Source organism: Lissotriton vulgaris, chromosome 1_1 (assembly GCF_964263255.1).
Source record: "Lissotriton vulgaris chromosome 1_1, aLisVul1.2, whole genome shotgun sequence".
NCBI classification, from domain to species: domain Eukaryota; kingdom Metazoa; phylum Chordata; class Amphibia; order Caudata; family Salamandridae; genus Lissotriton; species Lissotriton vulgaris.
Genome location: NC_141685.1, coordinates 1409354976 through 1409643333, shown reverse-complemented (window position 1 = coordinate 1409643333; position 288358 = coordinate 1409354976). Strand labels below are relative to the sequence as shown.

General features: G+C 44.5%; 1 protein-coding gene across 2 annotated transcripts; it reads right to left on the bottom strand.

The window, feature by feature from the left end:
• Positions 1–72541: 72541 nt before the first annotated feature.
• LOC147750608 (B-cell receptor-associated protein 29-like) lies at positions 72542–282367 on the bottom strand. Of its 2 annotated transcripts, XR_015310139.1 has the most exons (9): positions 282258–282367; positions 281878–281987; positions 235073–235173; positions 217299–217449; positions 167978–168113; positions 162869–162980; positions 88241–88341; positions 73716–77166; positions 72542–73678 (listed from the first exon to the last, which is right to left on the bottom strand). XR_015310139.1 is itself a non-coding variant. In XM_086967187.1 (8 exons), the coding sequence occupies exons 2-8, from the start codon at positions 281967–281969 to the stop codon at positions 77128–77130; spliced, it is 732 nt and encodes a 243-aa protein (XP_086823313.1). In that variant the 5' UTR covers positions 281970–281987; positions 282258–282367; the 3' UTR covers positions 72542–77127. The 2 variants fall into 2 exon arrangements, 1 of the variants encoding a protein (XP_086823313.1); XM_086967187.1 differs by having other exon boundaries at positions 72542–77166.
• Positions 282368–288358: the final 5991 nt, after the last annotated feature.

Here is a 288358-nt window from a genome sequence, read left to right as displayed (position 1 = left end):
CTCCAACATTTGTGTGTGTATGGTAAATCCCAGTTTGACTTTATGTATTCCTTACACAACCTTTCATACAGACCTGCTGATATGTGTTTTATGCAATATTGAAACTGGATAATCGTCACTGGTATCGTGATGGTGCTATGTATTATCCATTCAACTGATGGCTTCTCAGAAACGGTTAATGGTAATCTTTCCCGTTTTTCTATGCTCAGCACCATATAGTCTGCTCCCCTCTGTGCCAAAGAGATTTGTTTATCTGTAAGGTTAAATACAGAAAACAATGACGTGGTGTTGATTAGATGCCAAGGCACATAGCCAGAACAAAGGTTTTGTAACGTCCAGCCTAACAGCATTGTAGAACGTAGTGAGACTGGCCATGTTGTAACATGAGCAAGTCCTGTTCCATTATGTCTATGGCAGAGGATACAATGCTGTCCAAAGAATACATTCTGGACGACAGAGTTGTTAACCCATTGTCAACTATAGAGGGTGCTTTCTCTAAATTAATACGATCAATTTCTCGTATTCGTTCAGCTGTTTCCATTTGCGTGACTTTCCATGCTTCATTGTAAGCAGCGTAAATACCGGCGTATATGAACGTTTATGACGTGGTTTGCGAGGACCAAGTAAGAATTCTCGCAAGTCAACGCCATCTTTAAGTAAAGTTAAGTGTTGTTTTATATCTGGGAGTGTGGATTTTTGTATCCATTCAAGGCACAGTTTTCCTAAACTGTAAGTTGTTATTATGCCTAGATGTTGTCTCTGGACATATCTTGGATCTGGCCGAGTTACTGTAAACCCTTCTGTCTTGTTCAGGAATCTTTCTTGACAGTTATTCGTGTCTGTTGGCCAGATTAACCATTTTTTCCAATCAGGATTTTTTTCTGTTTTGTTGTAAAATATAATTTAAGTCTACCTCCTCATCTGTAGTTCTATTACTATCAGGTGTTGGCTGAGGTATGGACGGATTTTTAAATCTTTTATCTTAGCCAGGCCAAGACAAGATGTCTGTTGAACAGTTTTATTTAAAAACATGATTTGTTCTGGGATGATGCAGGCTCTGAACAATGATTCTAAACCTTGTATCTGCCAGTCTTTTGTGCCCCAAACTGTTTTTGTCTCAATGTTGTCTTTCCAAAGTCAAAGCCTAATGTGGACAATTGAGCATAAAAGGCAGCAGAATAAATCTGTTTAGTGTTTGTCAACATGCTTTTCATGCCTGTCTTATTAACATTTTTGAAGTAAACGTTTTCTGGGTTTGTGACATTAAAACCTGTAAAATATGGACAATATAGATTGCTCTATGTCACTTTTTTTCTCTCCACAACCAAATTTCCCTCAGGATGGATTGGATTCGAAAACCGCAATGCAACGCCCAAACTGGCCATGGCCTCCTTATAAGCCCAAGAGCTAAAAGCAGGACCATGGTCAGAATGTTGCGTGCCAATTGCATATGTGCGATAAAGACTCGCAAATCTTTTATAACAGTTCGGGCGTCCGCAGAGCACTGAGGACACATCCAAATGAATCTTGTCCTAGGATTTGTGGGACCGCTTGTGTCCATAGGGACTTTTGAGCGTGGATAGTCTAAGGCTATCTAACAATGATGTCTGTACCGGGCTGGCTATACTGTAGTCAGGAATCTGGTGGCGCTCCAAGCTGTGATCTCTGTAACAATCATCACAATTAATTCCGAATTCGTAAATGTGGGCTTTCATTCCTGGCCACCAGTACATCTCTTGCAATTCTAATAGAGATTTTGAGATCCCTTGATGTATCAGACACTCTCCCACATGTTTCATGAATAAGAGCACCTCTCTTATTCCTGTTTGGGATTACCATATCCCCCGCTCCAGGGATTCGAGCAAAAGGAACAGAGTTTGCATCAATTATGTATGTATACTCGAGTGGATAGTTTAGAGATAACGCAGCTCAGCTGCCTTTGCTTTTGGCATTGACAGCGAGCATGGGTTCACCGTCTATTTTTGTTTTTGAACGAGTGATTGCAGCTACGGTAGCTGTTTGCACAGCTGCCTTTGCAGCTTCATCAGCCAATTAATTCCCTGCAACGTGAACGCCATCACGCTGATGACTCAGTGTCTGTATCACGTGAGTCTTTTGTAGTTCTTTCTGTAAAAGAACTACTTGTTCCCAAAGCATTTTATGCTTGATTGGGCCACCTTTTGCATCTTTAATTCAATTTTGAATCCAGTTCTGCAGACATACATTGTAAGACTGGACGCAGTAATACGAATCCCACACTATGAGTGTGGGGAATTCGTGATCAGTATTTTCAAGCGCCATCTTGAAAGCCTGTAGTTCAGCTCACTGAGCTGTACAGTCTCCGAGAGATTGAGTTTTTGTGACCATGGGTCTGAATTTACCATCGCGCCAGCAACCTTTAATAATCACGCACGCAGCACTATAAGCTTGTTTACCCCCAATTGTGGGCTGTGCTGATCCGTCTGTATATATTATACAGCCATAATATTCTAGAGACAGAATTTCAGTGGGCAGAGGACATTCTTGTTCGTATTGGAGAAATTCATGTGTCTTCAAGTAAGGGTCAAAAACGTATTCAAAGTCTGTTGCAGCAAGAGAATTGACCCATTGTATCCATCTCGGATGTAGAGCTTTTGCATTTGGAATGTTTGCCTTTGTCACTGCCTCTAAGGCAGGTACAGGAGTAACAACTTTTATGCGTTTACCCTGCGTGAGAGCTCTCTCTTTTGCTACCGCAGTCTGAACCACTGTCAGAATTTTTTCTGTTGAAGTGAATTTTATTTCAGCTTGTGTGTACAAGTGTGATTTGTAAGCTATTGGTACCTTTTCACCTTCATTAAAGGTTAGGTATGTGAATCCGCATCTCCCTGGGATGATTGGGATTACAAGGTTGCGTACGTTGCGTGTCCTTAAATGTGTTGTTGCTAACATGTCTGTTTGCATGGAACGCAAAATTTCTGTGTGTTTTTGAGTCCAATTAGTAGGTTTGAAATCAGGTTTGATTAATTCGTAGAGAGGTTTAACCCTTTCTGTGTAATTTAGAATGTAAGTTCTTCCAAAATTCAGGAATCCTAGAACTGACTGTAAATATTTCAGCGTTTTGGAGGTTGGAGCAGCGCACATTTTTCTTAAAAGTTTGCTGCCAGGCTTTTGCCTTCACTTCAAAGTTCGTATCCCAAGAATAGGACATTGAGGTGGGCAATTCTTGATTTTCTAAAGTTGAATTTGTACCCTGTAGAGGCGATTCCAAGTATTATGGTGGTCACCCTGGTCAAGTGCCTGTCTAGATCATCTGTAAGATAGATGTCATCAACATAAGATAATGCCTCATCATCATACGTTTGTAGCAACTTTGTTACTCTGGCTGAAAATAACCCTGGACTGTTCTTGAATCCCTGGGGGAGATGAAAAAAGTGTTGTTGTGTCCCCATTATTGAGAAAGCGGTCAAGTACCTGCTTTCAGGTGCAACGTTTTGACAGAAGAAACCGTTTGAAATATCTAATGTCGTTTTATATTTTTTACGCACAATGTTATTCATCAGTGCTGCACTGTGTGCATTTTGTACTGCAAAGGTTTTGCAACAGGAATTTAAATGTCTGTAGTCCAAAACTAGACGATATGTATTGTCTGGTTTGGAGACAGGAAACAAAGGATTGTTCATGGACGAGGTGCATGTTTCAATTACCCCTTGGTATTCAAGTTGATCTGGGATCTCCCTGACCTGTTTTTTAGATTCTTGTTTAACCGGATACTGCTTCTGAGCAGTTGGTTGATTTTTTAACTGGATCTTATGGTGAGGAGAATACTCATCCCATCCCACATGATTTTTATATAATGCTGAAGCCTTGGCCACAGCCCATTTTCTGGCATAGGTGTATTTTTTATGAATAGGAATATGATTTGAGAAGCCTGGCATAATGATCTCTTCGCCATGTGGGCATTCCCTGACAAATTCAGGTGGCCAGTCTTTTTCAGCCAGAAGGATGTCATAACCCTTAGATAGTTTTTCCCAAAAGAGTGCTTTTATTTTCCTAGGTATGTCCCCCTCTATTCGGAGTGTTACTTCATATAACTTATGTGGTACACTGACCCCGGTATCTGCAGTTTCAACCTGAATGCATTCATTCAGGTCCACTGTCTCCAGATGATCCTTCAGGATCTTGCGAGCTATGGTAACCTCTGCTGCGCTGTCCAGCATTGTCTGGGCCTACTCCCCGTTCTTGAGTTGTGTCCTCAAGATCCTCAGCATTTCTGATTTTAAGACTTGCTACCTTCTTTTTGGTGAATTGAGTTTTCTTATTTTTCGGAACGTGTTGATCGTCTTTGGAATTCACTCGTTCTTCCTTGTTTTCTGATCGTCCTCTTCTTTCGGATTTCTGCGAGGAAATCTGAAAGGTACTAGAGGAACGTGTATCATTATCTTGATATCTATCAGGTTTTCTTAAATTATCCCTATTTCTGAGGTTATACCTCTTTTCAGAGGGCTCCATTTGAGGAGACCGACCTATGGATTGAGAACGCTTCTCTATAGGAAGTGTCTGTCTAGTATTTTCCCACTTCTTTTTAGGAGTAGTGAGTGTGTTTTTAATAAAAACTTTTTCAGGATTTTCTGTTAGTTCGGCATTTACTGTTTTCCCTCCCAAACTATCTCTTCCTAGTTCTTCATAGGATTTTTCTATTATTCTGGCAAGTTCATATGGTTGCTCAGTTACATCAAGTTCTTTTAGTTTTTGGCGGATTGCCACGGATGCTGCTTCACCTTATATGTTAGCTAATATTATAGATGAGACCTGTTTGAAATCTTTCAGTAAATTCTTAGCGAGATTTAAAGCAGGCTATACCCCGTATTCATTTTGAATCTGTTTCAGGACATCTGGTATTACCGCCATGGACGGAACACCATGTGTTTTTGTGTAGATAGCAGCAAAGACTGTGCCCCAAGTGTCACAGTCCTCCAGGTGTGGTGCAGTCCCCATTGGTAAACAGATTGTAAGAATCCTGTGTTTTTCATGAGGTGTACTATTGGGAAATACCGCCTTAATCTGAGTAATTTTTTTAGCTAATCAGAATGGAATTTGTTCCCGTTTTGTGGGCAATTTACCGATGACTGATTGTATAGTCTGTGGTGTCATTTTGTTTGTGTTCCCCTGATGAGGGGTATGCTGTGGAATTCTTATAACAGGTTGGACTGATAGAGCCACATGACATATTGTACCAATTGTCTATGGATTTTAATTAATTGTTTTAGCTGAGCTAATAGGTCTGGACCTGTCAATTGTTCAATGTCAGGATGTGGTGTGTAGCACGCTAGTACCGGCCATGTTGCTCCTGATCTACCTAGTGGACCGAGCCTGGTAATGTGATTTTGATGTTGTAGGACGCCTTTAAACTAGAGCTAATGCTCTTGGTAAGTTAGTGGAATTTCAATGTCCTCAAAAGGAGCGTATTCCGCTGGAGGTTCCTCTATCTTGTAGAAGTGGAACACATGTGTTGTTGGATTTGCTTGTGGAAAGATAATCCTTGAATAGAATACCTCTGTCTGCCGATATTCATGTGCCTCTATGACAAATATAACTACCACCTCTTGCTGATAGGCCATTTTCTATAAGCTTTATAGCTATGGTTTTCCTTGCGTTCTCCAGGAGGATTATAGCATCCACGTCGTCTTCATTCTCCCCTGTGGTTTCAAAACCTGGTCGAGCAGTTCCTGCTCCACCGGCTTCGGTGTTGTTGTTATTCGACATTGTTTAATAAACGTTTGCAAGGCAAGTCTCAAGGAAATAAAGATAAGGTGCACAATATTTTGGAACACTGTATCCTTCAACGTTGAACAAAACCAAAAATCGGAAAAAATTTGATTTTTCGTCCTACTCAGTTTAAGGCGGATATTTTATCCTTTAACCCACTCCAGACGTCTATTGGAGTATTTTATGGGAAAAAGGGGTCTCTGTGAAAAGCACGACTGAGTTACTTTAGTATCTAGCGTTAAATAAGTGCCTTACCAAACGTTGGGCGCCATGTAGTGTAGTTCCTATATTCCCAATAGGCTCTGCGCATTGGAATAATATATCCTATAGATGTGACGTAGGACTTATGTCGACTAGGTCTCTATCGAAATATATTAGACTTAATTGTGAGTGCCAGCTAGCTCAGAGGTCACTAGAAACTTTCGTGAATAAACAAGAAGGGATTAGTTTCTGACAACCGCATAAACATGACAACTTTGTTTCCCCAAGATAAAACTGATCTTCAGAGTCGTGGAAACGATAGATATTTCACTCAGTCAATCGTGCATGCTTCGTTTCACCAGAGGTGCAGAGAAATAGAGAGACGGGCGTTTTCAATAAAAGGATTTATTGAACAGTCTTCTTTTTCAAGCATAAGAAATGAACTGCTACAATCGTAAAACTGGTTGCAAAATATAAAGCATACAGAAAAAAGAGTAGAATAAAATAATACTGTAAGAGCATTGTATGGTGCCTAGTCCATAGATAAATACATACATAAATAACAGAGGCTAAAAGTACTCAACTGGTGCTTCTAAAATACGCCTACCCCGATGTACCTAACCTAAGCTTAGTACGAGGGAAGAAGTAAGTGAGGTGTCGCATAAATATAATAATCTTTGCCAAGAATCTGTCTAAGATTTCTCTTAGGGTCTAATCAGCTCCGTACCTTGATTTGGAATGAAGAAGGTCAGGCTCAGGACTCGATTTCCCAACAACCCACAAGGGTAGCTTGGAAACACTGGAGCTGGATTTCTCTGCAAGAGAAAACACAGCGTCTCTTTCAGCGCGTCTGCTGGAGGGTCGGCTTCCTTCGGCACTTGCAGTAGCAGGGCGCGTTGGGCAAGTAGATAGTCGAACTGCTCCAAACCACTGTGTGCTTACTATGGCAAGTGTGGTCATATTTATAACTTGAAGGTATGAGTTTGACGTAAAGGTGGACATAATAACGTCATCAAAGAGTCTCAGTTCTTTGAAAACTCCATGAGTTCTTGGACAAGTCAGTTTTCGAGCAAGGGAAGTCCCTAGCTGCTGAAGCTAAATTTTCCAAGAAATCGTTGTAGATTTTCGGAACTAGTGGAAGTAGCCCTGCCGTATTTGGACTGCATGAGCTATCTCTAAATATGGCTATGATTTCTATGCCTATATAAGGATATGGTGATTTATACCTATATAAGGGTTCTAAAATGTTATACAACAGAGGGACCGCAGAGACCCTTTCACCGGCTCATCGCAGTCCAGCCTTCGCTCTCACATCACATACAAATTGCAATGATCAGAATCTCGAGACTCGAGGTCGCCTTCACCAGTATTGCAAGACAGTGATGAATATGGCTGCATGGTTGCCGATCCTGACAGGCTGAAGAAATACCTGCGACTCCATCTTCAAATAGGCACACACATGGCCAAGTTCATACTGGACTGTGGGACATCCCTCAATTACATTTCAGTTGCAGAATACAATAAAATAAATCCACAACCGCATCGGCACAAAGCTGCTGTGCGAGTATATACATAGATGTCAAAAGAACCCCTCCCTTTGTTATGTGTTGATGTGTTGTTGTTTGAAGTGGACACGAGCGCCCATGCACTCGTGTCAACTTAAAACAACATTCCACGCGGCATGGTATTATTTGAATTGTACCGCGTGGGATGTGTAGATTCAAATTGGGATAGCAAGAGCGGTTTAGGTATGTCGGAGTTACGGCATTCATGAGTTATACTGGAGACATGCATGTTGTCTAATAAACGGCTTTCCACCGTACCTTTTCTCCTTTGCTTTTCTCATTGGATTTGAGTGCAAGAAGATCTTTATAACACCCTTGTCTAGGAAAATTTCAGACTGATTTCACATACAAAGACAGGACCATTCCAGCTCGCGTTCATGTCATTGAAGGTCCTGAAGCAGATTGTCTTCCCAGCTTGTCCACGGCAGAACGACTTCAACTAGTATAAATATTGTATTGAGTTGATGACGAACCTGACATAGTCCACAAGTTTCCAAAACTATTCACCGGGCTTGAGAAGATGGCTCATTATCAAGTTCGATTACACATAAATGAACGTGTGACACCCATAGCACAACACCACAGGAAAATTCCATATTATCTTCAGCAGTCAGTAGAGGAGGAACAGCAGGATCTTTTCCGGGCTGACATCATTGAGAGAACGTCAGGACCCACTCCTTGGGTCTGTCCAGTGGTTGTAGTACCGAAAAAGGGCTCACCTGACAAAGCACGTCTCTGTGTTGATATGAGAGCACCCAATACCTCCATTGAAAGAGAGACACCCGGGACCCCATATCAGTGACATGATCATGTCGCTCAATGGGGAGCAAATCTTCTCCAAACTAGACCTCAATAAGGGCTATCACCAGCTTGAACTCCACGAAAAACTGAGATATATCACCACATTATCGACTCACCAAGGCCTGTTCAGATACAAATTAAAGAAACAATACACTTGCCAGTGCTGAGGAACTTACTTTTCAAATCAACTTAAAGAAAACAGCATGCATGAATATAACATGGACACTTGCTTTATGAATTGCAACTTTTGCTTTTAATTTTCTTTTGAAGATTATTTAAGTTTTTAGTCAATTTTTTGTTATGTGCATGGGAATACAAAAAAGGTCTATATACATTTATATACAAACATGAACAATGCAATTGGGTATGTACAATAAATCAAACAGGCTCACAAAAAACACACTCTTGGCCATCCATTCATACTATTCCACATCCATACTGGTCCCGGTGTCAAAGAACCTATATACACAAAGCTTGAAAAGTCTCCAGTTTTTTAGTCGTTTTTTGCAATTTGTTTGTAAAATTGAAAGAAAAGCAAACAGTCTTTCTGTAGATTGCCGTGAAAATGTCAATATAAATTCAAAGGGATGACCCGGGACCGGGTCGGTCGACACGTTTCAAACCCTGTTATTGCCAGGGTTCTCCTCAGGACCAAAAGTAACTCTATTCCTGGGTCATTGCTCCAACCGTAAAACAAAAACAATTGTATTCCAAATGAAGGGGAGAGGGAGGTGCTGTGCGGTTATGAGGAGACTGAAGGAGAAGGAGTGGGAGAGAACGAATTGCAGCTGACTTCGAAAAGCGGCGAGGCACACAGCCACGCGTTTCAACGCGAAACATTACGACAGAGTCCGATTTATTGGGGACGCATTCCTTTGTAATCACGCGCAACCGCACAGCACCTCCCTCTCCCCTTCATTTGGAATACAATTGTTTTGGTTTTACGGTTGGAGCCATGACCCAGGAATAGAGTTACTTTTGGTCCTGAGGAGAACCCTGGCAATAACAGGGTTTGAAACGTGTCGACCGACCCGGTCCCGGGTCATCCCTTTGAATTTATATTGACATTTTCACGACAATCTACAGAAAGACTGTTTGCTTTTCTTTCAATTTTACAAACAAATTGCAAAAAACGACTAAAAAACTGGAGACTTTTCAAGCTTTGTGTATATAGGTTGTTTGACACCGGGACCAGTATGGATGTGGAATAGTATGAATGGATGGCCAAGAGTGTGTTTTTTGTGAGCCTGTTTGATTTATTGTACATACCCAATTGCATTGTTCATGTTTGTATATAAATGTATATAGACCTTTTTGTATTCCCATGCACAAAACAAAAAATTGACTAAAAACTTAAATAATCTTCAAAAGAAAATTAAAAGCAAAAGTTGCAATTCATAAAGCAAGTGTCCATGTTATATTCATGCATGCTGTTTTCTTTAAGTTGATTTGAAAAGTAAGTTCCTCAGCACTGGCAAGTGTATTGTTTATTTAGTTAATATTGGCTCAGCCTTGCTGAGTTTAGGAGTCAAGACCCTTTTTGTTGTCTAATGTTCAGATACAAATGGCTCAGCTTTTGGGGTCTCATCTGCAGCTCGAAAGAGTGATTCACCACACTCCAAACACTCTAAAGTACAGTCATGACATTCTTGTGTATGCAGCGACGATACAAGAACATGACAAGGCGCTGGACCTGGTATGTCATGCTCTTTTGGACGCCAACCTAACATTAAATAAAGACAAATGCGAATTCCACAAATCCACATTGAAGTTCTTTAGACACATATTCTCATGCGCAGGCATAAGACCTGATCCTGAAAAGATCGCAGCGTTGAACGATACCCCTAGGTCTCGAGACGCTGGGGACGTGCGTTTGTTTCTAGATATGACAAGCTACTGTGCACGTTATATCAAGGATTACGCCACTCTCAGCTACCCTCTGAGAAAATTGACCAAACAAGGCCACCCATTCCAATGGGTTACAAGATCTGATCAAGCCTTTCACTCAATTAAAGCTTCTGTTGGGTCTGCCAATAACCTTGTTTATTTCAACCCTTGGCAGAAAATTGAAATCACTGTGGATGCAAGTCCTGTGAGCCTTGGAGCTATATTGGCTCAGTATGACAGAGAGGGTGATCAACGATACATCGTAGTCTATGCCAGTCAGAGCCCAACAGACACAGAGAGAGCATACTCCCAGCCCAAAAAGGAAAGCTTGGCAGTAGTCTGGGCCTGTGAACATTTCCACATTTTCATCTATGGAAAATACTTTACGCTCATCACAGAGCATCAGGCCCTGCAAACTATTTTTGAAAATCCCAGAGCCAAAATGCCACCCAGAACACAGCGTTGGGGCATCCGTCTTCAAGAGTATACCTATACTATCATCCACAAACCTGGAAAAGCGGCAAATCCAGCTGACTATATGTCAAGACATCCTAAATCGACTTCCAAATCAAATCCGTCATTAGCAGAGGAATACATCAATTTTGTAGTGGCTCAAGCCAAACCACCAGCAGTCCCTCTGGAGGCCATCCTTGAAGCCACCAATGAGGATGTCACCTTACAAAATGTGAAACACCGCATCCAGACAAACAGCAGGAGACATCTGGAAGAGGCCGGACACACCAATCCGACACTACTTAAACAAATTGACAGTCATGAACTAACCTCTTTTAGACATGTGATGCATTGTCCATTACCTCAGATGGTCTTTTGCTACGAGACAAACAAATCATCATTCCGAAAACAGCTGCGCCAAGGAGTTATCAACTTAGCACATGAAGGGCACAGAGGTATTGTAGCCACGAAGAGAGCGCTGTGTGAGCGGGTCTGGTTCCCCACTCTTGACCAGATGGTTGAACTCACACTAAAAACTGCCCGCAGTGTCAGCTAGTCGAGTCAGTAAGTCGAGAGGAGCCACCTGCACCCCTACAAATGTCAGAAATGCCAGAAGGCATCTGGCAACATGTCGTAGTAGACTGCTTTGGTCCACTACAATCTGGCAAATACATTCTGGTTGTTATGGATGAATACTCGCGTTTTCCAATTGCACCTCATATCATCAACCAAAGCTGCCACCACCATGCCCGTGTTGGAATAAGTTTTTGCAGCATGGGGTATAACGAAGGTGGTGAAAACAGACAATGACCCTCTATTCATTGGGCAAGACTTTGCTGCATTTGCCAATCACCTCAATTTCAGACATAGGATGATCACTCCCCTGTGGCCACAGGCCAATGGGATGGTAGAAAGATTTATGTCCACTCTGGAAAAAACCATTCAGCAAGTAGAACTTTCAAAGTGTGATGTTCAAGTGGCATTAAATGAGGTATTACGAGCATATCGAACCACACCACATAATACCACAGACAGATGTCCCGGAACCTTGATGTTGGGTCACACGGTGCCCACAAGAATACCGGCCTGGGAAGACATAACCAGTGGTACTCATCAAGACTCTGATCATGAAGAATTAGCAGCAACAGACAGACTGAAAAAGGATAAGATGAAAGAATACGCGGACAGTTGGAGGAAAGCTAAACAGTTATCCATTCAGGAAGGAAACTTTTTGCTGGTACTGCAAGAACAACAAAGAAAAGTAGACAGTCGATATCACGCTTGCCCAATGTTGGTGACAAAACAAAAGGGGACTATGGTCACAGCTGCGTCAGAGGACAAGAGAATCACAAGGAATGTGGCGCACTGCCAGAAATGCACACCCACGGTCAGAGAAGTGTTGGCTGTGCCTGACAGTGCATTGAAAGGGGACGCACCTGTGCTGGGAACTGAGCACCGGCCCTCCACCTCTTCTGGAGAAGGGGAGCAGTCGACTCAGGAGGTAGCATCTCCATCGAAGACCTGTCCGTCTCAATGAAGAACTGTAACTATGGTGTTTCTTTTTTTTGTTGTGTATCCCAATATGAAAAGACACATCTCAGGTGACTCAAGTTGTTTAAGAAGGGGGGAGATGTAATGTTGTAGAATGTGCAGGGAAACCAGGACTGGAGCAGTAAGAGTAAGGGTGGGAGGAGAGCGGGGAGGCAGAACAGGAGGAGCCAGAACGGGCAGTAAGGAGCAGGAAAAGGAAGAAGGCAGATGTGTATACAATAAAGCTCCCACAGTCTTTCATACCTCTTGTCAGTGTCATCTGCTCCAGTGCCACAACACTACAGGGAGGAACCCAAAGGATGGCGAAGTAGGCAAAAGCGGTGACAGAAAGATAAATTATTAAAGTGGTAAATCAAAAAAGTAAAACACAAATTGAGTGAGAAAACAAAGGAAGAATAGAATGCAAATAATGAAAGAAAGCTGGAAAATATAAAAAAGATTTAACAATAAAGGAAAGACAAGAGGATGATCAAATGAAAAAAGGAACAAAAAAAATGTACGGGAATATGGAATATGGAAACATGAAAAGAAAATTAAATGTGAATTTAAAGAATAGAGAGAAAAGAATGATATATAAATAGATTATGATCATATGAAATACCACAAAAAGACCTGCACAGTTGCTCAATCCTGTGCGCATACTGAATGAAGTGCACAATTGTCTCAACCTAATATAAACTTTCTTTGACTTGTACTTTTGTTGGTTGTCATCATCATCAATTTACTTACTCATATACTATTGCGCGACCTCCTCTGATGTGTCTGTAAAACGTACCTTTTATCCTAAATTTTGGTCCTGAATTTTGACATTCTATCGGGATTTTTGTCCTGAATTTTGACCCTTTGTCCTGAATTTTCACATCTACCATCCTAAATTTGCACCCATGCCAGTTAGTCACCCTAGTAATAAGTAGTGTCGGATTGGCGCGCACTCTTTATTTGAAGATTCATAAGGAAACATGTTTTTAAAGGTACATTGTTTAAAGTTTGAAGATTTTACTTTTTCTTTAGCGAGAATTCTAACCACCACTTATGACAACTTTCTTTAATGTTAGTGAGGAGTTGATGGGTATTTCTTATTCTTTATCTGAATTGTTCTGTATTCCAAAAGGGAATATTGTTATTTAAAAGGAAGTATTATGAACGTTTAGAGAAATCTCTCTTTAATGGGAGGAGGACATTTTAAACTGCAATTCTAACATCAATGGCAAGCTTTTGGGCAATAAGAATACTTATCTTGTGACTTAAGTATGTGCAGTTGTTAAGTATTTCGGGACAATGGTTGTCCAGAGAGTTAAAATGTCTTTCTACGAACATTGGGGGCAGCTAGGTAGATTGTATACAAAGGACCCAATTGTGAGGTGGGATGGTCACTATTTATCACAACGAATAAAATCCAATACCCCGGTATTCAGAATTTATCAAGTGTTGTACATTCCGACTTTAAGAGGAATTCCACTGCTGGCACCGTGAAATATCACTGCGCCTCACATGCGCACTGTGCTTGGACAGCCATGAGTGTCCAGAGAAACCTTCAGTGGTGTCGGCATCTTAGTACGGCTGGAGGAACATGTGCAGATGTTTTCATCCTGCTGCTTTTCTTGTGTGTCCCAACTCTTAATGTTACACAGGTTGGGTTATTAGTTTATTGCATCCCTTACCAAAATGGCAGATGCAGTGTGCAAATCCTTTAACTACCGAGTACGATATTTTCCCTCATACCAAGACAGCTGCCCCAAAAGAGTGGTAAACTGATCAAACGTTTTCCATGTCATTCCCCTGGCTCCTGTATATTATTGAATAATGAATGTGGAACAGCCGAGTATGACACTTTGTAGTCCTGAACCCATATTAAATTACTCTCTTCCTGTTTAAGGAGTGTTAAAGGTGAATCGGGAGAACAAAGTGATGATTGGTTGCTGTAAGCAGGTACAAGCGTATTCCATACGCTCTCCAGGCACACCTCTCTCCATCCACCTTCCAACCGTCAGCTCTCCTTTTGAAAGACGCTCTTATACTAATCTATTACCTCATGACATTCTGTAGATAAGGTTTTTTGAATCAGCCTTACAATAGTTTACCGAGATACTACACCCCTTGCACCTAATGGAATTACAAAAAGTCTATAAATACCAAGTATGTACAAAGCAAGACTTAAACATAGTACATTGCATCCTTTATAACGCGTAAAGCATCAGAAGGCTTGCAAAGAAGTATCTGTTACATGTGACTAAGAGTTGATCACTCAAGAATTGCATCTCACAAGAGTGCGCCTACTACATGGCTGCTCAGGGTTCTTGGTGTCTTCCCTTCTCTTGAGCTTTCTCACTGCTACACCACTACATTCTCTCTTACATTGAAAAGAATTCCTGGCTCCAACAAAACCATACTGCACCTTCCTTTTCCGCAAACTCTCTGTACTACAGTTCTCTTTAATACAACTCGGCTAAGATTCCAATTCTCGAAACCTCTGTTTTTATAACTCTGGTAAACAACTTCAACACTATTAGGTTGTGAGAATTTTGAACCATTACGTTTGCCAACAGATTTTTTTTATCTTGACTAAGTCACCTGTCCTCACACTAGTTATCTTGGTTCCGCACTTTAATCAAATCCGTCTTTTGTGAGCCAGTCATTTTTCCATTTCCTTTTGTCTCCAATCACTATTCAAAACCTGACCAACACCTCTATTCCCCATCCATGCAGGGCATAGCACAGTGTTACCCATACGTCCTCTAAACAACTCAACGGGCACTTGGCAAGTGGCAGAATGGAGCATTTATCTATACTTCTCAACAGTTTTGATTTTTTTTCCTTCCTATTCCTCTCACTAGATATGACAGTTTGTATGGATTCCTTAGGAACTCGACTAATGTTTCTACCATGCTATTTATGTCTGGGTGATAAAGAGCATACTTCTTATGTACAATCCCTTTGTCAGAAAATACCTTCTCCATTTCTTTTTACAACAGTTGGACACCATTGTCTGTCAACAAATTGCATGGAAGTCTTTCTCTGATGAAAATGTCCTCAAGAAATTTCAGAAATGTGTGTATCTCAAAATTGTTAAAGACTAATTTCCTGCCACCTACAGAGCATGTCAATAAGTTTTTTGTTGAAAGGCCCTAGGGTATCTAAGGCAACGTCATCCCAGGGATTGATGGGTAACCGTCTCACAACAGTAGGTTGCACTCATGGTTTGTGTATCTTATCATTATTATAGTACCCTATACAGTCTCTTAATGCACGCTCAGTTCGTACAACTTGGCCTGGCCACCAGAAATACATTCTCAGTTTCTCTTTAGTTTTACTACTCACAACATGCATATCATGAGCATTATCAATTAAAAGATGAAGGCACTAACTTGAAACACCTGAAAATCAAGCCCCTCCTTTTAAAGTGTTCACCCTTGGCATTCCAATATTTCTTGCACTCTATGATACTTTCATTTTCACTTTTCCACCCTGACTTAATGCAATCACTAGTTCTCTTAGAACTACATCTACCTCCATTAGCTTTCTCCAATCTTCCTCATTAACAATGGTATGCAAGACATTTGTTTTATTGAAGATTTTTCTCATTACAGGTAAAGATCACAAAAAAAGATACAATACAAAACGTGCACCCGTATGTTTACACTGCCCTCATACATTCAATTCAGCCATGTCTCCCACGTCTACCACACATCTCACAGTTAACAGACCATCTTACTGCTTCACACCACCTCATGGCTTATGGTTTGGCCAACCACTGTTTAGTATTGGGACACAGTGGCGGTGCGTCCATTGGGGGCGTTGGGGCGTTGCCCCACTAGCCATGGACGACCGCACTGCAGCGCCAACATGCATTAAAATTTTTTATTTTTTTTAAATAACGGCGCGCACTGACTCAAGCGCACTACCGGCCCGACAGAATCGGGCATCTTTAAGGAAGTGGGCCGGTGGAAGGGGAGGGGGGCGGGGCTGCGACGCACAGGCAGCCAGAATATCGTATGACACTCACACACACTGCGCAAGTGAAATCCAGGAGAAGGCAATATTCAGACTTGCCCGCGCATGCGTACACTGGTACACCTTCCCCCCACCCCCCTCCATGTCACCCAGAGACACAGGCAGGGACCCGGGGTCCCGGGCACAATATGGGCAGATAGTAGGCTGCTCGTTAGCCAATCCTGGCGCAGTGGCGCTGTTAACGCTGCGCCAGGATTGGCTGCTGCAGCAGGATGGTGACATGCTGCACAACAAGAGCGAAACTGAAAGCAGAAGAAAGTAGTGATCAGTCGTCGTCGTTGTTATTGTGTGCCTGCCTGCCTGCTGCCTACATCTACTACGGACGGTCCGGACCGCCTGGTGCTTTGTGTGAGTCCTCCTGTCTCCTGTCTACTGCTGCTGCGTCGGTCGGAACGGAAGACAGACAGACATCGAGGACTCGGAGCAGATCACCAGAGAGAGAGAAGTTCCAGATAGTCGACGTCACGGTCACCACCACCACCGCGACCCACGTAAGTTTTTTACTGTGCCAGGCCAGGCCTCCTCTGACCTCTGCCAGTGCCAGTGCCATCCCTAAGTTACAAGTCAGAGGGAAATCCCTGGAGTGTGCTAATTGACTTCACATACCAGTATAATTGCACTTATACATTTAAATGGCAGACACCTATAGTTTACTGTGCTATAGGGAATACATAATAATAATTTCCACAGAGAAATAAAGTCGTTTACAATCTATTTTTAATAAAAACCATACATCTGAACAACTTAAAATGCAAGACAGTTAAAATTTCAAAGGAATGTTCTTTGAAAAAGTAAAAATACTTTAAGTCAATATCTCACATGCAAAATTAGACAATACAGCAATTAAAATTTCAGGACAAAGAAACATATATATGACATTTCAGCAATTCATAAATAATCAACAATGAAATACACAATACAAAGTGACGAACCCCCTAATATGACTGTGGCTCCTAGATGTTTTTGCCACTATTGATTTGTAGATCCAAGGGCCTATGATTACATTAACTTCTGTAGACAGCTGTGACAGTAATACATGTACATCCAGTGTTTACTAGGCCCTAATTGGATTCTTTGTATCTGAGAAATGCGTCGACGCGTTTCGGTGCAGTACATTTGATTCTGTGGCACCTTCTTCAGGACTTCTTTGGTAGGGGTTTCTTGTATCAAAAGAGTCTTGGTTTTTACTTTCTCCCCACTGAATGTGGTAGAGGATCCAAGCTGGGGCCTGTGTAGCGTTTCAATGGGTTGCTGCAGTCTCTTGCTACTATGCCCTTCCTCTTTTTAACAAAACTCCTCGTAATAGGATGTCTTTTTCCGTCTATCCGGTTTTTTAGGCTGTATAAAATTGTATATCTTATAGTATTTTAAAACTTTCCTTGAACGGGCATAGGATACCAGGATTCCTCCCGGAATTATTTATGAATTGCTGAAATGTCATATATATGTTTCTTTGTCCTGAAATTTTAATTGCTGTATTGTCTAATTTTGCATGTGAGATATTGACTTCAAGTATTTTTACTTTTTCAAAGAACATTCCTTTGAAATTTTAACTGTCTTGCATTTTAAGTTGTTCAGATGTATGGTTTTTATTAAAAATAGATTGTAAACGACTTTATTTCTCTGTGGAAATTATTATTATGTATTCCCTATAGCACAGTAAACTATAGGTGTCTGCCATTTAAATGTATAAGTGCAATTATACTGGTATGTGAAGTCAATTAGCACACTCCAGGGATTTCCCTCTGACTTGTAGTCGGTGTACCCTGTTCCCTGGTGTAAGTGGGGTACCCTCTCTTTTGAAATCCATCCCTAAGTTAACCAGTCACAGTCAGTGCTAATCTAGGCTAGCTTAGTTTCCTCATCGTTCCTCGTCAGTCAGACAGTGCTGACACCTTCGGGTCAATACTTGCTATGGCCAGCATCTTTCAGCATTGCTTCTCAGCAGCACCCGTGTTCTCGCTGAGGGTCGCTCTTTAAGGCTCAATGAGTGGAGTATCTCTCTGGACTCCGGCTCTAAATGAAACACCTGGCCTTCCAGGGGTATCCAATGGAAAGGTTTTGGCAAGATTTTGCAGAGGTGTATCGATTGTTCCACTTCAGTTGGTTTGCAGTGCTTCCTGGTTTTGGAAAGTAAGAAAATCTATATATTAATTAGAAACAAATAGACATAGTGTAACTTCGCAAGCGGCCTGATAAAGCCATCAAATGAAAAAATGCCTGAAGCAGCACAGGGTTGACACGTTTATCTGTGCGTATTGAACTTAAAAAAAAAACATGCTCCTTAATAATTTCTGTGTATTGGAGAAACGTGACTTTTGCAATGGCCTCAAATCCTCCAGTGGCCAGTTGGCGCTATATCAAAGAAAGTCCGGAAAACAATAATGAACCTTCTCAATATGTTTTCATAGCCTAATGCTCAAACACATCTCTGATGGGTTTTATTTATGCTGCATTTATTGTTCTGCTTTATATGTTTTCAAGCCAAAGGTATGTGTTTAAAGGGGCGATGAGGCCTTTGGATATGAATTCATTCATAGCAGTCAGAGTTGCACGCAGTACGTCTGCCAGTGCACTTAGCAAAGTCAGAGATGACACCAGCTGCTGGTTATTAAACAGGTGGCTCATTACCAGGCAGGGCCAGAATCGAAGGTCATCACACTGGTCAAATGTTAGATCACAAATCTTCAATTACTGCTGAATCGAAGGTCACTAAATGTTAATGATGTCACGAGTTTCACGCGCCGAGGTCCGAACACTGGCACAATTTGTATTGACTGCACAAAAGCTTTTATATTCAATCAGTAACCTCTTACTTCTGTAAAACCTGCCAGTTTCTCGGCCCTCACATGCACCGGCTAACTGGTTTAAAACCTGCCTCAGCAGTAAAGCGTTGGCGACGAAGCCGCCAGGGACATTCACTGAATACTGACAAGGATTTGATGCAGTGCTCCAGGGTCAGGTCAGGTGTGAATCCCCTTCAAAGGAGATCGTTTGTTCATCAGAAACGGCCGTGAATCTATAGTGCACCCAACACTTCAAGGACGTGCATTTTTAAATTAACATTAGTTTACCTCCTCTATAAGTTTATGCTCTATTTATTTATTTGTTCAGATTAAGCTTATGCATGGGCGCATAAGAAAACAGCAGATTGAAAGCAAGACAGACGTGCCATTTAGGAACGTTAAAGTTTTAGGGTTATTGGTTTTGCCTAAAGGCATTTTAGAGTTGCGTCTGATAGTACCAGTTCAGAGAGCTAATGATGTAAATACGGGGTGGCTTCACAGTGTACAATCAGAGCAGTCAACGGCACCTTGGAATAACACGAAATGGTATGAGTTGTCAGAGAGAATAAAATATTTTGCCACCCATTCATAAATACATAGTATATGCATTAACGCATGCAATGTATGCAGCCGAGGCTTCACTGACATGTTTTTGTCTTATTTGTGGGTGAGGGAAAAGCTCCAGACACACATCCAAAGAAGAACCTACTGAGCAGTGGCGGTGCGTCCACTCTGTATTCCAATATATATTTTTCTTTGTAATGTTATTGTTTACTGTAGCTACAGTTTGCATTATAGGACAATTATCTGGTAATTGTGTGCTGATTTTTTTCCAAACCTAGTTGTCCGTGCTTCTATTCACTATCATATGGGAATGTGTAGTGTGCACAATAAATTCTGTTGTATTGCTCTAATTCTCTCTCCGGAGCGGAGGGCTCCACATTCCAGAAATTCCAGAATGTATGTTTAAATCATGGAATATGGGCTCAGCTGAAGGAGGCTTTGTCAAATGGGTCCCTAAAAATGCTGTTACCTATTATTGTTGCTAGACCAGTTATTTACTAGAGCGGTGTGGGCGCTTGTATGTCACTGTCCAGTTTTGCGCTGCATCTGCAGGTTTTTAGAAGGGTAAGTTAGTTTATTGGTGCAATGCTTTGTGCTGCTTGCGACACTGCGGTACGCGAGCACCCATGCGGAGCCTTAATAAAGTTTCTTTCCTTCAGTCTTACTTGATGTGTGTTTACTTTCTCGCTCCTTTTCTCTTATGTACTTTAAATCTTTCTTATGAGGCTGTGTGTGGAGTAGTCTTTGGAAACCATCCGATGTTTTGTGCCTTTGGTAAACCGAGATCCCCATGGGGAGGAGCTTGTTCTGTTAAGGGGCCCTGTGCATCCATCCATTCATGAACAACAGGCCCGTGTATTATTAATATCACACAAGTGCAGCCTCTTGATTACTCTGCTAACCCCATGGCTTGCAAATTCTTCCTGCTTTCCTGATGCCTTACAGGAGAGTTGGTTCATGCAGAACAGCCAGTACAAATGAATGCCCTCTACAATCCAAGGCATCCGGCCGTCTGACGCATCACCCTTAATTGCAGCCTTTGCCCTTTGCCTCATCCAGCCTTTGCTGGAAGTGGGGTGTTTATAGGGCGCTGCGGCCTTTGTGACCTGTAAATGTGGTATTCGGCCCGACAAGGGCCCTTAAGAGTCTTGGGACCCCGGAGCTGGTGATTGGTGAATCGCTCCCTATGCCAGGGACAGAGCCCTCTTGTCTGCCCCAGGCCGCAGCGCCCCGGGTCTCTGTCCTGGGGCAGTGTAGGGGTATAAGTGCAGAGTGTGTGTGTGTCTGTCCCTGGGTGCACTTGGCAGAGAATGAATGTTGTATGTTGTATACTTGTAAAGCGCACAGCTGCCCCAGCAAAGGGGCGTCCCGGCGCTGTATACTGCTGGGGAACCCAGTGTGTGTGCTTGTCCCTGGGGTGTCCTGCGCGCCTCTAATGTGTGTGTGTGTACTTGGCAGTGTGCGTCTGTCCCCGGTGTGTGCTGCGCCTCTGAGGTCTGTACTTGGCAGAGAGAAGAGTGTGTGTCTGTTCCTGGTGTGTGCTACTGCTACGCCTCTGATGTGTGTGCTTGGCAGAGTACTAGGTGTGTGTGTCTGGGCCTGATGTGTGCTTGGCAGAGAGTGTGTGTGTGTCTGTCCCTGGTGTGTGCTGCACCTGTGTGTATGCTTGGCAGTGTGTGTGTGTGTGTGTGCTGCATGTCTAATGTGTGTACTTGGCAGAGAGTGTGTAACTGTCCCTGGTGTGTGCTACTCCTCTGATGTGTGTGCTTTGCAGTGTGTCAGTGTCTGTCTGTCCCCGGTGTGAACTTGGCAGAGAGCGAGTGTCTGTCCCTGCTGTGTGCTGTGCCTGTGTTTGTGCTTGGCAGTGTGTGTCCCAGGTGTGTGCTGCACCTCTGGTGTGTGTACTTGCCATAGAGTATGTGTCTGTCTCTGGTGTGTGCTGTGCTCTGTCTCCAACACTCTCTCTGTCTTGCTCTTGTCTCTTTTCTCATATATCCTGCCCTCCGCTTCACTAGGTTTCCTACTTCTGTTCCACTTCATTTTTCATTGACCACAATTGTCTTCTGTGCCACAAAATTCATATTCCCCCACCGTTTCCCTCTGCTCCTTAACTGTCAGTCCATGTGATCACTAATCTGCAACAAGCAGTAAAGCCTACATGCTCCCATCAGGCCCCTGCAGTGAGTAAGGAGTAGTATAGAAGCAGGCCACCAGTCACAAAAGCAAGCCCCACGCAGACATGCCTGCAAGACCCATAGATAACCTTTATTAACCTTCCTGCTTCCTCAAATTTGCTTGTAAATGCACAAATTTTCCACTATTTTTTCAAAATTATTATATCACACAAGTGCAGCCTCTTGATTACTCTGCACTTGCCATGGCTTGCATAATTTCCTGCTTTCCTGATGCCTTACAGGAGAGTTGGTTCATGCAGAACAGCCAGTACAAATGAATGCCCTCTACAACCCAAGGCATCCGGCCGTCTGACGCATCACCCTTAATTGCAGCCTTTGCCCTTTGCCTCATCCAGCCTTTGCTGGAAGTGGGGTGTTTATAGGGCGCAGCGGCCTTTGTGACCTGTAAATGTGGTATTCGGCCCCGACAAGGGCCCTTAAGAGTCTTGGGGCCCCGGAGCTGGTGATTGGTGAATCGCTCCCTATGCCAGGGACAGAGCCCTCTTGTCTTCCCCAGGCCGCAGCGCCCCGGGTCTCTGTCCTGGGGCAGTGTAGGGGTATAAGTGCAGAGTGTGTGTGTGTCTGTCCCTGGGTGCACTTGGCAGAGAATGTATGTTGTATACTTGTAAAGCGCACAGCTGCCCCAGCAAAGGGGCGTCCCGGCGCTGTATACCGCTGGGGAACCCAGTGTGTGTGCCTGTCCCTGGGGTGTCCTGCGCGCCTCTAATGTGTGTGTGTGTACTTGGCAGTGTGCGTCTGTCCCCGGTGCGCCTCTGATGTCTGTACTTGGCAGAGAGAAGAGTGTGTGTCTGTCCCTGGTGTGTGCTACTGCTACGTCTCTGATGTGTGTGCTTGGCAGAGTACTAGGTGTGTGTGTCTGGGCCTGATGTGTGCTTGGCAGAGAGTGTGTGTGTGTCTGTCCCTGGTGTGTACTGCACCTGTGTGTATGCTTGGCAGTGTGTGTGTGCTGCATGTCTGATGTGTGTACTTGGCAGAGAGTTTGTAACTGTCCCTGGTGTGTGCTACTCCTCTCATGTGTGTGCTTTGCAGTGTGTATGTGTGTCAGTGTCTGTCTGTCCCCGGTGTGTACTTGGCAGAGAGCGTGTGTCTGTCCCTGCTGTGTGCTGTGCCTGTGTTTGTGCTTGGCAGTGTGTGTTCCAGGTGTGTGCTGCACCTCTGGTGTGTGTACTTGCCATAGAGTATGTGTCTGTCTCTGGTATGTGCTGTGCTCCGTCTCCAACACTCTCTCTGTCTTGCTCTTGTCTCTTTTCTCATATATCCTGCCCTCCGCTTCACTAGGTTTCCTACTTCTGTTCCACTTCATTTTTCATTGACCACAATTGTCTTCTGTGCCACAAAATTCATATTCCCTCCACCGTTTCCCACTGCTCCTTAACTGTTAATCCATGTGATCACCAATCTGCAACAAGCAGTAAAGCCTACATGCTCCCATCAGGCCCCTGCAGTGAGTAAGGAGGAGCATAGAAGCAGGCCACCAGTCATAAAAGCAAGTCCAACGCCGACCTGCCTGCTGGACCCATAGATTACCTTTATTAACCTTCCTGCTTCCTCAAATTTGCTTGAAAATGCACAATTTTTCCACTATTTTTTCAAAATTTTCTCGGGGGAGAATTCCCTCTGAACCCTCCTTGGGGGGTTCGGGCTCGCTCGCTATGCTCGCTCGCTACAGTGCAGTATGAGTACCATTTTACGCCCACCACGTTGAAATGTCACCAGCCGCCACTGTTGGGACAGCAACCACGTCTCCAGTGGTTAGCTACTAACCGTTTAGCATGCAGGAGTGCAAGAGCGGTGAACTTACATTTCAGACGTGGTATGTGTTTAACTGACCCCTAAAGTGCCCTTTTGGGGGATATCAACAGAGGGACCTCAATTATTTCCTGAAGGGTGCCAATTGTTTGTTGACAGTAGTGGAAAATGCCAGGGCATGATACACTAAGTGGAGGAATCCCACACCCTCTTCTCCATATAGCTCAAAGCAGGAGACTTCCCTCAATCCCCACATGTGCAGTGTGAGTGGTGTATATTGTATTCTGTGGCAGAGTCTATAATGAATCAGATGCAGCCTACTACTTGGTAACAGTTCCTCATGTAAGAAATTGGGTTTTTGATTGTGGGGGTGAGGGGTGAAAACCCCTCTCAAACAACAACCATAATCCTTATCAGGGTAAACCACAAAAGTCACCAAATTAACCTGTGCTTAACCCGCTGGTAGCTACCCATAAAACCAGTCAGGTGTAACTTAGAGGCAATGTGTTCAGTATTTATGCAGCACACAAACAGTAAATGTGACAACACAACACAAAAAATCCCAAACTAATTCAGAAAAATAGAGTACAATTGTATATATAAATGAGACCAAAATGATAAAAATGCAATCAGTAGAACCGGATGCATGTAATTTCAAAGGTTTAGGTCAAAACTGTTCCAAGACGCTAAATGTGGGTATCTGGTCACGCTAGACTGCGTAAAAGGTCACAAGATCAGGCCGACCATGATAGAGTGCTGGCAGAATACATGGACCAGGTTAGCCTCGCTGAAAAAGTTACATTCTCTAAGTCTGGCACAAATAGTTCAAAACTTCAGGATTTCACAGGAGGAGCTCAACTGAAGCAAGCCAAGGGTCCAGGAGCACACTCCAACAGAGGCCTGCAGGGCTCACGCAGATCCAGTTGCAGGTCCATGCAGGGCCATTTGTAGCAGGTCAGCTGGGCGATTGCAGTAGGCCTCCAGGGTTTGTTGTGTCCCAGTCCCTCAGAATAGGAAATCAGCCAACTGACCCTTGAAGTCACTCTGGTAGGCCTGGGTTCAAGCAGCAGGGCAGTGCTCTGAGGCACAAAGCAGGCATCTAGCAGCAGGGCAGACCTCTGCAGTACAAGGCAGTCCTTCTAGAGGTCCTCCGGAGGTTCAGAAGTGAACTGATGAGTGGCTCAGGAGGTCCAATATTTATACCCGGCGCCACCCTCTGAAGAGGGGGAACTTCTAGTCCATCCCCACATCTGGTTCTGGACTATTCCTTTCTTTCATTTTCTTTCCCTGCCCAGGCTCCAAGTGGTCTAGGCTTACAAAAGGATGGTGCCAAGTTCCTTTGTGAGTGTGCTGTTGAAATGTAAGTGGGGCATGGAATCGGTCCGCCACTCCCATGCTAGCAAGATGGCCCTCTCCCAGCTACACCCAGGCCCTAATGTTCACTGTCTGGAACTAATACGCATTCCTGATGGAGGAAATGTGGCATTTTCAAGATTGCAATCTAAAATCCGACTTTACCATTAAAGAGGATCTTAAATTACAATTCATTTGAGCCCAAACATGATATTTCTACATGCTCTCAATCAAAGGTTAGCACTTATTGAATGTAATAAAGTAACAAAATGTTATCCCAAGGTAAATGTATGCCTTACAGTGGTGAATAACAACTTTAGGTTTTTCACTTCCAGTTCATGTAAAACTTGAAAGCATGTGTCCTACATTTTAAATACAGTGCACCCTTCTCTAAGGGCTGTTTATGGCCAATTCTAGGGGTGGTTTATATGTATTGAAAAGGGAAGTTTAGGCCTGGTGAAGGGTATATGTTGGCAGTTCAAATTGGCAGTTTAAAACTGCACTACAGGCTGCACATGTTTTAAAAGACAATTTTTATTGGTTGGGAAATGAGTGCTACTTGTCACTCGTAGCATTTAATTTACAGACCTCGGGTTCCCATTGTACCATGTACACGTGGCTTTCAAGTAAATTAAATTTACCACTCAGGTTTAAGCCAATGTTGCTATGTTGAAAGAAGAGAGCACTAGCACTTTAGCATGGTTAGCAGTGGTAAAGTGCACAGAGTCCTATAAGCCCCCCCCAAAAAAAGTTCAGAAAACAGGTGGGGGGAAGCCAAAAGGTTTTGGGGGTGACCTTGCAGAAAGGGTCCAATCCAACAGCCCATCTGAAAGCGGCAGTATTCCCAGTATTTCATTTGTGGGGGTTGTGTCAAGGTCCACCTTCCAACCAGCTCTAACAGGAATCTCATTGGAAAGGAGTGCAGTTCGCAATTCACTGTATGGTATGATTATAAGTTGCTTGGGGAAATAGCATTTAGAGTGCGTTCTAGGGGGCCACAAATAGCAGGTTCTTTGGGAAATATCACTGACATCTGTTTGCATTGTGCTTTAACCAAGGAAACGAAAAAATATCTTGAGGTGTAAGTGCCGCCCATGTTTTAAGTAAGTACAATGTGCTTAAGCTACATAATTCTTATAATGCCCCTCAGGTGTGGCTTTATATTTTATTTAAGTGTGATACCGCATTTTGTTCGCTCATCCTAGGAAAGAGTGGGTGGGGCGATATGGGAGAGCGGGATGTATGACAACGCATTTTTTGTTTTATTTTTAAGATTGTCCCATGCTGGAATTGTGGAATGCACTGTGTTCATTACTCAACTGAACAGGTAGACCAAAGAGCCATGTGCGCTGTGTAACGCTGTGGTGTTACCTAGTAGTATGCAAATTGGGTCTGTGCACAAAGATAATATAACTCCATATTATTGCCGACAATAAAACACCCCATGTGAGTATGGCTGTGAAAGGTTTCCCCATGCTGTTCTGAGTTTTTTATGTGCCCACACAAATTGTTGCTAGTCTGGCAATACCATTCGGGGGACACTAGGGGAAGCACCAACAGCAATCTGTTGGCTATGTTTTTAGCAATTTTTTCGGCATCCCAGTTTCTTAGAGAGAGGGTTTTTTAGGACTCACACATGGTTGTATTTTTATTGGATTTCAAAATAACAATCAGTAGTGCTTATCAGAGAGAAGGAGATACTGCGCCTTTATTCAGTGCCTCGTTAAAGACTTCCAAGAGCCAGCAGGGGTGAGTAAGTTTCTATAGTTTGGCAGGTAGGCCATCTATACCAGATGCCTTCCCATTTGGCAGGTGACAGAAAACCTCTTAGATTTTGTCTACTGTCAGGGGGTGTGCCAGAAACTTCTGATTGGAATTGTTCAGCTAAACTAACACAGTATCTCTCAAATACTGGTGAGGTTGCTCTGGGTCAGTAGCACTGTATGATGCATATAGGCATATAATGTAAGCTGGAAAAGTTCTCTCAATTTCTGTGGCTTCGTATCAGAGTCTTCAATCATGATCGGCAATAGAGATAATGTAATTCGCTGCCCATAGCTTTTTATGGTCTGACTTGACAGCACAGCTGCCGCCAGACAATTATGTGAGTACCACTAGAGAGGGGATTTAGCTCTGCCCACACTTTGTGAGCCAAGAGTGCATGTTGTGTTTGTGCAAAAGTTGTGTGCTTCCACAAAAAGTGCTTGTCTTCCACACAGCTGTGATCATTTTGTTTCTTTATCCAGCAGTCCGAGTTTGAACTTTCAGGGGCACACGCATAGCATTGCAATTCTATTAAAGTGTCTTAGATAAAAAGATAATTTATGGTGTTTTTCTCTGGCAGCAGCACAGATGGGAGGAGGGCAGTCATTAACCTACATGGATTTTTAGTTAGAACTTGAAAGTGCAACTGTCATCTGACTTTTTAACCAACATCTAGATTATGCTACAGTTCTTTCCTTCCACACAAATACATATCCATTCCCATGTTATTATTATGTTTCTTATATAGCGCCTGAATCGACCCCCGAAGGGGTATCTCCGCGCTTGCCTTGGTAACCCGTCCTGGCTTTTCCCTGTGAGATAGCCCCTACAGGGCATCCCCAAGGTGAAAGCCAGGCATCCCGCCGCGGGGGGCGTTGTGGAGATTAAGCAAGCTTAATGCCCAGAGTTGCAGAGTGTGAACCCATGATTAGGTCAGGCACCGAAGCGAGAATTATCGAGTCCATGGACATTTGAGCTCAAGACCCTGCCGCGTCGGGAATTGAAACCTGGTCCTGGGTCTGACCTCTGCTTCAGGGTCTGCCTGCTCTAACCAGTGAGCCACACTTCTCCACTGTTATTTTCTTATAATATTTATCAATATAGTTCAATAGAATCATTCAACGTGTTTTATTTCTTTTCACCACTTCAACTGGGGTAGAAAATCTTGTTCGTAAAAAAACATCTGGCAGTCGTCACATATATTGTCTTTAACACGACTTTGTCAAGGCTGCAGTATATACAAAATATATACTATGCAATCTATATATTATTTTATAAAAAAACTTTATAAATCTATTGCATTATTTTTATATGGCCACAAAATAACTCGAATAAGAAGTCCAAAAAGTCCAAAGAAGTGAAATCAGTGAGATGATAAGGAAAGGTAAGCAAAAAGTGATAAACCAGCCAGAAGCCCAGTGGACAATAGAAAGATACCTGTCAAGCAGCTCACGCATGTGTCTCATCATTATTATATCCGCAGTTCGGAGTATAAACACAGACAGCAATGACCAGAGCACCTCCAGAGGATGTAATATGAACCGACATGGTGCATCCCTACCCTTTTGCGAAGGAAGCCGTATAACCCAGTAAAAAATATACATTGGAAGACAAAGGGCTGTTAAAAAAAATCCAATATATCTCAGCTCAGAAAGCTCCGCCATATTAGACTGTCTACGTGATCTACAAACAGTCATCTAAATCGAGGAGGAAAGAAAATATATATAAAATGCCATTGTAGTTAATTAATGGCATAAGTATAAACCTGTTAAAAAAAAGTGGCCACAAAGTGTTAGAAGGACAATGGGAATGCAGGGGTCTAATTAAACCTATAACTTATTTTACCTTACCATGTGATAGACTAATATTTTTGTGAGGCAAGTGACCCAGCTTATTGGAAACAGTGCATGCATATCAGATTATTATTAACCACATGATCATAACTGTGGGAGTTGTTCTTTCTTTCTACGTAAATGTGAAAAAAGTAGTTGTGGGTGTACTGTATATAGTGATTTTTGCAGTTCGAGGGCTCACTGTTGTATGAAAGTAGGGAGCATTCTTAATACCATAGAAATGTGTGTGTCGTTGAAGCAGGCAAATGGTGAAAAATCTGTAAATTGGTTCAGAAGCTCCTGGTGGCATTAGAGTCAGTAAGGTGCCACGCAGGGACTGGCTGGCATCACAAATCGAGCTTACAGTAACCTATGTTGTGTTTACACTGTCAAAATATGTCACATGATGACTATTGCTGTTCTTCTTGTTGTAAATAAAGAATAAACAATTGCAAGACCAGAGACAATTCCCACAGATTTTCCCTCACTGTACCTAACCAAGGACATTTCAACTGTCCCAGACTATCGTTATACAAGGTATCAATTTAGGCACTCAAATAAACTATGAGAATGCCTGCAAACTCAATGTAGTACTACCATGAGAGAAACTTCAAATTTATTCTATAGTAAAATGGTTCCTTTTGCTAGTTCCCTGTTGGTGCATATCCTAAGAACCATGTACTCGCATAGATTGTATGAATGTGTTTGTTAGGAGTCTATGAAAGGAAATGTAGATTCCTATTTACAGACCTTATTCCCCATCCTTAGAAGTAAATCTAAGTCGGATTTTATTTAGAAATATAAGCAGTACTTGTACTTATGATCTGTATGCTTTGCTACTAAATTTACTTATGGCACATTCTATGTAATTTCCCTAGTAATCATCTATATAAAGCTTTGAAACAAAATCTGTTGTCCGTCATTCTTACAAGAATGTTTCAGCATCTGCTACTGAGCTTAATCCCAAAAGAAAAATGACGGCTCCGGTTGGGAAGCACCAAAGTCCATATCAGGACTACACCGCTCCACGTCCTAGTTGTTGGCGTGACCCATGAGTTGGAATTAGGATAGAAGAAAGAGGGATCAAGGGAAGATGAAGCAGGAGCTGTAAGAGAAATGGCAAAGGAGTATCCTTTGCCGGAAGTGCAGGGTGGAGCCTATGTACATGTCCTACGGTCGCCATCAGTCTCTTTCACTTCATAAACATCCTTCAAAAACTTATAGAAAACCCCAACAAGTGATATACCCAGATGAAACAGATTGTGACCATCTCCAAGGTTTTGTGGGTAGTCTTAAATGTATTATTTGAGGTAGAGGTCCCAACAGAATTGTGGGCTGAGTGCAAAAGAGCAGTTTATTGCCCAACCCAGGAAGCGCCTTGGTCGAAAGGGACGAATGCCACTTCACCCATCATTAAAACCAAATACAAGGAGGTCATAAAACACCTAAAGACGAAGGTTCCCCAAAAGGAGATACATTGGACCAAGATTTTCAGAGCCTCTGGAGAGCCAAAAGAGGTCGCGCACGCTTACTTTGAGAAATTGATGCAGGTGTATAAGGAACACAGCTGGATGAACAACTTGGATCTTTTGTATGTGGACTGAGGCCTGAGATTAGCAATCAAATCTGGCAAGGTTTCCTTTGTTGGCAGAGCAAATCTGTTAACGAGATCTTGAAATACATGAAATATTGCAGTGACATGCTAGAAGCGAAACTAAAGGGCCTTAAGGAGAAGTACATGATAGCCCAAAAACAGTTACCACAGAATGGAGGTGCTAAGGAACTTAAAGTTCCGTTCCTGGGACCCGAGTTAGACCCCGGTTTAAGAAAAGCAATGGAAGGATTTACCTTGAATTATAGTGGGAAGGCCGTAGGAATGTTGAGAGGTAAAGGTAATATGGCAGGGACCTGTATACGTGCCTTAAAGAAGGTTACTCAATGTCACATTTGTAACAGGGTGCGGAATTTGAAGCGGGAGTGCAGTGACAATCCAGACCGAACTGTGGCGGAATACCAAGGGGTGAGTCCAGCAGGCCAGGGAGAGGTTCTCTCATACCTAGACCCCTAAGGTCACCCCGAAAGTCCCTAAATACGGGTTATTGCCAAATTCTTTCAACCCAATACAGATGCAGGGAGGGATCCCCCATATCCAATCAAGTCACAGAGCACCCCAAAATCCAATGATGTCACAAGGAGGTCCAGTCACTATGATGTTTGAGACGCCCAAAAATTTCAATTTAGGACCAATGACGGTGCCTGAGGGGGGAGGATGATTGCATACCTGGAGCAGTCCTGCAAGTGGATCAGAGTGGACCATATTTGGACTAAACAGTTAATTGATATCTTGTATCTTTCCTAAAAGACACAGGAGCCATTGTTCAATGGTTAGAACAGTTGAGGTCCCTAAACTACCCCTCTCAGGAAAAGAAGTCCAAGTCATGTGCATTACAAACAATAGTTTAGCAAACAAATCACTGCCCCAGTTCTGGTAAAAAGTAGAAGATATCAGAGAGCAATATCAGCTTGCTAGGATGTGATCTTGTCTGCAACCTCAACTGCATAATCTCTTGAATGAAGGATGGGGTTGGAAGTGATACGCAGGCTACAGATACCTCGTTTAATTTGCCTTTCCCAGAACCTGTTGTCAGGTTATACCCGGTCATTACAATGGAAGACTTGCCAGTGGATTTCAGAGAGACAATTAAGGATGAGGTCTGGGATTTTACAGGAAGAGAGATTGGGTTGATTAAAGGTGCCAAGCCACTAAAGATCACCCTCCGACCCAATGCTGTCTTTCTGTAGACTCTTCATATAAAATGACCCCAGAAACAATCGCAGGGATCACCCCCGTCATTGAACAAGTCATTTTGAAGGAAGTTATCGGAAGTCCCTGTAACTCCCCAATCAAACAAAAACTGGAGGATAGTACAAGACATCGGAAAGCTTAACCAAAGTTTGGTTACATGCTATCCCGTTATACCGAACCCTGCCATTATTCCATTTTCAAATTCCCCCAGATTTGTTCACATTTATTGATATCTGTCAAGCCTTCTCCTCAGCTCTGTTACACGAAGAGTGACAATTTCTTTTCGCCTTCCAGTTCCTAGAGAACATCCTTGTGTGGTGTCACGCCCCACAAGGCTATAGAGAAAGTTCATCCTACGTCAATCAGATTGTCACAAAAAACCTAGAGTCTCTAGTTACCATGTATTTTCAACATGAATTCAATACATCAACAATCTTTTGATTGTCTCGGTGCCTAAGGAAGCTTGCAAACAAGACATGATTGCCTTGCTCAATCAGTTGGCTGAGAACAGGCGTATGGTCTCAGTTGACCAATTACAATACGGTCAGAGGGAGGTTATGTATCTGGGACATCAGATAGAGAAGGGAGGGAAGCGAGTGTCCCACAGGTGAATAGAGACAGTTCTAAAAAAGATGAAGTTCCCCACTACGCAGATAGAAGGGAGAATGCCTTTGGACACAGTGGCTACTACTTACAATGGACCCTGAACCTTTGCTTCATTGCAAATCTTTTATTAATGCAAACACACACTAATGTCAATGACCCTGTACCAAGGGATGACGAAAGTAGGAAGCCTTCCAGGAGATCAGAAATCTGCTCTGTAGTGCACCCACACTTGGAATATTAGACTACAAGTCTGAATTTGTGCTCTTTTGTCATGAAAGAGATAGGTGTGCTCTGTCTGTACAACACAAATCCATTGGGAGACTAAGCGCCCCATCGGATAATTCTCAGCTACTCTTGATCTGGTGGCAGCAACGTTGCCTGGCTGTCTCAAAGCGGTTGCAGCACTAAGCCTTAGTATTCAGTAAACTGAGGGGATAGCAATGTGTTATATTTTAATCGTAATTGAACCCCACTCCATTGAGATCCTCATGACCCGTGCCATAACTCAACATCTTATAAAAAGCCACCTATGAGAGAATCAATATGGCAGCAGAAAATGTTTCCATTCGAAGATGCAACACACTTTTCTTTTATTAAATTATGTTTATTACATTTTTCAGTGTGATATCATCCAAAACATTTGCATGACAACCAAGGTAGATTATTGACATTGAAGATTTGTGATATAATCGAATGGCATAGGTAGGGGTGTAAGGAAGCATTCAAACAAATAACATTTCCATGTCAACTGTGTTGGCATTGCTCGCTGCTTCACTCCGCAGTGCCGCACCACTAAACGTAAACAGTTTATAATTAGCCTAACAACTGGAGAATTGGTCAGCGCTCCATTAATCAAGTTCTACGACATATTGCATACATATGCGTAATGAATTATGAATCCATAGAGAAGAAACACAACAAAATATTAAGATATAAAAAGTAAACATACAACTCGAAGAAGGGAACAAAACCCCCGGATCTCCAGGTGGAAAGAGTGTGACAGGTACATGTGCCGGTCTGGTGCAATAGGGAGCGATGTGTGTCTGATCATAAGGGTATGATGAGCCATGTGCTGTTGTGTATCACAAGGAAAAGAGCATGTATAATTGTAAAAAAAAAACATATACATACGTATCTGTAAATATAAATACTATTACGAGAGGGGAAGAAAGAGAAAGGGCGGGCGTGAAGGGTAGGGCAAAGTGAGGTTGCAATCAGGCAGGAGGAGAGGGCAACCACTCCGAGGCACCATCCATGTAGGAGGGTTCAGACAGGGAGGACACCCGTTGAAATTTTTGTTTCGACCACTGTTAAATATTCCTGCCATCCTGCAGGTATTTGTCTCAAGTGAGCCGACGTTCTTGCCTCAGCCTCTCGCTGATTCGTGCATTCTGAGACCAGTGCTCTCCGCAAGTCCAGCAGCCATGTGTCAATCTTAGGGCCTGTTTGCGCCTTCCAGGCCATGGCTATTTTTAGTTTGGCCAAGGAAGATGCAACACACTTAACCCTGCTTCTATGTTGTTAACTCCAGAGGGAGATGATGAGGGCGAATTTGATAATGGTTGTGTTAGTGTTACCAAGTTGTGCAAAAAACCAAGACCTAACATACGGAATGTATCCCTTCCTGAATCCGATCATACTCTTTTTGTTGATGGGTTTTGTCTGAGACACCATTGCAGCATTTTAGGAACCTTCTTATTCTGTATGTACGCTGAGTGGAGTTGTAGAGACGTCTTACTTGTGCCATGTAACATCTGCCCAAGTAGCTTAACTGATTGCCCTTACTAGAGCATGCTGCACCTCAGAAGACTCACAAGTCACTATTTACAGTGACAGCCAGTATGGATTTGGAGATGTGCAGAACTTCGGTCAACTATGGTCACAGTGAGGATTTCTGCTATTAGCTGGGACCCCCATTTGGAACGGACTGTATGTTTCAAATCTGTTAGATGCGCTGAAAATGCCAAAGGAAACAGCTGTGGTGAAGTGTACTTATATTCCACAACCTAAGTAGCAAAGCGACCTTTCACCTACATTTGTCCTACCTTGCTCTACAAAACGGTTATAGCACTGACCTTTTACCCAGTTATGTGTTGAATGAATGTCAATTGGTTTCCTTGAAACAAGCCTCATTTATTATGCATGAGGATTCTTAGAAAAATCCCCAGCATATGACGTAAATAACAGGAATAACATACTCTGCATAAAAGTCATGGTCATCTTCATCCTAGGGCGACAGCAATTATTGATTTAGGCTCATTTACATAATTGTACTCGCAACATTTCAATTGTGGTAGGAACCCAGAGGCTATCTTTATGGTATAAAAGAACTGTGCCTTCATTAGGTAACAAGAGGAGACGCTTCCATCCTGACACAAGATATTGAGGTCCCTGCACGAAGAAGCTTCAACACGCAGCGGTCTGACATCCCTTGCGGGGTGTCCAACTCAAGACCAAGACGGGGTCCTTCATTCTTTCCCATCAGGTAATGGGATTGGTTCTTTCCTAGGGGATTCTTGGCTTTACACCCACACACATGCTAGGTACACTTATGTACACTTAGGTAGGAGTACGCTTGATTACTGTCATGTTTAAATACCTGCATATATTCACTGTTTAGCACCATGGTAGAATTCTACCTTTTATTTACTCTATTGGTGCTTGTAAACTTTTACATTTGCTTCTGTCCAATTATTGTCACAGCAAACATGATGTATACTGGAATGACACTGGTTCAATAAATGCTTATTGAAAACTTCCCCAACGTTCCTTCTCTGTATCTCTCTGAGACTAAATGAGCACGATTGAGTGAGTGAAAAGGAATGTACTGTTTCCACGATACCTGAAGCGTCAAGGGTTGTCATGTCGATGGTTGCCAGAAACTATTCGCTCCTTGGTAAGGTTAGGGTGCTTATAGTGGCACAGTGAGGTAGCTGGTCTAAAGGCTGACATATCCTTTGGGGATGCCCAGAACCAGTCTTGGCACCAATCTCTTAGTTAATGTTGTCCAACAAACGTGCAGATCCTATGTATTTTTAGGAACTTCACAACAGTGTGCTACACATAAAAGTAGCACTGATTTTGACACCAGAGACAGCCCTTACACAGACAAAATTGCTAGATAGTGCTCACTTGAGTCCACCCGTTCCAGATAGATGAACCATGTAATGCAGAAGAAGAGACTGTATCTAATACTGTACATGCCTTCAGTGAGTTGAGGGTACTGCAACATCATGCCCCAGAGTTAGTGAAAGCCAAATTGGAAAAGTTGAGATGTGTTAGGGATGCCAGTGACATTTGGGTGTCCAGCAAAGAAAACACAGTTCTTCATGATTCTCTCCTGCCCGCGATAGTGCTACACATGCATGGTCCAACCCATGTAGGCAGAGTCGGAATGGTGTCAACTTTCTGATTATATTGCTATGATCCTCATTTCAGAACAATGGCAGATGAATTATGTCAGCGCTGTGTTACTTGCCAAAAACAACACGTGGACAAAAGAGTTGTTGTGACCATGAGCCACATTGGAAAGTCTGATGGTCCCTTCAACCATCTCCAAATGGACTTTGTAGAGATACCCCAATGTAACCAATTGAGATATATCCTTGTCATCGTAAATGTAAATGTAAATTGATACTTGTATAGCGCACTACTCACCCGCAAGGGTCTCAAGGCGCTTGTACGAATACCGCTGTGGAACCCGTCCTGGCTTTCCCTGTGAGGCGTCCACTCCTGGGCACCCCCAGGGTGAAGGCCAGGCATCCTTAGCGTTGTGGGGGCCGTTGTGGAGATTAAGCAAGCTATTGGCCAGAGTTGCAGAGTGGGACTTCATGATTAGAATAGGCACTGAGGCGAGAATTATCAGGTCCGTGGAATTTTGAGCCCAAGACCCGCTGAGGCGGGGAATTGAACCCTGGTCCCGGGCTAGACCTCTGCATCAGGGTTTGCCGCTCTAACCATTGAGCCACACTTCTCCACTATGTGTGACTGTTCTCACAATGGGTTGAGGCATATCCCACTCAGAGATGTGACAGCTTAACAGTCGACAAACTCTTGCTGCAGGAGTTGATACAGTGATTGAGAATGCCTTTTCATCTTGAATAGGATCAAGGAAATCATTTCAAGAGCAAAGTGATGAAATTGCTGTGTACAGCATTAGGGATTGACCAGAGATTTCACTTTAGATACAGGCCTGAGGCATTAGGTATTGTAGACAGACAAAACGGGGCAATTAAAGGTAGACTGGCTAATGCTGGTGCCTTCACGTTGTTCAAATGTCCTGAAGCCCTTTCTTTAGTACTAATGACCATGCAAAGTACTCCTTGTAAGAAAACCGATTGTCTCCTCATGAGGTGCTGATGGGGAGAGCTATGCAAATTCCTTCTGTTCCTGCAGCTGCTCTTGTGAATATCACAGATGAGCAGGCCCTCAAATAGTGCAATGGATTGCCTGATGTGGTGCATTCTACATCTCATGAGGTTAACACTGCTACTTCAGATGTCTAAGGGTCTCCAGGACATGATTTAACCCTGATTTTTTGGGTTTACACCAAGAAGCATGCTTCAAAGTGAGGTAAGTTTTCACAGGGCCCGTGAACAAAAGCATCCATTTTGAACTACACGTTTAAACTTGACCTCTTTGAGACAGTGCCTTTTTATATGCTTTGCACGTACATGATAACGTAATCAGAAAGTATTTTGCTTGCAGCACCCCCCCCCACCCCCACACTCAGTTTCATTGACTTTAAGCCTGATTTCAACGGAGATCATACTGTGGTGTGAACAAAAGGGGCCACACTCCCTCTTTTGAAGCTCGATTTAAGTTAACATGGTGGAGCAGCGCTGCAAAACTTTGCTTGTAAGCCTGACAGTTTCCATTTCTGTTTCCATGTTTGGAAGGCTATTGGATGTTTATTTGTTGGCTGGAGATATATCTGCAAACTCCCCTCTAGAACCCTTAGCTAGACCATCGCCAAATAAGAGTTAGGTGTCACATATGCCACAGCAAGAAAGTGTGTATAGTTACAATGTATATATATTATCAAATGCTAGCTGAATATCAGAAACTTATGGAAGTGGAAATTTGCTTTGTTTGCTCTTAACATCCAGCTTCTGCAGCTGAGGGAGCAGCATACTTTCACTTACCCTTGCCTTACTTTTTCTCATGCTCTGTATCCCTGAATCTTTTCTATCACCATGATTCAATCAAACTGTTTTATTCTTAATTGTGATGATCCATTAGAAGATGTACCAATTGTCAGTGGTGGAAATCTGTATTTTTTGGCTACTAAACATGTTTCTTGCTTTTACAATAGGTTCAAATTAAGGGATCAGCATGAGTGCCTGATGAAATTATTTACCCCGTGACTAACATGAGTAATACTACCCAGAGCATGCACAATGTAAGCTGCAAAATTAACCAAGATGAGAGGGTATTTATAGATAAATTGAATAAGAGGACGAGGACAGATGAAGAAAGAGGAAAGACAAGTGCAGAACACATCATTGGGAAAGGTGAAGAGACTCTAAAAAGAACCACCCCCCTTGGTTAAGCAGTGCTGTCACCAAGAAGGGATCTGTATGTATCATACAGCAGCCAGAGGGAAATTAGTCTGTTGAAAAATTAGGATGGAGCAAATGTGAGCACAGCTATTCCAATTAAGGGAACAACATTGTCAAATCTATACACAAGAAAAGAGGATCTATTCAGTGTGTGATAAGTCAGCTTATTTCCAGCTAACACATAACAGGTAGTTGTTACACAACACTAGTTTTCCCTGGGACCTATCATACTAATGAGTTAGACTTTCCTCTTGAACAATACATAGGGAGAAGTAAACATAGCTTCAAACAGATGCCTAGTGATATCTTTGAAGCGCTCATACCATCCATAAGAGTTGCATTTAACGATGTAAAGACTAGAAATTGACTAGAAGGCTTGCCACTAACATGGCAGGTGCTTTAACGCTGATATGTTAAAGAATTGCTTGCAATACGAGCTATGATTATGCAAAATTGCTTTGCATTGTATTTACTCCTCGCGAAGGAAGGTGGAGTTTGCGAAGTCATTCATGCTCGGGAGTGCTGCGCTTGCATACAGTGTGTAGATAAGCAACTTGGGGCCAGATGTACGTTGCCAAATAATGAGCACTAACGCTGAAATTCGCTATTTGGCTGCGAGCAATGTAGGTGAGTTTAAACCTACTAGCAAAATAAGGAATCGCAAAATTGCGATTCCTTATTTTGCTCTTGCATTTAAGGAATCACAAATTGCGATTCCTTCAATGCAATGTAAGTAGCACAAAAGAAAGTGCACTTTAGCCTTAAGGAATCACTAATTACCACCAACTTGATGGTAATTAGCGATTTCTTTTAAAAAATAACTTTTTTGCTTTTTTTAAAGTGTAATGTGGCACACATTCATGCCCTTAGGGCATGTATGTGCGCCACATGTGCACCCATGCACATTTCAGGGGTGCAACAGGGTGTCCTTTTGACACCCTGGCACCATTGAAATAGCGCCCGCTATTTGCGATTCTCTAATAGCAAATAGTGAATATCTTCCCATTCATTCCTATGGGCCTCCTAGCCCATAGGAATGAATGGGTAGGTATTCCTTATTAGCGAATCTCAATTTGCGATTCGCTATTAAGGAATATTAACGATTCGCTAATATTTTAGCGATTCCTACCTACATTCAATTTTGCGAGTCCCTAATAGCAAATCGGTAAAATTTGCTATTAAGGATTTGCATATTTGATTTGACCTACATCTGGTCCTTGGTGGCTATATCACTAACATTACAAACATAACACATGAATTAACTGAGCTGGAAAATTCAGGTGCCGGGGAAGGGTTAGGTTCTATACTTGGATCCATTGGAAAGGGATCAGCTAAGCTATTTATTTATTTATTTATTTATTTATAAAGTTTTATAAAGCACGAACATGACACCCGGGGGTATCAGAGCGCTTTACAATATATGAGGCATGGGGTAAATGTAAACAACCAAGAGTAACTACAGAGAGGAGACAAATACTTGAAATATCACAGCAGGAAAAAATAAACAAAGGGAAAATTACACAGTCACAGGTGACCGAACATCCTCCTGACCCTTAAGTGTCCAACTTGGTAAGCACAGCTAAAATTTCACAGTCAAAAGTGATCATACATTCTCCTGAGTCATAAAATATCAAGGCCTGAAAATTCACAGACATGAAAAGGCCGAGAATTCAAATGGTCCAGGCCGCCGGGCCACGGTTTGACGGTTAGGTCACGGCATCAAGTGGCGAGGCCAGATTGAGGTAAGAATTTCTTCATTAGGAGCCTTTTGGATTCTTTCTTGAAGAGGAACGTGGAAGGATTTGACCTGAGTTCGGGTGGGAGGGAGAGAATGGCTTGGTAGTGTAGGTATTCTGAAACTGCTACTAACCCCTCTTTTGCTTATATTAATTGGCATTGCTTGTGTGCCTATTTCCTTGAAGTTTTTCTAAGAAATCTCATCACCGAATAGTATGGATTTGGGTATAAGAAGCTGCCAGCAACAAGAGTAGGAAAAAGAAAGCGGCTTGATGTTAAGATCGAAGAAATGCAAAGTTAACTTTACAACACCCTGAAAGACCTGGGATAATTCAAAAAGAAGAACCTGGGCGTGGCTAAGATGGCGACCTAGGAGGACGCTCAACCCGGAGGCTCCCCGTGTCGGATCCCCCTTACCGGCTTCATCTCCATCAAACTCCCCCATCGTTGGCCGAGGGCGGCGAGGGCCAGGGCTGTAGTGCTGCATCTGCTTCGAGAGCAATTTCGAACCCCGGGGGCTACTCGAAAGGCCGTTTGCAGCTTGTCCCCGCTAGTTGCGAAATGGTGCCATACAGGCAGAGCCGCTGCAACGGACGGGACTGAGGCGGCCCAGGAGCGCCCCGTACTACTGCAGCTCAGAGGTGCGGCGTCCACCTCGGGTGCAGCCTGCAACTAACATCTGCTGCGATTGCGGGCGCCGGTGACCCGTCGGCATCATCAGCGAGAGGCGAGCGAAGGACTGTCTGCAGCGCGCATCAAGGCGCGAAAATCGAGACCGCAGCTGTGCGGCCTAGCCCAACGCGGAGTGGCTGTTCTCCCCTCGCTTCACAGAGCAGCAGGTACCTCCCCCGGAGGGAACAGCAGCTGGTTCCAGACAACACAGGCGACCAAAACAGGACTTCACCAATTCCCCTCTGAGACGTTGAGGCAGGGGGAGCGTCCGGTCCGGAGTGCCCGTGCTTCTGGGAGGGCCCCGGCGCCGATGGGAGTGTGAAGGCCTCTCCAAGTGGGGTGGAGGCCTGCGGCCTGTTGCTGCAGGCCCACAGACATTGGGAGCGCTCTCGCTGTGGCAAGTGGGGCCCCTACTACCAGCACCAAACTCGTGGCCTTACCGAGACAACTCCACCCCCAAGCGCTCAGCCAGGGACTGACTGGGACCCGGGGCGAAGTTAACCCAAGGCCAGAACATTAACCAGGTCAGAGTTCCCCTCCAGCACAAGGGCCCGTGTTGCACTTACTGAGGCCTTGGGGGCACACCAGAAGGAAGGGACCGACTTCCAAAGGGAGGCACTGCACACCATAGAGCTGCAGCCAGCACTAAAGAATCACCCAGCTGTGGTGACTCTTCAGCAGGGTCGCACCACAGAGACAGAGTCCCGGAGCTTCACGAGGTCCACTGGGAGGGTGGAACACTGGTGGGACCACCTCCTTTGATCCCCCACTGTCGCAGGGACCGCGGACTAGGAGTCAGTCCGTCCTCAGCTAGCCGGCTTGCTCTCTGCCACAGACGCAGGTAGTCCTGACGCGGGCGCAGGACCAGGAGGTCTCTACCACATACAGGAGAAACAACACAGGTGAACGGCGATGAAATATGGGCAGTGCGGGGAGGAGAGGCGGGCGCACGCTCATAGATATGCTCCTCAAGGGTCCCCCCCAAGGGAAAAAAAGGATCCACCTCTTCCGTGGTGACGAAGCAGCTCACAGATCAGGGAGACGGAGAGGTGCCCATCACCAAGTCATTCCTGCGGGAGGATTTCCAATCATGGAAGCAAGAAATGGCCGGGGAGGCTCGAGAGCTACGCGCGAGGTGGATGGTCTGGGGGAAAGAGTGGCAGCTGTCGAGGACTTGGATCAGACCAAGAGCGAAGAAGTGGAACAACTTCAGCAAGAACTTCTCTGCCTCCGTGATCAACAGGTTGACCTGCAGGCGCAAGCTGAGGACCTTGAAAATAGGTCCCGACGCAACAACATTCGGGTCCGGGGTGTCCCATCTAAGGCGGAAGGAGCCGACGTCACTAGCTACCTGCAGGAAATGTTCCGTGAGTTCTTGGGGGAACCTGCAGACTTCGACATTCGCATAGACATTCGCATAGACAGGGCGCACAAAGTAGGATTGGCGAGGCGCGCGCCTGCTCCACCACCAGACATCCTGGCCTTCAAACCAGACTTTCCTTTGAAAGAGAGGATCCTTCGCGAGGCGCGTCAGAAGCAGTCTCTCAAATACCAAGGGTACCCAGCGGTTTTATATCAAGACCTCTCAGCCATCACGCTTCAAAAACGAAAGGCATTCAAGATCGTCACAAAGTTCCTGGGGGACAAAGGGGTCCCCTACTCTTGGGGGCACCCCTTCCGTCTGATCTTCAAGTGGAATGGAACCCTACATCAGATGATATCCCTCCAGGACACTTGCACCCTGCTTGGCATTGAGCAGGAGGAGGGTGATATCTCGCCAAGACCCTCCCAACAGCCATCACAGGGTGGATGGCAGAGAGTTGGCCGCAGGCGCCCACCCACAGCTGAGCTGAAACCAGACCCAGCCACCATAGCTCAGGAACGGGCCATGGCCATCCAGGAGGTCTCCAGGGACACAACATCCGCAGATTGAACTATCCAAGCGATGGGGACTCCTATGCTATACGACAATGCTAGTCCGGGGGGGGTGGCGGGTGGGGGGCTGCCACAGTCTCACGCTCCTCTTCGTAATTTTACCACAGGTCTGTACTACGGGTTGACTGGCCTGGAACTATGACACCATGTTGGAGATTTCTTGTTGGGGTTAGGGGGTAGAGTGCTTCATTTCTGTGAAAGGTTGGGTGCGGAGTACAGGTGGGCCAGGGGGTGTTGGGGAGGGGAAGGAGAGGGGGGTCGGGATGGGAGTGATTGTTGGGTGTTTTGCGGGACAGGGGGGCGGGAGGGAACCAGTGTGCCAACAGGGATTGCGCCCCACGCGCAGAGTATCACACGCGATGCGGATTGTAGATTGCGCAAGAACCGCACCCTAGTAACGTGATGTCTGAAGCCACGTTGAAGGTTCTTACACTGAATGTGAAGGGGCTCAACACCCCATTAAGCGGCAAGCGGTCCTGTCATACTTAGAAAACTCAGGTGCTGCGATCTGCTTACTTCAAGAGACCCACCTGCTTACTAAAGACTGGCACAGGATGAGGTCCTGCGCGTTTCCTCAACAATTCTTTTCCTCAACTCCTGACAAAAAGGCGGGGGTTGCAATTCTCTTCGCCAAACACTTCCATGGCCGGGTTGGAGATAAAGTCGGGGAGATCAGAGGCAGACTTTTTGCCCATACAATCACGGTGGGAGGCATGACGATGACAGTGGGATCCCTTTATGCCCCCAACACTAATCAGGAGCCCTTCCTCAAAAATGCCCTGTCAGAGGTCCTACGCTCCCCTTACGCGTTCCTACTTATGGGGGGAGACCTAAATCTGGTGATGGATAGAAAGAAACAAGGACAGATCGGGCCACCGTTTTGGTAACACAGGGGCCATTTCGGAGACAGGGATAGAGTGGCTGACACAGAGGGGGTTGAGGGACCTGTGGCGCATCAAGCACCCCGATACCTCGCTATACCTCGCTATACACTTTTTATTCCCACATGCACCACACATACGCTAGACTTGACCACTTCATAGGCTCCTCTGAGATAGCGACCCGGGTGGTGTATGTGGAGATCATCCCAGCTGCCCTCTCCGATCATGAAGCAGTGGAAATTACGCTTAAAGTCCCACAAATCAAGAAACCACTTGGCCGGTGGAGGTTGAGGGAACCCCTTCTGCAACGTAAGGAGTTAGTTCAACAACTTCGACAACGCATGACTGACTACATTGAGCTTAATGACCGACCAGATACGTCTGTATGGGGGGCATTAAAAGCAGTAGTGAGGGCTGAACTAATAGCTATCTCGGCGGTGGAGCTCAGAGACCGCAAACTCACAAGAGACTCCCTAACGGCCAAAGTGGTTGAACTGGAACAGGTGCACAGCCGCACGGGTGCGTCAAGAATTTGGAAACAGTTAATAACCGCCAGAGCTCAATTGGCGAGTCTAGACATAGATAGGGACAAGTATGCTGCTCCTAGACTATGCCACACATACTATAAGGCAGGGAACAAATCCGTGCGTCTCCTAGCGAGTGCACTTCGGGCCAAGGTCCAACGCTCCAAAATTTTAGCCCTGCATACCAAGGAAGGGGAGGAGATCCATGATGAGGCACAAATAGCGGAGACTATTATGCATCTCTCTACAGGGCAGATCCCACGCTGGGGGAAGGTGCCAAAGCCTACTAACACGGCACAGCAACCACTACGCTGCTCGCAGCCAATGCGGAGTCCTTAGATGCTCCTATCAGAATTGAAGTGGTGGTCAGCGCCATCTCACGCCTCAAACCTCTGAAATCTCCAGGCCCAACGTTTTTCCGCCGGTTTTTACAAGGTCTTCTGTCCAATACTCACCCCGATACTTACCTAACTCTTTAACTCATTTCAGGGCCCCGGATCCATCCCACCCGACACGCTGGAGGCTGACATTATAGTGCTGCCCAAGCCGGGCAAAGATGCCACCCAGTGCTCCGCTTATCGGCCAATTTCCTTCCTCAATCTCGACCTAAAAATCTTCACGGGGATATTAGCCTCCAGGCTTAGCCCTTGTCTCCCGGGAATCATAAAACCAGATCAGTCAGGCTTCATCCCCGGCAGACAATGCAGCGACAACACCAAACGCATCCTCCATGTGATCGACAAGGCCCACTTCCAGCAATTGGACTCGGTGCTCTTGTCCATCGATGCCGAGAAAGCATTTGATCGCATCGACAGGGGCTTTCTCGAGAAGGTATTAATACACTTTGGCGTTGGGACTGCTTCCGAGCGAGGGTAGCCAGCTGTTACCATTGTCCACAGGCGCGTATACAAATCAACGGACTGAGCTCACGCCACTTCGAAATCCAACGCGGCACCAGGCAGGGGTGCCCGCTCTCGCCCCTCCTGGTTGCCCTCTATATTGAGCCGCTAGCACAGAGGGTGCGCGATAACCTCATTGTCATATCATTCGGCGGAGAGCCACACCGATCGGTCTATATGCCGACAATATCTTAGCAGCGCTTGACGACACTGGGCGTTCAGTGCCGGCCTTTTTGGACGAGGTGGAGGCCTTCAGTAAAGTGTCAGGCCTCAAGATGAACAGAGGGAAATCGCTGGTACTAGCACTGGGTAAGAATGCCCACACGCAACACAGAATACCCTCGTACGCAGGAGGACCACTAGCCCGGATGCAACTTCCCTACCTAGGTATCGTCCTCACGCCATCCAAGGAACAAACGGTGGCCTTAAATTACGCCACCCTTACATCGCAGATTCATAGTAACCTTAGGCGATGGCAGAAACAACCTATGTCCCTGCTAGGGCGGATTGCGGCCGTGAAAATGTCGGCACTTACCAAGGTACTATACATCTTTCAGACTATTACCGTGCTACCTCCGGCTGGCTATGTCAAGTCATTCCTAGAGGCGATTCAGTACTTTATTTGGGTGGGGAAGAAGCAGCGCATGAACAGACGCCTAGCTTTTCGAGGGACGGATGGAGGGGGCCTAGGGATTCCCAATTTACAACAATACTTTCAAGCGGCGCAGCTAAGGTACTTGGTGGAATGGTACAGGCCCGAATCAGAGAAGAGATGGCTCGTCCAAGATAGAGCCATGGCCCAGACCTCCTTATGGAAAATTCCCTTCCTCCACCGCACACATAGTCCGTGCTATCTCCAGAAATCACCCATCATGCGTACCCTCCTCAGCGTGTGGGATTTGGTGGCTACTAGGCGAGAACTCACATCGTTTCCATCCCCGCTAACTCCTATTCTGGATAACCCCGACTTCCCTCCAGGTACCGACATCTGCATGTTTCCACAATGGCGAAGCTCCAACTGCAGATCGACGGGCCATCTTTTTGAATTAGAGGGCTTCCTTCCACTCTCCACACTCTCACACTACTACGATGTCAAATGGCGAAAGCTCTTTCAATACTTTCAACAGCGGCATTGGCTTACGCAGCCTGACACTAGCCCCTTAGTTTGCAGACAAATGACGAGATTCGAAAAATGGCTTGTCACAAAAGAGTCAGACAGGGGCCTAATCATCGATCTCTACAAGATGCTTTTTCCTCCCCCGGAGACACACCAATCGGCAGGACAGAGGCGGTGGGAAGGGCCACACCCCTTGGTCGGGCGGATAGCAATTGATTCAACTTTCTATTTGGCGGTAACTACTCAAACCTTGCTGCTGAAATTGACATTTTATATTGACATTTGAATTTATGCTTCAAGACTTTATTACTTTTTAGTGACTGACTATTTTTATTTCCAATTGTACATTTCAATCTTTGTTGGGACCGTTATATTGAATCGTCGTTAACGAAGTCCCTTAAGTCTTCTGTGTTTAGGAATATGGGGAAAAATATCCCTCCGCAGCCTCGCCCTCTTACTAAGCAAAAAGCAGCCTTTATTACTCCACTTCCGAGCTTAACAGCAATAGATAAAATGCTGCAAAAAACTATAGGGGTGGTTTCGTCTGCTATTGAGAACACTGAATGCCGCCTTTCTCTCCCAACTGGTATGCTCCCCCCTTGCCATCTGTGAATGTATCCATGCTTACGGTAAACTCTCCTGATTCAATGTTAGCGTCTTCTTTTGTTGGATTGCCAAGTGCCCAACCCATCCCTTTGAATTATGAGACTGTGCCCATTCAGCATAATTTGTCATTTGAAACCTTCCCCTTGCCAACTAGACTATCCTTGACACCTACAATGTTGCCATTGAATGTAACTGTTGAGCCCCCTCTTTTAATCGATGACTCTCCAGGGCAGGTGGGGGGTGATCCCCTTCTAAGTCCTATCTCTGTGTCACTGTCAAGGTCGAATAATGTCAGCCCGCATGTAACAATTAGAGGGCAACAAGAGAAGCGTAAACAAAAGCACATAAAAAAGGAAGAACTACCTGTAAAAAACTCTAAAGGGAAGGGTAACCAACGTAAAGGTGATGTAAACCCACTTGGATGGAAAGGGAATAAGGGCAAGGGCGAGACAGATAGTGTTTCTGCCCAAACTAGTTTAGCCAACCCAGAAGATGATGAGAATTTTTGGGGAAGAATGGAGACCTTGTTAACCACACTTTTAGAGGCCATTTGTTTAAAAATTACGACTATTGAAACCCAGGTAACTAGTATAGAGGAAAAGATGATTAACATCCATCAGTTCATACAGGTAGAACCGAACAAGACATTAGCTCATCCAATCCCAGCCAATATAAGAGAAAACCCTAAAGGTATATCTATGGATTCGGCTAATCAAGCACAACATAAAAACAGGGAGGTTAATAAAAGACCGTAACTCAAAACCCCAGGGGGTAACATTGGAATCAGTGCAGCAGATCTAACCGGCCCAAATCGGGGAGGTAATGATAACAGCAATACTAAATGTGATATAGGAAGAGATCAGCCTTGTCAAAGGGATAATGCAATCTTACCCCTACCAATTCTAAACTTGCCTCCTGAAGCTACACCATATACGGTTGTGTTAGCTAATGTTCCAGTTCTACCCCCCAATGCTTTCGAACATTGGTCGACATTGAGGAATAAATCCCTTCATTTTTTAACCTCCAGGATTGGATTTAATAACTCACTATTTTCTGAATTTAAAATGGCCAGAAGGGTTAGCTGGGTAGGCACATCTAGTAAATCTCTGAGCGGAGATTGTGTAATTCTAACATTTAGGTCCCCACATCTGGTACGAAATATAATCGAGGGAGGTTTTAACGGGGCAGTTAACACCGAGTTTATTAACATTCTTACCCTCGGTTACTTTTACCGTCCCACGCACCTTGGAAGGTTTCCAGGACCCCATTGTTTAGTAGAAAATTACTTGGGTCCCAACCGAGGAAGATATTGTGTCCCGACATCAAATCCTTTTGAGATTCTGAGTGGCCTAGAGAATAATGACTGATTGCTAATGGACAATTTCGCCAACTTTTCTGGCGGAGCAGTCTATCATAAGGCTGTTTACAACCACGGGGATACTATGAATGAGTAGGCGGAGAACGCTAGTAACCCATGGATTGAGGATACTAATGAGGGGGTGGAGGCCTTGGAAGCTGGTCTTGAGTTAGTGCTGCAAAATGGGACTGGGTCATTGCCAGAAGGTGTTAAGCCTCCTTCTTTCGTTCTACCCCCCTGTAACCCCTCTATGTAATATTACCTCCTGGAATATTGCTGGAATTAAGTCAAAAATATTTTTATATGTTCTTTTTATAATATGGTGATTTTGTAAAATTAATTGAAATTTGATTAACTTTTATCATGTATGCTTTTATGATTGCTTTTAACAATCGAATAAAGCTATATTTGACTTGACTTTGACTTGGCAGTCAATTTACTACAGGGCCAATCATACGGCGAGGAACACAGCGGGGAGGGAGACAGCGGTGAAGTTAGCCACATACTGGTACTTAACCCCAGCCAGTTTACACAGGGACAACCCGACCCGAGACCCGACTTGTTGGAGGGGAAGCAGTGAGATAGGCACACTGACACACCTCTTATGGGACTGTACGGAGGTCACGGCCTACTGGACTTCTGTGCTCAAAGACATAGACACCATCTTTGACACTGAAATCCCGCGAATGCCAGCCTATACCATTCTAGGTCTTCCGAACACTTTCCCGCTGAAATCCATCAGGGGGAGACAAATGGGCCCAGCACTACAGGCATCCTCCCAGCATATCCTGTCTCTCTGGGGGACTAACACTCGGCCTACTCACACAGGCTGGTTGCACAAAATCTGGTACACGCTGGGGATGGAGCGCATTCAAGCCACACTCACGCAGACCACGGCCACCTTCCATACGGTTTGGCAACCACTGTTAGCACTTTTAGCCCAAGAATTCAAAGAAATAACGGGCCCAAGATACCTCCGCCTACTACGCTTAGCAGATGCACCTCATGCCGCTGCGAGCGCAGAGACAGAGACACTGTGAACACTCCACATTTGCGCATTGTTTAACCCACACACATCGGTACACTGGTTGGGGTGGGAGGTGGTCCTAGGGTGGGGGAGGGGTTTGGTGATTTTGTTATCCTTAGCTTGGGTACATGGGAGATCCTTGTATAGTCCCACAAATCGGTATGGCGACATAACCCAAAGACTTGTGTGGCCCGACTTCCCTTGAAGGCTATGAGCAACTATGTGTACAGCGGCAACGTTTGCCTGGCACTTGTATTCTCTCATGGACTCAATACTGCCCAGCAATGTATTTGTCTTGTTCTTTCTGAAATCAATAAAACAAATTTAAACCAAAAAAAAAAAGAACCTGAAGTTATTGAAAAATGTTCTGTAATAAAGAATCAGAGTGATGATTTAGAAATTATCAGGAGGGGTTTGTGGGAGTTGTTTTACGTTCTCCATATTAAACACATCACAAATTGAGCTTACGCTAACCTAGGTTGTTTACACGGTCCTCCATCTTGCACCGACGTCACAATATATCAAGTAATGACTATTGCTGTTCTTCTTGTTCTAACTTCAGAATTACAAGACTCACACTAATAACTAGAGGGAGTTCCCAGAGATTTTCCCGCACCGAACCTAACCAAGGACATTTCAAATGTCTGAGGCTAGCGTTATACAATGTATCAATTTAGGTGCTTGGATAAACTGTGAAATTACTTGCAGACTCAATGTAGTTCTATCGTGAGAGAGACTTCAAATGTATTCTGTAGTAAAACGTTTCCTTCACTTGTTCCCTATTGGTGCATATTTTGAGAACCATGTACTTGTGTTGAACATATGACTGCATTTTGTTAGAAGTCCTATTAAAGAACATGCAGATTCCAATGTAAAGGAGATCTTCTTTCCCACTCTTAGAAGGCAAATCTTTGCAGGATTTTATTTAGAACTGTAAGCAGTTCTCTGTATGTATGATCTGTATGCATTGCTACTAAAGTAAATTATGAAATGTTCTATGTAATTTGCCTATTAATCATTTATATAAAGCTTTGAGGGACCACCCTGGTCTATCCTTACAAGAATGTTTCAGCATCTGCTACTGAGTTTATTCTAATAGAAAAGTGACAGCTCCACTCGAGGAGCACCAAAGTCCAAGCAGGACTACAGTGCTCATAGTCCTAGCCATTGACGTGCCCCATGAGTAAGAATTTTATTGATTTGGCAACAACAGGCAAGGTACAACATGACCACCGTCCACAAGCCAACATAGTAATTACAGTGCATGATTAAAATCATTTAACCCCACAACCAGTCTGTAATAAGCCCACCCTTTCCCCAAATCTTCTCACGTTTGCAGGGGCAACCCCGAGCCTCACATATGAGCGTTCCTGCTGGGCATACAAGCCCACCCCCCCTTCTCCACTCCACTACCGATGGGGGGCTCAGGGACCTCCATTTGCGAGCAATATCACGTTTGGCCACCAGTGTTACCACCCGGATAGAAGTGCCTTGCAACCTCTGCCCACCCACGTCTTCCAACAAGCCCAACAGAGGAACCATGGGGGTAAGGTTGAGCCAGTGGCTCAAAATCGCAGAAAGCTCCCTCCTGATCGCCTCCCAAAAGGGAACCAGTTTTGGGCATAACCATACTACTTGGAAGAAGTTCATCTTTATTTTAGAACAATGGGCACAGTGGGCCTGGGAGATCCTGCCAGCCTGGTAGAGCCGCTGTGGAGTCATATACGCAAGATGTAGATAGTTAAGCTGGACTGGTTAGAGGTGTGTGGAGATAGCCAATTCCATGGGGGGGCAACGTGGCCTTGTGCCACTCAGCGTTGTTGAATTCACCCACTCAGGCCTCCCACTCAACCCAAGGAAGTGGTCTGGAGCATTGGTAATTGCTCCCTCGCCCAGTCCCCCCATCAACAGTTTAGCCTTGAGGAGGCTAAAGTCCGGAACCTGCGTCTCAGGGTAAATATTGGCTGACAACTTGTGTTGCAGGTACCAAATGAATTGGGTGTGGGAGTGCTGGCATTGCTCCTACAGTTCTTGGACCATCAACATGCCACTGCCTGTCCAAACATTTCCAAGGTGGGTGATGCCCATTCTATCCCACCTCACAAACCCTCCATGAGCTTGATTTAAGATAAGTTTGCGCACAGACATAAACATAATATGAAATCACCAAAGATACATAAAACAGGCAATATGAAAATCTAGATGTTACCATACCTGCCAATTTCTCTATATATAAAGTTTGCAAGTATAGTAGCACGATTTGCTGCTGCATCCTTTTGTACAACTAGAATGTTCTTTTAAGTATTACAATACTGACGCATTGGTTTGTAAATGCTGAGATATGCACAACACTCACAAAGAATGTTATTTACAAAATGTCCTTGTTGTTGTCATCAGGGTCATCTCTCTAAATACAGTCTACTGGGACACCTCACGTCCCTGACCATAGACAACACTCAGCCCCCACTAGCCACCCCTGCATACACTGGTGCCCAACTCCTATCACAACCAATCCCCACTCACTCCTATTATCCCAGTGTCGCCTGCAGCCCCCACCGACACACCCTCCATCCCGTGGTGCCCCCAGTTGCCACACCTGACAATGCTGCCTTGGTGAGTTACCAAGGGTATGGGGGGCTTGGACTAGATTTTCTTTAGATAGCTTGTTAACTCATTTACTCCTTGTAAACACCAAATTACGCAACAATGTATACACACAAACCCTGCCCAATGGTAGTGGGCCTCCTTAATCATGATCACATCCTTAAACCCGATTTCAATGTTACACCCATACTAAATGCCAATTGTTTACATACTCAGACCTGTAGCACGTTGTGTTGTGCTGTGCATTATACCTGTCAATAAAAAAGTTGACAAAAAACCTCTCTAAATGCAGAATATACTCCAAGAGTATGTTCAATTTGTTAAAATGCATGTAATTCTCTATACTGTTGTAAGCCTTTGTTCACAGCTCTTAACTTTATAATCCAGCTTGTTCTAACTTTGGGAGGACTAATGTTCTATTTCCACCCCCAGGATGAAGGTTCATAAACGCAACAGCATGAAAACGAACCTTCACATTTTCATTTAGATCTATGTTGGGTGTTACAGTGTGTGGCCAAAGATAGCTGTTTTTTCAATTTCTAATTGCCCTGACATGCTCTTGTATTCTCTCCTTAAGTGGGTGCATAGTGCTTCCCGCGTATATCATATCATACTGACAAATAATACAGTAAACCACATACTTGGTATTACAATTCATAAAGTGTTCCAAACGGTATACTTTACTAGTATTGTATTGAAAACTAGTAGTTTTGTCCAATGCATATTAGCATATGAGCCAATGTCTACATTTGTAAAACTCTTTTGGTGGTGGTGGCCACCAGGTTGACCCTACATTTGTTGCTGGGTCGGGTAACATACTATGGCAAAGTGTATTTCATAATGTTTTGCCCCTACTGCTTTGTCTGTGGTTTTGGGGGTAGAAGATCGGATAGAGCATTGTCCAAAGTCAGCAGGGGCCAATGTTCATGCAGTATTTTATTAATAGACGCGCTTGGATTACTATATGGTGTGGTGAATGCTATTAGTTTTTCATGAGCTTTGCATTTCAAACAATTATTCAATAACATACTGTGTTTTGTTTTCTTCTCTAGAATTAGTTTTTAAAAAAAATGTATATTTCATTTTATAGAAAAACAACAAAAAGGGTATGAACTCGCACCCAGAACAGTACAAACATTTGTGTAGAGGAGCAACAGCATAATTTTATCAATCAGAGATTTCACCAGCAGGTACATTGAGACAGCCAGATAGATAGCCACAGTCATACTGGAGCAGGCAACTGTCAATCATGGAACAAAATCTGGACTGTTGGGGTCTCCCCTCCATCTTTCATCAATTCCAAATCATAATACTTTATTCAGGCACTCCAGAGCTTACAAAATGTCCTCAGACACTGTCTGTTCGTGTATGTGACATTCTCAGCACCATGTATAGATCCATTCTAGCCCTCCATTCTTAAAAGGACGGGGCTTCGGGGGCCCCTCAATGTTTGGCTACGTACCTCTTCGCTACCACCAGACCCAAATTACAGAAAAGGAACTTGATACGCGGTACATCTACATCCGTGGGTATACCAAGAAGAACATATATAGGCTCAACAGGCAAGTCCGTCCCTATGGTCTTTCCTAATTCAGTCAGTATTATGCACCAGTATTGTTGTACAAGAGAGCAATCCCAAATCGTATGCAGGAAGGATCCCTTATGTTCCCTACATCTCAGGCATTCAGGAGTCAGCTCTCCGAAAAGTATGTAATCAGGCTCGATCATAATAGACCCAGTCTTAAATTGTATGAGCTTCAGGTGTGATTTGATCGTCACCTCTCTTGGGTGCATTAAGAACACCTCCCGATCCCTATCAACCAGGTCTCCCAGTTTGTTTTCCCATTTTGCCCTCAGTTTCATCAGGGATGTTATTATTTATCGTTTTGTATGTATAAGAAACCGTCTTTTCTGCAATCTCACCCAGGAGCAGCCTACCCTTCATTGGTGCATAATTGGGTTGTTCCTGAGTGACCAGCCCTTCTACCTTCCATGTATGTCTTAGCTGGATGTATTGGAAATACAGCGTGTCAATGAGTTGGTAATCATGCTGAAGGGAGCCGAATGGTAGAAAACCGCCATCTTCAAGGAGATCTCCAAGCTTAGATATCCCAATGAGGCCCCAGGCCCCGAATCCTCTTAACTTCCGAACTTCTTTATGTGTCGTTCCTGCCCACAATGCGGTCTCTTGGGTATTTCTAGTCGCCCATACCATACCTTTCCCTGCTTTGGACCAAGCCTCCAGCGTCACCTGGGTCCCAAGCAACAGGCATCTTGTTCCTTTTCCCACATAGAGATAATGTAAATATGACCTGGATTGGAACTGGGTTCTTTCCACAGATACATCGGATGGTCCTGGTCACATATCCCCAATTGTCAATTACAATCAAGTGAGCCACCCACTAGCAGGCTGGGAGGTCTAAGAGGGCGATACTGCCACTGTACTAATTGTGTTGTAGCATCTTCAGCGCCACGCTGGGGTGCCCATCATTCCATAATATTGTACGGACCTCCTCATCTATTCCAGTGAAAATCTAATCTGGAAAGTTATGATAGGTGTATTGAAGAATATATTTTAAAAAATTTGCTGTGTGATCATTTTAAGCATGGCTGCTCTGCCCATTAATGTTAGCAGCAGTGCCTTCCAGCGGTCAGTGTCCAAATGGAATTCCGCCAGTACCCTCCGAAGGTTCCATTGTAAGCTACGCTCTTTGTATGGGGTTACATAAATACCAAGGTATTGGAAGGTCTCCTTATCTTTCCGCAACCTCCCAGAAAGGGGTGATACATCCAGGTCCCTATCCGTTGTGTACAAGACCGATTTATCCCAAGTAATTTTATATCCTGCATGAGCGCAATAAGTCTCAAAGACTTGAAACACCACCAGGATCGTATCCTCCAGCTGGGTGCCATACAAGAGGATATCTTCCACATATTGTGAGATCTTCTCATCCTCAGCAGTAGCCTCTGCGATCCGAAAGCCTTTAATGTCAGGATGATGGCAAACCATGCAGCCCTGTGGCTCTAGCATAAGGGCAAACAAGAGGAGTATAGGAACATTCCTGTCACGTCCCCCGTCTAAATGGAAATTCCGAGGAGAGGGTTCTGTTTACTCTCACCGCGGCCGTCAGCTCCCAATACAGCAGCACTTTCCAAGTCAGGAATTTGGGGTCGTATCCAAGTCTTTTTTAGGGTTTGCATCAGAAATGTCCAGTGCACTGCATCAAAGACCTTCTCGGCATCTAGGTAGAGTATTACATGTGGGTCCTGTCAGGAATGGACTGTTGCCAACCAAGTATTGAGTATGTAGAGATAAAATCTAGTAGACCTCTGTGGCATGAAGTCCTGCGGATCCATATTAATCAAGGGGGATATAACTACTATGAGCCTCATGGCCATCACCATCACCAGAATCTTAGTCTCAACATTGGGCAGTAAGATCGGGTGGTAGGGGCTGCTTCTTCTCTGAACCTGTCTTCACAAAATGTAGAAGATGAGAGGTGATCTACATTCTGTGAAGACGGGTTCCTTCACCCATACGGAAGCCCAGGACACCGGAATCTTGCAGCCGCTCTCGGAGGAGGACGCTGTCCCCCCCTTGTTCTTCGCGATTGTCTCTTGCGCCAGCCGAGCCCTGTTGAAGCCAGCTCCGGGACGGTAGCACTTCTATTACCCTTACCAGAGAGGTTTGGCTACTTCACCGCCGACTAGAGGCGTGATTTTAGAGGAGCGCTCTCTGCTGATAGTTCTCGGCCTATCCGGACCCTCTGACATCCTCGTTTAGATTTGTTTGGCTTTGTTCTCTAAGATTTTTCCGAATTTAGACGCTTTTGCCCTGGATTTCCTTAACCATGTGGCTCCATTTATTTATCCACAGTTCTGCTTCTTGCCTGCATAGGAACCTCTTAGGACCCGCGTGTTGCTGGACCCCCACTTTTACAGAAGAGTGCATATTTGGCACCCAGTCCGTATCAGTACCCTCTTTCCTCTCCCCACCCTAGTGCTCCCCCAGATCTTCAAGTTACCAGTGCCCTGATGAAGGTGACGGTAACTTGTTAGCCCAGCACCGAAACGCGCTTCGGCCCTGTACAAGACAGAAACCATTGGGCGACACACTCCTGATAGCACCATTTAGATGCACTACTGCCAAACCTCTACCTGTATTTGGTTTCTGCCTTTTTTATATATTCTTTGTACTTGTATATAATCTTTTTTATTTGACATGTGAGAATGTGGAGTGTACGAATGTTAAGATTGGTGGAAGCATATGCTTATGTATTTGCTTTTTGATGTTTGTTCTGTTGTATAGAGCTCTATTGTGTGGGTAGGCAGACTTATACTGTTAGCCTAAATATTCATATGATTTCAGGCTTATTCGTCTTGTATATTTACTGTATATTTTTTAGAATATTTCCTTCTTTTTTGCTCCGTTGTTCAAAACTAGAAATTCATAAGATTTATCAATATTATTTCAAAATAAAAATCTTTTGTATTGTATCCTTATTGGGATTATGCTATTATTTCCAAGTCCCCTGTTATTTGATATTTTGTTTATCTATGTATGTTTGTAATCTGACTATGTATCTTGTTCTCCCCTGAACAAAGTGAATTGCTCATTGTATTCATTAGAGACGTAATCACGGTCTACTAGTATCCTGTGGCAGGTGACACCTTCCTCCCTTGCTCTTGAGTGTGGACTACTCTTCAGATATGTATATGTTCAAACCAACCCATGTAATGGTTGGCAAAGGAGGGAGAATTTTAAAACCCATTGCCACCCCCTGTGATGAAAGGTACCAATGTCCATTATGAAGGAAAACATTGTCATCCAAAATAGTTGAAGTCATATACAGCAGCATAATATTATGTAACATCTCCAGAAGATACAAAATGTTTTAATGCAATAAGTCCCTTGTCCTTTAGGATACTTGCATATAAAAAAAGAAAAATCCATCTTGACAAATGTAAGTACAGCTGGCCAAGTAACATTCATAATCTTGTTAAGTAAATCCTTTGTATCTAGCATATATGGTGGAAATTCCGTACTAATGACTGTAAATGTAAATCTACATATTCCAACATATGTTCAGTAGGAGACACTAAGCCAGAGATGATTGGTCTGCCTCGAGGAAATAATCCAGTCTTTTGTTTTGTTGGGCAGAATGTAAATACATGGAGCATTGGGTTTGGGTTAAACACATTTTTAAACTCCAAATCAATTATAAAACATAAATCCTGCCATGTACTCCGTTTTTGTACTATCACTCTATTTACCTCTTCCATGGGATGTATTTCATTTCGGTATAAGCCTTGCCATTTAACAGTTTCTATCACTTTCCTGTAAGTAGTCCTCCTGTTCATCACCACAATGTAGCCCCCTTGTCTGCCTGTTTTATTACAGTCTCAGGAACCTGTGTAATGGGCTTTAGTGTTTTCCTTCCATTGGGTGTAAGGTTCTTCCATGTGTATCTGACCTTAGATGTCACAAAATCCTCCAACTTGTGGAGGTCTTTAGTTACTGCTTTGTAGGGTATATCAATTGTGTTATCTGGTGGGAGAGGGGGAACAAAAATAGATTTGTTTATTAGGCTACTGTCAATTTTAAGGTTAGGTACTATATCCAGTTTCACTAACAGCTTAATTATCGATTGTGTTGGTGACTTTGAGTCATAGAATAATTATATGCTTTCATTGTATTTTTACAATCTATTGAACACCTACCCGATTGGTAGCAGTGTGTTTTGAACACTGTCTAGAGCACCTCTAAATGTAATGTGGAACTTGGACTTGTATCTGGATATAGATATATAGAATCCTTACTGTCAGTAGATGTGCGATATTTCTACACCACAGTGACCGCAACAATAGTTTAATTTCTCCATTTGGCATTGCCAATGCTTGTTTACTATAGTAGCTATCGTTTTTCCCAGCCTTTACCTGTTTGCTTGAGCCTTTAGTTTATTTCCCACTTTACATAGCTTCTCTTTCACGTTTCATTATATTCACTGATTTTCTTTTTCTTGACCTTGTATGGGGACACAAGGGACACCCTACTCATACATAACCGGGATACTTACAATTGAACAGGAAACAGTGGATCCTGTGGACACTCGGTGATTAATAATTAATATATATCAGCACAGTCGCAATTAGTCAGAGGCGAAGAGATGTCAGAGAGGGAAACGACATATAACACAAGGTTTGTAGAGAAACAAGGTGGTTTATATCATATATTCACATTGTTTTTGAATCCAGTGCAAGGTGCCCCCAAGTGAAAGTGAAACCTATCAGTAAGGATTGTGACTCTTTGTGACATAAAAGCAAGGTGAAGAAACGACCATTCATGTGATACATAGTAAATGTTAGCAGCCTCTTAGTACAATAGTAGGAGCTGGGAACTGGTTCGCTTCAAGTTGTCGACGTTTTGACGTTACCTGAAATCAAAGGCCATCGCATCAGTGCACCCTGTCTCCTCTGGTTAGGTCTGCCTCAATATGTTTAACCATTAAGAAAATGGGGTAACCCATAAGGTATGGACTTGTGCATTTAATAGTATCAAAACAACAATGGTCCTAGACCTATTAATTATACAGATTGACTTAAATCAATAATATCCAAACTGTTTTTAAGTAGAGCAACCACAGTCCGTCTGCTCTATTGTACTAGAAAAACTTTTTGTACCACACAATAAACCTAAACCACCAACAAGAGATTACTTTTGATTTATTAACTTATTCATCATCTTTCTTGATATTTTTATATGTTTTTACAGTTCATATTATACACAGACATTTCATTTCCAAATTGATAAAAGCAGAGGTTGCCCAAGAAAGAAATTGTGCAAAAGGGGGTGATCAGGAGTGTGAAAGCAAGTGAACGGAAAAGAAGCAAATTAGAGGGTAAAGAAACAACTATTCACATTATTTACAAAGCATTACCGGACTTTCTACTCAGTCGTATTTAGACCCTGGCCAACTAATTTAAAGTTTTTTGGAACATTTTGGAGTAGACATATATCTGAAAAATATTTTGCACTATATACAGATCTTTAGTTGGTCCAAGGGTAATTAGAGATACTGTCGACGTTTCGACTCGTCTTATGCCCAACCGGTGATTTAAACCTTGGGATTGCGAGTCTTCATCAGGACTGGAGAACGAACGTAGGCAACCAAGGGATAATATTAACCCTAAGAGAGATAAAAATGGCAATTACTAACTAAGGTGGATAGGTTTTTTATTTTTCACGGCCATAGCCAGAGTGAGGTATATTCTTACCCTTCAATAGAGCGAAACCAAGAGGAAGTGGTCCTGAATTCCAACTTTCCTTTTAGTATTCTGTAAGACAAATAATAGAACCCAGAATTTATCTAGGTCTGCATACTACTCTGTCTACATGCATAGAGTAGAAGTTAACATTTATTTATTTATTTACCCTTATTTTGTGGATTCCATTATCACCACATCTCGGTAAGGATTCAATGATTCATACAGGCACCATGGTAAATTATTACCTGCAATTAATTATATCGGTATCAGTGTACAATGCACCAGATTTAATTAAGAATCAACAGTGGGAATTGGGGTTTAATCCAAAACGATTTACCTTAGAGAATTGGGACTTGTCGCAGATTCTAGATAGCTCCAGTGGTTCAATCAGGTAGCTACAAACAGAGACACAGTATAGTCTCACTTAACATATACAGTATTGGAACAAAGGAAAATTATATATATTGACCTTAGAAAACCGGGTGTCAACCCCATTTACCTTATCTGCGCATTTGCCGTGCATATAGTAGGGGTGCCTATTCCTCGGGTCAGGATTCTGTAATCGGGGGGGAAGGGAGAAGCACAGATAGTTAAATGTCTCCCTAAGCGTTGTCCAGCTAGTTATACTACAGAAACTTAACATTCAGGGGCTAATAAGACGTAGTCGATCTCGGGACGTCTTACCTATCTGCCGGTGTTAGCGAGTGGCCAAGCCTCGCTTGTTCCGTGGACGCCACCGTTACTGATCCTGCGCATGCGCGTGTAATTTTACCTTCCGCCTCTACCAACGCTGGACGTAGAGAGCGGACTGCATTTTAAAACATGTAGCGAAGTACACTGTTCTACGCTCGGCGTTCTGTGAGCGGCCGGCGGGTGTACACAAAAATTATTTTTGGGCATAGTGCAAGTTATTGTGAAAATTAACGGGTTTGTTAGGAGATAACGAAAAAAAATGTTGGGACTTGTTAACAAATCATATTTAAGGGATTGTACAGCTACAATTAAATACCTGAATTGCTAGCATTATCGGAATTGTCCTAAAACGCAATATAACAATTCTATTACTAGGATTGTCAGCCTCCGTCAGGGAAACAAACAAAGGACAACTCGCATATCATAACCATATCACTGTATAGATATACAGACTAACAGAGCTCCAGTCAATTGATTGAACAACATCGTCTGTTGACAAACAGTATGGTTGAGATAATCTATAAATTTACATACAATAAAGCACACTTTTTTGTACTTATAGATGATTGAGTGCACATACAGTCCTCCATATTTCTCAAAAGAATGAATACATAAGTACATATAGTGTTATTCAATATAGATGTCCCATGGGGAATTATAGATGAATAGACATGCTCCGAACACAATGGTACTCATATGCCAAGCAAGGCTACTTGTTTATTCATTTCCTCAAGTTCGTTGAGTCCCTTATTGACAGTGTTAAGCGAGTATATCCACTTACATTCCCTTCTGTTCAGGATGTTTTGTAGGTTACCACCTCGTGGATTTTGAGTTATTTTCTCTATGACCCACCACCTCAAGCTATTTTCTGAGTGTTCAAATCTGCTGAAGTGGTCTACCAGAGGGGCACCCAGAGTTTTACAACGTATCCGGCTCATATGTTGCAAGATCCGGCATTTTATTTTTTGTGTTGTCTGACCAACAGTATGGTTGAAACTCTTACCCTGTCAAGACTAAGAGACAGAAGGGAATGTAAGTGGATATACTCGCTTAACACTGTCAATAAGGGACTCAACGAACTTGAGGAAATGAATAAACAAGTAGCCTTGCTTGGCATATGAGTACCATTGTGTTCGGAGCATGTCTATTCATCTATAATTCCCCATGGGACATCTATATTGAATAACACTATATGTACTTATGTATTCATTCTTTTGAGAAATATGGAGGACTGTATGTGCACTCAATCATCTATAAGTACAAAAAAGTGTGCTTTATTGTATGTAAATTTATAGATTATCTCAACCATACTGTTTGTCAACAGACGATGTTGTTCAATCAATTGACTGGAGCTCTGTTAGTCTGTATATCTATACAGTGATATGGTTATGATATGCGAGTTGTCCTTTGTTTGTTTCCCTGACGGAGGCTGACAATCCTAGTAATAGAATTGTTATATTGCGTTTTAGGACAATTCCGATAATGCTAGCAATTCAGGTATTTAATTGTAGCTGTACAATCCCTTAAATATGATTTGTTAACAAGTCCCAAATTTTTTTTTCGTTATCTCCTAACAAACCCGTTAATTTTCACAATAACTTGCACTATGCCCAAAAATAATTTTTGTGTACACCCGCCGGCCGCTCACAGAACGCCGAGCGTAGAACAGTGTACTTCGCTACATGTTTTAAAATGCAGTCCGCTCTCTACGTCCAGCGTTGGTAGAGGCGGAAGGTAAAATTACACGCGCATGCGCAGGATCAGTAACGGTGGCGTCCGCGGAACAAGCGAGGCTTGGCCGCTCGCTAACACCGGCAGATAGGTAAGACGTCCCGAGATCGACTACGTCTTATTAGCCCCTGAATGTTAAGTTTCTGTAGTATAACTAGCTGGACAACGCTTAGGGAGACATTTAACTATCTGTGCTTCTCCCTTCCCCCCGATTACAGAATCCTGACCCGAGGAATAGGCACCCCTACTATATGCACGGCAAATGCGCAGATAAGGTAAATGGGGTTGACACCCGGTTTTCTAAGGTCAATATATATAATTTTCCTTTGTTCCAATACTGTATATGTTAAGTGAGACTATACTGTGTCTCTGTTTGTAGCTACCTGATTGAACCACTGGAGCTATCTAGAATCTGCGACAAGTCCCAATTCTCTAAGGTAAATCGTTTTGGATTAAACCCCAATTCCCACTGTTGATTCTTAATTAAATCTGGTGCATTGTACACTGATACCGATATAATTAATTGCAGGTAATAATTTACCATGGTGCCTGTATGAATCATTGAATCCTTACCGAGATGTGGTGATAATGGAATCCACAAAATAAGGGTAAATAAATAAATAAATGTTAACTTCTACTCTATGCATGTAGACAGAGTAGTATGCAGACCTACATAAATTCTGGGTTCTATTATTTGTCTTACAGAATACTAAAAGGAAAGTTGGAATTCAGGACCACTTCCTCTTGGTTTCGCTCTATTGAAGGGTAAGAATATACCTCACTCTGGCTATGGCGGTGAAAAATAAAAAACCTATCCACCTTAGTTAGTAATTGCCATTTTTATCTCTCTTAGGGTTAATATTATCCCTTGGTTGCCTACGTTCGTTCTCCAGTCCTGATGAAGACTCGCAATCCCAAGGTTTAAATCACCGGTTGGGCATAAGACGAGTCGAAACGTCGACAGTATCTCTAATTACCCTTGGACCAACTAAAGATCTGTATATAGTGCAAAATATTTTTCAGATATATGTCTACTCCAAAATGTTCCAAAAAACTTTAAATTAGTTGGCCAGGGTCTAAATACGACTGAGTAGAAAGTCCGGTACTGCTTTGTAAATAATGTGAATAGTTGTTTCTTTACCCTCTAATTTGCTTCTTTTCCGTTCACTTGCTTTCACACTCCTGATCACCCCCTTTTGCACAATTTCTTTCTTGGGCAACCTCTGCTTTTATCAATTTGGAAATGAAATGTCTGTGTATAATATGAACTGTAAAAACATATAAAAATATCAAGAAAGATGATGAATAAGTTAATAAATCAAAAGTAATCTCTTGTTGGTGGTTTAGGTTTATTGTGTGGTACAAAAAGTCTTTCTAGTACAATAGAGCAGACGGACTGTGGTTACTCTACTTAAAAACAGTTTGGATATTATTGATTTAAGTCAATCTGTATAATTAATAGGTCTAGGACCATTGTTGTTTTGATACTATCAATACGTTTAATGTCTGCCTCCAAGATCTGCAGCTGGCAATGCAACAATTTCAGATGTTGCTTTATAATAAAATGTCCTCTGATCCCCACCTTGAATGCTTCCCACAGCGTGGCCATTTCTGCCACAGTGCCCTGGTTAGTTTTAAATTAGTGTCTAATTTCATCAACTATTTAGTGTTGAAATGTAGTTAGATGAAGATCCCTGAGGGATAGGCGCCATAGTCTGTGATATCTGTGCCCATCAAAAAAGTCAATACACATCAGTACTGGAAAATGGTCCCACAGGGTACGGGCCAGAAGTTAGGTGTAGGGGATTGGGATACTCAATTAACAGGCGCGGACTATCTTTCATGGGTGTGGCATTGTCAAATAGCAATCAGAACTCTGCATTTAATGGTATCAATAATAGTGCAGCCCCCCAAAATCAGCCTCCCTAAGTAGCCTGTTAGCCTCATATTCATTTCTACAACTCTTGCCTTGAATTAACGACTAACTCAGAATAACAGGAAGAAACAAAATAGTAATGCACCCAGGGTTTTGCCATCCTGGTGGGAAAACGCAATCATTCAGTGAGTATAGGCTCACCCACTGCTCAAAGGCCAGGAGCATACACTAAGGTGCAGACAGCAGGAGTGGTGTTACTCTCTCCCAGGTGGTTCAGATAGTGTCGTTGGTTCAGGCTGTACCTTGCATGACACTGCAATAGGACATTTAGGCTCAGCCTGTCAGATTTGTCACTCGCTCTATTTGCTCTGTGTCACTGGTCTCTACAGGATTTGACAAACAAGGCATCTTGCTGCAGATCCGTGGAAATCAGTGTCAGTGTCTTTGCCTTATGGGCGATCCGTAGCCTTGCCAGGTAGAGCATTGCATAGTATATCCCGAGCTGCTGCAGATTTTTCAATGTAATGAAACGAAATGGCACTACCCCTGTACTAAAGGTCCTTCATTTCTCGAGCCAACTGGAGACATAGGTCTGTATCCTGGAAATTCAGGAGTCTGGCAATGAAAGTTCCTACACTCTGCTTAGCTCTCATGGACCCGCCTCACCACGATCTACCGGAATGAATGAAATAGTTTTATAAAGCATGCAATTACCCTTGGATGTCTGACAGCAGTTTATCCCACAGCTTCGGTAAAAAGTTAGGTGTTCAACTGCTTCCTAAATTGCAAAAGGGTAGGTTGGCTGCATAAATTAAGAGGCAGTGACTTCCATAGTTTTCCTGCACAAATGGAAAACGCTCTTCCTCCCCATCTTGCTTTGTTTATTCTAGGGATAGTGACCATTCGTGAAGAGCTGGATCTGAGATTCCTACTTGTATACCAGGAGAACCGTTCCTGAAAGTACATTGGACTGGCCTGATGATGAGCCTTATGGAAAAGGCACATTGCCTTGAAAAAAATCCTTTTTGTCACTGGTAACCAGTGGAGACCATGCAGTGACTGGGATACAGGTGCGAACTTGGGAAGTTTCAACAGCCTTCTTGCCGCTAGCTTCTGTGAATACTGTAGTTTCTTTACCACATATTTAAGAGTGTCCAAGTACAGGGCATTACAGTAATCCAACTTCTAAAATATGAGACCTATCATCACTGTTTTTTGCAAATCGAAGGGAATAAACAGGAAGATTTTTGTTAGGACCTTCAACACAAATAAACCTGAAGAAGTAATTGAGTTTATTTGTTCTGAGAAACATAATTTTGTTTCAAAGATGACTCCCAGATTTCTTGCTTTCCGAACCGGAACTGGTAGTGTGCCTAAAACCGATGGCCACCATGACTCCTTCCAGAAGGTGGTCTATTTCCAAAAAACAAAACCTCTTTTTTTTTCGGAGTTCAATTTCAGACAATTATCTTGTATCCAGCTTGCACCTTGAGACATGCAGCTGCAGAAGTTCCTTGCCTCATGTTTTACATTCGATGAGATAGACACTGCTATCCGAGTGACGTCTGCATAGGAAAATACAGCTAAACCATAGCTACGAATGAGGTTGATAAATATTGAAAAGGGTGGGGCTGAGGTAGGACCCCTGGGGAACACCACAGGGGAGGGAGAAAGGCGAGGAGCTCGCGTCGCCCATCTCCACACACTGTTGTCTGTTACTTAGAAATTAACGCAACAGGGCCAGTGCATAGTTTCCAAACCCGAGCGCATGGAGTCGTTCTATGGGGAGTAAATGGTGACCCGTATCAAAAGAGGCAGATAAATCCAATAAAATCAATGCAGCTTTGCCGCCCTTGTCAATTACCATTTTTAATTCCTCTGAGGCTGCTACCAAAGTCGATTTGGTGCAATGATTTGCTCTGAAGCCTCACGGTGAAGAGTCGAGCAGCTGGTTGCCATCTAAAAATGCTAGCATTTCCTCATTCATTGCCTTTTCTAGTATTTTAGAAGGGAAAGGTAGGCGAGATATAGGCCTAGAGCTTTCCGCCATCTTTGTGTCCAAAGAGGGCTTTTTCACCAGTGGAACGATAGAGGCCTTTTTCAATATATCTGGAAACTGCCCTGTGGTCAGTATTTCATTCAATAATTCCATGAGAGGACCGGCGACTGAGCTGGCTACTAGATTGAGAACCTGAGGGGGGCACGGGTCCGACATGGCCCCTGATTTCATAGAATTGATAAGACTGATTATTTTTTCCTTGGCGAGGAAGAGAATCTTTCAAATTGTGGAATATCTAGAGGGCTAAGAACTTGCTAGAAGTACAGCTCCACAGCATGGATTGAAGCATCTCCTATGCACAGCTTGTTTTGATAGGGTGAAAAATTTTTGGAATTTACTTTGGACTAAAAAAAAGTCTGCCAGCTTATTGCAGAAAGTTTCTTCAGGTCTAAAGGTACTGCTGTTGATCCATTTTGACAAAGATGTAACTGATTTCAAAAGCTCCCTCGTTGTGTTTTTGGCTGGACTTATTTTTTCAGGAAATAATTTTCTTTTTGCTGCTTTGATTAGAACCTTATACTGCACAAGTAAATCTTTGTATTCAACTTTTTCGTTCGGACAAAATCAATTCCTCCACATGCGCTCGTGAAGCCTGAATTTCACTTGAAATGCTTTTAATTCTTGTGAAAACCATGGGCTGATGGATTTTTCCTGTAGCTTTTTAATATTTTTTCTGGCACCAATCTAAGGGATGTTGAGTTTAGTCAGTGAGTGTAGTGGATTGCTGCATTATTCACGTTGATGTCCGGAAAAGAGTTGGAGAGGATGACCCTCAGTTCCTTGATATTAAGGTTTTTCCAGGGGCGGTATTTAATAGTTCTGGGTTTATTATTACCAGTATCTTTGGGGGGACCATAATAGAAAATAAGTTGTCCTTATAGTCTGACCATACTACTGGCCGGACCTTGTCTACTTTTAGCTCCTGATTATTTGTAAATAGTCCATCCAGAGTGTGGTTAGCAAGATGTGTGGGTTCTCTTATTATATGATTTAAGTCAAAACTCCTAAGGGTATCGACCAAATGGTCCATATCCAAGTTGTTCATACGCTCCAGGTGAAATTTAAAAACACGCACTAACGTAAAACTAGGGTAATTTACAGAGGATTCCATGAAGTCTTGTATTTATTCATTTCGTTCATTCATCACCGCCACCGTGTCGCAGCACATCCCTACAGAGGATGCTCCCCAAAGTAATCCCAGACCACCTCCTGCCCCAGGCCTCTAGTAACCACTCTCCTCAGCATCACCTGTGCAGCCTCAATCAAAATTTTTTTTTGTGGTCACTTCTTCTCTTCTTTTTTTTGTGTATTTTTCCCTACATGGGCCTGGGAGAGCCCATCGACTAGGCAGCCATTCTAGTATTATACTGGCAGACCCCCAGTGCTTCACAGAGAGGGAGGCCGCATGGTTCCCACATAAGTTCTGTCAGGCTGCGGGCATGGATCGTGTCCATCTTTAACCACAGAGGCACCTCACCTCTGACCCAGGGGATCCACCAGGCATGGTTGCCTCCATAGGCACTCCTTCTCTCTCCCAAAGTGCCACAAGCCACCCAATTCATCAGTGCCCATAGCGGTCAGCAGATCACGGTTGCCAGCACCCCCACTCCGTTGCCATCTATTGATCTTCGGGCATCCAGTCAGTATTCTTCTCCCCTCAAGGTTGATCTAGTGCATTTTTCAACCATGAGAGACGCAAGGGGACCACAACTGCATTTCAGGTCTCTGTTTTGTCTGCTCCTGATAGTAGTTTTCGTGAACATGGAGGTCCTGTGAATTCTATGGTTACAAAGTGACGTAGCTAGAGGACATTTCTTCCGCATGGTAAATTTAACTACAATAGGCACCTAATGCTCTGGCTATACAAGTATCATCACGGGTTAAGATTCGATCCATACATCTTACAGACAATCTCCTGTGCTTCACTCTCTTTGTTCATAGTTTGCTGAGGCTGTGAATGTTCAAAAGTTACCACGTGCATGCAGGGCTACGGCTCTTAGCTGTTGGATCATTCACAGCAGTACCTGTGAAAGGAGGCTGTAGCCAGCCCCTGGTTCTCCCTGTGCCCGGCTAAACGGCTTTCCCTCATATAGCCTTAACAATAATGAAAGAGGACATGCCAAGCAGAAACAGGTGAATACAAACTCTTCCAGGATAGCCTTACGAAAGGTTCCACCAGGAATCACAAAACCTAGAAACCTCTAGCTCGAAGCTTACATCTTCCTGCCCCCCCTCCCCCAGAATGCATTGTAGGATCCCCCAATTCGGACAACGTCCACCACGTCCCTGCGTGTTGCACTGACCTCCCTGCTGTCGACTTCCCTGAGATGTAGCATGGCAGATGAATGCCTCCCAGGACTTTCAGTCTCTGCCATATTAGCTTCTTAATGGCGTGCCCCTTGTAACAAGCTGCCATATTGGCTTCCGCATCAGCGTCCCAGTCTTCAAGTCCCAGGCCCTTCTTAAAATACTTAAGTGTTCTCATCTGTTTGAAGAATATGCAAGTGGGGTGCCCCCCTCAAATCTTTCTCAATGTGGAGCCTGGCAGAGGTACATGTTGCTACATTTTCCAAAACATCTTTTCCACAAACACTTTTAAAAAACATCTTTTACAATAACTTTTGTCTATAGAATATATTATATTGATTATAACATCTTTTCATAAATTCTGACCGTAATTCCTTTTTTTGTATTAAACCGGTTTTATATACATATCAATTTCTCTTTACACACATATATAAATATGCATATATATTATATTTATGTACACTACATGGGTGAGGTGAGCATTCTTATTGAATGATTTCTAATGGTATCGAAGCTTGAATTTTACAAAAAATCAGAGACCTGTGAATTATTTCCTGCAATTCACTGTGCTCCAATAATTTCCCAGGATATTTAACTTCCCTAAGCAAATAACAATGCTAAATGGATGGTTAACACAGCGTTTCTTCTTTCAGTGCTGGTAAAACATGCTTCCACATTGAAAGTGTTACTCTTAAACCATTAATAAGCACACCTGACAAGCTCACCCCTGCAGGCCTATTAATTATGGACCGAAACAAAATAGTGAATTAATCTCAGCCACTGTTAATTACTCAGGCTGCATCCCAGATCATTTTTTTGCCCACCAGGCATCCTCAGATTGGTCCTGCTGCAATAGGAACAGTCCAGTCTGGACTGGAACACAATGTTCGCTCTAGTTGGGCTCTTCAGTCAGATGTAGCTTGATTCCAGTGGCTCAGTGAGCACAGACTGTGCATATCCAAGGCACTTAGGGCATCACACTGAAGTAACCAAAAAAGTGATGGGTGGATTACTTGAATTCATTTCAGCCACTCAGTTACTCAAGTCTGCATGAGGTACCCTTTTCGGACCTCAGTTCCATCTTTACGCGTTAACTCTATACTTTGTGGTGAGGCCCTGATTGAATGTAAGAAGTCTCAAAACTAGTTTTCTGTATTCCGTCCCTCTATTCCACCTGGACATCCTTTGATATGCATGTTGGTATTATTTATATGTGATGTTATTTTTTAAGTCCTCATGACTGCCGTTCCTCATTTTGCTCCTGTAGCGTTGGGTTGTTATTTGTTTAGCAGTCAATTCACTGACCTCTCTGATGGTTTCAGAAACTTTATATTGCTTGCCTTTTCCCTCAGGTGCTGGCCTGTTTAGTGGTTTGTCAAGGAGTCTATCTGTAAGCTATGAAATGAAATTTGAACAAAATCAGCAATCAGTCAGCGTTTGTATAGCGCAGCACTGTTACTCCTAGGGGTATCTGGGCGCTGTGCGTGGGATGTCTCAGTCGAAGAGCCAGGTCTGGAGTTTCCTCCTTAAGTCTACTAGGGAGGGTGCTGTTTGAAGATGGAGGTGTAGGTCGCTCCAGGTCTTGGCGGCAATATAGAAAAAGGATGCACGGGCTAGTGAGGAGGAGCGCCGGTGTCTTGCAGGTAGGTGGAAGTTCAGTCGCTGGCTGATATAGGCCGGTCCTTGATCATGCAGAGCTTTGTAGGCATGTGAGGATTTTGAACTGGCATCTCTTCTGGATGGGGAGCCAGTAGAGGTTTCTGAGGTGGGGGGGTGATGTGGGTCTGTTTCGGGAGGTCTAGGACGAGTCAGGCTGCAGCATTCTGTAGGGTCTGCTGTCTTTTGAGGAGCTGGATGGAGATGCCATCGTAGCGAACATTGCCATAGTCAAGGAGGCTGGTGACAAGGGCCTGAGTGACTGTCTTTCTGGTGTGGATTGTGATTCATCTGAAGATTCTGTAGAGCGTGAGAAGGATGTGGAAGCGGAGGAGGGGACTGCGTTGACATGTTGTTTCATGGTCAGTTCGCTGTTGAGGACGATGCCTCAGTTGCATGCATGATCTGTAGGTTTTTGACCGAGTTCTGCTGGCCTCCAGCTGTGGTCCCATACTGGCTCCCATTCTTCCTGAAGATCAGTACTTCTGTCGTGTAGGAGTTAAGTTTAAGGTAGTTGTCTCTCATCCAGTTGTCTACGTTTGTCATGCATTCGCAGAAGTGGATTCTGGTGGTGGAGGGGTCTTCGGCGAGCGAGAGGATGAGTTGAGTGTTGTCTGCATAGGAAATTGTGTTGAGGCCGCGGGATCTGACTATGTCTGCGAGGGTGGTCATGTAGGTGTTGAAAAAGGTTGGGCAGAGGGATAATCTTTGGGTACGCTGCATAAGATGTCCTTGGCTTCGGAGGTGAAGGGAGGCAGCCAGATGCTCTGTGTGCATCCTGTGAGGTAGGAGGTGATCCACTTGAGGGTGTTTTGCTGAATGCAGATGTTATAGTCTCTGTTGATGAGGGTGTGGTGGGAAACTGTTGAAAGCAGCAGAGAAATTGAGGAGGATCAGTGCCACAGTCTCTCTGCAGTCAAAGAGGGTTCTGATGTTGTCTGTGGCAGCGATCAGGAGGGTCTCAGTGCTGTTGTTTTTATTTGTTTAGTTATCAAATTTTATACAGCGCAAACAGGACTCAAGAGGGTATCAGTGCTTTACATATAATCAGGGAAAAGAAACAAGTGGACCAAAAATAAACAACAAATTCAAGAAGGAAACTGGATGTCGCAAACTCAAGGAGAGTAGAGAGAGCCTCCCCTGAAGGGCAAGGCAGATATGTAAACAAACAGGAGCATATATAGGAAGTAGTAAACATGGTTGAAGAGAATGCTCCATAACGTGGTCCAGAGGGTAGGGTTTGGGAATTCTAGTTGAGAAAAGGCTCAGAATCCTGATTGGGAGGTGTCAAGTAGGTGGTTGTGTTCCAATTTGGTAAGTGGTAATTATGTACTGCCTCCAAAACCCTAAAGGGAAGTTTTATTTTTCTAAATGTGAAATGATAGAATACTTTTGTGAAGCATACAATATATGTCTTGAGAAGTTTACGGAAGAACATGCTGCTTTTTAAAGGAGATTCTTTGGTTTTCAAAAGCTTTGTCTAACCAAAAAAGGTAAATTCTAGTAAAGTAATGGGGCATCAATTCTATTTAATACATAATTGGGAGTACTTTCAGTGAAGAGATAAAAGATAGTAGGTATTTATTTTGATTCTGGATTATATTTATGCTTTCAAATGGAGGGTAGGATAACTTTAAAAAATAGGATGAAATATAATTTAGGATTTAAGGAACCTTATTATAATGCAAGGGAGTCCCGCACTGAGACACGTCAGGGAGGATAAAATTATGCCTGGCTTTAGAGGATAATTGGAGATTATTGCAACCAGATAAAGGAGTTTTTCCTTTTTTTTTACCTCTTATGCATGAACGTCATTACAAATCGACTATTTTCTACTGTCTCTAAGCTTAATTAATACAGTAGTCACTAGCTATAGAGCTATAGAAGGGATGATTATATCAGGTTGAAACACCAGTTAAGACTTTGTTTATATTCAGCATCCACAACACTGTAGGAGCTTAACTTTGTAGGCTAAGGGGTCTATTCACAAACTGCATTTTATAACATGTTCAGTAGCACTACTCACATCCTACAAAATGCAATTCACAAATCTACACAGGAAGGTCTCTGACACTTCTATATTTTATGTGCAGTTATCTTTATCCGAGTGCAGAGTCTCCGCATACTTACGCATACGTTTTTATAGAAAATTTGGGCTGGACGGGACAGTGGCTGGAAAATGGGTATAACTACTAAATGGGTGGGGTTTACAGAGAAGTAAGGTTGGGTTAAGGGAGGGCTAGAGATGGGTTAAAGTAGGGGCATGAACCCACCCGCAAGAGTAAACAAAATAATCTATTAATAAACTGCACTTTTGAAGTTAGTACAATAAAAAAAGGATCCACAACAGTTATTGTACTCTAGCACCACACATTGCAAATCACTGGTACTGCAACACTCTCCCATAGAATGCAATGGAGGTATGAACTTGAAACAGAACCCACTGGAAATATTAAAATTAATGATTTTGATTGTTTTATTTAAATATACATTCATTTGATTTAAATAAAAATATAAAATAAATATTTGAGTAACATTTTAAATTTAAAAATAAGTAACTTAAAAAAAATAATTACATCAATGTAAATTAACTCTATATATCACCTTTTACAAATTTTAATATGTAACAAAAATCCACTGCATTTAAGATGGAAGAACAGTTAAACCTACGGTTTACAGGTTGAGAGAGGGTGGAAGACTCATCTTGTCTCCTGATTAAAAATAAACAGTGGGCTGTAAGCAGTGACACCATGGAGAAAAATCAGGCATTTGGGAATTTTTAGGAAACCACTAATTCTCAGTTGAAGATAAATGAGTTGCAGAGTTTAATCTACTTGACTTGACAGGCGGAAATCTGAGAAAATTTCAAAGAAGACAACTGATGAGGCCATTTACAATGTAAAAATTCTACAAACCATAATTAGTGGGTAGACTCCTTAAAGAATTGCGTAAAATAAGGTTGAACAAATTCAGTCTCTGATTTATGCAAAGTTTATAATGTTATCGGAAAAGTGCATACCAAGCCTACCACAATGAAAAAGCTTTTATCACACAAACCTAAATAAGCTCAAATTAAAACTCTCTGCTCAAACTATACCACCAATATTAATGTTGAATGTTAAGCTGAAAATGTTGGCGAGAATATTATCTAAATGACTAGAAAGATTATTTCTTAAATGGATTCATCAATCCCAAATTCAAGTTCCTGGACCTGCATCTCTTTTATTCTCCACAGCTGATGTTCTTTCTCATCACACAAGAGGTCTTAGATTTGTATCTCCCATGTTAGCACCCTCGTTTTCTGGCAGAGTACGGGTTAAATTCCAAATGCATAAAGTGAGTCTTCTTTCTGTACAAAATTCTGCAAAAGCCCTGTTTGCTACTAAGAAATTCATTTACTTCCTCTGGAATCCTAGAGTGAAAATATTCCTGAGGCTTTGCATGTCAGTGTCTGACTTTGCAGTTGAACTTACAGAGACTTTCACTGAGACAAGTATATGTCCCCACTGTGGTTCCAATGTGGGAAAAACAATGTCACCAGGCATCTTGATCTTTAAGGTAGTAGCGAACTCTGAAGTATTCAGACTCCGTCTCTCCTCAGAAATGGACCAATCTAAGTGAAAGGATTATTTTTGTACGCCAAATACCAATAATGCTACATATTGTAACTTTTAAGCACGTGTGGCAGGAAAATTGTTATTGATACTGAGCTGTGATTCTCTAATTTCTTGGCGATTACCACCTCTTTTCAATGGAGTCTAATGGAGATAAATGTCCCCAGTGTGTGGCAGTTGACGGTCTTCTCAAATTCCCATTTTCATTCCTCCACTTTATTCAATATCAATCTATTTTTTCTGGGGCAAGTGAGACTGAGGGAATTAGGAGTGGTCAGCGTTATTAACTACTTCTGATAACTTCACATCCAACAGCTTGAGGATTTCAATGTTCAAAGAAAGGGATAAAGAGTTTGAGGTAGATGTTACAAATTGAAAGAGAAATTAAAATACAGTATTGAGGAAGTCTTTGAAAACATATGCAACATTATAATTGGCTATTGTTAAATTTAGCTGTGTGGGGAAGTTACACACCATAAAAATGAATATTTGTTTTTCTTTTATTTTGTAATAAATCGTTTGGGAATAAAAACAGATGAAACCATAGTAACACACACAACTTTATTTTTAACACATAAATTCTCTTACTTCCAGCAAAAAGTGACAAAATGTGTACATAAAAAAATAAGAGTAATTCTTAAATGCTTTGCATATATGCTTAACAATAAATCTCTAATGGTGATACTTCCATTTTATTCTTCATTCATTCAAGATGTGAGGCTCAGTTTTCACAATTACTTTCAGAATGTAGATTTTACTTGCATCGTTGGGACAACATGAGGAATCTGATAACTAAACAATATTCCTCTTTTTAACTACCATCAGCATTGCACTCTCATCAAACATTATGTAAAACTGCAGAGAGGACAGTTGCGCAGTAAAAAAGGTGAGCACATCAACATAGCTAAGACCTGGAAAGATGTGTTGCCTAATGAGAAAGGCAGGCATGCAAGATAATAATAGGTTAATAAAAAAAACTGCCCGGGACCACAAGCATATTATTTACTCAAATCAATCGAAAACCATATTATCATATGCACATTTCCTGTGAAGAAAGGCATTTGCTCTTTAGGACTATGGACCACATCTCAATGTTACAAATGCTCACACTTTATTAAGGGTAGCTAGCACATGTGTGCTCTGGAAAACATTACCCATATCATTCAAGCATGTACCAGCACTGGTAAAGTAGTTTCCCTATACAGTGAAGCAACAAAAGTTACCAACACTGAAACACTTGTGTAAATTAACGTTTCACAATAAAAAAGGTCAACCAAAGTATTGGGAACTTGGATATTAGATTGCCTAACAATTATGTTTTACTGTATCACAAATTAATGCACAATAACAGACTAATAAAGGATTTTTAAGGAATTCAGCAGTTATGGTAGCAGATGTTCAAGCTGCGATTTGCTTCAATTAAGTAGACTTAAAAGCACAAAATTAAACTTTTTTGTGAAGAAAAAAACATGATGCAGGTTGTACCTGTTCCTAAATCAGAATGCCACTTTCAGTTTGGAATTGACCCGTCATGCACCATTTCCAATGACCCAGTAAATGGAGTCAGCAGCGCTTGGGTTTAGCATCTCAAACAAACGTACAACATTGGGCTTGATTTTGATGTCAGGCAGTCGGGTCACCGACAGGCCGTTGGTGGCAGTCCACCAGCCGATATCCCTTTGGTCTGACCGCCATATTACGATGCTGGCGGTCAGACCCACAGCTGACAGAGGAAAGACTACTGCCTCCACCAGGATCAGAGATCCTGATGGGGCAGCGTTCAGAGAATCGTTCCAGCATGGGGACGGTGCAAAGGCAGGTACAGTCGCTGGGATAATAATATCCCTTTCCGACATCCTTTTCATGGTGGAAACACCCCCATGAAAAGGATGTCAGAAAGGAGTATTCCGTCCGTCATGGGCCACTGAAAAGTGGCCCGAGGGGCACATGTACTGTCAGCCCTGCGGTCGCATCGTAATACGGCGGTCGGATCGCCCACGTGCTTGTGGCAATAGCGGTTGGCAGTCCAACCACCTAGCATCATAATGATGCCCCTAGTCTCCAAAGAACTGATTAACACAGCAAAAAGAACACATCTGGCTTCTGATTGTAAGCGTTCTTCCACATTAGATACTCCTTAACTTGCTAGTTTTGGATGTAGTCAATGATTTCACAATATTACACATGGCAACTCACCATTCTTAGACCTAGCTATGAAGCCATAATTTACATTAGACCATGAAAAGAATGATTTGAAATGCTAACTGAAATGAGTATCAGGTATTATTAATAATTGCATCAATATAATATCATTTATATTGGCTCCATTTTGAATATCTCGGACACAACTTTTCCAAAGAAGTCAAAAGTAGACAGAATCAGACAAAGATGAAATAAATGCATCATTTTCATTTCGAAAGTAAAATACCATCATCAAATTTGAGCCTCTTACTGCACCAGATACATTGCCCAAGTTCTATAGATATCACCAACTGACAGCTAGCAAATCTATTGCTAGTTGTCACTGAAATAATAATTTCTTTAAAAAAAAAAAATCTGCATTATTTCTCATTATAATCTTGTCATGAGGCACTGAGTGTTAACTGCTCATAATGATAGGTCTGATTCACCAAGTGCCAGTTGGAAAAGTTTGTTGTTTTCTGCTATGTGGTTATACCTACACTTTGAGTAGGAATTGAACTATTCTTGGATAGACAAAGAGTTACTGATTTCCTCAAGCACTTCAATGCATACTGTTTAAGTATTTATGCCACGTGCAAGCAAAATGTGCTTTCAAGCTTACTTTTTCTATTCTGGTGCACAATATTTGTCCCTGTGGAGAATCGAATTCGCCTACTACACCTCACATTAAACAGGGAGTTTTCCGTCCCTTTCCTGCCAGGGAAAACACATATGCTGCTTTTCACAGTAATACGTTTACGTTAATTTACAGGGCAGTAACTCCACAGACTTATGAATATCCAGAAATGTACGAGTTTGTAGTTGTTCACTTGTCTTTGCGGGCTGTCCCAGTCAAAAACATCCAGAATCCCAGCTCCTACGCCCAAAGCTTGCCAATGTGGACACATTATTAAGTACACCTTACAAAGGTTAATTTCCATCATTCAGGATTCTGTGAAAGTGTTTGATTTCACCTTTGCGAGGTGTGCAGTTACTGCAAGCAAGTTGAATGCAGTTGCACACAATACTTAGTGAATTATGTTGTCAGATAAACTGAAACTATATAGTGAACTATTATGCTAAAAATAAAATAGATACACTGGCAGAATTTTTTACATTTATGAAAATGTCTACTTTAAGCAGGTGATTTAAAATACACAACATTATCTGGGAAATATTGTCAAGTAAAATCCAAAAATTAAAGCTTTATGTAAAGAGGTCTCTGATGCAACGGAAACGCATAATGACAAAGTCCATGAGACAAACCAAAATCTATCTGAAATGCTCATTACATCAAGCAAAGGCACACAAAAAAATTATTCTTAAAATGTGCAAGTTTCAGCTAAGATTCTTTGGTTATAAAAAGTAACCTTGGAGGATGCACTTGAACTATAATTTATGCAATTCTGATTTAATTCAGGTTAGGCCACAAAACAACATATAAAATAAAAAGGCATAGTTTTTCACTGGCCAGAAGAGTAATGTTTGTTTGAAATTCCAGGAACTCGGGTATTAAGAGGAGCTAATTAGAAGTATACAGATTTGTCGGTTGGACAAATTCTTAAAAATTCTATCTAGACTGCGATGACACTCCTATCCCAAGAGCTCAGTTTCAAAACTAGAAGTCGACCAGTGAACCCAGCAAATGCCATCCGCTCTGCTCAGGAAAGGTTGCCAGCGGTAGAATGGTGCTCATCTACAATTTACCTGTTTTCACTAATAAATTGAAGTTCTCACTGAGATTGTGAAACGGAAGTTATCACTGACATTGTGTTTTCTGTGAAGCATAGGTGTCAGACAGGAGTCAGGCTACAGCATTTTAAGATAGGTGATAAACTGCTTCTGATTAAGCAGGATATATTTTTACGATTTCACTCAAAAATTAAGTCTATTGAGTTTGGGCAAAACCTTTGAGTGGTATATTTTTCACAATTCGAGGGAAAACATTCGGCCCTTATCCTAAGCATGCAAGGTAGATGTGTTGAAAAGCAAAAAGCTGGCCTTGGTGAGCAGTGCTGTTTTGTATTTCTAGTAACAAGAGGTTTCAAGACATAACTGTAAACAAAATGCTTTCCAGGTGGGACCAAGGCAAAAGCAGCAGCACTACATGCTGAGAAAGCACGACTGTGTTTGTTCAGTTTGAGTATGAAGGCTCTATGCCCACTTTAGTTAGGCTGGAAAGTGTCACACTATAGCAGATGTATGAAGATTGCCTCCTGCAGAGTACAATGTAGTACATTTATCAGTTTCATAAGCACATTCTAATGTTCTATATGTATAAACACACAGTACTTAGAGCCAACAATAACATTCTTGTCTTGTAGCCAAAAGTTGAGCGTTTTCTAAATCAACATGATTTTGTGCTGTACAGTACAAAAAGCACATGCACGCATAACTGTGATGTGCAGAATACAGTTTCACTGTGATATGACTTTAAGTACAGTTCTAAATGTCTAAATAAAATACTAAAGATTTTTAAGAGAAGTTGGCACAGATTGCGTTAGAGCCCGCTAGCATATGTCCAAATATTGTAGGCGCTTTTAGAAGAATAAATGACCCTACACAGAATCAGGATGCCCTCTGTTTTAAAGGCAACAGCTCCTGACCCCAGAACACCAAGCAGTTGGTGCCTGGTTAAGGCGATAAAATAACAATCATTTTGTAAGAAAGCCAGCATTTTACCAGGTGACAAGTGTCGAATATCTACTGAGCTTTTATAGAGATGGTGCTCGGAAACCTAAGCGACTTAGCTTTATGGGTTTTTCCGGACGGGATGGAGCATCTCTTATATCTCATTCTCTCAGTGTAGAAGCAAATGCCGTTGGCTCCCTCTAGTTTACTTTAGGATAATCCTCTGAAGCAAGGTTCTCATGACTAAAATGTAATCTCTTTCCGTAAGCAGAAAATTCTCAAGTTCTGCCCATCCACAACAACTTCATCCAGAGCCCGCATTTACTCTGCCTTCTTGTTGTGTTCGCCCTCAACGACTCTCTGCAAAGAATATGAAAAGAGAAAACAATTAGAGTAGCTTCAGACCAAGGCCAAATATTACAGTGCTTTCATAACTGCCCAAAAGCCAGTAATAAAGATACAAGTTACATTTTTAGAAAGAACATACTTCCATAGGAGACACAAATAGTTCTGTAGTGTTTTTCTATTAAAAGCATTAAAAAATGAACAAAAAACTGAGGACAGGTTTATTTCCACCACCACAACCGCGACCTGGCAAGGGACTATTAATTTCCTTGTTAGTTTGGTGGTATTGCATTTTATATAAAAACAGTTTTTACCTTTGCAGTTCTAATAACTCTAAGTCATTAGGCTTCTTCAAGTTACCAACTTCTGGAATCCTTGGCCATGTTTGAGAGACTATTACAAACTAAGTGTAGAAGTGCAGAGACCGTAGAAAGTTGGATATGTTATGCTATTCCTTTTTGTATAGAATGCACGTAGGAAGCTGGCACCCCCTTTCGCACAATGCATGCACCATTTTATTCATGGCACTGTGTCCCAGTATAGGGGCTCTAGAAGCAGGTGTGAATCAGGAATGTGTGTAAGATGCTGGGGAAATTCCCATGGTCTTGTTTTGATGTTCACAGCTGCAGTTGTGTGTTCATAGCACAGTGCAGTTGTTCCTAACCGTTTGTCTGCTGCAGGCCCCAATGCATCACCACTGGAAGCTAAGGATCCCAGCCTAAGCAATTTCAATGATTTGGAACTCAAAACAACGAACACAATATAGTCTCAAGTGTACAACATATAGACATTTTCAAATATGCCATTTAAGTCAAACAGAGAAAAAAAAATCAAAATGTTTAATGGGAACGTGAAGCTTTTCAGATTTTGGTTTTATTGCTACAATGTGAAGCGATACGCTAGACTCTAGCATATCACTTCAATTTTGCTCAGTATGCATGAACTCTTTTTGTTATTATATACCAGTGATCAATTGAGATCACCAAACGCCCCCCCCCCTAAATTCTGTTTGCTCCCACAAATCAAGTAAGGATACCAATTTACTTTTTATTCACCAATTGCAAATTTTCACATTTACAGAACATTTGAAAATATTCAGTTTTACATTTTGTATATATTTTGTCTATCTTCCTTATTTATCTACTATTATTACATTTTTTAAAACAGTTGTCCACAGAGAGGGGATTTTGGTAATCTGAAGCAGTATATGTACAAACCATTTCTGAACTGTTGGAGGGGACTTCAATGTAGTCTTTGAAAAAGAGCTAGACAGACCTTCCAAAAATAAGTATGTCTCCAACCAAAGTGTGTTGCAAGCTATTATATATAAAATCAAAGATATAGGTGTGTGTGATAGCCAGCAGAGAAAAAGGTGAGTGTGACAAAGGATACATGTTCTATAGTAAGCAGTACAGATATCATTCCAGACTAGACTACATTCTACTCGATTGTTCCCTGATAAAAAAAAAAGAGCCAGAAATACGTGACACTTGACCCCACACATCTTTCTGATCATAGTGGAGTTACTCTCGGTTCAGGAAGTTAATGCACAACATAGATGGAAATTGAATCAAGCATTACTGCAGGATACAAATATCACCCAGGAGTTAATAGAGAAGACCCATGTGTTTTTCTATTTATAACTTGGGTAGTGTCTTGTATAATTGTGTGGGAAGCATGCAAAGCATTAGAGGAATTATCAGTAAAATAGTATACAATCATGGTGCTGGGGCCTGAGAGAAGAATAAGAGGTTAGAGGAACAAATATCAGCAAAAGAACAGAAAATACAACAACTGCTGTACCAAGTAAACATGCAGAACTGCAATTGGAATTCCAAAAGTTGAAGAGTGAGTTCAAAATAAGCTTGGAAAGAAAGTGCAAGACCGATGGAGAGCCAGCAAACTGTGACACTTTCTATAAAGGGATAAGGGGAGAAATGTGGAGAACTGCTAGCATGGAAATCTAGATTTGAAGAGAGCAAGATATTTATAAGTACCTTAAAAAAGCATGACTTGGGAGAGACATCAGTGCCCCGTGGATATAGAAAAGGAGATGCTCAAAAGCTTTAGTAGACTATACATGGAAGAAAAATCTCAAGATGTAAATAAGATTAAAGACTTGGTTGCCTAACAGGGAACTGCCTAGACTTACACCCACCCAAAAAGCAGAATTAGATAAGGACATTATGGCGGAAGAAATAGTACGTCAAATTTCTATATATGTATGGGGTGTAAAGTTTTAAAAGCCTCTTTAAATGTATGGTTCCATTTTAAGAAATTGTTAGGGATACATTATGACATCCAGCTAGTGCCAATTTGTGACTCACCGAGGATACCAGTCTTTCTAGATGACAAACACAGCCTGCATTAAAGACGAAAGGGATTACCTGCTGGGGACATTTGAGAGATGGCCAGCCTTCTCCAAAGAGCAGCTTGTGAGGTACTGTTAGCTCTCCAGCTACCTGTAAGTAGCTTTCCTCTGTCCAGCCAAGCCTCCTAAATTAGAAGCTTTTGATTGGTTGAATTGATACTAGTATACCAAAACTGAGAGTATATATTTGAGACAATCTTTTTTAATTTTAGAACTCATAAGCTGATATTTGGAGAAAAATGGCTGAATTGCCATAATATATATGATCTGATATTTGAGTGATAAATCATGCGGCACTGGGGAGACTTTTTACCATACCTTGGTATCAGATGCATTGCTGCTGTGACTTATGTATTACCCATGTAGAGGCATTCCAAATTGGCAAATAAATTTTACTGTTGGCAACCACGTCTGATGCTCTCAGATGATCGCTGGTAGTAATAATACATATAGTGGCCACTAATGCAAACTTGATTGATGTGGCCACTATTACAACACTGGTAATAGTAGCTCTCAGTGAGTCTCATCAAACATAAGTAGCTATAATTACAGAAATGTTGGAGACCTTGGTATCTGGGAAATAATGCTAGATTTAACATCAGGAGCTCTATTTAGGTTCAAGTACATCCAGTTGCATACATGGTGGTCCTCTCAAAAATGGATGGATGAAGATAATTGGGACTTTGAAGAGATTATCTGGGATGGATTAACAATCAAGAAGGAAGCCTATGTCTGGTATTGGGAGTTAGAGGAGGAGAAGATGAAAGAGCTGTGGACTGTCTGGTATGGAGGCTTGCCACTGCTGGCACTTGAAGAATCATGGCAAATACCTCTTAGCATGCTTTACACCACAGTCAAAACTGCTGCCTTAAAGAAAAATCACCTTTTTATCCTACATTGCATATACTGGACACCGTTTTTGAGCCACCCCCGTAAAAGGAGCGGCAAAAGGAACCCCTATTAGAGGGTAATTGTAGGGCCCCATGGATTTTGCAGGTTCCGTGTCTTTTTTCATTTATTCTAGGGAAGTAGTGACAGCTGGCCTGAAAAGATGTTCCTTATCAAAAGATTGATTAAGTATGGTGGACTGTACCTCTGGCTTGAATCCAGAGATTCTAAGCCAAGCATGTCTGCACAATAGTATGCTATTGTTGATGGCACGAGATGCTGTGTCTGCCACTTCTAGTGTGCATTTGATGGAAGTATTAGTAATAAGCTTACCCTCCTGAATGAGGTCATTCGCTTTGGCGTTATACTGATCCGGCAAATGTTGCAAGAGTTCTTCCAACTCATCGTAGTGAGCCCTGTTGTAGCATGCTAAAAGAGCCTGAGCATTGGCAATACGCCAATGGTTAGCCGCTTGCGAAGCCACTCTTTTGCCTGAGGCATCAATGAGTTTAGACTCCTTATCAGGAGGAGGGGCGCTGCCTGTAGTTTGAGAGGTAGCTCTCTTGCGAGCGATAGATATCACAAGAGATTCTATGGGCAACAGACCTTTAATAAATACAGGGTCTGTAAGAGTGGGCTTGTATTAATCTACTCTAGGTGTGAGTATTCCGGATCTAACCGGGTCTTTGAATACCTCAGTGTGTTTTAACATGCCTTTGAGCATTGGTAGAGAATAAGTTGACCTTTGTGAGTGCGTAGTGTCTCAACATGGAAATCTTCTAGAGGGTATGTATGAAGCTCCACCCCGTGATACTGGGCAGCCCTGTTTATAATTTTAACATAGCCAATGTTGTCATCAGGTGGGGAGGGACTGGAGGGATAGAGGTCGTGGTCATTGTCATGATCCAGTTACTTATCATAATTCTCCCAGGAATCAGTGTCTTGTGGTATGTTCTGATCTAGTAGTCTACCCTGCTCTTCATCCCCATCATCTTCATCTTGTGGGTCAGGTGATAGTGGGGGAGGGGGAGAATTTGATAGTGTAATGAGTAAATTGGGGTTGGGGGAGGAGAGGGAGGTATGTAAGGGGGAGAAGGGTTAGTACCCATGTCCTTTTTCTTCTGAGGTATTTGTGGCTCTTCTGAAAGTTCAAGCTTCTGTTTTTTAGAAAGAGTGGCCAGGAGGTGTCCAGTTTTAGGATCAATACTTAGTCTCTTTTACTTTGGATTCAAAGGTGGGTCTTCAGTCTTGGAGTATCTATGTCTTTAGGAGTGGACTTCGGCGGCGAAGATTTGGGCTGAGGGTCTTTGGGTGTGGAATTTTTTGAGTCTAAGTGCTTTTTAGGCGGTTTGGGTTCAGAAGCTTTTGGAGTTGTAGGTTTTGACTCTGAACTTGTCGGTGCGGAGGATCTCGGCTCTGAGCCTTCTGGTGTCGATGATTTTGGTTCTGAAGCTTTTGGTTTCGAGGATTTTAGCTCCAAAGCTTTAGGTTTGGAAGATTTCGGGTTCTAATCTTTAGACTTGGAGGATTTCGGCTCCGAGGCCTTCGGTGTGGAAGGTGTCTTCAGTGCCGGCGGTGTGGCGACTGGCAAGTGCTTCTTCTTATGTTTCGGTGCCGAGGTTGTTTGTTCGGCACCGGAAAGGGCTGGCTCGAGCCCGACCAAGAAGGCTTGTGTTTCATAGCCGGGATGGAGGGCAGGGCATCTGAAACTTTTTTCGGTGCCGACCTGAGCCCGAGGTCGAAGGTGAGACCAGAGCCTTAGTTTTTGATTGAGTGGGCACATGGGGATCTGTACTCACGGTACGTTGACACGTAGTGAAGTTCTCTTCTTCCATGTCGGAGTCGGTTTCGGACATGGAGACCAGTTCTTCATCCTCGGGTTCGGAAGCTGGACGATCTGAATTTTATCCGAAGATGTCCGTTATGGAGTCGCTACCGCGGTGCATCTCATGGCGTCGAGCCAGACGATCACGAATGGTCTTTTTCGATCGAAAAAATCGACATGCTTTTCAGTCCTTTTTGTTGTGTTCCGGGGATAAGCAGAGGTTGCAAACCTCGTGCAAATCGGTGCAAGGAAATTTAGCACAAATGAAGTTAGAATAGAGTCCGTTCCATCGACTGCTGGTGTGGTCGCAACGGGTAGGCCCGACGGCCCGCCTCGAAGATTTTTTCAGTTGAACCATACCCGTCGAATGGGAAACTGCGATCAAAGACAATACTGTTGAGGGTAGAAGATTGCGCGTCGTAGGTGTTCGAGAACGATACCGACCCGGAGTGCAGCTATACACATCTGAACCTGATAGCGGAAAAAAACAATCTGGGGATGGAGTCGAAGCACAAGCACACTATCACCGGAAGGAGGAGTCACCTACCTTGTGACTGCAAAGACTTCTTCGAAGAAAAGCAAAGTGCAAACATCCGGACCCAACACTAGATGGCGATCTATGCTAAAGCATATGATCTTCAGCTCATATGTCTCGAACAGAATGTGCCTTGCAAAGGGAGCAATGCTCTCCCTTTTCTCCTCCATCAACAGCTAAGGGGAAGTCTGTGTAAAAGAGAACTATCAGTGTTGAGAAATGAGGATCATCAAAAGCAGTACAACTTTGGTTTCTTCATGGCTCTTGTTTGAGGGCGGGCTCCTCTTTCCTAGGGCCTAAAACCTATCCCAGCATAGATTTTGTAATCAACTCGCACATGATGCCTTGGAGAGGCAAAGCCAGAAGCTCATGGATTAAGATGTGGTTTCCGGAGCACCCTACCAGGTGCCCTAAGTGACAAACATCCGTAAGCCCCTATAAACAAAATAGGGGCACAAACTGGTGGAGAAGTGCTTTGACACTCCCCTGGGAATGCTGTACTGCAGGGGGTTACAAATGACAGCCGTGCTGCAACAGCGACACAGGAGCCAAGTGTGCTGGCCTAACACTAGGTCCAAAATGGCATCTGCCATGGTTGCAGAGAGGTGCAGGTGAACGACTACTGAGCTAGGAGACATACAGAAAGTTCAGAGTCATGAGGAAGCCCCAATGCCCAGCAATCTACTGGGGGAGGGCACGGGAGACACTGCAGAGTAAGCAGAGGCAGACCCTAATAGGGAATTGCGAGTATTCCACTTGGGGCCTAACCACTCTGGTAAATGAATCAAATTAAGCACTGTAGTGCAGACGGAATAATAACATACTGGTGTGAATAGACCTGTTGGATCCCATCTAAGGCAGAGAGGATGGATGATCGAGCTAGTGCAGCCTCTCAGAGAGCTTCCCCATCGTTTGGACATCGCCAAGACTGAAGTACACCAGCTGGCCCTAACAGCAGACACTTGCCCGCGTGGAGTATTTATCACTCCCAAATTTATTGATTTACAATATGGGCAAAAAAAAAAAGAATGTTCAAAAACCCTCAGGGCAGTTGAAATGTTCTCCTCCTCCTGTGGGAACAGTCCAGCGAACTGCATGCTGCTCAGAAGAGGGGAGACAAAAACAAAAAACATTCACAGACAGACAAGATGGACAAGACCTTAGAGGCTATCATAATCACAAGTGAGGCTTTGAAAACAAAAAAAGACGCACAGTCATTGCCATGGGCCTGCTAGGGATGACCACATTAAATTGACCAACAGAAGCAATCACATTAAAGACTAACTGTCCCAATTGCAGCTGAACACATACTTAGGCAAGGTCACAATGATAGACCTCACAGAACGAGTACAAAGCAAACGACTCTGAAGGTAGATCCACGTGCAACAATCGCTGCAACAGAAACCCCGAGAGAAGCCATACAAAGTTATTTAAGTGAAACTAAAGGCACCACCTCCAACACCCTACTGGAGAGGAGACATACAAAGGGATTGCTATGAGTCACTGGAATAGAACAGTGGTGTGGTTAGAAAACTCTAGAATCTAATCTAGACACACTGTTAGAATCACTCAAAGCTGTTGAACAGGAAGCAATCAGGGATCCGACATGACAACTGCACCTGCAGTCCAAGTGGGTGAAATTTGTCACACTTCTTCAAAAACTTTGGTGCCTCAACAACAGGAACTATTTTCAGTGACCTTACTCTGAGGGCGACAAAGCAGAATGTCTGCTCACATCTCTTTCCAAACTAGAATAGAGGGGCTTGCAGATAGCATAACTATAAAATGGCCACAGGGATTCTTTACTCACCCAGAATGAGATAAATGAAGCTTTCTGGAATACATTACAGACTTGTATAAGGGAGCAGACATAGTGTCACAGATGGAAGAGGATTTCTATCTAGATAAAATGACGGACAAGAGTTCTATAGGACCATTTGGAGGCACTGATACCTCCAATGAAGGCAGTGGAAGTGAAGGCCCTGGGGAAGACCACGTGATCCGATGGCCTACTGTAAGAAGCTGGCTTTTTATGTAGTATACAGGCAACCCTTATTGGTTTACAGGGCTTAAATTAATGATCCCAAATGCTTTCTTTTGTGGTAGTGTGGGCGAACAGTTTAGTCTTATAAGAGGGAAATGTTAATGCATTTGTTAAACAAACATACACAGAGTCAATAAATGAGGCACATACTCGAGAAGAAACTTGAGGCAAATTTAGAATAATAACAAGTGTTTTTCCTTTTATTTTAACACCACGAACTTTGTTAAGGGGTAAGTACTTTTCGTAATAGCAATTTTAGCAGGTAAGTAAAATGTTGACTCAAATGCGCTGTAATGCTTTCCTACGGAGAAAAAGACACATACGGCATACGGTTTTTACCAAACAAATCTTAGGAGTCCCCTTTAGGACTTAAGGAGCTACGGAACCAAGGTCCAAAGTACCACCAGCAGTTCAGGTTTACATGCCTTGGAATGTCTGGGAGCAGAGGTGCTGATGGGTTGGTAGCCTTGCACACTACACCATAGGCAAGGAGGGGGGCCACCTAGAAACAGACTGTAGAGGGGGACTTGGTGACAAGTACAGGAGCACCCAACGGGGGACTCTGTTCATGGGGGTATTGGGAGCAGGGGAGCCCGGTCTGTTGTCATGGACCCGGGCCAGGGAGCTCGGGTGCAAAGGGTTTTGGTCGGCTAGTGCCTGTACGTCAAAGGCACCTACGGATCTTGGTTGGACTTGCAAAAGGGGCCTATAAGAACAGCTGGGTCGCTCTCTGTGCTGGCCTCTGAGATACAGAGGCCCCTCGCCGGCAGCTCGGTCGCTGCGCCTCTTGGAGCCTCGATTAGATTCAAACAAGCTTTAGTTGCTGCAAGGGGTCCAGTAACCCGGGTATTGGTGCAGGGTGGCTCCAGCTGGTCCTGGAGTCTTCTCACTTGGTAGGGAGACGGATCTGACCTCTAGGAAAACGGTGGCCTCTTTCTGGGAGGCTGTTGCATCAGTGGACCCGGTGAAAGCAGAATGGTGAACCGGACACTGCGGCAGGTACCTGCAGGCAAGTGGCTCCTCCACTTCAAGGGAGATGCTGACGGCATGGTGGAGTGCTGGAGGTCCTCCGAGGCTTTTGGAGGCTGCACAGCAGCAGAACAAGTCAGGGAGTTCCAATTATCGACAATGGAGCAAGTAGGCAGGCAGGGTTTGGCGCCAAAGTCCACCAACAGTCTGCAGTGCTTTGGCTTGTCTTTGTCCACTTCTTTCTTCAGTCAGTCGAATCTAAGTTCCTGGTGTCAGGGAGCCATATAAATACTCACTCTCGGTGTGTTAAGGAGAGTGAAGCGTTGTAGCTACTTACCCTTGGGGTCACTACGCCACCTATATGACCACTTCATGTGGACATAATCATGTCCCAGAATTCCAACTTTCACCAAAATCAAAATGGTGAAACCCCTCTTTTGTGGGGCACATCAGGCAGCCCATCTTAGGGGTGTGACTGGCCTGGTAGTGCACAACACTTCCTACCATAGCTAATTTCCAGCCTGTCCCGGTGCCAAATGGGCCTCAGGGCAGGGGTTGCATCTCCCAGATCTAGGGGAAGCAAGGATCGCATAGTAAAGGTGGCAGGAGCTTTGAAGTCCCTGGTATGCAGATTCACTAGCCGCCCTGCTGGAGGTGTGAACACCTTCCTCCGGAGCAGGCATCGTTTCTGGCCTCAGAGCTTGGGCTCTCACTAGCAGGGGGGTCAAAAACATGTCTGTGGTGACAGACTGGACAATACCAGTCAGCCAGCACACTCGTAATGATCAGTGCCCAGTACATACACTTGAGATGGCTTTCCTGTTCACTTGTACAAACTAGAAATGTAATTAGACAGCACATGGGCATATTTACTCATGTAGATATGTCCTCTCATGTAATATAATGTAGCCTACCTTAGGGCTATAAGGCCTTCACTAGGGGTGACTTGCATTCAGTGCCAGTGGGCATGGACCACACGGTGTGTGCCATGTTGTGCTTCAACATTTGTCAGCACCATTTCATGCAGCCTGCAATGGCAGTCTGCATGAGTTTTGTGGTGGGTCTCTTAGATTGGCATAATACATGCTGCAGCCCTTAGGGACCCTTTTTAGTGTCCATGCCCTAGGAACCATTTACTAGGGACTTACAGAGGTGTGAACGGTCTTGCCAATTGGGGAAAAGTGAGCAGCTGCCTTGTTTTAGGGAAAGAGCAATCGCACTGGGTACCTGGTTATCAGGAAGCCAGTGCACTTCAGTCAAAATTATTGCATCAAATACCAAGCAAAGAGTGGGGTTGACCATGTCAAAAGGGGAACTTTCCTACACCTACCTATTAATTTTTTACTGACATGCTGCACCTGTGCTTACTACAGTTGCACACAGCAAACCTGGAAAGGGGAAAACTCCATTACAACGTTAGAGAGGCCTTAATTGTTACTCTTGCTAAGCCCCATATAAAGATTTTCTTCTGGACCACTATTTCAAGAGCCTTAGAAAACTCTTTGGGAAGAGAATGCTTCCTACACTGGCATTGCTAGACTTAGTAAACTCTTTTGGAAGAGAATACTTCCTACACTGGCATTGCTGGTCCACCCCAATTACAATGGGTTCATTAGAAACTCAACACAGCAATGAATGCCAGCCGCCACCTGTTCATGGTGCTTCAGGAAATGCTGCATGACCTTGAGTACCTAGTGTTAATAATGAATGACCTGCAAAAGTCCTTCGATATGCTCAGCTGGCAGTACCTGTTGGAGGTGTTTAGATGGATGACATAATGCCCTGTTGGATATCTCTACTGTACACCATTCCCTCAGCTAATGTCTGCATAGGTAACAGAATCTCTTCCTCGTCCGATGTGAGCAGCAGCACACATCAAAGGTGTCCCCTCTCCCTCATGCTGTTTGACTTGGCAATGGAACTTTTCTGTGGAATAATGAGGGCAGAGGCGAAGTCTAACATGCTTTTGTTAGTGGGTCATCAGCATCAATTTGTAAGGAAAGCAGGTTGTTTCTTTCAAGGCAGTGGGCAGGAAATATATATTAAATGAAACAATGCCTCTTGCTTGCAGTGCATGTACACTTTACTGCCCCTGCACTGCAATGCAAATACTTCATAAGAAAACCAACACAGCTGTTGCCCCATAAAATACCTGTAAAGAGGAAGATCAACAATATTGTTTAGATAATGGCACCATTCATCACCTTATTACTTTCTGAAGTCATTTTCTAGCAATTACATGAGTTCTGGCTGACAACGAAAACTGTCTCCTGCTGCGTCTACGTAGGGTAGGACCATATATATATGGGACAATAAAAACGTCTGCCCTTTTAATCTTGGCTTAGAGCAGTCTGGTCTACCCATTTAAGTGTTAAATATTAAAAATAAATGTAAAAATACATTATTTGAGATATAACCGTTCATTCTTATCAAGTACAACAAACAGAACATTCTTACCTGCAACTGTTCGTGTTCATGTATAAGCCGGTCATATTCTCTTGTAAGCCCCTCAAACTGCTTCTTTAACGCAGTTGTTTCTGTTTCTGAATTATGAAGAGCTACAAAGGAAATATTTGGCGAATTATTAATCGGATCGATTATAAATCTGAAAAGATTAACACTTATAAATGAGACTATACATGTTTATTCTATACACAATGAGAAAAAGATTGTATTTTATAGAAAGAGGTTTTCTGAAACTCATTTTTTTGATCAACCCTAAAGTTCAGGCTCATACATGTGCATTATGTTTGCATACGTAAACCAGAACTTAAGTGCATCTATTTTGTTCAAAATTACCTTTGCTTGTCAAATGGACGCTCTCACCTTAAGCATTGAACATCATCCTCATAACTGGAAATTAAATGACACCCATATACAAAGGCACACAACCAATCAAAAAATATTGAAAAGAAGGTCACACTTTTAATAATCTGCTTTAACGTTGACACTTTACAATAGATTCTTAAACAAATTGACAAACAGATCAAGGTGGAACAAACAAAGAGTATTATGGTGATGGACATCTAAGGATAAAGCTATGCAGATTCTGAAGCATTGGCAACTCCAATCAAGTCATTGCAAAGAAGGAAAGCAGGAGAAGGGTCAGGAACAGAGGACAACAATAATACCTCAGTTCTTGCACTGGTGAAGTTCAGTCCAAAAACTTCTCTTAAATGTTTTTGTGAGCTACATCTGATCACAGGGGTTGGACATCTCAAACAGAGCCCCCACAATATCCGCCTCTTTACGTATGAGGATTGTGAGAGCATACCAAAACCAATGACCATGTCTTTTATATCATAAGAATAATACTTGAAAATTATATTAGTTATTAGGGCTATATCAAATAAGTCTGCCTTAAACCTTTTGAAATGGCAACACGCAGGGCTGTTGCTGTTTGTAGAAGTAGCTGAACAGACTTCACCAACTCAGCACATAAAGAATGGTCTCTGTCTTATATCGGTTTTGCACTGTTTAGCAGTAAACTACACCAGCCAACCTGGTGGGGGTGTGCCACTGTAACCACCACCCTTTGGCCCCAGAGTCTTTCCCCCTCAAGAAAAAAAACAGTTTTCCCTTTGAGAATGGGATTAGATCGGTGCACAGGAGATAAACTATAGCAGGGGGGGCCACAGTAGGTCCAGGAGAGACGGGTAATAGCGGCTCTTCAGGCTAATCTTTGACACTATACATGTTCCGTTTGTATGTGTTGTATGTAAATGTATCTTATATGGGCACCCAGTTAGTCTGACACGGCTACAGACCTTCAGGACAATGCTCAAGTACAGTTACATTCCCTAAAAAGAGCAACTTGTGTGGGATATCCCTCTGATCCCGCTTAGCCCGATGAGGTAGGAGATTTTCTTTGGCTCAAAACTGCAAACAGCCACCTATTCTTGAGGTAGGCCACCAATGCCGGAATCTTCTCTGCTGCTTCTTTGTTATCCTGGCAAATTAATTATCTTAGGAACTGCATTGGTTCCGTAAAAGGGCCCGTTCTCAGGTAAGGAGTTAAGCACCAATTCCGTGAATTAGTAGTGGATCAATTCTTTGGTAAACATCTATTCCTCGCTGTCCCTTGCTTGTCCCAACTGTAATGTCTAGGATTGAATCTGTAGAGATCATGTGTCAGGATTCCGCCCTCCTGCCACCAGACTACATTAACTGGGGAATTTACAGGAATAGGACTACATATTGAATACTGAACTGGAAACTAAAGCCCATCTTTGTGTTCATTCTAATAATTTACACTCAGTTTTAAAAACTGTGTTAGTTAGTGTGTAAGTGTCAAGGGGAAGAGCTTATCTAGGAGGACTTTCTATATGAAGTAATTATTCTATTCAATGCCCACAAGATCCTGCTTTGGGAGCCAGTTTCTTCGCAGTCAACTTCTTAAAAAGTTGAAAGAACTAATAGTCTTGTGATCTTTTGAAACACTGATCCTTTGCTTAATTTTACAATATTCTACTTTGCTTCTGAGTCAGAGGTTTAAGTGGTATGAAACAAGTGTATGCATGGCTTGAACACAAAAATGTAATATCTGCGATTGCCATAGCACACCGCCTGGACTGTATTTACACTACATGTACCCAGGGAGCTGAAGTAGCCCTTTAAACGTCTCAGGCCTGCCATTGGAGCCTGTGTGGCCAGTTTAAACTGCCATTTCGACGACCAGGCAAAAGAAACCTTTTGCCAGCCCTAAACCTTACTTCATAATACATGGAAGTCAATCCTAGGGTAGTCCCTAAATAGTCAATAAGGCAGGGTGCAGTGCATTTAAAAAGTTGGGCATGTAATTTTAATTTTTACATGTCCTAGTAGTGAAAAACTCTTATATTCTGTTTTTACTACTGCAAGGACTGCATCTCCTATAGGATAACATTGGGTTAACCTATAACATTTAATAAGTGATAACGTTCAATTAGGAGCAGGTAGGAATACATAGTTTGGTGTCTAAAGATTTGTAATGTAAACCCCTCTTTAATGGTAAAGTCGGAATTAAAGTCAATTCTGAAAATGCATTTTAGAGGCATTTTGTGCCTGCAGCCTGAATCCTCAGTCACATGACGAGATGTAGCTGGCTGTTGGTCTTTGGGTATTGCTCCCAGACAGTGAGGGAAAGGGGGGAATAGGTGATGGCAGGATGGGCCCTCTCCGACTTGATAATGGGGAGTACCGGAAGAGGGGAGGAGCAAACACCAACAGTAAAAAAGCAAAACAGGCAAAACCCTGAAAGCAAGGGCTAGATGGTAAAGGACATAGCCCGCTACTACCGGGCTGGGCTGTCTGTCTTTGACTTGCATGTCAGTGTCTGCACAAAAAGTGTGACTGCAAGCATTGAAAATGCACCAGCCAACCTCACATTCCAAAGTCTGTCATAAAACTACTCTCACACACGCTGTTTGCAATTATTTCTAAAAAACAGGCTAGTTGCTTGATAAACACAAGTAAATGCGGACAAGATTCCATAAATATGTGGTGTTGTTAACTTCAGTGAGAGAAGGTAATGTTTTGTCATCTACATTTGTGTAGCGTCTTCTAACATTATCATGACACACAGAGCGGGCAGTGACTACTAAAATAGAAAAGTATGGTGGGCAATGACAGCAGCAAACTCGCCATATTTACTGTTCCACCGGGTCCGGCACTTCTATCCCCATATCAGGGTCCTTGAGCAGGAAAAGGAAGGACTTCCTTCCTGCTGAGGGGAACACCAACATCCAATCCTGGAGCTGCTCTCGTCAGTGGGAGCAGGTTAACTCAGCATACATTTTGAGGCTGAGGGCCAGTGCCAGCAATCCCTCAGCTGTTTCACAGCCATGAGATTGCTGGGTGCACACTGCTCATGTCGGGCTGGCAGTAGCAAACCAGCCAGGGTTAGCTGTAATCCTGCAATCGTAGGACTCAACCCCACCCCCTGCACTCACACTGGGTCTGTAAGTAAAATGTCATTGACGTGCCATTTTACTTATTTGTGTGTGCCTCCTGCACTCGCAGCAGGTGGGGCAACGCTCCTCTGCTCTCAAGGAGGAGCTACCCCGAGCGCGGGGCTTAATAATGTCTGTGAAAAGTAACCTCATCACAAGGGAGGTGAAGTTCACAGCAGGGGCGGCCTTAGGCATGTGCAAGCTGTGCACCTGCACAGGGCCACCAAACCCCAGGGGCCACCACGCCAATATATATCCTATAATAATCCTCTGAGTATGGATACATATTTGCGTGGTGGCCCCTGGCAGGGATTTGGCGGCCTCTGGCTCTGTTCCACTTCCAAACACCCTTATCACCTCCCCTCTTCACTGGCCTCCGCGCTCCGCCCCGCTCGGACCCCCTCTTCTGGGGCCCCCTACCTACGCTCCCTGCCCAGGGCCACCATGAGCCTAGAGCCGCCCCTGTTCACAGCCTCAGTCTAATACACATACAAATGTTATTGAAAGTACCACAATAGCCTGTACATCCAGCAAGCAATGCTACTAATGCAGAAAACGCCACGGAGCCCGCTCGGGCATCGCAGCACGGATAGTTCTTTCTGTATTCACAATAAGCTGTAAGCACTTAAACATCTAATACAGATATCTCCATTTGTTGGACGCTTTTTAGGTTGGCTCGAGAGCCCAATTGTCTGCAAGATGTATTGTTACCAATTCTTAACACTATGCATAGAGGGGGCTTTGGCTGCACCCAGAGAATTAAAACTCTCACTTCATACTACTGGTATTTGGTGCATCTTTCCGCCTTTCGAGAATTAATTCCATTGGGATGCATAAAAGATTATTTATTTTACATATTAAGTGTACAACCAACCATCACTTAGTTTGTCACATTTAATTCTGTATCTCATACATGCATACTATATAGCCAATAAGGCACACTTTAATGTGATCAACAGCATTTGTGTACAAAAATCATTGGAAATAGCATCTGTAAATGCATCTTTTCATGTGCTGACGTAAAATGTGTTTTCATTGCCATTACTTATTTAGAATTGAAAACCCGTTTCTAGAACTCGATCCAAAACTTCTGAGGCGCCCTACATCAGCACAGGGCAGCAATGACGTAAATTGATGTGCAAAGTGTAATTAAGTTGAATTACTGTTTTGAAAGTTCGGGGCCTGGAGCAGGCCGGCGTGCTGCAGTCAGGTGGGGAGATCATCTGACTGGGTCTGAGAAGAGGCCCTGGGTAAACGGATCCAGAAGTAGCAATGTGCTGTTTGTGGACACCCTAATGGCAGGCTCCACCAGTGTAAACTAACAACAGGGTTATCTACCATCGGGAGCACACGATATCGCACGATCAGTGCCAAACACAGCTGACTGCAGTGTTGCAATGTTTGGAATCAAATACGACCTCGTGGAGGAAATGACTTTGGCGTGGCAGGCAACGCTACAAAAGAGGTTTCTTTTTCTGATTGCTTTAAAGCAGAAATGGGAAATAACGCAAATACTAAATCACTTGTATTCAGCGGGCCTGCTAACATTAGCCCATGGGAAGGGATGTTAAATGCCTAATTTCCCAGCAAGTCAATGTAGAGGGGATTAGCTAAACATATATCTTACGTACCTGTAATCATTGCATACATACTACGTTTGGCTAACCCCGTGACAGAAATGCTAATGTATCTGTTTATAAAAAAAGAATAAAATACTTTGAAAAAAAAAAAAAAAACACAGCACCAACTAAAGGGGTAGGGAGGAACCTAGGGTGAGGAAGAAGTATGACGCTGGCCCAACTCCCTGCAGTGTAATTTATTATTTCCTTTATTATTTTATTTATGTTATTATACATGGTTGCTCTGCGTCTTCTCTGCTGCTTTGCCTCCCCCTGCCTGCAGATGCTTCGGTGATGGCCGGCCATCGACGGAGTCCAGACTCGGCGGTGCTGGTGCCTGGTGGTGTTTCTCCGGCTGGCTGTTGAGGATCTGGGATGGGGTCTCACAACCAGATGCTTTCCGGGTTCAACTTCTGCCGCTTCTCCCACATATTGCCCTCTTGCTTTGCCTCCCGTGGGATGAACAGGACTCGCAAGTCTTGTTGCCAGGTACCCGGGTGGCAGTTGCGGGGAGATTCTGGGCGCTGCGGCCTGACGCCCCCGGACTTTTCTTTGCTATCCGAGCCTGGGGGGGTGCATCCTCCTGGACTGTGTTTCTGCCTCCTTCGGTCTGGGACTGCTGCCCCTGGCATCCATGTGGACTTCCCCAGGCTCACCCCTCCTGATCATTCCCCGGCCAGAGCCTGTGCACGCATCTTACAGCCTTTCGTTCGCCTTTGGTTTTGTGGTTGGGTCCCCCCTCTGACTCTACTCAATGGAATCCTGTTCTCTTGGTTCCTCATCCGGATTCTTGACTTTGGTGACTTTTGTGCATCCTGCCATTTTTGGAGATGGTCTCTGTCTATACCCATGACCTGGACCCGCCATTTTGTTTGACCTTTGTTCCGTTCCTTCTTCCCTCCAGACTCCTCCTGATAACCCTTGATCGTTTTTTCTCTTTTTGCTGGACTGCCTTAAATATATATATATATATATATATATATATATATATATATATATATATATATATATATATATTCACTTAAAAAACCATAGGTTTCAGGACTTATATAGTTAGGAATTAGCATTTAAAAAACCATTGACATTGCTCCTATATAGTTGGTTGTACTAACTATATTTCGCGCACCCGCAATCCACTGCTGATGATGTCACATATTACATCATTCATGACATGGTCAGTGACATCACTGATGACATCTCAAATGACATCACTGATGACATCTCATTTGACATCACTGATGACATCTCATTTGACATCACTGATGCGCGTACCCCACGATTTATTTATTATTTCTTTTTTGCCCTCGGGGGTCCTTTTGGGACCCCCTGAGAAGGGCTAGAGGGTCTCTACCCTGCCCCCTTTTCGTGTTTTCCACTCTTGTTTTGGGCTCTCTTGTGCCTCAGTTCTCCAGAAAAACAAGATGGTGGCCAACACTTCCTGGTTTGGACAGTTTGGAATGTTGACAGTCGACTGCCAGCCAATTAGAAACTCGCTCTCGCACGTAAGGGTACGCACACGTACGCGTACGGTGAGCGCATATAGATATATAATTTGATCAAATTCAATTTTCTCAACAACTACTGGAGGGATTTTCACCAAATATAGAAAAGGCACTACTGCATACCAGTCCCTACCATTTTGCCAAGTTTGGTGTAATTCCGTTCAGCCGTTCGGGCTGTAGCCGTGTCTAAAGGTCCGATAGAAAATGCCATTTGAAAAATTTCAAATTCAATTTTCTCAAGAACTACTGGAGGGATGTTCACCAAACATAGCAAAGGCACATCTGCATACCAGGCCCTACCATTTTGCCAGGTTTGGTGTAATTCCATTCAGCTGTTCGGGCTGTAGCCGTGTCTAAAGGTCCCTATGGAAATTAACATGGGGAAAACATGTTTTGGGACCCCCCTTTCGCCCCCGCTTGACGAATCCCTCCGAAACTTTCAGGGAAGGAGCGGAGCGGAGCTGGCCAAAATTCTGAAAAATTACACACAGATTCCTCAATCGGCGCCAAAGTTATTCCCAATAGAATGTTGAGCGCATATAGATATATATTTTGCTCAAATTCATTTTCTCAACAACTACTGGAGGGATTTTCACCAAATACAGAAAAGGCACTACTGCATACCTGTTTCTACCATTTTGCCAAGTTTGGTGTAATTCCGTTCAGCCGTTCGGGCTGTAGCCGTGTCTAAAGGTCCCATAGAAAATGCCATTTGAAAAATTTCAAATTCAATTTTCTCAAGAACTACTGGAGGGATTTACACCAAACATACAAAAGGCACTGCTGCATACCAGTCCCTACCATTTTGCCAAATCTGGTATAATTCCGTTCAGCCGTTCGAGCTGTAGCCTTGTCAGAATGTCCCTATGGAAATTAACATGGGGAAAACACGTTTTGAGACCCCCCTTTTTTCCTCGGCCCCCGCTTGACGAATCCCCCCGAAACTTTCAGGGAAGGAGGGGAGCGCAGCGAGGCAAATTTAAGGAAAATTACAGGCAGATCCCTCAATCGGCGCCAACGTTATTCCCAATAGAATGTTCGGAATTTCCTATGGTAACTAGGTCCTAACTATATATACCTACTGGCGACCGCCAGTAGGTATATATATATGTATTTATGTATTTTATAATTGTCCAAGCCTAATCGCTGTTGAAATGTAATCCTGTGTGAATTTACTATTTGTATATATAGAACTCTAACCACTGGTATACGTAGTAGACCTTTGTACTTACTACCATTCCTATGCGATTTTAGAGTTTCTCTGTTTGTATCTCTTCCTTGTGTGATTTTACAACTTGTACATGTGCAATTTTTTCCTATTTAGATCTCTTCCTTGAATGACTTTACACCTTGTACTTTTTTTTTTTTTTTTTTTGTATCTCTTATGTAACTCATGTAATCCAAAGTCCTTATGTAACACAACTGGTTCTTTTGTAAAGCGCTCTGACACCTTTGGGTAATGTTCGCACTATATAAAATCGCATTAAATAAAAAAATTAAAAACATTTATTAACACCCCAGAGTGGTTTCACACCCACAGCACCTCTGGAGCGAAGGGTGCCCAGTGCAACAATGCGGTACATGTCTACATTTCTGACGGAGTCAGGCGGTGCATAGCTTTGTATGTACAAGCAGCACAGTGTGACTTGGTGGTGGTACCCAAAGAGCCCTTCCCTGAACACGCATGAGAAAGCAGCAGGTCAGGCGAATCGTGATAGAACATGTGCCAGAGACACACTATGTATGGAAAGCCGGGCAGGGCAGGACCCGAAGGGAACAGCGACATTTCTCCACTAAACTCGCCGATTCACACGGAAGCTCCCCAATTTTGTACGCCCAAATCGGCAGTATTTTCTCGCGCTTAAAATGTCCTGCACTTCAATGTCAATCAATGTGGAAAATACATTCTACCTCATTTTTTTTCAAAATCTTCCTCCTTTGTGTTTCAGAAGTAATATAATGGGTCCTTATTGGTATCCGGTGATGACAGCCCAAGCAGTTTTCATAAACCAGCATTCGTCAAAAACACAAATGATGAAATATTTAATTTGATTCACAAATATAAAAAAAAATCCAAATTTTTATGGGAAGGTTGGAGCTTTTCAAAACTCAATTGAGGCCACCCATCGTCCACACTAAATTCTGTTTGAAGCACTTTCACTGCTCCCACAAATCAATCCGAGAACACCAACTACATTTGTAACCTCCAATTTCAAATTCATTCTTATTTACAGAACATTTTAAAATTCTCAATTTTCCACAATGCCTCTTTATTTATATAAACGTTCTTAATTTGTTAATGTTATTTTATTTTCTATGCAGTCGTGGGCTCCTTGAGTAGGTGTCGCTAGAGAAGTTTGAAGGTATGGGCAAGGTGGGCTCTGGCCCAGAGCCCCAGCCTTTCAGGGGGCCCCCTGATAGAGCCAGCTCTATTCTGTAGTCTTGCCCTGATGACCTTGAATAATTCTTAAACAGATTGTTTTAAATACCATTTTCCTCTCACTTATTTGTTATCTGGGTGATGAGTGACATGAGAGACATTATGCAGAGAAATGTTTTGTTTGCGTTTCATGCAACGTCCACTAACCCTTTCCTTGCACCCGTCGGCCAACGGCCGTCGCAAGCACTACCTCCGTAGTGCTGCGCACGTCCGTTGGCTGACGTGGCCCCGCCCACTCAATGGAATGCCCCGCACCATGGTGGAATTGCTGCCGCGGTTAATACCGGAGGTACATTCCAAACATTACAAAAAACAAAAGAGGGACTGATAATATCCACCAGCATCATACAAAACAGAAGTTCATCATAAATCCAAGTAGGCTGATCCATGCCGATTTTCCGGATTACTATTGCCTATGGAAATGTTTCCATTTAGAGTCTAAATATGGGCATTTGTTTGGGTATATCATGTGCACATCCTGCTAAATTGACATTGGGTTCCCATGATATAAAATCATTATTTTATGTTCGTATAGCCAAGATCTAATTGGAGGCAAGAGAAAATGTAAGAACTTTATGTGTTTTTTTTAGGACAAAGTCCTGGATAACACCCAGTTGTGTCTCAATAACAATATCAATGAAATTATTTTAATGGGTAATGAGGATTTTGACAATAGCTTTTTCATTTATTGCCTTGCACTATTAATCCTAAATATTTGCTTTCAAAGAGTTTTACTGTCCCTAGCATGGAAGGAGGCATGGCTAATCTGGTAAATGGATTTCCTTGTATAAAGGTGATCCACTCACACCTTCTGAACAAGGATCTATCACTCGCATGCTGGGCAGGTATCTGTGTATGGTCTGTGTAGGTTCAGTGCTCATGAGGAAAAATCGGTTTTACATAAGGTGGAAACCTGTTTGCATAATCCTTTCTCATCAGTGGTAAAATGTTGCTGCTGACAAGAACGACCATTCTGGGTAGGTTGACTTGAGAAATATACACAACTGAAAACATCAGCCACAAGAGCTGTTTAAATGCAGAAGATCTCTTTAAAAAGATGTTTGTCATCACCAAAAATTGCAAATACAAAAAGTATTACCATTCTCGGCTGCTTTCCCTGATTCCGATAAAGGACATGTGCAGTGAAGAATTAGTAAGAACTTGGCTCTCTTAGTTCATACACATATGTGGGTTGTAAATGAACCCTATGGTCATGAAGCTTAACAGGCTACATTTCATTTCATGCTCCTAGTGGCTTGTTTTGCTGTCCAAATGTTGTATTGATGAAGAAACTTGACACCTTGTGCCCATAAGCCCAAAGGCCAGAATTTTAACATTACACAACTATATATCTATAAGTATATTACCTACTGGGGGTCGCCAGTAGGTAGTTATAGTTAGAACCTTCTTTCTATTCAAAAAGTGTTTTTTCTTTTGCCAATATCTTTGGTGCCGTTTGACGAAGCTTCGCGAAATTTTCAAAACTAATGGGGCACTCCCATCATCTCCTGTCTTGAAAGTTTTCTCCATGTTAATTTCCATAGGAAACTTTAGACAAAGCTACAGCCCGAACTGCTGAACGGAATGACACCAAATTTGGCAAAAAGGTAGCTCTTGGTTCAGAAAGGGACCTTTTTCTTTTAAATAGTGTAAATCTATTCAGTAGTTCCTGAGAAATTCAAAAATAAATATCGATATCTGGCGACTGCGGTGGATCCACGTACCCTCCAGAGCAGGAGTTTGATTTGGATTGGCTGTCAACACTATAAACCAAAAAGTGTTGGCAGCCATCTTGTGACTCGGTAGAAGCGAGTCACAAGAAAATAGGTGACAAAAAAAAGAAATGAGGGCAGAGTAGAAACACCCTCACCCTCTAGCCCTGGTCAAGGGGTCCCACAGGGACCCGAGGGCCCCAAAAAAACAAAACAAAATTTTAAAAAGGCGGGATTCGCAAATCCCACCAAAAAAAACCCAAAAAAACGAAGCGTGGGCTAATATCCAGTAGGAAACTATTTGTAAAGTGGTTAATAAATGGCTGAACAGTAGGTTTTGCAATGACCATTGCTTTGATTTTGTACATCTAGGTGGTTTCCCCACATAAGAAGTATTAGAGGTCCAGACTTGTACCTCACATATGATCAGGGAAAGAAACTTTCCAACTATAAAGAGACCGGCATACATTGGTCTTTAAATTACAGATTAATGTCTCTGCTGTTGCCTGAAGATACCTGAAGCAAATACCTCTGTAGATTCTCCCGTCTTTTTGGATAAGGATATGCTATGTCTTGGTCATTGGCATCAACAGTTATAAAAAAAATACACAACAAATCTGACTTTAACCCAATACTTTATTTTAACCCCTTGGAGAACAAAATGGTCTTAGAAAAAGTAGGAAAAAGGTTTTTCTCTCTACTGTACTGTGCATTAGTTAACATATCCGATCCTTTCCTATCCTTATGAGAGAAGTTTGTTACGTTGGAGCGGACTAGATAGCCGCCCTGGGTGGTGGGGCATGCCGCAGGCTGCTTTAATGCAGGGTTAAGATGGCACGCTTGACTCTGCATCTCAGGTCTACGCACCCAGAGGCAGCAATCTGGCACATGCAAGCTGCTGCGCACTTGGAGGGGGTGCTGTGTGTGAGGGGGGGGGCAGGGCCGGGGGGGAGATGCATACACACATGTATGAGTTCACGCCGCTATAGTTTCAATGTTTATATATCTGTTAAATTGATGTCATCTGTATATGCGACTACAAGACAGCGGGATTCACCCAGTGAAGTTGCCATTATATCAGACTGGACCACTGGGCAGCTGTAACACACTTCAGGACACTCTGGGATACATCTTGGATGTACGCACCAGGCCACTACACCTGCACCTTCGCTTATGATTAACATAAACGCGGTTCTTTGACTGTAGGTCGCTTTAATATGTGCCATCCTATTACTGTATAACTGTGCCTGCTTTTCCAAACACGTTGACTATCTTTTATATTGTACTCTGTAATGCTTTAAATCCAAGATACAAAAACTAATACAATAGATTTGACAAAAAAAAATGAGAGAAGTTTGTCACGGATTTGGGGGATTTTGAGGACGATTGGCAGAAGATGAAAATGCCCATAAGAGTCAGCAATTTTGACCAGACTTAGGACGGTTCACTATAAATATGTTCCTAGGTTTTATTATACTCCAGTCAAACTACATATATTGGGGAAGGCACCTCCATAGTGGACAAGATGTCAGGCTGAACCGGGCACCTTTATCCATATAGGGGGGTGCTCCAAGATTGAGGCATATTCCTAGACTTGTACTACTATGCAGACAGTGATTGGTATAGCACTGGTGTGCGAACCCAAGCTTATTTTGGGGGAAATATCACCAGTGTGGGATGGTGCAGAGGATAGGGAAACTGTTGCAAATTGGATATCTGGTGGCAAAGTGACATTGCCAGACACTGGCAAGCAAGAGATGAACCAACAGTCAGAATGGATGTGGGGCATAGACTAGTTTGCCCTGGTGGAAGAATCAGTATATGAAAGCCGAGGATGCCCATGGAAACACAAGAACATTTTGGGGGGAAGTGGTGGAATCACTTCCAAGATCTGTGTCCATGATAATATAGACCATGTTTACCATGGTGTTGTAATGAGAAATACAAGAATACATGTCTTTTGTTGGAGGTTTGGTTGGTTTGAGATGCCTTCTTACAGTGGATGTAAAAAAATATTCAGTCATGTACTATTTTTGGTGTATAAAACAATAAAAAGTTTTTAAATCGGTTATAAAAACTAGCAAACTAACTACAAAAAGCTGTAGAAAACTGGGTTTTAGGCAAACTGTTTTCGAATAAAAGCAAATCCCCTAACCTGCATCCCACCCCATACAAATGTTGTATCCTTCTTAAACAACCTAACTAAGCAATTCAACAAGAGAGTTAAAATCTGAGACAAACGTAACATAAAACCTGCAAGGCCCATTTCACAATATGAATGTTTATTTTTTGTGCGGTTTTAGTCTTTTAGTTAGCATTACAATACATCATTAAACCTGTAATGCTCTTTAAAGTTTTTGACAAATATCAGGATATCATTCTAAAAAGCCAACATACCTTCATGCCCGTTAAACAGGCAATGCAGCAGACACTGAAAAAACAGCTGTAGCTGATACCAACCCAAATGGCATTCTCTTGAACTGTCAAATGCCATCAATATTGACAAAAACAGTAAGATGGAATGATTCCTTAGCCAGTGGAACCAGACGGCAGACCTCTTAATTTGCTGAAATACATTACAGGATAAACCATGGTGATCATATTGCCAATTTTAGGAAGAGGATATTGATCCATCCATGTACTCAATTCATGCTACACAAATCCATGCAGAGACACAGTTCTATATTATTTTAGCAGTTTTCGACACCAGGTGATAAATACAACAATAATTTATATAGCTTCATCACACACTCCTCACATATTCTAACTGCTATCTTTGAAACATACTTTCCCATGCTCAGAGGCAGACTGCTTATTCTTAGTTTCCCAGGTTAAACATCTTCTTTAGATTAAAGATCTGTTCAAAAACCTTTCTCAGTTTTGTCTAGGAATAACTCAGCATGCCTCAACAATAGTAAAAATGGTCACCAGAATACCAGGCCCAAAACCCTGATGAAACCAGCCCACATATGTTTCCATAAATACTCTTGCCCTTAAAATCTGAGACCTGCCTCAGAAAATGCTAATACATCGATTCTTAGTACCCCATGTGCTCCCGGACAAATTTCTGATTGCCGTGAAAGTCCTGGACTGCGACACCTGTTGAAATGTCCCATCAGAAATAATGGTTATGAAAGTTCCAGAATCAATCAACAAATCACTTACTATGTAATCCACAGCTGCTTCAACAATCAGGACTTTGCCACCAACTTTAGTTTTTTTATTTTTATAATATTTTATTCAGCTTGAAAACATATTTTGTTGAATAACATATAGAATAATATATTCTGGCAATCATTAAACCATATATCAAAATAAACATATTTACCTATATACAATATACAAGATAAAAAGAAAAAACAAATTCATGGCGTTCAGTTATGCAACCAATGCGTAAATGGGGCCCATATATTCGACCCCCTCCTCTTCCCCCCTCTGAAACACAGCTGATTCCAAATTATGTAGGGCAAGAATCCTTGCTCTCAATTACCAAAAGTTGGGGGATAGGGTTAATCCACTCAGAAGTTATACTTAAACGAATTAAAGACATAGCAATACAAAGAAAAGCAGCTTCATGCGCTGACCTGGTAAACAGACAATCGTTTTCACATCCTGTTATGACTAACTCGGCTGAAAGAAGCACAGAAATCTTGAGAGCGCTAGTAATGAAAGATTGAACCTCTTGAAGAAACAAAGCCAATTTCGGACATGTGAAAAACATATGGACATCATTAGCTGCTGGTTGGTCACATCTTGAACACCCATAACCGCTAACACTCCCCCATTTAGATAACTTAGCTGGAGTGTAATAAAGAGAAATTGGTACTGAGTTAGCTAACTCCAATACTGATGAAATATCAGTGCCGCTCTTACCTAGCTTAATATCCAGTTTATTGTTCTGAGAGGAGAGATCATCTGGTAAGCCTGCTAATAGATTCTGATACAAGGCCCCAATACGCGCCTTTCTCAGAATAAGTTCTATAAGGGAGCTTTTAACAATTGCAGTAGGAGTACCTGGCAACAGCTTATCAATATAACTACGTATCTGTAGATATTTAAAAAATGTGTGTGTGCTTATTACGAACTTTTCTTTTAAAAGTGAAAAGGGAGCCATATTACCCTCATAAGCTAAATCCCCCAAAGTAAGAATACCATGTGCTCTCCCCCTAATGCGGACAAAATCTTGGAAAATAGAGGGTAGCAACCTAGCAGCAGCCAATGGTGTATAGAAAATATGATTAGGAATTGACCATTTCTGTTGTATTTTCCTCCAAACCGAGTACATTGTTTGAATCACCTTGAAAAATAGAGGGGGAACATGCCAGTGAAATTGAAGCTCTTATCCCCAAAAGAGGTAAGGCTAGTTGTTGCAGCAAGGCTGACCAATTATACAGCAAGCAGATCGGGGACTGACCCCCCCCCCCACCTCCCCTCCCCCCTATTCAATGGTAGATGCATCCACTTAGCCGCCCTCCGAGGGGATTGGTAACCCCACAAAAACCTGTTGCAACACCTTTCTGCTCGAGCTAGACTGCAGTGAGCAAATTCAAGAGGAATAGTCCTAAAAATGTACAAGAACTTTGGTAAAATAAGCATTTTTAAAACATTCCTCCTGCCAAATAAAGAAAGATGTAACTTATCCAGTCTACTCAAAGTGGCATTAACTGTTTCAATAATTGGCAAAATATTAATTCTGGTAACAATTCCACTGCTGCTATAATTTTAACCCCCAAATATTTAGCACTTTGAACAACTGGCGCGTCCGAGGGACCCATAGTAGTAGTTTGTATAACTTGGGTTTTCTGAATGTTTAGCTTATAACCTGAGAGTTGACCATACGTATCTGCCAACCCCTGTAGAGCTGTGAATGAGGATGATACATTGGTAGTTAGAACAGCAATGTCATCGGCATACGCCAATACTTTAAATTCATGCAAGGTAATCTTGACGGGAGCTATATTTAGAGAAGACTCTATTTTATTGATGAACGGATCAATGTATAAGGCAAATAACAGGGACGAACAAGGGCACCCCTGGCTAGTGCCCCTGGTAATATCAAAAGAGCTTGAAAGGAGACCTGATATAGATAACATTGCTTGGGGGGCAATATACAATGATTGTATAGCAAGTATAAAGCTTGAACAGAAGCCCTTCCACTGAAGAACCTTCCACAGAAGCCCCCAAGCAACCCTATTGAACGCCTTTTCGGTGTCCAATAGGATTCGCCCTAGCGGAGATTCTGTAACTTGGGCCTAGTCCAGCAGAGCTATAACTCGGCGTACGTGATCCGCTGTGTCCCATCCCGGAATAAATCTGCGCTGGCGAATAGAAACTAAGGGGGATATAACTGACGCAAGTCTGGCTGCAAGGATTTTTGAGAATAACTTGCTGTCCATATTTATTAATGAAATCGGGCGAAATGAAGCTGGATCCAACTCTGGCTTGTCTTTTTTTTTTTATCAAAATGATAGTTGTCAGACGCCAAGAGTCCGGAATAATCCCAAGCTGAGCATTTCTAAAAGTTGTTAGGAGATCCTCACGAATCTCCGACCGAAATGTGGAATAAAATTCTAGTGGAATAAAATCAGGACCAGCAGCTTTGCCTTTAGCCAGAGAATTTAGCGCTACTTCCACCTCGTCCCACCCTATAGGAACAGCAAGAAGGGAATTCTGATAGTCCGAAATTTTACACGTATGGAGGTCAGCCACAAAGGTACCAAATTCCTGATCTATGATAAGGTCACTAACTTCCTCAGTATACAACAACTGATAGAATTCTGAAAAAAACAGTTCGTACCCCTTCGGGAGTGTCGTGAACATGCCCCTGAGTATCTTGGATCCTAACATTATTATTAGCCAAACCCCCGCTGCTGAAGTCGCTTGGCGAGGACCCTACCCGACCTTTCAACAAACTCAAACATTGTCGAGCGGTACTGTAGATATTTAGCAGCAAGGTCCTGCCCAAAGAACTCCAGCAGAGAGGACTTGATGCAAGCAACCCGTAATTGAATAGAATCTATATTATGACCGTCCCTGATTGCACTAGTGAGCGGAATCTCTGCCCGACGTAATTCTTCGACACGCTCATTAGTCTGTGTTTGGACGAACTTCTGGCGGTAAAATGAAACGCTTTTGGTCTCGCTGCGAATTGCGGCCTTAAATGAATCCCAGAGGACATCGCTGGAGACTGAACCTCTATTAATATGCAAGAATTCAGTTATCCAAGACCTCATATGGTCTACGTACGTTTTATCCAATAGTAATTTCGAACGTCCATGACCGTGGAGTTCTTACCACCCCTTTTAAAGTACAAGTGATAGTTAGAAGATTATGATCTGAAATGATTATAGGCAGAATAGAGATTGCAGTAGTATCTGCGATTTGATCTGACAAAAAAAAATGATCTAAACGAACCATTTTTTTGTGGGGGGCTGAGAAATATGTTGAGCCATCTGAATTCTTACAATGATGGAACCAGAGGTCTACCATGAAATTGTTCTTGTACCAGAGCTTGCAAGGCCCTAAAGACCCTGGGTTTCTGACCCACATATTTCTGACCTTCAACCAAATTAAAATTAGCAGATAAATTAATATTGAAATCCCTGCAGAGACAAACAGGGTGTGGCCATAAGGCCAGCTCTACATTTAAGTAGTCCAAAACTGTGGGGTCATCAGAATTTGAACTATACACAATACATACCGTAAAGGATATACCATTCATCAAAAGCTCAGCAAGTGCCCATCTCCCCGCAGTATCCTGTTTAGATCTTACACATGTGCCCACTTCGGGATTTATTAGTGTGGCTACCCCTCTTATCATGGAAGTCTGCTGAGAACAAGCTACTAAGTCGAACCCAGGAATATTTAAGCAGCTTCGATTATTCCAGGGAACATGTGTTTCTTGCAAACACAAAAGCTCCAGCCAAGACCCTGAATAATTCAAGAGAGCAAAGCCCGCTTCTTGCCATTATTCAGGCCACAAACATTTCATGAAGCTATATATATTTTTCCTGACGCCATCAAAGTAAATATAAATAAGCATCGCAATTGAAATAGTTACCTGTTTTAATTCAGGATTGGCATAATAGAAAGTTTTTCAAGCTGATTTTTTAAATGCGTCGTGGTTTGAATTTAAAAGGAAAGCGATGGGCACGTTGGATCTCCAACTGCCAGTCCCAATCCTTAACTTCCTGGAATGCCTCTGCAAAAACATCCACAACAAATTGCCGGGTGTCCGACCCTTCCATACCCTCGGGCACTCCAAAATCCTTAAATTGTTTCGCCGTGCCCGATTTTCCATATCCACCAGTTTCATTTGAATGTCGAGCCTCTGGGACTGAATTGCATCAATTGTTGATTTATGTGCAACTACCTCGTCTTCAAGGGTAGAAATCAGAGTTTCTGCCTCTGTAATCCTAGTTGCAATGTCCGTACAGGTCTTAATCACCCTACGCAATGAATTTTGTATTCTGCGGCACAACCCCTGTGCTCGGGCGCTCTCTGCCTTGTCTCCTCCTGATGGGCCATTATCGTTTGATAAAGTATAGCTAAGGTCATCTCACCTGGAGGGAGAACAACGTTCGAATCCTGAACATTTGAGGCGGGAAAGCAGGAATTATCTTGTAATCTAGGGTGGGCGGAAAATGAATAGTCCCAGGCAAGGGGTCTGGAGTTGAAACAATGGCCACCGTTTTGTGATAGCTTACGAACTGTAGGGAGTCCCATGCTATTACCAACAGAATTCAGGACATCATTTGTGCGCCAGTCACCCATCTCTCTGGCTTCCTCATCAGACCAGTCTTTATCCAGTCCGTTTTCGTCAACAGAGGAGCCCGTATGTTCAGAAAGAGAGAAAAAGTTGTTTGTATCGCCATCAGGAACATTGTTTGGTAGAACCGGGACTACATCTCCCACAATCCCGCTGGGTTGTAAACTAAGAGCCAGAATAGGATCAGTAGATGCCGCTTTCCCCCCAGAGCCTACAGGCGCCCCCTCTTCTTCTACCTGTACCAATGAGCTTGTAGCAACCCCCCCCCCCAGCGCTATTTTTCGGGGTGACTGCAGAAGATGCCATTGGGGTTGTTTTTGTCTTACCAGTTACAGGCACAGTGGTGTCCAACAGAGGAGCTACTTTAGATTTTTTTAAACAAAAACGGTCAACACTCCTAATTCGTTTGCAGTTACAACAGTAATGTGAAGTTCCTAGAACCCAACTGACAAACTCTAGCAAAATGACCAAAGGTCCCTGTTAGACTTCGCCCTTTCTGCAGGGTCACTTCAAACATTTTGCCTTCCCCCCTCCTGTTTCCTAAACCGTTTTTGTTGGCTTTTAGGACTCTGCACACTTTACCACTGCTAACCAGAGCCCAACTGCTGTGCTCTCTCCTTTCATTAAACATGGCGAAATTGGCTTACACTCAATTTGCATGTTGTAAATCTCTAATAAAGCGGTACTACATACACCCAAGGCCTGTAAATTAAATGCTACTAGTGGGCCTGCAGCACTGATTGTGCCACCCACTTAAATAGCCTTTTTAAACAGGTCTCTGGTCTGCCATTGCAGCCTGTGTGTGAAACTTTAAACTGCCATTTCGACCTGGCAAAATAAACCTTTTGCCAGGCTTAAGCCTTCCTTTTAATACATAAAAGTCAGCCCTAGGAGAGGGCCTAAACAGCCAATAGGGCAGGCTGCAGTGTATTTTGAAAGTTGGACTTACACTTTTAAGTTTTCATGTCCTTGTATTGAAAAACTCTTAAATCCGTTTTTACTATTGCAAGGCCGGCCGCTCCCATAGGATAACACTGGGTTAACTTATTACATTTAATAAGTGGTAACTTTCACTCAGGAGCAAATGGAACTGTTAAGTTTGGTGTCTGAAAAATTGTCATTTAAAACACTGTAATTGTAAAGTCGGAGTTTTACTTACAATTTTGAAAATGCCACTTGTAGACAGTTGGCATTTTCGTGCCCTAACTATTTGAGGCCAGATGTACTAACATGAGGAATATCGAATTTCCTAAGTGTGATTCTCTCTGAATCGCAATTTGGAAATCAGTATTCCTATTGTATGAAACTCTTTTGAGTTTCACTGGCGATTCCTAGTGGGTCGCAAATAGACCTACCTCCGGTATATTAATGAGGTAGGTTGCAATTTGCAACTCATTAGGAATTGCAGCATTCACAGGGATGGTGGCCTGCTCAAGTCAGCAGACCACCAGGTCTGTGATTGCTTTTCAAAAAACAATATGGAAAATGCTACTTACCAGTATGCATCTGTTCTTGGCATGTAGAGCTGAGAGTTGCACACTGTGCATGGATCACCACCTAGTGTTGGGCCCGGATGTTTGCAGTTTGTTGTTGTCCTGAAAAGTTCTTTGGAAGTCACGATATAGGTGACTCTTCTTTAGGACCACATTGCACATGGGCATCAGCTCCATCCCCAGATTGTTTTTCGCCATTAGGTAAATGATGGAGCTTTGCAAGAAAAGGAAGGATGCCCATGTAATTTGCATCTAATTAAGATAATACTGGAACAGACAAGGGTAGCCGGGGAGGCGGGTAGGCGTGTGCAACTCTGCAGCTCTACATGCCAAGAACAGATGCATACTGGTAAGTAGAATTTTCCGTTCGAGGCATATGAGCTGCAGATTGCACACTGTGCATAGATTGTATAGCAGTACCCACTCTTAGCGTCGACCACCCCTATCTGTTGCAGTACTTTGGATAATGTTTTGAGAACAGCATAGCCCACATTAGCTTGTTTTTTTTGTTTGCACATCTACACAATCGTGTTTTGTGAATGGGTGCGGTGTAGACCATGTAGCTGCTCTGCAGATGTCATCTAGGGGAATGTTCCCTAAAAATGCCATTGAAGCCCCTATTTTTCTTGTAGAGTGGGCTTTAGGAGCAACAGATAATGTACGTTTAGCTTTGTGGTAACAAATCTGTATGCATTTGACAATCCATCTAGCTATCCCAGATTTTGAAATGGGATTACCCTTGTGTGGTGCTGAGAAAGACACAAAAGGTTGTTTTGTCTTACGAAAAGGTTGTGTCCTTTCTATGTAGTATAGCAATGCTCTTTTGACATCTAATGTGTGAAGAGCTCTTTCTGCTTCTGACTGTGGTTGAGAGAAAAAAACGGGCAGTTCCACAGATTGATTGAGATGGAATGGAGAAAGGACTTTGGGCTGGAATTTTGGATTAGTACGTAGAACTACTTTATTTGATGCATTTGCAAGAAGAGTTCTTGAATGGTTAGTGCTTGTAGTTCACTAACTCTCCGCAGAGAAGTTATAGCTACTAGGAAAGCAACTTTCCATGTTAAAAATAGTAATTCACATCTGTGTAAGGGTTCGAAAGGAGGTCCCATTAGCCGTGTGAGAACAACGTTTAAATTCCACACAGGTGAAGGTGGTACTCTGGGAGGAATTATTCTCTTAAGGCCTTCCATAAAGGCTTTAATGGCAGGCACTCTGAACAGAGATAGATGTTGTCTGTTTTGCAGATATGCTGCTATTGCAGCACAATGTAGTCTAATAGACGTATAGGCTAAGTTACATCTTTGGAGATGCAGTAAGTATCCTATGATGTGTTGAATAGACACATCTAGGGGATCAATATTGTTGTTGTGACAATATATCACAAATCGTTTACACTTGGCTGCGTAACATGCCCTAGTGGTTGGACGTCTAGCTTCTTTAATGACATTCATGCAGTCTTGAGGAAGGTTCAGATATCCAAATTCTAGGACTTCAGGAGCCAGATCGCAAGGTTGAGCTGAGCTGGGTCCGGGTGTCTGATCTCTCCACGGTTCTGTGTTAAGAGGTGTGGAGACAGGTGCAGTTTTTGGTGCGGTACTACAGACAGTTGTAGCAGTGTGGTGTACCACGGTTGTCTGGCCCACGTTGGAGCAACTAGGATGAGGGTCAAAGAATGCTGCTGTAGTTTGCATACTACTAGTGGCATGAGTGGTAGAGGTGGAAAAGCGCACACAAATCTGTTTGACCAATTCATCCATATCGTATTGCCTTTTGACAGTGGGTGTGGATATCTGCTTGGGCATTTTGCATTTTTGTGGGTGACAAATAGGTCTATTTGAGGTTGTCCCCATATCTGAAAGAATGGCTGAAGAACTTGAATATGAAGTTCCCACTCGTGGGTCTGTTGTGTTTGACGACTTAACAGATCCGCTATAGTATTTTGAACTCCTGGAACATGCTGGGCTAGGAGGGATACGTTTTGAGGTATAGCCCACTTCCATATGTCCCGTGCTAGTTGAGAGTTGCAGGGAGTGTGTGCCTCCCTGTTTCTGTAAGTAGTACATTGCTGTCATGTTGTCTGTGCGGACTAACACAGCTTTGTTTGCTACTTGCTTCTGGAAAGCTTTTAGTGCTAGGAATATCGCTAGTAACTCCAGATGATTGATGTGGAGTAATTTTTGTTGCGGTGTCCACCTGCCTTGCATGGTGTGTTGCAGTAGGTGGGCTCCCTAGCCGGAGAGCGATGCGTCCGCATTCGAGATTACCTGAGGAACTGGCTCTAGGAACGGTCATCCCTTGGAAAGGTTTTTGGTGTTCCACCAGTGCAGAGAGCGATGAGTCCGACCGTCTACCAACACTAGGTCTGTTAAGTGACCTTGAGCCTGGTTCCATTGACGTGATAAGTACTCTTGTAGCGGACGCATTTGAAGTCTTGCATGGGGTACTATGAAGATGCAAGAAGCCATCATCCCTATGAGTTGCATGAACACTCGTGCTGGGAGGGAGTGTTGTAGCTGAAACTTTGTTAGAAGAGTTTGCATGCTGGCTATCCTTGCTGGAGTGGGATAAGCTAGCGCTGTTGAGGTGTTTATTGTGGCACCAAGGTACTGTTGTACTTTGGATGGCTGTAGATGAGACTTGGTGTGGTTTATTGTGAACCCCAAGTTGTGGAGCAGTTGGATGGTGGCATGAGTGTGTTCCACGCACTGATTGTGTGAGCTGGCTTTTATGAGCCAGTCGTCGAGGTACGGGAAGACATGGATGTGCTGTCTTCGTAGATACGCTGCCAGTACTGCTAAGCACTTGGTGAATACTCTTGGTGCTGTTGTGACTCCGAATGGGAGTACTTTGAATTGATAGTGCTGCCCGTCTATTAAAAATCTGAGATACTTTCTGTGAGCCTTGTGAATGGGAATGTGGAAGTATGCGTCCTTGAGATCTAGAGTAGCCAGGAAGTCGTTTTGCAGCAGGAGCGGAAGGACTTATTGGAGTGAGACCATGTGAAAATGGTCTGACTGTGTGTATATGTTTAGCGGTCTAAGGTCTAAAATAGGCCTTTGAGAGTCGTCCTTCTTTGGAATCAGAAAATATAGAGAGTAAAGCCCCTTGTTTTGTTGGTGCAGAGGAACTGGTTCTATTGCACTTTTTTCTAGCAGAGATACTACTTTTTGCTTCAACAGTGATAGATGTTCTTGTGACATTGGACGCTGTTTGGGTGGTATGTTTGGGGGGTAGATGTTAGTTCTAGACAGTAACCTGACTGAATAATTTGTCGCACCCACCTGTCGGATGTGATGTTGATCCAGGCAGGCAGGAATTGTGGAAGTCTTCCCCCCACAGGAGTGGAATGTTGGGGGGGAAGGGGAGGAAAGCCATTGGGTAGGGGTAGGGGTAGAGGTAGAGCGGGAGTTTTTGTTTTTGCCTCTGCCTTGGTTGTTGTTACCCCTGTTACCCCCTCTCTGGTAGCCCTTAGTGAATGTGGATTGACCAGGGGTTTTGTAAAAAGTGGAGGGACTTTCTGAGGAGTAGCCTCTTGTGTTGCCTCTGTATGATGAGCGACGAAAGGAACGACTGGGAGCTTGCTGCTGCAAGGCTCCCATAGATTTTGCTGTATCAGTGTCTTTTTTCATTTTTTCTAAAGACACGTCAACATTTGGGCCAAATAAATGTGTCTCATCAAATGGCTGATTAAGGATGGAGTTTTGTACCTCAGGTTTAAAACCTGAAATACGTAGCCAGACATGTCTACGTAGTAGGGTGCTGGTATTGATTGCCCTTGAGGCGGTATCTGCAGCGTCTAGGGCACAACGAATGGAAGTATTAGTAATATTTTTACCTTCCTGTATAAGTTAATTAGTCCTGTTTTTGTATTTGTCTGGTAGGTGCTGCATTATGGACTCTAGTTCATCGTAATGTGCCCTGTCATTTCTTGCCAGCAACGCTTGGGTGTTGGCAATGCGCCAGATGTTAGCTGCTTGTGCCGCTGTTCGCTTGCCGGAGGCGTCAAGGAGCTTAGATTCTTTGTCTGGTGGTGAGGCCTCACCTGATGTTTACGTGCATTAGACACTACTAGAGAATCTAATTGTGCTGGACCTTTAATATAAACTGGATCTGCAGGGGCAGCTTCATATTTTTTCTCAATGCGAGTATTGAGGACCCTAACCCTAACAGGATCCTTAAAAACCTCTGTTGAGTATTTGAAGAAACCCTTAAGCATTGGCAAAATGGCAGTAGACCTTTGTGTGTTATCAAAAGTGTCTAATAGGAAATCTTCCTCCACTGCATCGGTGTGTAAGTCCACCCCATGATATTGTGCAGCCCTTTGGACTAGTAGGTTAAAACCTATAGTGTCCTCTAGTAGGGAAGGTCTGGAAGGGTATACATCATCTTGTGGGACGTAAGGCACATCAGGGGTGTTGTAATCATCCCATGGATTAGGTGACTGAGGGGAACTATTGGTCCCTGCTGGGTCGTGTGCACCCCCACCTGTGTCATCAGAATCTGTGTTTACAACATCATCTGGATTAGTCGATGGTGTAGGTGAAGGATGTGGTGGAGGAGGTGTAGGAGGAGGAACAGTATGGGGAGGTGGTGGAGAAGGGACCCTTAATGGAGAGGTTGCAATGTCTCTCTTCTTTGGAGGGGGGGAGGTGCTGGCGCCTTACGTGGTCTCTTCTTGGAGCTGAGAGTCAATTGCCTGGTTTTAGGATCCTTTACTTGAGTTTTTGGGATCCGGTGTAAACAGTTCTTCTGAGTAGGGCAAATCATTCGGCGTTGAAATTTTCGGCTCCGTAGGTTTTTTCGGCACAGAGTCGGTAGCTGGTGTAGGGTCTTTTGGCTTAGGAGTGTGCCCTTTTGAAATGTCTTTTAACTGAACCTTTTTTTCTCCAGGTTCCAGGTGTTTTTTCGGCTGTGACTCATGTGAATCTGGCGCTTTGGGCAGTTTTTTACTCGGCTTCGAGTGCGGTTTCGGCATCGATGAGCCGCTGCCAGTCTTCGGCGCCGTGTGCTTAGGTGTCGGAGCAACAGTCGGCTTGGTAGAGGAAGATGGCTTCTTCTTCGGTGTCGGTATAGGATTGGCAACGGGAATAGGCTGGCCCGAGCCGCCTGAAGGATTAGTGGGCTGCTTTGCCGGGCCCGAAGGCGGGGCGTGGGAAGCAGTGTCTCGGTGTACACCCGGGCCCGAAGGTGAGGGTGTGACCGAAACCTTTTTTGAAGGTGTCGAGGAAGGGTTGGGGTCGACGGTCTTACTTACGACCCGTTGAGCTGGAGTGATGTCCTCGATGTCGGAGTCTTCGGCATCCGAGGATCCGAAACTCTCTTCGGCGTGCTTGTGTTCTGGCACGTCGACGCCCTCTTCGAAGATGTTGTCGGGGATCGAAGCTGATGAGCGAGCCTTAGTTCTCCGAGCTCGTTGGTCCCGAATGGTTTTCTTGGAGCGGAATGAGGCACACGCCGAACAGTCTTTGGCCTCATGCTCCGGTGAAAGGCAAAGGTTGCACACCTCATGAAGGTCGGTGTGGGGAAACTTCGACTCACATTGAGAACACTTTTTGAATGGCGTCCTTTCCATGAGCTAGAAAGTAAGGCCTAGGTAGGCCCGAAGGCCTTAGTCGATGACCGGAATCGAAGACTTCGAAGTGGTAGAGAATCGCGTCGATGTGTAGCGCGATCGAAACAATACCGTTGAACTGGGTGAGGATTGCGCACCGAAGGAAAGTCGGTTCCAAACCGGAGTGCAGGAAACACATCCGAGCTAGATGGCGGAAAAAAACAATCTGGGGATGGAGCCGATGCCCATGCGCAATGTGGTCCTAAGGAGGAGTCGCCTATCTCGTGACTTCCAAAGAACTTTTCAGGACAACAACAAACTGCAAACATCCGGCCCAACACAGTGTGCAATCTGCAGCTCATATGCCTCGAACATATATTTTTTTAATGCAGACCGTTTTCTTTCAAGGAAAACGGGATGCATTTAACATTGAAAATATTGACCTTTGCAGTTTCATTTTTTAAGAGCAGGCAGTAGCTTTTGGAACCACTGTCTGCTCTTAAAAAATACTTGTATTCCATTCTCAAAAGGGAAGGGGTTACCACCTCTTTCAATGAGTCAGTAAAATATGAATGTTTTGTGACTATAATTTGGTCACAAAATTTTATACATCTCATTCAGATTCGGCATTTGGAAGGGATGCCCTAAACACGCCTCTTCGAAATACCAAATTGCAAACACAAACTGGGATTTGGTAACATGCTCTCGAATCACAATTTGTGTTTTGTACATATGCAAAAGCATTTTTGCAATCGGAATTGGACCATCCACAGTTTCCAACCACAAAAATGCTCCTTACATGTGGCCCTTGGTGCTCGCAGCCTGTTTCTGGATCACATGACAGGGTGTAGCTGCTAGTTTGACTTTGTTTATTTTTTCCAGAAAACGACACAATAGAGGGATTAGGTGTGCCTGGATGAGCCATCAACTAGCAGGATGGAGGGGTGGGACGCTTAGCACAGCCCCACTTGTAACTGAATAGGCTGTGCCCTGCCGTCACACTAAGGAATTCTCACCACTGCATTGTTCATGCAGCCAGCTTGGAGCCAGGGGAGGCAGGAAACTTCAAATGGAATTCTCTAGACCGTTGCCTACTTCAAAGATGACACCAGGCATAAACAGTAGACCCTCAGACCTAACTCTTCAGTACACTCCTGGACCTGTGAATACTACAGGAGGAATGCTGTGCTGCTTTGCTGCTAGGACTGCCACTCTGTAGACCTGCTCCTCTGCTTCCCAGCTGCCTGCTACTCTGTTTGCTGAGAAGAAAAACTGGACCTGCACCCTTCATTCCAGGTTCAAGGAACTCCAAGCGTCAGCTGACTGACCTCCTGTTCTGAGCTACAGGGACATAAGCTCCAGCAGCTCCCTGCAACTGTCCAGTTGGCATGCTGCCTGGGCCGGCCTGAGCCCAGCTGGCCTCTGCTGGAGTGAGTTTCTGACCCCACTAAGATGTGCCCCTCAGGTCCTGGACTCAATGCGGCATCAGTTGAGCTCTGTTGCAAAAAAAAGTACTCCTGATTATTTGGGCTTGCCCACACCACCTACCAAGGCGAAGCTCTGGTGAACCTAACTCTTCGCACCACGTTGACTGCCAGCGACAGCTGGCAACACAAGATCTGAACTTCATGCTACTGCATCAACAGCTGGTGATTGCCAACGCGAAGCTCTAGCAATGACTGTCTGCAGCAGGATCTTTGCGCAACTGTCTGGACTGCCTGGCCGGCTCTTAATACATCGACGACCATCTGCAATGCTCTTCCTGCTCCTCAAAAGGCTCTACCTGCTCCTAACAGCCCCCTCCACTGTGAGTGGGACACTTCGCGCTGGACTTTTAAGGTAACTCTTTCAGTAGGACTGACCGGTTTCCTGTATTTGGCCTGCGCTTCATCGCGGTCTGCCTGAACCTGTGACTTTCATCCAATCTTCCAAAACTAGATAACAGCGAGTGGCATTTTATTTTAGGTGCTATACTTACCTGAAATCTTTTAAATTGCACATCTCCCGTTCTAATGATTGGATTCTTGACATTTGGTCTCAAATAATTCATTCAATTTTAATCTATTATTTTGAATAGGTGTGGGATTTTTCTTGTGCTGGGTTTTCACTGTATTACTTTACACATTGCCTCTAGGTTAAGATGGTCTGTTTTTGTGCCAAGCTCCCAGAGGGTAATGCACAGGTTAATTTGGGGTTTGCTTGTGTCTCACCTTGACAGAGGTTATGGTTGCTGCTTGAATAGGGTTTCACCCACCTCAACCAGTAACCCAATTTCCAACAGACCCTCAACTACTTCATTTCGTACATGCCCGGCAAAATTACCAAATTGTCCCTGGCCCTGTCAAACCTGAGTTAAAAAACAACTCACCCACATTAATATGCACACCTTGCCAATTACGTATTTTCTTGTTCCCACCACTCTCAACTCACCACTCAGGGTGAATCATAAAGTAAGTATCTTCACCAGTCTTACTGAGCGCTTTTTTTTGTGAGCGTTTAATACTGTTCCTAATGTCCACAGCTTCAAAGATGGATTTTTGTATATCACCGGTCTTTGCTAACTTCTCGTCAAAGCACCTCAATCCCAAATTATTGCATCATAGCTGCTGGGTAAAGTTTTCAAACTTGCAGGGTGCTACCAGTTCCATGACTACTGCTACAAAGAAATCAATAATCTCCTTGACTTGCCTATTTTTGGAGGAATCTACGTGGCTCACTTAGATCTTGGTGGCAGCCTGCCATATCAGCAGAGGTTATGGCCTCCACCCCCTAACGGATGCCTGTCAAAATGTAAAGATGCATGCCATACAGCTCTATTGAAGACATTGATCCTTAACCGAGTGGACTGTGTTTGATGTGCTCTCTCGGCAAGCAATTGTGTTTTAAAAGACCAAAATCCCACAGTATCAGTTTGTACTTGCAGATGCACAAGCAGTGCATAGAGGAAATTGTGTGATTTGCTTACCCAGGACTGCAAAGTCTTGCCTGCTGGTCCTCAATAGGGAAAATGGGAGAGAGTCATGCTGCCCTAGATATGGCAGGGTGACCATCACTGCAACCAGCGGGCGGGTCATCAGCTCAAAGGTTTCCAACAGCAGAGCTACCTAAAACTTGGCCATCGAAAACCTTGTTATTCCATGGGAACCACAAGCTTGGCAGAACAATCCATATGCTACTTTGTAACAGGGGGACAGTTGCACAAAACTCTAATTGATCCCACTTTACTGCTATACATTTCTGCAAATTAAAGTACATTTTGAGTTGCTTCACTGCTTCATCATACTAATCATATTCTTCTCCTTCTGGTGGTTCACATGCAGGCAAGTACGCCAAAGTGCTGTCCCTCTATTCTCAAGCAGTGTTCCAACATGATTTTCTGACTGAAGGGAAACAGAAACCCTCAACAGTCCCTAAAGAAACATTATAGGTCCTATGTCTAACTTCACAGAACAGTGATGGCTCCCTAGGTCCTTGTAGAAACTGTAGATGTGATATCACTGTTTTCATGGTGGCTGGTATAGAATAATAGTATGTAAAGCGATTGTACACTATATAAGTACAAACAGAGACTATAGGGAGCACAGACACGAGTGAAGAAACAGACAGGATTAAATTCCAAAAAAGTAATGTTAGGTTATCTACAACAATCCTGTAAATAAAATGCAGCTCCTTCAAGAAACAGAAGTGGAACAAGTTTTCATCAAGTTGTAAAAAACACATCTCAACTGTTAGAATGTGCATCGCTGACTCCTCTGACTTGCTCCTCACCCCTCAGCATCCATTTGGTTGTCTCTCCTGTTTTGCACCACAAATACTTATCGAGGAACATGTTTGCACGGTTGACAGTTTTCATGCATTTCCACTATGGATAGCAAGGTTTGCGCTCACTGAGTTGGCAGACAGACAGACGATATCCACATTCGCAACCTAATGTCGCTGACACAGCAAATGTTCAAAACGGACCCAGGAACTTTCAAAATTCGATTACACCGTATACTGCCTGTTGCCCTGTGTCCAAATGGTAACAGTAGACGATGACTGCGCACCTTCAAGTTCAAAGACTAGGACCACTGAATGTCCTTTCTGTAGCCTCATTGTAGAGGAGCAATCTGGGCCTCCTTTGTTCTAAGTTTTACCCTCCAAACTGCAGCAAACTTCCACAAGTGCGAGAAATCGCACTCGCACACAAAAACATGTATTCTCCCAGGTCTGAAATTCAGACTCAACATCTGTTTGCGAACAATGGCGAGCGCAGATTCAGTTTGGCCATGGGGTTATTGCGGGTTGGCAGCTCCTCATTAATATTAGAGGCATAGAAGAGTTAAAGAGGTAAGAGTCTTCTAAAACCAGCGGGTACAATATTCCATCATTAGCTGACCTGCTAGGAGCCTTTACTTTCAAGCTCCCCCAGTAACATTCTACTTCTAACACAGAACGGCAACGCCTGCACAGAACAGGAAGGCATGGCTCAAGGACCTTTTATGGTAGCGCTCATTCAAGAGGGATATATCAAGAAATCTAGAGAGAGGTCACTGGCTTGGAGAGAAAGACTGAGCGTGAGTGAATGTCTATTCAACAACAAATTAGTGATCCGTGTAAAAAGTCTTAAACAAGGATATTGCCAAAAATGAGTGCATGACATGCTTTCTCTCAAACTGATGCAGGAGAATATGCATTCTGTCACTACAGAGAGAGTAGCCACACCTCTTCACAGAACTGAAGTTTTCCAAATGAGTCAGCCATGTGAAGTGGTTTATATGCCAAAGGTTTCCGAGCTAAGCAACGATTATTCTAAAGAAAACGTTGGCAAAGAAAACATAAAGGAAAGCAACTGTGGAGAAAATATTGTGTCAGCTTTTGCTGCTGTCAAGCAATTCTCAATATATGGAAGTCTTATTAATCATGAGGAGCAATCATCAAGGAAGTGAAACATTAAAAAGAAATGTTCTGCAACTTACTTGGTATCGTACACTATGTTTGAACAATGTTTTGGGGAAAACTTCTTGTGACCGTGCCCGAAGGGAACACCCATGTGGTTGCTCCTGCCAGACAATGCAGCTAAATTGATGAGGCAATAAACGTTTGTAGCATGATACCTCTTGTTACCAAATACTTTCCTGATAGTTTTTATTTTCTGCACTGGCACAACACTGCGCTGAAAGCAGATCGGACCTGTTTTAAGATGTCCAATGTAGCTCTTGCAGGGTGTGTGACATTTAAAACGTGTGCATTACACAACACTGTTGGTGACCTTGTGAAGATCACACTGCAGTCCATTCTGCCTCAGAGTGTATTCTGTTAAACTGTGTGCTGTCGCATTTTGGACTGTTTAAAGCGCACATGATCACCAATAAATGATTTTAGAGGACCTGAGGAACAAAATTTTTGATGTAGGAAATTTTAAACATATCCTGTGCAGAGGTATACATTTTTAAAAATGCAATTCTAAAACGCTTTTCATTCTATAGTGCATAATTCTATACGATGCTTCAGACAATAAAATAACAAGCATTTACAATGCAATGGTCTCGGCATTATTAAAGGTAGAGCTATTGGCATTGCTCATGACTTTTTTATTTTTATCATAAATAAATGGCATTGTCATTTACAATGCCAATAGCGTAATCGCTCGCAAATGCAGGACCTATTGCATTTACACCCACACAGAGCCACAGTGTGTGTGGCGCCCGACTTGTATTTTGCTGTTTCCGTCATTGCATCCAAATATGTGGTACACATAAATACAAAGTGTGCCGCCAGACTTGTATTTTGCTGTTTCCGTCATTGCATCCAAATATGTGATACAAGTCACATCATAAGTACAAAGTGTGGCGCCCAACTTGTATTTTGCTGTTTCCGTCATTGCATCCAAATATGTGATACACATCATAAATACAAAGTGTGGCGCCAGACTTGTATTTTGCTGTATCCGTCATTGCATCCAAATATGTGATACAAGTCACATCATAAGTACAAGTCAGGACTATTGGCTTTGTCAGTGGTTCTTAGTTGCACAAGATAAATAAACAGCAACTATGGCTTGTATATAATATTGAAAAAGCTTTGTGCTCGGAGGAGTCAGAATGCCACCTGGGACCATGAGCCAAAATTGTTACATCGCCGACCATCATAGATTAGAATGGGGCCTTCCAAGCCATCACGTTTGGCGGAGTTATTAGACTCTGGCAAACAAAAAGCGTAGTAACCGTAGGCAATATCATCTACTGAGTTGTAATGCCACTAACCATCTGGGACACAGCAATCGCGTGGTAACGGCATGCGATGTATTTGCGTGCTATGTAATTGTTTTTCCGATGTTAAAACTACGTTGTAATACCATGCGTTGTTACGGTTTGTGGTGTATCGTCACACATCCGTGTGCCGCCCGACTTGTATTTTGCTGTTTCCGTCATTGCATCCAAATATGTGATACAAGTCACATCATAAATACAAAGTGCGGCGCCCGACTTGTATTTTGCTGTTTCCGTCATTGCATCCAAATATGTGATACAAAGAGAAAGCAAAGAGTAAGCCAGCCTCTGGGGATCAGATGTGGGGAGGAAAAAGACTAGGGCTGGCAAAAGTGGCTCCCCGCTGCGGGACGCCAGAGTGATTTTTATGGCGCTCTGGCGCCTTTCCAAAACGTTGCGGTTGCTCCTCCCAGGCCGGCAGGCAGGAAAAGATGCCCACTGCCATACCAAGAGCAGAGATCCGGGCAGAAGAAGGGTGCAGGCGCCGAGGCTGGGGACATGGAGCTGCGCCAGAACCAGCGTGCTTGCCGCATCGGAGTCTGGGGGGAGACCGAGGGAGCGGGTTACCGGGAGCAGCGGGCAGCGGAGATGTTAGGGCACCGAGAACGGAGCAGCTGACTGAGCCCAGGCACCATGAGCTCGCCCTTCCCTCTGCCCCGGCCGCTGCGGCGCTCTGTGCGCCTGGTGGTGCTGGGGCAGAGCGCCGTGGGAAAGACAGGTAACTCGCTGCCTGCCAGCTGCGTGCCTTCATTGTGTGTGTGTTGAGCCAAAGCAGCATGGCCGCTGGAGAGGGAGGGAGGGGTGCAGCACGGGGGCGAGGGGAAGGCGGCGGAGAAGGAAAACATCCCGGGCTGCCTGGCGTGTGAGAGATCCCCGGCAACAGAAATTGCTACGTCCATCCCGGCAACAGAGACGCTAGCAATGGCGAAAAATATCCCTGTAAAAAAAAAAAAAAAAAAAGTCAACGCCCAAAATGGCCCACCTCTGAATGACGAAACAAAGGGGGCGGGGCTTAAAAAAAAGACAGAAACGCCCACGAATCTGCTCCAAGACGGATTGACATCATTCTCTTCCAATGGCTAGCCTCCATTTATGGAGCTAGCCAATGGAAGAGAGGCGGGTTCAACCCCAGTACTGAAAAACATAAGATCTCGGCCTGCGCGACACTGCTGCGCAGTGTACACTAGGCCGAGCCCTAAAAATCATCATCATACCATAGGGTACTTTTTTGTTTCTAATAGTGAATACTTATAATTAAAATGTCGTTGTTACGATGTGAAAATATATTTATGCAATGCACGATGATTGCTTGGCATGACGGGCAACACTAACCCGAAGAGCGAGCTCCCAGAGAATGTTTTGAGAGAGAACAGTGTACAACTGATATTTCTCATGCAAGATATTGCGTAAAATTTGAAGTATTGTTATTGCAGCTTTATTTACTAACAGCCTGTGACTACCGTGGATTATATTCCTTAATAAAGTGAATAAATCAATTTTGCTAGGTTTTCCACCTCATACAAGTGGTGGCTGATTGCCCGCAGAGACAACTCTCAAGGTGGGAGGAGTGTAATTTGGCAGCTCTGTGCCCTGCCCAACACACTAGGCCCGCCCTTCTTCTAGACGGACTGCAGGGTGCGTTCTGGGTTTCCATGGTGACAGCTGAGTGATGTTGACGATATTTTACAGACGTACTTGCTGATGTATCGGACTGGAATCCTCATTAGTCCTAGCTCCTACAGACCTACACGGGTCATTTCTGTAATTTATATGATTTAATAGCTTTTACAGAGCGCACTAATTCCCCAAGGGGCTCCCCAGTGCTAGGTCAAAAAGAGTCAATTCAGACCAACAAGGAGAAACACAGCTTAAATCTCTTTTTTAAAGCTTGTTATTCCTGGAAGAAAAATGATCATACAAGAGTTTCAATCCAATGGCTGCTTGCTGTGCATCTTAGCTGACAAACAGTATAAAGATTTGCCCAAACTGTGGAACATTCCGTACTTCGGAATACCAAGCACGTTGTTATCTAGGAACTAAGTTCCTCTTCTGGCTAGTGTGCAATCAATTCAGCCTGCAGGAAAGGCAGACCTGGTCCATTATTAAACTGATTGACAAAACAAAACGTTTTAAAAGCTATTTGTGGTAGGTTTTACAGTGTCTAGTCTAAATATTCTACATTCTACACGTTCCATGTTCGACAACTAAGCTTGTTCTACTCACATGTACTATAATCCTCCCAACATGATTGTTTTTTCTCTTTGCTTTCATTAGTCAGGAATAGTTCATGCTTATGTTACATTCTAAGTTCTCTTTATCAGTTGCATTTTGTCTTGAATGTGCATGAATGCTCCAGTAAAGCACAGCCGTGGCTGTAGGGTGGACTCAGTGAACAGCATGGAAGAGAGAGAGAGGAGCTGGGGATGGTAGCAAGGGCCCAGGAGCACCACAAGGGATGGAGGGAGAGGCAGGACAGCCGCACTGCGAAACCAGGGATAACAGAAGCAATCAGGGGTGGGCGGGTCTTGAGAAGGTGAGCCATAAGCACTGTACCCACCCACTGCCAGTCCCTGCAAGCCAAGTAGTCAGTGGAGTTACTCCACATGTTGGTAAAGCTGATCTGCCCCCAGACACAAAGAAGAGTAAAACTGCCTATAATTAAGAGACTGCCCTTGGAATGAGAATTAGCCTCACATATTTCGACTTATACCATGTGATAAAACTCAGGTCTAGTCCTAATTGGGGGTGGCTGTCATTATCGGTATTAAGGCGCAATTCAATAAAAAAAGAAACCAAAAACTTGAATCGCTAGAGAAAGAAATCAAGTCACTCGAGATAACTCACTCCGAGAATATAGATAATAAAGACACCATCGATCTTTTGATTAAGAAGAAATATGAATGCAATAAAATAGGGAGTAAACGCGCTGGGGTGTGGGTTAATAAATTCAAGGCACTAAAATTATTTGAGGGAAATAAGGCAGGCAAATTGCTGGCATCATACCTCAAACACAAACAGAATCAATTTACCATTTCCTCGATTATAGACAACAAGAACATCGTCCAAACCAAACAAAACGAGATACTAAGAGCATTCCAAAACTTCTACGAGGATCTATACAAAAATAAACAAATGATAGACCTTGAGAGCTGCGCTAAATACCAAGAGTCACTGAACCTACCAAAACTAACAGAAACAGATAGCTCAGCACTAGGGACCCCATTTCTGAAAAGGAACTCTCGATCTCCATTAAATCCCTCAAAAACAATAAAGCCCCAGGCCCAGACGGCTTTTTGGCCTTCTTTTACAAAGAGTTTGATAAGTCACTAAAACCCACCTTACTAAAATTATTCAACTCCATAGATAAGGAAGGCTGTGTATCCAAATCAATGGGTGAAGCCAATATCATCGTCATTCCCAAAGAGGGGAAAGACCCCTTCTAACAAAAATTTATAGACCAATCTCGCTTATCAACCTGAATTGCAAGCTCTATGCAAAAATCCTAGCCAATAGACTAAATGCGATTCTTCCAAAATTGATCAGTAACTCGCAGGTGGGGTTTCTTAAGTATTGCATGTCTAATGACAATACAAGATTACTTTGTCACATCCTGGAAAAAGCTAACATAACTTCCTTCCCCTCTGTTGCCATTACCCTGGATGCAGAAAAAGTGTTCGCCAGGGTATCGTGGTCATTCTTAAAACAATACATGTCATCTTTTAATCTGGGTGAGGCATATATCAATATGGTGCTTGCACTATACTCTCGCCCTACTGCCCGAATAGCTATTAATGGAACCTTGTCAGAATCTTTCCATTTAGAACAGGGCACCAGGCAGGGCTGCCCTCTCTCTCCTGCACAGTTTCTTTTGGCCCTATAACCACTAATCACGGATATCATACGTAATGATGACATAAGGGGAGTATCATCAGAGAAACCGAAGTGAAGCTGGCCGCTTACACGTATGATATCCTAGTGGTTACAGAGAACCAGAGTGATTCCATTAAGGCCCTCATGTCCACCATAGAAAGATACTCTAGTCATTCCGGTTACAAATGAAACCGTGACAAGTCCAAAGTCAAACCCCTGAACGTCCTTGGTACCCGAGATATGTTAGGTGACTCTGGGCTCGCTTGGCAACCTGGATACATTAAATATTTAGAGATTGAATTTGGCAGTACAATTCTAGAGACACTCCAGCGTAACAAAGCTAACACCCTAGAGAAAATAAAAATTCTCCTTGATGCATGGTCCCCAAGATTCATAACATGGTGGGGTAGGATTGAGACAATCAAAATGATGATCTCTCCCTTAGTTAACTATTTAATTACTATGCTCCCCCTCATTCTAACTGAGGACTTTCACCATAAACTCAACACCCTGCTCTCTTTGTGGAAAGGGAAGAAAGCGAGAATTAGCATGAAGAAACTCCGACTAGATAAATCACTAGGTGGGATCAACCTCGCAGACTTTAAACTTTACCAGATGGCTTTTTCAGCAAAACAAGGCTCATACTGGCTTGTGCCATCAGAAGATTACACCCCTGTATGGCTGGACAGTGAGAAATCAATCCTCATGAATCTCTCCTCAGCGGCCCTTCTGACCGCAAATCTTACAGTGATCACCTGCTCAAAGCCCTTATTCAAGAACACAAAATCTGCCCTGTTGAAGATTGAATAACCTACTAGACACCAGCATTAAACGCTCCAATCTTGAATCACTGTGGAACAATCATAAAATACTTTATAAAGGAAAGCCTCTGCACAATGACTCCTGGGTTACCAATGGTATCTTTTTCCCCCAGCAACTCTTCAACGGTGCCTACCCTCTTTCGTTCAAAGAAATACTAGCTAAATACAATCTGGAATCAATTGTATTCTATAACTTTTTAAAAATAAAATCAGCATTAAATAAAGTGAAACTTTCCTCTCCCCTTCCCTCCCAAGCTATTTATCAAAACTACCAGCCGCGGCTGGTAGTGGGAGTACCGGTCGGGCGGTGACGTGGGGAGGGGGGAGGGGCAGGGTGGGGTGTAGTAATGTATGGATTACGGACTTTAACAGGTAAGTAAACATATAAATACATCAATTTGTTGCGCGCACTGCATCGCATTTGGTGATGTAGTGCATGCAACGAAATTCGTTTTACTTATTTATATGTTTATTTACCTGTTAAAGTCTGTATTCCATACATTATTACCCCCCCACCCTGCCCCTCCCCCTCCCCACGTCACCGCCTGGCCGGTACTCCCACTACCAGCCGCGGCTGAAAACTACATAAGTTAGGTCATCAGGTCTCCTGGATTTATAAGCCCTCACAGTCTACCCTCAATAAGAAGCCGATAGCCTTCTGGGAATCGCAGTCCTCCTCCCCGATCTTGGAGCTGGATTGGACCAAACCTTGAGAAACAAAATTGGCCGGTACTTTCCCAGACAAAGTTTTGGCTATTGCATAAGGCCTATTGGACACCAGCCCGAATTCACTCACACAAAATTAGGGAGGATCCCATCTGATGGAATTACAATGATAAAATTAGTGACCTAGAACATTTACTACTCCGGTGCGATTGTGTGATTGATAAGGTCTTCGAATTCATATCTAATCTCTTCTCGTACTCCCCTACTAGAGATTTATCGTCACTAGTTTTCGGTTGCCTTAGAGCAGAATCGCTGAATGAAAAAGATAAGACGCTCCTAGACCTACTCCTAATAGCAGAGGATAAAATTATACTCAACAATTGGAAAGACACACGCAAAGCCTCCTTTAATTGCTGGTTAAACTGGGTCACCAACTAAGAGGGGCTGATAACGTAACTCTCCAGAACTCGCCGTGGAAATCTTCTACCAGTACATATGTGGGACACTCTTGATCTATTCCTTAGCTCACACAAACCGCTTTGATGCACACCAAATACCCCAAAAGAACTCTCTATTACATCAGGACCCATTAGCTAAGACGGCTATCCCAGTCGCCCGCTCCCTGTGCTACAACTCTCCTGCTGCGCATCTGTTCACATCTCTTGTCACCACTAACATGCTCTGTCGCCTTCAGGCAACTTCACTTGACACTACCTACGTTTAAATTGTGATTTATCGCTATATCAACTTGCGCATGGATGTCATCTGCTTTACCATTGTAATTATTTTTTTTTAACTTTGATTAATTTTGTATATATTTTCCGTATTTATTTCCCATTTGCCCTTTAGTTGATAAATTGTATGTAATGCTCCATCTGCAAACAACCAATAAAAACTTGTTTGATATTTAAAATGGTCCGACTTGGAATCTTTAGCTCCTTAATTGCAGTCACAAGCGATGAAATACGCAGGGATAAAATTGTTGAATAGATGTAGCTCACTTTCATATTCCTTACTGGCACCTGCTCTGAGATTCTGGGAGGAGATAGTATGTAGAAGGATAATAGTTTCTGGGCGAATGTAACAATGCAACCTAGGAAATCCCTATTGGGTTTGATCTTGGTGCCAAAGACAGGATAAAAGAAACCTAAACAAGCAGCCCCAGGATTTTTGTTACTCAAGATAGCAAACAGTCACACAGCGTATTAGGCCGGGAATGTCTTCTGCATGGTAAAAGGGCATGTACCCCTGCACTGAATGGCAAACTTCATGAGAAACTGGTATACTCACTTTATATTTGGCCTTGAGGTCACACAAATTTAGCGTGTAAGCAGAGGCCTAGGTCAGTCCCCACCAATACAAGTCCCAGGACCTGTTGTATGGCCAGAAGTGGTGCACCGAGTATGCCCTAATATGGACTACTGGGATTCTCCAAAAATACTGGACAAAAATTGGCCAAAAATACTGTCTAAAAATACTAACAAAACCAGCACATCCATAGGTGATTCATATAAAAATAACTGAATTGTAATGGATCTTATTTGCTTTTTATGCTAACCAGGTGCTGTGGACATGTTTTAGCAAGTCATCTTAAAAGGAAGGACAGTATAAGAACAAAAAACTACTACTACTTTAGGGAAGGAGTTCAGCACTTTAATCCAGATGGCAAACTTTAATTCCCCTAAAATATGACTAAACGTAACTGCAGTATTCATAAATTCTACTTAAGTGGTTTTAGAACATACTATAGTGGATACAAAAGAAGTGCCTCAGAACTCTTGAGATCATACGTGTCATCACTGGCAGACAGTGTAAGAAATCCAACATGAAAGGTTTACACGCAACACTGCAGATTAAGTAGCTCTGAACTACAAACAACTGACAATAGTATTTGTTAAAATTCACTTGTATTGGGAATTTTAATCTACTATAAAAATAGTGTGAAATGATCTGGCATCTGGTTAGATGGGGTTATCATTTAGTGATCATTGTGGTTTACCCGATCTTTTGTCATTCGATATTTCAACTAAAAGTGGTGTTCCTGAAGTTTAAAAAAATTGCAAATGTTCATATAATACCAGTTATCGACACTTGTGCTATCTCGCCATCTACTGTACAAAATAACATTTTGCAGCATTTAAACACAGTGACATCCTACGGGTTTCAGACAGGGAGGAACCTCAAATCATCCAAACATTTGAAGAAATTCAAGCAGTACTGAACAATAAGGATACTAACAGCAATGATATTGAAAGTATTGCAAGAACAATGGCTAAACTTTTAATGAAAAACTCAGATAGTGTGGTCAAATTTAGGGATAAAATCTACAGTTGAAAAAATGCTTCCTACAGTCTGGCAAGTTTTGTCCATGAAAAATGCTCTTACTAATCTCGCGAAGAAGAACAGATAAAATAACTTACACATTTTTAAACTGCCAATAAATCCTGAAATTTAAGACTAGAGCAAATTTACTGAAACATTTTAAATTGCTAAAGATTCACTGAATGCCTGCATTCTGCTAACACAACTGTGTTAAACAACTTAAATTAAATTGTGAATGCTTTTAGAGATATTCCCTTCTTAATAGTGGGAGGCAGTAAAATATTCAACCCTTAAGAGTATCATAGTTGCTTAAAATCTTGAATTAGCTACTTCAAATCCTAGGTTAAATAAGCAGTGCCATAAACATGGCTTGTTCAATCCTTCTATGATATTTTGAAAAACAATTCTCAAGATCCTTTCGTTTTCCAGCTAATTCTGTTGCCCTTTTAGATCAAAATTGCAAGTTAACTGGACGTGCATAAGACTGAGAAGTGAGATGTTCATCATGTATCACTTTTCATCTTCACAAAACATTGATAATATTTATGTTGAATGTTTTGTTAATTTAAGATGACACGGTTGGACCAGGCACTTTCTGTAGAGTTCCCCCCAGATTCAAGCTTCCTTTACCTTCTTTTTCCTAAACTTTTTTTTTTGGCTTTTAGGACACTGTGCGCTTTTTTCTCCTGCTGACCAGTGGTAAAGTGCCTGTGCGTTCCCTTTTAAAAGATGGAAAAATTGGCCCACACCTGAATGATGTATTTAATTTACTTGTAAGTTCCTAGTATATGGTACTAAATGTACTCAAGGCCTGTAAATTAAATGCTACTAATGGGGAATTCCCCCACAGAACAGCTGGCACCAGGTACAAGAGTACGGCCTTTAGAACTTCTTATCAGAACAGTCCTCGACCTGTGGAAGATTCATAAGAGATACTGTCCTGTTGTCTGAAGAAGGACGATTGGGCATGCTTGCCTTGAACCCATGCGCACCTGAGTGACTCCAAGGGCCTGCTTGAGGGACACAACAAGTTACAGAGTCTTCCCTGCAAATGTCTAGCAGACAAGTACCAACTGGACCTGCCTCAGCCCTTCTGCTGACCTCTGCTGGAGTGAGCACTGTTTCCCAAGAGGTGCCTCCCAAATACTGGACCCTTGGCTGGCATTAGTGGGAACTCCTCCAGAAGAAAAGATGAAGACACAGAGGTTCTTGCATCCTCGCGATAGCAAAGTGACCGAGAATCATCAGCGTGCAACGACTGCCACCGTGAAGCACCAGCAGGACCTGCTCTTTGCGGTGATACAAACGACAGTGATGACTGCCAATGCAAAGCTCCAACCAGACCTGCTCTTTAAAAACAACAGCAACAGCCCGAGTCAACCACCAATGTGAATTTATCATGACAAAAGCTCTTCACTCTAAAGCAGGAACCATCAGCGATGCTCACCGTGCACCCTTGCACAGACAACCTCCTCCTCGTGGCCCTCGTCAATGCGAAGGTCTCATCATGTGGACTTGAGAAGGCAACTCTTCAGTGGAACGAATCTGGTCTCTGTATCTGACTCGTGCTCCATTGCGTTTAGCCTGAGCATATAACTTTCCTCAGTCCAGCACGACCACTTATCCGTAGTGGTGATTTTTGGAGCTATTTTCACCTACAACTTTAAGAACTCATATCTTTGGTGTTACTGATTTGATTGTTGTTGTCATTTTATTTATGTAGGCTCTTTTCTAAATTGGTTTGGGGCTTTTCTTGTTGTGTTTTCACTTTACTACTGTTTTGACTGCTGCATAAAAATTTTACACATTGCTTCGAAGTTGAGCCTGAATGCTTTTAAGCCAAACCACTATTGTTAGGCACAGGTTTATTTAGTGACTTTTGTGGTTCACCATTACACAGAGTATGTTTATTAACTGAATAGGGTTTATGCTGCTCTCAACTAATAACCCAATTTGTTACAGACACTTTGATATTTATCATGACAATTCACTTTTTTGTTTTAAAAAGCAGCAGTTTGGAAGTGGCCTGGATTTAGCCCAAAGTTCCGTTTTAGTTATATGTGTTTTCTTTAAGCAAGCTATCTTTATGCTAATTATCCCAGACAGCTAATTTGATATTCTATCGAAAAAGAAGTATTGCACCATTGGTATATAGTTGTTACTATATTAGGTAGGATTCATAATTCTATGACAATTATGATCGTAATTTTGAATAATAACCTGACCAAGAAAAAAACAGGGGACTAGACACAAAACTGACACTTCTTTTTTGCAAGAAAACCAAGTTGCTAACCGAAATATAGAGAGATTGATAGGAGTGTGGTTAGTAGTTCCAATTGATCCTCAGAAGTAAAAAAAAAACAAAAAACGGCGAGTTAAACCTGTTTGAAAAACAAAAATTCAGAATACGAATTCTAGACTATGATAGCTGGGGAGGTATGCTGATTTCAAAATCAATATAGATTTGTACATTCTTTATTTAATAAACACATATTCTCCAAATTCCGATGACCCCCCAATTCTGCACAAGTATAACCTTGGAAATATATTGCTTGTTGTTTTTAGTGATCCTTTACTTCATCGGTTAACTGTGGCTGAATGTAGAATACTGAAAGCAATATTGAAATTCAGAAGGGTTTTAATTTAAAAAACGAATTGATCAATGGCATATTAAATTTCTGACGAGGCAGAATTTACCTTTATTTTTAATTGCCTTATCGTTTTATACGACTGGTACTATGTTTAAGAAACTTAGTTCAGAATATTAGATGACATCTCTGAAACAATTGCCATTTTGGACCAAAATGTTGATTACATTTTGAAACATAGTAAAAGAAAGAACATTGTGATTTCTAAAATAAATATTGAGTGACATCAAAGTGAAAGATACTTCTAGAACCGTGTAATGGGATGCACTCAAAGCCACCATTAGGGTTGTGGCCATATTCAGTAACATTTATGGAATTAAATCTAAAGTATCAGGCATGGAGGAACAAATTGCAGAGTAAGAGTAATTATTTATACCTTCAAAAGACAACAATTACATGTTTAGACTCCCAAAGAAATGCTATGAATATAATTAAACGCTTAAGAAAATATCTAAAGAAAAAGCAAAGCAAACATTTATGCTACTAGGTCAATGGGAAAGTTGTCAAATAATTCACATATTTAAAAAGAAAGAAATTAAACTTAGTATACCAAAAGAATAGCTGAGCTGTCCACTGGAGAAGTAACCAGGGAATTTCTTTCACTTCATTGAGACATAGGCAGTATACAGATGATATAAATGATACTTTTTTTGTTGATTTTTTTGTCCAGTGAGAACACCATCAGTGCCAAGTACAACATCCGTCCAGCAGTGACATAAACCACTGGAACTTACTCCGATTGATATTCGGCACTATGGAACGTTTGGACAGTGTAATAAGCTTAACATATGTAGTAGAGGACCCTCCAGCAGGGCATCTGCAACCTGATCAGCTATTGATTCACATTAATCCAAAAGTATTACACCATCAAATTGCAGCCACAGTTCACAGAGAGCCCTTCTGCCAATATGGTATCAAAGAAGACCCAAAAAGTTGAATCGGTCTGAAATTTTGTTCCACCGTCTTGAATGTAATCGGTTACAATGAGGAATATAGCTCTAGTAGTCAGCATTATCATTACAAAAACCACCAAACAATGTTGTAGCCTCAGAAGTGGTCCTTCTATCCACAGAATCGCTAATCAGCATAGGGTCAGCAACAGAAGTAGGGCAACAAACTGCTAGACAGGCCTTGGAATGTTTGCAGCGTAACACAGCAGTACCTTCAACGGTGAGAAATAGAAGTACATATTGACCATTTTGGACACTGCCTCTGTGATTTCCAACCAGAAGTCGCATACGCCTGGGTAACACACTAAATGAATGAAGTCTGTGTATGGGTGTTAGCATCTGTGACATGTGGGACTAGCCAGGTCATTGATGTATGCAAGCCGACTGGCACGCACTACATACCGTTACTCCAACGCAATGGCAAAGAGCAAGTTGGATAGAGGACATACCCGTCTGGTACCTTTATTGATGTAAAATCCAGAGAATAGCAGTTTGACAGGATAAATTAAGTAACTGCCCAGGCCCATTATGGAAACCAACTGGGGTAAGAAGGGCCACTCAAGCAGGTCAAAGGCTTTCTTGCCATCTACAGAGACACCTTCACCTCTGGAAGTAGCTGATGCATGAGTGCAAAGAATGGGCATAGAATTTGCGATGTTGCCCGGGATAAATCCTAACCAAGCTGATAGGACCAATTTGTCTATTATGAGGTTTGGAAATGAATGCATTACAATAGCCAGAATCTGATCATCAACATTCAAGAGTAAGAGCGGAAGGTAGTATTTGTTTTGTGTCTGGTCTTTATCAAGCTTTAGCTGCATCGCTATAATGGATTCCTTGGTGGTGAGTGGCAGGTGTCCTGTTTACAGAGCTTCTGCTTGGAGTTTAAGTAAGGTCGTGGCCAATGTGTCTTGAAATTCTTCAAAGAACTTGTCTGGACATGTTTAAGAGGCCAGGGCTTTACTGTTAAAGGCACAGTCTATTATATTTCTGATTTCTGTGCCACAGTAATTATGTTAGTTATGTATGTACATGGTATTCTGAAAGAAAACCTAGCCAACAGGCAGCAGGGTGCTGTACATGGTCAAAGACAAGCTTCAAGTCAGCCAGTAACAGGAGAGGTAGTAGACCTGTGGACGGTTAATGCACCCAAACTAGGGCTACATTGTTTAAATATCAGGAGCATGGCCAGCCAGAGAATGCAGTGGATGTTACAGCTGGAACTGTACTCCTTGCCCCATCATTTTCGCCAGGATCAGTGTTTCTTGGGGCACACTCAGGTGGAGCAAAACTGTGGGCAGTGAGGGACGGGTAAACCCCTCTGAGATAAGAGGACATCCATAAGATTAGGGCTGGGGCTCTGCAGTGCGGCAAGTAAGGCAGGCCTCCATCTTTAAGTAGTCTGACTGGACATCCCCTACTATGAGGTGGGTGACAGTGTGGGTCCGTAGTGAGAGCCCAAGAGCCTATGAAGAGGGAGCTGGGGAGCATAACAGCGTCTGTAGCTCGCTGTTCCACCTGTGACCTCCATTGAGGCCTTTTGGGTGGTCACCATCTTGCCTATCCGAGGCTAATTGGCATGCCCCTGTGATTTGGGGGTTTCGAGCAATGACAGCACGTGCCCGAACACATGATGAACCGCCCAAACCGATATCATCTGAAGGAATGAATGCAGCAACATGCCTGAGTCTGGAATGAGATCAGTTCCTGCGTTGGGGGCCTGTACAGAGGCTGAAAGTGCTTTAGAGGTGCCTGGACTAGGAACATTGCATACCAGACACTGGGAAGGATACCCTGTCTCTTTACCTGTGGTAATGGACATTTGGAAAAGGGTCAGGACCTGTTGGGCCCAATGGGGTGCTGTAAGCGCTAGAAATGAGACCGCCCCAAAATGATGCCAGTTCCCCAGGAGATGGTAAGCCACGTAGGCTTCTAGGGCCCAATAGGGACTAGTAATTAGCTGTCTGGGCTTCAGCCAAGGTGTTACCAAAATGTGCCACGCGAGCGCTGATGGAGTACGCTGACCCAAATTGAGCTTGAGTGATCAACGGAGTGTGAAAGCCTCTTTTACGGACTTGTGCATGATCATGGCAAACATGACCTCTATGAGAAAACTGATCTACTAAACCAGCAAAATGGTCTCAAGCAGAGATCACTAAGATCAAAATATCATTGAAATTTTCAACACCAAAGGAGGAAGCAGCCGCAAGGGAGAGAAGGCCCAGAGATCTACCCAGTCCTCACCAGAGACAGGGATAGATCAAGGACCACCAGTGACAATCTCTCAGGACTATCTCCAACAATTTGTTAAAGCAATCAAAGAGGGTGACGTGGCCTCCCCACATCTCCATCCTCAGGTTACCAGATGCAGGATGGGAGAATTACTGATACTCTACTGAACACACACAGGCCACATCAAAGGCTGTAAATGCATTTGTCACTGGACTTTGCCCAAGTCCCGTGATCACTTAGACCCCTTGTGATATGCCCTGCTTATCTGCAGTTACAAAATACTTATGTTTAATAACTTTTGGATGCCATATGCTCTCTGCCTGTACTATGCATATTCACCTCAATAAAGTAAGGTTAAAAAAAAAAGAAGAGAAAAACCAAGGAGGAAATCTGTCTGATAAAAGAAGATCTAAAAAAATAATGTTAGAATCAGAGGCTTTCCTCAAGGGTAGCTGGGCTGAAAATTCAGACCTACGCTCAACAGCTGCTCTGCCACATCAGGGATAGGCCAGGTGACAGTCTGATATGCTTGGACAGCACCCTTAGGATGGCGGATATAGAGACCCTGCTGCAAAGCTCCATCAAACATTTCATGCACATTCATCATTTTGACAGGAACAAGGAATCATGGCACTTGTCCGATCCAAAGACTTTGTCGAGTATGACGGTTACAAGCAAGAGCTATACCAGGACTTAGCTAGAGCAACACTGAAGAGAAGAGCAGACTTCTGCCAAGTTACCGAACATATGCACAAACACAACATTTGCTGCCAATGGGGGCACCGATTTTGCCTTATTTTTAGCATTTTGTCAAATCTGAGGAAGAAGCTAATCAAAGTTTATGGCTACTGCTGGAGTTCCGACTGGCGGAGATTCAGACCCCTGGCTGGGTCCCCGCTGGTTGACTGAGATGGAAAATACACCGGAACAGGCAAGGGAACACCTCCAAAGAAAAGAAATTGAAAAAGCCAAACAAGCGGCCCTCATGGAGGTAGTGGAGCTACAGGGGGGAAGACCGAGGCCAAAGCAGCACAGGGGGCCCTACACCCTACACCTGGTGAACAAGAAAAGACTTTAGACCACACATCGTGAAAGGCGTTCCTGGCCTCTCCCAGGGAGCTGCACAGGGGACTCATGAATATGAGGGAAGAGGGAGCTACTATGGGCACTGAAGACATGATGACAATTAACAATTCTAGGATAGTCGAACTTAGGGATAAAATGTGTTGGGTTAGTGTTCAGGGTTAGAGGGGAGTTTTTTTCGTGGTGGCTGCATGGGGGTACTATACAACACTTAAGCTGGAAGCAAGGTACACGAGGCAGTATTTAGCCTATGCTCCAGAGGACCATGGCGAGACAGCAACATGCAAAACCCCTATGAAACAGGTGGGATACCCACAGACAAGGGAGATCGGGATTCGTGGAGGAGGGAGGGCTTAAAGATCTGATCACATCGCTGACCACCGTTATACAAACATGGGGTGGCTATTCAGCCTAGGTTCTTAATGTTCTTGTTCAGAAAATGGCTATATATAACCTGTAAACAAAGTGGAGAACTGCCTCCTTCGAGAAATACACTTATTAAAATCCAACTGGACTAGACTGAAAGCTAGATTGTTTTACTACAATTGCCTTCATCACATATTTCCAAACCAGCAGGGTGACCATCCTCTGTGGTTTTTCCTTCTGAGGCACGATCAAAAGGACAGCCTAGGTATGGCTATGAGAATGCTCAGAGTGGTTTTGCAAATAGCTAGCAATACATATGCTATAGCTTACCAACACCCGCAGCTCAGGGCAGGAATAGTCCCTCAAATCGGACATATCATCAACATTTGAATTTACCGAGGAATGAGTGATAATTCAGAGTGACTGTAAACTAGTTATGGCCAGTCAGAGGGCCCTCGTTCATCAAATTTACAACAGGGAGAGATGATCAACAAGGGCTTTAGGGAACAGCTGGACAAGGCGTGTCTAATAGATGCTTCGAAGAAAACACATGGTGACCACTCCCTGCTGCCTTGTGGCTCACTATTCTCTTTCACAAACGTTTCCCTATGCCCATGGTCTTTCTCACCATGCCCTGCTGTCCTTCATGCTCTGGATCCCGAGGCTCCCAAACAGGAATCCCATTTGGAGAAGAGGTTGGGGCAGCTATTACTGACTACCCATCTGAAAATGACAGGCCCGAGAACCCCATAACCACAGTATATGATGCACTCAAAGTGGTCCCCATAGGCAGAATTCTTTCAGAAGCTGCACATATGAAAAAACTCATGCTAGACAATAGAGCCTCTTTGGAATCCCAGCTTGCCAACCTAGAAAGAACACACAAACGTCCGTCCTGACATTTAAGGAGCAAAATACTTTATACTACCAACTATGAATCCCTGATCTAGATAAAGCAAAACATGCTCTCCTACAAACAAAAAAAGAAAATGTATTCAATGGTCAATAAGTCACGCAGTCTTTTAGCTTCCCAACTCAAAGCTCGAATAATTAGTGGGAGTATGACATCAACCCACGCCCAGAATGGAAGCTAGTAACGAATATGCTACTTACCAGTATGCATCTGTTCTTGGCATGTAGGGCTGCAGACATTCATATCTGTGCATAGATCGCCGCCTAGTGTTGGGTCCGGATGATTGCACATTGTTGTCCTGGAAGAGTCTTCGAAGTATCACGAGATAGGTGGCTCCTCCCCTGGACTACAGTGCGCATGGGCATCGACTCCATCCTCAGATTGTTTTTAGCCATTGTGGCCAAGATGGAGTGAAACTCAGTGAATGATGACCATGCTAGAAATATATGTGAATTCTGCAGCTGCTACAGGCGCCAGGGAGGAGGGCGGGTGATATGAATGTCAGCAGCCCTACATGCCAAGAACAGATGCATACTGGTAAGTAGCATATTCGGTTCGAGGCATGTGGGCTGCTGAATTCATATCTGTGCATAGAATACATAGCAGTCCCTTCATTAGCGGCGGCCGCCCGTGCCAGCTGCAGCAGTTTGGAAAAGTGTTTTGAGAACAGCCTGCCCTACAGCTGCCTGCTGTTTGGAGTGCACATCAACACAGTAATGCTTTGTAAATGTGTGTGTGGTAGACCAAGTGGCTGCTCTACATATGTCTTCCAAAGGAATGTTTCCAAGGAATGCCATAGAGGCCACCAACTTTCTGGTGGAGTGGGCTCTTGGTGGAATGGTAAGGGTACGTTTTGCTTTCAGATAGCAGATTTGGATACATTAAACGATCCACCGAGCAATACCAGCCTTGGAAATAGGGTTACCTTTGTGGTGTGGTGCAAAGGCGACAAAGAGTTGCTTAGTTTTCCTGAAATCCTTGGTCCTATCGATGTAATACATCAGGGCCCTTTTGACGTCAAGGGTGTGGAGCATCCGCCAATGACTCGGGATTTTGAAAGAAAACAGGTAACTCAATAGTCTGGTTGATATGGAATTGAGACACAACCTTGGGAAGAAATTTAGGGTTGGTGCGAAGCACTACCCTGTTGGAGTGAATTTGAATAAATGGCTCTTGGATAGTGAGGGCTTGTTACTCACTAACCCTCCGTAGCGATGTAATTGCTATGAGGAAAGCCACTTTCCACGTTAAGAACTGAATCTCGCAGGAATGCAGTGGTTAAAAGGGAGGACCCATCAGCCTGGTGAGGACCACATTGAGGTTCCACTCCGGAGCTGGTGGAGTCCGCGGAGGAATGACTCGTTTGAGTCCTTCCAGAAAAGCCTTAATGGCAGGCACCCTGAAGAGGGAGAGGTGCTGCCTATTCTGGAGATAAGCGGCCATTGCAGATAGATGAATGCGAATGGAAGCATATGCCAGATTACATCTGTACAGAGGGAAAAGGTAACAGATGATATTTTGAATAGAAGCATCCAGCGGGTTAATGTTGTGGTCTGCACAATAAATTACAAACCGCTTCCATTTCGCGCATAGCATGCTCTGGTGGTGGGCTTCCTTGCCTCCCGAATGATGTCCATACAGTCAGAAGGCAAGTGCAGGTAGCCAACTCTAGGACTTCAGGAGCCAGATCGCCAGGTTGATCTGTTGCGGATCTGGATGCTGAATGTCGCCATGGCTCTGCGTCAGAAGGCTGGGTGTGAGACGTAGCCTCTGATGCGGTACCACGGACAGTTCCAGAAACGTGGTGTACCATGGTTGGCGAGCCCACGTTGGAGCAACCAGGATGAGAGTCATCGAGTGCTGCCTGAGCTTGCGTGCCACCAGCGGTATCAGAGGTGCTGGGGGAAAAGCGTACGCAAATTTGCGTGACCAGTTCATCCATATCGCATTGCCCTGCGACTGTGGGTGTGGGAACCTGGCGGCGAAGCTTTGGCATTTTGCGTTCTCCCTTGTGGCGAAGAGGTCGATCTCTGGATGACCCCACCTTCGGAAGTACGGTTGGAGAACTAATGGATATATCTCCCACTCGTGCATTTGGTGGCTGTGCCTGCTGAGCAGGTCTGCCATCTGATTGTCCCTGCCCGGGAGGTGCTCTGCCATGAGGAAGATGTTCCTCTGAATGGCCCACTTCCGCATGCTCTGAGCCAGGTGAGACAACTGCGGAGAGTGTGTCCCTCCCTGTTTTTGAATGTAGTACATTGCCATCATGTTGTCCGTCCGGATCAACACGACCTTGTTGCACAGATGTACTTTGAAGGCTTTTAGTGCCATGAAGATCGCCATCAGTTCCAGAACATTGATGTGCATCTTCCTCTGCTGTTGCGTCCATAGGCCCTGCACAGTGTAATGGAGTACATGCGCTCCCCAACCCTGGAGAGAAGCGTCCGTTGTCAGGATAATCTGTGGCACAGGATCTTGGAACGGTCGGCACTTGCAAAGGTTTTGTGGATTCCACCAATGCAGAGAGTTGTATGCCCGACCGCTCACCAACACTAGGTCTTTCAACTGTCCGTGAGCCTGAGTCCACTGACGTGCTAAGCACTCCTGAAGCGGGCGCATATGTAGTCTCGCGTGCGGGACTATGGAAATGCAGGAGGCCATCATGCCTATCAATTGCATGAACACTCTTGCTGGAAGTGAGTGTTGAGGCCTGAATTTTTGGATCAGCGATTGAATGCTGCTGACTCTCACTGAATTCGGCTATGCTGTGGCCGCCAGAGTGTTTATGGTCGCACCCAGGTACTGTCGTATGTGGGCGGGCTGAAGGTGAGATTTTGGGTTATTCAGTGAGAATCCCAGATCGTGCAGGAGGTGAATGGTGTGGGACATGTGGGCGGCACACTGCTGGGCTGACTTCGCTTGGATGAGCCAGTCGTCCAGATAGGGGTAGACGTGGATGTTTTGTCTCCTGAGATGTGCCGCCACTGTCGCCAGGCACTTTGTGAACACCCTGGGTGCCGTGGTGACACCGAAAGGCAAAACCTTGAATTGGTAGTGCTGGTTTTGGATGGTGAACCTGAGGTATTTCCGGTGTGAAGGGTGCAGTGGAATGTGAAAGTACGCATCCTTTAAGTCTAAAGTTGCGAGAAAATCCCCCTGCTGGAGCAACGGGAGCACTTGCTGCAGGGTTAGCATATGGAAGTGCTCCGACAGGATGTAGAAGTTGAGTGGCCTGAGGTCCAGGATGGGTCTGAGGGACCCGTCCTTCTTTGGTATGAGGAAGTACAGGGAGTAGACCCCTGTGCCTCTCTCCTGCATAGGCACAAGCTCTATTGCCCCTTTTTGCAGCATGACTGCGACCTCCTGCTGCAATAAGTGCAAGTGCTCGTCCGACATAGGACGGTGTTTTGGGGGTATGTTGGGTGGAGTGGACGTTAACTCCAGACAATAACCGTATTGGATAAGTTTTCTGACCCACCTGTCCGTGGTGATGGACTTCCAGACGGGCAGGAACTGCTGGAGTCTCCCCCCGACCGGTGTTGTATGTTCGGGGGGCAGTGACAAGGCGTTACTGTTTGCTGGTGGTAGAGAACCTGGAGCTGTTGTTGCCACGTCCTCTGCCCTTGGCGCGGTTGCCGCAATATCCACCTCGACTTTTGTTGGCATAAGTCGTCAGGGTGTTGCCCTTGTAGTATTGCGTGGATTGGGAAAGCTGACCCCTTGAGACGCCTCTAGTGTTGGAGCGACGAAAGGACCCACCCCAAAACTGCTGGGACTGCAAGGCACCCATGGATTTTGCAGTGTCAGTGTCCTTTTTCATTTTTTCTAGGGTGGTGTCAACCTCTGGTCCAAACAGGTGATCTGGGTTAACCGTTTGGTTCAGGATAGTGGTTTGGATGTCTGGCTTAAATCCAGAGATTCTCAGCCAGGCATGTCTCCGAAGCATAACACTGGTGTTTATAGCTCTGGCAGCGGTATCGGCTGCGTCCAGAGCGCACTTAATGGAAGCGTTGGAGATTAGCTTCCCCTCTTGAATTAGCATCTCAGCCCCTTCTTTGTATTGATCAGGCAGGTGTTGCAACAGGGTCTCTAGTGTATCGTAGTGCGCCCTGTCATAACGCGCTAGGAGCGCCTCTGTGTTAGAGATGCGCCATATGTTGGCTGCCTGTGCTGCTACCCTCTTCCCCGGAGCCTCAAAGACCTTGGATTCTTTGTCTAGGGGAAGGGGCATCACCCGTAGTCTGAGAATTGGCCCTCTTCCGGGCATTCGAGACGACAAGGGAGTCCAGAGGCAACTGTCCTTTAATGTAGGTAGATCAGTAGGTGCCGCCTAGTATTTCTTGTCAATCCTAGGGTTTATCACCCTCGCCCTGGTAGGTTCCTTAAAGACCTCAGCAGCATGCTTTAAAACACCTTTTAGCATAGGCAGAGTTTTCACAGTCTTTTCCGATACTGAAAAAGTGTCAAAGAGGAAATCCACACCCAAAGGGTCAGCATGCAGCTGGACATTGTGATTGTTAGCAGCCCGTTCAATGAGGGCATTGAAAGCAGCAGAGTCTTCAGTAGGTGAAGTCTTAGCAGAAAAGAGTTGAGGGTCTTGTCCTGACTGAGGATCCCCAGGGTCACCACCAGCTGCTCAGGGCTCATTTGTATCCTCAGGGTCTGTATAGACTGGATAACTGTATTCATCCTCCTGATCACCCTCAGGAGCGTCCACATCGGAGTAAGTGGGCGACACATCATGAGTCCGTGGTGAAAGGGGTTCCACCAAGACAGGAGAGCAAGCAGAGTCCTTCTTCTTGAGAGGGATCTTGTAAGACTCCAGTTGAGGTTCTGGGGTGATTTTCCGCTTCAGAAGGGAAAGCCTGCCCGTTTCGGCGTCGATGAAGTGTTCTTGACGCTCATCCTCCGAAGGGTGTCGAGGCCGCGGGCCGTGGACCACCGACGACGCCTTCGGTGCCGAGGAGATCTTCTCGGGCACGCCGGCCCCTGGCCTAGGAGCGAAAGCCTTCGGCGCCGTCTTAGGCGGCAAGGTAAAGAGGATCGGCGTGGACGCTTTAACTGGTTTCTCCACAGGCTTCGCAGGCGGAGGGTCCTTCGGCTCGGTCGCCGCGGTGCCGTCCCTGATGTGTTGCAGGGAGTCCGTGACCTTTTTGGTGAATGCGGCGGATGGACGCGCCGGTTCATCGGAGTCCTTTGAGGCCACTTTCGGAGTCGAGTCCTTTGAGGCCATCTTCGGAGTCGACTCTCGGGGCGCAGCACCCTTGGCTTTGTCGTGTGGACGCGGGGCAGAGAGGACCTTCGGGTCATCGGGTCGCTTCTTCGGGTCGCCAAGAGTTTTCTTCGGGTCGTCGACAGCCTTCTTTGGGTTGACAAGGCCCTTGCCGGCGTCGACCGTCCTCGGCGCCGACGCGCCAGTATCGACCCCTTTCACCTTAGTCTTTGGCGCGGCAGACTTTGTCTCGGCGCCCTTGACGTGGCCTTTCGGCTCGACAGCCATCTTCGGCGCCGAGGCCTCAGAACTTTTCGGTCCGACTAATGCGATGCGCACTTTCGGTTTCGATACTTGCACCTGCGCAGTATCTGGCGTTGAGACCGTAGGTTTCACTTTTGGTTTCGTTTTGACCGGGAGTGGCTCGGTAACAATGTCCGTGGCCGGGCCCGAAGGCGGGGCCGTGGAACCCATATCAAGGTCTTGGGTAAGGCCCGAAGGTGATCCCTCGACCTGGGCCTTATAGATAAGCACGGCCCCAGAGTCAGTTTGAGGGAGCTCCTCGTCCGAGCTATTCTCCATGGCCCCGAGGGCACCGACGTCGTCTCCTACCTCCTCGACGACTTCTTCGCTTTCGAACACCTCAGCATCAGCGTTGTAGTCTTCTTCGACGTCCGACGCGGGGTTCGATTCCGAAACATCCTGGATATAATCTTCCTCGACATCCCCAGCATCGAAAATGTCCGTAGGCGCCGGAGCAGATTGCTGGGCCTCCAGGCGCGCAGCTCGTCGGAGCTTGAGTGTCTTCTTGGACCTGAATCGTGAACAGGCCATACACTTGGCCTCATTGTGGTCCGGCGACAGACACTTGTTGCACACCGGGTGGACGTCGATGTGTGGGTACTTCGAGTTACAGACCGGACATCTCTTGAATGGACTTCGGTCCATGATGGATGGTCGATAATTCAGGAGCGTCGACTAGGCCTTCCGCGCCGAGAGCACACGGAAGTACAGAAACCGGCTCGGAGCCGAGCTAGAAGAAGTGAAGCCGAACGCAAGACAATACCGACGTATAGACTAAAGACCTTCTGGTCTCAAGAAAGTTTTTCTATCGATTCCGACAAGAGGGAATTAAAGACATCCGAACCCAATGGCGGAAAAAAACAATCTGAGGATGGAGTCGATGCCCATGCGCACTGTAGTCCAGGGGAGGAGCCATCTATCTCGTGATACTTCGAAGACTCTTCCAGGACAACAATGTGCAATCATCCGGACCCAACACTAGGCGGCGATCTATGCACAGATATGAATTCAGCAGCCCACATGCCTCGAACCTGGAGACAAGGCAATAGCAAACACTTTCAGCCAATTCTACCAAACCTTAATCACTAGAGATGGAGTGTCTGCCTCAAGTAGATTTCTATTTATGCTCTAACCGTAAGTTAACCTTGACAAGAGAACAAATAGACAAGCTAGATCAACCAAAAACACTGAAGAAATTACCCTAGTGATCACTAAACTTAAACTAGGTAAGGCACCGGAACAGGAGATGCATCCAGCTATTTTTCATGGGATGTTCTGCAACAGGTTGGTCCCTATTTTGGCCAGACTAACAGTTTTGGTGAGATGGTGGTGTGACACCTTCAATGAAGGAGGCTGTGATTGTTGTGTTATACAGGTCAATTAAGGATACAGACTTCTGTTAATCTTATAGGCCCATTTTGTTGTTGAATTTGGATATAGAAATCTTCACAAGTATACTAGTGTCTTGTTCAAACTCACTCATAATTGAAATGATAGCTTCAGGCCAATCCGGTTTTATATATCCCAGGCCGCCAATGTGGGGATAATGCAAAAAAATAAAATAATAACTCATCCACATCATAGAGCACACCCAAAGGGAATATACACTAAAACCCTCCTACATTCGCTCAATGCTGAGAATGCATTCAACGGGGTGGGTTTTACTTTCATGGCACAAGTTCTGTGCAGAACAAGTTTTGCACCACATTTCTGCACCTGAGCTTTTCCAAGTTATGGCTCACCACTAGCCTTCAAAGTCAAGGGGTTAAATCATTACAGTTGGCGATTGGCAGTGGAACAAGACTGGGCTGTTCACTATTACTAGTCCTTTGTGTGCTAACACTGGAACCGCAGGCTAATACCATTCGATGTGAAATTAGATAAAAGGGGTTGATACTTACAAACGTACGATGTTTGCAGAAGATATTAGGATTTCTTTAGAGGACTGGGTGGTCTCTTTGCCTCTCCTATTAGAAGAATAGGAAAGCTAAAGGATGGTCTCAGGCTTTAAGATAAATATAGAAAAGTCTCTACTTTTTAACGCACTATCACAGCAATGAGAGCCTTTGAACGATCGAATACTTTCTAACTGTGATACCTTGACAATACCCATCTGGCTCACACCAACTCTCATGATGGAAATTTTAACTTTGGTTGTGTATTGACAGTGGTTAAACTAGACTTTCAGTCTTGGGATATAAAATATTTTCCTGGTTGGTCAGGGTTACCATAGTAAAAATAAACCTAACTAGAATCCTATAATGGTTTCAAACAATCCCTCTGGCAGTGAAGGGAATGGTGTTGAAGCAGCTCCTGTCAGCAATTAACCATTTCAATTGACTGGGAATGACCCCGAAATTAGTAATTAAGGTTCTTTACAGCCCGGTCCAACTTGGAGGCTTGGTGATCAGAAAAAAACTAACACCATGGTGCGACATCAATTACTTAATTGCAATAATTATTCTGTGCAGGTACCTTGCCTGAGTCTATCTCAACACAGCTGTGGTTTATACTATTCTCAAATCATCAGAGTAATTTTAGCAATATAAGACATGGTGGCTGGCGTTTAGTTTAACCTCCTCTCCTATCCGTCTCCTTTCATACCTACGTATTTCAACTCATACTTTACGACGACTGCTGATACGTAAACCTTCCAGATACAGAGAACGAGTAGATGTGTTATAATAGATTAAATGTTCCAGAATTGTCAGATAAAATCGTTTGAAGAAATAAAAAGACAATATAAACTTCCAAAGTCAGAGTGTTTACAATTAAAGCAGGTCTGTCATTGGATTCTACACCCGCACATTACACAAGAAACAACATAGACTCTAGCCTCTTAAAAAATGGCTCAAGGATGGAGCACACAATTGATATGTAATTTCAACTCTTTATAAGCACTTGCTGGGGTTTAATGTCCGAAAAACACGCCCTGTCAAATATAGTGGGAGGAGGACCTTTGAGCGAACACATCTCCAAGAAACTAGGAGCCTCTTTATGGCAACGCTTGCCTATCGGTCCAAAGCGCAACAATCAGGGAGAAGCAATACAATATCCCTTAAAATTGGTACCAGCTCCCGGATAAGAAAGCTAAGTGTCGAGGTATGATCTATGCTGGAGAGGGTGCATATCAGTAGGTAGTCTCATGCCTTGTTATAGCCATGAAACAAACGTCATTAATACTGGGAAATAATCCTGACTGAGACTGATTTAGCTTTTGGTGTTAACATCCCAAGGGACCCTGGGGCAGTCCTCCTAGGCTTGCAATACCAGCAGGGAAAAGCTCACAAATCGTTGTAAAGGAAACCGATTACAGTAGCCATAATTACAGCAATAAGGGCAATCCCAGCAAACTGGTTGAGCAGATTATAGCAGATCTTTGCCAAGGAAAAAAAGTAATTCTCTCTATAGAACACAGATGTAATGCATACAAAACAGAATGTGCTTCTTTGATTCAGATTCTCACTCCAGATTATAGAGAGCTAACGTGGCTCAAATGATAGAAAGCATTGTGCTATACACTGGCAGACAGTGCCTGGGAAAACCTCTGAATAGCCTCTGCAGATCAGATCAACAATCCCCACGTTAGATTCATACTTAACTAGCTCGGCTTTCGTTGCCACTGTATTCCCTTGTAGTGCTATTCTAACAACCGTTAGGGGTAGGGCGGGTGGGAGGAAAAGGTGGGGAGCTAGGATGAACTTTACACAATAACAGTTTATTTTTGTTGTACAATGCTCCTCACTGAAAAGTGGGTTGTAGGCGATGGTATGTGTATTTCAGGACAACAAAATAGAAAGGATGTTAAACTAAATATGCAGGTATCTGTGAAAAGTCTGCAGTAAGCCTACGAGTGTGAAGGTCAGTGAAGTAGGTTATAAATGCCACCAGTATGTACTTGCTGTTAGCAATGTTACCCTTTGATGTATGCATGACAGCTGTATATCTCAACTGTTATTGCCCAAGTACCCCGACGATCCCTGCAACATATCTGAATGCTCAGCATATTTGCTGAGATATTTCACCTCATGATCTGATGTCTCTGGTAGAGAGCAGGGTTTCATTATTCTCTGTAAAAAGGTTACAATCAGCACTCTCCCTATATATATATATATTTTCTAGGTGTAGGATGGAACTTTCCAGCTGAGGCAGTTCTCATAGATTTGATGTGCCTCCTAGGATACAGACACCGCCCCACAGTGTGGCATAAAACCGATAGGGATTACCAACTTTAGCTGAACCGGCGAGTGACCACAAGGTACGGCAGGTAGGTCACATCTGTGATCCATAGAGGAAGATTCAAAGTCATTTTCCAGTAGTTTATGCTTGAAAAAGAAGAGTGTAAAGAGGAATAAAAGGAGTATGCCTATTGAGAGCCGTAATTTGTCCGCTAAACTCGTCTATGTCTATCATTTTCATTATATGGTGGAATGTTTCAGAGACTTGAAGGTTGACTCTCCCTGTGATTTCACACTATCTAGTGAACGGATTAACAGGAAGATTAAGTGCTCCGTAAAATAAATATTTAGGGTATTGTATTTCCGACATAGCAGGAGGACTTCAAAGAATAACTGGGAGTCTCTACTGTGGGTGTATACATTTTGTAATGTGAATAGGACAACACAGATCAGACCTCTTTCAAGTAACACTCTACCTTCTGGGTCAATGTGTACCTGCTATGGTTTAAAGTAGATAGTGTAAACTATCATAATGGTGACACTGTAGCAGCAGGAGTTTAAAGATAAGTGTCTGCTGTAGGAATGCCACATTAACTCCATGTAGGTCAAGGTATGTAGTCACAAGTTACGTTTTCTTAGGGTTAATGCCTCAAACCTTCCAGAAGCATTGGTTGTGGAACACATTTGCAAAAGTTCATATGGTATATTTTCAACCTATACCTTCTGACCTTGGACCTTGATGTAGTCAACAACAATCAAATCTAACTGGTGTACTGAAAAAAGAAAATCCCATACACTAAAAGCACCCTCCTCTCACCCACACCAAAGCCCCCAACTTTCAATGAAGTGAAACCGTCCCAACCACCAAACAACCAATAATTGTAACTGACATGTCAAGTTTACACACATAGGGGCATGACATGCCCTTGGCTTTCCGAGCTCTACCAATGGAGGAGAAGTGACCACCTTTTAGAAAAGTATTAGTGAGGTATTCGGGCCACGCTATGAGAGACGCACCATTGCGTTTGCCTACATTTCACTGCGGGGTAAACAACAAAACATTCTTGACACCAGTGTTTGCCCGAGGTAACTGCCATTTCTAACAATTATTTCTACAGGGGGGTCCCTCTTTGCCCTAGCTCCCTTCCCCACTATGCCAACAGACATTTCACCACCTCCAACTGTAGCACTGTTTAATTAGCCACTGCTGTGCAGGTGACAACATTCCCAACAGCCACAAAATCCACACAACTATCACTGCATCCCCTAGTATCTGACTGTGTATATTACATGACCAGAGGTATATAACTGGAATGTCCTCAACAGTTTCACTGTTCTAAATTCATAACTATCCCTGTCCCATTGTGTTGCATCCTTGGATCTTTCCTCATGTCATCCAATCTCACTCAGCACTGCCAGAGCCTGTAGGATCAGTAGTTGCAGCACACAGAACCACTTTGTCATAGTCCCTCTTTGCAGAGTTCAGACTTCATGAACTTAATTACTTCTTTAAGATCAGTAAATATATATGTGTTATCCTCATGTTGTAGTTTCAGCTTAGTGGGATGGGGCATTGCATATTTAAACGTATATGATGGGGCGTGGCCAAGATGGCAGTGGAGTAACATAGACTCCTTGGGGCTCCACTCGCCGAGGCCGAAATGCAGCCTCCCTTGGCGACATCTGGACCTTAGAGGGTGTTCCGTAGTACTCTCAGGGTGCGATGGGTAGTGTGAGTCTGAGCAGACATCCCGGAGACCCCGAGTGCTGCAGTAAATGGCAGCCAAGGCGAGCAGCGGTGGCGACGGGGACATTGGGTAGGCCGTCCCGAGAAACCAACCGGTAGTGAGCGGACCCTGGATTTGAGGCACCCGCCGAGTCAGTGGCAGAGGAGGCACTGCGGGCTGACGGCGAAGAGTTGGGGAGGGCGAGGGCCTGGCGGGATCGCGGCCTCGCCAGGAGCTGGGGGCGCAGTCCTGCAAAGTATCACGCATCAAGTGTGACACTCAGGCATTTCAGTGCGGTGTTCCGCTTCACCGCAATGAAATGCATTGTCACGCATTTTCCCCGACTAGCCTGCTCACGCCACCGGCGGCGCCTGTGCACTGCTCTGCTGCTCCGAGAGACGTGCTGTCAGTGCCAGCAGCTGCTGGGCTCTAGTTCGTAAATAGTTAATCACCATGACTGCTCTCAGCTCTGGTGGCTGAGTGAGACTGAGAGCGCTAGGCGACAATGTAACAAGCATGCCTGGCTCCAGGCTGCAATTATTCCTGCCGCGCGGCTTACTTTGACACACACTGCTGCCAATAATTAGGTAGGTGGGGGTGGGGGGAGGGCTTGCCGTTCCGTCCGGAGGAAGAGGAAGTTAGTAAGCACTGAGGCAGAAGCGGCGGGGACTCAAATCAGAGTAAAGGAGTCTTCGCCGTGGCTTGCTGCACTGTCTACGTGCGCACCACCGCAAATTATCCGTGCAGCGTTGCCACCCCAGAGACCAGCGGGGACTCGCCGAGAGTTAGTGACACCATGACATTGACCCCCCAGTAAATTAATTTCACTGTCACTGGCGGCGGCACAACAGTGCCAGGACACACAGACACTGAAGTGTCGACTCATGGCCGCCCGCCCAGAGAGGCATTGGTGATCACGGCTGGTGCACAAACTAAACTGCAGCCAAGCGGGGGGACGAGGAGTGTGGCAGTGCGGAGTGTAGTGCTAGCACTGGCAGGACCACCACAGAGAGCTCAGTATTGCTGAGGCTGATCGGGAGAGTGCATTGTAGGGTGTGGTCGGAGTGATGACCTATGACCGACCGTCACACTACTTGCTCGTTTGCAGCAGCTGTCAGGAGAGGACTCGGTGGCCATCACTGGCAATTAATCTTCATTCAAGTAAGCAAGTATGTGCCAGTAGCCTTCTGGAGTTAGGGGTATAAATTAAAAACTTTCAGTTAAAATTGCGGGTATACTGCTCTAAATGTTGTGCTTTAGCTCCTTTCCTCCTTCCACGCACGCATGACCTACCTGCACTAGAGTCTCAGCCACACACTTCACTTCAGACACCACCATACCTCTGTCTTACTCTGGCTGAGAACTGAACAGACAAGGTAACATTTGTGACTGCACTGCAGCTGACCTAAACGCTATTGACTCATCTTTTATTATGCCACACTGATTTTCTTCACAATTGCCCAGCATGCATCATATACATTTAAGAAAAAAAACGTGCCTTTAATTCACGGTCTGGGCAGCAGCGTGCATAAGATCTCTACAGGTCTTCACAACAGCTGAGACCTTCGCCTTGCTCCAACCCCCTCCCCTGGACGCGTCCAGGTTAGGCTGAGTTATATATGCATTTGGGTGGCACTTAATTTGTTGGAAGAGAGTTGACAAAAACTCTGTCGCTAGACATTACTGCTGCAGTAGACTTTTCAAAAAGTACAGTTGAAAAAGAAAACGGACTCTATTACACGCTCTGTTCATATACTTTTTAGGTCTCGTAGCGATAGACAGCGCGTAAGCGCTGTCTCGCCAGAGATCTTTTGTTACTGACTGTGCTTCCCAGGAGACAGCACCTGGCCGCGCGCATCTCGTCAAAGGCGATCGGCGCAGGGCACGCGCGCGCGAACGCGCTCGCCGTGGCTGTCTCCTGGGAAGCACAAACATACACAGGCACACCTCCCCCTGCACGCATGCGCACACACATACACAAGCGCACATACACGCACGGAGAGACGTCCCCCACCCCCCCGCCGTCGCACACACAGACACACACACACACACGCACACATACAGGCATCCCCCCCTTCCCCGCTCACCGGCACTCCGCACACGCACACATACAGGCATCCCCCCCCCTTCCCCGCTCACCGGCACTCCGGACTTGTGCAGCCTCCAACCGTGGGGCTCTCCCTCGGGCATGGGAGCCCCGCGTCACCACTGCTCCTCCAGGCAATCCGTGGGCGCGGGCTTCACAAATCGGAAGTCCCGCCCCACGATAGGTTTCGTTTTGCGTGCGCACGTGTTCTTAGGAGTGGGCTTTGCGCACAATACGGAAGTCCCGCCCCCACCAAAGGCGTTGCATGTTAAAAAGCATATTTATGTGCACGCTCACGGCGACATCTCCGCCGCGCGCCACAGCCCCATAATGTAGGTGACGACGAGCACGCTTTCACTTCACGGACCTCTGACGGGTTTGTTTTTTTTATCTCGGGTCCTTCCAATTGGTTTGGCATGATGTATTTCCATAAAAGGTCGGCATGGCTGGGCAGCAACAGTCGGATGGCAGATGTAACCCCTGCCACCTCTTACAGAGAGTTCAACCTTTGATCTGCTGTTTGCATAGATTGGATGTAGGCGCGTTAACCCTCTGAGCTACCAGGGAATACGTGACCGGCAGGTTGAGCTGCGTTACAAGGATGCCGTGGATCCTGCCTCTGGTGGAGGGCATGCCGGCCGGATGTTGCCACCCGGCAGGTCCTCGCGCCGGGCTCCCCGGGTCGGCTGTTGTGCCTTCCGATTGGCAGCTCTGTGGGGTGTGGTGCACCAGCACTGTTGCACACCCCATTGTCCTATAAATAGACGGTGTTATGCAGATGTGATAGTCTAGTACCTGAAGGTGGAGGGGGTGGGGGAGAAGGGGCATTCCAGGAATCAATGCCAACCTCCCAGTCTCATGGCACCGCCGACAGGAGACAGAGCCATTCATCCACCCAGGAGGGCATTAACGAACACAGGCATGGGCACATGCAAGCAGGCACCCATGACTGAATGAATGGTTTTACGCAGGAGCCAACAAACGCGATGAAGAATGAGTCACTGCATGCATGAATGATTGAATGCATAAATGAAATCACGCACCAATAAATGAATGGACGATCACACGCATAAATAAAGACATGCTTGGAATAATTGTTACATGCATGCATGTATCAATGATTGAATTCATGAACGAACACGGGAATGATTGAATGCATGGATAAATAATGCATGGGTGATTGAATGAATGGCAGAACACGTAAACAAACACCTGCTTGAATGAATGCACCATTAGGTGGACCATTCAGTTATTGACTCTGTGAATGAATGGATGGATGGATGGACGAACATGCCAGCGGATGACTGAATGCACGAATAAATAAATGCATGGGTCACTGCGTGTATGAATGAATGAATCTTTGAGGGTATGCATGAAATAATGCATGATTGTTGCGTTAAAGAATTAATGATTAATTGCGACTCTGTAGCAGATGAATGGGTACATTTGAGGGGGGCACCTCTGCAAAGTCCAGCTGCTCGTGGCTGGCTTCAAGGGCTGGGCGTGCTTTTAAAACACTGCTTCTCAGGGCAGTGCCACTGTCAGGGGTAAGGGATGCCAGTCTTGTTAACACCCCAACATGGGCGTATAGGCGGTGCCAGTCGTGGGCATTCGTCAGGGGGAATGCCAAGCTGGGCATCTGCCTCTCTGAGGTGGGTGTTCCGCTCTGTGGGAGTGCCAGCTAAGGGCAGGAGCAGTCCTCGGTGAAGGGCAGTTATGGGCAGAGCTCCGTTTTGAAAGTGCCTGTGAGGAGCTGTGGCTATTAGTCCGAGGGAGTGGGTGCCACGGCTGATGTTAATAGGATCAGGGCGAATTCTTGGCATTCTGGACGCATGCCAGTTTGGACGAGTGCCCGCCTGCAGACCAAGGACCCAGCAGAGGAAGGTTTGCAGAGAACCCGTAGTGCCCACTCTGGGAAGCAGGACTACCTGTGAGAGTGCCCGTCTAGGCAGTGGGCACCATCTGGTGGGGGTGCCAGTCTTAGGAAGTGACTGTCTGAGGAAGTAGCTGCCAGCCAGGGAGGGTTTAATGGATATCAGGTGCCGTATTGCCTTTCTGATGGGAGCGTGAGCCACCCTGGGGAAATGTGGTCTTGGAAAGTAGGTGCCACCTGGGGGGCGGGGGGCATGATAGTCAGGAGGATGGATGTCAACCTGGTGGGCAGGGTGGCAGTTAATGCAGACTGGCCGCAGGGAGTCTGGGGTGACTGCCAGCCTGGGGGGGGAGTGTGCCAGTCTGGGGACAGGCTCGGTTGGCGTCAGTCTAGTGACATGCCAGTCTGGGTGGGTGCTGGTGAGATGGAATGCTAGGTGTGCGATGTGTGACAAGGACAAAGGAAAATAATGCCTGTGTAGGGGGTGGGTGCCAGCGTCGAGTGTGCCAGTCTTGGTAAGGGGAGTGAGGTGAAGAATCATAAGAGCTTTTCTGGAGTGTTTTGTGAAGGGCGGGGTGTATGCCAGTCTGAGTATAATGTGTTTGGGAAATATTAGCCTCTGCGAGTGGGCGCCAATGTGGAGGGGTGCCAATCTACAGAATGCCAGTCTAGGGGAGTGAAGTTAGTCTGCGGTGGGTACTTGGGAGTCTGGGTGGACTGTCAGTCTCGGGAGGTGAGTGGTGTGCGAGAGGGGGCATTAGTGGCAGTCCGTAAGTGCCAGGCTTCAGATGTATGCCTTCACAACCCTCTCCTCTGATGGACAGCTGTATCACTTCCAATAACACAAACCTGGGAAATTGACTCCAAATCTTCTCAGCTCTGGTAAGCTTGAGCTCCCCCTGCGTCCCTGGTGTATTAAGTTCCTAAATGACTGTGGTAGAAGGAATGTAATGCAGAAGTAGTTTTAAGGGTGGAATTGCGTCCTGTTTTCGAGGTGATCAATACCCTCTAGCATGTGGCTTTCATACTGTTTTTCATTTTAATGCGAGTGGAGTCATCGGAGATGTGAGTACTGAACCATAGCCTAAAAGTATACTCCTCTGCTGCATCACAAGAGGGATTCAACAAAGCATCCCTGATGCAGCCTAATGAGGGATGATTACTGGTATCGGGTGGAATCGGATTAGTTGTCACTTCTTAACCAACAAATGCATTCTTAAATGACCCTGGGTACCTTTGAAGTAACGGAAAACAACAATTTGATCTTGCAGTAGAGGTGGAAATGGAAGAAGGGTAGACACCAGCTGTTAATTGAAAACCTCAGTTTGCCCAATGCATGTACATTTTGCACTTGGTCAACAATTTGCATTACCATTTCTATGCTTAAGCTACACATGAGGGTGCATATTTTGCCCCCTACTGGTTGGGTCACTGGTGAACCGTTTGATCAGGGGTTTAGCTATAAAAAGTGACAAACAGGAGCTTGAGGTGCAAAAAAAACACCTTGCTTAGAGCATCCAAATAACTTAAGACCTATGCAGTTTTTGTGAGTATATGACCTAGCCTTTAATAAGCATCAGATTAGACCCCAAGCAAAATCTGCAATCACTGTTTGTACTCTTGAGTTATGTGTTTATCATTTTGGTACATTCGCAGCCATGTTTGGCTCTCACTGTGTAAGTGATTGGAGTGGTAATGCGGTTTCAGCATGTCTGGTCAACAGAAGCCTTTTGATCCGGGGTCTTCATCCATACATCATTTGGTCTAGTGAGGTCTACAAACTCTTGATTATGGTGAATGAGTTTAGTGCACCCCTGTTGGTAAATGAGAAGAGAGCTATGTTCGACACCCCATTGGGCACTGAGGCCACTGCACATTTCTTACTACCTTTCAGACACAAACACGTATTTATAAAAAATGTGCACTCTCTTCCAGTCTGGTGATCTCACTATCTGCTGCCTGGTGTCAACAATGAGACAGCATACATTCTCTCTCTCTCTCGCCAATAACGTGCTATAATTGTTCTTGTTCACTATAACACTATAACAATCCTATCCAGGCCCTTACATGACCATCATAACATTAAACTTTAACCAAACAAATATACAATGTTTACTTACATATTTATTTACAAACAACAAAATAGGCACTTGCAAATCATCTTCATGCGCCAATACAGAGTTTGTAAAAAAATTCATGCAACACATTGTCAGATACAATGCCAATAACTCAAACTTGAATGCTGCGAGACCTATTGCATTGCAAATGCTTGTTTCCAATTAGCATAAGTCCGGCCCAATGAAGACACGCTGGCGCTCATTCTGGCAGTGAGTTACTGAGGCAGCACTTGTCACAGGTGAGGTGTGCTGTGAATGAGATAAGGTGGTGAGGGATAGGCCAGTACGGCTGTCATCTTACCCAGGGAATAATACCGGCACTTTCTCATGTTTGAAGATTCTCCAAAAGCGGAGACATGATAAACAGGACTTTATACAAATAGTTATTTTTCCTTTTTAACACCGACTTTCAGCCTTTTATTACGTTATCAGTCATGGACCATCGAGGCAGCCCCGCCACAATGGTATTAGCATGCACCGACTGGGCAGGGACAGGATGTTTCTGTTGAGGGTTAAACGATTTAGAATGGACTGGGCAGGGTCATGCTGGTTCTGGTGGATACGAATGGAGCTAGAATGAAATTCAGCTGACTGGGATGGCTTGGATGGAAGTAAGGGGGTTAGAGTGCATTGAGCCAAGGTAGATTTGCTGGAAGTGTGCAGGGTTCCAACACACTGGGCTGGCCTGGCTGTTGCGGATTCTGTCAATGGAAATAGGATGCACTGAGTGAGTCAGGCTACTTCTGATTGGCTGTTAATGGTGTTAAAATGGACAATATTGTCTGGTTAGTTCTCCTCATTGCTCAAAAGGTGGTAATGTGTGATATTTAACTCTCAGTATGGACTTCATTGCTTATTTCTACTGGTGAGAAAGTGCCACTCACTTTGCCACACATTAGGCAGTAGAATGTCACTCACAAGTACACTAAAACCATGAACATCTCACACATAAGCAATCCGAAACTTTGGTATGCTATAAAATCAGCTTTTTACGCTAGCGTATGGTCCTGAATGATCAGATCAATGAGATCATCTTGTGAGCACTGTTGTGCCTTCCTGCCCTCTGTTACTGCGAACAGCAGTCACGCAGTCTGTCTCCAAGTTAGTGCCCTTCCATTTCTGGTGCTGATCATTATATGTTTCCCTCGTCTTCATTGCTTGATTTTGCTCGTGATAAAGTGTCACTCATAGTCGTTGAAATGTCACTCATATTTACACCGATTTTAAGAAAATGTCACACATAAGCAATCTGAAACCTTGGCAGCTATGGGGGCGGCCTACGTGGGACCTGGCCTGACGCGGCAGTGGTAACCTGTGGGGCCTGGAACTGGGGAGGTGAGGTGGCAGAGCAGCCCTCACCTCTGCCCCGGCCACGAAGGAGTGATCAGTGGCGCCTACCTGGCACCAGGGAACAAGCCTGTACTCGCTGCGGACGACTGGCGCCCTGGAGCAGAGGAGGACGGCCAAGTGTAAGCTACCTGCTAGCGGAACGCGTGAGGCCCCTGACAAAACTACTGACAGTGGTTTTCAAAGTTACAAACTATTCTTGGACATCCTATCTTGGTACTCACATCCTCACAACTTATAATCCATCAGCCAAAACTTTTTGCATCCTCCAAATTCTAGTCATTCCACCTTGTAGGCCCTCTGGACTGAGACGTTCTATTGCCAGACATCAGTGCTACCTTAATTATAAAATAATTCAAAATAACACTGAAAGACAGCTACTGTGACTGGTGAGATAAAGCTTATAATCTAACCCTACGGTGGTAAATATTTACAATCATTTCATGATTGTATATTCGTCCAGTCTTAGCAAAGTAGAATTGGACCATGCTCTTTTAGTAGCGAACAATGTTCTGTCTTCAATGAGATCCTGGACTTCAATGCTGAAAAAAGCATTTTTATAAAGACTCTTGGTTTTTTTTTTTTTAAGTATTCATTTTCTTTATTTTGGGACACATTTACAGAATATCGGCAAACCATTTTATAACATTCCAATAGCCGTTTTGAACATAATTGTTGGTCATGCAGATCTTTCAATCTGTTTACGGGTTGTACAGTACAATGGGAATAGTGTGCAGAAGACATTGTGAGGCAAAAATGGTTAATGAGCTTAGGCAGTGTTGATGAGTGAAAATGCATGTAAAAACTTGTGTACCACACTGAGTTAGCAGATAGATGATCTTGTGACACTTGTTTTTGCCATCTTTATTAGATGCAACTATCTGTCAAGGTGCTGTGTTTGCAGATGCATGTGGATTGTGGGAGACATACTGTTGAGGTTGCACTGACCTCGAATGAGTAGTTTGAAAGTCCTGGGAGGATGACTGATTGGTACCAGTGAGAGCAAGAGTCCAGAGAATCCTGGGTTAGCGAAAACACGGGTAACATCACAAAGGAACATGATGTTGTGTAAGCCAGATTTTAATGTATAAAAAGTAGGGGTGCAGATGCCACAGTGAAGCTCACACATGAAGTTGTGCAGATTGCCGTCATGGCCGCAGCTCTTGTTGCACCGTTCCCAGAGAGAGAGGAAAGTTGGAGTGGGATTCCCAGTGTGGACTGCTAAAGTTACGTTTCAGGGGTGAAGGGGCAGATTCTCCTGCTCTATTTTGAATTACAGAATATTGTTGCGCTTTTGATTTACTGCTTTGCAGGTGATTCAAGCCTGTTCTTGCTTATGCTATTGTTGTGCTAGTATTGCGCAATAACTACACTTGTAACCATTCTGCTACTGTTTAGCTAACATCGTTAATATATGTACTTGTGCTAGTGTTTTATTAAAGTCATATATTATCAGCTATGTGTGTTTTGCTCTTAACTGAGTGTCCTTATTGATTTGTACCCGACTGATATTGCTTGGGTTAGATTTCAGCAACTGGCTCAAGACCCAGTACAAGACCAGGTGGTCCATTAGTGCCCTTTCTCACTGCGGATGTCACTATGGCCCACAAAATCCTCCTGTAAAACGGAACTGCCTTTGTTGGACACAATTGTTTGTCCCTAACTGTAACCAAAAATTTGGAATGGGCTCAGTGAATCATCTTCATCCAAATATCATGCAGTGTACTGGGTTTTTAGAGGACTGGCTCCTCAAGGAGGTGGTGGGGGGCATGGTGGCGACACTATTTATGATCGAGAGGGCGCACAAGGTACCGGAGAGACCTCTACCAGGCAGATTGTTGCAAGAATGCTCAACTTCCGGGACAGAGACCACATTCTGCAGGTGGCACAGACTCATGGGCCCTGGCACATAGGGGGTGCAACAATGAACATATATCCGGATTATACTACAGCCGTCCAAAGGTAAAGTGAAATGCGTTTCAACGGGGAGGCACACTTTTTTTTACACGGCCATGGCTGCTTGGGACTAATTGGAATCGAAGGGTTACCCTCTACCAGACCCAGGAAAGCAGCCCGGTGATGCGGAATGGCAGCAACCAAAGTCGCAGCGGAGGAAGAGAGAGGCCCCCGGGCAGCCCATAAAAAGTCCCAGGTGGAGTAGAGAGAGCCAAAGTAGTGGCGGACATTGTGGAGCATCGCTCCTGGTGGTCAGGTAGGGAGTGGGAGGCTTTGGCCTGGGACACTGATGAGAAGGCCAGTGACTTTAAGAGGTTGGGAGTGGGCGCAGAAGAGAGCATCAGGTCGGTGGTCACCCCGATGACTGCCGACAAAACAGCCACAATGATGGCCAGACACAGACCCAGTCCAGGCACCAAAGACAATGGCAACAAACCACCCGACAAACCCATTAAGGTCTTCTCCTGGAAAGTCACCAGGTAGTAAGCTGAAAAGCGGGCAATGTGGAAATATTTGGCGAGAAAGAATCCAGATATCATTTCCTTCAGAAGATGCATCTTGCAAGGAATACCTGTAGAATGCTGAATCATGGCAACTATAACATTTTGGTGCATGCCAGCTTTTTGTACAGTTCAAGGAGGGTGGGCATACTAACTCACCGGTCACTCCCCTTGTAGGAGGCCCATACATGGGTAGATAGCATGGGCTGGAGGTGAGTGGTCAGTGGAATGGGACAAACCTGACTTTTGCCACCAGGTACTTCCCTCTGGGTTTGCAGACAGGAGGGTTAGATGAACTGGGAGCATGGTTGGTGGAGGTGCCAGTCTATACTGTTGGTGAGGGGGACCTTAACCTAAGTCACTACAGGGACCTGGATAGAATGACCCAATCCGGGGAGCAACCCAGATGGGATGGACATGTAGCATCCCTTCTGGAAACTTTTGGTTTGTTAGACCTGTGGCAGGAGAGACATCCGGGGGTCCAACAAGATACATATAGCTCTATCTAGTTGTGTTCTTTTTCCAGGATGGATTACCTCCTGACGCTGCAGCACCAGTTAGGTTGTTTCAGGCACACCGCTATCCTAGCAAGGGATATATCTGACCACCCACCAATGTGAACACTCCTACTGACAGTCATTCAGGTATCAAGGGAGGGGGGGGGGGGGTCTGGGGGTGAGTGAAAGTTGGACCCCTGGGAAATGACTGAAGGGGCTACTAGAAATCTGGTGGTGAGACCACGACTCGATACTTCAAGGAAAACAAAGGGACGGTGGATTTGGAGGTCACACAGCGGTCTTGCGTGCCTGCCTAATAGCCCACGAATCTGGAAAAAGTAGGCAAAGAGATTGTAAACCTTGAAAGACAGCTAGACCAGTGGGAAGCAGATCATGTGTCCAACCCTACCCCAGGCCTTCCAGGCAGGATTGGTGGGTGGGAGCTGCGCCACCTGCTACACCAAGAGGCGAGGGAGATGTATGAGGTACAGCAAGGAAGTCAGTTGGCAACAAATTGGGCAAGCTGAAAGCATGACTGGCCAAAAAGGAAGACGACCAGAAGAGGGTGGTAGCAATCAAGTGGGGAGAGGACGGAGACACCGAGGGCCATAGCACAGGCCTTTGCAGCACATCTGGAAGCCCTCTACCAGCCTTGGAGGGAGAGGGGGTCGTATTTGAGTGACCTTGAAAAGTTTATAAGTGACATACTGGTAGCCAGGCTACAGAGGGCCCTGGGTGACTCCCTTGATGCAGAGTTGTCTGAGAGGGAAGTGCCTGAGGTCATACACCAGATAAAATACTGGGCTCAATGCATGAAGCCCCCCTCTATGTTAGCACCCCCAATTCCTGCACGGGAAAAAATGCACAACATGGTGCATTTCTAGTTGTGCAGGAACCTGCTTTGGCGCTCCTACAGGGCTACCTTTCTATGGCTCCTCATTGAGCTTCAGAAAGGCACCACTGTGGGACCGCCCTCTAGGATTAAACTTCTAATCCACTGGGCAGTCTGACTACGGGTTTGGCGGTCTCTTATCAGGGTGCTAGCGTGGTGGCCTGCTGCTCGACCACCAAATTCATAATTGGGCCTTAAGAGCCCTGGTTTTAAGTTGCCCCTCAACCATATGGGACTCTAATAATATCTATACTGGCTTGAGTGTTTGTGATCCCAACAGAAATCAGGACATTTCCTTTTTAGGTCTCGCGCCTAGCGTTGCACTGCGCGCAGTACAAGACCTCTTGTAAGGGGGTTCTAAAAGCTGCTCACGCGCTCATGCGTGAGCAGCCTTTCGCCGCCCGCCATTGGCTTCAGCGTGTTTTTTTTTTTAAATGGCACAGGATTGGGCAAAGGCGGGTGCATGTCCAGCCTTTGCAACGCCCATTCCCATCCGTCTCTAGCACGCGGAGCAGCAGGCGTTCACCTCCCTACAACGCTCCCCTCCCCCTGCCCCTCTGTAGTGCACGCGCACCACTACTTTCGATTCCCGGCCCTAGATCACATCTTTTTTTGCTACATGAACTCAAGAGCTCCAAAGTAAGGAGACGGGGGCATATACGTATATGGAGATTTATTAACTTTAATGCCTCTCCTCGTGTGGAGAGCGATGGCCCACTGTTGTGGATCAAGCATTTCCCACTTCACAGACAATGCTGGACAAATGCGCAATGTCGTTTTCGAAAGCCTAATACTTAAATGCAGGATTACTGTGTGTTTTGTAATAGTGACTTAGGAGCCCTCGCAACGGAGACACAGAAGTGTTATTCTTCACTTCACTGTAAAAAACACAAGAAAAAAAGCCCATATCGGACAAGGCGATCTGATTCGGTGACTGGGAAGCAACAAGAGTGCAGGTGCATAGTTCACTCCTCTGACAATGGCGCGAGATGTTACAGTGAACATGACCTGGCCTTGGCTTGATAAGCTGTAATCTCCTACACGTATGGCATGCAATGAGGGCGAGAAGGGTAATTAACCCAAGCACAAACCAAGCAGCGTGCGTGAGCATGAGAGGTGCAGACAGAGTCTGCCAGTGCTCAGAAGCGGCAGCAGGCGGTGCATGCCTATGTGCGACTCCGGGAGTCTGACAGTAGCAGAAGATGGTGCTGGGTTTGAAGATGACAGCAGCATGAGACATTGGAGGATGCAGCTGCGCTCACCTTTCTCCTCTTTCCACTGCTTCTTCTTCCTGTTGCTGCTACTGCTGGAGTTCATGCTGCTGCTTGGAGGGCTGCTGCTACTGGCTTGTGGCTGCAAGTTCCCCAGGCTCACAGGAGTCTTGGTTTGGGCACTCAGAAGAAATAATGCGAGTAGAAGGTCCTCAAAAAAAAAAAACTGACAGGGGCAATGTTCCTCTGCAGAACCGGACAGCGAGGCTGCCGTCGGTACCGCCTCTTCCACTCCCAGCTGCTGCTCTAGAAGCTACTGGCGCTAATGCTGTGACTGCTACTGCTATTGTTGCTGCCAGTGCTGTTCCTTGGCCCTGTGCGCGGCGTTGGTCCGAAGCAGAACTCTGATTGGACAGTCACTGCGGCTGCGCAAGAGAAATGTACGCCGGACGAGCTCCTGCTGAGCTGCCAACGGCTGTGAAATGGATCCCCTTACAGAGAGTGGCTGTCCTGACCACGCCCACTTGGATACCGAGGTACAGCACTACAACCCCCATTTTATAATGCTGACGTTTGTACTGAGAGCCACGTAACTTTTACAACTAGCACTTAGATTCACTCACATCTTATGAAAAAATAAACGAATGCTTTAAAAATAAGGTCTTACAAAATATTATGCTGAAAAAGTAACTATAAATATATTAATCTTAGGTGCAAATATTAATATTCGTAATACTAAGACGTTCTCTGAAAATAGTAATAAAATATTTGAAATAAAATGTTACTTTTAAATATTGAATTAGGAAGCTGCAGTTTTATGGGCAAAATATTCTGTTGCAAGATGGCCACTGTACGGGTGCGTTTTTTAATGCACTCTCGCTGATTTCCTCGATGGGGCGCGGTTAAGATTAGATTTTGAACCCTGTAGCGGGTGTACTGCTAGAGAGCTGTCAGCCTGCAAATACTTTCAGCTACGTGCAGCACATGTTCGGTTTAGCTTTGATTATGTCCCACAGCAGGATCTTTAGCCGGGATTCGATATTTTAACATTAACTTTGAAAGTCCAACAGACATGTGGTCAGACACAGTTCTGTATTTGGAGAGGTAATTCACAGAGAGGCACTGCTCAATCAACTATGATTTCCATCAGTATAATGCAACAACTTTTAACATTATTTTTGTGTTTTTTATTTTTTTATTTTAATTTTAGGATAACTAAAACACAATGAAAATAAATGGGCAGTAATTTTTGTTGCTAATTGAAGACATTGTCTAAAACCATGAACAACTCTCCAGAAGTGTTTGCCCCAGGAAACACACTTACTACCAAAAGTGGTATCACTGAAATTCCAGCAATGTGGAGCGTATCCCGTGCTAGACAAAACAAGCATTTGCAATACAATAGGACTACCCGAGTTTAAGCTAATCGCATTGTAAATGACAATGCCTTTTATTAATGTTTTTAAAATGAAAACAAAAATAAAAGGCATGGTTATTTGCAATTTCAATAGCTCAAACTCGCAGAAATGCGAGACCTATTGCATTGCAAATGCTTGTTTATTCTCGCAGTAGAAATTTCAGAATGACCAATATTATGCCTATGATATTATTTCATACATGCTGTTTTAGAGAGGTTCTATCAATATATGTACCCTTTTAGTATTGGTTCAGCACAGTTTTAGTGTTTCAAAGATCCCTTACTTTGCCTGCGCAAGAAAGAGCTCCATCTAGTGCTCGTTCATGGGTGTTGCTTTACATATTAACCATACACATTGGATATACAGTACAATAACTTCAAAATTCCAGGATTCTTTTTGAAAAGTTTATGTCCTTATCAATGCACTTTGTATTGCCACCTTTAATAAGAATATCTAGGCTAACCAATGGGTCAATAAACGCTAGTCTACTGGTTATCTAAGCTTGGCAATGTGCATTGTTATGGCAGACCAATTTCCTTTCTTCACCGTTTGTTGCACACCGTGCTTAGTCTACCCATATGGTGTTAAAAAGTTCGTTTTTATTGGTGTTATCGCTGATTGTATTATTAATTTTCTGGTTTTATGTAACAAGCACCATTAAAAATGAAGTGGTCGGTGTGGGCATAGATGTGCCTAGGATGGCCACAGGCTCCCATCAACCTTCCATCGTCGATAAAAAGAAGTACCACTGAGGTGACAAACACCCGTTATTAAGCGCCAAAATGGCCCAAGGGGTGAACGCAAATACGCATTCTGCTATCTATGATGCTATTTGCATTTGCCACGGCAGCCGCACTATAATGCATTCAAACTGGTTAAATGGGCATTATACCCTAAACAAATGAGTTATATTGTTTAAACCAACTCTGGAGGAAATCACTTTCCAGTGTTTGCAGGCATGTGACATTGCTGAGGGCAAGAGAGTACACACATTTGAGAGTGATCTACTCAACTCAAAGTACTTTTAAGGACAGAGTATGAGTTGCCTCAGAGGTAAAAACTATCTTCTCAGATTTTGGGCCAGAACACATAACTCGTACTAGTGCCAGGAAGTTCTTCACTTACTGTGCAATCTTGCACTGATGTTTCCTCCACCAACCATTGGAAAAATCTCATTAACACCAAATAACCTGTGTAAATGACCTCTGGAACAAATGTCAATTTAAGACATATGGAAAAACTGCCCACTACCGATGCAATATACTTGATCTGGCCATTGTGTTTCATCATTTGTTTCTCAATGTATTGTAAAATTATGACTATCAGCAATACTGAACAATCTCCTTGCGTTTTACATTTACTATGAATTGTCAAACATTATTTTAAGTACATGCAACACAAAATTACAAAAAAATTATGCAGTTCAGGCTCAATCTTTGTAGTAGTGGCTTAAATCATTTTTAAATTAGCTGGATAAAAGACACACAAACAAGAGGACTCTAGTCTAATGTTTCAAACCAAAACCAAGTGACATTGTGAGATAAAACGGTTTAAAAAAACATGCATGTAGTTTACTAAAGGTATTAATTCATGTAATACAAGTAAAAAAGTGTTAACAAAAATACTACCTTTTGAAGTTGTATCTAATGTCTTCTTCAGTTTTTCAATTTCCTCCTTATGTTTTTTGTTTTCTGCTTCAACTAGATAGTCATTTTCGTTTCTCTTATTAACATTTAAGGCCTGTGCAAAAGAGGGTGGGAAGTTTAAGTTTTCTAGTTTGGATTACATTCGTAAAAACAACAAACTTTCATCCACAGTACACTTAGTGTGTAGACATTAGGCAAGCAGAGTACCTAGTAGAATGTACTAACTACAGATTGTGTAAAACAACGTCATTATTTAGATGTAATTACCTTGCTCCCTCCATTGCAGGGCAATTGCCCATAGTCCTCTCTACAGGGCTCATTTTATAGAATATACAGGACACCCAATTGGGTTGGACTGTAGACTGTATTCGACTGATGCTGGTCACTTCTAGTTCAGGATCCACAACGTGACAGCTGCCAGGATCCTTAATGACAAGGTGTGAATTTGCGAAAAAAACATACTGAAGCCTCCAGTGAGGCTGGAATAAAGATGTTCTGAGGTACTGCTGACAACAGTGTCATTAGTGGCCTATCGCAATGAGGTCATCGTCAGAGTCCTCAATGGAGCTGTCTTCACTGAATATGTCATTGTGGCCATCGCTGACTGGCCAACCCTCGATAGGGTCTTCATTGCTATGGATAGGGCCTGCATCATTGTTGACTCTGTTACTTGGTGGGGTGGGTTGTCGATGATGGAGGCAGTGCCTTCAACAACAAAATACTTCAGCTGCAAAAATAATGCCTCCACTGTTGACTGCAAAACCAGATTGAGGAATTTTCTCATCAACAAAGTACGAGCCATGGGTGACGGGACAACGGTGTAGGCGGAAAATGTATCAGACCCTCTGAGCTGTATTTGAGGGCCATCTTGTGCTCTGGGGGCTTTTCCAACAGCATGTCAGAGTAACTCTTGAATTTCTCCTCTTGAGGAGGACAAAGACATTTTGTTTTTACAGAATTTCAGCTTTGGAATTTCTAAATGTTTCCACTATTGTGCCACTTTGTAAAAGTACTTTGTGGCGCACTGCACACAGAATCATCCACTTTAGACGAACATTTCTCTTCAAGAGAGGCAAAGTCTGCCGTTTTTCATGGTCTTCAAAGATTTTTTAAGGAAATATCTGACAGATCTCAAATCAAGAGACTTCATACTTGCGGTGCAAGAAATACCAACACTAAGTGATAGACATGTTAGGTGACATTTCTCCTCTTGTTCAGAAAAAAACGTATGTAACCCCAGAAACAAGTCACTGTACCAGGAGCTGAAGATAGGGCTGGCAGAAATCCAGGGAAAGTGAACGAAAGGTTGAAATCCTTGCAATGTAGAAAATGTGCCAAGGCAGATTTTAGAGAAAGTGGTCAATGGTTACTTGACCAGTTTTTGGGAATCTCATTATCTCTTACATCCACCTTAAACCGATAGTAAGATGTAGACTCCACTGCTTAATTATGGGTTCTTTCAAACGAGGTGGGGTTGTTAAAGAAACAATGTTGGTGGGCCTATGGTATTTTAACACGTTTTATAGCCATTTTAGAAGTACCAGGGATTCAAAGCCTCAAAGCCTGATGAGGGGAATGATTCAAGCATTTGAATGTATGAAAGACCCAATACTGGGAATGTGCAAAGTACAATTTCTAATAGTTAAAGTGTTAATGTTCAATTAAGTATGCTTATGTTACTTTATGTTAAAGGAAACCTAATGCACAATATTAAGACTTTAAAAACAAAATTACATTTTGTAAATGTAAATGCTTGAGACTCAATTTACAAAAAAACAGGATGGGTGGAAATTTACATCTCTATCTGAACACTTTTTTTTTTTTAAATCACACATTCCCATAAGAACCCTTGGAAACGTGTGCCACGAACAGTGTTTCCAGACATACTACCACAAATGTCATGTTTAATTGTTTATTTTATTTACAAATTCTTATAGAGCGCATGGCGACCCAAAAACTGGCTTCCCAGCGCTTATAGGACACGTTAGGGGTGACATACTGCTCAGGTAAATAGATTAATTTTTAGATGCTTTCTAAAACTGAGCAAATTGTTATTGGCTCTCAGACCAAATTCAAAATGACTTTATTCGATTGCTTTGTAAGACAATCATAAAAGTACATATTAACAATACAATCATTTAAAAACTGTAAACATTGAAAAATATATACAAACATTTTTTGAGGATCATCATACAAAAAAGATCATATTATACTCCACGATTACAATACACTTGTTTTCCTGTGGCTAAGTATTTTTTTTAAAAACATACATATCCTCCAGGCCCTGTGGATATCATCTAGGATCTGCAGCGCAAGAAAAGCTGGACGACATTGTCTCGGACCCAACTCCCTCAGAATCGGGACAATCCAAACTTTCCTCAAATTACTATAAAATCTGCAGAATAAAAAAAATGTATTGTCGATTGTTCTGAACAATTTTCGCAAGGACACGGACCTAGAGTTCGTGACCAATCATTCATACCTGGGAAACTCATGAGCCTGTGATAAATGTTACAACTAAAACGAGTTAATAAAAATCTGTCATAGCCATCAGGTACAAACAATAAATACGACTGGATATTAAAAGAAGATAAAATCAATTGATTATGCTGAACGGAAGGTTTTGTACTCTCAGTAACCAGTCTTATAGTGTCCAAAAGAATCAGACCCTGTTTTATTAATTCCTTTCTGGTAATCGACTGCATTGTACCTGGATTCTTGTAGTACTCTGGGTGGCCAAGGTCAGACATAATATTTTTAATAAACCTCAGCCAAGGGATCAGCAACGCTCCTTCAAGTTTCAAGCTGTCAGTTAAAATATCCTGATTTAGCTTAGTCTCCGGTTTGGACCATATTCTATGCCATAGAAGGATTGGCTCCATTTTTATCAGGTCTGAAATGAATGGGAGACTCCGCTCTGCATGGCAAACATATGCTGATGTGCTACCGGGGACAGCTAAAATATATCTCAGGCTCCCAGACCAATTGGGAGGGAATTCCAAAGCTTGGGTGCCAGGTAAGCAAAGGATCACCCTCCACTTCTGGCCCTTTTTATTCTGGGAGTAGCCAAAAGAAATTGACTATTTGACCTGAAATCACGTGTTTTATTATGTTGAGCAATGAACTGCTTAAGAATATGTGGTTTCTGGGCATGCTTTACTTTGTGTACAATACAAAGAGGTAAAATTAAATTCTCCTCCTTACTGGCAACCAATGAAGACTGACTAGAGCCAGGCGCACAGACTGTGACTTGGGAATGTTCACCAAAGTTCTGGATGCAGTATTCTGTAAAACCTGCAGCTTTCTGGGGACATATGCGGGGCTGACAAGATAAGGGGAATTACCGTAATCCAAATGCAACACTGTAACATTATTCGACGGGTTTCAATAGGAAGCCATTTAATTATCTTCCAAAGAGCTCTTTGAAGGCCAGAGCACCTTCCTGCCAATTTTTTGGCCTGAGATGCCATGGTAAGGTCCTTATCTAGGAATACTCCCAGGCTCTTAACTTCCTCTTTTGGTGAGGGACAATCACCAAGACAGATTATCCCAGAGGCAGGGGCTGTTCCCAACCACCATAACCTCTGTCTTATCGCCGTTTAGTTTAAGGCGACTACTATAAATTCAAGTATTCACCGGTCCCATGCTGGCGGCTAAACTGGCCTCAGTTTGGCAGATGTTAGATGCAAAAGACAAAAATCTGAGTGTTGTCAGCGTATGAGACCACTGTGATACCTGCTGAACAGATAACGTCCGCTAGGGGGAACAGATATACATTAAAGAGAGTGGGACTCAAGGACGAGCCCTGGGCACTCCTCATTTAAGGTGATAGACCTGACAGGCAAGGTCCCTCCCTGACCTGGAAGCTTCTGTTTTCTAGAAATGAGGTCAGACAATTTAGCACATTAACCGTGATTTCTAGCGCCTAAATCCTACTTTGAAGAATAGGGTAGGAAACATTGTCGAAAGCTGCACTCAAATTCAAAAGGATGAGCGTAGCAGAGCCACCTTGATCCAATGTTCTCCGAAGTTCTTCAATGGCTAAGAGAAGAGTCTTGGTACCTATTCCCGGTCTAAAACCAGTTTGAGTTGGATGTAAGAGATTGCGAGATTCAAAAAAACTGGTCAAGTAACCATTGACCACTTTCTCTATAATCTTGCTTACACCAGGAAGCAGAGATATAGGCCTATAATTCTGATCCAAGGAAGGGTTTTTCAGCAATGGACTGACAACCTCATTTTTCCAGCTGTCAAGGATTGCCCTTTTTCAGCTAAAGATTATATAGGTTGTCCAGGGATGATAAAAGGATATCTCCTCCTTTCAGCAAAATGTCTATGGGCGCAGGGTCTAAAGGGGATCCAGATTTAAGTGCCTTTGCTACTTCCCAAATAACATTGCTGTTTAACTGAGGGAATACTGAAAAGGTAAGAGTATCTTTACTAACTGTACTACAGCCATTGGTAGCTGGATGTGGATCCCAATCAGAGTCACTTCCCAGGGAGTCATAAATAAGACAGACTTTACTAATAAAATACTCATGCACCATGTCTTGTTGGGCTCCAATCCGGGCTTGCATGGAAATTCCAAAAAGTGGAAATGGAGCCCACTGTGCAACTGTACATTTTTTTCACTGTAGAAAACCTCCCCTCTTGACCTCCCACAGGATAACGCCCTTCCCTTCTCCCTGCCAAACAGGGGAGTTATCTATTCCCCTTCCAATACTGGAAGGTAGGTTACTCCATTCACTGGCTGGAGTAGCTTTCGGACTATTTCCAAGATCGAAAGGCCAGATCATGGTTTGTTGATGCTCACAATTGTACGTTTGTTAGCATTCACAAACTTATAAGGCAAACAATGCTTTGCCTTGCCCCACCCCTTGCATGGGAGATACTACTGCGGATTTCTTCACACATTTGGAGCAGAAATCTACAGTAGTAAATCCACTTAAGCCTAACAAGAATCGCTTTCTGAATTCCTAGCAGAAGTAAAGGAGGTATTTACCCCTCTGTGTAAAAGGTCCTATATATTCTAGTTTATGTGAAGGAGAAGCAATTCAATGGTACAAAAGATTTACGTAGGCAAAATAATACCTGTTTCAGCTTTTCATTTTCCTCCATGTATTTTTTGGCTGCTCCATTTGCATGGTCAACTTGCGTGTTCAAAGCTCCATTACTCGCCAGCTCATGTGCTAGTTGTGTTATTAAAGTAACAACACGTCTCAACACACTTAAGGAAAAAGGAAAAAAACATCAAAGGCTGATCCTTTTGCATCCGCTGTAAATATCAGAATTTTTTTGTTCAGATTCTGAAACATGAGGAGACTGACTATTTTCATTACATGCAGGAAAGACTAAACAAGGTCAGGTAGAATAGAAATAGAGACAGTATTATACCACTGACACCAAATAAGACTACAAAAAGGCAAATGGCCATGGATGGGATCATTTTTTTTTTTTAAACAAAATAAGTTTGTTTTTTTGCAGGGAAAAATGGTCTCTGTAGGGCACCCCCAAAAAGCTGCATTTCAAATTCTTGACAAACTCCGTGAAAATTCCAGAAAGCCATGTCGCTAAACAAATGAGCTTTTAGCTCCATAATAATAACTTGTTAAAGACCTTTCAGGAAGTATATGTCCTGCTCACAGCAGTGGTGATTAGTTCACCCACCCTGAGATCTTAGATCGGACTTAGATTTCAGCCAAGTAAATATTTTAATAGTATTGGATTCATCTGCTGTCTTTCACACGATGAACACCAATACTTTTCATGAACGTGCCAAGGTGGTAGGTAACATTGGGCTAGCCCCACACCATCTCTGATCACTTTTAACCTGTCAAACCAAATCAAATAGACTTTATTCGGTTTAAACATGTAATTCATAAAACACACTAAAAAAATTCAGTATAAATAAAACAGAATTTCATTAAAAATGCCAGTGGCGGCTGGTGACATTTGAAAGTGGTAGGGCGTAAAAGCTGGGTATAATTGTTATGTCGCAAGCGTGTGAAGTGCAGAAGCCCAACCAACAGAAAGAGTGTTTGGGGGTTCTTACCCAGAGAAAAGTTTGAAGAAAACAGTGGCAAATAGTACATTTGAAAGCAAATTTGAGAATGGAAGAAAGTTTATATAGCAATTGTGAAAGTGTGGTGTTAAAATATTTAAACATATCAGAATTCCCCCATATCCTACTGCATTAAAAACATTTAACAGTTTCTGTAGTGAGACACTTGTACAAGTGGACATAAGTACACCGAAACTCTGGAACTGTCACATGTAAGCAATCTGAAGACTTGGCAGCTGTAAATAAACACTTTGACTGTCAGATCACCAATTAGCAAATAAAATGCTTAAAAGCTCACAAAAAGTAACCTAATTGCTCCAAATGTGAATGTCACATCAGACCAGCTTTTGACTTTCCCTTCTTTATTTTCACTCTACACACTCCAGCGGGCGGTATTCACCAGGGACGAACACATCCAGCTCACAATTTATGACTTCCCAACAATAAAACCAGCAATTTATAGAGTTTTTGGTTGCGACAATCAAGGGTTCACCTGTTTGGACAAATGCCAAGGACCTTCCTAAGCATTCATACAATGAAATCTGTTAGCTTCCCAAGACTCTGCAGCCTTCAATATGTATGCTGTCTGTGCGCCATATGCAGAGCTCTTTTATCCTGTGCCGAAGATAGATGGTGCAGTCCTGTCACATACACACAGCCCAGGCGAGATTCGAAAGATTACGATTGAATTCCAGTGACATCTACATTCCTTCCAAATTGTTATGAAAAATGTGCGATAAAGACGTTGCCAGTTCAAGCACATCTTGTCTGTAAGACTTTCAATTATCCTAATGAACAGAAAGCGAGGCCTAGACTCAAACAGCGCTCACTGCTTTTTTTTCCATGAACCTCCAATTCGCCTCGTTATGTTATGTTAATGATGTTTTCTAAAGCGCATGAATCACCCAGGGGCATCTACGTGGTACCTAATCCAAATTTCCAAGAGCAGTGACAGAAACCCAGAGTGGATCATCAGTATAAAAAGGCTTTCAGATGTTTCCTGAAAATCAAATATGAGGAGGACTTTCGCAGCCCCTCCGGGAGGGAATTCCAATATTTGGGGCCTACATATGAAAAGGCTTTGCCACCCAGACGATTCCGGTAAATGTGTGGAATCGCTGACCTAGCGGACAGTAGCAGGCTGGACGAACAGGAATGACGCCCCGGCTGGCTATTTTGAGGAGTGATATGGTAACTACTGGCAGCTGCGCGGTGCAGTGGCATTGAGACACTGCGTGGTTGGGACTCCACACGATTTGAACACAGTTACCAGCAGAAGCAGTGGCACGCATGGCATTCCAGAGGCCCAACAGCTGGGTGAGATCGCTCTTATTTCTTTGTGGTTAATTTCTTCCGCCCCCCTGTCTTTTCTTGTATTTTGAGCGCAAGGCTGCGTCTAGAGACTAAACAGGGACATTCCTGAAGGCAGCATGTTGTGACTTACAATTTTGTGTTGATGGACATTTCATAAGGTGGTGGTGCCTGGGGCAGCGACAGGTTGTTCCATAAATGATGTTCTATTGTGATTTTACTTTAGCGACCTCCGCCCCAGCGTGCACAGCTCAAGCTGACCCCAGAAGGCCTATGTTTGGGGATCTTCAGTATAGCTCTATGTTCTTGTGTTTTGAGGGAGGGTTAGGTCCCTGTCAGGCCAGGTTGGGGGAGGTCTGCAGTGGGTGGGGGGTGGCTCAGGTTACGGGGGGTTATGGTTTCAATTGGGGGGTACTAGGGGATTCGCCACGCAGGCTACTCAATGACTGCTTTTCTATAGGAACTGTTGCTCTTCTAATGTGTAAATGGACAATGTCTAATTGCAAAAGGGAAATGTTGCTGGCTGCTATTCTGATTTTCACCGACTATGGCTGATGTAGGTAATAGAACCACTGTTGGTGGGCCTGATTCATTGACTGCATTAACATGGAATGTAAGGGGTCTGAATGATCATCGCAAGCTTAGGAAAGTGTTAAACTACCTACATAGACACCATGTTGATCTTGCGCTCATACAGGAGACACACCTCCCTCCCAAGAGCAAGGTACTTGAGGCTTCGGGTATCAGGGGTAACTGTCTGGCTGCGGGCTTTACCACACACTCAAGGGGAGTGCTCATATGGGCCAATCCTCGCTCGTAGCTGCGGTTGTCACTAATTGAGGCGGACCACGAGGGGCGCTTCCTGATTGCGAGATGCTTGGGCAAAGGTTTGGATCTTGTGGTGATTAATGTGTACGGGCCCAACTATGACCACCCTGAGTTTTACGCGGGGTTAGCAACACGCTGTCGGCCCTATGAGGGTTCCAGGATGTTATGGGGGGGGGGGGGGACTTTAACTTTGTCTATGACCCTGATAAGGACAGATCTAGGGGGCCGACGCGCCGCCCGGCGGCCGCAGCCCTCCTCATGCAGGCGGAAATGTTGAAGCTAGACGTGGTGGATGTCTGGCGCACCAGGCACCCCACACGGGGAGGATTCACGCACTACTCTGCCTATCATGACATACATACACGCATTGATCACTACCTTGCCTCGCAAACTTTAATTGCGAGCCTCCGCAGTTGTGAGGTACTGCCCCGTACTCTCTCAGATCATTCCCCTTTGCTGCTGCGGCTGGTGGTCCCGACGAAAAGAATTCCCCCCTTCACTTGGAGGTTTCCTCCCTACGCCCTCCTGGATGAGGGGTTCAGGGGTGACCTTGCTGAGGACATTGACACATTCTTCGAAACGAACCTAGGCTTTGTGGATAGCTTCCTAACGCTGTGGGACGCATTTAAGGCTTATATTAGAGGGATGACCATGGCCAAACATTCCAGCACACTTAGGGCCATCAGGCAGCGGTTGCAGACTCTCGAATCCCAACTGAGAGAGTTGGAGGAGAGACAAAGCGATTGCTCTGCCTCGCACTCCGCGGAACGTCTGAAACTATTTATTGTTGGCTGAATTTCAGAAGGAGGCCGATCGGGAAGTTAAGCATATGGGCAAATACGCCACGGCGAGGGTATATGGGGAGGGGGATAGGCCCAGCTCTGTACTTGCCCGCCTCATGAGGCAGGAACGGAAACCTTTGGTAATTGACAAATTAACTTCCCCATCAGGGGGTTCCCTCACGGACGAGACAGAGATCATTGCATCCCTTAAAGATTATTACTCTGATCTTTATCAGTCTAAATCCTCTCACATGGAAGAGGAGATAGAGGACTACCTCAGCTATATCAGGATGCCCTTCCTGCCTGACTCAATGAGGGAGTTCCTGGCGGCGCCGGTGCAGGAGGACGAGATACGGGAAGCGCTGGGAGGGATGAGAGCGGGTAGTGCCCCCGGAGCCGACGGCCTGACGGTGGGATTCTACAAGGCGTATCTGGACAAACTTATGCCCCACCTAATTACTCTCTTTGATGAGATATGTGCGGATGGGTCGATGTCTCCCACTATGTGTGAAGCCCTACTGATAACGATATTGAAGCCGGGTAAGCCACCGGAGCTTTGCGGCTCATACCGTCCGCTGTCCCTCTTGAATGTAGACACCAAGCTTTATGCCAAAGTTCTGGCCGCTCGTCTGGCGCTCCGGGTCCCTGACCTCGTAGCGCCGGAACAGGCTGGGTTTGTCCCGGAACGGAATCTGACCTATAACATCAGGACAGTGTTAGGCACAATGCAGCACGTTCGGCAAGAAAATAAGGCCCTAGCTGTATTTCTTGATATGGAGAAAGCCTTTGATTCAGTCGAATGGCCCTTCATGTTGCGGGTACTGCGAAAGCTCGGACTGGGTGAACCCTTCCTGCAAATGCTAGGGGCACTGTATTATAAACCTACCGCCAGATTGCGAATAGGGAACACTGTCACTGACCCATTTGAAATCAGTAGTGGAACACGGCAGGGGTGCCCTCTCTCTCCCTTACTATATGCTCTTGTGGCGGAACCCCTGGCCTGCGCAATCAGGGAATACCATGCTGCTGAGGGAGTCAATTTCCCGACGTATAAGATTGGCATATCCACATACGCAGACGACACTTTGCTATACGTTCGAGATCCGGAGAAGAATCTCCAATCAGTACTCGGAGAGGTGGTGCGGTTTGGGACACTATCGGGTCTTAAGGTCAACTGGAGCAAATCAGTGGCATTCCCGCTGACCCCTGTCACCACACCTTTCGAGATGGAATTCCCCCTCCAGTGGTCCTCAGACCCGGTCCGGTACTTGGGGACCAGGCTACATGTGGACCCTGATGTATTGATCCGGGAGAACTACGGTACCGCGTTCTCCAAGCTTGTAGATGACATAGAGAGATGGTGCAAACTCCCCCTGTCCCTAATGGGCAGAATTTCTATTATGAAAATGGTAGTGTTGCCTAGATTTTTGTTCCTATTCACAAACATCCCAGTCGTTCTCTCCAAAGCTTTTTTCAAACAAATGACTCAGGCACTCACTCGGTTAGCGTGGGGGGGGGGAAACACCCTAGGGTACAATGGCAGACTCTGACGTTACCTTATGAGATGGGTGGCCTTGGTGCCCCGGGCATGGAGAGGTATTACAGAGTGGCGCAGGCTGCGCATCTTCACTCCTGGATCCACGGATCCCAGAGGATCCCACATGTCGTCCTCGAACGCCTGTTCGCGGAGCCGCTGCCGCTCCCTGCCACAGTATGTCTTCCCGTAGACCGGAGCATAGGTAGACTGGACTCCATAAAAGCCACGAATCACGCATGGCACGAGTTGGCACGGGCACAGAGCTGCGAACTCCTGTATTCCCCGCTTATGAGAATTGAATGGGTGGTGTGGATCCCCTTGCTCAGGGAAAAGGGGGTCACGAAAACATTGCAGAAGCTGGGAGTGACCAAACTTGAGGATCTGTTCACGGATGGAGTGCTGAAGACGTGGGAAACAACTGTCCCCCCCGCAGGCAGATGTCTCGCTTCTGTCCCGCTTTCAATTCCACAGGGTCAGGGGGGCACTGAGGGAGCTCCTGGGTCCGGATCTGCAGGAACCAACGGAGGTGCAGGAACTCACCTATGTGATTAAAACAGTATCTGCCCGCAAGATGGTGACTAACCTAAACAAGTTGGGACCCCGTCACGGGCAGCTCCAGCCCTCCAAAGAGAGAGCGGCGTGGCAGCGTGATTTACAGGTACAGATAGAGGATGACATGTGGAAATACTGTTGCCTCAGTACGAAGAAACTGTCATTGAACGGGAGGCATAGATTGGTCCATTTCAAATTTCTCCAGCGCGTATATTACACCCCGGAACGGTTGCATAGGTATGGTCTGCGGCAATCCCCGGAGTGTGAACGTTGTCATGCGCTCTCTGCTGATTTCTTCCACATGGCTTGGGTTTGCCCAGGAATCAGTAAATTCTGGGGGGGAAGTGTTTGCGGAACTGAGTTTGATTCTAGAGGTGGAGATCGAAGCTGATCCAGCGCTGGCATTACTGGGATACTCAAAGCCATTGCCCGTAGCTTTGAGACGGCTGGCGGATATGGCCTTGTTGATAGCTAGAAGGGTAGTAGCTGCTTGCTGGATGAGAGGACCGCTGCCAACGAAGAAAAGGTGGGCAAAGGACATGTTGTACTGCTGTACACAGTCTGAGGTAAATAGTGTGTTGCTCCCTCCAATGAGTAGACCCAAGAACTTCTGGACGTTGTACCGGACATATCTTAGCGGTGCCGGGGAGGAGGAGGACCCGGAGCAGGGAGGGGATGCGGATGAACTGCTTGCTCCTGAGGAACTAGAGCAGGGGCCTATGTAGGGGGACTAGGTCAGCATGTGACTGGGACCCCCAGAATAATGCGGCAGGGTTCCTATGGGTGGTGGGGCGGGGGGGTTCAGGCTGCGCAGGCCGTAGGGCGGCACACACATCTTTCTCTTGTTAGTCGAGCAACGCTCTGTTTCTTCAAGCAAAAGCTAGGTTGTACATAGGTCGAGCGCACTGATGGCGATGGGGGGGTGGGGGGGGGGGGGGGGGGGGTAGTTGGGGTAGGAGTTAGTCTGCTCTTCTTTTCTTCTTCTCTTCCTTTACGATGCGGGATTGAGTCGTGCCTGCTCCTCCTTTGGTTGGTACTGTTCCCCACTTATTAATATTCGACGATGTATTGGCATAGGCCCGGAAAAGTGTGTACGATGTCGATGCCTAGAATCTTCTTAATATTGCAAGTATTGTGCATGCGTTACACGCCGCCGAGCCTCCGGGATGTCGGCATTCAGGCTGTGTCAGTTGCTTGAAGTTCACTTGCTGTGTTTTTTCTATGCACGGATGTTGCCCCTTGGGGCTGCGGGCGACTCGATCTGCTGTAAGAAATTTTTGATTGTGAATAAAAAGGTAGAAATTTAAAAAAAAAAAAAAAAAAAAGTGTGGAATCGCTAAGAGGGCTTTACCATTCGATCTTAGATTACATGCTGATGTCAGTTTGCATATTTTAGCTTGTATGTATTTTGGGCCTGTTTCCCTCATGGCTTTAAAGACCAGACAGCAAGTCTTAAAAAAAGCTCTCTTCCTTTCCGGCAGCCAATGCAATTCCTTCAATAGAGGGAGGGATGTGTGCTTATAATATTTTCACTGTATGGAGCTATAGTCTGTACATAAATATGTATACATGTAGTAAGCACACAACACAATGTGAAACGGAGGGTCAAGAAAAAGCACTAAGTGCTGTTCGAGTCTCAGTGCCGGCTCTAATAGATCCTGTGATTCTAGGCAAATCACTTAGCCTCGTGGTGCTTACAAACCTCTCAGCTTGTGTAATGTAGCTACATTCGCCATTGTTTGATAGAGTCAGTGAAAGATTTCTTGCAATGCACAAAAATAATACTAACATCGTTGGAATAAACGTTTCGTTTCATTTATGGAGGGCAAAGAATAAAGACATGCGATTGTTGAACTCAGAACTGATTACTGAACTACAATATTTGGCAATGTACTGTGTCTGTCCCCCTCCCCACCTCAACATCAATCCATGTGACAAGGCAAGGGCCCTAAGGCTAAATGGGCCTACATAAGTAAAAAAAATGCCCGCCTGAGCCTTACCTTGTGAACTGTCCGACTGACCGACTCCCGCCGAGTTAAAAGTAGTGATCATATTCCTACTGTCCTAGTACTACTCCGGACAGCAACCTGCAGCAGTACATTGCTGTGCGCAGCTGCCAGCTACCAGGACTAGCTCAGCTGCGGCCGGCACTTCTCTAATGTATCGTTGAATCAGATTCAGATTGCCTGCCTCGGCCCTGGCCTCGGCTCCATAAACCATGCAGTCTGAAGTGACGTAGACAGAACTGGTGAAATGGCTCCCATCACTGTCTTCAATTGATGAAGACTCGCGCGCGGGAAGCAGACTCCGAATCTGCGCAGACTTCATTCCTTTGCTTTCCACCTGCCACAGCCACACCCTTTCCAAAGTCGTCACAGGGTGGGTTTACTCCCATCATGCCCTGTAACAAGTTGGAAAAGGGAGGGGTAACAAGCTCTCCAGTCTCCACTCTCGGATTGATGTGGAGGGTTAGCGATACCGGGCTTGAAATTAAAACGCCCGGGGCTAACTCTGCCTCCACGCCATCAGGGGGTCGAGACTGGGCCTTGAAGCTAGGTCTTTGCCGAGCTGATGACAGCCTCCAGGGCTGTGAGGTTATCGGCCCAGCAAACACTTAAGCTTCTTTGGGCCAGCCCGGAGAGAGAGCAAGCAAGCAGTCAAACTGAGTCACTTGACAGTGGTCACTGCACAACAGCAGCGCCGTGGCGGTATCAGTAAATGGGGCAGACAGTGCCCCGTGTTCCAAAGACTAGTAAGTAGAGTAGACTACAAGATACCAAATAACAAAGGGGGTATTTTTTTATTAAAAGAAAATATATATGGGCATTGTTGTAATATTGTAGAATGTAACGGGGGCGCAGCCCCGACGCGCCCTCAGTGAGAAACCGCCACTGAAAATTACTTACAAGTTGCGGCAGGGTTGTCCCCTATCACCACTGCTCTTTGCGCTGGTATTGGAGCCACTGGCTGTCTGGGTGCGTCAAGACCTGGCCATACGCGGCTGAAATGGGCCATGGGCTGGGAAGACCGCATTTCGCTCAATGCAGACGATATACTGCTCTACGTGGCATCTCCGGCGCGCAAGATTAACTGCCTGTTGGACATATGTGCATCATATGGACGATTATCCGGTTATACCATAAACTGGGCAAAATCACTTCTCTACGTACTGCACGGCTCCCAGCCCTGGTTTCCACTGGGATGTGACATTCAGATAGCTGATGGAAAATTTAAGTACCTAGGGGTATATGTAACACACGATAAAACACAATTCATTGTTGAAAACCTCACAAAGCCCCTGATGAGGTTCTGTTGAGACGTCAAACATTGGCGCTCACTCCCGATAACACTACTGGGGAGAGCAACCCCCTTTAAAATGATGGCGCTCCCCAGATTCCTATATGCACTACAAAGTACACTATTTCCCGCCACTCAAACATATTTTACGGAGATAAATGCAGTAGTGACTAGTTTGCTATGGGACAGAAAAGTGCCACGCATAGCCCTGAATAAACTCACGAGAAGTTGGTATGATGGTGGCATTGCCCTCCCCGATATCAAACTATATTATTGGGCTTCACGGCTCGTTGTCATAAATCAATGGCTTCACATATACCAGGATGACTCAGCATATTGCATGGATAGGCACCTCCTAGGAACTCCAGAGATTATGGGGGCAATATACAATAAGGTCAAGAAGAACAACCTCACAGGTCCAACGGCACACCCTATCCAAATATGATTCGCAGCACAACGAGCGATGGGTTGGGCGGGAGTAACAACGCAGGCCATGCCATTATGGGATACAAAACAACTGGGCACACTTCGCAACACAAGGGGTTTCGGCAGTGGGACATGATAGGAATCTCGAAGGTGGGAGATCTGTGGAAAAAAGGGGAAATAGTCACATTTGCCCAATTACAGATCACATATGACCTGGCAAAAACGGAAATATTCAGATACATGCAGATCAGACACGCACTCATGGCAATAATTCCACAGGGTACGCTGCTCAAAGAATCTTCACCATTAGAGGATAGACTCCTGACAGATCACCTCACCAAAAAGGCCATCTCCTAAACATATTGGAAACTAATAATCATCCAGACTCCACTACAGCCCTTAAAACGAAATAGGAACTAGAAGTAGGTGAACTGGATGACACAGATTGGCAAGAGGCACTTGCGTACCCGAAGGAGGTTGCAATATCATCCAAACTCAAGTTGGTACAATTACAAATCTTACATCGCACTTATAATACTCGGACACTCCTAACAAAATTAACCGGACAGACACACCACTCTGGCTCAGTGCAACAGGCACACTCTTCCACACCCTCTGGCTTTGCCCAGAGATTGTGAGTTACTGAAGTGCGGTACTGTACACACTCTCACAAGTCACGAAGGTCACGATTCTCCCAGAACCAAAAAGGTGCCTTCTTAATGTGTGGGAACCCACGGATCTCAACCACACAGCACAAGACTGGGTGACAATAGGCATGACATTGGCAAAGCGTAATATTGCACAACACTGGATATCCCGACAAACCCCTACCCTCCACCAGTGGTACAAAGACATGGACAGTGCAATGATAGTGGATAAATCAGTCTATGTACACAGAGATTGTCCCAAAAAATGGACACGGGTATGGGGAGAATGGAATACTTACTGTGGAAATATATGTGAACCCCGCTTAAAGAATCACTGTCAGAAACGAGTGAATGACTGGACCAAAATAGAAAAATGGGTGCGAGATGTCATGCATACCGATTGCCCACGAATTAGAGCCCGCACGTACCTCTCTCACTGTTATATGCCCGCCAGTGAACTATTGTATAACTTACTGAACCACTTTATTTGTACCATCAAATCCTACTGGAATGTATTTAATTGTTCTTTCATCTAAAATGTCAATAAAAATTGTTTTTAAAAATACTTACAAGTTGCATTATCAACCACATTGAAGGCATCCCAAACTTCATACATTGCACAATAAAGTGCACAGGCCATGCTTAAATCCAGTACATCAGTCTAATATTATTGAGTTACTCAGTCTGACAGCACTATTTAAAAAACAAGCAACATAATACCAAGTTCCAATATGAGACAACATCTGTAAACACAGCAAAGCAGGCTTAGCTTACCTAATGTTCTAATCTGCCAATAGTGGCTTTAGGAATATTTTGCGCAAACGAGAATAGAAAGGGCATACAAAAACAAAATGCACAGTGTCTTGAAAGGATATACCATCAAATAAACAGGGAACATGGTCTGCCTCATTAGCCCAGCACTTGGGTACTCGCAACATATGGTGTATTAAGTTAAACCTAAAACAGGCTAACAAATAACAATGGATATGTGACATCCCATAATTAAGATATGGTTCTAGAGAAAATGTAGTTTGAACCAAAACATGAGATCTAAAAGAAGGCATGGGCAAAACAACAGATTCCTTTTCGTCCACCTTCAATGACATTAGGCTTTCTTGACACATGTTTTGTCTCCCATGACAATGGATTTTGGATGTGAAACAAATCTGGGCTTACTAGTGTGTGGAAATCATCCTTGACAGACAGTGGGATCTTCTCTAGGGATTTCTGGATCCTATTACCATGATGTTAGAATTAGTCAAATTTCTATTGAGGTCATGGCTGTCCATGAAGCCTAAGAAGCTGTCCAGAAACCGCGGGAGGTCTAAAGCAGTTCTTGAGATCAGGACAGTGTCGTCGGCGTAAAGTAATAAAGGGACAGTCCGACAACTCACCAACGGTAGGTCTTGCACTTCCGCTGTCAGCACCGTATCCAGATTATTACCATACAGCATAAATAGGAAGGGAACTAATGTGCAGCCCTGATTGACACCACTTTTTAGAGCCAATTTTGTCGCACACTCTCCCTTAGTACCATAAGAGAAGTTGTGAGGTCATAATGTAGATCGTATAAAAAAACAATAATAGTTTCATCAATCCCCATGCCCAACAATGTTCTAAAGCTTGACCCTATTAACACTGTCAAAGGCTGAACTCAAATCCATAAAGCCCAAATGAAGTAAGTGAGCCAACCTTTGTCCTGGTATAATTAGCTATGAGCAAATAAGGATTCAGACATTCGTCCACCGTCCCCTACTTGGTTTGAAAACCATATTGTGCATCAGTCAAGAGAAGATGATCATTGACCTCCGTAGTCAGTCCACTCAATAGCATTTTCCTTATCATCTTGACCGCAGAATAGATCAAGGGGATAGGGCGATAGCAACATCGATTGTTTTTGTGGCATTATGTGTGATGGTTGCATTAATAAGGAGTGTTAAGAGCAGTGTCCATAAATCTGCATTGGACTTAATGACTCAAGCGGGGCTGTATGTGGTCCTGAGGCTATATTCTTGGGCAAACCTCTGACCTCCAAATTAAATATTAACAAAGGGGCCAACAACAGGGAAGACAGTGAGTTAGCCAACAGAATATCAGAGGTATAGTTGGAATCATGGGCGTCATAAATGGCTGCAAAACACTCATGCCAGGATTCTGGGGTGATATGTTGTGATAAAGAATTCACCGCTAGTGGAGCAAAAATGGGACTATTAAATAGTTCCCAAAATGTAGTTTAGTATAGTAGAACAGCATTCCATTAGATCTTCCCAGGCCCCGTCCTTCAACACAAATTTCCTTTTGTTAACACCTATATTATAATCTCGACAACCGGCGATGACTGTCTTTGTCTCTAGGTTTTTACTTTAAGACTTCCAAAAGTTTTTAATGAGAAATGGAACAGGAGTGATCAAACCATCTTCGTGAAATTGGGGCACTCTTTCTAGTGGTAGTAAGAATGAGCCTTACTCTGTTGCAGACCGGGACATAAGATTTTAAAATGTACTCGTCTGGAGGTCGATAATACAGGCAATTTGTAAACTCACTGGAACATTTACTGAGCAACTCAGAAAATAATTGACTGGGAATTATCTTATCCAGTGAATTCTGCAATCCTGATCCGTAGTAGATTTCGACCAACACAATACACAGCTATTAGGCACAGAATTAACTGTCCAGGAGAAAGTGGCACCTGAGGATCCCAAAGCACCTCAAAGTTCAAGAGAGAAGAGGCTAAGCCGGGAGAGACAAATATAAAGTTGATTGTGGAAGAACACCCTCTCCTTGAAAAAAGTAAGCACAATCGAAGTGTAATTCTTTTCTGCACTGACTGACTCGATAAGGACCACATTAAAATTGCTCAGTATGGTATTTAGTATTTTACCATGGGCAGAACGTCTACAATGTTGCTGACCTGCTGTTATAGGTGACCACAATCAAACCTCTTGAACAGGGCAGGTGTTACATTAATGTGTTTCAAAATCACCCAGTAACACTACCCAAATATTTCCCTTTATAGGGCAGGCATATCTGTCCAGCAAACATCTTAATTGGGAAGTACTGGCACTGACTTGGGCTAGCATTATAAAAAATAGTGAGTAAAACACTGCAGAAATTCGAAAATGAAAGACAGACTGCAAGTAAATTGGTAGAACCTCTGTTCAGTTGATTAAGATCAACATTTAAACTTAAAGAGAACAACAACAAAAGGCCTCCCTTTGCTCTGACCAAACTTGATCCTAATGCCGGAACAAAACAAAACAATAAAAAAACCTTGAAACCCTCCAGAAGCACACTGTTGGATATCTCCCAAGTTTCTTGTATGCAAATCACATAAATGTTTTTCAGAAATAAAATCTACCCAATGCCATGCTTATTCTTTCTAGCCCCACCATGTTCCAACATATGATGTTGAGAGTATCCTGGATGACTGAATTACAGGATCCCTTGATCGCAACATCGCGATCATCAGAATAAGAACCTTAAAACAGTCAATTGTTGGTTGTTATGCGAACTCGGAGGTCTAAATCTGTTACAAGTAAGAATACTAGGAGTACCTCATCTGCTGCTCCTGAATGATTAGGTAAGGTGCATTGATGAAATGCTGAGGCCTATAGTAGTAACCAAAGTGAAGCAGAAAAATAGAAGAAGATGAGCATAAAATTGATCTATCCGATAGGAGACAACCGGCTTCGCTGGGATTGTTAAAATTTGCAACTATACTGTCACCATCTATAGTTTTTGTGGACTTGCCTAACCAATTGACCCTTTGCGTCATGTTAATGATGTTGAACAAATTCAAATTGTTGCCCAGTTAAACCTCCCACCAACGAATTACTTTATCTTTCAGTTGTGAGTAATGTTTAACAGCCCCAGGTGTTAGAGATGGCTCGTTGGCAAGCACTATGACATGAGGTGTAGCAGCCGGCAGCAATTGGAGATTAAGATAGTTAGAACTAAGATCGCCACCTCTAGCAGCTAAATGAAATGACCTCCCACCAGCGTTAACTTGATTATAAGACAACTGTTGAGTCCTAAGATACTTAGAAGGAAACATGTGTATCCACCCAACCAACTGATGAATATCCAGAATTGGAAATAGTAGCTTTGAGTCCAGAATCTACATGCTGAGGATCAAGAGAGTAAGCACAAGTTTTTTGATGGCCACCGGCCTTCAGAAGTGTTTGCGGGGATGGGATCGAATGGACCGAACTGACGTTATGTAATGGCCCTCCCCCCCCAAAGAGATTGGATGGACAGACTAGGGAGTGACATTGATCTTGGTGAGAGCATCTTCTAGTTTACTAAGCCTATCACTGAAAGCTGAAAAATAATTAAGTTCTCCAGTTCAATAAAATGTCTTACAAGCAAATCGCCCACAAGTTATGTTATGTTATGTTAATTATTATTTATTCAGCGCACGTACGCCCGTGGGCTTCATGGCGCTATCGAAGTTTGTGGGAACACAGCATAACACTTGAAAGTACATTTGCGCAAGGGTACATCTCACAGCTATTTAGGAATAGGCCTGTCTAAAAAGCCATGTTTTAAAGGTTTGTCTGAAAGTGAGAAGAGTGTCACACTGTCTTAAAGATAATGGAAGGGCATTCCATAGGGAAGCGGCAAGATAGTGAAAACCGCTGCCACCCTGACGTTTTTTCTTAAATGAGGGGACCCTTAAAAGTTCATGATGGGCTGAACGAAGATTATGTGAGGGGGTATATTTACATACCAGATTCTTTATGAATTTAGGACCCTTGCCCTGCAAAGCTTTAAAAATAATGCAGCCGGCTTTAAATGCTACTCTCAGGGCTACCGGCAGCCAGTGCAGATTTTCCCTTTCTGGTCTAATGGATTGCCATTTAGGTTTATTACTTATGAGCCTGGCTGCCTGGTTCTGAACATACTGTAATCTCTTAAGCTGACCTACTGGGAGGCCTAAATACAGACTATTAGAAAAATCAAGCCGAGATAGCACCAAAGCGATGGTTACCTGAATCAGCGCCGAATGAGTTAGAAAGTGGGCAATTTTCTTTATTTTTCTCAGTTGGAAAAAACTAGATGAGACTACCATTCCTATATGGTTTTTAAGCGATAGATCCTCACTAACAGTCACCCCCAAGCTCTTCACAGTGTGGGATTTTGTGGGAGGAGTTCCCATATCAGATGGCCAGAAGTGGGGTCCCCAACTAATTTCACTTTTCCCGGGCAAGATAAGTTCTGTCTGTCTGAGCTTAAGGTGGTTCAGATTCATCCATCTCTGGATATGGGAAATAGTTTTTTTAAATTCAGCCACTGCATCAGGGGAGTCCAGAGAGAAAACGATTTGCATGTCGTCTGCATAATTAAACATTTTAACTTTGTGGCTTCTCAAAGAATACAATAGAGGGCGTAAATACAAGTTAAAAAGTAGCGGAGACAAAGACGATCCTTGCGGGACTCCACAGGTAGAGACAGTTTTTGAGGCTGTAAACGTCCCCAATCTAACGGATTGAGAACGTTCAGAAATGAAAGATTTCAGCCAACTCAAAGCAGGGCCCCTGAGGCCAGCCTGCTCGACACGGTTGACAAGAATAGAAAAGTCAACCGTGTCGAACGCGGTCGACAGATCCAGGAGCACCAATGCTTGGTGAGCGTCTCTGTCTGCGTTAGATCTCAGGGTGTTCTGGACCGCCAGTATCACTGTCTCGGTTGAGTGGCATGGGCAAAAACCTGCCTGATTTGGTTCCAGATATTCAGTAGATTCAATAAAATTTGAAAGACAATTAGAGACATGGGCTTCCAGAATTCTTGATAAATAGGGTAGAAGGGAAATCGGCCTATAATTTGTAAGATCATATGGGTCAATACCAGATTTTTTAGTTAAAGGGATCAACAGAGCATGCTTAAACCCACTAGGTACCTTGCCTTGTACAAGTGAGTCATTCAATAAAGGGAGAATACTTTTAGGGATAGCAAGTCCTATTTCTTTAAAGATATAGGGCGGGCAAATATCATCAGGAGATCCAGATTTGACACGGATGAGAAGATCAGAAAGGGTTTTGGACTCGATGGGAAAAAAAGTGTCTAGTGTAGAGGGGTTATAAAATATATCATCTAAGTGTCTTGTGACCTCCCAAGGGAAGCCAGCACTTTTTTTCCCCGAAATGGCTCAGATGGGGGGGCTAGGTCTACGGCTAGAGGCTGATGTACAGTACCTTCCACAAGGCACAAATTAACAGGCAGCTGGGATCAGGAATACAATCAGACTGTTTGGCAACAGATTAACCTAACTCAAGTTCTTCTTCAACTGCTATGATCTTATCAGTTATTGCCCCCACCGCGGCTGTAAAATAGGTTACAATGAAGTTCTCCACTGCACTGGGTTTCTGGGGACAATGCACCGAGGATGATTTGCATTTGCCCATATCTCAAATCTATAAATAAATCTCAATGGAGCTGGTAACTGAAACAGTCCAATCCAACAACAACAAAGGGTATAATGACAAAACAGCCAGTGAGTGCAGGAAAAATGTGTTGGCACAATAAAACTTTAGAAAACACCCATGCGCAGTATCAAACAAACCTGAGATGCTGCAGAACTATAAAAAAGAAAAGAGCTACTACATAACATAAAAAGCAACACTCCACTCTTACTTGCGATGTTGTGGGTACACAGAATACAGACATTGGCAGAGGGGGAGGTGACCCAGGCCAGCCTCCTCCGGACATGGACTAACCATCCTTGGTCACAGGAAAGTGTCTACCCTTTTGTATCTGCAAGGAGCTCCTCCTCCTGCCCCTACGTGTTACTGCTCCTGCCGCCTGGAGTATCCTGGGACACAAGCCTCTACAGCAAGGTTTGTGATCCAGTGTCTCTTGCACCGTAGGAAGGTGTCTGGCCTCATGTATCTGCAGGGGGCTCCTCCCCCAACCCCTGCTTAGAGCTCTGGAGTATCTTGGGACACAAAGTCCCTACAGAAAGCTCACAGTGTTTCATGCGCCACACGATAGTGTCTGACTCCTTGTATCAGCCGGAGGTTCCTCCCTCTTTCCCGGCTTTGGAGCTGCTCCGCCGCCTGGAGTATCCTGGGGTGTAAAGTCCCTACATCAAGGTCGCATTGATCCACAATGTTAATACTGCCTCTTTTAAAAGGTAAAACCTTTAATTTGTTGTGTGCCCACGGCTCTTCATTTTCACCTCATTTTTTAACATCGATGTCAGCTGCTTGGGAAACGCACTCGTAGAAATGGGTGCCAGACTATTTATGCATGCCGATGACACCCATCTAACTACTTGTGCACTTAGAGAGTAATTCTGCTTCCCATAAAGAAATCCGGTCAGTCATGAGATTAATAAGGTAATGAATGGGTAGTAATAAACTAAAACTGAAGTACTTGTTGTCACTGGTTATTGTGTCCTCTGCCTTGACTCCTATTGGCCTTATGAGATGAGTACACCACCTGTTCAATCTAAATCAGTACAAAAGCCTAGGAGTAAAAATAGATGAACTCTTTAGCAAGCCAGGTGTCTTCAGGGATCTCCTCCGGCTCTTATTATTTAAGATTCCTGAGAAAAATTAGGCCACTTTTTATTCTTTGAAGCACATAGCCCCATTATGGCTCTTTTCTCAATTATGCCAACTCATTGTTTCTACTTCTTCCCCAGGATTTGTTTCAGAGATTACCGGTCATCCAGAATGCAGAAATACTTATAGTCTTGGAGGCTCACCATTTCGTAAATGCTAGGGCCCTCGCCATTGTATTGGCTGTGTATCAAACAATGGATTCTCATGAAATCCCTCTGCTTGGCTCGCAATGCTGATTATAATGTATAGAATACCGTTTTTATAAAGTTTCCCTTTTAGAAGTACTGGACAAGGCTCCTGCGTGCTTGATAGTTCCAAAGATATATTAGCAAAGAATAGGTGGTAGCAGGTTTCCAGATTCATTCAAAAGTGAAAAATCCCACCCTGTTTATAGGTGCTTACTTAAGACAAGGCTTTTCCATCAAGCCCTGTCATACTCTATCTCTGCTCATATATAATAGCACTCGGAAACCTACTGTTAATGAGTGTGCTATAATTTCTTTTTAGGTTTCGCCTGCCGAAGTCTGCGCTCTGCGCAGATTTTCGGCGCAGGCGAAATCTATTGTTTACAATATGGGCTTCAGGAACGTCCCCCGGCTCCCATTGGCTAGCTCCATAAATGGAGGCTAGCCATTGGGAGCCGGATCTGTCCGTCAAGGCCGGACCAGATTCGGGGGCGATCCCGAGAATTTTTCGCTTTTGGCCCACGTCATGCAGCGGTGGGCGGGGCTTTTTTTATTGTTGTTTAAGGTTTGTTTTGCTCGTTCCAGGCCGACCGCCGCGCTGTACGTGTCCTCGTAGGCCCCCCTCCCGGTGTCCGTGTCCTCGTAGGCCCCCCTCCCGCTGTCCGTGTGCCCGTTCCCGTTCCCACCCCCCCCTGCTGTCCGTATGGCCGTTCCAGCCCCCCTCCCGCTGTCCGTGTGCCTTTTGTTAACTAATGCCCCATAGGCTCTCAACCAGTGCGCATTTGTAGTAAATCCTCCTGTCATATGATCGGCGTAGTCACTCACCCTGCGCCAAAGGCGTTACTACTTGTATTCTATAAGCTAGTTTGCGGCGCTGGGAGTGCGCGGCCGGGGCATGCGCCTTCTGTATTGCGGTAGTGAACTACGCACGTAGCGGGAAGACTACGATTCTCTGCAGCTGCGGCAGGCATTCTCCCTGCATCGGATAAGCGTGTTTTACGTAGCGCGACCCAAGATGGCGGGTTTGAGCGAGGAGGAACGGGCGGAGGAGACCAGGCGGCGGCTTAGGCAGCGTTAAGAGAGGTAAAGCCGGAGAGAGAGCAGCAAGGAGGGCCGAGCCTGACCTAGCGCCCCCGGGGCCTTCAGGCCTCCCTGTGGGGCTCCAGTGAGGTACTACCACCTGTCCGGTCCCAGTGCTCCCCCGGCGGCTCCTACCCCCTCCCTCGGCCTGTCGCCACTCACTGGGCCGTCCCTGCCTACAGTGAACCCCCTTAACCTGTTACTACTTCGTGCTCCCTCTGACCTGTCATTCGTTGCGCCAGGCCTGAGTCTGCCCTCGCCCGTTAATCATCCCAGCACTGCCCTTCTACGTGGTTTACGACCCCCACACCCTAATCTAGTGCCAGCGTCTGTCCCATTTTTATTTTTGTTTTGGTTGCCACCCTTCCCGACCTTGTGCCTGCTTCTGTAACCGCCCCATTCAGCCCCTGGAGCTCCATACCCATCCTCCCTGTCCGGTTTATAACGGCCTACTCGTCCCCAGTCCGCCTTCCTGTCTCTGCTGTCGGCCCTTTCTCTTTAAACCCGCGCCCCTAGAACGCCCTGCCCGACCCAAGATGGCGGGTTTGAGCGAGGAGGAACGGGCGGAGGAGACCAGGCGGCGGCTTAGGCAGCGTTAAGAGCGGTAAAGCCGGAGAGAGAGCAGCAAGGAGGGCCGAGCCTGACCTAGCGCCCCCGGGGCCTTCAGGCCTCCCCGTGGGGCTCCAGTGGGGTACTACCACCTGTCCGGTCCCAGTGCTCCCCCGGCGGCTCCTACCCCCTCCCTCGGCCTGTCGCCACTCACTGGGCCGTCCCTGCCTACAGTGAACCCCCTTAACCTGTTACTACTTCGTGCTCCCTCTGACCTGTCATTCGTTGCGCCAGGCCTGAGTCTGCCCTCGCCCGTTAATCATCGCAGCACTGCCCTTCTACGTGGTTTACGACCCCCACACCCTAATCTAGTGCCAGCGTCTGTCCCATTTTTATTTTTGTTTTGGTTGCCACCCTTCCCGACCTTGTGCCTGCTTCTGTAACCGCCCCATTCAGCCCCTGGAGCTCCATACCCATCCTCCCTGTCCTGTTTATAACGGCCTACTCGTCCCCAGTCCGCCTTCCTGTCTTTGCTGTCGGACCTTTCTCTTTAAACCCGCGCCCCTAGAACGCCCTGCCCGTGTTCCCTTGGACTCCCAGTTCACACCAGCCTGTGTCCCGCCGCTAGAGAATGATGAAGCTGAAGTCTAACCAGACGCGCACCTACGATGGGGACGGCTACAAGAAACGCGCGGCCTGTCTGTGCTTCAGGAGCGAGAGCGAAGAGGAGGTGAGAGGTCACATGGGGCGGAGGGTGTGACGGTGCTATGGGGCGATAGATGGAGGGGGAGAAAGGTCCAGGATAACCAAGAGCTTAGGATAACCTCTAAAAGACTGGGGCGATGGGGGCGGGAGTGGGGCCGTCAGTTCACTAGGGGAAGGTGTAAATGTAGCATGGAGAAAAAGTGGTCAGCTGATGATGTACAAATACTGGCCTGTAGGTGCGAGGGAAGGGGTGGGCGATAAGGTGAACTGAACTGAAATGTACATTTTGGGAGGTTAAGAGAGATCATTGTAAACAAGGAGACTGGGGAGCAGTGAACTGGGCTTGAGCTAGACATAAAGCATTGGTGCCCCAAGAGAAGGAGGTGGATAGTTTCGGAGGCGCTCTGACGGTGAGACATTTCCGTCGATTATGATGAAGTTGGTAGAGGAGCCTGGAAACAGATTCGGTGGTCTTGAAGAGTGGAAAAGATTTTACAGAGGTTGCAAGAACAGAGGGATATATAAGTAAGGCCGTCCTGTGGAGAATCCTTTGGTAGTCAATGGACTTATGTAAAAGTCCGCTAAAGGGACTAAAGAAAAATGAGGCCTTAAAACTTCTCCGATGAGAACAGAGAACGAAGCTGAAGGAAATAACAGTAAGTATGTCAGGGATGCTTAGGCAGTAGTTTAAGAGAAGGACCTATCTGGTGCTGTGATTACTTTGTGAAGGTAGTTGGGTTGTCAAACATTCGTGGTTAGATCAAGAGAATCGGAGTTGGCACAAGGAGCAGATGAGTACCTTTGAGGGAGGGTACAATAATGCCAAAATATTTGTGCTGAGCAAGGAGATCTTTCTCTGGTATGACCTCAATGATATTAACTCCCCCCAGAGTCTACAAAATATAATGTCCACGTTTTGCTACTGCTATTTGTCAAATGAGATGTAGGTCTAGCTAGCAAGTGAAAGTAGATTCCCTTGCCCTCCATTTAACCTTTGCCTTCGATAATCAGACACGAGGGTTGAGATTTCAAAGGAGTCTAAGTGGATAATAAGGTGATTAAATGTATGGAGTAGATGCATGTTTAAGGGAGTTGGACATAAAAGGGATGCCAAGGAGATATGCAATGGTGCTCCTGAAACAATTTTATTTATAATTTGTGCCACATAGGTTCACCCATTTAGTGATTGTTTACTTGGAACCTTGCTTTCTGTTATCTAAATATTTTTTTACACTGGTCTAGTTTTTCCTTCAGGTATTTAATGAGTTACATTTTATTACGTATGATAAATTTAGGGCAGATAATGTTTGCCATGTCAAATTATTTTACACTTTGCCCTACCTATTTTCAATACCACATGCCTGCCATGGAGTCAACATTTATCAGGTTTTTGCTTTACCCATGTTTCTATCCTTAGCGTTATTGCTTCTTTAAAAAATGTTCTCTTCTTCAGACAGCTTCTCTGATTTCTTAGCCTTTCTTAGACTCTATATACATGCGTTAGTATAACCGTAGGTCACCGGGGAGAAGTCTTGCATGCCTCCTTAGGTTTACATATGAAAGTAATTGTTTCTATCTCGTTGTTTAAAAAAAAAAAATCTATCTATCCGTAGTTCCACTCTTAATTGTAAATGTCCAGGATGTTTGATAATTTTACAGTACTAAAAAAGGTACTGCAGCTATCTAAGCATGCATGCTTGGCTTCAGTGACATTGTTTTGCGGCGATGTCGGCATAATTGTTGGCAGGTATAAAGCCTCTAAATTAATGTTAGCTTTACGACTAATGCATGTGCCCAGTAGCTGCAACCAAAACGGTGCTGAATCTCAACATCGTACTTCTGTCGCTACCAGTTTTGTACAAAATTAATCATTTTAACTCTGCATTTTGTGAAAGGTGTTTAAGATAAGTATTGGTACTGTCACATGACTGATAAAGCCAATGTTTTACATTTGCCAGTAATTACGCTTAGCATATTGACTTGTAAATTGCAGTACCCTACTGTATACAAATCCCAGATGAAAATTCCCCAGTTTACGAACTTTGCCACACAACAGTAATCTATCTATTAGAAACGAAACACGTTGCCACTCTTATTTTCTCCACTTTGATTTTTAGGTCGAGCCTAGACAGCTTGCATGCGGCGTGTAGCTCTAGGTGTATGTGTGTCTCTAGGTGTGTGTGTGTGATTCTAGGTATGTGTGTGGAGCTCTGTGTGTGTGGATCTGAGTGTGTGTGGCTCAGGATGTGTGTGTGTGTGTGTGGCTCTAAGTGTATGTGTGTGTGGCTCTGTGTGTGTATGTCTTTGTGTGGCTCTGGGTGTGTGTATGTGGCTCTAGGTGTGTATGTGTGTGTGGCTCTGTATGTGTGTGTATATGTGTGTGTAACTCTGGGTGTATGTATAACTCTATATGTGTGTGACTCTGGGTATGTATGTGTAGCTCTGTGTGTGCATCTGGGTGTGGCTCTGGGTGTGTTTGTAATCAGTGTGTATGTGTGTGGCTCTGGCTATATATGTGTAGCTCAAAGTGTGTATGTTTGTGTGGCTCTGGGGTGGTGTGTGTGGCTCTGGGGGGAGGTGTGTGTAGCTCTGGGGGGAGTGTGTGGCTCTGGGGGGGTGTGTGTGGCTCTAAGTGTGCATGTGTGACTGGGGAGTGCAGAGTGACTAGGGAGTGCAGAGTGACTAGGGAGTGCAGAGTGACTAGGGAGTGCAGAGTGACTAGGGAGTGCAGAGTGCTAGGGAGTGACTAAGGAGTGCTAGGAAATGACTAGAGAGTGCTAGGGAGTGCACAATGCTAAGAGGTGCGGAGGGACTAGGGAAGCTAGGGAGTGCACAGTGCTAGGGAGTGTAGAGTAACTAGGGAGTGCTATGGAGTTCTAGAGACTGCAGAGATTAAGCTAACAACAATGTAAGTGACAATGCCATTTATTTATCTGTTTTCAAAACCAACACATAAATAAAAATGTTGTCATTAACAATGCCAATCGCTCAAACTTTTCCAAAGGCGAAACCATTGCATTGAAAATGCTTGTTTTAACACAGCATGCCATTACATTAAACCTCAAAAAGCCTCCTCGTCACTCGCAGGGCAAGATATTTGTAGGGCCTACTGACCACGTCTGCGAAGAGAGCTGGGCTGCCACAGAACCAAGTGTTCTGTTCATTTAGAAAGTGATTGAACAATAAAGATACATTTATATCTTGTTGCATTTGCTGTACGTTCAAAGAGAGAGGTCAGATGGCATCTCATGTCTTCTTACAGATTGCAGCTTATTTTGTATTGTAGATAGTTTTTTTACTTTTGTTTCTATAGCTGCATAGTTAGGGGATTTTGTAAAGTAAATTATCTGTACGTCCTGGAGACCTCGGAGTCTAATGCTTCCTTGTGCTGAATATAGAGTCCTGGAAACAGTTGTTTCCTAGCGCTGAAACTAGACAGTTTAGGCAGTAGTCTTTTTTTCTTTAAATCATGGCACTGTATTTGTTTCTTGATTATAATAGTCTATGGTGACAAGCTAGTGTGATAGAATTGCCTAGGGAAGTACAGGCTGGACTAGAAACAACAGTGTCTTGAGAGGACAATAGGCTCCACTTTTCTGGTAACATAACACAAACAGATTACTTCATGCAGAAGCATCTTGTCCCATTATGCTTTTATTTTTTGGCTTGTGCTGAGACTCCGCAAGACAAAACAAGCACTGGCAAAACCAATATGTTTGGTCTCTGCAAGTGTACAATTGTTTTACTTTGCTTTTGCAAACAAATGCAACACACAAAACAAAATAAGGGAGTGACCCAGCAGCCCCAGGCAGGAGCCTTGGCACTGAAATGCACTCTTTTTTTGGCAGCTGTGCACATGCAAAATGCTGTCACTCACAGTAATAGATAGCTAATTGATTAAGTGGCCTGACGGATTGCCCCGTTCTGTATACTGTGATGAGTGAAAGCACAAATTAAATGACACCTAGACAGGCTAATGGATGAAGAGAGTGGACACCAAAGCCCCTGTTTGCATGTATGTATGTATTTCATTATACATTTCTCAGAAAACATGAGCTTGTTGACTTTGATAAAGCTGCCTTGAAGCCAGAACTAAAAACGCATTTCCCTTGACATTTACCTTTATTAAGGCTTTTAAAAGTTTAATAATAGTATCCAGACTTCTGGCATCTTGGGATCCAGGTAGCTCTTTGCAGTGGTGGCTTGTATTCGAAGGTGGTGGGGAGGGAGGGGGGAATTATAGATTTTTTTTAAACCACTTACCTGGCTGCCACCCGTTGTCGCCTTCTCTCGGTCCTCTTCACGGCTTCCAGGGCAGGAAGAAGGATGCTGCCGGTTCCCAGCCTCCCGATAGCCAATCACAGCACTGCAATGCAGCATTGTGATCGGTCTGAGCGCCGTGGATCGGCATTCAGCCAGAGAATGGGATGCTGGGCATATTCTCCATGCAGGCTGTATTGCAGCCTGCATGGAGAACATGCAAAGTGCACATAAATGTTGGGCCGGCCAAACATTTATGCGCACTTTAGGGAGTGCAAACCACTCGTCCTCTACCCTGCTCTGTCAGCAGAGCAGCCCCGCCCATCCCGCTCGTAAAGTTGCCGCAACAAAGAAAAATAAAATGATAATAACTTAGAGTTATTATAATTTTATTTTCCGTTTAGTGACACTGCTTAAAAGCAGTGGGTGACGCTCCTCCGCCAAAGCGGAGGAGCCGCCACTGGCTCTTTGTACAGAGTGTGTCCAATGTCTGAAGTCTCCTGTAATCATAGTTTCCTCCAGCTTCTCTTGTTGGACTACTTTGAGTAAATATTCACTACACATTCGGAGGGACACAAAAAGTACCAGCTAAGCAATTAAGGCCACCCTCAAAGTGAGGATGGAAAAAGGAAATGTGAAAATGGTTTAACAAACATAAAATACCCCAAAGCAACAGCAACCTCTATATTCTGTAGTTAAAAAAAAGACCACAGCATAATTTCACGTTTTGTCTCAGATATGTTGTTCCTTTATCAACCTTGAATTATTTAAATACTAAATAATCCAAAGCATCTTTTAACAGATTTTACAATTAGAATTCTCCTTATAACCATATTTTTACAATGCTATAAATGACAGGAATTCAGACTATCATAACATTAAAAATATTTGCTGAAGCATTCTATCTGGCACCTCATTTAAATTCTCAAACCTATTGCAGAACAACTTTATAGAGTGAATATCTTTCAGTTTTTTCATTTTTACCAATGTATTATTCACACCTTATGATCCTTTCCACTTGTTAATGTAGATTGTCTATTGGTAAACTTATGTTTAAGAAGTTCTAACTATATTTTATATATTGCACTCAGTGTAAGAATATGTGCCAATACAATCCTGCCATTGGCATCCTATCTTCATTTATGAACCTACAAAGAAATGTAAGCCTCAGACCTCCTCCTCTGCCACTAGACTCTTTAGGCCCAAATCTAGTCTAGTTGCCCCAATGTTTGTATACTTTGGAAGTTCCAGTGCTCTCACTGAATAGTCATTTTTTTAATATACAAATAGAAAGGTTGCATAAAAAATAAATCATTGCACTACTGAATGCCTACTGTGTAGGTTTCTAAACCTTAAATAATGATTTGAACGATATTCCCTATACTAATGACTAAATAGCATTACCCCACTCAATCCCAAGGGCAATTTTAAAGCTGACCTCCGAGCGCTATTTCAAACTCAGACTAATAGTAAACAGGACTCCAAAATAATCTTTACGGATTGATCATCAATAGTTTGTTGGGTCCCTTAAACCAATTAAATGAATATGTTTTATGAACTTTTGCAAAGACCATGATCTTTATCTCTAACGTATTAATTGTTAAACACTGTTTTATCACAATAAGCTTAATTTAAGCTCACAGAGTTGATACAGGAATGCCATTGGAGTCTTGCCTAAGATCGCCAAGTAATTGGTATGAGGCAGAGCACGGAAATATTTATGTATAGGTTCAGGGGCCTACCTTTAGAACTATGTAAGTCACAAGGTAAGGCTGCCACAACTAAGGTAAACAAGGAGCGGCCAAGATGCAACCTTACTTACGCCATTACCAATCACACTCATTAGTCAAGACATCCCTCCCAACTAAGTGCGCTTTTGTTCAGTTACCAACATGGCAAGCCTTTAACAGCCATAGCAGCTCTCTTGGCACACCCAAGACAAAGAGTTTCCACCATAAACAGAAATGGTCAACCATATTAAATACAGTGCAGAAATTGCCAAAGCAAACAATGTGCCTTCTTTTGTTGATTTCAATGCCACATGCCAGAGAGCAAACACCAGGTGCGGTATTCTAAGGCTTGTCCAAATCCAACTTGTTCCGGGGGGAATTACAGTAGTCCCTCAGACTTTTCCTCCAAAAATGGATAGACAAATTTTGAAAAAACTACTGATGACAAATCCAGTAGGGAGATTAATCTAGGATTTATTACTTTTGTAAACATAAGTTTTGAATGAGACCCCCTGCACGTTTTAGGAATTACCCCAATAGTAGCTATAAAAAGAAAAAATAGGAAGGGTCCAAAATATTGGCCCACAATTTGACATTGTTTTTATTACCAAATTTGATATTCCATCACGGCCTGTCACTTCAGCTACCTTCACAGATTTAATTGTGACAAATTAAGGACTAACATTTTAGCTAGTACCGGTACATATTGCATGTACAAATTCATCCCTATTCCTGCTACTCAGAAACTTCCAAATAATGATCATCCAAACCTTTGTAATAAAAGCCCCAACAGTTCTTGGGTATCGTAGCTCTACTGCTTTTTCCATCACACCCCAAGCTTTCATCAACAATATTTTATTTTTCTCTTTTATTAATTCCTTATAATTCTGTTTTGTTATTCAACAGGGTTAGCATTTTAAGATGGGCGATTTGGATATATCTCAAAATAAGTCAGAAAAAATTTGCCTTTGGGTTGTTTAGAGGCATTCAATCATAATACATCCATACGCATAAACACCTATATCACCAACGAGGGTCACAGAACCCCAAATCTAATATAGAAAACATTTTTTATTCAAAGGATCGGATCCTTATTCAAATATAAAAACTTTTAAAAATTCCAAATAAACAATGAATTAAATATCACATAAATCAATGGTTCACAAATGTGAGATAATACTCTAAACATTCAAAGAAATGGGAGAAAATAACAATAAGAATACACAAAGCACCAAGTCATCAGGTCATTGAAATGTCAACACATCATTGTGTACTACTGTTGTTTATCAAATCAGGACCAATACGATTAGGTGCTTATAAGTAGCGTGATGCGTTTCAGTGGAGTTAGCTGGTCCGACCACCTTCTTCAGGTACAATAAATCAATATCTCCCAACACTTCATCAAAGTTGGTGTTGAATTGATGATAAACAGTATAGGGGGAAAAAAGGAAACTGCCTCCTCCTGGACACTGTATCTTCTCACATGTGTATCCCACAATTGTTGATTAAAAAAAAAAAAAGGAGAGAAAACTCTTAACCTTTAAAGTAGTAATTTAAGTGCAGTGCAGGTATATATGTCCCTGCTTTGGACTAAATTGCGGGGCAAAGTCCTGGAGTGTACAATCTCCTAATGGTCCACCTTATTTTTTGTATGGAGACAAATGATGTGTTGACTTTGAAATGACCTGATAACTTGGTGCTTTGTGTATTCTTATTGTTATTATTTTCTCGCATTTCTTTGAATGTTTAGAGTATTATCTCACATTTGTGAATCATTGATTTAAGTGTTAATTAATTCATTGTTTAATTGGCATTTTAAAAAGTTTTATATTAGAATAAGGATCCTTTGAAAGAAAGATTTTTATATATTAGTTTTGGGGTTCTGCGACACTCATTGGTGATATAGATGTGTATGCGTATAGATGTATTATGATTGAATGCCTCTTAACAACCCAAAGGGAAATTGTTTCTGACTTATTGTCGATTTGGATACATCACATAAGCGCTCGTCAGGATTTGCTTTGTTTAAAACAGTTCCGCTCTTACTTCCTCTAGCCAATGTTTTTTACTCCAATAACTGTGATCATTTGCTACAACCATGTTACCTTGTATTTTATCATAACTCAAATGATGAGTACCATATCCAACTGTAAAATGGTCACTAACTGCTCATGCAGCAACATAAATTCAGTACAATTATTAAAGGCCCCTATATCAATAGACACATCATCAACTTTGAACTCAAGTTTCCCATTAGTAGAAGACCTGCATGCTGGCTTATCGCACAGAAAGAGATCATTCAGTGTAATAAATGCTTGATTAAGCAACCGGAATCTTATTACAAGCCCTCTTTTACAAGCTGCATACACCGAACAAACTCCGTAACCCCAATAACATAAGTTACCATCTGTTCTCACTACTGCAACACACATGAAGGATTCAGGAAGTGTGTTGGCTTGGGATTCTGGAGAACATAGTTTGCATGCCTCTGTTACTACCTTTTGTCTTTCCTTCCTTTTCTCGCACTCACTAGATCGTTACATGTGTAAGTGCTGTTTCCACCCAACAAAATCCTATACTTACAATTGAAGCTAACCATACCACAGAGCAGACCCAGAGTTGAGGACATTTTTTACCATCTCTGACCTGCTATCAGCAATAGCTCTGGTGTCTTTCTCCCACCCTCACCGGGTTTTCCCTTCTAACTTGTGTGACTGGACATATCCTAAGAAAAGCTTTAACTTTAGGATAATACACATCTTCGTAGAAGCTTGACAGCTCCTCAGTTCCCTATCTTCTATGATTTCAGCATCAAAGTTGCTGGCTAATGCAATTATTGTTCCTAATAAAGTTGACCATATAATCTCTACGTCACCTTCAAGCAAATTTAACGATTTCTCTGAGAATATAAACATCCTTTTCTTTTTTTTCTGACTGCAGCTGCATGAACCGCAATAGCAAACAAGCTTGTTACTTTTATAATACTATATACTATGTATGCCAAGGGCCTACATAGATTTGGTACTCTAGTTGCTGGGTGACCCTTCTTTCCCTCTTTAGTAGCCTTTGTAAAAGACATGAATGATGCAGCTAATTGGTGGAGCAGAATTCAACATTCAGTTCTTATTTGGCATCGAACTTCTACAACGCAACTCAACTGCATTTGTTACAGCTTCGGCTTGCCATATTTTAAAATGTTGTGTATTCTAGAAAACAGCATTCTGAATGATGAAACACACCTACGTTTCTATGACCAATGCCCAACTGGGGCTTGCTAACATTTGAATCCTCTCTGGATTCCTTTCATGGCTCTATTCTTTTGTTCACTATTATCATACACCATTACTTTGAATGACTATACAATCACTTTTTGATAATCTTTTAAGTAAGCACATCCCTCGTGCATTGATCCTATTTGCCCCTGGTCAGACCAACTTACCCCTCATCTCACTTAGCCATATTTGCTTCTGAATGAATTAAAGGAAGCAGTTTCAAATGACCCTCCATTCTTACTTAGATCATTCAATATGTCATTTATTCTTTAATAACAGCTAAAGAAAAAAAAAAACGTGGGTGACCTCCACACCTATAGCTGCACAAATAATCCTATTCATGTCACATCTTGTAATGTAATATTTCTAAGTTGAAAAATATTTGAGCAAAGTGTCAAAACCTTAACTCTCATTGATAAGTTGTGTGCAGTGCCCACTCCTAGAGAGCTAGCAAACAACACAGTGGAACATATAAATTAATGTGGCAGGAAGTCAAGCTGGGAGCTCTAAACAGTACCATAGTCTCTTCCTGGTTATTTATATCTGCGTCCTACTGTAAGGCTATATTTTCTATTACACACACACATATATATATATATATATATATATATATATATATATATATATATACACACACACATACATATACACTGTATAGGTTGACTTTTACACGCTTTTGTTTTCTTCTGTTTCCATATTCAAGGGTATCTGTCCAATAACCACAAGTAAATTTGGGGTTTTGCATACATTCAACCAAAATTTTAAATGTCGAGAGCGGCATCAACGCTATTGTTAAAACACAGATCTATGATTACATTGCTTATTGTTTCAAAAGTAAGTGCTGTTCCGAGTATGGTAACATGAATGTTATGTTATATTCACAGTTCTCCTGAGGAAGGGTTATCAACCCGAAATGCATTGGGAATCATACAACTGTGTTTCATCGAATGTCTAATATTGTTGATATGCGCAATGAGATGCAACATTGATGATATATACAAGAGTGTATAGATAATACCAATGTTGAAGGTCAGGTATGCCAAAATTTAAAATAAGATATACACATTAAATACAAATCAGAACTATGAAAAGAAGTTTTATTGATGTGAACTTGTGAAAATGTTTATGTTGTAATGTAGAAACCCAATCTAGCAGTAGTGTGCATCGTGTTGAGGGCACAGATTCCTGTGCACTCTCACCTTTAGTCATCAATACTGCCATCTACAGTAGAAGGTTCATGTTCACTTTTCTCAGTCCTTTAGAAAAGGTACTCCATTGCTTCTGCTGTGCATTGGTATGACACCGGTTCCTAAGCACCGACTGCAGCTAATATATGTGGTTCCGATCAGCTCCTTTGACATAGTAGCAGTGTAAAAAGGGGCAGTAGCTTTCACTTACCTGCTTTTACTGCTCTAATAATGTGGCTAGGAGCAACACTGGAGGAAGAGCTCATCGAAGAGCGTGTGCGGCGTGAGCAAAACCTCGTTAGTCACCACTAGTTGCAGACAAAGCACTTTTATTTAGCAAAATAAATTAATGTTAAATTTTTAAGAAAGTTAACCGTCATTGCTTTGTTGCAGGCCTCGAAATATCATTAAAATGTTACTAGACCTTCAGGTCTGGTGACTTAAATAATCTACTCAACCTATTTGTAAAGCTCCACCCATAAACTGGTTTCAAATGATGTGATCGTGGGCAAATATCTTAATTCATTGAGCCACCATTTTCTTCATTATCACATATGAGAGCACCTGCAAATGTGCGAGTTCAGCATGTCTTTTATTTGATTTAATTAATAGACTGACCTTTCTTTACATATACAATACAAATATAGCCACATATAGGATACACATGACCCCTGACTTGCCTCTTTTTCCATTACCAGCATTATCATTAGGGCAGGAGGAGGAATGTTTCTCAAATCATGTTTAAAAACTATCACTTTTAATAAATACATAACTAAAGCATGAAGTGATAGCACACTGTCATTTGTAAGCAGCAGATTGTACATTGAAATGGCAGAAAACGTTCCCACTGACATGCAGTGTTACTGATAAAACTAAATAGTGTACAAAAAATGTTTGGAAATAGAGTTTCTGCAAATATGTGTCATTTGCACATCACCAAGCAAAGTGTTCTGGTTTGTTTTGCTCCCATTTATCTCTTTGTTTGCATCACACTTTTTAAGTACAACAATGTACTTTCCCTGATATATTTTGAAGTATTAGTAATATTCATTTACAAGCTATTTATATAAATGTTATGTGTTAGAGAAAAATAACGGACATCTTGAGGCAGCTCACTTGTCAAAAACCTCTAACTCTAGTAAGAGAGAGAAAATAAACTTAATTTTCCAAGCAGCAATTAGTTAAAAGACAAACAGACATTTGACCTCTTTCCTTGAACAGACAGCAAATGTGTCAGGATAAAATCAAGATTTAGGCATCTTTATTGCTCATTCACTTTCTGAATGAACAGAACACTTGTTCCTTTCCAGCCTATGTTTGCCCACCAGGTGGGACTAGTAGGTGCTGAAAATAGCTCAACCTGATAACATTGTAAGAGTAGATTTTGAGGTCTGTGTTGACAATATGTTTACATTCTGTAAGTCTACACTACTTTCACTTAAGAAAGTGGCTTGTTATTCCGCAACCTTCGATCTACTGGGAACCAAGTACTTCGTGGTAGCATCTAAATCTCCCAAGACATGGAGGCAGAGTAGTCCAAGACCTACTCAGCAACGGTGGTGAGGGCTTGTCCCAGTCTGCAGGCAGGTAAACACCCAATAATTCATTGCCCAGTCAGTATTTTACTTATAGAAAGCACAACTACTTTATAATGCACACACTACTCAATGCCACACATGAATTTACAAATATGTACAAGTTTGAAAGTGGAACTACCTAAGGAGGCACCCTCTTAATTGTTCACATCCCTAGCACGCCCTGAACCGTGGAACCACAATAGCCCCTACACATATACTAGACACATTATATTGGGGTGTAATTTTCAAACGTCTGGCCTACTGGATTTGTCATGGTGTCTCAATACTAATCAAAGTAGAAATAGGTCAAGATAAACCAATGTAACACTATTAAATCCAGGATGGATGGCACCATCTTACAATGACATACAGGTTAATCTTGTCATTGTCAATAAAGCATGTCAATATTCAATAAACTGTGTGCATGAGTCTTTCTACTTTTACACATGATGCAAGGCAGCTTTATGACTCAACAATAAAAAGATCCCTGCACTCTAGAGTAATAAAGTAAAAAAAAAACAGCTCCAGAAGTAATAGAAATTAGCAGCACCCTCTCCTGGGATCATTAGTTCGACGTCCTGAGTGCCAACCAGAAATAAAAGTGGGGTTTCATCTGAGGGATGCCGATGCCACACTACAAGTTACAATCCCTTAGTGGTGCCCCTCTACTCTCACTTATGCAAAATACGATATGCACATTTTTAGGCCCACCCCTGGCTCTTATGGGGCGAGCCTCTCGCTCAGCTGATTAGGCCGCAGATTTACCTTTATTCTGCTGCACCCTGTTAGCTATTTTTTTTCTTTACTGTTTTCGAAAAGCATGTGTGAGGCTCAAGGGGTTACGTAACTGGGACAGGACACGTATTCAACACTCCAGAAAATAGGACAGCCTGCCAGGTGGCAACACCCCTAATGTCCACCAGGTAACTGGAAAGGGAATTCAGGAAAAACAGACATTGCCTAAAACCTTTGTGGTTTATTTCAAGAATAAATTCCCCCCAAAATCTTTAGGAATTTGATATGCATTTATTGAGACCATCAGGGTCAAACCCTGGTATCTCAATAAATACATATCATATTCATAAAGTATTTTTTGGATATTTATTCCTGAAATAAACATATTTTCTAGGCATGCCCTGCCTTTCCTGAATTATTTGTTTTCTTTAGTTGTGTTTTTTTCTTTTGCCTATTTTTAAGGAAGAAGGGCCCTGCCTCAAACAAGGCACTGACATCCATTCTCGTTGGTGGATGCAAGGGAGCCTCAAATCCCTCATGGCCCCAGCCACTCCCTGCACCAGCATAATCCATAATGGAGCATGATTGCTTTATTTCTTTCCTGCCTGCTTCTGCACAGCATGAATGCCGTCATGTATGCTCCTCATTCACCCCAGACACCGACATTGGGAGAGAGAGAGACAGAGAGCGGTGGGTCTGGGGGCTGAGGAGGTGGGTAGGGCCAGGCACACAGCGCAGCTCCATATAGTGTCTGGCTCTTCCCAGGAGCCATCACAATACTTGTGATGGCTCCTGGGAAGTGATGGAGTTCATGGTGCTTCTGTCCCCAAGGAGATGGGGGTCCTGGGGACATTTTAAAAGTGACGGCTCTGATGTTTTGTGCCCTTTTGCAGTCGGGTCCCCAAAGAGACCGACATTCTTGGGGGATTGGATGACAAGGAAGGGGGGGGGGGCAACACTGGGCCAATCTTTATGATCCTGGGCTAATTTTGTTCCTGGTGGCGGACTCTAGCCACCAGAAGGGTCCATTTCAGCCTCTAGAATGCTGTTACACTTCAAATAGCTCTTGATCTCCTTTGCTTCCCCTCTGCTGAGGGAGAGCGCAGGGCCTGCCCTTATGGCCTTTAGCTCCTGGTCAAGAAGATATCACCTGTCCTGATGTTCCTTTATTCTATGGGCGCTTGCAGAAGGGCTATACATCCATCAATGCAAATTACACTTCCTGCCTTCACTCTTCATGTCTCACTGACTCTTTCGGTCAATTGCAGGACACTTGTGTGTTTGCAGAAGTCAGGCCCTGGACTGAGTTAGATTAATCCTCTGGAGGCCCAGTCCTCAGACATCTAAGGGAACCCTTCTCCTCCAGGGTCACCCGGCAGGTCCATCCCTCTACTATCCCCCAGATCATCTGTTTCGTTTTTGTTCCATGTACAACAACAAGGTAAGGGCCACCTGTATGTGGTTTTTGTTGATTTAAAATGAGCATTTGACTCGACCCGCGTTGCAAATTATGGGTGGTGCTGGAACGCATGTGGTCCTGGAACATATTCTAGCGGTATTAATCAGACTTCATGAAGCCAACTACGCATATGTCAGGTACGTAAATAAGGGAGAGCTATCAGATTCTAGGGCTGTGTTTTGGCATCACTCCTCTTTTCTCTTTATAGTCCTGTTTTTTTATTTCTACGCCAATGATGTCCCAAAAATAGGTACTACTAAAATCCCTACACTCCTTTTTGCAGGCAATATGTGCCCCTCCCTATCCACAGCCTTACTGAAAGCTTGCACCATTTATTTTACTTTCATAACACATATACATTTTCCCATGAGAAGTAAATCAAACTGGTGTGTCAGTTCCTAGGCTTTAGACAATACAAAACTGCCTCAAGAATTCTGAGTTTTTATACTAGAGATGTGATAGTTATTAATGTTGCCAAATGTTTACATGCTTCACAGCTTTTGCGAAAAAGACACCTTGAGGGCACTTCTTGCATCTTCTCTAGTAGCAATTGTTGTAACGATGAGTCTTTTCTGCAATTGCCCACATTTTCTCAGGAGCTTGCCTTGTTTGTTTATTCTATAGTTAGACTAGTATACTGCAATGTTTAGACTTACTGGCTAAAGGCATTGCTCCGTTTTATGATGAATTGCTCACTTCCCTCAATTATATCCTGATATATTTCATTTTAGAATCTTTTAAATTTTTATTTTGAGTGTCATTTGGCACAATGTGAATTCTGCTTTTTAAAAAAAATAAATTGTGTTTTATAATCACTATGATTAATTATTATAACTTGCTATTTTGCACAGTATTCTTAATGTCAATCATTGTTTTAATTTGTTTCGATATCTCTTCTATTCTATTAACGATTCACTATATCTGAAATATTATCACTTTTAAATATAATATGTTTTTTTTTTTTTTACATTTTTGAAAACCTTTATTGTGCATGTTGCAGAAGAACAAATACGGGCCTACAACCATCCGGCCGGCCACAATACTTATGAGCACAGGTGCCAGCAATACAGTCCTCCGACGGCATCAGGTGATACAACAACAATTAATAACAGTTACGCTGGAAAGGACATGCCGCCAGGGAGAAGGATCAGTAAAGGTTAAATTTTAAAGTTTTTGAAAAAATAAAAGTCAATGAAGGATAGGTGTAAAGGAGATCCGAGTCCGTACATTAGGTCCACATGAGTAGGCAACAGGAGAAATAACAACAATTACGTGAAGCTCTTCGTCAAAGCGGCAATTCAGTAGAATAACAAAGCGGACCACAGGAACCACGCTCGTGCCACTCCCAGCGCCACTCCCAGCGCCACCCACTCCCAACCAACCTCTACCACAGACCCAGAAAGGAAAACAGTATGAGAAAGCGCAGGAAAGTAAGAGAAAAGGCCCATAGAAACTAAATAAGGAAATTAAAATCTACCCCCCCACCCTGCACCAACGCGGAGGCTACGGCCTACCCCCCCGACAATGTGCCTGTCGCCCCATAAAGAACCCGAAATGTAGTTCAAGTAAAGGAAGAAGAAAGGAAAAAGGAAGAAAAATAATAAAAATGGTACTATGAAATATAGAGAGTGAGAAAAGGCCATCCTAATCTGCGACTCTCAAAAAACTACAAGTGAAGCGGGAGGAGGAGCCAATCAAAACATTCCCAGTTCCCCAGTCAGAGACACAATCCCCACACAATTAGCGATTATGGAGAACCAGATATTAATACAAAAGCAGTTAGGGAAAGACATTTTAACGTGTGCAACTTAATCAGAGTGTACCACTTCCAATCCCGGTCCCACCAGCCCATCGACCGACAGTATAAGAAGCTTCCACCCCAAGTTAGGATAAACGGCAAGCATTAAGGCAATATAGGAGCGAAGCATTAATCAACAGCGATCAAGTAATCTGGACACAAGATACATCCCCAAATCCCGGTCCACCAGCCCAGCAACCAACAACAGGAAAAGCGGCCTAGCCCTGACCCGAACGCGGATACTCACTCAGACGCTTTGCCCAAGAGAGGCCCGCCCACCACAGAACAAAGGAGCAAAATGGCGAGAGGACAGAGGACAACAATAAGGGAGCACAAAATGGCCACAATGAGAAATCAGGGAGTCTGTCGAGTGCAGCAGAACGTTCCATAAGTACACCAGGAGCACACGATGATTTATTCAGGATAGGCAAGGGGCGCAGCGCAGGAGGAGAAAGCAGCCGCGTCGTTGCAGACAGTTCTCGAGGCACACACAATAGAGAGTCTGGCCACAGTGTTGCACACATCTCCTGGAGGGGAAACAAAGTGTCCCGAGGGGAGTCATCAGGCCGGTAATCCTGGGCGTCAGCGAGGTAGACAGTGAGTTCAGATGTGCAGCAAGCAGGAGAGATCGTCGGCGCCCCACACGTTACAGGCAATGGCAGGTGGCAGCTTTGCACATCCGAGGCATTAGTGCCCCAGCCCAACGTAGATGCCATGCGGTCCAGCTTGTCCCCCAGTTCACGGTAGCGGTGGCGCACTTCTGAGCGGAAGTCACGCAGGGCTGACAGGACAGCGCCACGGGAAATCACAGGCTGTAGCCCCTGGGTCTTGTGTCCCCGGGGGATCTCTCGAGTCTCGGGTTCCCCTGTAGCCAGGGCGGCACTGGTCTCTGGCGTGGACGGGCTCAGCTCCCCACCAGACATGGCGGCGTACTGAGCCATCGTGACCAGGTTCCACGACGGGCACCGGTTTTAGGAGAGCACCCGCGCACCCCCCTGTAGTCGCTGGCTGAGTAATGTGCTCTGTGCCCCAAAGACAATGCGTGCAGGTTAGACGCCCCTCGGCAGTCTCGGGTAGCGAGGCATGGGGTCAATAAACGAAGTGCGACCCAAAATGGCCGGACAGTCCTCTCCCCGTACCTGCCGCCTCAGACAAAGGCTCCGCTACGATGGTGGTCCACGGCTCCGTAAACTCTGTCCTCTTCCAGTCCACAACGTGCCATCCCAGATGACTAGGCTCGGGCAGCGCCTCGCAGGGGATACACCGGTTTCACTGCAGCCAGCGCCGGCGGAGCACTCCGGCCGGCAGCAGGTCCCAGAGGCACGGAAGGAGGAGCCCACGGGAGCGTGACCAGGGCCGGGAACTAAGAGGCAAATATCTTCGGCTGCCGGGCAGGTACAGGGTCCGGGAGAGCACCGCTGTGATCAGCGCCGTTTCGCACACAGTCTGCCGTCGAGTGTGCCAGGATTGGAATCAGGATGTCAGCACGGCAAAAACGGACTGGCGGAGCCGGGAGCCTACAGGTCCGCTCCGGTCGCCATCTTGGCTCCTCCTTAAATATAATATGTTTTATATTTTGTGTATGTTTTATGGATTGTGAATCCAAAATAAACAGATTATCATTATCACAACTTGTAGTGTACATGCTTAGAATACGTCTTCTAGTAATCCTTTAACAATTGTTACCAGTTGCCCCTTACCATTGGCATACTATTGCCAATATTTTTATCGCAGATCTACTAATCTCAGAAGATTATAAAGTCATCATGGTTATCATAGACCTTTTTCCTGATGGCCCACTTCAAACCCTTGAGAAATGTGCAACAAGATCTGCAACAGTACTTTTCTTACTGATGATCTTCAGTGATTTAACAAAGAAAGGAGTACGCAGTTCCTTGGTGGAGTGAATAATCACACCAAAAATGTCATACTTAGTCAAGTCAGACAAGTAGGTTACAGGAGGGGGAATCCTCGATCCGGAACTAGGGCTCTCACACACCAAGCAAGCTAGGTGTCATGCTCCATCATTTGAGCCTGCTCCTCGTCGGGCCGGCGCTGCAATGCCCGACCGGCACCCTTAAAGGGGCCCTTTATCAGAGATCTTCTGTTCCTTGCCGTAAGGGTGCATGCGGGTGTGTGGAGCCTAGTTACATGTAGATGTGTGTTGAAGGTGTTTTAAAATAGGTGAGGGTGTACTCTAATGCTGCTGTTTTATTCTATGAGGGACCCTGCCTAAGTAAAAGTGAGAGGGGAGGGGTACCTAGAATTGTTCTTAATGAGACAAATTGCGTACTCTACTGCCTAAAGGTCAACATGTTTCTCGCCCTAGAATTGTCGAAAATGATCAAATGGCGATTCTTCAGGACCGTGCAAAATATAATAATAAATAAAGAAAGGAAAAACTATCTACAAATAAGTGGTAAGGTGCTTTGCTACCTGCCACCGGCTGTACCCTAGGAATTCATCCTCTAGGGGAATCTGGCATCCTAATTAAGTTTAGAATTATGCCTCATCAGTTGCAGCTGATTTAAACACCAAAGGAGGGGGACTGGCAGTTATTGCAAGAGAAGGCTTGAAAATAACGGGAGATATGGGCAGGAGCTCGCATGACTGTGAAACCTTGCCTTTCCAAATAAAAATTAACAATAACTACACTTTTAAAGGGCTTCTCGTTTACTGTCCACCAAAAGCTCAAGCTTCGCTGCTGGAAAGTATTAGCCATTTTCTAGCAGATTGTGTAAATTGTGCCGAATATACAGTCTTGGGGGATTTTAATTATCATCTGGAGAAGATAGAGGATAATAACACTAGCACATTTATCGATGGAATGGCCAGTTTCTCCCTAGGATAGTTGGTCAAACACGGGACTCACAAGGCAGGACATACATTAGACGGAATATTTACTTCCAACAATAAGATAGAAATACTGGAAGTCATCCCAGTGACCTGGTCTGACCACAAAGCAATTGTATTCGCAGTACAGGACACCCACCAAGTATTAACACCACTGACTAGTCCTGGCACAGTGGTATACCAGGATTGGAGCAAAATCAATCCCATAAACTTTCATACTAAGCTGGAAACATCTAAACCGACCCACGTTGTGGGAGTTAACAACATGATCAACGAAGTAAATTCCTGGATCAAAGCGGCAGTGGACTTATCGGTCCCGAATAAAAGGCTACGATCAAAAAGGAAAAAACCATCTGAACCCTGGTTTACGGATAAACTAAGAGTTGAAAAAAGTTTGCAGAAAATTGGAAAGACTTTGGAGAAGAGACTATGCAGAGGCAAGGAAACGAGAGTATGCGAGGAGTCTGAGTATAAAAAGACGATAGTCATTGGGAAAAGTAACTACTTTACTCATAAAATTTTGGAGTCTGAAAACTCCAGCAAGGAGCTGTTCAGAAAACTTGCGAAACTTCCGGAAAACTCACAAAATTAGACAATCCTGAGTTCTGCAATGTACTTGGAGAATTCTTTACTAATTAAGTGGAGGATGTATACAATACCCTCAATGTTAACACAAACAAATTGGCAGAGACAAATACACCCTTGGTTGTTCACCTTTCACCCAATGTTCCAACTTTCTCTTTTCTTCCTCCAGCAGAAGAACACATCTTACAAGTAGTAAAAACAACAAATGCAGAAGCTCCATAAGATCCCTGCCCCCCTAAAATATTTCATCTCTGTCCAGAGTTAATTGCTGAACAACTTAGATTAATCTTCCTAGAGATGACCCAGTCAGACACTTTCCCAGAGGCATGGAAGGTGGCCTTGGTTAGACCACTACTAAAAAAGGAGAACCTGAACCCAACAGAACCTAAAAACTATAGACCAATATCTAGGATCCCTTTTGGTGCCAAGGTATTGAAAAAGCTGATGAATGGGCAAATTATGTCCTTTATCGCTCAGGGGGAACTATAGATCACTCCCAGTATGGCTTCAGGGAAGGTTACGGAGCCAAAACTGCCTTAGTGATGGCAGCGGAAGAACTAAGAAAAACTCTAGATGAGGGTAAGAAGGCCACTTTGGTTTTATTAGATCTATCCGCGGCTTCGACACGGTCAGTCACCACATTTTGATCAAAAGACTAGCAGAACTGGGGTTCCATGTGAGTGCCATTAAGCTATTGACGTCATTCTTAAATAATAGAACATTTGCATGAGAAATGGACGGCAAAACGCTTGATTGTGTCCACATGAACTGTACGTGATCCGCAGTTCGTAGAGAATTCGAGTAGCCTACTATATACTCGCCTGTCTATTCCTGCGGGATAGATTAGTCGAGACCTCAAAATGAGGTTACTATCTTTGCAAAGGAGTATTATCTCAGTGAATGCCTTACTGGTGTACATCAATATCATGGGCATGAGACATAGATGTTAGGGAAAGTGCTCTTCCAAAGGGTGTCAAAATGCTGTGCAAACATTGGAGAAACTGTCTGGCACAGGAGTGAGCAGACATCCTGGCAGTCAAGGGGGAAAGTATTGAGATTTAATTTACATAATTTGGTTGGCAGTATAGTTAATGGTCAGAAAATAGTTGTTACACTACATTTATTCTCATTAAACACTCCTCCTTTTAATAAATCAGTTAAATGTCCTAGTTTGAATGGCAACCTTTGCTAAAAAATTAAAGAATAGAAAAATATTACAGAAAAATGGCATCCTGCCTGTTAATACGCCACAGGGGACGCAGGTTGGTTGGTTGAACATGAGTTAAATGAGCAGGTGTGATTGGTGGTGTAAAAGTGGGATAGGAGTTTTCTCAGGCGATTATTGTGGGGTGCAGAGTTAGGGCTAGAAGTGTCTATATGATAGTGTTTACATTTCGTGATTTTATGAACTAGAAACATTTGGCAACAGTTAATGGCCATCTCTATGAATTTTCTGAATTTTGTTATGGTGATACCAAGAAGCCAGAATCTCTGATTTAGGTTGGTATCCCCACACCCAAATGCAGCAATTACACGTGTGTCCCTGAAATGAGGAAAAACTAGCTAGACCTGTGACTACTTGGTATTTTTTTGCTAGTTTTACTCTGATTCTGGGAAGAAATCCACTCACATTTTCCTCCTATTCAGAGCAGAAAGGAGATGTCAGCGGCAGCTTCGGTGTGGTCAGATAATAGCAGATGGCGGGGTGTTAGGGCAGGCCAGGGCATGGTTGGTTTAGCCTGGGGGAAGAGGTATCTGCTCACCTTGTGAATTTTCAGGGGTCGGGGAGGGGTCAGAATTGTTTCTTGTCTGCAGTGGTTTCACTCCATGCGGATCTGCCCTGTAAGATATCAATTTTAGGTCTGACGGTAGCCAAGACTAACTTTTGACTAAAGGTTGATTTTTCTAAAATTATATGTATATTATACTGACATTAAGGGGTTTCAGCCACCTCTCTTCATATAAAGGGCTTTCAGACACCTATCTTCATCTATTGATTTGTTCTTGTGTCATTCACATTTTGCTTCTGCCCACTGCAGCATACAGCAGGGGGCAATGGGTTAGCCCACTTCAGCCACTGGCTAACTTTGAGCATCTGTATTTAGCGCTTTCACAAGGATCACATCTGCACACAAAGTAGTTCTCTTCAGTGCCAGTGTTTTTTTTAAAACGTTATTATTACTATAGTGTTACCTTTATTTGTACAGCCTGATCTGATAGCAGGACGCTTTCTAACAGATTAAAGCACAGAGGACATTCCAGCGTATCAATTCCTGTGTTCTGCAAATGCTGTTGTAAATTCCTTTAAAACTGGCCTTTGTTTATCTAGCTGCTGCTTTTCCACACCATACCAGGAGCTCTGAATAAAAGCTCATTAGAGTGGTTTAGGTTTGAAAAAGTGCCTGTCTGTCAGTCCTTGTTTACTTCCGTCATTCATTCTCTCTTTCTTTCTTATTTTCTTCTGTTCTTCCTTCCTTTTTATTCTTTTTCTTTCATTCTTACTTTCTTTCTTTCTTTTTCCCTACTTTCTTTCTTTCTTTTTCCTTCCTTCCTACTTACCATCTTTGCTTCCTTCCTTCTTTTCTCCACTTTCTTCCCTTCTTCCTTTTAATCTTTCTTTCTTTCTTGATTGTGGCTTTTTAAGTATGTGTTTGGCAAGACCTTTAGATTTTACTAAAATTATGTGTATAACATAGTTACCTACAGAGGTTTTCAGCCAGACTTTGGTCATTAGTCTGAGCTTCTGTCATTCACAGTTTTCTTCTTCCCTCTCCAACAAGTGCGTTTTGAGTCCAAAACAGCTCTTTGCCTTTAACCAATGTTTTTGTTTAGATTGATGAGTGCCCGGCAACATCCCAAACAGTAACGTTTTGCAAAAAACCTGACAAAACAAGAAATGTCAAAAGGCTGGTGGCCAACACTAGGACCTGTTTGCTTTGGTGAAGCTTGCTTTCCTGTGAAAACAATGAGAAAAAAGCAGCATTCACTTTAAAAAGAACCCCTGCTTTCCAAAGGACAGACAATTTAAATATCTACTGGTTAAGTACAGTAGCAAATCATGCATATGTGTCACAACAGTCATTGCAGGGAGCTGTGGCTTTAAGACTAAACTGTGTTTAACTCTGTGTTGACCTGCTGTAAAACAAGCTATATCACACAGTTTGTAACAACTCCTAGTTGAATAATTTGAGGCCTTAAAGACCATAGCCCCTAAGAAGGCTCCTGGCCCAGATTGTATTCCAGGTGATTTATGGGTCCTCTCACATGGAATCCCGAATGGTGGCCCCCCATTCCAAAGTCATGGCAGAACGCTGAGCTTGTCTCCACATACAAGAAGGGCCAGCGGGAGGACCCTGTAACTACAGACCTATCATTTTAATTGATGGTTTCCAAAAGCTACTTTGTTGGCAACTTTTGGGGGAACTTTCTGACTGGGCGTTAGAGAATCATATTCTATCAGACCTCCAAGCAGGGTTTAGACTTAAAACCAGTACTCTAGATCAGTGGTTCCAAAACTTTTGACTCCTGAGGACCCCCTTTGAGTTACCACTGGGAGCCGGGGACCCCCAAGCAATTTGTATGAGTTAAATTTCAAACATTAAAACAGTAATTTGAAAAAAATACACACGCGTGCACATAAAACAAATACTCAAAGTACTAAGGATTTTGGGGCCAGATGTACGACCATTTCATTTAGAGCCTCGCAATTGGCGACACATTTCGAGGGGCAAATTGCGAGTCGCTAAATGAAACGTACAACAGTGTGTTTAACAGTGTTTGGGATTCCCAATGGGGTCGCAAATTGCGAGGTTCATTAATATTATTGAGCCTCTCGCAATTTGCAAGCCCATTGGGAATGCCAGCCCTCCCAGCGATGGGGGCCTGCTGGGCTCTGCAGGCCACCATGTCTCGGACTTCTTTTAAATAAAGCAGTTAAAAAAAAAAAACATTCAGCCTGTTTAGCATGCATTTAAAAAAAAACACAAAAAAAAAACGTTTTCCTTACATTTTCTAAGAGCAGGCAGAGGTCCCTGGGACCACTGCCTGCCCTTAAAAAATAATTGTGCATGCATTTGCAAAGGGGAAGGGGTCCCCTGGGGACCCCTTCCCATTTGTGAATGCATTACCATCTACTTGAAGTTGGTGGTAATTGTGAATGTTTTGCGACCGCAAACATTTGTACATGGTTTTGAGACTCGCTATTTGGAAGGGAATGCCCTTTCCAAATAGCAAGTTGCAAAACCTATTTAGAGAGTCGCAAACAAATTGCGACTCGCGAAATAGGCTATGTACATGGCCCAATAGGTTTTTGCATGCGCAAACGGGTTCGAGAACCCGTTCGGGCATATAAAAACAGATCGTGCATCTGGCCCTTAGTATTTTATATTGAAGTAAAGCCCCTCTGTCATATGTATTTCATTTGTTTTATAGCATCTCTCATACTATTGTAGGATGTCAGAGCACTTTACATCACACACATATAGAGACATTGAATCATACATGTAAATCAGTGTGTATATAAAATGATAAAATGTTTAAAAAGTGCTTGGTCTAGAAAAGCACAAACTCAGGATTCAGAACATATTACAGTGGCTAGCATTGACTTTAACATTAAAAATGTATTTTCACCCAAATATATCTTTTTAGCAGCATCAGGATAATTAATAACTGGGACAAAATATAAGTTACTAACTAGTACCATGCAGTTTGCAAGCAGCTCTTTGATGACAGTTTATAGGTCCCTCTGCTAGATTATGATTGTCACTAATGAAGTGCACAGTAACAAAAAAATCTCTGTGACATAAGCAGTATACACGAACCTAGGCACATACAATACTGCTTTTTAAGATGCATTTTACACGTTCTTTGCAGTAGGCACATTAACTCTCTGTGCTACATTAGTTAAATCAAAGCTGCCACTGAACAAAACTCTCCTCACTCTCCAGCAGGTACATTAATCACTGGCATTCTCTTGACACTTTTATTGTTGCTGGAAAGCTGCTAATTATACAAGAAAGTTTCTGTGCTTTTAAAACTGTTGCCTACGGACCCCCTGGGAATGTGTCACGGACCCCTGGGGGTCCGCGGACCACAGTTTGGGAAACACTGCCCCAGAGGGTTTAGGTAGGCCAGCACCACTGGCCCTGGAGAGGTCCTGGTATAGGATCCAGAGGTTTGGCTGCCCAACTGTGTTCTACTTGGGATGAGCCCTCCCAGGCTTAGTGCAAAGTGAAAAAGACATCAGTATATTTTGATTCTGCCCCATCCCTTTCTTTACTAATAACAGGACTAATCATTGATAAAAGGCCCTCTTATGGGCTTTGATCCCCCATCTGCCACTAGTAGAGTAATTAACTTGGCCCAGAGAGATGATCCAATGCCAAAAATCTAATCAGAGAAATCAGAGTCAGAGAAATATGGTACATTTCCACATGCCAGGAGTGCAGATATGATAAAAGTAACATTAAATTTGCACTTCTAATCCTTGTTTACCGTAGGAATGATGTATCGCCCTCGTCACAGTCCTCACCATGGTGAAACTGTGCTTTGGCACAGATTTCACTCATACTGCACACTACAGCAAAGCATACTCCCTTTTCAGTTAAGCACTTCAACACTATGAAAGCCCAATCATATAATAAGGTCTTCAAAGGTGAGCACCAATTCATTAAGGGATTTCTGCAACAGGCTACCTGAGCGCGGATACTGGGCTAAGATGGACAGTAGCCCCATCTCGCTCAGCTCGCACAGTGTGCACAGGTGTTCACTAGCAGCCCACCCAGAGTCTCTTACCCCAGCTGCGCAACAGCGGACATTGTTTTAAAAGACAAGCACTAGTGGTTAGCACTCAGATTTCATTTTAATTCATTCATTTTTATAGTGCTTACAGTGAGTGAAACTCACTAATGGCAGAAGTCCAGACACATGTAGTGCAAAAGCAACAACCTTGGGATTTAAATGGGTCAAACCCATTTTTCTACACTTCACTATAATGGAACGTTATCTGTTATGTTATGTCAATAAGCTTTTAAAGCGCACTTCTACCCAAAGGTGTCCTGGCGCTAGCCGATGCCTAACTGGATACTAAAAAGCTATAGCTCAACCGGCTATTGGGAAAACAACCAAGTTCTGAGACCCCTCCTGAAGGAGAGAAGCTCAGTGTTATTCCTGAGATGTGATGGCAGATTGTTCCATGCTTTAGCAGCACCAACAATAAAACTTCTGCCACCCCAAGTGGCTTTTTTAACTCAAGGGACGACCACTTGTTTTTCCTCTGCAGACCGCAATGTTCTCCCTGGGACATACCATTGAAAACGTTTCCTCAAATAAGCAGGGCCCCTGCCTGTCAGTGATTTAAACACCGTGCACAGTACTTTGAATTGAGCATGCTGTTTCACTGGTAGCCAGTGAAGCTGCTTAAGTTCCTTCCTAAGAGAGACAAACATGGGCGTGCTAGCAATCAGCCTGGCTGCCGCATTTTGCATCAGCTGAAGTCTATTTAGATGTTTCTTATGAATGTTCGCGTACAAACTATTACAATAGTCCAGCCGGGACAAGATGAGCTCAGTGACCACCGTCCTAAAGCTTTCCTCTGGTAAAAATAATTTTATTTTCCTCAAAACTCTGAGAAGATAGAAGCTTATTGAGGCAACTCCACTAACCTGTTCTGCAAAAGTTAGTTTATTGTCCATAATCACCCCTAAGATTCCCATTTCTTCAGGACACCACTCAGGGGTCCAGATGTTGGGGTTATTGCCAAAAATGATGACCTCCGTCTTGCCTGCATAAAATTTTAGGCAATTTGAGGACATACAGCCGGCAATAGCTTTCATGGATTCGTAGCATTTTTGGCCAGTTTCCAGTTTCTTTCCTCGCTGTGAGGACAACACAATTTGTGAATCGTCCGCGTAAGATGTTAGCTGGAGCCCATAAGATCCTATTAGTCCTGCCAGCGGGCCCACGTAGATATTAAAAAGTGTGGGGCTGAGCGAGGAGCCCTGCGGAACCCCACAAGGAAAAGAAAACGGCTTAGACCTATATCAGCCCAGTCCACAGTCTAAATTCTGTCTGCCAAAAAAGATTTCAGGAGGGTCCAGGTTTTACCCTGCAGCCAATAACCGGTCCATCATAACTTCATGGTGGACCGTATCAAAGGCTGCTGACAAATCAAGCATAATCAGAATTGATGTGCCACCTTGGTCCATTGCCTCTCGCATCTCCTCCGTAGCTTTGATCAAGGCAAGCTCTGTTCTGTGTTCAGCACGAAAACCGAATTGTGTGGGATCTAGCACATTATTGAGCTGAATAAACGTGCTGAGTTGTACATTCATAACCCTCTCGATCATTTTAGCCGGTAATGGGAGGCGCGAGATAGGTCTATAGCCGTTAGGATCCAAAGGGTCCAGTTTCTTTTTTTATAAGCGGAAGTATAGAGGCCGATCTCCAGGACCTAGGAAACTGGCCAGCGTTAAAGATGGTATTAAACAGAGGAGTAAGGATGGGGGCAATGGCCTCAGAGAAGCTTTTGATCACGGACACTGGTCCACGGGCGATCCGGCTCGAGATGCCTTTAGGAGATTAACTAAATCTTGCATCTCAAGCGGTGTGAAGCCCTCTAACAGAGGTACAGAATTTATGACATTGGGCCCTGGCCTACCTAAGACCTCCACCTCCCCTTTTTGCTGTTGCGAAAAGGAGTAAAAGACGCTTCCACCTTATTTCTAAAAAAGAGAGCTAGTAATTAACGAAGGACAGAACTGCTAGGTGTTGGGGGTCTATCCCGATTCATCAATTTAGTAATAGTTTTAAACAATTCTCTTGATGAGAATTTGGCCTCATTAATCTGCTTCGCAAAGTATAGTTTTTTTGTTTCCATAAGTAATGTTTTATATTTTGCGAGGCTTACTCTATAAGCCTCCTTATTGTTGATATTGTACCCCTTTCTCCATGCCCGTATAGCCTTTTGCAGTCCGTTTTGTGTTTTTGTAGGTTGTCCGAGAACCAGGGGGCAGAGGGACGGGTTCGCTTAGGAATGTATAGTTTAACCGGCGCTAAGGTGTTACATGCAGCCTCAATCCATTCCGAATAGGTGGCAGTAGCCTCCTCCACTTCAACTGGGAGAATCGGGGCAGTTGCCACTAAGATCTTCTCTAGTTCAACGCTATCTATGTTACATAAAAATAATCGCTGCATGATCCGTCCAAGTAAGTGAAATACCTCAGTAACTGAAAGAATAGAATGGTTGGAAAAAAATTCCATCTAAGGTATTTCCGGCTGCATGCGTAGGACTGGTTACCCTCTGCTCTAGGCCCCCTCCATTCATAATCTCCTTCAACCTCACATCTTCCAAATAAAAATGAAAGTCCCCATCATGGTAAAAGAGGAGGCACATATCCCTTCCTCCAGGAGAGTGTTGGTGGAATCCAGAAATATGCCCCTGGGACCAGGTGGACGGGAGATGAGGATAGTTTTAAAAGTGTCATGGGAAGAGACACTAATTGACAGTGCTTCACACGCTAAGTTGGAGGCTATGCTAAAGGAGGGCTTTAGACTATTGTGATAAATGACTGCAAGACCTCACCCCTTCTTTAAAGGTCTATTAAGGGTGTGACAAAGAAAATTTGTGGGCGATGCTGTCACAATATCAGGGCCAGAGGAATCGTCAGTCCAGGACTTTGTTATGAATGCCATCTTGATGTTCTGCTCCTCAATGAGGAGAGCACATTCCAGACTGTGTTTGACCAGAGACCTAGCGTTAAGAAGGAAACATTTAATGACCGGCAAATCCTTTTGCTTGTGATTACTTCTTGTCAAATTGGGCAACTGGTTAATAGAGAGAGCCAAAATATGTGGAAGAGGTGACAGGCAAATTGTGCATGTGGCTGCTTGATCTTTAGGAATGATACTAGGCAGGAATCTAGGGCATCTCGCCTCTCCCCCCAATGGATCAAGTTTCATTAGTGTATCTCTGGAGTAACACAACATCCCTGGGGCAAGAGTCCCAAGGGGACTGGCCCTGAGCCCGGTCCGAGTGCGGACAGGCACAGCCGGGCTTGCCTTAGGTGCGCCTTCTGCGCGCCAACGGCACGCCTGCTGGGCGCATCCGCTGCTCGTCCGTATCATCGATGTTTAAATGATCTTCCGCCTGCCATCTAGCATCTGACATGCCAGGGGGGTATGTTGTGCCGTGTGTGTCCGCCCTCCGCTCAATCAGCATCAGCTGCGGTGGACCGGGGCCGGAGCACACAAGCACGATTCAAGAAATGCCTAATGCCAACCACACAACTCAGTAGCAGCATCTGATCTCCTTATTTAACCGGCATGTTCTCATAATGACATATACAAGATAGTCAACCAAAACATAACAAATGAAACTGTATGCACTGGACCTCACGCTTTGCTAGCAGTCCTGACAGGTCATTCATACTTACAGCCATAAAAATAGCGAGAATCCTGAGATATATAGATTTCTCTGCGACCGAAAAAGTTTCATGTGGATGTGGTCATATGAGTTGGGGAAGAGTTTGGCATCCTTATCCAGCACTTGAGTCGCTGAATACTTTCTCACTTCTCTCACGGCATCTGAAAGCAGAAAAAAAAATAAGCCTGAGGATTGCTTAGCTTTCAAATGGAATGTTAACAATTAACAGAAAGGTTAACAGCTGATTTACTCGAAAGAGGGCCAAAGCGGAAACATATGATAAAATGGAATGGTATTACGGCTGGAATTAGTTATTTTTGATTTCTCAAGAAGGTATCTTAAAGAGATTTTACTACTTGAGGATAAGGGGTCAGTATAGCATATAGTATCCGGCAAAATTAAAATAATGCGTCATCTGCAATGCAATTCACCAACATTACCACAACAAAACGATTTAATTAAGTGATGAACATTCGTAAAGGTGGATTGAGCCTGATAGACAACCTTAAGTCATAATTAGATACAAAAATAACATACAAATCAGTAACAGTATTGAGTCTCCAAAAACAGGAATACGGGAGGATGCTAACGAAGAAATATGTTACATACCCTGCAAGCATATGTTTGTAGCATGTAGGGCTCAATTAATCAATTAACCAATACATTTGGAATACAGTGTAGCTAAACAACCGTGAGGGTAGCCAGACGCATGCAATGTGTGATAGCCTCAGTAGATTAGCCAGGTCTTGAGAGCTTTTCTTTGAATTCTGGTACAGATGGGGAGGTACGGAGCTGCAGGGGGAGGAGAAGTGTCCTCCAATCAAGCTTCTGTTGATATGGGGAGTGTGGGCGAGCTGTAGGGAGGTGGAGCGTAGTTGTTTGGCAGGTTGGTGGAAGTTCAAGTGCTAGTTGATGTAGGCTGGTCCTAGGTTGTGAAGGGCTTTGTATGAGTGGGTCAGTAGCTTGAATTGGCATCTCTTCTGTACTGTGAGCCAGTGGTGTTCCTTGAGGTGAGGGGCGATATAGTTGAGCATTCAGATTGGCCTGAAGTCTCTGGAGGAGGTGTGCAGAGATCCTGTAGTGCTGTAGATTCACATACTCTGCATACTTATGCCATTTAGTGTTGGGCTTGTACGTGTGCGAAAAGTTTTTATTTGAAGAAGTCTTTCGAATATTGGGGTATAGTGGCTCTTCCTCTGATTGGTAATGCGCACTGGCATTAGCTTCATTGCTAGATTGCTTCCGAATGGAGAGTGAGGATGAGAATGGAGAATAGAAAGAGAAGGTAGATGACCACTACAACAACCAGAGGCTTCCGGGGAGGAGGCTGGGCACATATAAATCTACAGAACTACATACCACAAGCAAATGCTTACAGGATAAGTGACATATTCTGTTCATGGCATGTGTAGCTGTAGATACACAAGCTCTGCACAGACTGTAAAGCAGTACTCTCCCAAAGGACATCACCTTGAAATGATAAATGCTGACTACTTATCACGAACTGCAGGTAGCGGCGGTGAGGAGAGTGGATAGATATGTGGTAATATGAGTCCTTCAGATCGAGAGTGATCATGAAGTTGCAGCTGAAGGATGTCATCTTGTAGAGTGACCTTAAGGAAATGTTCTGACAGTATGCATTCATTGAGTAGCCTGAGGTCAAATAGAGGCCTTAAGGTTCAGTTTTCTTGAGTATGAAGATGGTTAGAGAGCACACCATTATGCAGCACTGGTGTAGCTTCCCAGGTTCTATTGCTCCTTTGAGAATAAATCCAAGAACTTACACTTGAAGGAGGCGATTATGTTCTGCAGAGAGGGTGTATTCGTGAGGTGGGATGTTAAGTGGGGAGGAAGTGAGCTGTAGACAGTTACCCTGCTGTATGATAGAGAAGACCTAATAGTGAGAGGTGATTCCTTCTCACTGCAGGTGAAGCACCTGTATTCTTCTCCAGAAAGGTGCAGTGCGATCAGGGGAAGAGAGAGGGAGTCACTACTTTGAAGGCGCACCATTTGGCCGCACCCAATTTGCCCCTGCCTCTGGTGGTCTTACCTATGCCACCTCCCCTGGAGTATACCTGCGTTGACCGCTGCTGCTGGTAAATGGCTGGTGTGTCTAGAGACGTAGTTATAGTGCTCCCCGGTCCCTTGCCCTGGAGCCTACAAAAGGAGCTGCATGGAGAGGGCATCTGGAGAGTTCCCACAGCCTTTGCTGAGTCAGTACCTTTTATCACCTTTTCCAGCATCTAATGCAACAGCAGGTTTCACAGATGCTGTTGAACTGCTGGCGTAAAGCCAGAGAGACAAAGCCAAGCGTGGTGCCTAATGAGAACACTGGGATGGATCCCTCTAGCCGAAGTATCAGCTGCATCTAGGGCACAGTGAATGATGGTGGGTGATATGATCTTTCCCTTCGTGACCAGCTCATGGCCATGCTGTCTATGCTGGAAAAGGTGTAGCTGGAGGAGCACCTCCTTCTCGCCTCAGTGGGCACGATCATAGTGAGAGAAAGCGGATTAAATCAGCAATCCTCTAATGGGGAGGCGGATTGGACAGTGACTCTTTTGCATGTTGTGTCAATATTCTTGCTCCCTTCATCTGGGGGTGGGGCATTGCTAGTCCCTTGGGTATTAGCGCGTTTAAGTGCTGTGTGGATCACCAGGGAGTACGGTGGAAGTAGGGAAGGTGGGTAGGGTTTAAAAAAAGATTGAGCATGCCCTTGAGCATGGGCAGGAACTGCAGGGTGTGCTGTGTAGTTGACAGCATCTCACAACCAGATGTTTTTGTCTTCCTCAATGATATGAAGATCAACCCTACGGAAGGTGGCGGCCCTATGTATTACAGCATGATACAAGGTAGTGTCATCTGGAGGGGAGGATTTAGCTGGGCAGAGCTCTGGATCTGTGTCTCCTGAGGTATCTACATTGTAGTCGTCCCACGGGTCGTCACTAGGCTAAACGTCAGAAGGGGCCTCATTGAAGTCTATGGGATGAGATAAATAGGAAAAAGGAATGTGATGAATCCACTGGAGAAGATGGTGCCACTGGAGTTGGTGGAGGATGATCAAGGAGACAAGCCGATAGTAGGCTAGTGCTCCTGTGCTGATGTTTCTCATGCTAGGACCAAGTGAAGCTGCTCCTCGAAGGTCAATTTCCTCTTCCTTTGAAGAGAGGACTTCACATTAGGTGGCAACTTTGTTGAGATGTTCCCAGTCTGATAGTGGATGAAGAGTCTCTCGACATGCATTCAACTATTCCCGGAGATGCTGTTCCAAATGTTTCGAAACCCGCTGTCAACGGGGGTCTCGGCATCAAATGACTAGACGTTGGAGGACTCTTCTAGCTTCTCAGCGCAGAGCTGTATATCAGAGCAGGTTGCGGTTTCGGAGATGAAGGGGCTTTTGGTGCCAATTTTGGTGCGGGCGCCAATGCAGCTGTTGGTGGCAGGTACAGCCGAGGCTTGTGAGGTGCCATCAAAACCAACAGACGGAGCGGGTATCATCTCAGAGGCCTTTTGTCAGTGTCAACCATAGCCAGCAGGCAATGGTGGACCAGAGACCTGTTGCTGTGTCTCAGGGCTAACCATTAAGATAATGGGGTAACCATATGTCCCTTACATTATGAGGAAGCTAGAAAAAACAGCTTTATACACCCTAAAGAACAACTCTAATATCGTAATCAAGCCCGCCGATAAAGGTGGGGCTATTGTTGTTCAAAGTGTTGAGAAATACAGAACTGAGATTCTCTCACAGTTGGAGGTAGAAGGTAATTACAGGCTACTGAAAAACGATCCGACAAAAGCTATTAGTCACAACATTAATGAAATAACTAGTCAAGCTTTACTGGATGGATTTATCACGAAACATGAATATGATTTCCTGAATAATAAACATCCACGGACACCCACAATATACACTCTACCCAAAGTGCATAAACGGCTTGAGGACCCCCCGGGAAGACCTATTATTTCGGGTTGTGGTTCCTTGCTTGAACCACTTTGTAAATACATTGATGTGTTTTTAAAACCTATAGCTATTGCAACTACTACCTATTTGCGGGACACTACAGCTACAATACAGTTGGTAGACGGACGACCATATGATCAAAATACATGCCTACTGGCGACCATGGACATCATTGCCCTTTACACGAACATCCCCCAGCAGGCTGCTTTAGATTGCATTGAAATGGTTCTTAACCGTAGACCGTCTCCACACAGGGTCCCTACTGACTTTATTATTAAACTTCTGAACGTAGCCATGACAAAAAACATTTTTGTGTTTCAGGAGAATTATTATGTGCAAACAAAGGGTGTAGCAATGGGCGCAAGCTTCGCTCCAAACCTGGCGATGATCTTTATGAGCGAATATGAGAGCAACTACGTTTTGAGTAAGAACAATCCTTATTATGACCACATCTTGATGTGGGCTAGGTACATCGATGATGTCCTATTGATTTGGGATGGGAGTAAGGAGTCTGTTACAATTTCACGAGTGGTTAAACTTGCGCATGGTTGATATCCAATTCACTGTGGAGTCAGACAATGTTACAATTAATTTCTTGGACATTCAAATTAAGACAGAATCGGGCTGTTTGTTCACAAGTCTATATAGAAAGAGTAGTGAACGTAATACACTCCTTAGATATTCTAGTCATCATCCCCGCAACCTCAGAGATAATTTACCTTTTGGTCAATTTCTGAGGTTGCGGAGGAACTGTACAAAAAAAGAAGATTTTTTTGATGAATCATCTTTACTCATTGCAAGGCTAAGTGAACGAGGATACCCACTGTGCCTGCTCAAAAAGGCACGTAAACGTGCATGGCACAATCATCGGGAATTCCTTTTAACTGTACAAGAAAAGGTACCCCAGGATGAAAGATTAGTATGAGTTACCACCTTTAATACTAAAAGCAATACGATTAAAAAGGTGATTAATCGCCATTGGCATCTGGTAAAGGAAGCAGTAGGGGATCTAGAGCCCCCACTACATGCATTCCGAAAAGGGAGAAACATTAGAGATCATCTGATTAAATCTCTGCTACCTACACCGGTCAAAGTCACCCAAACTACATTATGGGGTCTTCCCCCTGTATCTGGCCATAAGAAATGTGGCTCATGTAAAGCGTGCTCTCTCACCATGGAATGTACTACATTCACCTATAACAACCATACGTACACTTTGAAAGAACACAGTAATTGCAACACCACAGGGGTGATTTATGCCATCTTGTGCCCCTGTGGTTTTATGTATGTTGGCCAGACGATTCAAAGAGCTAAATGCCGTATTCTTCAGCATACTAGCCGCATACGTTGCAAAACTGTAGGAGCTCCCTTGGTGGAGCATTTTACTACCTTTGAACATGAACCAAACAGCTTCAAATGGTGGATTATTGAAAAAGTGAGAGCTAATGCAAGGGGTGGAGATTTCAATAGCACTCTTAGCAAAAGAGAATGTAAATGGATACACCTCCTTGATGGCAGTCGCCTGTTTGGCAACAAGGCGGATGATGTGCTCAAGTGCTTCAAGGACTCTAGAGCTAATGCCAGATCCTTGCGCCCCCTGCCACCTCTCGCCCCGTTCAGTCCACCTTTAGCCCCTTTTGTGGCTACAGGGTGCCCCACCACGTTCCACCCAGGGCCACAGGCCAGGGCAAGCTACTCAGCCTCTGCGCAGCTGGGGACATGGGACCCAGTGCCGTGGGTCTGGGGCCCGGCGGGTGGGCCAGTTCACCAGTGCCCCCTCTGCATCTGCCTTCAAATCTTCCTTATCCGAACGTTCAGGGCCACCACTTGCCAGTGGGCGGTAGGATCTGCCATCACCTCCCCCACTGGCACCAAAATCACGTTGGGGAGGTGGGTTTTGCAGATAGTCCGAAGGGCTACTCCCTCCCCTTCGAGACTAGCCCTCCCTCCATACCACCAACACTCCATCGCATGTCGGAGGATCATTTGGCCCTCCGTCAGGAAGTTACACCTCTCTTGGCCAAGGGAGCTATTGAGCGAGTCCCTGTGCCAGAAGTAGGTTGTGGTGGTTATTCCCACTACTTCCTGGTACCCAAGAAGGACAAGGGCATGCGTCCTATCTCAGGAATGTCATCTGCTTCCTCCAGAAGGAGAAGTTCAAAATGCTGACATTAGCTCAGGTCTCGTCTTCCCACGACCCTGGAGACTGGATGGTAGCGTTGGGCTCGCAGGATACTTTTTTCCACATCTACTTTTTAGGTCCAGGGAAGGCATGGCTTGGCAGTTCGGGCTGGACTGTTCCCATGAGGCACAGGGTCAGACTGATTTGCATATAGCCATGTCTGAACTGGGGTGGCAGAGTGGGCTAAAGAACGGTGATGGATCAAACCCAGATGTTTTGACTGGGTGTGAGTGTTTGATTGGTTCAGATGCTCCGTCCATCACCACCCCCTTTTGTACTGATATTTCCAAGGCGGCACTCGCTCGGCGATGCTTTTTGTCGCAAGTGGAATTGCAGTCTTCTATACGCCTTTCCGCCTAAACCACTTCTGCCCAGAGTGCTGAAGAATATCAAGCGCGACCGGGCCAAAGTCATTCTTGTGGCTCAGGATTGGGCATGAAGAGTCTGGTATCCCGAGCTCTTGAACATAGTCATCGATCCTCTGATCAGACTGCCTCCTCGGGAGGATCTTCTGTCAAAGCAGCAGAGGACGGTCCTCGACTCGAACCTGTCCACCTCCTTGTGGGGAGATTGATCAGCGACAGTTGACCGCTTTCAACCTTCCTTCTGAAATCTTTCGGCCAGGTTCCCACTGGTGCTTATACACCACTTTCAGAGGGATATCTCTACTTGCAGATTCCTCAGCTGTTGAATAATACCATGCTTCAGGCTGGATCCAGACTCTTCATAGCTCTTTGATGCCAGTAGGGAGTACTGTGTCTGCATCAACACCTGATGACGTCTCCAAAGTCATAAAGTGCCCTCCCAGGCGCAACAACGTCAGTTCCCTTTTTTCAGCTTCAATGCTGATCTTGAGCTTATTCACTCTCACTTTCGTGCCTTGGATTACCACAAACCAAAAATACATTGCAGCGCTATGATGTCTAGCCAGAGTCGTTCCGGTCTGAAGCCTTGTACGGACTGTGGGGGCAGATTTCCATTATTCAAAGTCAACCTCCATAAACAAAACCAATACAAACTGTACTCCACTGGGTTACATTAAAGCTGCACATACAAGACTTGTTCTCAACGCCACCTCCATGAATCCAAACCCCAAGGGCTCAATTAGGATTGGTCCTTGTGGGATGCAAGAATTATTGCACCCAATAAAATCCGACACCGTGTTTAGAAATATCACTTATGCTGACACTTTGGGGACTTGCATACAGATTTTGGTGCTTACTGCATCTGGTAATTGCTGTTTTTTCTCCTCATGTTAAATTCCAACTGGTTTGACCTGCAGAAATTTAACAAAGGGTTAAATGTTTATTGCACTCTGTAATTCTTGGGTGTGATAAGTATTGCACCACTCATAATTGTAACCTTTGTGCAAAGGGCAACTCTTAATCAGACTCCTATTCTCTTTTGTAGCGTACCAAAAATAATTATAAACCATTGCTCCTTGAAATAAATGGATTTTAATAATACTGTTAACTCTGGGAAACAGCGTAACCAAACAGACCGCATTCTGAAACTAGCATTGGCAAAGTCAATAGGTCTCGTATATGCAAGAGCTATTGGCTTTGCAATGTGTTTTAGCCATACACCAGCATGGCTAAATGTTAGTGACGGAGAGTGGCGAAGAGAGAAATGGCGAAGATTGGAGTAGAGTGTTGAACAGTGGAGTGGCAGAGAGTGTTGTGTATTGGCGTGGAATAGTGGGGAGTCGTGTAGAGAAGAGTGGACTGGTGTAGAGTGCATTGACGTAGAGTATAGTGGCTTTGAGAGCAGTGGCATTGAATTCGGCGGGTACAATGCAGTGGCGTAGATTACAGTGGTGCATAGTGGAGTAGTGTGGAGTGGCACAGAGTAGAGTAGAGTGGCTTAAATTGAAGTGATGTAGAGGGCAGTGGTGCAGAGTAGCACAGAGTGGTGCTAGAAAAAAGTATCCAGCAAGATTGTCACATAAATCCTCTCACTCTGAAGTCAGTGAAAGAAAAATAAACAAGTGCCCTCGGAAGACAGCGCTGACATTTGACATCAGTCTTTGAATGCACAGCAAATGTGATGAAATAATAACAAGATTTACAGGCCTGTTTACAAAAAGGGAGCACTCAGAAGGATACTGTAAATAAGGTCTGGGCAAGGAAAGAGACAAACTCAAGCTGGACAGCCTAAACAAATAATGTCACAAACGGAAAGAAAGAAAACTTGGAGTTACAAACCACAAAGCTAATTGCAAGCAAAGGGCAGAATGCATTTCTAGGTCAACTTTCTGAAAGTCCCCAGGATGTCTTTAGCAAACCAGACAGCTGCACTGTCTGGTAGGTTGCAATCTAAAAAAGACTAACTAGTAGGTAGCTGCTTATACCGATAACTCTCTATGAGTAAACTTGTTTAGATTTTCAAAATTCAAATTCTACATATTTGTTCCTTGCACCTTGCACAATCTACCTTAAATGTGGACTTGTCAGTCACATTCACAGGGGCCCATAGCCCAAGCAAGGGTTACTGGGCCTCAACCACTGGGGTTGAGGTTGTGTGTGTCTCTGATATCTCAGGGGCTGTCCTACCATGGCTTAACAAACGGTGTGAAGAACAACCTATTCACCACTTTACTGTCAGCAGCAGATGATGGCAAGCAGCGACAACTTCTAAGGGAGAAAGTACAGTTAAAGACTCAACAATCACACAGGAGCTCAATAATTGACTATCCAACCCATGGATTTGTTTTTAGGAAAAATACTTTAATACATATTAGAACGAAATACTACACACACAATATTCTCAAAAAGCCGACAAAAGATGTGAATCTACTATGTGCACTTTTAGAACCAGTTTGAGGGCATTCTCCTTTCAAGTGTCCATTCTAGCTGCTCTCCAGGCAATTATTTGTGTAAAGTGAAGTTCCTCACAGCAGAGTAGTTTCCATCCAGGAGTACCCACAACAGGATCACAAAAAGGTCTTAGCTGTATGCATCTGTCTGTCAATAGCTACATAGAATAGTGAAGAGGGTAAGGACAAAGAGCTGGTCTCACCTAAGTCCATTTCACTTTGAACAACAAAGAATGCAGTCCCACCCTTCATCCTCACCATCTACCAAATAGCAGTGCTACAGGAAGACTAATCAGCAGCTCCCGTCAGAAAATGACATAAAATACCTTCTAAAGGAGGCTTGTCGCCTCCTTTCAGCTACAGGAATGTCAGCAAACACACTACCACTGTCTGGGACAACAACCACACTTGCATTTTGTGCACAGGGCAGGGTATCCAAAATTGTTTCCACAGGTGTCTATTACTAAGGGCCATTCATACACACAATGCATGCACCATGAAGGGCACATGTGCATACATGCACAACATACTTTTAGGATGTTAACTCTAGGATGTGCGTTAGTGCTAACAAGTGTTGCGTTACAAGAGTGAGTCAGTAGGTCTCCACTCCTGCGACAAAGATTTTAAAAGTCTGGTCACTGTTCATTTACAAAATACTGTATACTTCCACCACCTTTCTTAGTATTTAACCCAGAAGAGGGACAGTAGTCTATTGTCAGTGCAATGATGGTATGCTTGGTGAACCTCTCCAGGTCACAGGACAGGTCCAGGCCCCCACAGCAGTTAAGAGGCCGGCCTAGGCCACTGTGCACACAGATTAGAGTATGAACATGACTGTTCACCATACAGGGACATTCCCTTACCAACAGAACTCATTTTCTTTATCCAACGTTTCCAAGATGATGTTTTATTCTAATTGTATTAGAACAGAATTTGGTTTTCAGCCATAAGTGAGATTCCCAACAATCTTGATAGTGCATAAATTTAGGAAGCCATTCTTGGATTTCAATACATAGTATGTAAGATGGTACACATTTGCTTTATTCTTGGCCCACCACCATAAGAAATTCTTAAATACTTTACCTTTTAAAGTAATGTATTTAATCTAAAGTTGAAGGAAAAAGGCTTGAAAAAAATATAAAAATCTTAGCCCACCTCTTCCAATATCACTCAATCTAATTCAGTATTAGTACAATGTTATAATACATTAACAGTGGAAGGTCTCAACTCCTAAATGCTTAAAACCAAATTTTGCTCATCATAACATCTGTTTTGCAATTCACTTGTTAGTCTAGCTTGGCGTAATAGGCAGAACTCACATTTTCTTGCAATTCATCTGATTACCTGACAACACACTGCAGATAGTTCAGGTTTAGAAATACTGCAGATCATTAGCATAAGATATTACTTTCAAAACCTTGTTGAACATCTAATTTCTGCTAAATTATTTCCAAATACAACTTCTCTACTTGATAGAAAACGTTTTCCCACAGTTCTGAGAAGAGGTATCTGTACTTTTTAGGTTTCGCCTAAGTGAAAGCCTGCGCACGCTTTCACGCAGGTGAAAACCTAATGAGAACAGTAGAGTGGCTTGGGATCCACCCTCTGTTCCATTGGCTAGCTCCATAAATGGAGGCTAGCCATTGGAACAGAGATCGGTCCGTCATGGCCGGACCAGATTCGTGGGCGTTCCCGCAATTTCTTCCCTCTCCGCCCCTCTGTGTGCGTCATCTCGGCGGTGGGCGGGTTGTTTTTTTTTTTTTTTTAAGGTTTGTTTTCTTCATTCCAGGCCGACTGCTGCCGGAAGAAGTCCAGGTGAGTGCCCGTTCCCGCCCCCCCTCCCGCTGACCGTGTGCCGTTCCCGCCCCCCCCCCTCCCGCTGTCCGTGCCTTTCCCGCCCCCCCCGCTGTCCGTGTCCGCCCCCCCTCCCGCTGTCCGTAGGTGCTTGTTTGTTTTTATTAGTTCCCTTAGTAACATTAAGTTTGCGACTTTGGGCTCGAACTCCCCTCTGGAACCGCGAATACCGTTTTGAGCATCAAGATTACATTTACCGGACAGTACTTAAAGGCAGATTGTTTCGACGATTTCTTATTTTTCTGCAAACGAAAGCTGAAATTCAACTTTGAGGAAACTGGACGTTATTCTTTTAACCACACCTGAGAAAAGATCGAACAAAAAACATCTTCCTGAAACAAGTCAAGTGGACTCTGCAAGCAGACAACAACAACTTAACTGCCTCAACTACCGAGAGCGGGACGCCTGTGCTGGGGAAGCAGTCGGATCCTATTCTTAGGGTCTCAACCGAAGCCCTGAAATTGGGCAAGAAGGCGGACTCCCCTTGAACAAGGTCTCTCAGCTGGGGTAAGAACATCCGACACTGAAGCAGGAGTCAAAAAGTTGGGACACTGGGCTAACCCAGGCTGGAGTCTCCGCAGAGAAAACAAGCCAGCGTCCCAAACTGATTTTCCGTCCTAGAGGTGAGGGGACCTCGCCCATGTAGGCACGGATCAAACCGAACGACAGAAGCCTGTGGAAAGAGTACCCTAATAAGGAGGCGTGGGTTGTATGCAAGAGCAGGACCTTGATCCCAAAAGGCAGGCTCAGCCGCCAAGTCTGATTTCAAAGACCTGGGTTGTCGCCAGAGTGCCAGTGACGAGGCAGGGCAGAGTTTCCCGCCGAGCGCTGGGGGGCAAGCCGCGCAAAGGACTCCCGCAGCCGCCTACTGGGCTAGAGGTCAGGGACGGGCGGGAGCAAAACCGCGCGACGGGGGCAGCGGACACCAGCGAAGCAGAGTCCGAGCACTTAACCGTGGCGGCCCGCTACCGTAAGAAGAGCGTGGGGGAGAAGGACGCCCCCTGCCCGCGCTTAGAGGACGAGAAGGGGTCCAAGAAGAAGAAGCAGCCACGGGGGAAGCGAGATGCCGAGGGGGAGCCGCTGCTACTTGCCACACAGCAGAGAGTGCAGTGTCCACCTGGTTTATTCTGTGCACTGCTCGTGCAGCTAGGCAGGAGAGAGTGCAGTGGCTAGGCAGGAGAGAGTGCAGTGTGCACATTAATATTCTGCCCTCTGCAAGACAGGAGAGAGTGCAGTGTGCTCCTTGTTTATTCTGTGCAGGGCACTCGTGCAGCGAGCAGTGCTCTTAATATTCTATGGTCTGCTAGACAGCAGAGAGTGCAGTGTCCACCTTGTTTATTCTGTGCACTGCTCGTGCAGCTAGGCAGGAGAGAGTGCAGTGGCTAGGCAGGAGAGTGCAGTGTGCTCAATATTATTCTGCTCTCAGCTAGACAGGAGAGGGTGCAGTGTGCTCCTTGTTTATTATGTGCACAGCAGAGTAGGAGAGAGTGTAGTGTGCTCTTATTGTGGTTTCTGCGCTGGTGCAGCTACACAAGGGAAATAGTACGCTCTTTATTTATTAGGTGCTTTGTGCTCGTGCAGCTAGTCAGGAAAGAGCAGTGTGCGCCTTATTTATTCTGTGCTCTCTATTTTGTGCTCGTGCAGCTGGTCAGGCTAGAGCAGTGTTCTTAATAATTTTGTGCTCTCCTCTCGTGTAGTGGGGTAGGAGAGAGTGCAGCATGCTCCTTGTTTATTCTGTGCACTGCACTCTTGCAGCTAGACATGAGCGAGTGCGGAGTGCTCCTTATTCTGTGCTCTGCTAGGCAGGAGAGAGTGATGTGTGGTCCTTATTGCTAGGCATGAGAGACTTCAGTAAGCCTCTTGTTTATTCCGTGCGCTGCTCACTTGCAGCAAGACAGGAGAGATGACATTGTGCTCCTTATTATTTTGTGCTTGGCTAAACAAGAAGTGCAGTGTGCTCCTTATTCTGTGCTCTGCTAGACAGGGGAGAGTGCAGTGTGCTCCGTATTCTTCAGCGCTCTTTTCGTGCCTCTATAAACTAACAATGGAGATGTAAAGAGGGCACTTTTAATATTGCACATGCATAGCAGCCTCCGTTTACTGGCATCTGTGCATATGCGTCGATATTTGCTATTTATTGTTGCTCATGTAAAATGCTAATGGGCAAAGTGCAAATTTTTACTCATTGCAAAACAATGTGATCAGCAGCTTCCGCTTGATCGATTCAGACCTGTGATGTGCTGACAAGTCTCTTGAAGTAACCTCACTGCTGCATTGTATTTCTACCATTGTGTTGTCAGTTGACGTGCCGTTTCTTTGTGAAAAGCATGCAGCTGCCCCAACGCTTCATAGTGAAGCACATACTTCTAGAAACCTCTGCACCTCAGCTCTGTATTCATGTGAACCGGATTTTTAGAATATGCTCACTGCCTTGCAGAGGGTCTCCTAAACGCTTAAACCAATTTAAGAGTCGCCATTCGTAGGCATGCCCTTCGATGGCAGACATTAACTGGTTGTTCAATCTTAATTCTACTCTTCCACCGAGAGATGGTTCTTCTGTTGGCTGTTCTGGGTATTGCGGCTCTTTCCGGGGAATGCATTGAGTATTATTTGCTCTGTACCAAGCTACCCGAGAATTGACAGGTTAATTTAGCGTTTGCGTGTGACTTCACCCTGAGAAGAATTGTAGTTGCTGCTGGAGAAGGATTTTACCCTCCTTAACCAGTAATCCAATTTCTTTCATAAGGAAAATATTTTGAACATATAATACCTTGTCTGGTAGTTACTTCTACCATGTCTTGTACCCCACAGATATATAAAAGATTATTTGGTTGCTTTTTAAATCCCAGCCTTCTGGTGAAATTCTTTTGGCTTTCCATGTTAACACATTTTGCATAAAAATAAGTGAATTATTTCAAAACATATTAGTGACTTCATCAAGTAACACCACACGATAATTGTGAAGGCACTACTCCTTTTGAAAGGCCCTTTAAAGAATTCCTTCTCCAGGACTGTAGTAGGGGGGGGGGGTTCTGATGAATATGAGGGTGCTGCTACAGATCCTGCACCCATAGACTGTGGAGGCCTAGTGCTTTTTTTTACAATTTTGCACTTCTAGTGTTTTTAGGTTTCGCCTGGCGTCCGCTGCGCAGCAGCGTTCGCGCAGGCGAAAACGTTTGTGAAGAGTATGGTGCCTTTGTCACGCCTCTCACTTCCATTGGCTAGCTCCATAAATGGAGGCTAGCCATTGGAAGTGAGATCTGTCTGTCATGGTTCGAGGCGATTCGTGGGCGTTCCGGCAATGTTTTTCTCATTCTGCCTCTTTGCGATCATCATGCGGCGGTGGGCGGTTGTTTATTTATTTATTTTTTTCAAGCTTTGTTTTCGCCATTTTTAAAGTGTCGTTTTCAGGGGTGGGTTGCGCGATGTCCCGCTCTCCGTTCCCGCCCCCCCTCCCGCTGTCCGTGTGCCCGTTCCTGTCCCCCCTCTCGCTGTCCGTGTGCCCGTTCCCGCCCCCCCTCCCGCTGTCCGTTCCCACCCCCCCTCCCGCTGTCCGTGCTCCGTGTGACTGCTCTTGTCGGCGGTTACTTTCCTGGCTGTTCGTTTGTTTGGAGATTGCATTAGTGCTGTACTCTTAATTCCATCTCAGGGACAGCATAGGTCTATGTTAGTTTATTTACGTTCTTTTTTCGGAATCTGTGTTTCCGAGGTTATTAGCCTTTCCTGTACTCTTCCCCCGCCCTTGTGCTCCGCCCGGCGGCCGGGTTTTGCTCCGCCGTCCGGCCGGGCACAGCCAGCCACTCTTCCCCCGCCCTTGTTCCAACCTTCAGTGATTTATCCATTCCTGCACTAGGAGAAGGAAAGACAAGAAATAAGGGGACACACTTCACTCTAATTTGGAACCCGAACATTCCTTTCCTTCAGTCTGGCCTCTGCCCAACATTTTTCACAACATACAAGGTCTCAGGCAATTTCTGAAGGGGACAGAGGAACATTCAACGTGAAACAGACAGCGCTGCACATCACGCAGACAACATCACTGCTGCACTGTTGCACTGCACTGAGTCATTTTCACTGCAGTACTCGGGCAGTGTGATCCTAACAGCAGCACTGCACATTCACCCTCAGAACTCTACGGGGTAACACGGTGCAGCTCCGCACAGAGCATGCATGCTCGTGGGCCCGATTCCGGCGGGATGCTATCGATTTTTGGAGCAAAAAAATGCTTTTCTTTAGGCTGTCTCCCGCCTGAACAGCATCTGATTCCCGCCTAAACAGCATCTGTTTCAATAGAAGTGAAAGGGGTAAATCCATGCTCCCCGATGTTGTTTTTAGACTCTCCCACCTCCCTCCTCTAAAATGTTGGCCTGTATGCACAGAGTGACTGTCACTGTAGCAATGCACATGGTGGCACTGACATCAGTGCAGCACTGCAGACTATGCCCTCACTGCATCACTCGACAGGGATCTCACTGCAGCATTAGAGAGACCTCACTGCAGCACTGTAGAGCCTGGCCCTCACTGCCGGGCTGAACAGCGCCCCTCCAGTTTACCAAGACACCCTCACAGCAGCACTGCACAGAGTGACAGTCATTATTACTGCACTGGAGAGGCCTCCCTGCAGAACTGTAGAGTCTGACCCTCACTGCAGGGCTGCACAGCGTCCCTCGAGTATACCAAGACACCCCCACAGCAGCACTGCACAGAGGGACCGCCATTATTACTGCACTGGAGAGACCTCACTGTAGAGCGTGACCCTCACTGCAGGGCTGCACAGAACAGCCCTCCGTGCAGTACTACACAAAGAAGAGCTTAATGGAGAAATGCACAGAATAATCCTCATTACCACACTACAAACAGTACCCCCCTCATCAGCACTGCACTAGAGGGCAACACTGCAAGGTGATAATCATTACATCACTGCCCAGACCGACTCTAATTACAGCACTGCACACTGTGGCCTCCTCTGCAGCACTGCACACTGTGGCCTCCTCTGCAGCACTGCACACTGTCGCCTCCTCTGCAGCACTGCACACTGTGGCCTCCTCTGCAGCACTGCACACTGTCTCCTCCTCTGCAGCACTGCACACTGTGGCCTCCTCTGCAGCACTGCACACTGTCTCCTCCTCTGCAGCACTGCACACTGTGGCCTCCTCTGCAGCACTGCACACTGTCTTCTCCTCTGCAGCACTGCACACTGTGGCCTCCTCTGCAGCACTGCATAATTACCCTCACTGCAGAAATGTGTGTGTGTGGCTGGCTCTGGGTGTGTGTGTGGCTGGCTCTGGGTGTGTTTGTGTGGCTGGCTCTGGGTGTGTTTGTGTGGCTCTGGGTGTGTGTGCTAGTAATTGCTGTCTGCTGAGCTCGTCCGTAGGGTACAATAGGTCTCACATTTGCGAGAGATTAAGCTAATGGCAATGTAAATGACAATGCCATTTATTTATCTGTTTTCAAAACCAACACATAAATACAAATGTTGTCATTTACAATGCCAATAGCTCAAACTTTTCCAAAGGCGAAACCATTGCATTGTAAATGCTTGTTCATATTTAAGTCTACCAGGTCAATCACTTACTTATACTGCCAGTAACATACTGATTCTTCTCAAACCCCATCTTGGACTGATCAATGATGTTCAGCCTTTCCTCTTCTAGCACAGACACAAATACTTCTAGCATGACCTTCAAAAGTGAAAGTAATCTTTAACTAGACTAGACAGTTATGTCTGTTGCTGGCTTTGGGTTCAAGAAAAACAAGGCAATGTTACAATAGCAGGTAGGACACCTCATTTCAAAATATCAGATAGCTTTTATAAAAGGGCGCAACTGCTTTTATAAAAGGGCGCAACTGCATCAACAAACTAATGATACCATTCCCCAGAAAAGCCATCCGTTCATTTGTTTTCTCGAATTTTAGACTAATATTTGGATTTTGCACTTTCTGTAAACAGATCCAAGCACCAATCATTAGGGACTCATATGCCTTATAGATGACAATGTTCTTAAACAAATTGTTTACATTTTCATTTGAAACCACCTTTTCCATTATATTCAAATTTCTATAGAATGGCAAATCCATTATGTGTGCTCAATGCCAAGAGAATGGAATGATCTGTTTTACTTAGGGTGTGGATTTTTCAAGGTGTCTTATTTTCATGCCTGTTATCGAGAAGTTTTCTGCTTTGATTGTCTAGTTCCAAAAATACAAGTCTTGTAAAGAAGGCCTCTTCTTGCATTTCAAAATCTACGTGGATGATTTAGTTCTGCTGTTATTCTACCTATGGCCAGACGACGATCTTCAGGAGACACACTTGAATTACAACATTTTACAGGATCTTCGTGAAGAAAAAACACTTCAAAGTGTTCAGTTCTTTTTGCCAAATACTTAATTACAAAACCACTAAATATTGCCTTCAAAGAGTGCCACAAAGCAAACATACTGTTTAATGATCCTTCATTCCCTTACATGAAACAATCATCTAAAACAGGAGATAGACACCAGTATTTACAGACAGTGTTAGTTCTGCAAAAGCAAGTGTAAGTTAAGCGCTTGAATAGTCCGAACCACTGTTTACTCAATATCCGTTTCTAGCACTGAGCCAAAGAACTGATTAAATATTTTTTTTTAAATGAGCATCATTGATTGGGATGGATCTATAATCGGAAAAGACTATATTTACATTTAGAAATATGTTCACAGTACCAATTATTCACGAGTCTCAGAGCGATCCACCCCACTGCCATGCTCTTCTCTTTGAATTACTTAAGTAATTGTGATAGGATTAAAATAATGGTAGAATATAAATGCTTGGCATATAAACATTAGCCAGGATCATCTGTTCAGTTTCTTCCGCTGCTTCCACAGGGACTACTTTACCTTCTGCACCACTTAGGGTCCTTCCTGCCTGCTATTATAAGACACTGAAAATGTAAGCAGCAATACATTTTTAAATCAATGCAAATAATTACTTACCAAGAAACAGAACAATCAGGATTATTATGATTGCAAGGAATGCCTTGTTCCAGTAAGCTGCAATTGTGTTCCACAAGTTGAATTTAAAAATCTTTTGCCATCTGAAAAAGAACACAGGACAAGTCCATCGAACAAAATAGATTAGTTGCCAAAATATTAGATTTATTCAAAGTCCAATGACACACAAGGCAGAGATATGTTCCTCCAAAGAATTCTCTTGCTACCACAGTTTCAAATTTGCGAAGAAAACATGATATCAACACCTTTCAGTTTTAAAATAATCACTTTACTACTACATAATAATTCCTTAGCAATGTTCATAAATCAGATTTTTGGTATGTATTATATGAAAAGAAAACACTGCTACATTTGCTTTTTCTATCACTTTGCTGCAGTTACAAAATGAAAAAAGTATTTTCTTAGTTTACTAATAAATTAAATTGTTTCACCTTCGTAGATGTAACGGGGCGTCCCCGACTGGGATGTCCGGTATAGGGACTGGCCCTGACCATTCACAGGTGGCACGGTTACATCCCTCAATCACCCACTCTTGTCTCCCTCAGCAGATGGACTACCGAGGGTCGGAATCAGAGACTGCATCATGCATGGAAGGTGAACGGAACTGGCCCTTTAACCCTCAGGCTGAGGAAGAGTGGGCGGGGTTCCAGGATGACATAGCGCCATCAAATACGGAAGCACAGAGAGACGAGGTGTGCTTGTACACCCGGAGCGGAGAGGAGGTGAGAGGTCGGAGGAAGAAGGAAGCGAGAAGGAGAGAGAGGAGTCGACACCTGGAGAAGAGGTCTTGTCACCGGAGGAGACGCCAGGAGGCCACCGGTCCCACGAGACGCCCAGCCACTCACCCGGGGGAGGTGTGTGGCTTGCCCAGGTGCGTAGTAAGATCAGGGGCTGGGTGGGACTGAAGGGCGGTCCCGTTGTATAATAGCGGTTTCCCCTTGTCCCGGTTTCCCTACCCTGAGCACTCCCCGTCCCCACACTTGTATATAGTGTCGGAGCACGGGTTGATCAAACTCCTCACTCCCTTTCCCTGATTATAGGTCCGTGTAGGAAAACCACCTCACGTACTGCATTTCTTTTGTTTTCTTTACGGTCCTGTGAGTGGAGGCGCCAAGACGGACCCCGAGGATACAAAGCCCCGACGAAGCCAGACTAGCTATCGTAGGACTCTGACAGTCGAGCCCCGTAACAAGAGAAGCACCAGAATCCGGTCTCCCCGCAGAACCACACTCACCAGAAAGACTTGTTCAGATTATTTGTTGGAATCAATAAAGCCTGTGGCAAACAGAACCCGACTGTTGCCCTTCACTCCTGTCCCCGCGAACCGCGCTCCCGCGCCGGTTACAGTAGATAAGACAGATAAAACCAAAATGTGTTTGGTAAAAGAGAGCGGAATCAGGACTTTTTAAATTTAGAACTACAGTTTAACTCGTCATAGACCGCCAAGACATTATAATAATTAATTTAGTACAAGACTCTCAGATCAATGTGTCTGGATCAAGGGGAACACCAAAAAACACCAGCATTTTTTATACTGCCTAAAATTCACAAAAATGTGACTCCACCACTAGGGCGCCCGTTGTGTCTGGTATTGGCCCAGTTTTGGAACCTGCACAAAGTATGCAGACTTCTTAAGGGAGGCAGTAATTAACCAATAATCCTATGTGAGAGACAAAGATATTTCCAGTATCCTCTGGGATGTAACGTTTGAGCCTGAATCTGAAATGTTAGTAAATATATTAGACATCAAGTACCTTATACTAATACACAAGAAATAGCTTCTCTGAGAGCAGTGGAAAGACCATTACAGCAAAGTGAGTGGTATTAGGATGTTAGTAAAGCATTTGTATTATAATACTTGGAACTAAGCCTTCCTGGAAATTACTTCACACTTGGAAAAAACAGTTTTGACAAATTTCAGGCACATCACTGGGAGTTAAAGGTTCACCCAGCATCATGAACATCAATGTTGGTCAATTTGAGGCAGAGACACTATGCAGAACACACTCTCAACAAACCAAACATCAAACTGTGGCAGGGATTTATGGATAATGGGTTATGTATTTGCCAGGGTTCTGAGAATGAACTAGTGGAATTCCATTTTTTTTACTCAGACCTATATTAAGGGAACAATCAGCCTCTTACACCATAATTTGGTAACTAAGGGGGAGAAACCTTGAAGACCACTACGCATCACAAGAACTCAGACAAACCTGTTTGCTGACCACATCGATTCACCAACGTGGGTTATGGGATATACAATCAGTTTGGCAATTCTTCAGATTAAATAAAGAGCAGCAGTATCATTGACTTTACAAGTGAGTAAGATCTTCTGAACTAAAATGTATTTCAAAGATCGTATTCTAAAAGAAGGGTCTGTCAAAGCCTTTACACATGTCCTTCATACATCAAGGTCTGCATTGCCTGAGAAAAAGAACAGACCAAGGAAAGAGAGAATTGCAATTGATCCCTTAATCAATCACATTCAGAAAATTATCCATTAGCACTGACATATTTTACAAACTTTCCAGACTCAAATTCTAGCTCTCTGGTGTGCCTTCTAAAGAGCTAAAACATCTAAAACATTAGAACAATACTTTTGAAAACACCTGACCTAATAAGACTGAGGAGTCCATGCCAACATTCTCACGAGTGGTCTAACATTTCCGATATGTTGATTTTTATATGTCCCCCCGCCCCCCCCAATGGAACATACTAAATCAATAGTTCAAAACTCTGGTCATATCTGGAAATAAAGGAGCACACCACTTGCAAATCCTTTAATGTAACTAACCACCTCACAGGGTTTTGCCCACAAATATTTAGTGGTATGGCAAGTCATTAAGTAAAAACAAAAATGCAGGTACACAATATTACTTTTAGACTAAAGAAACTAATTTCTAAGTACTTGGCATATTTTAAGAAAATGAACCACTCATACAGTGTTCCACTGGACCATTTGTGACCAAGGCATTGCAAATAATTAGGATGCCCAACACATCGTATTAACAAAAGAGCAGAAACTGATTTTTTTTCGACAATGACGGTGATTTGAATTTTGGTTCACTTTATGCTCTTATGGACTGGATTCATCTATTAACAATTTTATCTGCACTGATCCTGTAACATTAGCACTGTACATTGGTCCACACATTTGGTGTCATATTCAATTTAGGGGGAATTTCAACAATTGTATTTTTTATAAGATATGATCACCTATTGCATCAACTAATTGTTTTACTATACTCCCTCTGTCCGTCCTTTATCTTTATCACCCGAGAGTGAGGGCAAATTACGGTTAAACTTTTGGCTTGGTCTTCTTCACCCCCGCCCCAGTGGGAGCATACAAAAGAGTGCAGTGCTCCAGTTTGAGCGTGATCCCAGAGTCCACACTGATGGATACTTTGGAAGGCATGGGAGATTACTGTACAAGTGCCACAACTGTACAAGCTTAACACCACTTTATGGGAGGAATGACTTCTCTTTTTCTGAGTAGAGAGACAATACAAAATGGACTGAACCAGCACAAGAAAGGTAATCAGCCATAATACACTGATATTATGTTAACAAGGTATGGCAGCAGTGAAAAATATTTGAACACAAATGCCAATTTATTCAATATAAATGGCATAAATTCCTTTAAGTCTTTAAGTCAGACAGTATACTAATGTAGTTTAAACCTATGAGGAGAGGTGGAAGCGTTTTGACGCTAGTAGGCTAACTTCACTGTTAAGGCATTTATTAGGAAAAACTAATAAGAGTGCTAGCCCATTACTAGTGATATTCTAATCCCTTTATGCCTTTTAGAAAAACCTTGGGTCTTTTTTAAAGAGACTCAACCATAATAAATGTGTGTCATGCTTCATCAACGAGTCCACACACAGAAGGTTAATACATTAGGGCGGGCTCGAACTTTACAACGCTCTTTATATCTTTTTCTCAAGTGGGAATCTTCAGAAATGACAATTAAAATCTCCTAAACATAACCCCAATGTCAGAAAGGTTACTCTTAAGGGTCCTCTGGCAAATTTAAAAGCATGTTTAAGATGCCAAGGGCGAATAATATATCTCTGGCATCTTTGACAGTGGTTTGCATATTTCACCCGGCTAATTATATGCCTATTGAGTCACCCAGCTTCCTTCAGGACCAGGAGGAGATCCTTTAAATATGCTATCTGGTGTGTGACCAACCTTCAGAATTTTTATGGACTCTAAAAAATATTCACACATGCAAATCATACAAACTGCGCTGGTATTTGCAGGCCGGCATTTGTAGGTAGAGAACAATCTAAATAAGTTGACTTATAATATTGATTGTACAACATTAGGTATCACAAACCCAGTGTACACACTGTGATCCAACCACTTCTTAAGTTTAAATACCATTTGTCTAGACCTTCACTCAACTTCATCAACGTGACTAAATATGTATGAGAACCTTTTTGTATTTCTTTGAGCAAGTGCTGGAGCATGGTACTTAAATAAGTGCATTATGTAGTTCTTCTGGAGTACAGCGTATTAATTCCTGCTTAGTATCTGCACCATTCTGCTTCCATGGTGGTCTAGAGACAGGCACACCGAATGGTCACTCACTGGCAAAAAAGGTAGCAACATTTGATGCAATATGCCAATATATCAAATGGTGTCTGGGTATGCTGTACATACTTATGCAGTGTGTATTCCTTAATTGAGTTGATGTGTTGAGTCCTACTTAATTTCATGACTTAATAGCCCCCTAAAGGTTTAGAGAAGAGCGGACCTTGTAGTCACACACTGCAGAGAAAATAATGTCACAAATGACTAAAACATGTCATTCTATTAAAGACATCTATAAAATCAAACCATATGATCACTCAATTGTTGCATGTAACTTACTTCACAAACAAACCAGCCTGCTGTTTATCTAGTCTTGTCGCTAGCCCCTGCATGTTAGACTGCAGAGGTAGCACACGCTTACATATGTGACACTTGCCACTTTCCTGGTTAGGCGATTTGGCATCATAAGCATGATGGTGCTAGACATCCAAAGTGAGATTGTGTCAGTCATGTAAGCTGTCAGTCAAACTCTGGTGTTTCTCCCATTACTGTTTTTATGTGTAGTGGGATGAGTACTCTTCTGTCAATAGAGGTGAGTCCTTTAAAAAAATCACAAGGGCTTTCCAGAAGGGATACAGGGACAAGAATGTCACTAGCAGTGGGCCTTCTCTCTAACTTGATTCTCTGAGCATACAAATGTCAGCATTTATGGAGGGGTCTGTGAGGTCATTTACAACTAATATATGGAATTCTATTTTGACTACGGCCAGTGAAATGATCCCTCTAAATGAATGGGTGCACGGCATTAAGGATTCAATTAGGAACTAATGTCTGTTTGAGATAAAAATTAAACTTTATTTAAAAAAGGGAAGAGACACTTATGGTGTTGGTTTCCTTATGCATGCCATGGGGTAGATTCACAGTCTCTTTCACAATTTTTCCAGTTTTTAATATTTGGTGTGGTTCTCGAGGTATATATTCATGAAAGTCCTTGAATGTGTACAGAAACTTATTGTGGGATATTTTTAAGGCAGTGAGTTTTTATATGACAAAGAAATGGCTAAATTGTATTGTTTTGGCTTCTTCAGTACTGAATTATAGTATTACTCTGAACTCTGCTATACATGAGAGCCACATGCACAAATGGATATTACTCTGGTCCTGAAATACTTATTGGGCCTGATGAACTCAATGTCATAAGCGGAAAAACATGATTTCTGGAAATTACCATCCTTTGCATGGCATCTTCCCAAATTTTTGCTGTCTTTGGCTGAACACGTTTTTGCTGACTAGAGAACTCTGTACACTTTACGCCTGCTAACTAGAGTCAAACTGCTTGTGCTTTCCTCTCAAACATGTTAAGAAGGGTATACACCTGACTGGCAACTTAATTTGCTTGCAGGTCCCTAGTATATGACACTACAATGTACTCAGGACCTGTACATTACATACTACTAGCGAGCTGCATTACTCCTTTTGCCACCCACTGAACTAGCACTGTAAAATCTGTCTCTATGCTTGCAACTGCAGCCTGGGTGTGCAGTTTTAAACTGCAATTTTAGTCAACTCTCGTTTGGGGTGGGTGGGAGTTCTCACACAGGTGACGCCGTTGTGGTGTACTCAGAAGCTGGGCATGTTGTGCTATCATCCTGGGTTCGACAGATGTGACCTCATATATATCTCCGCCGTGAAAGACCTGGTTAAGAAGGGAGCTATACTTACATTCAGTGACCTCCAGAGTCATTATCAACTGGCCCAAGGAGAAATATATAGGTATTTGCAAATCAGACACGTGTTGCGGGCGGCTTTTCCATCCCTCAAAGATATACCGGAGTCATCACCAATGGAGGACCGTTTATTAGATGGGCCTCTGACTTCAAAGGCAATATCTCTCACCTATAAGAATTTGACCAATAACCTACCAGACACCTTCCCAAAACTTAGGGAGCGGTGGCAAGACGACTTAGGACCGATGAGTGACGAAGATTGGGAACTGGCCCTTATGTCCCCTCAAGAAACGGCCATCACACTTAGATTCAGGCTGATACATCTTAGAATACTCCACCGATCATACGTGACAGGGAAAGTTTTGGCGAGAATAGGTTCTAGACCTTATGATCTCTGTCTGAGGGGATGCGGGCAACAGGCCACGTTTTATCATACTTTGTGAAGTTGCCCGAAGATACGTGCCATCTGGATGGGAGCCTCAGACCACATGCAAGCAACCTTGAGAATGGAAATAGTATTAAAGCAACAATTAGGAAGTTAAACAGCAATTTGCAACACTGGGGTACACGTTTGTTAAACGGGAGCTGGCGAGAGGGTGGGGGGGGGGGGGAGGGGGATCGGACCCACCGCTCATTACAGTATGGGCTAAGGAACTGGATAGATGCATGGTGGCGGAGACCAAGGTTTTTAAGGCTCGAGGGTGCCCCAAGAAGTGGGATCGGAGGTGGTTGAAATATAATAAATATTGGGGGATCCCTGCGTGTCGCCTACTGTTGAAATGGAAATGCATGGACATACAGCGTGGGAAAGTAATGCCTGATATGTAATGTAAATCAATGTCTGCTTGGTAAATATGTTGACTATCTTGATTAAGTGGTCCAATTATGTATCTATGGTTGTAATTAAAACCAATAAACACTTTAAAAAAAAACTGCCATTTTGATCTTGCAATATAAACCTTTTGCCAGTCTTTACCTTCCTTTTAAATACTTATAAGTCATCTAAAGGCAGGCTTCAAAAGCCCTTTGGGCAGGTTGCATTACATATAAAAGTAGAACATGTATAGAACATAGTGGCTGATAATTGCAAGTCAGGAGTGAGGTGTTTGAGGGGGTCTGGCTTTGGTTATAACTAGTTTTGATTTTAGTTAAGTCACTATTATACAGTCCAAAAAAAGGTTTTTCTTCAGTGTAATAGAAAATTTCGAACGTATACCTAGCACCTGATGTAACACACTTGCAAACAATTGGATAACATGTAAGCTGTGCTTGAGCCCTACTGTTTCTATGTTTATGACTAGGTCCATTGTTAGTACCCATCACAGACTACAATGTATGTAATGCATTGCTGGTTACTGCTACTGAAGCATAACAAAACCACTTTGAAAAAGTAGGACATGCATGTTTTACAAGTCCTGGCAATAAAAAACCTCCAAAGTGGTCTTTCACTGTGGCAAGGCTGGATCTTCCGAAGGTTTACACTATTAAATTACAAAAAGTGCTAACTTTAGTTTAGGAATAGCTAGAAAATTATTTCAAGGACTCTTTTAATAGTAATTTCAAATCAGCGTTATGTTCAACTACTTTTCTCAGCACCAAGACGCGTCGGCAGTAGTGCACTCTACAAATACCCTCAGTCAGTCAGTCAACGGAATTGTCAAGTCGGATTTTATGTTACTATTTTGGCATTGAACCTTTCAGAAAGTTGTTTTTTTGCATAAAAGCAAAAAGGCGTTTGTACCAGTGCCCAGCTGCGACTTGACCCCTGATGGCTCCCCTGTGTGAGGTGTGTATTGCTCTCAGACAGTGGACTAAGGGCTCTGGAGTGGGGAGAGGTCTTCTGCCTTGACAGGATGGCCTGGGTGCTCTGCTCAGCCCCTTCCTGAGCTTCAGAGGTTGCCTACCTTTTCACTGGCTGATAAGGTTCGTACCTAGGCCTGCCTCTCTTTTGTCTCTCTAGTCAAGCTAGCTCCAAACTTAGTGGGAGTGGAGGAAATGATTAGAACTGATTAAAAGGTGGACAATAAATTGCCCTAGATCCACCGGCTGGCACTGGGCATAAATGTGGAACACACAGATCTTTCCTCAGTATATGCCTGGACCGGAGAACAATCAGAAGCAAGACTGTCCTTCTGTCTGAAAACCCTGAAGGAAAACTGGGCCCGTTTGCCTTGACCCCAGAAGTGACCCCAAGAGTTAGTTGGCTGACCTCTTGTTTGAGCTACAGGGACCCAACCAGCTTCCAAAGGCTTTTTCCTGCTTTCCATCACTCTCCTGGCCTCTATGTGAGTATGCCCTGACCCCTAGTTCTGTCTCCTAGGTCCTGGACCCATGGTCATGGTGAGAGAATATTTATTCCTGCCTTACTGCAAGCTTTACCAGATCTCACACTGAGCATCGGTGCCGATCAGCACCAAAGTGCATCACCGGACTAGAGGCCAAGCAGCACCGGTACAAAGCTGACAACCTTTGCAATGGCTTCACCGGGTCTGATGCTCCACACCTTCCGATCAACTCAGACTTCGCACAGCAGCTTCCAGTCATCGTTGGGCCATTCCTTGGTCAACACTGCAGCGTGCCCTACTGACGACTCGTCAATGGCACTTTTAGTCAGAAGGTTCACTTTCTACCGGGACAGACCAGGTCGGCCTAGACTTTGCAGTTATTTGGTCACGCTAGAACGGGTCAGTTAGCGCTTAATGGCGCCATTTTTTGACTCGTATACAAATCTCTGTTCTACTAACTGTCGTCATTTTGGTGTCATTTTATTTATGAAAACATTTGATTCTAAATTGGTATGGAATTTTTCTTCTGTTGTATTTTCACTTTATTATTGTTTGAGTGCTGCTTAAAAACCTTAAACATTGCCTATATGTTAAGCCTGACTGCTTTGTGCCAAGCTACCAGAAGGTTAAGCACAGGTTTATTTAGTGACTTCAGTGGTTCCCCCTAACAAGGATTGTGATTGTTATCTGAAGTGGGTTTTCACCCTCCTAAACTAATTCTCCAATGTCTTACATTGGTGGTTAGCAATAGGAATCGGACCTTGTGTTATGTTTTTTTTCCAGACAAGTGCCATCAATGCTATAGCTTGGGCAGAGAAAGAGCCATACCATCTGCCCTCACACTCCAAGAATTACCAGTGTAGTGCAGGGGGGAAGAAGTTGCCTCAGTTAGTTTTGGGGGATTATAACAGCAGGTTTTTCACAAAGTTCTACAAATTAATTGAAGTCCTACAGATATTCAGTAAAAAAATCTTGATACAGGGACATTTTAACAAAAGAGCAAGCAAAGATTAAGCGATCTTATATGATTGTTCACCTCTTGTAAATACTGTAAGCTTTCTTCAATTAGCACCGGCCCCCAGATATAATGCAGGCCATCTTTAAGACTTAGCACCTGATTTAAAGTTTGGCATGCAGGTTACTCTGTCACAAACATAATAGCTATCCTGTCCACCTTCTTGCAAGTGCACTATATTTATGGCATGAGAAATAAGGCAGACAGAATACCGGTCACATTCGCGACAGAGTAACCTGTCCACCAAACCCTGAATCAGGCCCATATTAGATTTTAATCTACCTACCAGATTAGGTTAGTGACTTGGTCTGATCATGGTAATTACATTTCAGATTAAGAGGGCACCAACGAAGAAAAAAAAAAAGAGAAAAAATCTGCGGAACATGACTGTGTATGCTTCAACACAACAAGAGCCTACAATCAATTGCCAATGAAGAAATCACTGAAACATCCATAACAGCCAAATGAGTTAACCTGAGGCACAACCCTCATTAACTATTATGTACATTTATGACAAAATTCAACAGCCATGATTTAAAGAAAAATTAAACGACGGCAGCTTGAGCATTAGTGGTGCACGTTTAGGTCGACAATTAGATAGATCTAATCCTAAAGCTCATTATCAGGTATATAAAAAGGCTACACATGGCTAAAAGTTACTACTAACAGGAATCATTTAAATTCTACTGGGAATTAACCACTAAATCTGGGGTCATTAACTCTGTGCGTAGTACTACGCTACGCTCGCAGATCGTGCATAGTTTGTGCTACTACGCACTACACAAATTGCACGTAGCACAGTGCAAAAACGCATAGCGGGCATTTTTTGTTTGCTCGCAGTCAAGTTGGTGACCGCGAGCGAGCAAAATTAACATCCTGGCGAGACTTTTTCCTCGCTCGCCATCAGCAACATCAAGTTGCCGATTGCAAGCATGGAAAATAAACCTCCCGGCGAGATTCCCAACGCGGGGAGGTCAGGTTTCTCATTGTGAGTGGTCGTGTATGCTCGCGTCCGCTCACGATGAGAAACTACGAGTCCGCGTTGAGAAAGCTGCCGCTTGAGTACAAATCTACTCGAGCAGCAGAAAACGACCGCTTGCACTGTGCAAGATGCCGTTTGCAATGATTGCACAGTGCCGGATGCTTGTCCGCACTGTGCAATCAGTGCGAACAGCATTTTTCCTACCGCACTATGCAGTTCACGTAGCGCGAAGTCCACTTGCGTAGCTATGCCTAGCGCTACTACGCAAACTATGCCCAGGGTTAGTCGTTATCCAGGAGAGATCGGACCAAGAATTCCGTGGCCTTCTGGGGAGCGATTCTAATTTTAGATTTAAAGAGGAAAATAGAAAGTGTACTATTTCTTTTGAGACATAATATAGATAAATGGCCTACAACTCCTAGAAAATGCTTCTCTTCTGATTCATTATGTTCAGCTGATGTAATAAATAAAGCTGCTGGTCTGGTTTCTTTAGGATAGAAATTAAACATTCGACATGCAATCCTCAATAAGGCATTATCCTGTGAATGGAGGATATATCCCTCATTCTAGATGTTTTGCTTTAAACAGATATTTATCCAGAAAACTTAAATCAGGCCACAGCAAACCTTCTTTTGAAAGATGTGGGTCTTGATCCTAATCTTCCTGTTAATTACAGACTGATCTCCAAGATAGCAGAGTTAGGCGTTACTATCCAGCTGCAGGACTACTTGGAAACAAATATGGAAAGTGTTTTGTTTAACAACCAATTTAGGTTTTAGGCCCCTTAAGGCCATGGACTACACGTTGCTGGACATTCAAGAAAAACTGAAGGAACTCTGTGATAAGGACAGGTACCTGCTGTAATCCTCTCTCTAACATTTGACACTGTGGACCATGGCTTAGATTACGTGCCTCAAACATATGACAAACGTGAGGGATAAGGCTTTAAACTGAATACGATCTTTTTTCACAAATAGCCAGCAACAGGTTTAACAAAACTTTAACCCAAAACCTGCCGACTCAGTCCTGTACCAGCTCTTATTTAATTAATATTTACACAATCCCTGCGGGGAAGTGGCTGCGAGTCATGGTCTGCTGAGTCAGATGTATGCTGATGGCACCCGGAACCTACTTGAACTATGTTAAAGTTGTGCGAGTGGAAAGAAGATTGCAGAATATCTCAGCTATAAAATAATTTAGACATCTAAAACTTATGTATGACACAATGTGGGCAAATCTGAGGTTTTGGAACCAAATTTCAATTCAGTGTCTTCATTTCACTGGCCTAAGCTAGGACATCCTCCTAGCTAGTTTCAACAATACAGAAATTGGGGGTGATTTTTAACACCGAGTGATCTTTTGCTTCCTAGGTTCAGTCTTCTGTTGAGTCTCATTTCAATCTGTACAATCCGTCAAATATATTATTGGATACCTCTTAGGCAAGACTTTGCTTCTGTCTAGGTTTTCCTATTGTCAGAGTCTATCTTCATATTTCCCAATCTTTCATTGCTAAGTTACAAGTTATCCCAAAAGATTGATTAGAATTGTGAATGGGCTAATGAAATATGATCATATATGTTGAATTTACAAAGTTACGACTGGCCATTTGTGGCTACTCCGATTGAGACACTAGTACTTTGTATTGTTTGAAATGCTTTACATGAAATGATTAAAAAGCCATTTTACTGTTCCTAAACTTCAGAGAATGTTGTGCTCTGCAGATAATCGCAGACAAGTCAACTACATATTGCAGCATAAAGCTGGACCTATACGCTTGCTGTAGCTGGTCCCATGTGATAGGATCAGCAGCCATTAGTACTCTACTCAATTACAAGTCTCTGAGGTTTTTAGAAAAACTTGAAAAGATACTGTCTGAATCAGGAATAATCTATCACGGTCTCCTTTGTATGAGCTCTGTGCATATGATAAAGACATAAGCTGTTACAGTTAACAGAGTGTGTTATTTTGTCCCATGACCATCATAGAAGCTACGTTTGAGCCTAGCATGTTGTTCTCTGAAGAAGAAATTAACAAATTATTCTAAATGGAGACAGCGCGCGGCCTAATCCTGTCATAAAATGTCTGCCATCTTGTAAGTATCCATGGCACAATGAGGGAAGGCTATAAAAATTATGGTAATTCTGGACATCCATGAAGCAATGGTGCTCACAGCTGGTTTAAAACTGGTCCTTGCAGTGTTGTGAGAATACTTGAGTATTACCCCAATTGTTGGGAGGATGCATGTCCCGTTTTTTATGCCACCCTCTGTCAAATGTGACTGAACCTCTCAATGGCAATTGTCCGTTAGGGTTGAAATGTCGTCAATCCGATAAAATAATTCACCTGCTTTCCTGGTCTGTTTTTGTAGCACCAGTACTATTGTACTCTAAGGTGTTAAATTTCACATACATAAATGTACTACTTAATTCATAACAGACTGAGGTTCTATTTTTCATCTTTTCCTGAGACCTGTTTTTGTCCATATCTAATCATGCTTGAATAGTTTGTGCACTACCGGTAGGCTTGTGAATTATTGATTACTGTGACAATTATTGATTTATTGTTTAAACTGCATTTTTAATGGTTTTATCTTGAACAAAGGATCCATTTAATAAAACATACATATATTAGCTTTTGGTTTCTGTGACACTCAGTGATATTGGTTGCATATGTATGGTTGTGATATGTATGAATGATGGCATGCTTTTAAACAACCCAAAGGGAAGTTTTTTTTTACTTATTCTCTGTAAATTACCACACCACGTTTTAGTAATATATTTGTCAGTGTGCTCCAAAATGCACCACCAGCTACACACCACATTCGTATCACGAATGGGAGTGGCTCATTTGCTACACTTCTTTTTTACGTGGCGCTTGGATTTTTCTGACTTATTGTCATTTTGGTGTCCTGTCCCTCAGGCGAGGAGGACCCCTCTCTTATTTTCAGATTTGTGGTAATTTACAGAAATATTCTCCATTGAAATTACCATTACATTTCCAAAGACATGTAGCTTTACCGATAAAACTATATAGCACACAAATAATAAAATATGAAAATCCGGTATCACCGAAAACTGATTTGTGCATCACCATGTGTCTTGATTTGACATTTGATTGTATTATTTAATTTACGTATACGCAGTGCTTAATTTGTGCCGGTGCTTTCCGGTGCTTAGCACCGGCACTTATCGGTCAGGGCCGGGTCTACACAGGATATCAGCTGCTGCCTGCTCACTGACTTCACACAAATCTTCCCAGTGGCGGCGAAGAGCTGATAAGCGTTAGGCCATAATGGGACACTCCGCATACTGCTCCGAGACGCAGCTTCTTGCAGGGCTCAGTAAAGTCATAAATAGTTAAAAGATTTCTGCTCTCAGCTCTGGACCGGCTGAGAGACCAATGTAACGAATCTGCCCAGTCAAGCTACCACATATATATTCCTGCGGCGCCGCGCGATGACACACTGCTACAATGTTGCAATTCCCGCACGTTTAGCTCTGGCTGTCACCCTGACGTCACAGGCGGGCCCTTCAGGTATTGTGCTAGTACTTGCTGGCGCCATGGTGGACCATCGTCACATCCTGTCTATCTGAGGTAGGGAGGGAGATGGCTGGTTGCCAGATTCGCCGCCCGCAAACCATTCATAGATTTCACAGCTTCCTGCTGCAGCTTGCACCTGCCGAGGGACGCAAAGGAAAGAGTCAGTGACCCGAGTTGTACCAGTTGTTGCAGGACAGCCTGTCACTGGACAGACCCGCTCTGGACTCATTGAACAGCCTGGACGACTCGCATCTCAATTAGGGAACGTGAGTGATAAAAAGCAACTTTTGCATTTACTTTCATTTGCCGTTTTTTTGTGCTAAATGTCAATACAGAGACATTTAAATACTTCCTGCCAGATTCATGTGTACTAAGCGAGGGAAAAAAATTATCTATTCTGAATCCCCACGGAGGCCTGGCAGAGACAGGCAGGGGTCATAGCTAGAGCTGGTTTCACAGCTTCCCCCCTCCCCCTGCAACCAGCAGCACACGGTTTATTAATCCAGCCTTTGCAGAGGTGAGCAGCCCTGGAATTGCCGCTCGCATCCTCAAAGTAAATCAGTGCCTCTAAACTCTAAATTAATCTCTCGCTGCTGAATTAGCTTGATATAACTCCAGCCGCTGCCTTTCCAATATACACGTGTATTTTTTTTATGGGGTGTTTATGTTGTTTCACACTCGTGAGCACACCTCTGATGCACGACTACAGAGGTACTGAGTGTTTACCTCCCCACCCGCCTGCTAAACATACAGCCGGCTCGTAATAGCTGCAGGCAAGTATTTGTGAAAAACTCCTCCTTAACCCCACATCGCCTTCTGGCAGAAATCTGTTTATTTTTAGAGTCTGCCTTCGATTGACGACAGAGTCCCTAGAGTGTAAAAGAGCACGGATGGGCACAAATCCTGCTAGAATGTTCTGCAGGTACGTGTGGACAAGTGGTGACTAATGTAAATATGCCCATAAAAGCTCTTATTCGCCAATCAGTTCACCCGATGACCTGGGATCTCTACTACCTTACCCTGACCTACTCACTGCTTAGGGGACATCCTTAGGCTGCTTGAAAACATATGAGATTAGATTCAGAGAGATAGAAGGGAAGAGAGGAAAAGGGAATGTTGGGAAAATGTGATGTTCGTATAACAATATGTCATGTTACGTTTACTTTGAAGTGCTGGTGGTGAACAGAATTGTAAGGGAGTATAGGAAAGAGAGGAATGTTCTGGAATAGTTGGTAATGAGACATAGGGGTGGCGCCATAGGCGGCTGTTTCAAATTGCCTTTCCTGCACTGCCTAGGGACGATTCAGTATGCAGAATTGTATATATAAGTGTAGCAGTAATTGTGAACGCACCATTTTCGACATTGAGACACAGTATTTCTACACGGGGCCGGAAGAGATATTTGTAAAGCTTCTCCTCTGCCTTGTAATCCCACGACCGGACCACCCGACAGGTGGTCCACCGGTGGAATTATTAATTGCCCTGCTGAAGAGGACACATAACGGCGCCAGAGAATGCCCTTTAAATCAGCTGGGTCTCTCCCTGCCTGCAGAAACTAATTTAAGTGTTGCAGCGAACTATTGTATTGTTTTAGTTTGGAGGGGTAGGTGCTGTGGACTCGCTGACTCAGGCTGGCAAGGATGGCAGCTGGGCTCAGAGCACGCAATAATAGAAGTCATTACCAGCCAGAATACAGCACTTCTCGCAGACTTCTCGAGTGAAGACATGCTGCTTAGCTCCGCTGACGTCTCTGCTCATGCACACACACACATTCTGTAATTCAAGTTCACTTTTAAGTTGTTATAGGCTTCTCATATTTTATATTTTGGTATATTGATTATTATAGCGCACTATTCACCCAAGAGAGTATCCGGGTGCTTGGGCAGTTGTGTAGGTGTGAGGTACTCTAGGTGCTTATGTGAAGAGCCAAGGCTTCAGCTTCTTGTGGAACTCAAGGAGTGATGAGGTGGCTCTGATGTGTTGAGAGTTGTAGATGTCAGTAGACCCAACAATGGAAGTGGGTGGAGCCGGGGAAGTGGATGTGGCCTCCTAGAGAAATGTTAGCACCTGCACTTCATATTTTACAAATTAAGCACTGCGTATACGTCCATAGTATATATGATACATGTAGCCAGGGCCTGTACATTAAATTCTGCTAGTGGGCTGCAGTGCTCATTGTGCCAACCACTAAAGCAGCCCTCTAAAAGTATGCCTGGAGGCCTGCCTTTGCAACCTCTGTGTGCCGCTTTATACTGCTGTTTCGACCTGGCAAAATAAACCTTTTGTAGGTCTAAACCGTCTGTTGTAATACTTATAGGTCACACCTAAGGTAGGCCCTATAGGCTCACAGGGCAGAGATGGTCTTTAAATGTATGACAGTTTTACATGACTTGACAGTGAAAACTCCCCAAAACCTTGTTTCATATAGCAAGACTAGCGTTCCTATAGACAAACACTGGGTTGCAGTATGACACTTAATAAATGATAACTTCATTTTGGAAGCAGATAAATATTCCTTCCAATCATTTGAATATTAATTTAGAATCCTCTTTAATGGTAAAGTTGGATTCAAAATTCTCATTCTGAAAATGCCACTTTAAAAGAGTTGCCATTTTTTTGCCTAAACCAAATGAGCCTTTCTGCCAGTGCCGAGGCTGATATGACTGTTAATGGCTCTCCTGTGGTGTGATGTGTAGCCTCAGAAGGACTGCACTGCTGTCAGCAGTTGATGGAAAACTGGACCTGGTGGTCTTGAAACCAGGTTCCCATAAGTGACCCCAATGGTCAGTTGTGTGACCTCCTGTTTGAACTACAGGGAAACAACAAGCTTTCAGAGGCTATTCCTGCAAGTGCCCAGCTGTTCAGCACCAACAGGACCTGCCTCGACCCTGCTCTGGGCCCAGAAGAGGAGCCCTCCTCCCCAGGTCCTAGACCCTTGGCTTTTTTTTTTGCTGAGTTTTATATAGCGCGAACTAGACCCGAATCGAATAGGGCATCAGAGCGCTTTACATAGCACCAGTTACGTTACATGAGGACACACATTCATTTTAGGCACGGGGAGATTAAGTGATTTGCCCAGAATCACAGGCTCTGGGCTCTTCGCTCTGAAAAAGAACCGCCCCTGGCCTCTTTGCCAATGTGAGTGGAGTTCACTGAGGCTGACACGGGACATGCATCGAACTGCCGACGCGACCTACCCAGCTACAAACTTCACCTGCACAGTGCTCTTCCCATGTTCAACGTTTGTCCCATTTTTCCTGCCAATGCGAAGCTCCAACTGGCGACCTGCTCTTTGCGCCAACATTTTTTTAATATGGTTGCCTGTCAACACAAAGCTCCCACTCAGGCTCTTCCCATGGAACCGGACTAAGTTGGAAAGTACACTTTACACTGAGACGAACCAGGTCCCTATATCCGATCCACGCTCCAACCCTGAGGGTCTGAACTTTAGACTTTGACCCAGTGTGGTGCGATCCGAAAACCATGACTGGCACTTTATGCTTCTTGGTGCGATAATTATTTCCCTAAAGCAAATGTAACTCCTCTCTCCGGTCTCACTTATTGGATTTCTGTCATTTTTAGGTAATTTTATTTATTAAAATATATTCTATTTTTGTGTTGTATTTTGACTTGATTACTGTTTGAGGGATGTATTAATACATTGCTTTAAGATAAGCCTGACTGCTTTTGTGGCAAGCTACCAGACGGTTAAGCACAGGTTTATTTAGTGACTTTTTGTGGTTCATCCTGACAACGGCTGTTCATTATTTGAGTGGGGCTCTCATCCAACTCAACTAATAACTACATTTCTTACAATCCTAATAAAATCTTTTCTGTCATTACACTTCAGAATTACAGAAAGTGTTTTGTGCTTTCCTAACTGCTGATATATTTTGAAATGTATGTACAGTTAATTTACAGCTATTTAAATTTTGTTGAATGTTAGATAAAGTACATTTACTCTTGTCGCCAACAAGATTATCACATAGTTCATTTTAGAAAGTCCTCTTACTTCTGTAGTCACAGAAAGAAAAGTGAACACGAATTTCCATGTTAAAAGAAAAAGAAGCAATTTGTCAGAAGACACAGCCAGATGTTTGACATCGGTCTTTGAACAAGCAGCACATGTGACTACTAAATTTAAAGGCATCTTTATTGCTCCGGTACTCCAACATGGTTATTTTGGGGGGTGCAAAAACACCCCCAGCACTCCAATTTTTAACACCTATGACGAAATCTCCTCTGGGTGTGGCCTGTGGTTTATCACAATACTTGTCCTCAACTTCGCAGCAATAAGCTTTCTTTAAGCAAGGTTTTCTGGATTGGAGCTGGATCGTTAAAACAGGTTATTTATGCCAATTTTCTGTCTTCCATTAACTCTGACCATGAGTTTTTTTATATTTTATATTTAACTCTCAAGTACCATTATTTTCACCATGCCCAATATTGCAACATGCGGGTTCGTTGGTATTGTTAGACCCAGACTGTTTCAGAATTGTTGCCAGAAACTTCAATCCACAATCCAAATACTGAGGTCTAAAACCATGTCTGGTACACAAAGTTTCCCTTCATTAGGTCACATCATTGAGCTGATCAGATTAGAAAAATTTTAGAGAGATAATTAAAGATACAATACATTCCTGAACAACTTTAAACTATAAAGGCAGCCCCAGTAATTTTTAGATACGGACAAAAACAGACATACGTAAATTCCATTTTTCCATTTAAATTTCACCCGTTTCATCGTTTTAGACTAGGGGTAACTTAGTCAAAGGTAGAACACAATCTGTAAAATGTGAAACCTCTGTTGAATACAACTGCTTTATCCTGTCCTGTGATAGCAAACAAATACCTGGAATGAGACAGGTTTTATTGCACATCATAAATATGAAAAGGCACTGCTGCCTATGAATTACCAGAACTTGAAAACATAGTTTAAATAACATGATGACAGAAAAATAAAGGATAAACAACAACAAGAAAAAGCAATAGCAATGTAAATTATTGATTCAACAACACTGACACTGAAAACAGGAGTCGATTTTGGATTATACATGGGGTTAGGAGAGGGTTGGTTGGTAAAAGGTAAAATGGGTGAAGGACTATGCCCTGTTTTTGGCATTATTTTGTTTCATGGCTCAATCATTGTCAACCTAAGGTGAGAAGATGGCCTGGCATATGCTCTCCACTAATTAAAGTGGGCACCTTGCCCCAGTCCAAAAACCCTTATGGTGATTTAAGAGGTCAAAGATAACCTTAGAAAGCTATCCAAGTGGTAGCTGTGGAGAGCAGCATTCAGGCTTAGTCTTGAAGGAATGTTAAGCAGCTTGCTTTAACAGAATGCAACCTTACAGTATTGGTTAAATGAAAGGAGCACCACACAGTAGTTATAAAAATATGTATTTAATAATATAACACACTCTTAAGTACGACACAGTACCTTCTACACGAAGATACTCACAAAGCACACAATACTGTAGCACAGAAACAATTGAAAGCAGCACTAATACACAGTGGGCTCCAAGGGGGGACCAAACCATATACTAAAATAGTGGCATAAGAACCACGACTCGAGTCAAGACAGTGTCTATAGTAAGTAGAATCGCTGGGACACCAAGGAACCACCCAAGGTGAGTAAGTAGGGACCCCACGGAGGAAGGGTGCAGTGTGGGAACATGACTGCGTGCGCCGTACAATTCTATGGGAGAGTTGCGGTTGCAGTTTTAAAGTTTAAGGACACTTCCCAATGGACTTCGAAGAAACCCAGTTAGGAGGTTGGAGAGCCACCCCACCCGTGGATATCGTAGTACCAGAGTTACCTATCCCAGGGAAGCCGGGTGCATAGGTCTGAAGTGGTGTCGGAAACCACTGTCGATCTCTATGGAGGACTTCGAAGAAGAGACACTGCTGGGAAGAAGAAAAGTGTCCGATGGAATCCAAAGGTGGATTCTTGATGAAGAGTACCTGAGTCCGACGTGGTGATTAGCACCGTTGCGCGGAGGGCGTGGAAGGTCGAGACTGCCACTTCCGGTCAGCGGGGGAGACCGGTTAGCGGTCTAGTTTTTCTGAGGCACTCGCTCTGGGGCATAAAAGGCGGATGTTAACAAGGGAGCGCAGCGGACGAGCGCAGCGGGCGCGTCGAAGGCGCGCCGAAGTGTCGCCAAAGTCGAGCCCGTCTGCGCCCGTCCGCGGCCGACTGCGGGCTAGGGCGACAACCCCTGGTCGAAAGATCTACTGGACTAAGGAACAACTCCTTGGTTTCCGCCCCCGCACTGCCTCCATATGTATGCACGGTATGATGTGCTGTGATAGGGTATGTCCTCACTGTGGTTTCCGTGTGACTACTATGCCGCGGGATACCACGGAGCAGGCATTGTCCTGTGGTCTCCTGAACGTCAGGTCCCTACGCAAACATAGGCTTGATGTGTTCGAGCTGATCACTGATAAACACATCGACCTACTGTTTCTTACAGAAACGTGGTTAGATCAGTTCTCTGACTCTGACATTATCGAGGCCACGCCGGAGAATTACTCCTGGGTCAGGCAGGATAGGCCAGAGGGGGTGGGAGGGAGGATTGCGATCATTTTTAGGAATACTTTGGGCTGTTGCTTAGAGCGCACGCCGATCCTGGAGAGTGAGGCGGGCCTCTTCTCGATCAAAATCAATGGGGGCACGACGATCAATGGCTGCCTGGTATATCGGCCGCCAGGAGCCTGCACTAAGTTTAGGGAGAGCCTGCTAGAAAGCCTCATGGAGGCGACCCTGCGCAGGGACAAGTTTCTCCTATTAGGAGACCTTAACTTGCATCTTAACTGCCCAGAGGACACAGGGGTCAAGGACTTTTGTCGGGACATGCTTGCTCTTCAACTGGATTTGAAGCTAGTGGCCCCCACGCATCGACAGGGACACCTTCTGGACCCGGTCTATGCCAATTGGGGAGGTGTGGAGGTGTCAGGTGTTGAGCCCATTCTTTGGACCTACCACTTCCTGGTGGCATTCTCCATACAGAGCACAAAAACCAACAAAGCCAGTCAGGTACCCCCTAATTATCTTAGGAGGAAGTGGGCGAAATTCTCGGTAGGGGACTTTAATCAAGCCTTAACTAGGGATGGTCTACCTGGGGGCGAGGACATAGATACAGCGGTCTCCAACCTGAATCAGCGCATCACGGAAGCGCTTGACCAGACAACCCCACTTTGCCGCACAACCGCATGTGCTCGGAAAGATCGCTCAGCTCCATGGTTCAGTGCTGAGCTGAGACTAACAAAGGCGGACTGTAGGCGGGCAGAAAAAGTCTGGAGGGTGTCCTATGACAATAAGGCCAGGGATCTGTTTCTGGAAAAAAGGCGCCTTCACCATAGGCTGATAAAAAAGTCTAAAGCAGCCTATTTTGCTGGACAAATTCAGGGGGCGGAAAACTCCGCCAAGGAACTTTTCGGCATCTATAAATCCCTGACTTCGGTAAAGGCACTTACAGAGCCGAAGAGCTGCTCTACGGAATCCTGTGACCGGATTGCCGAATATTTCTCCGCCAAAGTAGAGAAGATCTACTCGACCTTCCCTATTCGGTCGACAGGGTCTGACCTGGAGGTAGCAATGAGGGACACAGACACGGCAGGGCATATTACACACTTTTGCACCCCTCCTCCTGATGTGCCGCTCTGTTACATCAGGGTCCCCGTGGGATCCGGTGTCGCCAAAACGCTTGGTAGACAGCCTGGAAGTCTTGGAGCCTTATATAAGGCACATCCTCGACGTCTCTTTCGGTTCAGGAAAGCTGCCGGAGGGGTGGAAACAGGCGGTGGTGCTCCCGCTCCGGAAGAAACCCCACTTAGGCTTCGAGGTATTGGAAAATCTGAGGCCCATCTCCCTCCTGCCTTTTCTGTCAAAAGTGGCGGAAAAGGTGGTCAATACCCAAATTATGAAGCACGTGGAAGAAAGGGGGCTGCTCCATGCGACGCAGTTTGGCTTTAGGCCACGACATTCAACCGAGTCCGCCCTTCTCATGGCTACGGAACATCTGAGAGAGGGCGTGGATGCAGGCCAAACTATGGCTTTGATCCTGCTGGACCTCAGCGCGGCGTTCGACACTGTAGCACACAACATCCTGCTACAGTGTCTGAACAGAGGTGGCATCTCTGGCACCGCGCTGAGATGGATCCAAGACTTTCTCAATGGGAGAAGTTTCCGAGTCAGGCAGGGAGACTGCTATTCGAGGGGGGTGTCTTTGGGCCAAGGCGTGCCGCAGGGCTCGTCATTGAGCCCAACCCTCTTTAATATGTATGTCGCGCCTGTTGCCTCGATTGTGGAGAGCCATGGCCTCCAACTGGTCTCTTACGCCGACGACACGCAGCTGGTGATCTCCCTATCGCATGCGCCCTGTCTTGCTGCCGATGGCTTCCGTTCGTGCATGAAAGATCTTGCCGAATGGATGGCCATCAATTGTTTGAAGCTGAACGGCAGCAAGACAGAGGTGCTGGTGGTGGGGAGAGCCCAGTCTGCCTGGTCGTCGGCGTGGTGGCCTTCCTGCCTTGGACCTACCCCAACCCCCTGCCAAGAGGCACGCAATCTGGGGGTGTGGTTTGACGCGGGTCTTACTTTCGGCCCCCAGATTAATCGGGTGGTGGGAGTCTGCTTCGGGATTCTGAAGAAGCTGAGGAAAGTCCTGGACTTACTCCCGATTGAAGCCAGTCAAACCCTGGTCCATGCCCTGGTGACAGCTAGGTCGGACTATGGGAACCTGCTGTACCTGGGGGCTCCGGAAAAAAGCATGGCGCGCCTGCAAGTGCTGCAGAATGCGGCAGCGCGTCTGATTCTCAGACTGCCTAAGAGGGCGCCTTCTAAAGCGGCCCTCCAGCAGCTACACTGGCTCCCTGTGAGGAGAAGAGTGGAGTATAAAGCCCTCTGCACCTGTCATCGCATCTTGAATGGCAGGGCACCCGACCCGCTGACTAAATTGATCGAAGTGTACAAACCAGCACGTGCGCTTAGATCTACAGGGGGCGGCTTACTGAAGATTCCAAGAATTAAGAAGGTCCGCATGGGAGGCAGGTCCTTCAGATGCCTAGCGGCCACTAACTGGAATAAACTGCCAGCGGACTTGCGCCTGGATCCAGAGGAGGCTAGCTTCCGAGCGAAACTAAAAACATTTCTTTATACGAAATAACGGCCCGTGCAGCCTGCTTGTGGCCCCTGCTTTCTGCCTCTCCCACTTTCAGCGCGTGGACACGCCGGTGTGCGTAATCGCAGCGCTCTATAAATGTCCCAATAAATAAATAAATAAATAAATAAAAGCAGAGGGGACAGAGTCTGGGTCACTCAGGAATGACCAGGGGTTCGGTAGACGATTGCCCACCGATGTCGGGTGCTTCAGGTGCGTTGAGGGGGTTCTTAAATCTGCAGCTACAAGTACAAGGAGACGTTGAGGACAACCAGGAGCCGGAACGAGCTGTCCCACGAAGGATGTAGAGTGCCGAAGAGACGGTGTCCGGCTGGAGCACCAACAAGCTTTTGCATCTGCAACCTACGAAGGTCAAGAAAGGTTTTCGGTTTGGACCAGCAAGGTCCAGGAGACTCACCACACACAGGGGAGTCAGGGCAAGCCTGGAGCAACCAGGGGAGCCCAGGAAAAGCAGTGTTGGCCCTCAAGAAGACCCACAGGCCAGAGGCACTGGAGTCGCGAGGGGACCTCGAGCAGTTTCACAAAGCTGCAGCCTACGGAGCACTCAGTTCGAGGAGGCCGGAGTTCTTTGTAGGAAATGGTGCCAGTGGTTGGGGCTACTCAGAGTGTGGGGCACTTGTTTTGTAAACGTCAATAAGCATATGCACTTGCAAAAGTACGCGGTGCACATGGGTATGGGTACTGCAGCCCCCATGAGGGATTCTGACCTTAAACTTGGTAAGAGGGCAGCTCGGACCTCGAGGGACTTGGAAACCCACCTCCTGTGTTGCTGGAGCCTTTGAAGTCCGTAGGAACTCAGGAGCAGCAGACTGGTCAGTTGAGATATGGTGCCTGCGGATGCAGGGGAGTGACTCCTTCACTCAAAGGGAAATATCTTCAGTTGTCCTTGATGCTCCACAGGTCCTGCACAGAGCCTGTATGGTGCACGGGCACAGACGATTGTTCGGACTGAATGAGAGACGAAGTTGGGCCCAAACGAAGTCCAGACAGTCGAAGTTCAGTGGTTTCTGGTACAGAATCTTGTCCACGTCGAGCTAAGGGTCCTACAGCCAGGTAAGCCCTTTTCTACCCATGATATAAGGTTAGACAGATTCAGGGGACCCTCCATGGGGAGGGTCAGGACAGTGGGGAGGTTACTCCCATGTCCTTTGTCCAGTTTCGCACCAGAGTAGGAGGCAACGGCTCCCAGGACCGGTTTGAACTGGACTATGCACAGGGACACCAAATGTGCCCCTCGTGTAGACTTACAGGCGCTGGCAAGCGCCCCCACCCAGCCCTAATACACTAAATCCTGTCTGGGAGGTGGTCACACCTCCCTGTGACAGAATGCCTATTGTTCCACCTTCCTCTGCTCGAGCTTGGTCGGCAGCAGGAGGGCAGAAATGTGTCTCTGGTCGGCAGCAACCATTTTGTACTGCCTGTGACTAGAAGGCTGGTACCGGCACACCAGGGAACTCACAAAGCTCGTTTCTGAGGGGTGGAATCATACCTCCCAAACCGGTTACTGGTGTGGGGGTATGATTCCACAATGTTTGATACCAAACACAATCGGGTTACTTTCAGCCATTTTAGAGTTGGACAGTACGCGGTCGCATAATGCCACTCTATATGTCTTAAATGGCTGATAAACTGACAAGCCGGGAGAATGGACTCTCTAGGCTGCATGGGTGTTCTGCTCATCCAGTGACACCCTCTCACTTAGAACCAAGCACCCTCCCCTCAGGATTGTAAATGCCTACTAGAGGGGTGACTTATAGGTTTTAAGTGCAGCGACCCTTAGATATAGTAACCCTATATCTAAAGTAAGTGGTGCATGTACCAGCTTCCTCGGGCTGCAATGGCAGACCTGTAATTCCATTTTGCATGGAGTCTCATTGGTGGCATAATACATGCTTCAGTCCATGTGAGGCCTCTGGGGTGCGTATGCCCTGGGTACATGGCTATCATATGCTAGGGACTGACAAGGGTACCCCCAGTATCCACTCTGGAGTGTACCTAAGTACATGACATAACAGTTCGGGGAGAAAGCAGATAGACTGGGGTTCTGATTAGCAGGATCCCAACCAGACAAGTCAAAAACAGTATCACATGAAGCAAAAAGTGGGGGTAACCATAAGAGGCAGAGCCTACTTTCCTACACTATAGTAAAGTGAAAATGGTGTCATTATACATTTTTCACTTTGTGCTTATCATTGTGGCAATTCTGAGTTCCAGCATTCTACTTTTTCATGTAGATCTTTTCAGTGGCAGTCCACCACTTGGAGGTATAAATTGGCTACTCCTAGGTAAGGGCTTTTGGGTTGAGTGGCTCCTTTCCTTCATCGTGTTTTTCAGGAAACTTTGGCCTGCACCGGGCAATAATTATTATCCCCAGTAGGAAGGGTTCTTGATTTGGATTTAAATGCATATTCTGTTTTATGGAAACATTGATTTCAGTGCATTAGGTCTCACTGATTCACTTCAATCAGGATGAGCGATGTTATTTTAAATAAGACAGCTGAATTGGGTCACACATTAAGGCATTGTTTGAATAACAAAAGTTTGTGTTTTTTACTAGTTTTTCTTCTTACTAACAAACATTAGTGATAACATAATATTGATGCATGGTACCTGAAAGAAAAGATACCAGCTATAGGTTAACAGGATAGAACAAAGTCTATATACAACCTTCAAAGACGGGACATGTATAATGGCCTTATACACTCACAAGACTGCACTGTGGGCCCAAACCTAAGCCAGTAAGTCCTCATTTCGTAGAGGATTTTGTAAAACCAACGACCAGACAATCTCTACTACAGCCAGTCAGGGTGACCTGTGTCTGTATCACTGGTTGACAACAAATTTGGACCTAGATTCTAGGCTCAATCGACCAGCTACCAAATGCACAGAAGTAGCATATTTGACTCGTGATATCGTTCTCACTCCATGTTTCTATGGATCAAGAAGATATGTCACTTTCCCAAATATTCCGTTATCCAATGCAGGTTGTCAAAGTTATTAGGTTAATCAGTTTTCCACAGTTCAATTCTACGGAATCTTAACCTCACACACCCAAAATTATTACAAACCTGATCCTTATTCCCAGAGAACCACTAGGAGGTCTGGTACCTCAATATATGGAAAATTTCTCTGCGATTGCTTCCGACTTTTCGATCAGGTCTTGATCACCAACAATATAGTCATGTGAATAATTCTTCAGCTCCTACTTAGATGATCAGGCACATTAAGACAGTGCCAATAAACAGGCCTCAGTTGTACTTGGTAGAGTCCGAGAGGTGGGTGCTCCATCAATCTTCCCATTCCAGATTGGTCCAAGTACAGGGCACCAGCAGGCAATGTGTATAAAGTCAAATTTATTGTGATCATGAGAGAATAATGAAAATCATAGTATGTGCAAAGTATTCACAATACGAACAGATTGAGAGATAATCAATCACTTTAAAGTGCATACAGTTGAAAGAGTCAGTTCATAAAATCATCTGATGATTACGACGAAGACATAAGATTGTATATAGGACAGAAACAATCGGAATCCTCAATAAAAGCAGATTATTATATCAAGTTAAATGGTTTTAAAAAATGGTATGTCCAGAATTCATCTTTTGTACAAGTCAAAAAAGTCAGGCCAGGGGGATTGAAGGGACCGGAGTAGATTTCTTTCAAGTATCCATCTCTAATCCCAATGGGACAATCATTTTTTTTTGCTGCTACTGGAAGGAATTTAAAAAGTCTTATATCCAACTCCACATTTACTGGGTTCAGTGCTTCTATAGCGGCTTGTCTGCATGTCCAAACCTGCAGGTTGCTGAGGGGGTTGCGTAATAGTGGCTTTCAGTCCATAAAAAGAACAGCATATATATGCGAACAAGTTGTGTTATTGATCCCACTTCACTCCTACAGAGCCTATACATTTTGTCTGCATTGATTCTTAACCATTTTGGCGCATGATCCAGGAAAAGATGCTCACCAAAATGTAGTGCCATAAACTTGCTTGTCATGTGTGTGGAAAAACGGATTGCTAAATAGACTTGAATTTATGGTTCTGAACAGAAGTTATTTACCATCCAGGAATGCACACGCAGTAACAGAAGAGCGTTTTTGTCCTATAGCCAAGATAGGTTCCAGGTGCTCTTATTAACCCCTTGTATGCTCATGACGAGCTAAGCTGGTCATGGCATACAGTGCTCGGGTGCTCATGACGAGCTCAGCTCGTCATGAGACTGTTAGAACTGGGGGTCTCTAGTTGGCAGAGGTAAGTACCTTAGACCAAGTAGGGACCCTTGCTTCTAGTCAGGGTGAAGGAATAACCCTCTGAGATAACCCCTGCTTACCCTCTAGGTAGCATGGCGCGAGCAGTCTAGGCTAAACAAAGGCAATGTGGATAACATTTGCACTTAACACAACAATAATCCCCAATCCACCACAAACTGAGACCACACAGGTAAGTATATTTTATAAAAATATATAACTTTATCTAGTTTCCGCAAGGTAAATCAAGCAGTTGCACGATAATTACTTCATTATAAAAATGTTGCCCTTCTTCTTAATGGTTGCAGTTAAATTGTTAGGAAGTTCTTTATGGAAAATAATGTCTCCAGTCTCTTTAATCAGTCACAAAAAGTATTGCCACTGATTTCCACTTAAGTAGCTCTCAAAACGAGCAATGCCAAAAGGTGCCACTGATTTTCTCACTACTAATCAGCCCCCTGAGCCATGGGCCCCAAGCGCTGCCAATGCGCTCCTTCACGAGGCCTGGGGACTCTTTCTTCCCCCAGGCGCGAGCTTGCTCCTCCCTGCGCCTCAGGCGCACCGGGCCGTGCAGATCGCACGCGCCCCCGCCCCGGCCGGTCCCCTTTCCTCTCCCGCCCGCTCTCGACAATCCAACGAGCGGCGGGGGAGGTGGTGCTGCTCACCTTGTGGGGGACGGCAGGCCAGGGGTGCGGGACGCTCCGAAATCCCTCGGCGAGGTCGGGTCGATCTTCCCCGGTCCCGGCGGTGATCCCGGCAATTCCTCGGCACCTTCCGCAGCTTCAGCGAAGGCAGCCAATCCCGTCGCGGCAAATGGGGCGAGCCTCTAGCAGCACCCGGGAGTCAGCCAATGGCAGTGCGGCTCCCGGGGCAGGCCAGCAATGACGCTCCGCTCCTTCGACCAATCACGGCCCACCACCACCGATGACGCTGCGCCGCACAGGCCTATCCCGTCGCGGCGTTAGTGAGGGGGCTCGGCTCCCTCGACCAATGGGAGCGCGGCGGCTTCGTTCTTCGCCGCTTCAGCTCCCCAACGATCGGCAATCTTCTGGGGGTATTCCTGGCCCTGGGCCGCGATGGTGATTTGGCGGCAAAGGGTTTTTGAGGGCGCAGGTCACGAATAGACCCCCCTCTCGACCTCACAACCACTTGGGAGCGGATTTCACGAGGGGAGGCACCACAAGCCTCCGACCCTCGCTGGGAATGTGCCGATGAGCATACCGATCCCTTCCTCACGCTCCCCAGTCGAGTATCACACGTCCCAGGTCACCACAGCACGATCTGGCAGCTGCTTTTGGCAAAGCTTTAGGAACCTTTAACCCTGGGTTCCCAACAGGAGGCCAGCTCTTCTCAGGCCCTTGGAGATTCAAGTTGCAGACACGGCACACAGCAAAGTCTTGGCAGTTTCAAGCAGGCAGGGTCCCAGCACACAGCGAAGTCCCTTTCTCCTCCTCAGCTTTCAGTTAGACAGCAGAACAGGTCAGCCCTTAGAGCACACAGCAGGGCAATCTTCCTTCAGTTCTCCAGCAGTCCTTCTTCCAGCCGAGGTTCCTTCTTGCTTGTAGGATCTTAGAATCTACTCTTCTGTAGTCAGGGGTCCTTACCTTATACCCCAAAAAGTCTTTGAAGTCCTTTGAAGTCTTTGTGCAAGGGGGCCCTGAGCCCGGTCTAAACCAGTTCTGGGGTTGCTGGAGCACTGGAGGGTTTCTGGTTTCCTTCAGCCTGTCAGTATCAGGGTCAGAGGTGGCAGTTGATCCGCAGGAGGGGGAGCCAGCAGGGTGGTCAGGCAGGCACAGCCCAGCACTATCAGAGGCCATCCCCTCCCACTCCCCTGGCAGCAGATGCGGCCTTTCCTCCACGGGCTAACCCCTTGGAGGCTCTGCAGACCCTGTCATCCTTAACCCAGGCAGTCAATCCACAACCAGTCTCAGGCACACAGAAAGGTTAGACAAGAGAACAGCCATTCTAAAAGTACTATTCTCAAACACAGAATTCAAAAACAACCTTTCCTAAAAGATGTGTTATTAAATTCTAAGTTCAGGGATATTAATCACTTATGTTCCATCTTGTTCCTATGGGAAGATAGGCTGGGATCCAATGGGACCAGCCTCCCCCATGTTACTCTATGGAGCAAGACAGCCTTACAGCAGTGAGCACACAACATGGCTGCTGCTCACTACCAGAGCATGTTACCTGCACTAGTACATGCTCTACCTTATCCATACACTGCACCCTGCCCAGAGGGGAACCTTGAGCCTTCCATAGGGGTGACTGATGTGCACAGACAGGGAAGGGTTAGGCCCAGCCAGTGGGGACACTGGCCAGGCGGACATGGCAGTCCACTGACTGCACACAGGCCCTGCGCTGGCAGGCCTGAGACACCATTTTAGAGCTACTCATGTGGGTGGCGCAATCTGCGCTGCAGGCCCATTAGTAGCATCTGTCATCACCAGCCCTGGCACACACAGTGCACTTTACTAGGGACTTCGTGGTGATACAAATATGCCAATCAGGTATACCCAATCAATATGACAATTTACAGAGGGAGCACTTACACTCTGACACTGATCAGCAGTGGCAGAGTGTCCCAAGCATCTAAACCAGCAAAAACGAAATCCAGCACAGCATCAAAAATACATGAGTCAGAGGCAAAAAGATGGGTGAATAACCACGCCAAGGGTGTCAGGTCTAACACGTGTCCCCTCCAGCTGAAAGTGGGGAGAACTACCCAACCTCTTGGGAGTCCTCATCACTAAGGCGGAAGAATCTGGACAGACCATCAGCATTGGCGTGTTCTGTACCAGGGCGGTGCTCCACCGTGAAGTCCATCCCCTGTAGGGAAATGGACCACCTCAACAGTTTTGGATTCTCGCCCCTCATATGCATCAACCATCTGAGGGGCCTGTGGTCGGTCTGAACACGGAAGTGAGTCCCGAACAGGTAGGGCCTCAGCTTCTTCAGAGCCCAGACCACAGCGAAAGCTTCCCTTTCGATTGCACTCCATCTCCGTTCCCTGGGGAGTAGCCTCCTACTAATGAAAGCCACTGGTTGGTCTCCACCCTCATCATTGACCTGTGAGAGTACTGCTCCCACGCCTTGCTCTGAAGCGTCAGTTTGCACAATGAACTCACTTGAAAAGTCAGGTGCCTTAAGCACCGGTGCTGTGCACATGGCAGTCTTGAGGGTGTCAAAAGCAGTTTGACAGGCCTCAGTCCAATTTACTTTCCTGGGCTGATTTCTAGATGTCAGCTCTGTCAAAGGGGCTACAATGGTGCCATAACCTTTGACAAACCGTCTGTAATACCCGGTGAGACCTAAAAAGGCTCTCACCTCAGTCTGGGTCTTGGGGGGTTCCCAAGCCAGAATGGTATCAATCTTCGCCTGTAGGGGCGCCACCTGGCCGCTCCCCACCTGGTGTCCCAAGTACACCACAGATCCCTGCCCTATCTGGCATTTACTGGCCTTGATAGTGAGGCCTGCCTTCTGCAGAGCCTTCAACACTGCGCAGAGGTGTTGCAAGTGTTCCTCCCAAGTGGAGCTGAACACAGCAATGTCATCCAGGTATGCTGCGCTGAATTCCTCCAGCCCGCCTAATACCTGGTTGACCAGTCTCTGGAATGTGGCAGGGGCATTTTTCAACCCAAAGGGCATGACACGAAACTGGAAGTGCCCCTCTGGCGTTGAAAATGCTGATCTTTCCTTCGCCCCCTCAGTTAAGGCAATCTGCCAGTAACCTGAAGGCAAATCAAAGGTGCTCAGGTACCGGGCAGCTCCCAACCGATCCACCAGCTCATCAGCTCTGGGGATGGGGTGCGCGTCAGTCTTGGTGACCGCATTGAGCCCACGGTAGTCCACACAGAAACGGAGTTCTGGGGGGCCACCAGGTGTAGCAGCTTTCTTAGGCACTAAGACCACCGGGCTAGCCCAGGGGCTGCTTGAGGGCTCAATTACCCCTAGCGCTAACATCTTAGAAACCTCTTCTTTGATGCTAGCCCTGACCTTGTCAGCCACTCTGTAAAACTTCTGTTTCACAGGCAGATTGTCTCCAGTGTCCACATCGTGGACGCACCAGTTGGTGACACCTGGGGTCAGGGAGAATAGGGGGGCGAACTGACCCAAGACTTGTTGACAGTCCTGCTGCTGCTCTGGGGTCAGGGTGGGTGAGAGTATCACACCATCCACTGACCCATCTTGCTCCTTGGTTGCCAGGAGGTCAGGGAGAGGATCACTATCCTCCTCCCCTCCAGCATCTTTAGCCATGAGCATAGTCACTTCTGACCTCTCAAAGTGGGGTTTGAGGCGGTTCACATGCAACACTCTCAGGGGCTGCCTGGGAGTCTTCAGGTTAACCAATTAGGTAACCTCGCTCTTGCGCTCCACCACCTCATATGGCCCAGACCATTTGTCACGGAGCGCACAAGGCTCCACCGGCGCCATCACCCACACTTTTCTGCCCAGGTTGGAACTCCACAAGAGAGGTGTTCTGATCATACCATCTCTTCATTTCCTCCTGGCTAGCCTCCAGGTTCTCTTGGGCGAGCTTCCTGAAGCGCTTGGTATGGTTGCGGATGGCCAGCACATAGCTGAACACATTCTGAGGGGTTTTCCCCCGGGATTTCTCCCACCCCTCCTTCACCAGAGCGAGAGGCCCTCTGACAGGGTGGCCATACAGCAACTCAAAGGGGCTGAACCCTAAGGATTTCTGAGGCACCTCCCTGTATGCAAATAACAGGCATGGTAACAAGACGTCCCACTTCCGCCTCATGGGCTCCTCTATGCCCATAATCATGCCCTTCAGGGTGCGGTTGAATCTCTCAACCAACCCATTTCCTTGAGGATGGTAAGGTGTGGTGAACTTATAGGTCACTCCACTCACCTTCCAGAGAGACTTCATGTACCTAGAGATGAAGTTTGTACCCCTGTCCGAAACCACCTCTCTGGGGAATCCCACACGGGAAAAGATCCCCATTAAGGCACGGCCCACCACAGAGGCTGTGACTGTCCTGAGAGGGACTGCTTCCGGGTACCGGGTGGCATGGTCCACCAAGACCAGGATAAACCTGTTGCCTAGGGCCGTCTTGGGATCCAGGGGCCCCACGATGTCAATGCCCACCCTCTCAAAAGGGGTGCTCACCACAGGAAAGGGTTGGAGGGGTGCCACGCACTTCCCTCCGCTCTTGCCACTGGCCTGACAAGTTTGGCAAGACTTACAAAAGGCAGCGACGTGCTTCTTCATCTGGGGCCAGTAGAAGTGGGTGACAAGCCTGTAGTAGGTCTTGTCTTGCCCCAGATGTCCTGCGAGAGGCACGTCATGAGCCAGACCCAGTAGGAAGTTCCTGAAGCGCTCGGGTACCACCAGCACACGGGCTGCACCGGCTCACTATAAAGTAAGTCATCCTCCCAGTAGATCAAATGTTCCTTGGACCCCAGGCCTGCGGCCTGGTCTGCAGCCTGCTGCCGCACACCAATGAGGGAAGGGCACTCCTTTTGAGCTTGGCAGAATTCCTCCCTGGAGGGACCACCATCTTGCTGCCACTGGGACAGCTCAGGCAATTCCCCTAGTTCGGCCACCTGTTCCCCTGTAGGTTCCAGGGCATCCCCCTCAGGTTCTGCTTCCTCCTGGACCGTGGGAACAGTGGGGGCTGGTTTCCCGCCCCCTCTACTCCTTCCTCTCTTGGCAGGTCCCTGGGCCATGGTTCCAGGCTCCAGTTCTGCTAATCCACCCTTACTGGCTGCCATTGCACGCGTGGTCACACAGATCCACGCAGGCAAGCCCACCATTGCCAAGTGAGTCTTGTGCTCTACATCTTTCCATGGAGAGCTCTCCAGGTCATTACCTAATAGACAATCTACAGGCAAGGCATCACTTACAACAACTTCCAATGTACCGGAGACTCCTCCCCACTCAAATGGAACACGTGCCAACTTGCAGAGGCGCACTGAACTGTCAGCTGCCACCACAGGACGGAGTACCTTGGGAATGATCTGCTCTTCAGACACCCATTGACACCTGACAGATGTCACACTGGCCCCTGTGTCTCTCAGAGCTTCTATCTCCTTTCCATTGATGGTCACCTTCTGCCCATATTTCTTAGTGTTTAAGAGCAGCAAGGCTTCCTGGGCCATCTCTTGGTCTCCTAAAGAGACCAGGGTCATCACTGCTAACCCCTCCTCCCCACTAGAAATCAAATCCCCTCCCAAAGCTACACTAGCTAATGCCGGAGTTGGAGCACCGGCGGGTGCTGGAGGTTTCTTTGGACATTTGGGGGCAATATGCCCCACCTCCCTACAGGCATAGCAAGTAGGTGGGGGCCTGTTGTCCTGCTTGCCCTTATGGGGCCAGGACTTCTTGGACTTGGGGGGTTGAGACGTTTTCTCCTGGGAACCATTTTGGGGCCCTTTAGAAGACTCCTTTTGATTACCCGTGTCCCCCCCACTCTTCTGCTGGGGACCCTGTCCACCCTTGGCTGGGGTACTTACCACCCCCTTGTTGACCCTGGTGCTAGTCCAGCGGTCCGCCTCTTTAGCAAGCTCACTGGGATCAGTTAACTTGCTATCTAAAAGATGCTGGCGCAGCTCTGGAACACATAAACTACTTAAGTGCTCCCAACTAATCAAGTGACACAACCCCACATAATCAGTAACTTTGCTGCCCTTTATCCAACCTTCCAGTGCACGCGTGTACATACTCACACACTCCACCCAAGTACTTGAATCAAGCTTCTTGAAGTTCCTAAACTTCTGGCGGTACTGTTCTGCGGTGAGCCCATACCGGAGGCATAAAGCCTCCTTCATAGCGGGGTAGGAGAAAGTACCTGTTGCTTCTATGGGTGCCAAGACATCCCTCCCAGAGGCCTCAAAATGCTTCCACAATACAGCCCCCCAATTCCTCTCAGGCACTTCATTCATCTTTAGGGCAAGTTCATACGATCTAAACCACGCATAAATATCCTCACCCCTCTGATAATTCTGCACCAGATCTTTTGGTATGTATACCTTACCCGCCTGTACTGGTTGTGCGCTGCCACCATTAGAGCTGGACCCCCCTCGTTTTTCTTTGATTTCCAGCTCCCTCATGTTCCTCTCATGAGCCAATTGGAGTTTCTTCTCCTCCAAAGTGAGAGCATTTCTTCTCTCCTCCAAAGCGAGAGCATTTCTTCTCTCCTCCGCCGCCTTCTCAGCTTCAAGGCGCAGTCTCCATTCATCTGCTTGGGCTTTGAGTTTAAAAAGCTCAATCTCATGAGCCCTAGCTCTCTGGTTATCCTCCAGCTCCTCTGGAGAAATGGTCCTACTGGAGTGGTTGCTGCCGTGGTTCCTGCCAACCCAAGACGTTGACCTCCTCACTGGCAAATCACTGGGTACAAAAGCATTCTCCTGTGTGCCTCCCTCTCCAGTAATAACTTCTGGATCACCATGTCGGGCCTCCCACCAGGCCCCCAGAGCTTTCCGTAGCTCTTCCTTGTTTGCGCTGCCCTTCACTGGGCATCCAAGCTGTTTGCAGAATTGCTTCAGAGGCCCTTTTTGTAGTTGAACAATTCCTGAATTTCGAATTCCAATTCCACTTCTACCCTCACACTTGGTGCTTCCTGAGACATGATGCTTCCTAACTTTTTCAACAAAAAGGTTTCACCAAAAAGAAAAAATCTTGCGCAACCTGTGCTGCTAAACTAGACTAGTGATGTACAAGAAATCACTGCAGGTCGAGTGCAATTATTAGTTCAGAATCCGCACCGCTGTCCAACAAGGTTAGAACTGGGGGTCTCTAGTTGGCAGAGGTAAGTACCTTAGACCAAGTAGGGACTCTTGCTTCTAGTCAGGGTGAAGGAATAACCCTCTGAGATAACTCCTGCTCACCCTCTAGGTAGCATGGCGCGAGCAGTCTAGGCTAAACAGAGGCAATGTGGATAACATTTGCACTTAACACAACGATAATCCCCAATCCACCACAAACTGAGACCACACAGGTAAGTATATTTTATAAAAATATATAACTTTATCTAGTTTCAGCAAGGTAAATCAAGCAGTTGCACGATAATTACTTCATTATAACAATGTTGCCCTTCTTAATGGTTGCAGTTAAATTGTTAGGAAGTTCTTTATGGAAAATAATGTCTCAAGTCTCTTTAATCAGTCACAAAAAGTAATGCCACTGATTTCCACTTAAGTAGCTCTCAAAACGAGCAATGGCAAAAGGTGCCACTGATTTTCTCACTACTAATCAGCCCCCTGAGCCATGGGCCCCAAGCGCTGCCAATGCGCTCCTTCCCGAGGCCCGGGGACTCTTTCTTCCCCCAGGCGCGAGCTTGCTCCTCCCTGCGCCTCAGGCGCACCGGGCCGTGCAGATCGCACGCGCCCCGGCCGGTCCCCTTTCCTCTCCTGCCCGCTCTCGACAATCCAACGAGCGGCGGGGGAGGTGGTGCTGCTCACCTTGTGGGGGACACCCTAAGCGTCCACCCTAAGCGTGGAAGGGTATTCTCAGATGTGAGACCCTTGCTCATTGCACCATCAGGATTCAAGCAAACCGGGCCGAAGACGGCTGTAATGCCAGAAACCGGTCCCCGGGAGCTTGTTTCCTTCCCAGTGTAAGAATTGGCTTCTGTAGTTTGGTTTGCCCTGTTCCCATCATGCACTGGGACAGGAACAGACTAATTTGCATACAGCCAGGTTCTGAAACTGGGATGGTGCAGTGAGCTAAAAAACGGTGTTGGATCTAGCCCTGATCTCTTGACTGGGTGAGAGCTTTCTGCTAAATTCAGAGACTCTGTCCCTCACCACCCCTTGTTGTAAATATTTTTGTCCACCCTAAGCGTGGAAGGGTATTCTCAGATGTGAGACCCTTGCTCATTGCACCATCAGGATTCAAGCAAACCGGGCCGAAGACGGCTGTAATGCCAGAAACCGGTCCCCGGGAGCTTGTTTCCTTCCCAGTGTAAGAATTGGCTTCTGTAGTTTGGTTTGCCCTGTTCCCATCATGCACTGGGACAGGAACAGACTAATTTGCATACAGCCAGGTTCTGAAACTGGGATGGTGCAGTGAGCTAAAAAACGGTGTTGGATCTAGCCCTGGTCTCTTGACTGGGTGAGAGCTTTCTGCTAAATTCAGAGACTCTGTCCCTCACCACCCCTTGTTGTAAATATTTTTGTCCACCCTAAGCGTGGAAGGGTATTCTCAGATGTGAGACCCTTGCTCATTGCACCATCAGGATTCAAGCAAACCGGGCCGAAGACGGCTGTAATGCCAGAAACCGGTCCCCGGGAGCTTGTTTCCTTCCCAGTGTAAGAATTGGCTTCTGTAGTTTGGTTTGCCCTGTTCCCATCATGCACTGGGACAGGAACAGACTAATTTGCATACAGCCAGGTTCTGAAACTGGGATGGTGCAGTGAGCTAAAAAACGGTGTTGGATCTAGCCCTGATCTCTTGACTGGGTGAGAGCTTTCTGCTAAATTAAGAGACTCTGTCCCTCACCACCCCTTGTTGTAAATATTTTTGTCCACCCTAAGCGTGGAAGGGTATTCTCAGATGTGAGACCCTTGCTCATTGCACCATCAGGATTCAAGCAAACCGGGCCGAAGACGGCTGTAATGCCAGAAACCGGTCCCCGGGAGCTTGTTTCCTTCCCAGTGTAAGAATTGGCTTCTGTAGTTTGGTTTGCCCTGTTCCCATCATGCACTGGGACAGGAACAGACTAATTTGCATACAGCCAGGTTCTGAAACTGGGATGGTGCAGTGAGCTAAAAAACAGTGTTGGATCTAGCCCTGATCTCTTGACTGGGTGAGAGCTTTCTGCTAAATTCAGAGACTCTGTCCCTCACCACCCCTTGTTGTAAATACACCTTGTGGGGGACGGCAGGCCAGGGGTGCGGGACGCTCCGAAATCCCTCGGCGAGGTCGGGTCGATCATTCCCGGTCCCGGCGGTGATCCCGGCAATTCCTCTGCACCTTCCGCAGCTTCAGCTAAGGCAGCCAATCCCGTCGCGGCAAATGGGGCGAGCCTCCAGCAGCACCCGGGAGTCAGCCAATGGCAGTGCGGCTCCCGGGGCAGGCCAGCAATGACGCTCCGCTCCTTCGGCCAATCACGGCCCACCACCACCGATGACGCTGCGCCGCACGGGCCTATCCCGTTGCGGCATTAGTGAGGGGGCTCGGCTCCCTCGACCAATGGGAGCGCAGCGGCTTCGTTCTTCGCCGCTTCAGCTCCCCAACGATCGGCAATCTTCTGGGGGTATTCCTGGCCCTGGGCCGCGATGGTGATTTGGCGGCAAAGGGTTTTTGAGGGCGCAGGTCACGAATAGACCCCCCCTCTCGGCCTCACAACCACTTGGGAGCGGATTTCACGAGGGGAGGCACCACAAGCCTCCGACCCTCGCTGGGAATGTGCCGATGAGCACACCGATCCCTTCCTCATGCTCCCCAGTCGAGTATCACACGTCCCAGGTCACCACAGCACGATCTGGCAGCTGCTTTTGGCAAAGCTTTAGGAACCTTTAACCCTGGGTTCCCAACAGGAGGCCAGCTCTTCTCAGGCCCTTGGAGATTCAAGTTGCAGACACGGCACACAGCAAAGTCTTGGCAGTTTCAAGCAGGCAGGGTCCCAGCACACAGCGAAGTCCCTTTCTCCTCCTCAGCTTTCAGTTAGACAGCAGAACAGGTCAGCCCTTAGAGCACACAGCAAGGCAATCTTCCTTCAGTTCTCCAGCAGTCCTTCTTCCAGCCGAGGTTCCTTCTTGTTTGTAGGATCTCAGAATCTACTCTTCTGTAGTCTGGGGTCCTTCCCTTATACCCCAAAAAGTCTTTGAAGTCCTTTGAAGTCTTTGTGCAAGGGGGCCCTGAGCCCGGTCTAAACCAGTTCTGGGGTTGCTGGAGCACTGGAGGGTTTCTGGTTTCCTTCAGCCTGTCAGTATCAGGGTCAGAGGTGGCAGTTGATCCGCAGGAGGGGGAGCCAGCAGGGTGGTCAGGCAGGCACAGCCCGGCACTATCAGAGGCCATCCCCTCCCACTCCCCTGGCAGCAGATGCGGCCTTTCCTCCACGGGCTAACCCCTTGGAGGCTCTGCAGACCCTGTCATCCTTAACCCAGGCAGTCAATCCACAACCAGTCTCAGGCACACAGAAAGGTTAGACAAGAGAACAGCCACTTTCTAAAAGTACTATTCTCAAACACAGAATTCAAAAACAACCTTTCCTAAAAGATGTGTTATTAAATTCTGAGTTCAGGGATATCAATCACTTATGTTCCATCTTGTTCCTATGGGAAGATAGGCTGGGATCCAATGGGACCAGCCTCCCCCATGTTACTCTATGGAGCAAGACAGCCTTACAGCAGTGAGCACACAACATGGCTGCTGCTCGCTACCAGAGCATGTTACCTGCACTAGTACATGCTCTACCTTATCCATACACTGCACCCTGCCCAGGGGGGAACCTTGAGCCTTCCATAGGGGTGACTGATGTGCACAGACAGGGAAGGGTGAGGCCCAGCCAGTGGGGACACTGGCCAGGCGGACATGGCAGTCCACTGACTGCACACAGGCCCTGCGCTGGCAGGCCTGAGACACCATTTTAGAGCTACTCATGTGGGTGGCGCAATCTGCGCTGCAGGCCCACTAGTAGCATCTGTCATCACCAGCCCTGGCACACACAGTGCACTTTACTAGGGAATTCGTGGTGATACAAATATGCCAATCAGGTATACCCAATCAATATGACAATTTACAGAGGGAGCACTTACACTCTGACACTGATCAGCAGAGTGTCCCAAGCATCTAAACCAGCAAAAACGAAATCCAGCACAGCATCAAAAATACATGAGTCAGAGGCAAAAAGATGGGGGAATAACCACACCAAGGGTGTCAGGTCTAACAGAGACCCACCCACAGGGGGAGCGCTGGCGCTCCCCCCGTGGGTGCCCGATCTTAATCTTTTTCAAAATCTTCCCCTGCCTCCCCCCGCCCCCCCCTCCGCGTCATCAATGAGCGCTGACGTCATTGGAGGTTTCCCTTCTCCTCCGACGCGCAGGGAAGCCATTTGCTTCCTGTGCGTCGGAGGAGAAACAGGTAAGTTTTGGGGCTGGGAGGGGGGATTTAAACAAAAGAGGCATTGGGGGAAAGGAAAGGGTTCTCCTTTCCCTCTATGCCTCTTTTGAGCATTCCTGCTGCACAATCGTGCAGCAGGAATGCCCACTAGACACCAGGGATTTATTTCAATTTTTTACTTTTTTGGCAATGTTTGTTACTTTGGGGAGCGGCCCCTTGGGCAAGGGTCGCTCGCCCTTTAGGGGGGCACGTATTTTCGAGATGTCTGCTACCCGGGAGGGGGCAGAAAATTACATCTTTTTTTTTTAAATAGACGCCAAATCGGGCATTGTTTAGGGGAGTGGCCCCTTGGGCAAGGGCCACTCCCATGGAGCCCATTTTAGGGATGCCTCCTCAAAATATTTAGTCTTGGGGAGCGACCCCTTAGGCAAGGGTCGCTCCCCTTTTGGGGGCAATGTTTATCGCTTTGTCTGCCCCCCTGGGGTGGGGGGGCAGAATTTTGATTTTATTTTAGAAATTGTGCTATTGTGCTGGGGAGTGGCCCCTTGGGCAAGGGTCACTCGCATGGGGGCCATTTTAGGGTGCCTATATTTTAAATTTTAGTCTTGGGGGCATTATAAATAGCTTTGTCAAACCCAGATTAGTTGATGGGGGTGAGAGTTAGATTTGCTGAAGCGCTCTGTCCATCATCCCTTTTGATATCACCCTGAGGGGCAGTTCGGCATATTCTTTTTTTTTTTTGTAGGGCCAGTAGCCCACCAAGTTTTTTTTTTAATGGTGGGGTGCCGCCTTTGGACATGGGTTACGCCTCTTTATGGGAGGAGGATTGTGACCATTTCTGCCCTCTTTGGGCAGTATGTTTTTAGGCCCATCTGCTCCCAAGGAGGGCAGAAGCCATTAGACACCTGAGTTTTTTTTTAAATTTTTGTTTTGGGGGGTGGCCTCAAGGGCAAGGGTTGCTCCCCTTTTACGGGGGTGAATATTTAATTTATACTCTTAGGCCCACCTACCCCTTAGCTTGGATGGTGGTTTGGTGCATTGTTTGCATATGTGATTGTAATGTTTTTTTCTCCTTTTTATTGTACTGTAAAGCTTTTGATTCCGGTTTGTGGTCTCGACAGTGTTTGTTGTGCAGTTTTGCGTACTTGCAGTTTTTGGGTAAGTGAAATATTTGTGTTGTATTTGCTCCAAATGAGTAATATTGTAATGTAAGAATGAATTTTTTTGTAAGTGGTCTCATAGTGGCAGCATATTTAGTTAGTGTTTTGAGCAAGAAAATCTTTGTGATGTGCTTTGCATTGTCTAATATGTAATTTTCTTTTCTCTTTTTTTTTAGTGGGAGATTGTTGATCCATACTGTGTCTGTGCAGAGTACGTGGTGTAACTGCTTCTGGCAAGTGAGTGGTATCGTTTTGGAGTGTATAGGTATTTTTGATAAAGGTGAATTTTGTTCACTGCTTATTTTACATAGTGCTTATTGTTGTTGACTTGTGTGACAAGTTACCTTTATTATTAATTATTATAGCTAGCCGTAGAATGACTGCTCAGCAGGTGGTTGGTATTCTTCTTGAATCTTCCTCTGAGCCAGATTATGACACTGAAAGTGCGTCTGAGGGAGAGGAGGGAGGGGAAGATTCTGGCAGTGAGTTTTCTCTCCACATGGAATCATCGGATGATCAATGTTCTCTCAGTGCAGATGAAGTGCCTGTTTTAAAGGAGGATACTGCTGTGCTGATGGTGCAAGAGGCATCTGCATTGCAGCCTAAGGCTGCTAGGCTTCCTACTGTAAGTGCTGGACTCTGGGTTGATCCAAACATGGTGCAGCCGGTATTGCCTGCCTTTAGCGGTGATGCAGGGTGTAGAGTGGATTGTGAATTTTTTTGCCTATACAGTATTTTCAGTTATTTATGGATGATGTATTTTAGGGTGAGATTGTTGAGCAGACTAATTTGTATGCTGAACAGTTTTTGAGGGACAACAGTGACAAACTTAGGCCCCATTCTAGAGCTACCCGGTGAAAGCAGGTAGTTTTGACATAGGCAATTTTGAAGTCGCCTCACTACGTTTTGGGCCCTTGCCTGTCGCCGGTACATGGGCCTCCCACACAAGTGAGGCGCCATTTTTATCGGGAGACCTGGGGGAACGCTGGGTGGTAGGAAATGTGTGTGAACCCGGTGATGCCACACTTTCCCAAACAAAAATGTGTAATAAAACAGTTTTTTCAGCTAAAATTGAGGTTTGCAAGGGATTCTGGGTAAGGGAACGTTGGGGGATCCACGCAAGCCATACCTCCTTGGAAGCCCCCGGGTGTCTACTTTTCAGAAATGTGTGGGTTTGGAAGGTTTCCCTAGATGGCCGTCGAGCACGGGGCCCAAAACCCAGGTGACCCCCCTTGCAAAAGCAGGTGGTTTTAACATAGGCAATTTTGAAGTAGCCTCACTACGTTTTGGGCTCTTGCCTGTCGCGGTTACTTGGGCCTCCCACACAAGTGAGGCATCATTTTTATCGGGAGACCTGGGGGGACGCTGGGTGGTAGGAAATTTGTGTGAGCCCGGTGTTGGCACACTTTCCCATACAAAAATGTGTGAAAAAACTTTTTTTTCAGCAAAAATTGAGGTTTGCAAGGGATTCTGGGTAATGGAACGTTGGGGGATCCACGCAAGCAATACCTCCTTGAAAGCCCCCGGGTGTCTACTGTCCAGAAATTTGTGTGTTTGGTAGGTTTCCCTAGGTGCCGGCAGAGCTAGGGTGAACAAACTACAGCTAGGCACTTTGCCAGAAAAGGGTCATTTTTCACTGTAAAATTGAGGTATGACCACGTTGCGTTTTGCGCCGTTTCCTGTCGCAAGCACTAGGCTGACTAACACAAGTGGGGTACCATTTTTATTGGAAGACTTTGGGGGACACGGGGTGGAATTAAATTTGTGGATACACGCAGATTCCATAACTTTCCCCCACAGAAATGTGGGGAAAATGTGTTTTTTTTTGTCAATGTTTTAGGTTTGAAGGGATTCTGGGTAACAGAACCTGGTGGGAGGCAGTCAAGTCACCCCATCCTGGATTCCCCTGGGTGTCTAGTTTTCAAACATGTATAGGTTTGCTCGGTTTCCCTAGGTTCCGGCAGAGCTAGGGTTCAAAAATTACAGCTAGGCACTTTGCAAAAAAAGGGCCATTTTTCACAGCGAAACTGAGGTGTGACCACGTTGCGTTTTGCACTGTTTTCTGTCGCGGGCACAAGACCGACCCACACAAGTGAGGTACCGTTTTATCGGGAGACTTAGGGTAATTTAGATTTGTAAATCAACTGTTATTACCTATTAAGTTCCAAATTTTGAAAATGTGCAAATATGTACTGTTTTTAAACACTATAATTTGTACCCATTTCAGAAATACATAGGTGTCTTTCATTCCGATTTTTCCATGTATACATTTTCCCAGAATAATTGCTCTATACCCGGTACATGATAAAATACCATTGAAAGTTGCTTCTCAGTTTTTGGCTCTGGGTTTGTCGGGTTCTTGGTGAACCTACAAGTCCTATATATCCCCACAACCAAAAGGTCCAGTGGATGTAACGTTATATTGCTTTCAAAGAGCTGTCACAATTACAAGAAGTTACAGGTGAAAACGTTGACACAAAAGGCTGTTTTTTTCAACTAATTTTCAATTTTTCCAATATTTAACTGTTAGTTTCTATAAAGAAACCTTCATGGATTTAGACAAATGACCCCTTTCTGAATTCAGAATTTTGTCTACTTTTCTAAAATGTATAGCTTACCAGGATCCATTATTGCTTTCAAACTCATTTTTACCATTAACTGGAAGGAGGTGGAAAGCACTAAAAATAGCAAAAATAGGCTATGTCCCAGAAAAATGCCAAAACTGTGTGAAAAATGTTGGTTCTCTGACAAAAGACTGCCATTCCCTAAAAGCTGGGAAAATGGTGATTTCAGCCCCACAAACCCTTTTTTGATAACATTTGCAGGGAAAACCCCAGAGGCTTTCATTTGCTGCCCGTTTTTCCTATTTTTCTGGAAAAAAACAAAAATGTTACTTTATTTTGCTTAATTTCTGGGACCACTCCAAGGGAACCCACAAACCCTGGGTACCTTTACAATCCCCATGATGTTGGAAGAAAAGGACGCAAAATTGGTGTGGATACCTTATGTGGTCAAAAAGTTACAGGGGCCTAAGCGCGCACTACCCCAAATAGCCAAAAAAAAGGCTCAGCACAGGAGGGGAAAAGGCCTAGCAGCGAAGGGGTTAACAACCTTTTTAGTCAAGCGCATAAAATCCGCTTCCACAGGGTGATAATTGGGGCAACGACCTGACTGATTACCAAATATCCTACAGGGGGTCAGATACGGTAGTCATAAAGTCCAGCTTCTGCAAGGCGACAATTCGGGACACAACCTGAAGAGTACCAATTATCCTACATGGTCTACACTGGATCAGATACGGGAGTAGTATATAATTAGATTGAATGAGTACAAAACATGTAATTCTATAGACTATTACCATGTATCCTATTGTCAGTGTCCATTCCTTGTCATAATCTTAAAATGTAGGTGTAGGGCATTAAGTCCCACTGTTGCATTTACTTCCCACCTTGGGCCAGCTGATGTATGCCTAATACCTATTGTTGAATGATCAGACAGACCTACAATGTTTCTGATGGAGCTGGAAGGCAATAATCAAATAAATACGCTACATATGAACTTCAATAAAACCAAACCCATGGTTATTCTTAATAGTTAATCACAAGTTACATAGTACTTTATTGAACAGATTGAGGAGTTGACGAACTGTTGGTATCTAGGCATCAAAGCGACCTTTAAATTGAATGGCACATGATATAGGGCTGTTTCTGTAAACAATAACTTTAGAAACAGAGGTTTAAAATGTTTCAAAGATCTCTCTGTGGTGATATTCGCTAATGCCAATGGTGCATGCATATGAAGGAAGTTACGCTTCAGTATAGGACTCACTTTCACTTACAAAGACGAAGAGTGACATGAGACAGATGGACAGAACTAGCTGTAACATAGAAAAAGTTTCCCTCATGACCTAAATACTTTAGCAATGGGCAATTCTCATATTTTCATCAACAATCCTTTAACACAAGGTAACACCATTCTATTTTCTCATATTTTTGAATTTTATTTCTTTTTTTTATATAAAGATTATATTTTTCACAGTATTATTTAGTTTCACAAAAATTATTTCATCAAAGAACACCTTGTAATCATCAGTGAATAAAAAGATACAATTCCCATACAGAAAAACAACAAAACAAGATTAAATACACTCTCACAATTCACTCATGCATACACTATACATTCATTCTTTATTCTGTGGCTGAGGGGTCACAAGTTGTTATGTGATCTTATTACGCAAGGCCTTGCGTAATATGAGAATTGTCAATTGCTAAAGTATTTAGGTCATGAGGGAAACCTTTTCTATGTTACTATTGTGTTCCTCTCTTTCCCTGACCTTAAAGGATAATTAGAGGGGGTTCCCTATTTACATGCAGAACTAGCTGTAAACCACAACCCTTGTCTCTGCAGCGCCTACCGTCCCTGCACCAACTGGACTGAAACAAAGGCACAATATCATACGCTGTGCAAAAAAAAAAACGGTGATTTTGTATATTTGGTAACTTAAAAATAAAGCACATTAAAAAACGCATGAAGTGCTATGTAAAGCAAGCTAGACGAATTTTTAAGTAGGCCCACTATGCAAATTGTTAAACATGACAGCAACATGACGTTAAAAGAAGCCACAAGATTTTATGACAAAATTATATTAAATATCAGACGAATGATTTTATTGTGCTTGACAATATTAAGTGGAACGGCTTTACAGAAGCGTTGCCACAAGATCTTTGCTGAGTTTGCGAAATCCTTCCAAAAAAACCGTGGTTTCTAGGAAACAAATCTGCATTTTTAAACGGAGGAGGGGGTTTGCACGCCGGAATAGTACAGCACGCATTGTTGACTTATAAAGTCCTATTTTAAATAGTTTGTACAAACATAAATGCAACTGCTGCTTTTAAATTAGGTCTGTTTGCACATACAAATGAAATAAGCACAAACATCGTATCATTCTTTAAGCTTGGCGTGGAATTACTAAACAAACACAATATGGATCAGTTATCACACTATTAAAATGTATTATTTATTTTGGGCAATGAGCAAGATTTGAACGTTGTACATCCTCCTCTTTAGAAGCACAATATATATATATATATATATATATATATATATATATATATATATATATATATATATATATATATATATATAACCACCAAGATGTCTGTCCATGCCATCTCCTTATTCATGTATACAAGTATCACCAACACAAACGCACTGTCAGTCAGTACCGGGAAACCTAAATCTTTGGCCCACACTGTGACCGGGAAAGCGTCCCAAAGCTCAGGACACGGACCGCCAGCCACAAGCTCTACTACTCTCTGCTCCTACTTAGAACAAAGACTCTAACCCAAGCCTGCGCAGCTGTGACACGCCCACCCTGACATGGTAAGACTTTGTAAACCTCCCCAAGCAAAACTATGACTTTTCCCTGTTGACAAGACATTGCACTTGATTGCAACATTGATAATACGCTTGAGCAGCAGCAGCCCCGACAGTTCCCTTTAATGCCCGCCTGCTCCCCCTACAAATAAGGTTAAGCCACACTGTCCCAACATTACTTGTAAGTAATGACTTACTGTGAATTACCGAATTACTTTTAAGAATTTGTCAGCTCCCTAATGAGGCTGGCATCAGACTTTTAGGAAGAGTATTCAATTCATGTGAACGAAGAATGAGCATTTTTTGTGGTGTGATGTAGATAGGAAAACAGAGTGACCATAAAACATTTTAATTAAAAAAAACACACACTTTGGAGGCATTTTGCAGGAAGGGTGAATATGAATGCAGACATGCAGAGGGGTATGTGTTTAACTGTTAATCAAATTGTAACACCACTTTGGAATTTCATTTACTATGCAGCGTTCTATAATTAACTGAATGTTCTACCACCCACCCAACATGGTTCAAAGTTATCTATGAGTGGGCGTTCCCAGTCGCTTCCCCTTTAAGAGTAAAAGCCTAACCAGGAGGCTTCTCGCACATAGGCTCGTAGTAGTAATTGCTTCTCGGTGTTACTGAAACAGTACTTGTTTCAAGGACTGTTCAGTTGCACCCGAGGTTCCTAGACCCCGGAAAACTGCCTACCTGAGAGGCGAGATAAAGGGGATGCAGAGAATTAACAGCGCTGCGACTTCGGCGTACAAGAAGGAGGCCACTGCTGTCCACTGAAAAGTCATCTCGAGTCTGCCGCGGACCTACGAGCAAAAGAAGCACTTTTATCAATACAGCCGGAGACTTCAGCCTGGCTGACTTCAAGGAAGCAACTCTAGGGGGCGCTGCGCAGGCGGAAGAATATCGCTGATCACGGCAGAAGTTACAAGGCGTCCCGGTAGGGAGCGCTGCGGACGGCGGGAGCGCCTCACTGCAGCAGAACGACGTTACGAATGGCAGCCATAGAGCAAGCCCCTAAACGGGAGAAGGACGCGGCTCATGCGTTTGCGTGCGGGACACGACACAGCACTTGCCTGCTTCACCCTAGCTCAGCACTGCTCACAGTCCGTCCTTTCTCTCTAGTTTCTGCCGACCTACGTGGTGACGTCACCTTGGGCGCGTGCTAGAGCACTACTTCCCTCCTAGACAGACAGGTGTGAGCCAGTCAGATATCTTCAAACTATGGGGCGCGCCCCTTGGGTCCCAGGGGGGTGAAATGTCTCAGTAAAGACTCGTACATTTTGGTAGTTAAAATCACCTTGAGGCGTGATCTTGTTTATTTGTCCCGTTTCCAGGCTATTTTCGTTTACATACAGCCAAAGGGCGTACAAAAGTATGGGAACTTATTTCAATTGCCATGGAGCAGAGGTTAGTCAGGGTGTTGAGAGGGTCAATTACCATCATACAAAGAACAAAATATTCAGTAGCTGATCTGATTTTTTTTAACTCCATGTTAACTGCATGTAAAATAACACACACTTTACATGAAAAATGAATACAAATGCATCAGTGGGAAAACCACTCTTCTTACTGGATGAAATCCCAGTTGGTTAATGCAATCACTGCAGATATTTGTGTGCAACCAGAAAGTCACCGAATTGAAGGCTTCTTGGTGCAGTGTGGATTTGTGACTTTTATTTTTATAGCACTACAAGGTCCTTGTCTGGCAGAAAGCATTGTGAATGTATTATTTTAAAATATCATTACACACAGCATAAGACAGACTACAGAAAAATGATTTAGGTCCAAATTTACAAAGACTTTGTATCAGGTTTGTATTACTTTTTTAACACAAACCTGATGCAAAGTATCTTTGTATTTACAATCTAGCGCAAATCATGATTTGTACTGGATTGTACCCAAACATAATGCAACGTTGTTCAGTGCTGCTCTAGGACCCAGATTTACTAATTGTTAGACCTGGCATCTTTGGCGTGATTACCCCTATCTTTTTGCCTCTGCCTCCTGTATTTTTCGATGCTGTGCTGGATTCGTTTTTGCTGGTTTAGATGCTTTGGACACTCTGCCACTGCTGATCAGTGCCAGAGTGTAAGTGCTCCCTATGTAAATTGTTATTCTGATTGGATATACACGTTTGGCATATTTGTATCGCCATGAAGTCCCTAGTAAAGTGCACTGGGTGTGCCAGGGCCGGTGATGACAAATGCTACTAGTGGGCCTGCAGCACTGATTGTGCCACCCACAGGAGTAGCTCTAAAATGGTGTCTCGGGCCTGCCACTGCAGCGCCCACGGGCAGTTTAGAACTGCCATGTCCTCCTGGTCCGCGTCCCCGCTGACCAGGCCTAACCCTTCCCTTTTCGTGCACATCAGTCACCTCTATGGAAGGCCCAAGGTACCCCCCTGGGCAGGGTGCCGTGTATGTGAAAGGTAGAGCATGTACTAGTGCAGGTGACATGCTCTGGTAGTGAATTACAGCCATTTTCGTTTTTCACTATTGTAAGGCTATCTTGCTCCATAGGTTAACATGGGGGATGCTGGCTACAGTGGTTAACAGCATTTCTTCCCATAGGAACAAGATAGGACATAAGTATCTAGTATCCCTGAACTCAGAATTTAATAACGCATCTTTTAGGAAAGGTTGTTTTTAGATCCTGTGTTTGAGAACAGCACTTTTAGAAAGTTGCTGTTCTCTTGTCTGACCCTTCTGTGTGCCTGGGCCTGTTGGTGTATTGACTGTCTGGTTTGTGAGTGACAGGGGCTGGGGAATTCCCCCGGAGGCTGGATGAGTCAGCACTAGGCTGAATGAATGTAATTGCTACCTGAGTGGTGGGAGGAGTTAGCACCCGGGCTGAATAGGGCTGTGCCTGCCTGCCACAATGCTGGCTCCACCTCCTGCTGGGCGGCTGAGGACCCTGCCCCTCACTCTGAAAGGAAAGATGCAGCCAGCAAAACAAAGTGCTCAGGATCCACCCAGAACTGGTTCAGACCGGGCTCAGGGCCCACATGCACAGAGAGAACAAAGACTTTAGGGGTATAAGTACAGGACCCCTGACAACAGAAAATTAGATCATCCTGGAAATCAAGAAGGAACCTCTGCCAAGGAGAAAGCTGACTCTGAAGAAGAAAGACTGTCCGGCTGTTGCTCTGCTGGACTGACCTGCTGTTGCTTTGCTGCCAAGGAGAGGGGAAGGACTTTGCTGTGAGCTGTGTCCCCTGTCTTGTAGGAATCTCCAAGGGCCTGAGAAGAGCTGGCTCCCTGTTTCCGAAGTCCCAGGAACAAAAGGACTTCACCCCCAGTCTCCCTGAACTCTGCTGAGAGAGTTCTATCCTTCGTAGAGTGCTTGATCCAGTTGTGGGTCCTCTAGAAGTTGAACCTGAGCTGGGAAGTTTGAGACTAAGCTGAGAGACTTGTGAAGCTGAAAAGTGTCGCATCGCTCGCTTGCGGAGCGCATCCCCGACAGTGCGAGAAGTTTCCCGCCGCTACGAAGGTCGAGATCGGCGCAGCGCCTGACATCGCTGCCGGAGCCGCCGCACCCTTCGCTTGCAGGACGCACCAGACCGGTGCGGGAGAATCGAACATCGCTGCGAGTGTCGTTGCAGAGCCTGTCGTCTGGGTGAGATCGCCGCACCGCTTGCTTGCGGACCGCATCACGTCGCTGCGAACATCGTCGCAGAAACATCACATCGAGGAGCTGCGAGAGAGGATCCCCGCTGGACCGTGCATCGTCGCCCCGGAGATCGTCGCAGCCCCTACGAGATCATCGCATCGTGCCTTTGCGAGAACAGACTTCCCACGGAACCTACGCACCGGAATCCACGCAAGCTGCCTTCCTCCCCATACAGACCGGATTCGTCGCCACACGCCGGCTGCTGCAGCGGGGCTGTCGCATCGCCTCCCCAGGGTCTCAGGAGTAACGCATCGCTTGTTTCCACCGCACCAGCTTCCTGCTTGTGGAACTTTGTTGCATCTAAAAGGTACTGTGAGTCAACGTGACGCAACTGTGAACTTTTCACGCATCTGTGGATTATTTGATCGTAACTTAAAGAACTTTGCTTACAACCTGAAGAACTCTTTTGAAACCATATCCTTGAACTGTGTGTTGGATTTTTGACGTTTTGGTCTTGTGTAGTTTAGAATAAATATCTTTATTTTCCTAAACTGTTGTGGAATCAGTTTGTGGTGTTTTCACTGTGTTACTGTGAGTGTTGGTACAAATACTTTACGCATTGCCTCTGGTTAGCCTAGACTGCTCAGGCCAAGCTACCTTGAGGGCGAGCAGGGGTTATCTACGAGGGTTATCTCCTTGCCTTGACTAGAAGCAAGGGTCCCTATTTGGACAGCGGTACCTACCTCTGCCAACTAGAGACCCCCAGTTCTAACATTGGTGGTCAGGCGGTGGGATATGAACTTGTATTTGTACTTGACCCACAGTAATTGGTGTACATCACTAGTGAGTGCAGACCACTACGCCACCGCATACTATTGGTTTTTGAGTTGTTGAGTTCTATTTTTGAGTAACTCTTCGAAAAGCATCATGTCTCTGAATGGGAAGGCGCCCAGTGAGGAGGCAGAGCTAGATTTGGAATTCTCGATTGAAGATCTGTACTCCTACCCGGTAAAGCATCTTAGGTACTTCTGCCAGCAGTTTGAGTGCCCCATAAAGAGCGCCTACAGGAAGGAGGTGTTGCAGAGAATCTTGAAAACCCATTGGGAGGCACAAGAAGGAAATGATGTTGTGGATGTAGAAAGTGCTTTCCAAGGCAAAGATCTGCCAGTGGGCAGAGTAGGCTCAGGAGCTGGCAGCAACCACTCCAGTAGGGGCCTCACCCCAGAAGAGTTACAGGAAAATCAAAGAGTAATAGAATATGACCTGGAGGTCATGAAAATGAAAATGAAGCAATTGGAAGTAGAGAAGGCGGCGGAGGAGAGCAAGAATGCCCGCGCCTTAGAGGAAAAGAAATTGCTTTTGGCTCATGAGTTGAGAATGAAAGAGCTGGATCTGAAAAACAAGGAGGTGGATGCCAGTTCAAATGGTGACAGCGCGCAGCCAGTGCATGGGGGTAAAGTATATATTCCCAAAGACCTGGTACAGAATTACCATAGGAGTGAGGATATTTATGCCTGGTTCACTTCGTATGAAATTGCATTGAAGATGAATGGTGTGCCTGATAAGTATTGGGGGGCGGGCCTGTGGAAACATTTTGAGGCTTCTGGGAGGAGTGCTCTAGAGCCCTTAGAGTTGGCAGGTGCCATGACCTACCCCAATATGAAGGAGGCCTTATGTCTCAGGTATGGCCTTACTCCAGAGCAGTACAGACTGCAGTTTAGAAACTCCAAGAAGAAAGAGTCTGAGACTTGGATGGAGTGTGTGAATGGGTACTCGCGTGCACTGGAAGGTTGGATGAAGGGCAGTAAAGTAACTGATTTGAAGGGGTTGTTGCATTTAATCAGTTGGGAGCACTTGAGTAGTCTTTGTGTTCCAGAGCTGCGCCAGCATCTTTTAGACAGCAAGCTGACAGACCCCATTGAGCTTGCTAAGGAGGCGGACCGCTGGACTAGTACCAGGGTCCACAGAGGAATTGTGGGTACCACAGCCAAAGGTGGGCAGGGTCCCCAGCAGAAGAGTGGGGGGACAAGGGTAACCAAAAGGAGTTCTCACAAGGGCCCCAAAATAGTTCCCAGGAAAAGGATTCACAACCCCCCAAATCTAAACAGCCATGGCCCTCTAAGGGCAGGCGGGACAATAGAGACAAGAGAAATAACCAGGGTCCCCCTACCTGCTATCACTGCAATGAGGTGGGCCATATTGCTCCGAAATGTCCCAAGAAGAAACCCGCACCCACTGGTGCTCCCGCCCCAGCGTTAGCTAGTGTAGCTTTGGGTGGGGATTTGGTTTCTAGTGACTGGGGAGAGCTAGCAGTCATGACCCTTGTCTCGCTAGGAGACCGAGAGATGGTCCCGGAAACCTTACTGCCCTGTAACACTAAGAAATATGGGCAGAAGGTGACCATCAATGGGAGGGAGGTTGAGGCACTGAGAGACACCGGAGCCAGTGTGACATCCGTGAGGTGTCAGTGGGTGTCTGACGAGCAAATCATCCCTGGCGTACTCCGCCCTGTAGGGGCCCCTGACAGCTCAGTGCGCCTCTGCAAGCTAGCGAAGGTTTCCTTTGAATGGGGAGGAGTCTCTGGTCTTTTGGAGGTAGTTGTCAGTGATGCCTTGCCTGTAGAATGTCTGTTAGGCAACGACCTGGAGAGTTCTCCATGGAAAGACATAGAACACCGAACTCACTTGGAGATGTTGGGTCTGCCTGCGTGGATCTGCGTGACCACGCGTGCTATGGCAGGCAGTAAGGGTGAATCAGCAGAGCTGGAGCCTGAAACAGTGGCCCAGAGACCTGCCAGGAGAGGAAGAGGCCGAGGGCGCGGGAAACCAGCCCCAGCCGTTCCCACGGTCCAGGAGGAAGCAGAACCTGAGGGGGATGCCCTGGAACCTACAGGGGAACAGGTGGCCGAACTGGGCGACCTACCTGAGCTGGCCCATTGGCAGCAAGAAGGTGGTCCCTCCAGGGAGGAGTTCTGCCAGGCGCAGAAGGTATGCCCTTCCCTCATTGGTCTGCGGCAACAGGCTGTAGATCAGGCAGCAGGTGGAGCAGTCAAAGATCACTATGTTTACTGGGAAGGTGACCTACTTTATAGCGAGCCTAAGTTTGCTGAGCCCGGTGCAGCCCGTGTGCTGGTGGTACCCGAGCGCTTCAGGAACTTCCTAATGGGTCTGGCTCATGACGTGCCTCTCGCAGGACATCTGGGGCAAGACAAGACCCTGAACCGGCTTGTCACCCACTTCCACTGGCCCCAGATGAGAAAGCACGTCGGTTCCTTTTGCAGATCTTGCCAAACCTGTCAAGCTAGTGGCAAGACTGGAATGAAGTTGAAGGCCCCCCTTCAACCCTTCCCAGTGGTGAGCACCCCTTTCGAGCGGGTGGGCATAGATATCGTAGGGCCCCTGGACCCCAAGACAGCCTTAGGCAACAGGTTCATCCTGGTCTTGGTGGACCATGCCACCCGGTACCCGGAAGCAGTCCCTCTCAGGACAATCACAGCACCCGTGGTGGGCCGTGCATTGATGGGGATCTTTTCCCGTGTGGGGTTCCCCAGAGAGGTGGTCTCCGA

Bases quoted from the DNA above. Each gene is read 5' to 3' on its own strand.
- LOC147750608 (XM_086967187.1), bottom strand. From the start codon at position 281,969: ATGACTTTTCAGTGGACAGCAGTGGCCTCCTTCTTGTACGCCGAAGTC. The intron at 235,174-281,877 runs GTAGGCAGTTTT...GTTCTTTTTCAG, and splicing joins CCCTTTATCTCGCCTCTCAG to ATGGCAAAAGATTTTTAAAT. The intron at 88,342-162,868 runs GTAGTATTTTTG...TTTCCTTTGTAG, and splicing joins ATTAGATACAACTTCAAAAG to CTCTTCATAATTCAGAAACA.